The sequence below is a fragment of the Pogoniulus pusillus genome, chromosome 17, assembly GCF_015220805.1.
Source record: "Pogoniulus pusillus isolate bPogPus1 chromosome 17, bPogPus1.pri, whole genome shotgun sequence".
In the NCBI taxonomy this organism is placed as follows: domain Eukaryota; kingdom Metazoa; phylum Chordata; class Aves; order Piciformes; family Lybiidae; genus Pogoniulus; species Pogoniulus pusillus.
Window position 1 is genome coordinate 7546183 of NC_087280.1, and position 213996 is coordinate 7760178.

At 39.5% G+C, this 213996-nt stretch overlaps 2 protein-coding genes and 1 long non-coding RNA gene across 13 annotated transcripts; 2 read left to right on the forward strand and 1 right to left on the reverse strand.

The window, feature by feature from the left end:
* Positions 1–2427: 2427 nt before the first annotated feature.
* On the reverse strand, positions 2428–190393 carry TJP1 (tight junction protein 1). 11 transcript variants are annotated; one of them, XM_064157477.1, is made up of 30 exons: positions 162261–162336; positions 161277–161437; positions 151633–151765; positions 42314–42370; positions 37714–37838; positions 37410–37512; positions 35713–35992; positions 35053–35156; positions 33828–33996; positions 33346–33490; positions 28151–28287; positions 27008–27113; positions 26062–26212; positions 25454–25562; positions 24631–24850; positions 24031–24215; positions 23796–23891; positions 23314–23396; positions 22045–22255; positions 20896–20996; positions 19761–20114; positions 19106–19357; positions 17435–18334; positions 16882–16976; positions 16180–16404; positions 11179–11354; positions 10070–10511; positions 8579–8796; positions 7267–7410; positions 2428–4008 (listed from the first exon to the last, which is right to left on the reverse strand). In XM_064157477.1, exons 2-30 carry the CDS (start codon positions 161369–161371, stop codon positions 3914–3916), a joined length of 5511 nt encoding a protein of 1836 aa, XP_064013547.1. In that variant the 5' UTR covers positions 161372–161437; positions 162261–162336; the 3' UTR covers positions 2428–3913. The 11 variants fall into 11 exon arrangements, with proteins under 11 accessions (XP_064013547.1, XP_064013546.1, XP_064013545.1 ...); XM_064157476.1 differs by lacking the exon at positions 162261–162336 and adding an exon at positions 162074–162133 and having other exon boundaries at positions 7327–7410; XM_064157475.1 differs by lacking the exon at positions 162261–162336 and adding an exon at positions 162074–162133 and having other exon boundaries at positions 7306–7410.
* On the forward strand, positions 161296–189075 carry LOC135182902 (uncharacterized). Its single transcript, XR_010305339.1, has 4 exons — positions 161296–161353; positions 162800–162955; positions 182995–183110; positions 188916–189075. It is a non-coding gene; the product is annotated as an uncharacterized LOC135182902 (long non-coding RNA).
* Positions 190394–196672: 6279 nt separating the features above from the next.
* On the forward strand, positions 196673–213746 carry TARS3 (threonyl-tRNA synthetase 3). The gene is made up of 19 exons (XM_064157485.1): positions 196673–196943; positions 197540–197632; positions 198349–198539; positions 199097–199220; positions 200361–200482; positions 201291–201408; positions 202038–202102; positions 202751–202829; positions 204389–204535; positions 207252–207350; positions 207684–207850; positions 208399–208561; positions 209318–209455; positions 209879–209956; positions 210053–210153; positions 210966–211070; positions 211836–211908; positions 212588–212702; positions 212819–213746. Exons 1-19 carry the CDS (start codon positions 196689–196691, stop codon positions 212965–212967), a joined length of 2382 nt encoding a protein of 793 aa, XP_064013555.1. The 5' UTR covers positions 196673–196688; the 3' UTR covers positions 212968–213746.
* The last annotated feature ends 250 nt before the right edge of the window (positions 213747–213996 follow it).

Here is a 213996-nt window from a genome sequence, read left to right on the forward strand (position 1 = left end):
AGTAAAAGCAAAGGACTGGCGAGAGGCTGCCGGCAGGTGGGCACCAGCACGCACTGAGCGCCGGCTGCACTGCGTCAGGGCTCTGCAGCAGAGACCGCGCCGGGTACGAGCGGCCCTTGTCTGCAGAAGCGGAAGGCATACGGGCCACGAGGATAAGCAGAGGGCTGGAACACCTCCCCTATGGAGAGAGGTTAGGTCTGAAAAAGGGACGGCTCTAAGACGACCTTACTGTGGCCCTTCCAGTACCTTAGGGGGGCCTAGAAGACAGCTGGTGAGGGACTTTTTACGAGATCGGGTAGCAATAGGACTGGGGGGAATGGAGCAAATCTAGAAGTGAGTAGATTCAGAGCAGATGTTAAGAAAAAGTTCTTCACCATAACAGCGGTGAGATACTGGAACAGGCTGCCCAGAGAGGTGGTGGAGGAAGCCCCATCCCTAGAAGTTAAGGCCAGGCCAGATGGGGCTCTGGCAGCCTGCTCTACTGTGAGGTGTCCCTGCCCATGGCAGGGGGGTTGGAGCGGGATGACCTTTGAGGTCCCTTCCAGCCCTGACAATTGTGTGATCTAAGGCCCACTGCCAGCCCTTTTCAGCTGAAACAGCTTAAATTGTTCTTTCACAGCCAGAAAAGCAAACCTCTTAAGAGATGGTTTTGTTCTAAACAGGTGTGACTACTCTCATTTGTCTTGTTCACCTACAGCTGCCCAATCGCACACACTACTTCGATGTGGCTACACAACCCTCAAAGCCTCTACCTGAGGGGCTTAATCCACCCCCTTAACCAGGCAGCACTGTTTGATAGGGTTCCAAATCTTGAACCAGACACTGAACCTCAGCGATTTGCTTTGCTTAACTCAGCTTGGCAGGAACTTTTGTAACTACAACCTGGGTATGTGCAGTGAACACTCATTATTATTTTTCTTAATTAAATACCTTTACCTCTAACTTAAGTCAGAGAGAGAGTACTTCTGTCTCCACTGCATAACTCTTTTCTCCATTAAAGCCTCAGGATGTACACTGTTACAGCTTCTGTGCAATTTGCAGGGCTAAGGCAGATGCAGGTTTTGAAGACCTATTAAAAAATAACACTGAAATAGTGCATATGGACTTACCTTTTGCAAAGACTAGCTTACACAAAATATGTTAGAAACATCACCTTTTACAAGGATAAAGATTTTAGATATTTTAAAAATAAGTGTTATTTTAGTAGTTATGCTCAATGGCCACCTTTTAACCAAAACCACTGGGATTTAACAACAAGGAAAACAAGTATGTGGTTTAGGTCAGCCTCTTGAATAAACATGCCTACAAGGTGGACAGCGAAAAAATTCCAGCAACAGGATGCTTAGCAGTAGAGAACTGACAGTTCTGAACAGCATCAACTTTTTTCATTTAACTTATGAAATAGTGGGAGAAAAGCTGTCCCTTTTTCCTTTTTCCCCCCAATTTTATACAGACACGATTCTACACTCTTTAAAAGAGCAGAAATGTATGATAATGAGTCACTACAGTAAAAGCAGCTCACAACAGTTGTACCTTACAACATACTAGACTCAAGATGTCCAAGACAGATGACTTCACTCAAATAGCCCATGCACTGTAACTCCAGGCAGAGTTCCTTAAGTCCAACTGTCTCCTCGTGTAGTCTTTGATGTACTTCCCACTAAGATCTGAACTAAAAAAGAACTCTTAGATATTTTAGCATTAGAATTTTCTCCTAGATGCTTTGCATGCCATTTTTGAAACCTTCCTTTCTGCTAATCTTAATACCACCAATATATGATTATTGAAAATTAAAAATGCCATGCCAATGTGAACAAGGTTTCTGCTATTTGAATTTTCTGCCTGCTCTTACCAGTTAAAACTGTGAAAAGCGGAGCAGTAATGTGAATCCATCTTCAAGAGCAAGTCATGCCTGAGAAACAAAGTAACTCATCAGTATAAGTACAGAAAGGAAACAAGAGGGTTAGGCAGTTTCCCACCATTATTTCAAAATAACTTCTAAAATTTATTTTCTCTTACAGAAAAGTTGCTTACTAGGTAGCCACTCAAGTACTCCAAACAGGGCTAATAATGGGATCCTGTAGGAATACCTTTAGTATTGTAAAACTAGACTGCGTGTAAATCTATATGCTGGAACACTGCCACAGTATTTCAACAAAGAGGTCTAAGTAGTAAACTAGCACCAACACAGTGATTCAAGGGACAAATCTACTATTCCATATTGAGTATTTCCAACGTGTCCACAGGGGAGGTCATTTCAAAAGCCCTCCCCTGCAGGCAGCTCCGACTGACTTCAGAGAAGGGCTCTGTCTCGCATACAGACAGCGTGTGGAATCCAGCTGTCTACTTGCATAGAAAGAGAGTCAAAATTGATTTTGTCACGTTCATATAAATACATTTCAGAAACAATAAGGTACTACAATCTCCTTTATTTTAAAAACAGTTTTATTCTGTATATTTAGAAATGTGTAATTTTAATAACTGCAGAGAAAAAAAAAAAATCAGCCACACCTGAATAGCTAATAACTCATTAACAGAATGCAGTGGTATATTATCTAAACAGTAGTAGTGCCATTGTGCCGTAATAAATTGACTATTAGTAAAAAAATACATTTCAGGGCACATATTACAGCATCCTTATGACAAATTACAGTAGGGATACTTTTCAAGAATTTAATCAAAGTAGAGAATTCTGAGTTATACTCTTTAAACGCAGCACTTAAAAAGGTAACAACTTTGTGCATTTTTAAAAAATGTCCTTGTTTGTGTATTGTAGAAATGCTGCTTTATTGCTGCAGATGTCAAAGTTCAAGGCTCAAAAGGTATGAGAATACAAAGATATCCTTAAGAAACTTTGTTTTTATATATATTTATATATATATAAAAAGGTAAAGCTTATAAAAGTTAATTTACAAACCAAGAACAAAAGTGGTATGCACGCATTATATACAAGCAGTCTATAGCATCTATAAATTTTCAAATGCATAGCATAAACATACCATAATTTTCTTCTGGTTCTCTTCTGGATGATGAACACAAACAATACTCATTCTCTAAACCAAACTCACAAGTTTTTTGCTTTTTCTTTTTTGTTTTTTTTTCTTTTTAAACTCTTCCCTCAGTCTCTCATGATAGATTATCTAGGTAAGCACAAAAGCCATACAAACTTAATGCAGAGAACTATGAGAGCTAAGACTATTAAAAACATGAGGGTAAGGCATCCCTGCTGGTTAATAGGTCTGTAATAATGTGGTTAATTTACAAATCCACAGAGGCAACTGAACCATAGTCATCCCACATGCTTTTCCCCCTCCCCCCGTTCTCATGACAATGTTTCAATATACAGTAAGTAGATGTGTTTGCACTAGCCTCTCAGTGGAGGAAAACATCCAAACTGTGCTTTCCCAAGTTGACTGCCACTTCACTGGACATGTACACCCAAAGTCATTTAAAAACTAGAGACTCAAAATATCATCTTGTGAGTTACACAGTCATAAAAAAAGTAGGCCAAATTCTGTGGTTTTGCCAGTGAAGTATGAAAGAACTTCAGTTCCTATGAATAATTCCGTTGATACTTTCAGATTTAAAACAATCAAATAATAGTAGTGTCCTTTAAAAAAACAAACGAGAGGAAAAAAGAAAAGAAACAAAACTCCCACAAAGAAAAACAAAAACAAAACAAAGCACACAAAACCTGCAAAATCCCTACCTTGTTCCCACTGTACACTCCCTGCTTGTGGCATGTATTGTGACCATGGTTCAAAGAGTGTTCTTGCTAAACCACTGTTAAAGCAAGATGCTTAAACGCTAAGATCCATTATCACTTATAGAACAGTTAATACTTGATAGAGTGGTTCAGGTTATATGTAAGGTCCATCTCAGTTTCACATTATTTACTCAGCTAACTTAATATTTAGAAGTGGTCAATTAGGACTGAGACACAGTTTGCTCCAACAAGATAGTTTGGATCCCCGGGAAGAGACTTGTTCTGCCAGGTTTTGGGGTCACCTGTGGGAGGAAAACACAATGCTGGTGTTTAGTATCTGCTGTTAAACAGTGTACATCTTGAAATAACCAAGCTTTTGGACAGGAGCTTCTAAGTTCAGAATAAACACCTGGTTTGTTTTTTTTTTTTGGTTTGGGTTGGTGATTTATTAAGAAACAAAACCCCAAAAAAAACACCCACAACCAAAACATGCTGCAGTCTGTATGTTATTAACAAAAAAAAAACAACCCTTTGCTTTCGTATATGTAGTATAGGTCAGTTACTCAAAAGGGATGCTGTGGCGCTTAGGAGTTCTTAAAAGTCATTTTACTCTACAGCACCAACATACTGCTTTCCATTTGAGAAGTGTTAACAGTGAATCAGGTACTCACTGGCTTTTTCCAAAAATTGCCAGAAAAATAAAGATTTAACACTAATCTGGGTAAGATGCACCTGAAGTTTCTGGGAACAGTTCTGAACACAGGTGAGTCATACTAAAAGCTAGGTTTTAACTAAAGACTGACACACTGGTAGTTTTATTTTCTACTGTATTATTGTAGAGAAGGGGTTAATAATTTTTCAGCTAAGTCAAATAGCCCCATTTTAAAGCCTGAAATATTAGCATTCTAAAAAGGATTTTTGTTCACTGGTGCATATCTAAAATTCTTCATAACTGATCTTATTAATTCATGGCCAAAGGTCCTGTGTAACATTTTGTTAAAAGAGAAAGTCATCAGCTGCCATCTCATTAGACATATGTTACATTCCACTGTCTCTTTCAACCCGAGAGAGTATTCTTTATTTACCCACCTAAACCCCACTATACGAAGTGTCCTCATCCCAATACAGTAGAACAGTTGAAAAATGCACTGAAATTCTTTTAAGTCTTCCAGATAAAATACATTAAATAGCTTGGCCAAAACAGATCTGCCCTGAGAAACGTACATGTCACACAGACTGTGAACACCTGAGCCCTCTGTATTAAATGAGACTCACATAAATACCACATCCTTTACCTGAAGAACTCATGAAAACAAAATGAAGTACACAATGCACTGAGTGATGGCAACATCTGATGTAGGGACAAAGAATAGAAGTGGCCTGTGTATTGTTAGAATATGCAAAACAAGTTTACTGCAACTAGCCCAGACTGCTGATTTTGGTCAGGAAGTGCTGGAGGATTTCTCATTTTATCGATGCAAGGAATTCCATTCAAAAGTCGCATGATCAAATACATTAGGAGAAGGGTACAATGGGACTTTAGGACAACAGGCCCTTGTCTTGCACGAGACAGCAAACTTTTTTCCCAATCTTTCCTCCTAAATACATAGTAAGGATTAGCCTGTAGTCAGTGCAACCTCTAGCTGTTGAGAAGGTTTTTCCCATACTTGCATAGAACTGCTTTGAAATAAAAAAAGATCCTTTAGCATTGTTTTACTAATAAATTCTAGTAAGTATGGCCATAACAGGCAATTTTTTTCCCCAGTCAGTTTTAATACCAGAATCATTCAAACTTTTGAAGGGGTTTAACAGTAAAATACCAATTATGAGGCTTAAATGCAGCAGAAAGGATGTTAGTAAGTGCTAATGAATGTCACTTAAGACAGAACATGGATACATTGAGAAAAGATGAAGTAGAGCAGACGATTGAAGAGGGAAAAATCCCAGAAAATTGTATAAGCTGTTATTATAAAGCAACCTCAAGAATCAGAGTCCCATAACCATCTAATTTAGAAAGAGAGAGAACAATTATTTATTTAAGACACAGTATGGTCTACTTACATATCATAAGACAGAATTGCCTAATTTTAAAGTTTGTCTCAAAAGAGCAATGTTATGATATACATCCCATTTCAGATTAACAGAATGTGGTGTTATATTTACAGTACAGAAAGTGTTAGGGTTTAAATATATACACTCTCACCCACACAGGCACACACACACACACACAGCCCCCACTTTGGAAAAGGAGAAAAGTGTCTCAACTTCAGTCAGCGTTCAGATCATTTGAGTCCTCTCCCTTTGCTTCAAGTAAGTTCATGAACAGGTGCTATTAGTTACAAAGGAAGTGTGTCGGTTTTGTACATCGTTGTCACAACTTCTGGGACCCTATCATTTATGAGCCCATGTTTTAACACTGCCATGTACACACACATTGTTAAATAGATGCATGCAACACATGCATATAACAGCTTATAAAAGGACAACTAAAAATTATTGCCTTTAATACCTCTAGGTTATTGAATCCCCATCAAGGGGTTGATGCTTCAATCTGTCAAAGCATCAGTGCTTTGGTGTTGACAGTGATAGATACATTAGTGATGGAAGATATGCATACATGGTGGCTTAAATGCTGTATACAGAAATATATCATCCAGTCATTACTTAGGTCATACATACACATTAAATAAGTTGAACCTTCCACCATAAATTTTGAAGGCAGCTGAATAAAACCTTAAGACTTTTTCCCCAGATGTGCAAGCATTCCTTTTCATATCTCTGCAACCTCACAGCCATTTCATGAAATTGCTTGAATTTTGCCCAGAACTCTCAGTTAGGCTCCTCATTGACAATTCCAGCCAATACATTCTCCCCCTCACCCCAAAAAGCCACACTGAGGTAAAAAAGAACAGGTAAATAAAACTGCAATCTAGTTGCAACTTTTACTATAAACCAGAAACTTCTGGGTAAAAGGCAGTAGAGGAGAAATAGGCAGAAACAAGCAAGAAAAGTCTGTGGAAAATTCAGCTGCATTAGTGTGAGTTGTAAATGCTTTTACTGAACACTAGTTTTAAGTGACCCAATTTTTAGCATCAACTTGCACACATGGAAACAGTTAACAAGCGTTAAATCATGACTTATGAGCATGCAGATTAAGATTTGCCAGAGTCCTATATGGTTAATTAAGCAACAGACAAACACCAGTTATGTTACAAAGGCCTATCAGAGGTACATGATCATTTCCTCTCAATTTTAGTGCGACTATCATTTCAAGTGTATTCAGCTGTAGCAGTCCTCAAGAAAGAAGACAGAATAGAAAAATCTGGTAACATTTAACAGACTAGAGATAGTACTCTTTTTCTGCTATCATGGCTTCAGCTATGAATTTGCACCATGAGTAAATGTAAGAAAGACATTTGTAATGAAAGTGAAATGGGAGAGTTTGACACAAATACAATGATTGAGTTCTTTATATTACACAGCATCGCTTTCAGCCAAATTAACTTAAATTATACGATAGCACCCAAAAGCCCCAAAAGGACAGAGGGAGGACAGCATACCCGACGAGGAGTCAGAGGATTTTAGAGCAAAAGACCAACCATCAGGGGTCATAGACGCACAATGTGGCAGGCGCAGCTCCACTGGCTTCAGGAATTTTAGTCCATGAGGCCCACACATTACCAAGGGGCTAAGAAGTGTTTCACCTATAGTAAAGAGAAAGAAAAACATGTTACCACGTGAAATAGGTTCCAAGTGTTACATAACTACACTGCAGAGCTAAGCAAGTTAAAGAAAAATAGGAGTATTTTAAGCTGCCAGTAAAGAACAGAATTTAGCAAGACTGTTACTTGGCTTTTCAAAGCACTCAAATGATTTATCAACAGAACATGATTTCCAAGCAGGTGTGTCAAAACAAATTCCCAAATCTGTAAGGAGCCTGATGGGTGTTCTCTTCGCACTACAGCTGCAATGTTTTCTGCCTGTATGGACTTTAGAGCACACCGGGCTGACTACAGCTTCCAGCAGCTCAACATGCCTTAGTATAACAGGCATTTGAAAAAGAACCCATAAACATACAGGTCTGGGTTTAGTACTGAAATTCTGCATGTCAATGTAAGATTATTCACTTGTAGAACATTCCTTGTTTGGTTTATAAAGCAACTGTGGATTGCAAGTAATTCAAGAAGTCAACCCCTTAAGTTTCTTGACTTGAAAGAACTGTGAATCTGACAGGTTAGAACAAGAATATGCACTGGATTAGTGATAAGGAAGACAGGCTCAGCATAAAATAAAAATTGTTCAACTGAGATACACCAGTCAACCCTTATCAATAAGAATCAGGAATACACTTTTATTTATAGGAGAGAGTTTTTTTTAATTGTGAAGGTGTTTTCTTCACAGGAACGGAAAAAACAAACCAACAAAAAACCCTACCAACAGCTGAGTATTTAAGTGCTGAAGCAAATTCCAAGTATTTAAATCAGGTCAAATCAGTTTATATCACATGCTTTAGAATTATATCTGTGCTGAGAAGAAGAAACATTTCTAACAAGAATGCCTACAGTAAGTCTTTGCACTTCGTACAGGAATCTACACTTTCAAAGATACTTAAAAAAATGAGAACCCTTCTTCATCATTGCACAAGGTTAAGTTTAAAATCAGTACTTGAAGTCCACAAGTTAAATGTTCTTAAGGTAGAATTCAAAGCCTTCACCTTGTTTGCAGCTTAAAATAGCAAGCAAAATATTGCTTCCTGTGAACATGTATTCAGAAATATGTTTAAGCATGTTAAAGTATTTTCACGTTCTACTTTGCTGCTGTTTCAAAAGAAGTGATTTAAATAACAGCACAGTGTACAGTGCCAGCTCTTACCTTTCTCTTTGTCTAAAGGTGGAAGTATACTGTTATCTCTGCAGACTTTGAAATATATTTCTTGCTCTATTCCCTCTGGAATGGCTCCTTGTGGTATAATAATACTAACTCCAGTCTCTATGGAGCTTAATACACCACCATTGCTGTTAAATACACCTCTTGCTGTGGCGACAACAGTGTGTCCATCTTCTTCCTCCTCATCCTCGAGTGCTGAAGGGCTAAAAGACAGAAAGCCTAGCAGTTTTATCAGTATTTTCTCACTGAAAGTCTGTGACATACTTTGTTCTAATGTTTTAGCACAGCCTAGAGCAGACTAACACCACTTCTAGGAAAAAATTAAATGTGTCTCACACTTGAGTAGTTCATGTTCTGCTATGAGAAGAAAATATTTTCACAAAGAAACTCCATCAAAACCCATAAAATCTGAAAATGTTCAGAAACTAGTCAAGGCAAAGATTTCAAGACCACTTAAACCCCATGTTTTCAAATATCAGCTTCTGGGATTCTACACAAATTGCTCATCCCAGCTACACACTCCAGCTTAATAAAAATTAAATGTAATTAACAACAGAAAGTTCCTTCTAACTCCCACAAGCTCCATTATTACTTCAACAGAAGGAGTAATAACTCTTATCCAAGCCACAATGAACCCTTCTATTCAGATATCCATCAAAACCAAAAGTCTGCAAAACAAACCCCAGAACTCAACCACCAAGTAGAAACAGCCCTACACCATTTCTCTCAAAGCTGCCAAGATAAAACACTATCAGATGGCAAGCCTGAGTATATTTCAGGTAAATTTCCAGAAGAACTTTAGCTCAAGAATCAGGAATTTCAAAATTTTTAGCCCTCTATAAAACTAGCATCAAAATATTTCTCAGGTGCTTAAGAACAGATAGAACTCATTCTTTTATTACATTTCTGAGAGCCTGAAACATCAGACAAAATTTCAGAACTCATTCATATATTGCTCTTCTGAAATCAAAGAACAGTAAACCATGGTTCTGCAATTATTGTCAGCAAACAGCTTAAGAATGTAGTACTAACGCTGGATTCTTACATTTAAAGCATAAGACACAAGCACAAGCTACTCCTAAGCAGTTGTGTCAATAAAGAGAATCAACACAAAACTATCTGAGTGACTTAGAAGTACTTTTAAAATACTCTTTAAACAAGTGCACCATGAGGTGTCTAAGGACACAGTAAATACAGATTGGAGCAACAGCTACCCCTCAAAATAAATTCCACCTTCTTGAAATGCATTGAGAAGACAAGTGATTGCTACATACCAACATATTGAATGATTAGTATGAGTATCAATCTCTCCAGTATAGCACCAACAGAAAAACAAACACATGAAAATAACAAACCAAAATTATTACCCCAAACCAAACAAAACCAAACCCCCAAAACTCAGCTGTATTTTTCCCCAAGATTCATAAATGAACTCTTATAGATGTACTAAAAGAAACAAAAAAAGCAGCACCCTACCTTACAGGAATGGCTTTAGGCACAGCATTAACATTATTTGGTTGATATTTAGGCTTTTCAACCTGTACAGCAAAGGTATCCATTCCACTATCAAAGTCTGGGGGCTGTGATGAGCTGTGTGCTTTCAAAACTGGTTGAGGAGAATTCGGCGATTTTGATGGCAACTCTGGTTTATGTTGAGCTTCATTTGGCAAGAGATTATGGTTGAATTTAGGGCTTTCAAATTTGCGCTCAAAGGGCCTTGCAGCACTCGTGTAAGGTTTTGTTGTGAAGCGGTTGTATGAAGGAGTGACTGTTTTCTGAACCTGCTCAGTTCCATTGACAGGGCCTTTGTCCGGGAAGCTTTTCTGAGGATAAAAAGTGGACTGCACAGTGTCCTCCCTAGAGGATCTGAAAATTGCTGGCTTATTCTGAGGTGGAGGAGGGTCAGACACAGAGTTAACTGCAACACAAAAATACCAGGATGTGTCAGTAACTACCAGAAATTTCTCGTCACATGGGTTATGACAGAAGAATATGCTTTAACCAATTCTTAATCTACTGTATAAAATACATATAAGTTCAGCTTAGCTCACCTGTCCTCTTACATTTTGTACATTCAGGCACCTTTTCTAATGTTCCATTAAACAGTTCCATTAAATACAGTAACATTTCAATAGAAAGCTTACACTGAAACACTATGGAGTGTTCGCAAAACCTCTCAGATTCAGCTGTACTAGGCAACCCTCTCCACCTGAAAGTGAAAACAACTTATTCTTTTGTCTTGAGAAGTGCACACCTTGAGAAGTAGGACCTCATGCCTATAGGACTGTGGTCCATGGCATAGAGAAGGACATTAAGCACTGAAAATTTTACTTCATCTATGCCGGGACCAAAGATGGAAGAGAGAGGTGAAGTGAGACTATCTGAACTTACAGTTTCAGACAGGATCACCAAGTAATTTCACAGAACTCCACCTCAGGATATATTAAAAAGCTATTTTTACTAAATTCTAGATTCCTCTTGGAGAACACCACAGTTAGCACTTTAGACATGTTGAAGCAATCACACAAGCACCTGGCAAGTATAACTGTTACCGCAGATGACAGGTTAACTTTCTAGCTGCTCACCTTCAGAAAGTGCAGGCTTGTGATGTGCTGGGATAGACAGGACAGGACTATTAATGGACTGAGGTTGTGTATACTGGACTGAAGAAACAGGAGGAGGAGTTGTAACTTGAGAGATGGGCTCATAGCGTTTTTCACCAATAGGCCTATCCATCGACTCAGTATCAGCTGTTTTACCCCTGTCGAAAGAGTACAAAACACCCAATGTTTGAATGCTCAGTCTCCTCAAGGCTCTGAGCTTCTGCATTCACTGCTATTTTTTTCTTCTATGATCACCTGATTTCCTTCTCTTCCTATAAACATTAAAACAGAGTTTTCTTTAATATGCTGTTTCAAGTATAAAAACATTTATTGATAAACACAAAAGAGACAACATTGAATCTTTAGAAGAAGATTAGTAACACAAACCATGGCAAACAAAAGGCAGATGACATTTCAGGTGTATTTGCATAATTGCTTACAAGATGTTAATTTTTCAATTTCATTTGGGGTAATTTCAATGAAAAAGTGTTCTCTAATTCAGCAGATTAAAAAAATATAAATTCACTTTTCTTGGGGAGTGGTTTTTTTCCTGAAAAGCTAACTAGTCAATGAGACAATGGATTCTAGTACAACTTTTCTAAATACACCTAGTATTTGACCAATGCCATCTTAATTAGAAATGTAATAAGCTTAAGCTTCACTAGCTTTATGTGCACAGTGTAGGTATCTTCAAAGTCTTATTTTCAAAACAATTGTCATACACTAGAAATATTTCTCCAGAAGTTTAGTGAAGGAAATGGTTCATTTTACAAATGCCTGTAATTTTGGACTACAACTTTATTGCACTTTCTTTCAGAATTTGAGTGTTAAAAATTTTAATTGCACATAATGCCTGTGATGGAATGTAACAGTGAGAGAACACCTGAAAACATCCTCACAACAACAGTCTTACCACTTGATGCTCCTTTTCAAGTAGTCATAGCTAGTGTAAGAGCCAAGAAATCTAGGTGATGGCAAAGCAAACAGCAATAGAAGAATGAAAGAAAATAGTCATTCTATCTTGAGTATATTATTTCTTCACAGTTTCTATGTTAGTCCTAGTAGTTCTCACACAAGAAGGTTGTTGAAGCAGACACTACTGTTAGCAGTGATGTTTCTGGTAAGACATTTATAGACATATATAGAATGATCACCTACCAAATGTAATGTGAGATTATCAGTGAATTAAGTGGTCAATATCTCAAATTGACAGATATTGAAATTAAGAATGAGACTACACTAAACCTTATGTTACAATCTGCTTAAACAAAGTTATTCAATATATTGAAAAAAGTCAACAAAATGTAAATCCAACCTCTCATCACTGCATTACTATCTTCATTCTCAACATACAAATAATGATGAAGGCTTTGCAGATCATGTTCTGAGGGTACATTCACAGTAATTGTTTCTAAAGCACTACCAACACCATAAAATTCTTCTGATCACATTCCACAATACCTGAAAGGACATCTCAGAACAACTGTTTATGAAGCCCAAGAGAAACAGAAAACCAAAAGTATACTGAAGACTTGCCCTTGGTTTTTAATACTTATCCTGCTTACATTGCAAGAAAATACATTTGATATTTCCCTTGCCCCTTCCTTTCCTGTACATTAATAAAAATGTTATGGGCAACAATTGTGGACATCAGTGTCACTGCTTCAGAGGAGTAGTTATGAAACTAAGAAAAGGGCTGATCAACTTTTCAAGTCTGCTTGATGACCACCTGAATGTGCTGCTCCATGAGCTAAACAGCCAAAAAAATACCAAACCACTTCAGCACAAGCTTCCACTCCCTCTAATGTTATATAAATCCAGAACAGTTATTGCTGCAGGTGGATTCACTGCTGTTGTCCAAGGTGCCAAACTGCTCCTTCCTTAGTACACTGCCCACCTGAAATCTCTACTTCCCAGAGGGACTATTAACCAGGGGAGAGAACCACTGTAAAAGCTCACGGGAAAAAAAAACCAAACCAACCGAACGACAAACCAACAAAAAAGCCCCCCGAAAAAACCCACCAAACAACCAAAACCCACCACACTCCACACCTAATCCAATTTATATTGTTTCTGTGACAATATAAACAACAAGCACAAAGTTGTGTTTAATATTCTTATCATTCTTACTGTTCTTAACATTCTTCTCCCACAGGCTCCCAATCAAGGATCAACTACAACCAAGTATATTGTTCAGAGCCTGTATGTAATGAAGGTGGTCCACAACAAAATGCTTGCTTACAACCCTACAGGATATAAATCAATTTCCTCTAACTACTGATATACTGTTTTCCAAGCTGGTTCCCACTTCATTTGTTACAAAAACGTTACTCTCATTTGAAATTATGCAGAAATTAACACTACAACAAACCACTGGGCAATGGGTTGTAAGCCTCAGCATAGAAAAGGAAACTTAAACTGCATCACTGATTTTCAGTTTCTCTTCAAAAAGCTCCAAGCCTGCAACAGACATGCACAAGCTCAGCTACAGTGGTTCAAGAAATTAACATGGGAAACTGTTTGTTGCTGCCTTCTCAGATCAGGCAATAACTGATTTATGCGAGTACCTTACACACTAGCCATTCCAAAATCCAGGTAAACTACCTCATTTTCACACTATAAGCTAATGTAGGTCACTACGTTGAAACAAGAAAGAAATACACTGCTCAGCTACAGGGATAGAAGGGTCATAAATTGCTCCAACTAGATCCAGTACAACAGATTTATTGATAAGTTCTGTTTCCTCATAGCAAGAGGAACTCTCTCTTACTCTACAGTTACTGACAACTGTAAAATGCTGATATGGCATTATCCATGCAAAGCAGCTGTAGTTATGGCACGTTTCCCAAGTGATGCAAATAAAGCCACAACAAATTAAGAGCAAGTAAATTTATACAGACATAAATGGTAAAAATGCATACTTTGACAATACTTACTTAGTGGCAAGGAACTCCAAGTAGTTTAACATTAACAACTGAAAAAGTTGTAGCTGTTGCTTGTGAGTAAATAAAACCTGTCCTCCTCTGCACCCAGAATGCATTATAGAGATTATGCATAATCAACAGTTCCTGTACCATCCAGATTTAGTCCTCTATTTTTGGAGGAGTTTATTCACAGACTAGCAATTACCATAAATATTCACCAGTGGAAAAAAAAGTAATGTTAATATTTTCATCTTTGTTTATTTGCAATGGACTGCCCTGATAAAATTTTCTTTGCCATGTTTGTCCGTTCCTGTTAAGGGTTACACTCTTCTATAAAGAAAAAAAAATGACACATTTTTGTCCTGACAGATGAAACTATCAGCTTTAAAAACAGTATTCTCTTATTCCTTTGTGGCAGTAATGTCACCTTCCCATAAGTAAAGCCAAGAAGTCATGCACTAACTTATGATCCAAATAAAACCAGAACTGAGTATCCATGGAAGTGTCACTGCAGACAGGATGGAACAATCTCAGCAGTTTTGAGGTAAAAATGCAATAGTTGGTTTTCTCATGTGTTTTTCAGCATGTGCCAGTACTACTGCAGTGGGTAATGGAAACACAATGGAAGCTTGCAAAACCATCCATCCAAAAATTTTTAGTCTTCACAATTACTTGACAAAAGCTTATAGTATTCCTCCCAAAGCATTACTTGACTCTACAATAGCAACATGATCTATACCTACAGATCAAAATGGACAATAGTTTTTTGCATGTGGGGACAATTCTGGAAACTAATGCAATGCAGTAAGAGCCCAGAAATGTTTGTTTTGAGTTTTTTGGTCTCTTCCTATGATGCTCAGAGAGCAAGACAAATATGTTCCCATCTTTCCATCAGAAGACACAGAGCAAGTGCAATGAAAGGATCAAGAAAACCCTTGACTAAGAATCATAACTATTTACAGATTACTGCAAGCTTTTCCTCCTTCGCATATAATAAGTAAAAAAAGCAACCTCTTGATTAGGAAAAACAAACAAAAAACCTGAATCCTTTAAAGTTTATGGAAAAATTCCAGCATTCTCAGTTCACAGAGAAAGACAGTGGAGATGACAGATACTACACAAGTTAGGAAAGGATCTGAATTCAGAAATCCTATTAAGACAAGCACCAGAACAGTGAATCAAGTACATGAAAGACAGCTTACACACATATTTAGCACTGTAATGCTTCAGAAAGCTAGTTTATTACTTCACTCTAAAAACCTCATTTCCACTTAAGATTACCAGAGTTTCAGCTTCACCTGAGTAGCCCAGAGTTTGAGCATGAACGCAACCGAAGCCTTCTAAAGTGCCTAAGTTTTCTGCCTGCATGAAACGAGCCAGCACAGCTTTTCAGTGAGACAGTCACAAATACATCATTATGGTTTGAATTAAAACAGGTACTGGAAGCTCAGTTAACTGTGGAGAGTATTCACAGTTTGTCTAAGTATCCTCCAGCATAGCCAGTTCTTCACCTGAGCTATATCTGTGTATAAGCTCTTACAATTTCTATATCAAAATGTTCCAAAACCAAGGAAGTACAACAATACAGGAAACAGATGTTTCCATCAACATACTAAATTTTGGCCTCAGCAGTGTTCCCTGAAGGCTCAGTTTCCCAATACCAAACGTGGCTTACATGTACAAGCCTGTCTACAGAATAAACACATGCAAAACTAGAACAACACAAACTCTGCTTTGAAAGATGTTTAAGCACTCAGCACCAGATAGACTAAAGGAAATACTTTGTTATGCTGTCATTAAGTGGTAAGCAGAAGCAGTAACATGTTGAAGATCCTGAAACCTATAAAAATATTCTTACCTACCAGAAGAAAAAGTTACACAGATAGTTTCCAAACTGAAGCCCCACTTAAAACAGAGAAAATGACTTAGTGAACTCAAAAGTAATTTCAGTTAGACACAATAAATCCCTGGAATTCCATTAACAGAAGAAAAATTTCTGGTTTAGTCCTATAGGCCTCTCCTTTTTCAAACTGAAGGAAAAAAAGGTGTCCAAACTTACTTAGCATAACTGGAGAAGTTCAGCTGATTTTGCGAATGTATTGGTTTAGTGGGTTCAGAATGATGGCTGGCAGCAACCTGTGCAGATGGCTTATTTTCAAAACTCCTGCGATCGAAGTATGAGAGCTGCTTCCGATAGTATTCTTCATCTTCTTCAGGATCATAATGATTTGAACGCACAATATCTTCAGGTGGTTTCACTTGAGGTCTCTGTGGTTCTGGGGCCCTAACCAAGAATAATAGAGATGCGTTGCACAGCTGAACAAGTGTAAGTAGCCCAATGAAAATGTTGTTTCATAGTTTGGCTACTAACAAAGCAATCAAAATGTAAGACTTATTACATGGCTTGCCTTTTTAACCTATACTGCATGGAATTAGATAGCTGAGATAGAGCACAAAGAAAATCCTTATTTTTCTTTAACCTTACCTTTTCCTTTTAGTTTTACTTTCTAATTATCTCAAGCATAGAAAAAAGTAAGACGGAGCTACTGGCTAAAATGCTGACAAAACAGTTCTGCCCCTCCTCAAATTCCCAGCAATCATCTCTAAGAAAACTGACTTCATAGCCTGCCTTATTATTGACACAGAGACCACACTGACATAGTCAGGCTTTTCATTCTGCAGTTTCCAATTTGAACCAGTAAGTGATTTTTGAGTATTCCAATCTCATACTGAAAACTAAGTTAATTAATGGTATATTTACCTGTAAGTTGTTTTGTCATGCTCATACTGGCTTTGAGAGGTTGGTTTTGGACCGCTCACATTTGTGAGTGCGGGCTTAGGTGCTACCTCTGGAGGCTGTAAAGAAAAGCACAGCATATTTCTTTGATTGTAACATTCAGAAAGATACAGCACTTGGAGCAAGAAAACTAAGACTGTCCACCCCTTTCCCAAAAAAGAAAACCAAAATGAAACACTGGTGAAAGATGAAGTTTTCAGCAAGAATCACAGAATCAAACAGGGTGGAAGAGACCTCCAAGATCATCCAGTCCAATCCAGCACCCAGCCCTAGCCAGTCAACTAGACCATGGCACTAAGTGCCTCATCCAGCTTTTTCTTGAACACCTCCAGGGACGGCGACAAGTAAGATGCCCTTCCTTGTTTTTGCTAAAGCTTCTAGCTTCTCTTAGAACATGCTGCAGTTATGTTTCTAGAGGGCACAAGCAGTAAGGCTTTCTTCCCACAACAGTATTTTATTTCTTGCAATGTAACCTCAGTAGTAAAAAGCAGGAAAGAAAAGCACTTAAATGTCTTACCTTGACAGCTGATGTATCACTTGGGTCCTTCATTTTTTCTAAAGATGGTGACCTCCTCCTTTCAAATATCTTAACCCTACTTCGCACAGATTGTGGTTTCATGGCTGGATCATCATCCTCCTCTGGTAGAGATGGTGGTGTAGGCAGTGGTTTACTGTTAGAAGGCAAAACTTCTGGTTTGGTTTGCAATGAAGTGTGAGGAGGAAGCGAGACACCTGAAGTGCTATGAGAGGGCTCATATTGTCCCGCTTTAGTGTTATAAGCTTGAGGAGGACCTTGCTCATAGCCTCTCACATGTGGGTCGAAGTACGGCTTGGGTTCAGGAGATCGAGATATGGCTGACTGGTACGGCTGAGCTTCTTGTTTGTATCTACCATGCGTGTCATAGCCAACAGTATGTTGATCTTCATATCGCACTTGTGGTAAGCTGAAGTTTTTGGGTGCATGCTCATAGCGAGGTCTGCCATCATAGCTCATTGGAGGGGGCTCCTCAAAACGAGGTTGTGCTGGATAATAGCTGCGCTCTGTGCTCTCTTCTAGATTTTGTCTGGAATCAAGATCCCTAGGCGGCTGATTTTCATAAGCTGTTCTTGTTTGATTGTACGGCTGTTTTTCATCATAATATGACCAGTGCTCCTCATAAGGGGGCACACGATCATCATAATGTAAGCGAGGGTCATAACCCCGAGAAAACTGATCTACGTAATTTGTAGAATCATACCTATATGTTGACTGCTCATAGTCCCTGCTCGGCTGTTTTTCTGCATACTGAGCCTGGGATTCATAGACCAGATTTGGATCTCTTTCTTGTCTCTGTATTGGGTGATTAATTGCTGGCTGTTTTAAGACGTAGCTTTGTCTGGACACTTCTTCATTCACATATGGATCCTTTCGGTATACCTGTTAGAGAGAGGCATACCTTTCAGTTAAAATGAAGAGCAACGCAGCTGCCTTTGAAACATCATATTTTAAACAAATGCATGTTTTAAATATTGGATTCAATTTTGTTATAAAAGCAGAACAATTTGATGCAGTGTTTGCAATCACAGGAATTTGAGCTTGGTGATTCAAGAGATCCCTTCTACTCCTATTTTCAAGTGAAACCACAGAACTCACGTAAAAATGACAGACAGAGGTAACAGTCTCACACCTTTAGGGTCTGTGGCTAAGTTGGAATGGCCACTTCTTTTGTAGTGATTGAAAAGAGTGTGAAGTAGACTGATTTACATATTTAAGTTCATTCTAGCATTGCTGATGAAGTGGCACCCAAGAAATTGGATTCATTTTCACGATGAAGGATTTGGCACAATTTGAAGTATAAAAAGATCTACAGTGATTTTAGGGAAGTAACAGATTTTTCTCAGGGCCTCATTAATGAACAGCAGAACACTCACAATCTGAAAAGCCACAGAAAATAAAATTATGATATAGAATGCAGCCCTTTTTCAAAAAGTCATCTCTTCAAGAAGTGAGAAGTATATAGTTTGAAGCCATGCACACAAAACATTAGATGATGCTTAGCAATTCAGATGCACTGCTTTTCATAATCTGAACGACCTCTTACAGGGAAAAAAAAAAGAGAAAGAATTGTCCAAATAAGGGCAAAACAAAAAGATGAGGTGCTAGCTTGATGTAGAGCAGGAAATCAGCGCAACGATGCGGCACAGGTACCTTTGCTGGATCTATATGCGGCGATAAAGATGATGGCTCTTGATCTCTTAGGACTATATGAGCTCCCTCAGTACTTGATGTTCTTAAGGGGCCCGCTTGTGGTTGGTAAGAGTTGTAAGGAGCAGCGGTAGGCTCCTCCAGTCTGACATTAGTTAGGTTTACATTAGCATTTACTGCAGAGGTTGATGAGGTTGCAGGGTTTGATTCAGGCGACGGGGAAAGGTAAGGGACTGCAGGTGAGGCTTCTGCTTTCTGTGGAGTGTTTAAAATATTTAAAATATACTGCTATTGAATCACTGTATGACTTTTTGATTTATATTAAAATAATTTAAACACTTTGATCAAAGCAGCTAGATGTAGAGGGAGATCTACTTGAAAAGTATCATGCACTGGCACTTCTAGAAGTTCCTTACATTGAAGATTAAAGAACCACAACATTTCATCAAGTTAAACCGTACTTCAATACCTCTCCTGTCTGAATGAGTCATTAAAACAGATAGTGCAAGATAATTCACCAGTTCATTGTAACATATTATTGTTGCTGATGATATTTTCATGTGCACTAATGGCAGTAGTAAGCAAACTATGAACACTTTTCTTGTTCCAGAACCTTAAGTAAGTGTATACTGATCAGAGCATAAAATTAGACTCTTACCGGCTGAGAAGTAGTAGTTTTGAAGCCTGAAGGATCTGTTCTGAGATTTGGTTGTGGCTGTGCTTGAGATGCGTAAGTAGGGTAAGTCTGAGTTTCATGATGCGTTCCAGAAGAATCCTCTCTAACAGGTTCAGAAGAACGTGTAATAGCAGATTCAGGAGGAGTTCCAACCTCATCATTCAGAGTTTCATCCAATTCTTGATCAGTATAAGCACCCCCTTCTGTATCTGTGTCTTCATAATCAGATGTGTGTCTGCTGTCTGTGCTGTACATGGAATATTCACTACCAGGAGCTGAGAGGTAAGAAAGGCGGTCATCGTGTAAATCCAGGTCATCACTTGTAGCACCATCTGCCTGTATCACACAAAACAGGAGTTTAATAAGTGACTTTAAAAAGAATGTCCTTTCTCTCAAAACATAAAGGTGGAAAACTTTTATATGAATAATTAAGAACTGAACAAATGGAATGCACTTATCTTGTTCTGAACAGAAAGTCTGGTGGTTATAGTCCTAATCCAGCAGTACAGCAACAATATAGAAATTCAACAACACAGGGGAGGAGAGATTTGGGTTCAGCTGAAGATGTTGAGCTTACACCTAAAAGCCTTTTCTGAAGTCTAGCTCTTCGAATCATTTTACTAAGGAGTCGAGCAACTGTCAGTATAAGGCAGGGGATAATGAATAGCACCCACAGAAATCACAGTGTTTGAAAAGGTACAGAGCCATACTTTAAAGTGGTATAATGGAATCACTGATTTGAAGGTAGATATAAGGAGGTGAAAGGAGCTCTACTGGAAGAGAAACAGATGATCCAAATATTAAGAAACATGTAGTAATAAGCAAATTATAAATGAGTTGTTTACACTTCATCTGCTATTAGTTCAAGAGGGTGTATCTAATGTAATAGCATAGCATACTGAATAATTCAACCAATGTATTGACAAATCAGTTTGAAGTAGCCATAAGGCCTTAAATTACATTTTCAAATGATGGTTGAAAGGAAGATAAAAACAGAACAAAGACTCAAACTTAATTCTGATAGTTATCTGCCTATATCTGTAATAGCAGTAAGAATGAAACAAGAAAAATAAAACATTTCACAGGTTTTTTTCTCTTCATACATAATATTTCTCACCTTTCCTTCCGAAACCCACACTAGTTGGTTCTGTTGTTGCTGAATTGCTTCCTTCAGAGCTCCATACCAGCCTTCATTCATTGAATTCAAGTTAATGGTAGCTAGAAGTACAAGAGGTTAGTTTGACCTATGATTACCACAGGACAACAAGAAGAATCTGTTACTAAACTCAGCATAAACTGGTAGGTTAAAATTAGGACATAAAAATAGTAAATATTATTGTTTAAAGCAACCTTAAGGCCTGATATGGTTTAGGACATTTTGTCCTATAGGAAACATTGAATTAATCATAGATTAAGTCAAGCTTCAGTTTAGCTAGACTAAATGCACTAAAAATTACATAATCTTCATAGTTATTCAAATATTCAATGGTCATTGTGCTAGTTTGAAGCTAGCTAGAATGTTTAGGTGAGAAGAACTAGATTACAGGCTGTGAAAGAGAAACAATGATGATGTCCACTCATAGGCTTGCTGAGATGCATAAGAACTATAGTGTAAAAATAGATGAGAGAGAGTTGCTCTCTGTCCAGGCTGTGGGCTGTGTTTCTCTCTGTAACCTAACCTGCCATCTCTCTGTTTAATCCACCTGCTTCCTAACCCCCCTGGCCAACCCTCCAAGCTTTCTTGGGCACAAGGTAACGTCTGGGGTAAGGGAGAGAGGAGTGCGAGAAGTTGGAAGGGCGGTTGAGAGCCCCTCCTGGGGACTCAGGTTTCTGGGAGGGCTGTTGTGTTTCTGTATTACCTTTTACCTTGTATATTTCTGTCTATAACTGTATATATTTTAAGTATCTTCTTGTATATTGTGCTAAGCTGTAAATATAAAGCTTCATTCAATTTCCAAAGCCACTGAGTCTAGTCTGGGTGATTTTATGAAGTGGGAGGGGAGGCCTGGGAACACCCTAACCATCACAGTCATCAACCAAAATCAAAACTACTTAACCTACCAGAGACGACATTTTGGTGTTTCAGACTGTTTTCCATCTGTGCAGTCATATGCAAATGACACACATCTCAGTCAACTAGTGGCTACTGAACAGGGGAACCAGGACAAGTCAACAATTGCTTGATATGGTGCATTTGTAGAATGGTGTGGAGGAAGATGTTGCTCGGCTCTCACTTCTTGCTCAGAAATATTAATCCAGTACTTACTTGTAAAGAGATGGTGATTATTCTTGCGTAGCTTGTGAGCTCTTTCATACAGCTTTCTGGCACTTTTTCGTGATTCAGGGCACAACCTCATTCTCATAGTCTTTACACCCTGCTTAGAATCAGGATTTAGGAACACTACAATAGGATACCACTGGGCATAATTCAGACGGTCCACTGCATTAGGAGTGACATCTAATAAAGCATGTTTGTCCTGTTGTAATAAAAAGGACAGAGGCAAGAAAGTCAATTACTTACACACTAGATATTTTTTAAACAATCTTCCACAAACTTATTTTGTATTATCTTCACAGTTGGCTGTTTTGAAGTATTGATTTAAAGTCTTTTCCTACCTGAGTAACAGAAATCGAATCAAATCCAATACCAGGGTACAAAGACATGTACATTTTGAACTGTAGGACTGACTGCGGAACTCAACTTTTTAACTATCAAAAAAACTTCTTCTCTAAGTAAGCTGGCTCTAAATTAAAACTAAGCAATTTCCTATGAGCATTCTGCCAATAAGGGGGAAAAATCCCGAGTGAAATAGTCTCATTACACACCTATATCTTCCTTCCAAAAAAACCACAAATAAATAAGAAATTCACTCTTAATTAAAGAACCTGGCTAGCTTTCACTCAGTGCAAGGTTTCTTTTAAAGACACAGCAGCAAAGCAAAGATACTGTGTGCTAGAATTGCAGGTGGAAGTATGTTCCCCACCTACGAGGGCATCTGACAGGCTAGCATTTTTTAAGCAATGAAATAAAAAGGTGACAAGTAGAGCATCCTATCATGAACTAATGTTAGAAGTTTAAATTATATTGAAGAAGTGAGATTGGAAGAATCTTTCCCCTAGTCCTTCCACAAAAGATATTATCAATAATCTGGAAATTGGGATGGGAAGACTAACAACTCCATTGAATGAAATAACCATTTCTAGCTGGACTTGATGATCTCTCTGGGTCCCTTCCAACCCCTAACATCCTATGATCACAGCTTTAAGTGAAAAAGCCAACAGCTTAAAACAGCCTTAATAGATAAAGGACAACACTGCCTGGAACAAAGTTTAGAATTACTTCTAGTTCTTAATCTGGAGAAGGAAAAGTGTGGTGGGTTGGATTTTTTTGGAGCTTACCAATAGAAAGACAAAGAAGTTTTTTTAAAAGCAAATATTCATCAGGTATTCTCCTACATTTAGAACACATGACATTTGATGATACCAATTTTACTCTTCTTTTGTGTTAAAAGAAAAATTATGATGACAAACTTACTCTGTCAATTATCTGTTTTATAGTGTGAAGACGAATAATACCAGAACTACGTTGGTCAGTACCAGCATCTCTTGGTTCACTCTCTAGTAAAGAGGGCACAATAAAAATCTGTTTTAAGTTTACAACATAGTCTACATTCCTTCATTACAATGAAACAAACCATCTGACAGCTCAAATTGTCAACTAAGGCTTCCACTTCAAAATACTACACCACAATCTACCCACCAATTTGGCTATAAAAATTACTGTATCTTTAGAAAAGTACTTAGAATTAGGATAAAGCAGTACCAAATTAAAATGAGATTTGAAAAGCCTATTGAGGTAACATTGCATTTACTTTCAGACAATTATCAGCAACCAGTCAAAAAGCTTACATTTAGCCTGCTCCTTTATGTTGTCAACATCTTGTTAAACACGTAACTAGTGGAAGTAGCAATTTAGAAGTAATCAACCAAAAGAACATTGCCTGATCTCACACTTACTTGCAATTTGAAAGATATCTGGCTCTTCTCTAGCAAGTTTCTCCCGTGCAACATCAGCTATTGGACCAAAAATGGTTACAGGCCTGAGAAATCCAGCTAGAATTGAAGCAAAAAAGAGTAGTCAAGATGTACTGATGGGTTAAACCAAGTACAAGACAGTCTGCATAAGGCGTAGGCTAAAAGAAAGCAGCCCACACAAAGCTGTTAACTCGCAAAAGAAAGAATAAAGTCACACCTTCCCGAAGAACAACTCTTTCATAGGCAGGGAATTTTGTCTGAACAGGCTGGGCAGAAAGATCCTCTCTGCTTTTTCGGAGATTTCTTTTTGAGCTACGCAACCCCCGGAATCTCCAAAAATCCGCTCGATCTCCTCCTGCTGTCTTGGGAAGCGTGTACTGTACGCTAGCAAGTTGTTCAGCTCTAAGGTGACAACAAATCCCAGTCAGTTATCAGGGAAGTCAGATCCTGACGCAGTGTTTGACCAGCAAGCTTATACTTGCAAAAAAACCACTACCACCTGCTGAATTAGACTTTCCTTCTTTCTGTATTTGAATGTAAGAAATTGAATTACTGAGAATGAAATCTCAGTCTGTTATAAAGCATTCTAAAGCTCTACGTAGCCTTGTCTCTTGTACCAAAAATGAAGGGTTTTTTTGTGGACCACACAAGTAAACAGCAAAACAGATCAGCTAGTTGACTTCATTTAACACAGTCACTATTTCTGACTCAGTTCTCCAAATTAGTATCCTGCAGACACATCCAATCATTCATTATACAGATGAAGCACCTAAAGTTGCAGTTCCAAAACAGCAACTGAAGTATTTTAAGATCGTACCTGTTTTTGTTAGGTATGATACCTCTTTCAACTTCCTTATGATTCTTGCCAATTCGAATTGCCAGCCACGAGCCCAGTTTGCCATTGTACAGAGTGTCCACCACCCGGAACACTTCACCTTTGTTGAAACTTAGTCCATAAGGAGATTCCTTTTCATATTCAAAATGAGTTCTGATGTAGAAAGAATCCCCTACATCAGACTCAACAATGCGACGATAAACTGAAAACGAAACCCCAAAACAGAAGGCATCACATAAGTCCAAGTGATGTTCTAATGCACAGAATAACTACTTGAAAGCAGTGCATCATCTTAATTCTGTTTCAAATATACAATGTTACTTCAAGAAGTTCTAATGTCTCAGAGTTGTACAATTATTACTAGCAAACCCTACAAACAAATTCAGCTGTCATAGTCAAGAATTTGGTGCTCATGCAAGCTTAATTCGGGTCCCCTGGAAGGAACTCATCTTACTGGAATGGGTTTGTGTACACACACACATCAGCATAACCGCTCGTTTTCAATGGTACTAATGGACTCCTGCTCCACTCAAGGTTTCATGACACCGTTTCTGTCAGATGACAAGGTTTATTTTTGGTGAGGTTTTTAGTGGGTTTGCTTGTTTGTTTCTGTAAGGAGGTTTTGTTTGTTAGGGGGATTGTGCTTGTGATGGCATACTGTCACGATACAAATTTCTAGCCTATTTTTAGTACCCCTCTATCTCAAAGCCAGAAGAACTTAAATTTTCATTAGGTTCTATTCTTCTGCAAGCCAGAGGTTAGCTGTCATTCGCTACTACAACGCTCAAGTTACACAAATATTTACCATCCTTTTTCTTCTGTGCCAAAATGGTTACTTCTTCACCTTTCGGAAGATCAAGCAGAAAAAGGACAGCTTCTTCTCTGATGATATTGGTGAAGTCTACATTATTTACCTGGTATCAATGAAGTAATCAGTTTGACTTAATATGTGACATTATAACAGACGTAATCTACTTATTCTAAGACTCTAACTTATGCTAAGATTCTTTGTTAAATTCAGTTTCATACGCACATTCAGTGCACATCTCAATGTCTCTAGTACCTTCAAACAGTCTCACTTTATTTCTTGATAATGCATAGCCTCCAGAACAATAGGTGGTGGTTCATTTTATATTCTAACTATATTGTGGAGCATCTATAAATATCAGTAACACACAAAGCACTCTCACAACTTAGTGACCCAACAAAGAGAAGAAAACCAAAAAGTTTCTTTAGTAACCAAATTACTTCAGAAACTGGGCATAAAAACCTGCCAACCTCCCTAGCAACAATTAAGTGATATATAATATGTACAGGGAAAACAACCTGAACGACAAAGCCAATATAAGCTAAAGAAGGAAAAGTTTACTTTGGTACATATGAAAAATAGTACTGTTACAGTTTTTGACATACCCTGAGAATCTGGTCCCCTTCCTCTAATCCTTCTTTGGCTGCAGGACTGTCGTCCAGAACACCAGCTACAAATATGCCAACATCATTGCCACCTGCTAGTCGCAAGCCCACACTATCTCCTTTTCTGAACTTGACCAGTTTCATGCTTGGCCTAGAGATGAGAAAACACTCTTTTAGAGGTGTAATAGCATTGAATGTCCTCATAAAGTGGAGAATGAATGCATGCAAAGAACCAATTTGCCTATCTTTCAATTAGAAGGATATACTACCATGCACATCATGCACTGTTCATCAACTGCAGCATTACAGCACCCTCATTAACAGTGCTTCAGAAAACCCACCTGTATTTACTTATTGAGTGAATTCATTTTGTCTTACACTCAGACAGTGATTTAAGTAAGGTATTCTGACACTCTTCCAAAAACGTTCCTCCTTATGAAGAATTATGCTGGTATAGACATCTTTTTTATCTCTAAATATATTAAGATGTATTTAAGACAAAAATCAAACTAGGATCTATTTTCAAGTACACTTATGTCCATAAAAGAGATCCCAATTGAAGCAGACTCATTTCCACATTGTGACTTTGCACATTTCTGCAGCGACTTATTCATTGCTACAGTGTCTCTTCTCTCCAGAGATAGGCACAGAGCAGGAAGGGTGGTGGTGCCTAGGGAGGGATAAACATTGCAATTCCTTTTCACCAGCTCAACACTAACTTCTTATTTCCATAGCAAATTAATAGATTTTTAAATGCTTTATTACATAAGTGCCAACAAAGTTCAGGAAATAACCCTGAAGTCTTCATCCTACTGTTTCTAAACAGAAGTGTCAGGACAGCATATTGGACTTCACATCAGGCCATTTCTACAGATTATTTATCATCTTCAGTAAAAACTTGGCTTGCTCAAGGACCAGAGACAAACAGAGTTTAGAGTTACATTACCGAAGCATTCCATCTTCATGGGTTGAATTTGGTAAAGGACCATCAGATGGACTGACTGGTAAATCCACATCTGGCTGACCTCCTTGTGCATACACTGGCTTTGGTTCTGTTGAAACATCAGAAGGTTTCAAGTGTCCTTTAGGTCATTTCAACTACAGAAGGTAGAGCTTAATGGCTTCTTCAGTAGGCTTCCTCTACCCCATCTAAACTCACTTAAAAGCCAAAAACTAGAAACTTACAACAGAAGACACTCTTCCGTCATGCCATTCACAGCACTATGACTACTGGTCTAATTACCACTTCTGACAAAATCCCTAAACTTCAGTAAAATTCCCTAACTCCCATCCAGCAAAGTCTCTGCGTGCCTCTTCTGACTCACTCAAGAACAGATCATTTCTTCCCCACTAAACAACAGAAGCCCACAGTACATGTTGCTTGTTTGCTAGTCCCTCATACCAACTATTACTACATTACTTAGGATTAAGAACTCCCTAAGGTGTCCTGTCCTGGATGGCTTCACATTATGCCAATTGTTAATATTCAATATCTTATAGAAATACAGAATTCATCTTTCTAATCTCACTTCATTTGCATCTTTTCATAACATCACTGCAAAAGGTCACCTCCTATGACTGCTTTTTAAATAATGGCTGCTGCATCAGAAAACCTACTGATCTCATTTCCAAGATCTTTCAAAGTCAGCAGCACCATTAACTCTTTCAATGCTTCACTGAGCTACTGAATACTAAATGCAAAAGTGTCACTGCTCATTCCTTCAGAGTGTTTTGAATTGTCTTCTAAACAGACTTAACTACATCCTTGTTTAGATATAATCTGCTACAGTAACTTAGTAAACTGAGTCAGTATGCCCAACTCTCAGAAAAGTCAGACTGTGACCTTGAGAATGCCCTATAAATCGCTACAAGTATCACCTAAAAACACTTCAGTTTGACCCCGATGTAACACCCAGACTCTGAAAGCTTAAGTTTCCTGGATCAAAGCTCTAAGATATAAATGAGATTATGATTATAAAGACTATGTATTCAGAAATAAAAATCATTATTGCTTGGTCTAAGACTTTAGGAATCATCCCACAAACAAGCAATTGCAAAGTTTTCACCAGCCAACACACTATGGTTTCACCTGGGAGCGGTGGAGTTTGTTTTTCAGTTCGTTCAACTGCCACCTCTTCCATAGTCTTAGAAGCATCATCTGTATTTTTCACAGGTGTAGAGACAGCTCCTGGTTTAGTTATTCTCTCATCTTCTCTGCTTCGAAGACTATATCAGAAAAAAATAAAAAGATTTCACTCTACACAGAAAATTTTTTCTATGACCTTGATCATTTCATTAGCAAAGTTCAGGTTTACCAATTACTATTTAAACAAGGTCTTGCTTTTGAGACTTGTATTATTAGTAATCCTTGCTATTTTGTCCCTAACTTCATGTTAATAAAGGACTTCTCCAGATACACTTATTTAGGAAAAGGTGCTACATACTGAAAGCTATACAAGAAACTGAGAAGCAAAAGTAAGAAAGGGAAAAGCACAGGCACAATAGTTTTTCTCTGACCCCTCTCTAGAAATCACCAAGTTTAGACTTAATTCTTTGGCTTTGTTGTGATAAAGCTAACACATCTGCTCTTTTTGTGCTGCAACTGTCCTGGAACACAACTGCTCCCAGCATGGCTCTTGCTAGGCTGCAGAGATAAAAGGCACAACACAGACATGTCCCCTATCTATTTCTCAGTCTTTCAAGGGGATGAGGCCTGCAATCCACAGCTATTATAATACAGAAGTGCTTCTCATGCACTCAGTCTTTCAGGTATTTTACCAACAAAAGATAACTCTCTGCTTCTTGTGCATTTCCTGCGTAACACAAAGGTATGTATAACAAATTTTTTAAAACCCAAAATCCAGACACCACCTTTTCCTTAAAGTGAGATTAATCAAAGCTCAAAAGGACAGCTGTTTTTATTTTTCCAATAGAGCGACCAGCTGTGCCATGGGAGAATTGAACAAAACATGCTCTGTGTCAAAATGTTAACTGTTACACAGCTATCTGTTGAGTAGCAAATAACTCAAAGCAGATGAGTATTAACAGTGAGCTGAAAAAACAGAAGTATATCAACATATCAAAGGGGCAGTCTTAATTCTAGAGTATCCACATTTAAAGAGTTGGGAGATTTTCAAAGTATTTATCTATCTGAGAGCTGGCAAATAAGCAAGAGTATCAAAAGTACTTGAGATAAACCAGACAAATCACAGCCTTTTATATCAGGCTTAACTGCCAAGAAAGGGGAAAAAATGTTACACCATCAAAGACACCAACGGAGTGCTCATTATGTGCAAATCCATCTCCTCTCATAAAGAAGTTTGTATTGGGAGAGGAGGGAAGAGAGACATTTTTCACCACCAACAGCTAGATGGTGCTACCAGGCAATGAATTCCTTAAAAATTACTACAACTTCCATGACTCCTATCTACTTCTGAGCACCTCCTAACACTCCACAGAAGCATTATTTCAACCCAATGCTATTGCTATCTCGCTTTAAAAATAAGGCCAAAACCTTTTCAGTTATTACACAAAGGTGAACTTTGTTTATCATTGCTATTCCACAAAGTCCAAAACCACTACAACTTCAAGCTGGTTTATGCCTGCATGTCAAAAAAGAGCATGAATACAGGAAAATACATAGTTCTCCAAAACAGTAACTGAAATACAAACACTGACAGCATAGCACACAAGAGTCAGTTAGACAACTGGATCAAATATGCTTCTGCTATGCATGTAGGCAAACATGTCCTGCCACATAAAACATTTGTAAAAGGTCCATTCTACTCTATGCAAGACAAGAAATATCAAATGGGAAGAAGATGATAGAAACACCATTGTGATAAAACAAAAAGGAAAATCAAGACAGCAGGAGAGAAGACTTTGTCTCGATTTTACCAAAACACTTCAGCAAGCACTGCTATGTCACTGCAAGATGATACAGGAAGTAAAGTGGTGCTCTCATTGGCTCTGGATGACGAAAACTTGTTTAAAACTGAGAGCTCCACTTCCCAAGAGACAGAAGTGTTGTGCACTGTGACACTGCTGTTCTAACGTCTGTGCAGTGCGGGACCTTCTCCCCTCACTTCTTCACTGCCTTTTTTTTTAAAGAATCATTTCCAGACAACCTTCAGTCACAAAATGCACTCAGCTCCACACTACAGTGCCATCGACTGCCCACAAAAGACTATCTACAACACAAGTAAAATGTTGCACAGAGAGTTTTGAAAAATATAAACATGGAGCCACTTTCCAAAAGCACATCTCAAGCTGTTTAGCATGAGAAGACAGTAAGGGCCAAGAGGCATCTTGCTAAGCACATTTAAACAGAGTTGCTTTTTGCCCTGTCACATTTTTTCAATTTCTTTTGAAAATGGACAGAAGAACCAATAGCTCGTGCCATATCTAAATTAACAACTGTATATAGAAGTCAGCTCCATCCTCCCAGAAATAACCCAGAAATTCAGGGAGACTTCAAGTCACCACCTCTTTCTGGCTGAGGTTGAAGTACTAGAACAAAAACTTGCCACTCCAGTATGCAAGTGAGGAAGGCAGCATACCAAAGACTTCTGAAGTCAGAGTTCTTTCCACTGGTAAAGGGGAAGTCAGAAATGAAATTTGGCAGGCTTGCCAGCACATGGCTGGAAATGCTGCTTTTCCAGATGGGTCACACAAAAAGCTTCTCTAGCATATTTCTGTTACTGTCAGTAGTAAGACCAAAAAAGTCAAGAAAAAGCATGCATCATACCCTCTACAAGTGTTCTCAAGTTTGAATGCAGAGACATCCTTTGCTCATTTCAGCTGTTTAAGTACAACTCTTAAGACATTACACTAAGTCACCTCATGTTAGGTGATCTTCTGTATTTAAGATCCATTTTCCTTCTGCCTAAACAGTTGTTCTGCATATCTTTAAAGCTACATGCATCTCTTCAAACTATACTTAACCTTTAAAGACAGGACACATTTGTATCTTATTTCACGTAGGATCCACTTCAGTAGCAGCTGGCCATAAATTTTCCAAGTCTCCAGGGCTATATCTGGAGATTTCCAAGATCCATTATCTGGATCCTTTTCAAAACTGACTAGGAATAATTAGCAATCCTCCTCAAGTGGAAGGAAGAAAAGAAGTGTAAATTAGTCCTTTTCAATAGTAAATTAAGCACGTTCTAGAATCTGAGACTGTTCAAGAGACATCTGTGAACAACTTCTGGACTAAAGAGACCTATGAGTGCTATTTAACATTTTTACAGAAAGTCCAAGCAACAATTGCTATGGAAATTCTATATCCAGGAAAACTGAAGGCACACTGATATATGCACCAGTATAGAATACTGAAAGATTTAGAACACTGCAGACCCTGTCAGACTCCAAAGCAATATTGGAGCAAGTCTGTTGACAGATTTCTCAACTCAAATGCACATCTAAAAGCCTCAGTCTGCAGTTAAGGTTGTATGAAAAGACTAAGAGGATTCTTCTGGAATTTCTCTCCTCATTAACATACAAAGACTTGGCAGAACAGGGTCTAAATAAAGACTCACCATCTTTAAAAATGTGTTGAAGTCCTCCCTCAAGATCAGTTTTGGGACTTTCTGTACCTTATCCTCCTCAGCCCATTGATACCAAGCTTTTCCCCCCGATTCCTCCAGATTTTAGACAACATTTTCAAAAATGAAGGTGTTACAACTACTTTGCTTTTACAGCAGACTCAAACTTGTATAAAAAACACTACAAAGCAAACTCGCTTTTAATATTTTTCTCAGGCCCTAGACTTAGGAATCTTGAAAGGGATATGTCCAGCAGGAAGTCAATCCATGCCAAGGCAGCCCTTGTTCATGAAGTAGATACAGCGGATGCATTCTGAGTTGAGATAACTTCAAAGTTCCTTCTCAGGAAGGATTTCATTCTTCTAACAGCATAATTCATAGAGAGGAAGTGACGGTCTACCTAAAACACTGCACTAGGGGAAGAAAGTGCTAACACTAGGATAAGTCGGTCATAGTTCCAATTTTTATGGGGTTTTCTTTGTTCCTCTCTCCACGTGCCTTTTTCACACATCATCAGAAATGCAAGTCAAAAAATCTCTTTAAAATGAGACTTCACAACGGTGATAATCAAATCTTTGCATCTGTGATTCTGCTTTTAAGGTTTTTTGTATTGACACCAAGCTCTTACTAGAAAACAAAACTGTCACATCACCTAGTCCCTCTGAAACAACATATGTGCAAGAGAAGCAAGTGTCTGTAATCCAGAACCCCAAACAGCTGTATGTGTGGATAAGATCAGTTTTGCAGCTTTATTAAGCCTTAAAAGCCTTCCAAAAATCTTGAATGTCTAAGGTGTTATCTTCCCCAACAGCAAGCAAAGTTATTAATAACCAAGCAGGCATATCTTATATCTATGGAACAGCTAATTGCAATTTCCCCCCACCCTGAATTTTGGACAGTATCTAAAACTCCTCAAAGCAGGCCTTTAATTTGGATTTTCCAACTCTAACTTTTGCTCCATCATCTATGAGCATTATAGATAGTTTAACTTCATCAGAAGGTAAACTTTTACCTTACAACTATCTAGTAGCATCTAAAAATCCAACATTCAAATTATATTTTAATGGATATGAATGTCCATTTTCAAGAAACTACGGCACTGCAAAACAGGATATTCAAAACTACAGTTTCAGATGGCAGAAGAAAAACACTCCAAACCATACAATAGATCACTTTTCTCTGAATTCATACAAAATTACTTACATACCTCAGAATTGTCATGAATGTCTCACTACTAAATTCAGCTATTAAAATCCATATTCCAACAGGTTTATCTGCTGTGGAATATACTTTATTTTGTAGGAATTCAGTATGTTCAAAGACAAAAGGTCTTTGAATGAAGGTTAGTGAGAAAAAGCCTGTACCTAAAAAAGCCAAGATATCAACGAGTTTGCTCAGGTTAAACATGCAGCAGAAACTGTGCTACCAGTCACAACAAACACTCTTGCAGCTAGCTTTGTAATCTCAAAATATCCAATTGCATATGCTTCAATAAGATATAGCACTATCAAACATACATGTTTAAAGGAGTGATAACACTGAAGTTAAAGATTCAATTTCTCCTAAAGTCTAAGAAAATCTGGACCATTACTAGCTGCATCTCTTTAGATGAATAATGTCCTATTAGTTATTACCACAGTTCTGCATCCCATTTGTCACACTGAACAAATCCAAACACTCCTACAATTTATATGTCACATTAAATAGTTGATATAAAAAAATAATACAATGCTGCCATCACCTGCCGTTGCTGGGCTGCTGTGGAGAATGTCTGGAATGGTCTGAAGGCTCTGACCTCTGGTCAGGAGATCGTGAACGACTGCGGCGGGGCCTGTCATGTGATCGGTTGGAATGATCTGATGCCAGCGACTGAATTTCTGAAATGTCTGTTAAATAAAAGTTGTTTCTCCATGAAATGACTGTAATTAAAATGGCGGTGTGACCTGCTCAAATGGAAATAAGCTTTTGTACAGAAATTCTATGAAGATGTTAAGTCTAGGTTTATTATTTCAACACAACAAAACTTAATATTCCTGTAAGAACAATTGCAGGAACAAGGGCTGTATCTTTTTCTCTGCTCTTTTTGGAAGAATGGACTTCAAACAAGAATTTACCCATACAACAGTATCGCTCCCCACCCTCTCAGCCCATTTAGGTTTTTTGCATCTTCACAACACAGAGAATTTTTTTCTCCCTTTAGAAATGAAGTTTATTTATACTCACCATCTCTTTCAGAAGCATTAGCAGAGTGAATACTGTCTGAAAGATCAGGGACATTCAGCAGTGTAGCTCGTTCATCTCGCTGAACAACCATCTTCAACTTGCCTTTTGACCTTTCTATTAGTGTTTTTGCATCTGCTAAGGACATATTTTCTGTCACTGTGCCGTTTATCTGGAACAGATTAAGGAAAGAGCAGACAGAAACTTACTGAAAGATCACAGTAACTCTCTAGTAAAGACAGTAGTTTTCTGTCCAATGTTATTTAGATATACCTGGAGATACTTGATTAGAACTAGCTGACTATAATAGAAAACCATTGGGTTCATCCAAACTATAATGTATTGCCAGATGAAAATAATTTTCTAAGACAAAGCCTCAGCACTAACACTAAAACTTTTAATGTATCAGTTATGATTTTTGAACCAGTACTGCTAGAGCAGGGCATGGTACCATTTTCTGCACCAGCACATTTACAAGAGTATCTTGAAATAAAAACTTAGCATGAACTAAAAATACCTGGATATATTGATTTCTGCAAAACAAACAAATCAACCTGAAGGCAAGTTCTAGCATTTGTGGAAAAAGGGGGCCTGAGGGGAGAACTTATTGCTCTCTACAACTGTCTGAGAGGAAGTTGAAGCAAGGTGGGGTCAGTCTTCTCCCTACTAACAAGTGACAGAACGTGGGAAAATGACCTCAAGTTGTACCAGGGGAGGGTTAGGTTGGATATTAAGAGAAACTGCATCACAAAGGGTTCTCTAACACTGGAATAGGCTCCACAGGCAGGTGGTTAAACTCCTCATTTCTGTATGTGTTTCAAAGATGCTGAGATGTGGCACTGAGAAACGGTTTTGCTGGAGAATGGCTAGACTCGATCTTAAAGGTTTTCTCTATCATTCAATAGCACAATTTGACAATGTGATTTCCGAATAGTACCGTGTAAATAAGCACACAGGGGCAGGCTCATACCAACCTAAATATTTTCTATTATGCATTTACACTGGGCACTATTTATCCGAATAAGGGCTTGGAAACTATCAGAAAACCAAAGGCTTATAATTTTTAATTATCTTACAAAAGACTGACTTGGGCTTAAGTCTCTTGATCCTTGAAACAATAACAAATCTCCTACTAACAATAACTATGCCATTAAGAGATAGTTAATCCTAAGAACACTTGTACCAGTAAGTTTTCCTTTCAAATGAACAGCACCACCATTTACTATACCTTCAGTACAACGTCTCCTTCCTGAATATTGCCATCTCTGGCTGCCAGGCTGTCCTGCGATATTTCTTTCACAAATATGTGGCTTGCCAACCGTAAACCATACTCTTTATAGAATAGCAATAGAAAGAAAAGAGAAAACTGATGAAGCCACAGTGAAAAGCTGAGGGAGTGAGGCATCTAAAATACACAGCACTGCTCTACAAAATAGTTACACTAGAAACAGAGAGTGGCTTTGGCACATGAAGAACTGTAGTGCAATTAGACTACAGATTTACCATTACATCAAGCCCTTATTTGACTGCTCCTGTAAGCGTAGTAGTTAGTCAATAGCTTTAGACGCTATCTACAATTTTCCTGCTTTCAAATAAGAGAGACACCGAAGACTCAAGTACATAGGAGGTAAACAGCCACTGACTACCAGACGCACAATTGGGATTTGTTTACACTGTTTAACACTTCATCCTTAATTAAGCACATGCATTTTGGAATATGAAAAATATTGCCAGAAATACAATAGTCAGTTTTAAGTGTTCAGCTAGATACTGGCAAACTTTACAGCACTGCTCATACAGTTCAGGAATCCCTTAACAACGCTGCCTGAAGCACCTGGCTTTTAGAAGACTAGCAGAAGACTTAGCAAGAGAATTACACACAACTTACCTTCATTTTTTCTTGATTTCACCAGCGTTACTTTGGTAGGTTTTGCAGGCTGACTGGATGTAACCGACCTTCTATCTGATCGTGGTGATAAGCTTCTTTCTCTGCTAGCACTGCGATCTCTTACCCAACTCTTTTCATGCCTTCTGCTGGCACTTGGAGCACCACGGCTGCTTCTTGGATCATGTATCTCTTCATCATAGCTGTCGTCCTCATTTTCAGACACCGGTTCAGGTTCTGGTCGAGCCACTGGAATCTGAATTTTCTTCATCCTTCTGATAGTCTACAACAAAACATTAAGTATGAGCCTTTGGCTGAGCAACACTAATGGTGTCACTAAACTTCAGAAGCCAAGCTAATCGCCAAACTTCAGAGGATAATACACAAACGTATGTGAATGCTCTGTATTTTTAGTTGAATAAGATGTCGAGGATTATTAATAGAGACTTATTAATAGAAACTACCAGAAACCTAGTGTTTTGGGGTTGTTGTCTGGTTGTCTTTTTCCCTTTGGAGCAGGGCATGTTTGTTTTTATGGTTGGTTTAATTCCTTTTTGCTTCTGTAGAATTGTCCATAGGATAAGCATAACATCCATTGTAGCATAATAAGATATTATGTGTTTAGATCTGCATATTTGAATGCCCTTGCTTTGCTTAAACCCACAAACCAGTTACTGGCACTGCAATGAACTTCTTTTGCTAACATGTAATCTACTGTACACTTAGTGTGTTATTGTTGGTAATTCACCTCAACTTTGAAGCTTCCCCATCTTCCAAAGCAATGTTTATGCAAACCAGAGGAAGGAGAATACTCCTGCTGAAAGTTCAAAGTTGGTTTGCACTAATTTAGGCAGCTGTTTCCAGAGTAATGCCCAACCTTGTTTAGAGGTTTATTTTCTGTGTGTCACAGAACTCAGACAAGGTTTTATTGTTTTTCTTTACACAAAACTACGCACCGAATACTTAAGATGCTGAAAGCCCTGCACAATCCACCACATATTGTTTTGTATAAGCTTCAAAGAATTCTTGTATCTACAAATCCAAAACATGACATAGTTCATTACAACTGTATTGAAGTACACAAGAGCACTGGAAATTTGTTGGCACAAAAGCTTTTCTACAAGCCCTAGCAGTCTGCCTTCCTTCATTAAGAAATGGTTAAACATTGTGCATTCTGTGTTCTGGCTTTTGTAACATAGATCTTAAACTTCTCCAGAAAGATGGATTACTACACTTTAGCAATGTTCTGTTTTACAAAGTTCAAAAGCCAAACACTTTGAATGAGCCTACAAAATTATAGGAATTAAGGTAATTACACTTTATGTTGGCAAACTGTTTACCAAGCATAAAAAGAACTATGTCAGTGTCTGAACAGTGGGTGAAGTCCTTTAGCATACAACAGCCTTTGAAAAACTTGAAAGTGCACTCAAGAAAGCAAAGAAATTAGACATAGATGAGAACCAAGTTTGTCAAAATGAGCAACGCTTTACCATAAAAGGAGTCTGTTTTTCACATGTGAATGATAACGTCTGGGCTAAGTGACATGGAATACTTCAAATAAACAAACCTTCCTTGTGACCCACACCATGTCACTGGAAAGTGAAGCAGCACACATACCAGCAGCAGCTATTACACTGTGTCACTTCTGCTCTGTAACCACTGAATTTAAGTAAATTTAAAGATTTAAGATGTTCACTTACAATTTTGGCATTCTTTCCACTTTTCCTCAGCTGCTGAACAGCAAAAGCGTGCTCAACATTATCCATTGAAACTCCATTAACCATTGCAACACGGTCATTTTCTCTAAACAAAACACATCACAGTGCACACTGTAAATACTTGATGTCAAGGGGAAAATACTGGGGAATTAGTGTCTCTGAATAAGCAATGTATTCAATAAGTTACAGATAGCTACACTGACAGCAAAACAACTTTAATTTTAAGATATGTCTGACAAAGATGGATACTCCCCACATCAGAATCCTGGTGTAGTTGAGGACTTACTGTAGCAGTCCTTCTGCTGGGCCTCCTTTCAGCACATCAGAAATAACTATTGATGTCTCACCACTCTGGAAGTGAGGATTATCTCTTCCTCCAGATATTGCAATACCAAATCCAAATCCAGGGGCCTGAAATAAAAGAGTAATAGAAAATAAAAATATTTCTAATATTAGAGTTCACATTCCTGTGCGAAACACAAAAGGTCCCATGGGTTGAATAACTCCTCAGAAGAAGGAAGGATAAAATGGTACCATGCAATGCTCTGCACTCTAAGAACAGGACAGAGATTAAAAACAGATTTTAGAAAGACTTTTACAAGGCACAAAATTTCAGGCTACCTACCTAATTTCTCCCAAAAGTAAGAGATTACATTTCCCATTTGCATTTTTATGGCCTGGGCCTCAGGTGGACATCAGTAAGACCTCAATCTTCAGTAAGCACAACACGCCATACCACTGTGAGATACTGATTCAAATGTGTTATCACTTCCTGCAACACTTATTTTGAGGTTTCACATTACAGTATTTACCCAGCTTGACCTCACTTAGCTCAGGAACTGACAGGATGGCAGCACACAGCAATATGACTGCAGGCTCAGTTCTTAGGAGTAATACCAAGATCACTTGTACCATTAAATACATCAAAACCTTGTCAGCACTTGCAAATCATCTGCAACTTAACAAAAGTCATTTGCTTCAATCTTTTCCCTCTAGGGTGACCTGCCACTACATCAAGGTCAGTGCCTCTGAAAAGTTATTCCTGTTAGGTATTTCAAGACATAACGATGAATTTCTGCCTGGAAGCAGCGAGTGTGGGAATCAAACTTTCTAAATATAACTGAATCTCAAACTATCTAGCTCTTCTATCACTGCCCAGAAAACATTGTCAGAAGGATACTACCATTTACATACTCAATAACTTATTTTGAAATTTTCAACTACGCAGAATACATCACTGGATGGAAAAGACCAGGTCTCAGTCACACAGTATCACAGTCAATTCCTCCTCTCCATTTCACTCAGCATACGTGCCATGCTGACAGACTTATCCCCTTCTTTTTCAGGCTTCTCAACAAACATGACCCAGCTTCAGCAATGAGTTTCATAACCTTACAATGACAGCAAAAGTAACATGGCAATCTGCATCTGGCTGTAAGACACATGATGTTCAGTTTTCTGGACAGTAATTACTGCTCAAAAAATGTGTTTCTTATTTCCCCCCCTAAACAGAGGTTGTAGATGGTCCTGATTTAGCCTGTAAGCGTGGAATAGGACAATAAAGCATTAAACGAAAGATCTGGAGATTCACTGTTCAGAAATTTCAACAGTCAGCAAATACTGTTGCCAAGTATGAAGAAAATAAGTTTGTTAGACAATGAAAGGTACATCTTATTGCCTTTTTTACACTATTTTTAATTCATTAAAAGAAAAACTGGGTATATTTTCAAGATACATTCCAGACAGATCAACCAAAAATTATGGCTCAGATTCAAGAATTACTAAGCCAAGCCTTGTCCCATGCAGAAAGACAGTCTACAGAATAGTGACAATTTATGACCAGAGCTGAGGTTTTCTTTCAGCTGTATTTTTTAACTAGCTGACAGTAGCTAATAGAGTATGTAACAAAACACCCTTTCAAAACAGTAGTATTACCCCTTACGCCACTGCTTTGAGTTTTCCATTTATCTAACAGAATTCAGTTAGCACCATATTTGGGTGGGAAAGGAAATGGAGAAGAGAGATGATAACAAAACCTGTTTGTGTCAAACTTAAATGATCTCCATCTTTCCATACACCATAAACAACCAAGCAAAAAAAAACCTGTCATGGTTTTGCAGTCACGAAAAGAAAGAGTTATCAGGCTAAGACCAGCAGGGATGTGGAATCTCACTGTAAACATTACCCTGCTGCTGGGCATTCTCGTTTTGGAGTTTTGTTTTGTTTTTTTTTTAAGAGTAGATTTGCAAAATGAATTACCAGTATTAAAACTACTCATTTCTAGTTCAACGTTTTCTTTAAGAAGGCCTGAAACAGTGCAGTCCCATATACAAACAGCAGTCAGAAAAACCCACAAGTCAGATCAAGGCCTTCTATTCATAAAGCAAAGTAATAAGAAAAATCCAATCTTTCTGAAAGCTTAAAGAGAGCTCAGATAAGAAATCATACAGTAAACCTCAACCTACTACTACTAATTTTATCCTGCTGCCTACCATCACCTTCTAAGATAAGTGATAAACTGAACTTCCCTCAGATAACTGAGCCTAGCTCCTAACTCTGTCTGGAAAGAGCAAGATGGTGATCACTACAGATAAAGCAAGACATAAACCTGTATCTTCACAAAAATCGCATTTAAGAAAACCTGGCACATTAAAAAAAAACAATCTACAAGATGTTACAGTGAGAATATGGAGGGGGTACACCCAAAAACCAAATAAAAATCCCACACCAACAAACAACCCAACACCCACACAAAACAAGACAGACTTATACTATTTTGCTCTCCCACAGTAAGAGAACATAAGAGAAGCAGAAAAATATGAACTCCCAGGTTCTGTTGAGTTCAAAGTACAAAGAAACCACCGAATATATGAAGTGCATGGCTCCTCCTAAAAGTCTTCTACAGTTACATACACAAAAGCAAAAGAGCTCTCATGATAAAAGTGTAACTATTTGCAAGCTTTTACTGATCTTGAGACTGGCTCTTAAAACACTGACATTCTATGACATTACTGGGAAGTAAAGATACTCTTCAAAACAACCACACAAAGCTGCACTCCCAACATAAAGCATTCTCTTTGGTAAGCTTAAAAAAGAAAATAGCATGTTATATGAAGGGCCATTTCACAACCAAAATGTGCTCAAAACCCAAACCAGCTATCTTTTCAAGGTATTGAACAACACTTCTGAATCACCATTAGCTGCTTTATTAATTAGTAACAAGGCAGGAACATTTTTTAAAACGTTACTGACAAGCTAATAAAAAATGAGCAGTGGACTGCACAGAGAGAATATCTTATTTTGTACCTGCTACTGTGCTTTGGGTTTTCTCCTTCAGAAAAACTGCATATAAATTAAAGGAGTTCTACTCTACTATAAAACCATTACTCCTGTGTGTGGCAGAGCAATACACTCTTAAAACCAAGTAGAATTGTCAGTGCTGGAATGAACAAACAGAGTAAAATTCATTTCAAAACAGTAATAAGTGTAGATCAGAATATTGTAGGTATCTTTGCTAACACACCGATCATCTAACTACTTGCATTTCCTCCTTATTTTACAGGCTGATCATTGTAATACATAGTAGTGGTCCTTAGTGATTTTGATCTAATACCATTAATAAAACTCAATTAAAAGGGAAAAAGTAATCCACATAGTTTCTCTGGGGCACTTGGAAAGACCACAGGCCTGCTTGGCATTAAGCAGATTTTGTGAAGAGGTTAAGAACTGATCTAGACTGACACCAATTCCAGACTCCTCTGTGTCTCTCAAGGGGACTTACTAAGGTTTTAAACAAGTTTATTTGGGATCAGATTCTTCCAATTACTTGTCCAACCTTATTTGTGACAACACTGACGTGACATTAAACAAACAAACAAAAATTAAATCCCAAGAGATTTGCAGGCATATCAGTAAGACAGGAAGCCAGTAACATGAAGCCTAACTAGCATTTACCCCATACTAATCCAGCACACGTTACATGTCATTAAGTCTATCATTCACAGCCAGTTTACTGCCCTCAGCTAAGCCAAAAATCAGAGGGACTTTTTAGTGGGCCTCCCTAGTGAAAGCAAGTTCAGTTCTTCAAAATATTTTTGTGTGGCTGACAGTGAACAGTTTAGCAGCTCTGTAGCTCCACCACGCGGAGCAGATAAACTCACACAGAAAACATTCCACAACTTCTCAGAGGGGCATTTTAAGCTTATTCCAATTCTATTATTTTCTAGATATCTTTGAGATAACCAAGCTAGGGACACATTTCACTCCTGACTAAATTCAAGTAACCTCACTTGTGAATCTAACGCTTTAAGAGTGTCACAAAGAAAAAGCAGAATGAAAAACCCCACAAGCAAATAAGCATTCACTTCATTAAATCCTCTTTCCACGGCTAAAAATAAACTCTAAGCACGAATTCACTTAAATGCTACATTAGGAGTTTTGATTTTGTTATCTGACAGATAGAAAACATTGTCTGTCCTTAACCAGCTAAATTCGTGCTATCAAAGTTATTGACAGTATATGACATCAGCCCTCACTGTCTAAATAAAAGATACTCAAAAGTTAAACTGGTACAGTTTTGTAACATTTGATTACAGTTATGGCACAATCGTTAATGGCCACTTCGATTTCTGACTACTTTCAGTTAGGTGCATAAGCAATGTAAATCTCTGTTTCTGGCACAGGTATTTGCAGGCAGGCTTATCTCTGAAAGGCAAGAAACAAATAGGGCTACTATCAAACAGAGCTTTTACAACACTTCTAAATTTAAACAAAGGAATATGACAGTTTCCTTTTCTTTTACTTCCTGACATCTGGCTTTTTCCTATTGTTTTCGAAAACCACCAGTATCCTGCATCAGGCACACACAACCAATTGTATGAACTTACCCTGTGAAGAGTAACTGTGTGTTGTTCCCATATTGCTGTTTCTTCCATTGTTGTGCTCTGAGGAGAAAAAAAATACCCAGAGATTAGACTTTGCTGTCACTAGCTGTATTAAACAATTGTACAATGTCACAAACAGAACCTTACACTGAACACTAACATTAATATTCTAACTGAACAGCTACAGAGAAGCAGGGCTGGCTCATTTGTCACACATTTCCTGTCTTTTTATGTCACATCTGAACTTCCCGTGCTCCTATGGAAGGGGGCAGGGGAGAGAATAGGCACAACAGATTGCTAATAATTATATATTTCACAACTTCAAGTTATAAAGCAGTTTAAAGGGAAAAGCCACAAGTTTTTGTGATGCAGACTCTCTTGGTTGCTCACTACATGTACTGTAAATGAAGCTGGCTGAAAGCCCACTTGCAGTTTTTTCCACAGTGATCACTTTTATTTATTTCATCGCTGTGTGAACCCTCTCTCCTTCTACTTGCTCTAACTGAACGTAGATTACCACTAATTCATGAGTACCCAGCTATAGATTACAGTAACTGTGCTACTCTATTATGTATACAGGTCACATTTAACAGACTCCCCAGTCAGTTTAGTGGTTTTGGTGAACAGCACTGCAGAAATGAACAAGGTCCTCTAAGGGAACTAGTTTAAACAGTAACATTATGACAATATTTACATACCTGCATTTCTGCTTAAAAGAGCAGATGCTTGTACTACTTAACGTGCCACAAGCAGCAAACACAGAAAAAGGGGAAGATGGCATGAGTGAGAAAAAGCTAGTAGAGCCAGAGGCCTGAAAACCAGCAGAAAGGCAGCAAAATACATAGCCAACAATCTGAAGTCTCCTAGTATCCTGCTGCTATGCTGTCTACCTTTCCAGAAGGATGCACACTGCTTCATACACTCCCTTCTCATAAGAAAATAATGCACTAAAGAACAGAATCAGAACACAAATGTCTGCAATATGAGTGTTAGGTTTTTTAAAATCTACTTTACTCTTACTTCATTTCAGTTACAGTAACTCAGTCACTACAACAAAAAGTACTTTTCACTTTCCATTCCAGTCCTGCATTAGAACAGAACAGCAGCAGTGTTCACTCTCACAATCAATACCTCTGAAAATGTTAAACCTGGTTACAAGTAGTGATGTTATAAAATTGGATAAAAAGTGAATTCTTCTCATGACCCCAAAAAGCTGTAATGTTTTTATGTTTACTCTTGTGCTCAACTGTTAGTAGGACGTGCTGTACATTTCTCTTTTAGGGGTTCACTTCTCATTAAAATGCTGGTGCAAATTAATTGGAATATACTTAATTCGGGCAATTTCGTTGCATTACAAATTGATTCAGCTCTACCTCATAATTAGATTATTTTTCTCCACCTTTTTGAAAGCAGGCCTAATGTATTAAACTAGTAATGATTTACATCGACAAAGCCATCTTTGAAACTAAAGAGAACATTCTGCTTGCTGAACAGTTACTGAATACTGATTTTCTTCCCTCTTTCTGATGCTCTCATTCTGTCTTAGTTCTGGCAAAAGCTTCTCAGGCTAAACATCTCATCAACAAGTGAAGAACTATCTGTGCAAGTAAATTTCTATAAGAAAAGCTCAAAGTAGCTCCTGTGTTGGGGGAAAAAACCGCATCAGAAATCCAATAAAATACTGCAAAAGTCACAAGTCACATTTTAATTGAAGTCGGTTGCCCTACTTCTACCTGCAATGATCAAAAAAAGAAGTTAACTTGGCTGTCCCACTTAATACATTTGGTCTGGTGTCACTGTGCAGGTGCAACACTCCATTGACAGTTGGAAGCACTTTGCACAGCACAGTTTGAGCTACTTGGCTAACAGGGTACCAGATTTCAACAGCTTCAAGTTCCTGTGCCTCAGTGCTGGAAGCCAGCATATAGGACATGGCGCAAACACACCCACTGGTTCTGGATATGGCAAAGACGGATAAAACCCAGTTTAACCAGCTAAGAACTACTCCCACAGGATCTCAGTGAACTGCAACCCTTGTCAGAGAAGGAAAAGATAACAAAACAGCATCGCTTAGCTAAATGATGAGTATGAAAAATGCTTCTGAGAACTGAGAAGACATACTGGCTCACAAAAACAAGAAACCTCCCAAAAAACCACCCACAAACTCACCAGCCTTTCTACAACTCCATACAGATCTCACTGCTCAATTTGCTGACTGGGGCTGTCATTTTTAATGTCTTTCCTGTAGGAGCTCAGTATCTGTATTTTCCTGAGTACTTCACTTTCTTGTTCACTATCTCCTTTACTCATCTATTACTATCGCCTCCCCCAGATTTTATTATCTTCATTTCAAATTCACAAGACTTGCAAAACATCAGATATCCATTAGCCAGATAGCAAACTAAGTACTGTTATTTTCATTCTTTCTGCATGCACAAGCAGTCCAATCAAGAACAGTGAAAACAGTTCCAAGGCAGCCTGAGGTGAGTTGTTGCCTTCGAAGCGAACTGCTTATGCAAGTTAGTTTCTCGTCTGTAAAAAACTGCATCCACTTACAAAAGACCAAGAAGGATGAAGACCTGTGAAGGTACCCATGCCCCCTTAGCACTGACAACTGAGGCAGAACATCTAACCTGAGCTACCATCAGCTGAGGTCCCTGCTGGGATGCTGCTCTTAGACCACATTCAAGTGCTCTGTTTTTCATGCAGTATTTGTGTTTCAGTAACCTCATAAGAACTTAATTCCCAAGTCTCTAGAAATGGCAAACATTGCTTGTAATTAAGGAGTATGGGCAGGGTAGGCCTACAGTGATGATCTCACCCCTGCCGACTGCTGGTGCCAGGCTTGGTACTCCAAATAATGTTACCCGTTAATCTAGGTGAAATCAAGGTAACTTTACAGAACTCCGCAGGAGCAACAGATACAGTTTAACACCCTGGAAACATGAGAATACTAAGGTGCTACTGAAGTCTAAGGCTAGATAATCTTAACAGAAAACATAAAATATCTTTGAAAAGGAAGTGTACTACTGACAGCATTTGTACTGTGCAAGCTCCAGACTATGTCTGTTTTACCTGTGGTTGTCCACATGATTAAAAATAAAGGAGAACTACAGTATCATGACTTTAGTGATGAAAAAAAGATTTTATGTTCATACTTTAAGAGTTTAAGGTCATCATAAACACCCACATATAATTAAAAGCATTCTCAGCTCTGTGTATGGCAAATGGATGTGCTTGTAGGTTGGGGGCTGTTTTATTATTTAAAGAACAAAGTTACATGTGAACTCACGATTCATCAATATGGAAGTAATACAACTCATCATTTGCATAGAATCCTGGAAGTATCAGATCTTGCTTAACTATTTCATCCTTGAAATTGCCCTGAGAGAAACATACAGAAGTAAACATTTTTCCAGAAAGCTCTCTTCGCAGACTACATGGGTCCTTCAACAAACATACATTTTTTATTCCCTGTTATTTCCTGCTTCTCAACTGCTGGGATTTTAATTTTTCTGTTAAAAAAAACTCATGCCTTTTCTAATACAACTCTTACATGTTTTTCTGGGCAGGTGCATATACACAAGAAAAATTTCCTCCAAGGACTAATGCTTTGTTTATGCAGCAACAAATTTCCTTTAATCACCAAGAAAGCATTGCTGGCTACCAGTTAGAGCAATACAACCGCATTCGCAAATAGTCCCATTCAGTTTACCCCTACTACAGTTGGAAAAGATGGGAGCAGCAGCACTGGAGCCAGCCACAGGCTTCAGAAGACAGTTCAACCCCATGTTTGGAAAGAACAGCCACAGAAATTACCACCAAAAAATGCTGCAAGGTTCCTGAAATTTCTGACAGGATAACACCTGACTTCTTTTCCCCTAAGTGTAGCTCATACTAAAGCCAGAATTCCCATGCATTCTTAGAATCAAGCCAGAATTGTTTCTCAGTGTTTATTCAAATCTAAGGGGACTTAGTAGAGGAATAACCTTTCTTGTTTTAACTGAACTACTTTTTGGAAGTACATCAAGAATGACAGCTTGCATTTTAAGCAATTATTTGCTCAAGTATATCTTGATGTATGAAGTGAAGGAGTTTTCCACCACCTTATTTTTTAGTAAAATTCAACAGCAATTTCCTATAAGTAGCATTAAACATCTACTGCTGTTTATACATTTCTGCACATTTCTCACTGAGGATGATGAATCACAGAATCAAAGAATCACAGAAGGGTCTGAGCTGGAAGGAACCTCCAAAGGTCATCTACCCAAATACCTCCAGGGACGGGGCCTCAACTACCTCCCCAAGCAACTTTGTTACATCACTTTGTGTTCCAGTGCTGTATCACTCTTGTAGTAACAAGCCTCCTCCTAACACCCAATCTAAATCTGTTCTTCTCCAGTTTGAAGCCATGGCCCCTCGTCCTATCACCACAGGCCTTTGTAAACAGTCTCTCTCCAGCCTTCTTGAAGGCCCCTTTGAGGTACTGGAAGGCTGCTATTAGGTCTTCCCAGAGTGTCCTCTTTTCCAGGCTGAACAACCTCAGCTCCCTCAGCCTGTCTTCATAGCAGGGGTACTCCAACCCTCTGACCATTTTCATGGCCCTCCTCTGGACCCACTCCATCAGGTCCATGTCCTTCTTAAATTGACTGCTCCAGACCTGGACCCAGTACTGCAGGCGAGGTCTTACTGGAGCAGACTAAAGCGGCAGAACCACCTCTCTGGATTTGCTGGCAATGCTGCTTTTGATGCAGCCCAGGATACCACTGACCTTCTGGGCCACATGCACACACTGTCCACTCTTGTCCAGCTTCCATCAGCACCATTAATCAGCACCCCCAGATCTTTTCCCACAAGGCTGTCAAACCATAGTCCAGCCCCCGACAGTCTCAGGGACAGGGAACCAGCCCCCTGTTTAAAATGTTTGAGGACCCCTGGTCTATATATAACTGATAAAAAACTGATGAGATAATTAGGTTTTCAGATAAAATCATATATTGTATGTACCTTAGAACAGGCAGATTTTCAGATTTCCCTCTGGACAACACAAAAGTAAACTGCCATGGGAAGCCATAAAGTACTTTCAGTATCTTTGCAAACCTGGTTTTGTGAATCAGCACAGATAGCTGTCCTGCAGACAGTGTAGTGAAACAACTACTACCTTAGGGGACATACTGCTTCTGTTCTCCACAAAACACAATAGAGAGGGAAGCTATCAGTGACACTCACATCAAGTAAGATCTACAAGAAAGTGAATGACCAGATAAATTCAAGCATGTAAAGCTTGGAGCATCTTTGCTCCAGGCTTGAATCCCTACTTTGTAACTTCTTTTTCAATGCCAGCACCTATAGGAAGTAACATGTTCCTAACTGCATTGCAAAATCCTAACAGCCTTGAGAAATGGTTTTCTTATTCAAAACATGGAGAAAGAACTGGTATGGGCTTGTATCAAAATAAGGAAGTTTATATCTAGGGTGCACAAGGCATATAAATATCTGTTATAACTTGATGCATTACTGTTTTGACTTCTAAAATTAATCTTTAATTACTCTTGAAGTCTGCTTCAATAGTGGAATGCTCTTGAACTTCAAAATTTAAAAGGATAAATGTGGAATTGATAATTCTGATTGCACTTGAAGGAACAAACATTGAATGTTCTATCACAACTGTAATTTTCAATGGCTGTGAGAATTTCTGCAGGTTTGTTGGGTATCTAGGAGGTGATATTTATCCCTAGTGTCTTTCAGCACTAACTTACGGCAGTGCATTTCCAACACCAACCAGGAATATTTCTTACTGATGCTCACCTTTGTTATCACCATCTTACATTCCAATAAATTCCTTCCGACTGTCTTATCACAAAAGCCTGCAGCTGATTTAAAAAAAAACACCAACCAAAAAACCCCCAAACCCCTATTTTTTCCAAACAATTGTTCTGTTCCTCTGCAATTAGTGGAATGAGGACAAAATTGTATTAGACTGATTTTATCAATTTAAACAAGAGCATTTTCTTATGTAGTCTTAATACATATCCAATGCACATCTACTCCACAGAGCACCTTAGAGATATCAGAGCTGTCTCAAATACTAGAAGCCAACTAGTAGAGCAAGCATATTCAAAGAGGAAGGAGAGTACTACAGAGTGAGATAAATGCAAACTGCATACTGCTGAAAGCTGGCTGCACTCAGAATTATGGTGTATCTGCAGTAATTTTGCCAGCAGCCTATATCCTTGTTTTTCCACTTAACCATCTCCTTGCAAGAAGGAAAGACTATTGTCCTGAATGTATTTTTCAGAACAGACTCAAGAGAGACCATACAGATCAGCTATGGGACTGCTAGAGAGACAAACAACATGCACCTGGTGCAATTTAATTACTGCTTTTACAAAGCAGTGCAAAGTTGAGGAGAAAAATGTACTACAGCATTGTCTTGTATGGAAAAATAGTATTTCATTCACCACCAAGCTGAGAAACTAGCTTTTATTATCTTTTTCTGATGCACTCCACATCCATAGAAGTGATATCAATATCTATTTTTATAGCAGAAATATCAACCTCATTCTCTCACACAGATCTATTAAAGCACAGAAAGTAAAGCAGTGTGCACTGTCCTCCCCTTTCCCATTTCATACATGGCATAGGTCCAAAGCTCTACTTAAGAGTTTCACTCCTCCAAAACATTGAAAGCCTTCTAAAGACAGTTATTAAAGCAGATCTTCAGATGACAATGTGCAGTTTAAGTTAAAAACAAAGCACAGAATTCCCAACACTGCATGTTAATAAAATTCACTTAATTTTACTTAGACCAATCCAGAATTATGAAGCCTCTACTATAATCCTACACACATACTGCCTGAATAACAGAATTCACTTTTACATCAGCAACCCTGAGAAAAATTAGGGCTAAACTTCACTTTATAAATAAATTAATAATTATTACGACATCTCACCATTCCACTCAATTTTCCCTATGCTTCCACAACCACATGCTTCAGATATTTTTGCTTAGAAGTAAAACAAAACAAACCCACTCACTATTTAAGTAATCTCATGTAATACCCTTTTTTAGCACCACTTCAGAATGGTCTCTCAAGTCCAAGCCTCACAGATCACAAACAGCTCTCTGATATCCTGGGGCCATAAAAACTTTGCTTTTGTTGCTGCTGCTCAGTACAAAAACCAGTAGATCCTCCTTCCCTGAACACGAACATTATGCAGAAATCCAGAGGTATATCACATTTGCAGTCAAACAATTAACTACTCAGTTACAGATTCAGTTAAATCTGAGTATTTATAGAAGATTTTACAATACTGGTCTAGCAAATATCATTATCCTGGAACAGCAGAGGGCTGACAGAAGGCAGCAAAACAAACCAGAATACAAGTCCCAAATGTAGATTCATTTCAAATGGTCTTAGGTCCAGCTATTACAGATGAAGAGTACCACTCAAACACCCTGGTAACAGTATCAGTCAAGAGCAAATCAAAGCATACTAGCTTCATGATCTCTAAAGCGTGGGAAAACTGCGCTTTAGAATTTGGAAGCCTTGTCCGTTTCGCTTCTTTCCATTTTGCTTTCCAGCTGGCATTGAGATCATGTAGGATCACAAACTCCAAAGTGTTGGCAAGGAGCATTTCAGAGATAACTACTCCAGGCCATCATGCTATCAAAATGGAACTAAAATCACAACAGAACAGAAAGGCCAAAAAACAACATGGCAAGCTGTGTTTCTCCCCACCCCAAGCAGCGTTGCCACCAGGAAGTACAAACAGCATGCACTTCACTTTTGGTTTAAGTAATTTCTCAATCATACTGACCCAAGTCAGTACTATTAGGATGTAAAGATTCCAAAATTAGGGTGTAGCTTTTAATATGCAATTGAAATATTTATCTTTATTAGAGGTTGAATTTAGCTCAGATCTGAATTTATTCAAGTAATTTCAAAACAAAGAACTCACAGGGATAGTTCAGTTCCTTAGACCTCAGGGTGCAACTTTAAAAACATTTCTGGCACAATGAAGTGGCATCACTGTCCTAATAACTTTGATTCTTAAAAATACCCCTCTCTCTCATACTACACTTGGTCAAGTACTACTCTTAAATATATGGTCATTTCTGTCTTTATCACTTCCACCTCAATTCATTTCAACTCCACTGACAGGAGCTGTCAGTAGTCCAGTTTGTATGCCAGCCCTCTTACTGTAAATGGCCAAGCTAGAGCCTCACCATTTAAGTAAAATAAGCTATATCTAAGTAGAAAAGTAAAGCTCATTAAAGTGTAAACAGCTGTGGCCACAGTTTTACAGCAACTGACAACCTGGGACAGGAAATTCTAATCAGGTATTAGCTGCTCGGTTGGTTTCTTTTAAAGCCATGGGGTTGGTCAAAACAGTGCTGCAGTATTCCCAGAGAGATGGTGGGATCTTATCCCTTGGATATTAAGTTAGAGACTCACCTGGACAAGACCCTGCCTGCTACAGCTATCAAATGTGGAGCATGCAGCTGGGCTAGATCTCCTGACCTTTCTGTTCTGCAATTACTCTGTAAACCAGATTTATTGAGAAATGCTTTGAGCAGAGGGTTGGACTATCTGATCTTTAGAGTCCCTTACAAGTTTAATTACTCTGTGATTATAAGTCACATTTATAAAACACACTCAAAACCAAATCAAATCATCCAATTGTAGACACAGTCTCCATCTCTGCTCTTATAAGTAGCTTGGTGGTACTGTTTTATCACTGATTTAAGAATGTTAGTTGGACCTCTTCCAGTTTGTTTTCATTTGGAGAAGAGCAGCACAGTATCAGTGCCACAGGAAACTACAAACCATGTTAGTTTTACTTAAGAAACTCAAATCAGGCATATGTACCTCACTATTACTTTTTCATTACAAAATCAGACAAAAACACCCAGAAGTATAAGATATGGTCACCAAAAACTTATCAACACTAAGTTGGACATCACAGCAGCAATCACAGCATTCAAGCACCTTACGTTATGACAGAATGTCTCTTACTTTTTGTAATACAGAAAATTCCAAACTAAAAACCATCCAGTATACCATTTAGATGACTAGTTGCAGGTACTCTGAACACATTCACACTGCCTTTTGCCCAAAGCAGTTGACATTACTTCTGTATTTGCAGAACTCCAGAGTTTTTTTCTTCCTAAAATTTCCCCTTGAATCCATTTATGAAGCACACCACTTTGTGCAGTAAGATTTTATGTCTTTTTACAAGTTCAAAACTTCTCTGAATTTCAACAAAATTTTGTGAGAAATTGTGTTACGTTGTCCTTCCCTATTCTGAACAACCACATGCCCAGATACCATTTCTCCTGACCCCCAATTTTGAGTCACCATCAGTTCAGAAAATTCAGTTTTAGCAGTCATATGACTGCTAGAGCATCCGCAGAACACATTACACCTATAAGCTCACATTAACTTCACACATTCAAAGGAATCAAGCTGGAAGAAAAGATCACCAATACATGAGACAAAAGAGGGATGGCAAGTAACATGAAATATCACAGCTCTTTGAAAGTAGCCTCTCCAGTCAGAAAACTCTTGTGACTTTGGAGTCAACAATAACAGTTTGGTTAAGAAAACCCAAACATGTAACAGGGAACAGGACAGGCTTTTTTTTTTTGTGTGCTTGACTGCTTTTTTCCTTCTTAAAGTGCAGCGCTTAGAAGCTGAAAAAGGAATAAAGAAAAAGTGCAGAAGTCAGTAGCAGTGAACAAATGAGAACAGCATTGCAACACCCTGCTGGTTGGAGGCAGGCCTGAGACTTGGGTGAAAGCTAAAGTTAACACTACAGCAGTGATAACTGTTAATGCCTCTGAAAGGCTTATTCACCTATCAGCAAGAAAAACCTTCCTGAAAGTCAGGCAAGTATGGAAAAGGGAAAACACATCATTTTTCTTCAGCAAAAAGGACTATCCCCATCCTATTAACACCACCTAATTTTGTATTACCTGCTCAAAAAAAATACAGTACTCATTTACCTAGTTTCCCAAAATATGTACCTTGAAGGTTAAGAGGCATCTTTTACAGCATTTACAATCTAATATGCTTTGACATTTCACTTGACAACAATTATCTCCCAGTGTCTCCATTCATACACATAACATGCCTGTGCTTCAGCATTTTCTCCTTCCAAAACTTCCTTTCTAAAGCTAACACATTAACCACATGATGACAGTTGTCCTTCCATGCAGTTAAAGCCTAGTAATACAGCACTGACACAGCTCAAAAACAGGTAATGTTTTAAGTTGAAGATGCAGAATGAGAAAAAGAAATACCTATAAATATTACTAAACAACAGCATGCAGGAGAAAAGAAAACTTTTTTTACACCATCCTTCTTTATATCAAGCCATTATATTGCATTCTGTAGTCCAAAGACCTACAGATAAACTCCCATGTCCAAAGTTCTTTGCACCCTTTTGTGTCTAAGTAATATAAATTTAAATTATCCACTATTAATACACATTGAACAATGGCAAAAAGGGATTTATGGGGTCTAAGAAAATGGATACGTTACTTCAGCAGTTGAGTGAACCAAATGAGCAGATGTCCAACAGCATGGCAGAGGCAAGATGCTGCAGCCAGAAAACTTTAAACAAAACTATTCTGTCAGTACAAGTATAACTGTTAAAATGGGACCTCCAGGCTGCTGCTTGACAATACAAAGGGTTAAAGAGTAGCAAAAGCTTACTCTCACCCTCAAGGCACAGTACCTCCTTTATTTGCAAAGCTACTTTCAGCAAATAAAGGAATCAGTTGGAGGTGACTTTCTTGATAGGGAAAAAGGAGCAGGCAAGAAGAGAAGCTTAGCAAAATAAAAAGAAAGCTTTTTGGGGGGTTATTAATTGCTTACGAATGTAAAAACATCAACTATATAACTACATAGATGCAATAACTTTCACCTTCATAACTCTAGCTGCTTTAGTGGATTACAAAGGATCGCTTATTCACAGCCAGTTATAGAGTAAGGGTTTTTTTATAGCCAGGATTAAGCTTTATTTAATATTAGACACTTGAAAGGTAAGGATATTTCTGTTAAGAAGGCAGAAGAATTCAGATTCATTGTTACCAAAATAAGACTTACACATGTTTTATGGAAAATGCATGTTTTGCTACATTCCAAATTATGATCTTTTCCCTTTTTCCAAGTGATGTACTTCCCTCTCTTCTTGTTATGGCCACTGACAAGCACTAGAGAAAACGGCAGCACCTCCAGAAGTATCAGCAAGACATTTCTATACTTTCACTTCCCTTCAAATGACACAGAGCAGCAACAGGGATGCCCTTGCCACCAAAACCATGCCAGAACCATCTTTTTACTCCCATCTTAGTTCATCTTCTTAAAAAGCAGCAGGGAAGCCAACCCCACTGGGGAGCCAAGATTTGACGAGCAGCAATAAAAGTCTGAGCACCAATAGTTGCTAAAATCCTCCTCTTAGACTTCTTATTGGCAGCAATCCCACCATTGCCTTTCTAAACAACCTCTTCCAATTTGCAGACCTCTTAAGAAAAGCTGGATCCAAACCATCAACCATCATATATTAAGCTAAGAAAAGCAAGCTTTTTTTATAAGAGCGTGTTCTGATTTGGGAGTGTGTGTGTTGGATTTTCTCTTTTGTAGATTGCATCTCTACCTGCTCTTCAAATAACTCTAAGTTCCCTTGAAAGCCAGGCTAAAGAACTCCATGAGCCACTTCCCACTCACTGAGTAGAGACAACACCCAGCGTCCTTCCCTTTGAAAGCCAGAGTAGAAGAGGCTTTGGCTACAGCCACTGGAACAGAGTATTTTCTGCAAAACCTCTTTGTCAGGGTCTTCAAATTAAACTCTGCAGGTATTCAGATTCGTGTAACTATAGGATCTTTCTCTTTCCTGCTCCCACAAAGCAGAGGAAGGGATAAAGCAATTAACTGGGACACTCAAGAGCATTAACTGTTGGCCATATCACAGCTTCCTAGCAGGATGTTGCCTTTAAGCACACAAAGCAAAACAGCACACTTCAAAACGGCCTCTTCGCATGGAGAGCCAAGTGGTAGACTTTCAATTATTCTGACCATTGTATGGAAACTAACACTACATTTTACATAAAACTTAGTATTCAAATTTATAAGGCCTTTTAAGGAATTACAAAAAATCCCAATCTTTCAGATCAAACAGTTTCCAAGATTCACTTCAGTAGTTTAAACTTCACCTTCCACTTCCCCAATTGAGTATTTAAGGTGATAAAACAGACAAATTACGACTAAAAGCAGTTTCAAAAGGGAAAATAGCCACACCCAGAAAGCCAACATTTAACCTTAAAATTAGTTGCAAGCTATATTTTTAATTGTTGATGTAAATAAAAGTGAACTCTAAAGGGAGCAAACTGCCTCATCAGCAGCTTTACCCACATGACACTAGCTTCTCACAAAATTGCTTGTATATTGAGTATACAGGACTGTATTTTTTACCAAAACTTCTTCACCATTCTAGAATGCGCATTTCCAAACAGGTGAGAAATCTGTGTGTAGAGAAATGGCCAGGGCCATTTTAAAGTAAGCCTTGTATTTCTACTGGAACGTCATCTTCTAGCGACCTGGACCCATATTTAAAACCAGACTAAGCAAACCCAAAGCTCTTAAATAAGGGCAAGCTTCTCCCCTTTTAAAAAAACTGTTCTTACGGTACTTAAACTTAAAAGCTGCAAGAGTCAAAATTATAACCTGACACTCCAATCTGCAAACTGAAAATCCTCTCAAGTTTACACAACCTTTACCTAACCTCTTTAATAACCCATCCCTCCTCATTCCTTGAGGTATAAAAGTCATCTCTGCTGAACTTCTACGTTCTGATGTAACATATTGCAAGAAAATTAAAAGTTACAAATCAGGGGAAATAATTGAGTAAAAACCTTCTCCTGTTACCTTACCTCTTTAAGTTTCACATTCTAAAGCAAGTTAAGGCTTTAATTGACAAAAGAACATACTGACTTGAAAAGTGCCTCTCAGTTGTGCTTCTCCCCTCTGCATATATAGCCTTACACTGCTGCACATCAGCTCCAACCAGTTCTACAATAAGAGTAACGAATGGTAGAAGTGCTTCCACAGTCTTGCTCTACTTAAGCTAGCTCCTTGACTCCTGTAGGGGAAGGTGCACACCCAGTCATTTAATTCTACAGCTAAACTTACATTCTTTCAAGAATAGAACTTAATTTCTTGCTCTTGGATGTTCCTCATCACCAGGAGACCAAACATCAGACTTGTTATTGGTATCTATCAGACACCATTTCTTGTGATAACACATAGCCCAACAACACAAGACAACACAGAAGATGATTAGAAGCTCTTATCCCATTCCACCTCTGCTTCACTTCCTGCAACCACACATCAAACTAAGGACATATTTTAGCTGTCCAGTTGTGACAGTACACCCCAACATTAAGGTTCCTTAAGTATGCACCAACTATCAGTATGCATGTGTCACACTCATGCCTTTTTCCTTGACACTATGGTATTCAGGGTCAGCATTCCTAAGCCACATTTACTCTCAGACCATCTCCGGCATCATGCATATTCTGAGCAGCACAGATCATCCATGTGTATACTGAATTCGTTTAAATATTGAGACAAATGGCATTGCAACACCTTACACAAATGCAAAGCTTCTGTAAGGTTTGACTTCTTCCCCTAAACTGGAGGGTAGGGCTGTTGCCTCATTAGGTAGAGGATAACTTAATGATTATTTCAGATCATCTGAAGTCTTATTTATCTACAGAGTACAAATCATTTCACCAATATAATTGAGCACAAGCATTAGTATTACTTTGAAATAATTTTCAGAAGCCATACTTTAGATTTAGATTTTTAGGATACAACATAACCACATTTTCAAGAGGTTTTTTTTCCTACTGCCACTAGAGCTTTTTTCAGAATGACATCTGAGCAAGTAATATGCATTACAACACATGCAACTGTAGTATTTGAAGTTTGCAACTGGCAATCAGCCTAAACAAGTCTGATCAAGCAGCACAACTGACTGAACTACAACTTTTTTTTGCTTTTAGTGGTCGCCCTTTCCATCTGTTTCATAACATGTTTACGGGGCTCTTCCCATACAGCAAAAAACCTCCAGAACAAGTTAAAAGAACATCTAGCATAAGCCTCTTAAATCAGTCAAAGACCAAACATAACATTCATAATTCAACAATCTTCACCTTTATAGACTAGCCTTCAAAATAAACGAAGAGAGTTTACACAGCCCTTTACACACACTAACCAGAAAACAAAACAAGGTATTGAAAGAGAGCTACAAAGCCCCGTGAATATGTAGAACGGTTTCATATCCAGCAGGACTGTTTGACAAGGAAAATGTAGACATATCAACACTAGCAGTAAAAGCTTTCTGCTGGCAGGTTAAACAGAAGAATGCTACGGCATTTTATAATTGCCATTACCATCAAACCACTGATGGTCTCCCTATCTGTACTGGCCTGAAGAGTTACCTTAATTCTCAGCCTATGAAGCTCTCAACTTAAGTAACCAATATAGAGACATGTAATCAAAATTATTTTCTAGTCAGAGCAATTCCTTTTATAACAAAACAGACAAAAAGAACAACATATATTCAAGCACATTAAGTGAAGAATCCCAAACTAATTACCATATTGAAACATGTCCATAAAGTGATACTGGATTTGGATGTCATCAACTTCCAAGTAACATTCAACTATCCAATAAGGAACACAAGCAGAGACCCTACATGCTTAGGAGACAGACTCAGGAGAAGCTGCTCTTTCTCTCTAGGTAATCATTCCACAAAGAGTGATTCTTGATTGGTAGACAAGCCATGGTGAAGACAATGACAAGCATGTGCAGTATTTTAGAAGAGGAACTCTGAAAACAAAGACTAAAAATAAAAGTCTATACATAACTACTCAGACATGTTACCCATCAAATCCATCTCTTAGCAAGTATTTCCCATCTATATTTAATGGGCAGATGTCTTTTTCTTTTACTCAGCACATTTTTTGAAATGAGAAAGCATGAATGACATTCTAGCTGTTAATTCAACCAGTTGGAGAAGAAACTGTATAAGCTCTCTCTTAACAGCTGTAATGCCTATATCATTTCAGCCAATGACCTGTTTATCCTAGGTTGCAGCTACAGTTCATTCAATTTTTGCCCCAAAAGCCTATCAAGTTACACATCAACAAGAACCAGATGCTGGGGATGACATGGGGAGAACAAAAAGCAACTGAATCACTTAGAAACCTGAAATTAGTTAGACTTTTTTTTTCCTAATTAAAAAAGGTAACATCTTTCCTAAATAAGTGAAAAACCTCAAGAATTTAGCTTCAGTACACCAAACAAAACTGTTTGACGAATCACTTCAGCAGAAAACACTATCAAAAGGGCCACAGTTTGCAGAGGAAACCATATAATGCAGAGTATTTTTGGGAAAAATCACAAAGACTAAAAAGAACAAAAAAACTGCTAAGACGATAGGAGAAATGAAACAGCACTCCCGAAGATAGCTGTAGTACAGCTTTTTTTCCTTTTCCCTTCAGTAAAACCAGAATTGAACTCCAAAGAAAACTTATTGCAAGAGTGTTTTCAGAGCTTGACAGATTTCATTTGCACCTTCACAGACATGAAAGTCCTAGTAATTTTTAAGAAGAAAATTAATCGCAGTGACAATACCTAAATTTGTATTTCTTCTATCAAAGTACTGATTTAGTTAATATTTTCCACTAATTTTTGTGAGTTGACCTTCAAAAAGTAATTTCTTTTCAAATTTACACTAATATACTGCAATGTTATCAACTGCTATAGTAATGTAACTTTTTTGTTTCAGTGTGCCATTTATGTTGATCCAGATAAATGTTGAGCCTTGGCTTGGAAAAGGGTTTTTCCTCTATAGAAGGTAAGGTACTAACACAAAAAATAATTTGAATATATATTAAGAACACACACAATGATACCATGCTACACAGCAGAAGCTCAATCCTAGAATTACATAAAACCTCATGCATGGTACATAAACATCATCAAACATTATTATTTTGTTTTCTACCTCTCATCCTTATAGAGCACAGATGCTCAGGTTTTGATTCAAACATCTTCAACTCAAAACAGGCTAAAAATCTGAGGTATAAGTAGCCAATATATTATAGTAAATATATAAATGCATTCCTCAGAGTCCACAGCGAATTGGTAAACTTTGCTATGCCTCTTATTGTACAGCATTACTTGGATTAGATACCCACCTCCATCACCTTACTTTCAAGCAAGCACATGCATTCTCTGTGTCTTCAGAAAACAAAAAGAAAAACAAAGAACACTTTACCCTTAAAACATTCCAGCGAGACCACTGGAATTAATTTTATATTTTTTGACTTATTTTTCCTTCTCTTAATAAGACTTCCAAGTGATATACTCTGATCTAACAACTATTAAGAAAATAAAAGTGTTAAAAAAAAAAAAAATCAAGCCAGTTTAATTTTTATTCCTGTTCTAGTCTTCTGTATGTAATACTGGGGAAGTACTGACATTATAAGAGCCATGTATGATGCTCATTAAGCATCAAATACTTAAAGGAAACATTTACTTATCAGCTTTTTCCTGTTCTTTGTACCAACTGAAGAAAATACAGTAGATCTCAAACTTCTACACAATATATATTACACTTCATGAAGCTACTTTCTACGTGTCATAGGTTAAGTTGAATATATGCTGCTGTTATTCAAAACCATCTTGCCTTATACCAGGTACACAATGAAAGTGCTGGCCGGAGCAAAGTATTACGGGGCTTGAAGTTCAGACTAACATGAGAGGCTTCCTGCTCTAGTTGCTGTTGGCTCTTTTCCACTGAGATGGCAGAGGAACAGGCAGTCATAAGGGAGTAGCTCCCTGACTTGCGTTTTTAGCTTGCTTGATTCTACTTTTACTTTAAATAGACTAATTGAGCATTTATATTGTCTTGTTTATATTGAACTCTTATCTCACTCTTTGTCTCAACCCTGAAGTTTTTTGTGGGTTTTTTAGTCCTCACTTTTGTGTTAGGGGAAACAGACAGGTTCACCTCTTGGTTCACATTAACCTGTTACACCACCGTACCGGTCATCATCAATAAAGGACCATTGTTTCTCAATCCCTTTCCTTCCCTGCTCTGTACAGTCACACATACTCTTTCCCCTCTCTAATCCACCCACTCTCAAAAGCCACCACATCAGCTTTTCAAGGCTGCATGTTTGCAGTGGCTGCAAATGAACTACACAAAGTAAACCTCTCACACGACTATCTTTGCAGTGAAAATTAACAGAAGTACAATTTAAATGGAGACGAGTCAACAGTTGTACGCAGATAAGAACGGTGTGTGCAGTCAGCAGGGGAGAAGTGTTGTTACAGAAAATGGGGACTAAAAGCATGGAATGAGAGCCAGCTTTGTTCACAGTCTGTAGCCTAAGTGCCTATCAGTCAGCAAAAGCATTTATAAAACAGCTGCATCAAAGGTTTCTGCAAGTTAGTCAGCATGTGACAGGCCAGCACATTACAACAGTGCCACAGCAATCTCTGCATAATAGGAGTGCTCAGAGTGACCTGAAAGGTCAGTGTTTCCAAGCATTCCAGTAATCTGTAAATTGCCTTGGCTTATCACTTGGAAGCAACATAATTACACTGCTTGAAGAGCCAGGATACTAAGAGACAGATTTTAGCTATTGTGTTTTGGTCAGCTACATACCAACCTTCACACTAAGCACATCCAAGAAATACTTACACGAAAATGAAAATTAATAGAACATGAAAACGTGGAAAATCTGCCTTTTCTGAGAGAGGGAAACATACCAAGCTTTGTAGCACTGTCTATAGGTTACAAATTGTAACTACATTTCGGTGGGGCTTTCCAAATGTTTGAAGTTATTTCATAGACAACTAATTTTTAAATACAGAAAAACTGAAATTGCTGAGTGAATTTAAAGGTCTTGTTCTGAAAGTTGAAATGCTCAGCAAGCGAAACCTATTTTCATATTAAGCATTCAGCTGCATTTGAAAAAACTGTGCTTTCTATAACAGAAAAGAGACATTATTGCCTGGAGTGTTTATAGCTAAAAATTTACTCATAGCAAAACAAGGCCAGTCATCAACCCAACTTCATTCAAACTTTTTTTCTAGAAACAGAAAAACTGGATCATTCAGTCCATCCACCTCACAAGATTTAACTGTCAATAGCCTCACTGGGATTGTAGTAAGACAAACTATTTCAGCTATTTGATTCATGTGCTTCTCTCCTGTCATACACCACAGCACATCAACCTGATCACAAGGCTCATGGCACAGGCATCTGTATTTGCAGCTAACCGCATAGTTCACTTTGCCCTGCCCTGTGTAGCCCTTTTCCCTCACAGATCAGCCTGCTTACTCTACCACTGGGACATCACCAAATTGTTTATACTACTTAATTCTAGGTGACTTCCAACATTCTTCATTTGCACAGAAAAGAGGAAAAACAAGGACAAATGTAAAGAATATAATAAAAATCCTCAATTTTAATTCCAAATTAGAGAAGGGAATGAGCCCACACGATGCTTCTCTGGCTGCTTGCTTTTAAGAATTTTTATTAACATTAGCCACCAGACTAGAAAATGTATGCTGCAAAAATATCACATTCAACTTAAAAGCATCTCCTGCCTGTTAGCTTTCTAGAACTACTTCAGATCATGTTAGAGGACATAAAGATCACATTCTTGTGAACCAAACTGAATTTACAGCCCCCCAACCCCCCAAATAAAAGGTCCCTGCATAATTAATAATCTATCTGATTTAAAAGGTACCCTCATAACCTAATAATGTTGGAGGAAGGGGGGTGGGGGCCCCCGAGGAAGAAGGTAACACTACTGGTCATTCTGAAGAAACAATGATCTCAGCACCTCTCCCCAGCACATGAGTTCTTACTATTGTTTAGGAAACTTCCAAGATACAAAGGCATTTACTGATTGCAGATAAATTCAGCAAAGAAACCTTTTAAGTTAGCACTGGTTTACTTCAAATAAATCACCTCTGACTTTATATACCCTCAATCTGCACTCTTCAAAATTTAAAATCTAAGTATATGCCTAAGGTGTATTTTAACTTCCAACCCCAAAACTCCTCTGGACAGAACATGCAGCTATGAAATCAGCCAAAAATTACAAAACTTGACCTGGAACAAAGCATGCATTGCTTACATAATCTTGTGTTTCATATAGAACATTTAACTGGAAAAATCCCACTCAAAGAATGGAAGAGGTTCCTGGGAACACTGCATCAAAGAAACTGGAACTAGTGCAACAGCAAAGATGCTTCTTGCAACACACCAAGTCCCAAGCATACTTGCAGTTTGCATTGTCTAGACAGCTATTTCCTAACTTTTACTCTCTCACTGGTGTTGGGAGGGAACCAATATTAAATTTACAATCCTATTGGCAAGTTTTCTCATCATGCAACAGCCCTCCATCCCAGACTCTTCCCAGTACTGGGAAGGCAAAAACCCCATGACATTTGAAGAAGCTGACAAGTACGGACAAAGTCAAGTCATAGTCTTGGCATTAAAAATGCCGCCAGTATTCAGAGTATCTGGGAAGTAAGAGGGGCTGTACCATTATACTTCTCTCTCAGCTGAAGAGAAGGGCATATCATGAAAGCAAGAAATTAACTACCTTAAACACTGTTACCTGGAGAGGGACTTTCCTTAAGCCAGCATGTCATTTTAAGAACAGCATTCCACTTCACTACCTTTTTGAATTAGTTCAAGCTATGATTCCTTGTACAACTGAAGCATTTACATCAGTATTCCTTCTCTCTGAAAATAGCACTAATCCTGGAAAGGGGAGCTCTTCATTTTACTCCACTTACTATTTAGGTCCTATCTACATAAACAGTAAGTCAGAAAGATCCAAGATGATGCCACCTTGGTTGGCTATCTACTCGAGACTTACAGAAGCATAAACATGCATTTCAGAGAACGCAGCTTGCCAAATTACCCTCAGTCAAGATTCTGCCCTTTCCAGGTTACAGAATCATAGAATCATTTTGGCTGGAGAAGACAATCCCAAAACCCAACTATTACCCAACTACCAAGTCTGGCGCTAAACCACGTCCCTCAGCACCACACCTCTGCATGTTTGAAATACACCAAGGCATAGGGATTCAACCTCATTCCTGAGTAGCCTGTTCCAGTGTTTAAGAACTCTTTTAGTGAAGCAGCGCCTTTTAATATCCAATCTAAATCTCCCATGGTGCAACTTGAGAACATTTCCTCCTGTCCTATGACATGTTTGTAGGGAGAAGAGACCAACACCTACCTCACTACACCCTCCTTTTAAGTACTGGTAGAGAGCAATAACATGTCACCCCAGCCTCCTTTTCACCAGGCTGAACACTCTCTGTTCTCACAGCTGCTCCTCACAACATCTGTTCTGCAGACCATTTACCAGATTGGTTGCCCTTCTCCAGCCCTGCTCCAGGACCTCCATGTCTTTCTTATAGCAAAAGCCTCAGATCTGATCCCAGTACTTCCAGGTGTGGCCTCACCAGTACAGCATACAGGGGGAAATATGGTAAGAACTTGTTCAGATAAATACTGTAACCAAAGAGGAACACCCAAGCTCGTGTTTGTGATTATTTCTATTACTTCCATGTGGCATAAGGAAGGATAAGAGCACTGCGATTCAATAAGTTTTCTGTATGGCTTCTAATGATTTCTCACCCAAAGTTTGCAACTTGGGAAGTTTTAAAGTATTTAGAGCTTGCTATGGAAGGTACATTTTTTCCCCCTAATAGAATCATAGCATACTTCATTTTTTTTTTTTAATTTTAGCAGTTAAAAGAGCTTTTACAACTTCATTTTCCTCTTCCTACTGCCTTCAGCTATCTTACAGAAAGCAGAAATAAGCAAGTGAGCTCATATAATAGCTACAAGAAACAGTACTCAGGCAATTTGAACAAAGCATCTACATTTTTATTATGGGTCAGAAAGGAGGTCTGAATTAATTTTTTTCAACAGTCATCTTCAAATACAATTATAATGTTAGTCTTGATGAGACAATACTGTGAGTAAGGCTTAGTCACACAACACAAAGTCTTGCAACAATGATTTGGAGCATCCACTATACTTCAGCTTGTGTTTCTTTGCTGGGCAAGGTAGAGACAGGAAAGACAAGGAAGAATAAGTAGCTGATTCATGATTAAGAACTGTCTGCTTCCCTTTGGCTTCCTCTACCCTTTCATTCTCTTCTCCCTTGACTATGACCTAGTATTTTCTTCTCTAAGTGGTTTCGTTCTGTAGTTCCTTCTCTTCCATAGTTCTCACTTTTGAGTCAGCCAACAAAAATCCAGAAAAGGCAAGTAAATATAATTAAAACATAACCAAAAACAGACCTTTGGCCTGCTCCAGGTGAAAGTTCATGTAAGAAACCACATGCCAACATTCGCTTAAGAAGATGATGGGTTTCAACAACTCCAAGTATTACACATGCTTAGCTGTTCTTGCTTCTCTGAATTCTTAAGAGACAATCTCTCTTGCAGTAGCCTAGAACAAATCTGCTCTTTATTAATTTCCAAATCCTCCTTGCTTGTGGATACCACTTCATCTGATGCACTCTGGGCACCTCCATGAGGAACACATTGACGCAGGCATTTTCAATTCCAGAGATTCAAAGAAATACCAAGTGTCAAAGACAGATCTATTGATGACTGCAACAAAAGCCACCTTTAGGATTCCAATAAAGCTCATAGTCAGAAAGGGATGCCTTCTAGACCTGAATACCCACTGGAAATGCTACTTCAAGGAGTCCAGATGTATGGGAAAGTCTGTATGTTTTCTACATAACACTATGCTGGAAAAATGCCTCATGTGCAGGCATTCATAGGCAATAGCTTTCTTTTCCAAATAACACATAGTAACAACTATGAATTAAGGGAGATAAAGTTTTTAAACACACGTCTTGTGCTGAAAGGGTTAACATGATCTGGCCTTCTCCCAGATTTAATTCTGGGGAAGCCAGGCATCTAAAATGAACATGCATTATGGAGTTATTATGAGTCTTGGAATTTGTTCAGATATACAATACTTGGCATATTTAACCCCAGGTACTATCCTGATCCCATTTTAGTTACAACTTACTAATTATTTGATTCTACATTGTCAAACAGCATCCTTTAAAGTTACTTCTAGAGTCTGACAGCAATAGAAATTCCAATTGTTCCTTCTGATAGAAACAACAAACCTACAGGTAACATAATTTAAGTCTATTCATTTTCAATGAAGTCACTAAAGGCAACTATGTAAGTCTTCCCCACTTGGCTTTTTAAAGATTTTCTTTTCCAATCATTTTATAGCAACATGTGCCAAATCAGTCCTGCAAACTCATGTCACTGCTAGTCATAATTTAAGTAATACAAAACCTGGCATCATTGTTCAAATTTCACCATCTGTCCTGTTTCATTATGTCACTGCTCCTAGTTAATAATTTAAGGTTATTATTTCTTTTTAATTAGCTGTACTTAACAGTGTCTCTGCAGCCACAAGTGGCTTTACAATTTTTGCGTTATCCACATTCGTAGTGAATATAACCAAAGCAGTAGCCACCAAAGTGCCCCTGTTACAGCTGTGGTCTAAAGAAAGACGATCAAGAAGGTCTGAAGCAAAGGCCAACAGAAGTTCCATCAGCAACACCAATTCTTCTTAAAGACCTAAGTACAAAAGCTTGTGATCATATGGCTTAAAGTGCATTAACGAGTCTATCTTTTTCTATCCACCTTGCTTATTCTATGTCCCATCTGGATGCACCATAAGAAACTGTCACAAGCCTAGAGTGCAAGTAGCTGAAAGAGAGCAATTTAATATTTACAAGAAAAATTTAAAGCTGGATACACAAACGTTATAAAAGCTGCTGATCCAGTGGGGCAGAGGGGAAGACACTGCTACCAGACCTCATTCAAACTGGGCAAGAGAGAGCCTATAAAATCCCAGAGGATCATGAGTTGAAAACTAATTACTGCCTAGCTTAGGAAGAGTGGGGGAGTATTTTGTAATTAAGTTCCTAAAAATGAACTCAAATATAAAATGCAGTGGTAAAGAAGAAAGAATACTGCTCTGCAGTGCAGTGTACTTATCACAAAAAGGCTTGGAATTACAAATCAAATAAACTGTCTACTTTTGCACAATTTCTATTTTTAGTACATCAGTACTTTGCATATTTGGGGGTGGAGTAACAAAAAGACTATCAGAACACTACTAAATTGTGTTACTGCTTCCTCTGCTATGGAAAATTTACCATATCCCTTATGAGTTATGCAGGCCAAAAAAGAGTCACAGTATGCTTGGACACATCTTATAAGAACTTCTCCGACACTCCCTACTGCTATTGTCTTAGTGAAATTAGGCTGCCCTCCCCCATCACAAAAGGGTAGAACATCTGTTTATAATGGATTAGGAAACAAGAAGCCTAGTAGACATTACCAAATACTCTTGAGAAAATAAATACTATTTTAACATAAAGCTAATACTTTCAATTGTTCACATCTACAATATATTTCATTTTTCCAAGTGTCTAAACAAATTGCTGACATGCAAAGCAGGAAATAACTCTGTAAGAGTTACTGAAGACCCTACATTAAATGCAAGTGAAATAGCCTGTTCTGCACACAATGGGGCAAGACTCCAACCCTGCAGTAGCCCATCAACACAGTTCTAACAACCCACGGGGCTTGTGGCTTATGAAGTCATCTAAGGATACACCACAGCAGGATAACTAAGCAGATACCATTGTCCCTAAACAGGTTGCCACATCTGTGGCCTCAGCAGCACTTGTTACTCTGCAGGATCCAAGTGACCCAGACTGGCCCTTACAGCATCCAGACAAACATGTTCCACCATCTTTTCAGATCCTTCAATGAAGCATATTACAGCCCCTTGAAATAAGCACACCCCTACTACTTAGGAGTCTAAAGTGCATATTTGAATAATATGACCAAAAATAGCATAATTACAAGACAAGGCAATGTTTTCATTTCAGGGCTTTTTGGACTCAGCATAAGTAGACTGCACAGAATTGTGGAATTCATTTTAAGACTTCCCTACGGCTGTTTGCTTAATCAGTACATTCAGTGAAGAAGTCATTAGCAACATATTTGCCTGAGAAACCCCTGAACATAGTTTGATATTAATTTTCATTACATTCATACTATGATTACCAGGAAAAAATCAGGAGATAAGTGACCAACGTCCTTCTTAACCAGAGGGCAGCTTGCTGTACAGATTACGTAACTTCAGACAGCCCACAGACTTCAGTGTTTGCTTCAAATACTTAGAATCTGACATTGTTAATAGACCAGACACACATATGGTTTTACCCTCCCCACACTGTTACTGTAATCTGATTTCCTTCCTGCCCCCCATATAGACATCACCTTTTCACTAGTTGCCGAGAACAGGAGAACAACAAGAAGAGAGGATCCTGTTTCACACTGAGAGCTTACTGGCATGGCCTACAACAAAATGGGTGAACAGTTGGGTCCTTGGTTAGGACATCAGAGACTTTGATAAAAAGTTTTTGGATGAGACAATACTTTTACATGGCATTTCAAGTAACAGACCCTAAGTACTTAGCACAGTTCACAATTTGAATTGTTCATTAGCTACACTTCTGTTACTCAGTATCTTACACTGAGGACTTACCAAGTATTTTCACAAGTCCTCATACCATGAATTTTTGACCACAGTGGCATATTGTAGCATCAATGTGGAAATACACTCAACCTTTATGACCATTCTTGACTTCAAGCACCAGCTCGAAATACCATGTTGTGAGCCTTTGTTTCTCACAGACTAAAACTCAATACCTACTCTCATAGTATGTAAGCAGTAGCACAACGTGCACATTAAAATACCTATGGCATACAATAACCCATTTCTACATATTCTCATTTAACTCAAGATTAGCTAGTCACTGAAAAGGTCTTGCTGATTTTCCACTCTATGAAGGTGGAATAAGTTCCCAGCCATAGTCAGATTTCACACTCTCGTTTACATTACAGTAATTGCTGTGCTGCATGTTGAACCAGAAGCAAACTCCACATATGCCTCATAATGACCTAGAGTGTGTTGAAGCTCACCACTCTTCACACATTACAGCAAAAAATCACTCTGAAAAACGTAACTAAATTATCATTCAGTGGCTGAAGTTGTCCACAGCCATAGCTGTAGCAAAGTCGCTTGGGTTCTGGGTGTGTTTTTTTAAATTCTGAACCTAAGTTATATAATAATTTCTTATTTAATTATTTAAGGTCTAAATATGAGAACACTACCAAAATTAAATGCAGACACATTGTAGGATTGTTTTTTCCAAGCAGAAAGTAGATTTTAATAGTAAACCATTAATGGAAATAAGCCTAGGATTTAGTTTTACTTCTCCATATGCATTTTTTACATATTTCTTATTTGTTGTTATAGTTGGAGAATCTCACCAACAACCTGAAAACTGACCTAACATTAACTTTCCTAATTGAAAAGTGTGTACACATATCCTCTACAATAAACAAATACACTGGTGTCCTCAAGCAGTGCGATAAAGCCAACACACATTTATGAAAGCTATAGGTCCTTCCCTCTAGCAGTAGATACCAAGCAGTCCTTGCCATCAGCAAGTCTTGAACTGTTCGCATGATCAACTTTTCAACTATTGAAGTGGTAGATAATATGTGCCCGGAGTTCGGAAGTTAGTTACAACAACCAAAATCCAGCTAATTGCAGGCCTGAGCTGAAGGACTTGGAAATAGTCCCCATGCACACATTTAAAACTAAAAGGAAGTCACAGGATCTCTGGTTCAAAAAGCCAAGAACTCAAGAAGGCTTGTCCTGCTATTTACAACTTAAGACATTTCTGTTTTGGGGAAAGGTTTTTTTTGGGGGGGTTGATTGTTGTTTTTTCTGGGTGCTGGGTTTTGTTTTTTCTTTCCAAATCCATGCAGACTACATTTCAACTCTCTGCTTAAAGCTGAAAAGCTTTACATCTCATTACTAATACCCTGACACCACCATCCCCACAGCATCCACTAACATTGTTCAAAAAGACATCAGAAGAGATTAGGCCCCTTACACTCTGCAGTCACAGCCACGATTAGACTGCAAGCAGCATTTCATTTCTCATCATTTTCTACTGTACACTACCAACAGCTAGTGTAAGCATTTAAAACCTTACTCCTTTGCAGCATACCTGAGAAAAAGTAACCAAAACTGAAGACAGTAAAGGTAGTTTAAAGATTGTGGATTACAGGCCACAAAATGATCAACCAGCCCAGATTCCTTTGTGTGGACTGCTCAATTTAAAAAAAAACAAACTTTACTAGTTCTTTTCTGGTCAAGTGTGCCAAGAAAAACATAGACAAAAGCCCCACAAGGCTAAAAAGTGCATCAACTATTAAGAGAAAAATCATACATGAAGGTTTATTTAATGCACCACAAGCCCAAAAATGAGAAACCAGATAGCATGTCCGAAGGAAACAAGATCTGAAACTTGAATACAGAAGCCTTCAAATATTCTAGTATTTCTGAAATATTTATAGTCCTCCCATCTACAACTATTAAAACTATATGAACGGTATCCTAAGAATGTATGAAGTAGAAATAACACTACCTATCTAATGAAAACATTTCTGTTTTGACAAGGATATTTAAATGAACTGTAATCAAAGACTGTGGTCACTGAAGATGTGTGATCAAAAAGGTAAGAAAAAATCATGTTTAAAGACTACTACAGACCAAGAACATATACAGAAAAAGCTACAGAACTTGAAAAATTACTTCTTTTTTTCCTCTTTAGAAGGAAATATTGTATTTCAAATGCCTTTTTTTTTGAAATACTGAAAGCACACTAGGAGTTAAACCCAAGGCAGACTACATTTTGCAGCACTCTTAAATTAACATACTTTTCAGTGTAATTACTTTAGCTGATATTTTATACATGCCCAAAGGGCCAATTTGATATGACCACAACCCAGAAGGTTCAAGTAACTGCTATGGTAAGATATAACTTGTAATTTTACATCAGTTCACAGCCTAAATAAACAATACTTCTGTATTAAAATATATGTAGAAGACACAGCCTCAAAAAAGTGCTGTATTTTAAGAGACTATTTTCAACTGAAAGCAGGGACCTTGCACCCCTACTCACCCCACTTTTATACAAAATAGAACCTGCAAAGCATAAAGTTCATGCGGTTTCTTACAATTCCTCGTATGACAGAATTTTAACACAATACTACTGGTTTTAGGAGTGAACCCGGTATTTAAGTGCTGTTTATTGTTAATATAAAAGCATCTGAATGGAGGGGGAGGGAAGCATGCTTTATCTGCCTCTGTACCTAGGTGATCTTATCTGTTTGAACACAAAATTACTTCTGCAATCATATGCATTTATTAAGTCTGTACACACACAAATAAAAGCATGAACAAAATATTTCCAAAAATCATACTCAGAAAGTGGCATGCAATGCAGGAAGCCAGCACTGGCATTAAAGTTTCCTAAATCGCACTTTGGAAGTTGAAGCCGCCTTACGCCTTGAAAGTCAGATTAAGACTCCGGAGCTGATAAAAACCACCACAGGTAACAATATCCAACAACTAGTAAGGTCACCATCAGCCTAGTATTTCAAGTCGTCTGAAACTTTTCAGCAGTAATGCACTAAGGTGTGTATTATTCTTCACCCTGCAAAGTATCTCTTCTGATTAAGCGCATACCAGTAAGTGACATCAGACCGAAACCACATAGTTTCACTCGAGAACACCGCTAAACCGAGCCGCAACAACACCAGCTAACACACGACGGGAACATGCCGCGCTGAAGCCAGGGCAGATACTCAGGAGTCAAAACTAAAAATTAGTTGGAAATTTAAATTCAAACTGGTTTCAAAGCAAACCTTTAATTTTACACATGGAAAAATAAACCTGTTGAGCGTTCCTAACTCCACCCCTTTCCCTCGGGGCCGTTCAGCGTTACTCACCGCAGTGCTAGGGGAGGTCAGAGTACACACCCCACAACGTGCACCTGTACTATAAACACCTACGGACCAGGTGGAGGACCAGCAAAGTTTCTGAGGGATTACAGCCGCCCCAAATCTGTTTACCCTATGTCAGCAACAATCATCCCTGACTGATTCAGCGGCTACAGAAAAATCTTGCAGTACTGGACTCTCCCGGTTAAACCTTTCCTAATTGCTATCCAACTCTACAGCCTGGAACAAAAGGGCATGGCCTGCCCCAGCGAGCCTCTGCCCCGCAGCTGCAGAGAGCGCGCTTCGGCCGCCACCGGGGGCTTCTCCCAGGGAGCCGGGCCGCCCACGCCCGGACAGGACCCAACCCGTGGGAGAGTGCCCAGGGTCGGCGCGGATCCGGCCCGCCGCCGGGGGCCGGTGCCGGCGGCGCTCCCCGCCCGCCAGCCGGGCGCCGCCACACGTCCAACAGGTAGGCGGGCAGGCAGGGAGCGCCACGAGATGCGGCTGGTGGGGCAGGGGCCCCTGGCCTCAGAGGCTACAAACCACCTGTACGCTTGCTTGGCGCGGCCGGCAAGCAGGAGGCTAGCCAGGCGCTCAGGGATGGCGGATAGGAGACCGGCCCGCCCCCCTAGGCCAAGCGGCCCCCCAGCTGCCCGCGCCCCCTGGGCGTGTGAGAAAGCCTCGGCGGCCGGGGCAACGGGCTCGGCGGGCACAGGCTCGCCGACGCAGCTGGCGGCGCCGCCGCCGCCAAAAGCGCGCCGGGTGGACGGCGGGGATTAGAGCAAGGAGGAAGCGCCGCCGCCCCAGGGCTGAACCTTACCTTAGTGGAAGCCGCCGTAGCCCTGGCAGACATTTTGTTTCCTTCTCTCCCCTGGAGTAGGGTGAGCGTGTGCGCGCCTACAACTACTCAGGCCAGGGGAGAGAAAAGTCCCCACGCTAGCCGTGCTTCACACAGCTGCCCGAATAAACATCCCACGGCGCGGGGAGGAGGAGGAGGAAGAGGAGGGCGGCCGGGAAGGGGCGGGGACGGGGGAGGAGAGAGAGAGAAAGGAAGGGGAGCGGAGGCTCAAGTTTGATGGAAGTCCGAGGTTTTTGCCCGCGACCGGCGGTACCTGGCCCCCCACAGCCAAGGCCGGGGCCCGTCAAGCCCGTCCGCGGTGCCGCCGGCAAGAGCGCAAAGGGCGAGAGCGGCCCCACTGCCCTCTGCGCGCCCGTCCCCTCAGCGGCCGCGCCGCCCGCCTCACCCCCGCCCGGCAGCCGCCGCGTGCCTTTCCCCCCGCACAGCCACTGACATGTCTGCCTGCCGGCATGGCCCATCCCGTCACGGGGGAAGCACCCCGCCCCGCCACCGCCTTCGCCCGCCCCGCCGCAGGGCCCGGGGTCCACGAACGGTAGCGGAGCGACGGCGGCGAAGCGGCGTTCCCGGTCCCCGCCGTCTCCGACGGCCGTCGCGCGGTTTCGGGAGCGCACTCAGACCTGGCCCGTCACAGGGCTCCCCTATGCAATGGTCGGGGCGGCGGGCACCGGTGGCAGGGGCCGAGCGACGGCCGGCCCGCCGCAGCCTATGGGAGTGCGGGGGGTGCGGTTTGAACCGCAAAGAGCATTCCGGCACCGCCGCCCGCACCGAGCGGCACCTCTGCGCCTGCGAGCGCCTCCGCTGCCGCGCGGAGAGGCGCAGGCTGATGGATGGGAGGCGGCCGGTGCGGGCAGCGCACGGCCGGCCCTGCCCGCGCTCTCGGCCAGCGCCGGGGCGGCTCAGCCGCGCCCGGTCCTGCAAACACTTGGGAGGAACACATTCTCGCGCCAGTGAGACCGAATGCAGAACTGGGATGTCTATCAGCGAGGGCTCAAACCTGCTTTTACGTTTGTCTATTGTTTGAAGGGGCAGGAGATCAGTTTTGAATTTCCTAATTGTACATTTTGTTCTTGAGATAAAAGCAATAAAGGCACAAAGAGAAAACAACTCGGGAGATTTGACTTGCTTGAAGGTGGTGACTGCATAGCCTTAGCATTTCCTACAGCACAATCAGCTGCTACCCGCGGCTTTAAAAATAAACTTTTTCAAGTCTTTCAGGCCAAGGGGTTTTGGTGTCTTTTGCAAAGCAACTATTTACTTAAGCACTAGGAGAAACACTGCAAACATTTTTTTTCCACCTAGAAAAAGGCTTTGTAAATATATTATCTTAGGAGCAGAATGAAGCTCTATCTGCAAACGGAACAGGAGGGCTCATGCCACAGAAACCCAATATCATACTTCCAAGTTTTGCATGTCCAAGTACTAAGTTAATGAAGCTACTTCCAAAATAATCACACAATGAACTCCCTCGAACCTCAATGAAAATACGGCACACTCTGTGTGTCAGCCACATCACTGTGGTCCATAGTTTATTATGTTGACTAATTTACTCTTTAAATATTAGACCAAAGCATATATTCAATGACTAATCAGATGCATCAGCTTCCACCAAAAGAAAAGGTGGGGGAAAGTGCTAAACTGAAAATAGAGTATTTTGCACTCACATTACAAACATTTCAGAAGGCAGAGATGACAGTAACAGGCTTGGTGTTAGAGCCAGCACTTCCTTGCAATTGTACTTTTCATGTGCTACCAGGTACTTTTGTGCTTCATGCAATCCTCAGAAGTTCTTAAATTCTTTAAAAGAGGCAACAACTGAGTGGTTGAAATCACTCCTCTGCAAAGAAAAGCCCTACCCAAAGCTACTGTATAAGTTTTACATTTGTTCTCCTTTGAAAATAAACAAGTTCGTATTCCAGGAAATAGCTGAAGCAAATTCCCAAGGCAGCAGTCTGAAATCAGGGAGGAAGGGCAAACTCCTCCATCATGGCACAGGGAGCCCAAGCCCACTGGAACCATCTTCCTCGGAGCAAAAAGTGCCAGCCCTCTCCCTCATAAGGACAGCCTCATAAGGACAGCCTCAAAGTTCCAGTAACCTCCAGCTTTTGTCAGCGCCATTCCCGACTTCCTGGCACCTAACTGCTCTTGGCATACCCAAATACCACGGCTTCACCCTCCTTTCACCAGAGTCACAGCAGCTGTGCTGAGCTCAGGAGGGGCTTGTGCCCATGGGAATTCTAAGTTGCAGCATGGCCTTCTGCCAAAGTTCCTCTGCTGGCCCCTGCCATGAAAACACTACTGCAGATTCTGTATTTGTTAATTGCTAAGACCTAACTAAGCCTCTGTTGTTTTTTTTTTCAATCTATCTACAGATGCAGAAGGCAGAATGTGTCAGTTTTTATGCCCACGTGCTTCACTGCTAGAATCTACAAATATTCACCAGAAGAGGCAGGAAGGAAAAGGCTGAGATCACAACAGGAAGGAGGGGGAAGATTCCAAGGTGTGCAAATGCACAAAAATAAATTTAGGGGACGGTGACTTCATAAACAGTAGGGTACAATAATCTTTCCTTTTCTTCTGCCCCTGCTTGAGTAAGAATAGCTCTGGGGAGGGTGGGCAATGCCTGCAGGCTGGGGAGGAGCAGAGGCTGGGAATAAAGATTAAAGACCATAAAACAAGACGAGGCATATGGCAGGGGAATCAAAGAGGATTGTGGGCATGCAAACACAGAGAGGTTGAAATGGGTCCCTAAAATAAGGGAGGAGGACCATAAGAAAGAAAAGTAGTTATTTGGGTACTGGGAGAAAGATATAAAAGGTGGAAGAAAAGTATTATGTGAAGAAAGCAGAGATGGAGATGCCATTTTTGTATCATCTTACACGGGCTAAGAAAATGCCATCAATCCATACACTAAATTTGACAAGGAAGAAGATTATTTAACAAGGAAAGACTTCCGTCCAGGGGTTGGAAACATGTATGTATACAAATATTGAGATGCAGTGAGTGATACATACAGGTGTTTATGCATATATATATATACCCTATATATATATAGTACATTCAGCCAGATATGGATACATACCAAGTCCCATCTATTAGCTGAAGGACTGGAATTTTAAACCATATTCCTGTTACTGCCCTTTTAGGTCCTGAAAAAAGGATGACTTCCTCATTTTTAGAGAAAAAAACCCATCTTAAAAGACAACAGCTGAGGGAAAGCAAGTACTTTACTCATCCTTTAAATAACTGCTACTGAGAGATGTCTAAAAAAAGTACTCATAATTTCTTGGTAGGAAACCTAAAAATAAAACTACTGTTTAATCAGTATAGTTCAAACCATAACCCTAAATTGATTCAAAGGACAAAGAAGGACAGTCAGATGTGTGAATCCTCCTTTCCAACTGAAGGCATGTCTATCTGTTACACTGCAAGAACAGGAAGCCTATTCTCTACTTTTTGTTGACTTAACTTTTTAAGAAATGTTTTGACCACTTAAGAGATGGAGAAAGAGGAAACTGCAGAACCACAGCCACTACAGAGACGACCTCCTGTGGGTTTTGTGGTGTGTGTGGCTCGGAAAGAGAACAATTCATACAAGATCTTTTAGAGAAATCAGATGGTTTTTCTGCCTTATGAGTCTCAGGATACTCAGCTATAGATTATCAATAGCTTATATATTATCAGTGAAGTCAATCAGTTTAGTTGATATTGTATGGTCTGTATTTGTAATTGCCACCTGATTCCAGCATTTCAGGAACCGATACAAAAGAAGAAGAGAAAATCAGAATTCACTATGTTAACCACAAAAGAAGAAACTGTTTCCACCTCAGGAAATAAGAAAGTGGTTTAAAGAAAGCTGTGGGAAGTCCATGTCCTTGAAATTACACTTAATTTTGGTGCCTTGCTGAATCAAGTCCCTAGGGAAAAAAATTAAGGTAATGATTCTTACCTTCCTCCCACTTCCACACAGTTAAAGCTTGCTTCCTACATCTACTTCCTTTCTAAAAGGCTGTGTACCATTGCAGGTGTCTTTTCTAAAAGCACTGTAGATAATTGCTCAGCATACAGTGAATAGTCTTTCAATGACTCATTGCCTCTCATATTGGAACTGTCAAAGATGAAATCCCAAACCTCTGTGCTTTACCTCTCATTAACAGGTTAAAGCATACTCCTCTAATACATACCAGAGGCTTGACATTCCCTGAATCTGAATAAACCAAACCTGTTTTGACAGTCAGCCTGATTTAAACTCCTGCTGTTCTCAAGTCCTTCGTTATTACTTCTTCTTTAACACCTTAAATAAATTTTTAGGTTTAACACAGTGCAAAGTTTTTCTCTTCAGCCAGAATACCACTTCAAATTGTAGGGAAATGGCAACTGTAACAAACAGAGGTAGGATTCCGAAGCAAAGAAAGATTATTTTCATCCTTTACGTATTTGAAGCATTTATCACTGTAGATCTGAAGAGTAGTCACTGGCTATTATTTTGGGATACCCTTATAAAAACTCTTGTCTCTTTTGGTTTGGATCAGGTCTTAGAGAATTTTGTCATCTGTAGAATGATGTGTAGTGACAAAATCTGAGACCACTGTTGAAGAAAATGTTACCAGTGAGCTTTTATCTTGGTTCACGACAGCAGGACTAATTTATTACAGAAATGTTATGTAAAACTATTCTGCTTTCCATCTCAGACAGACATTTTGTGAACAGGACAGTATATTTAAATGCACTGCAGCTGACCAAGGCTGAGTTTATGAAATGCTTCACTACAAGTAGCCACTGGATGCCAACATGTCAGATATTCTGGAGTTGTTCTCCTTTCCCCAGGTTTATTTGGTAGAGAAGGGACAGTAAGAATAACCAAAGACAGCTGTGAAACTTAAGCAGGATTAAGGAATACACTCACCGCTGATAGGGTTCCAGTCTGATAAACAGTTACCCCATAGACAAGTACCCCACATGCTCCGCTGATTGAAAACTCTTGGTTTTCATCTTTTGCTTTCAAAAGCTTGCTCTCACATCAATAGCAGTTTATTTAGGAATAACCTTAAAACCACTTGTCCAGACACGAAGCAAAATGCACAGGTAACTTTGATTAGTAAAGGCGATGAACAAACACACATCATTATAAATACCTTTGCTACTTTACCTACTAATACTTTGGAAAGGCAGCCCAGAGACAGCGTAATAAAACTGACTGATTTAATTGCACTGCTGGCAAACCACTCTGTCCCCCAAATCTGAAATTTTCCAGGAGCCCTTGCAGAAGATACAAAGTGACAAAACTGTTCTCTGAAACCCAAACAAAACTCCCCAAGCGTAAGGGCTAAGTAAGCTGAAGAGGGAAAGTGGTTGTAGAGGTGTGGTTTTCCAACCCCAGGTAGTTTTGAAACATGAGACTGCTTCTCTAGTTTCTTGAGCACAAATATCAGGGTTGCAATGAGTACCACAAGAAATTATCATGAGTCATTTCTGTTATTGAGAAGGGCATCCGTACAGAACAGGAAAGTATGTACTGAAAATTGTTACATTCCATAAAGAAAAAAAAAACATGCTGAAAATTGTTATGAGGCTAACAAAGCTTATAGGTAATACTGCAAAAGCTTGAGCTCATTTGCTTCCTAACCCTTCAATAAGAAAGACTTCGTTATGTAATTGCAACAGTGTAGAAGCTTAAGTTACTGACTTTTATGGACTACAATCCATTTTTATTGCCATTCAGGTTTTGACTTTTAGAATCTCAAGATTTATTGTTATCCTCTAGCCTTTCTTATTGCACCTGGCACAACACTCCAAACGTTGGTTTACGTAAACGTAGGAACACCAGATTACAATCACCCAGTAATTCCAGTGCAATCTTTACCTTACTTGGTAGCTCTGCCTTGGTGGCACCTGCTTTGTAAGAGTAACTTCAGTTAGGTTTAGAGGAGGTACGGTGATTAAACTTCTGATGGTCATACCCCTAGGTTTATGAACCTTTTCCACCTTAGTTTTTTGCTTTTGTTTCTACCTCTAGACACTAAAAACACTTAAAAGAAGAACACTTTAAAAAAATCTGTTGTTTGTGCCAGTGGAAGAAGTGTGAGTTATCTTATTGGTACTCCTGCAGCTTTCTTAACTAGATATTATCGGATGCTAATATTGCACAGCAGTGTCATAGAATAGAATCATAGAATCAGTCAGGGTTGGAAGGGATCACAAGGAGCAGCCAGTTTCAACCCCCTTGCCAGGGGCAGGGACACCCTATCCTAGATCAGGCTGGCCACAGCCTCACCTCCCTGGCCAACCTGTACCAGGTTCTCACCACTCTCATGGTGAAGAACTTCCTCCTCACGTCCAGTCTGAATCTCCCCACCTCCAGCTCTGCTCCATTCCCCCTAGTCCTGTCACTCCCTGATAGCCTAAAAAGTCCCTCCCCAGCTTTTTTGTAGGCCCCCTTCAGACACTGAAAGGTCACTGTAAGGTCACCTCTGAGCCTCCTCTTCTCCAGACTGAACAGCCCCAACTCCTTCAAGTCTGCCTTGATATGAGAGGTGCTCCAGCCCTCTGATCATCCTCGTGGTCCTTCTCTGGACATGCTCCAGCATGTCCACATCTCTCTTGTAATAGGGGCTCCAGAACTGGATGCAGTGTCACCACTGGTCTGCAATGCTTTTATTTGGGGTCCCTTTCAAAATCATTATCATTCAAAAACACGTTAAGCCTGAGATATGAAAGTGTAAATTATTACTTTGCTATGAAGTATTACAGTAGAACACAGTTTTATGAGTTTAAACTCCATGTTTCAATAACTTGGTCTCTGCCCTCAACACACCTTATTTAAAACAAATTTACTGAGCATCACATACTTCCCATCTTAACTAAAGTTGAGTGCTCATCAGTCACTTTTAGTCTAGCAACTAGGAGACATCTGGTTATCCATGACGTTATATATTCTATATCAGCTGTGTCTGTAATCAATAGCAGAATTTAGCTCCCAGGGACAACATGATTTTGCAGTGTGCCCTGGTGGAATAGTTAATCTGTACTGTTCTAGTGTGGTTAATAACACTCTTTTTAATTATGCAAATACAAATCACTCCAAGTTTTTAGAATAAGTTTAAAAGTTTTCATTTTATGTAACAGTTTCAAGACGGCAATGTACAAGAGAGGATAATAGAACAGAAAGTGTTTAGTGGGGGAGGATATTGCCTTATTTCCTGATATATTGTCAGGAAAGAAAACACGTCACAGGTTGGCTTTTGAGCTTTGGTATGACACAGCAGATGAAATCAGTAAGCAGCATATGCTAACACGATGGAGGCCCACACACACCTTCAGTGCTACTTGACCACTCACTTACGCTCTTGTAGTGTGTCACCACCCTCATAGCTGCATCAAGCTAACTGTGCATGGGGATAACTGAAGTGATAATGGTTAAAAAATTATTCTTGTAGCAGAAGCAGGAATAAATGGCCAAAGGTGAGCACATTTTACACTGAATTTACTGGCAACAATAACATAATTATGTATCTATACTTTCGTAGCATCTACCTACACTTCAAGCACACAGATCTCCTCAGTCACAGATTTCCAAACCTATTGACAAAAGACATCTTCCACCTTGCAGAGGTAAGACACTCATACCTCATGTGAGCTAAGGTTGCTTGCTTCACTTCCTGGGTAACTCCACTCCATTTTTAAAGTGGTCCTGTATGATATGCTACCATGCATACACATCTTTTCTAAGTTTGGAGATTTATATAGTATTGGCTGTCTACTGAGTCAGTGAAACCAGCTGTCACTGAATCACTCAAAACCCCTCAGAAAACATGCGTGCATTCAAACTTGGTCCCATTAACTGCAACCTCTAATACATTTTCAATAGGGTTTTTTGTAGAAATAAGTAAATAGAGTTTTAGTTCAAGATTTACAAAATTAAGTTTTGCTCATGGACTAACACTGGGCATGCTTAACACAGTAAACAAAGAGGTTCATAAAGATGTGAATGACTAAAGGAGATTTTTTTGTGTGTGAGTCATCACACTCCTTATACTGATACAGAGTCCAAACTTCACTTATTTCTCTCAGTTGATCGGATTCAGTCCAGCTCTCTAGGCATTTATACTGCAAAGAGATCTGTAAACTGATTTACATTTGCCAAACCATAAGTTCTTCAGAGAAATTCACAGGTGGAGTCTTTCTCCAAGGAAGGAGGCAACTGATTCTGGTCTTAGCCAAGATAAAGCTGCTAGATAAAACTGGCTGTGAATTTGCTTATTCAAAAAACATCAGCATTTGAGAAGATAAACATATGTGACTATGGGTTTATCTTTACTTGAATTTCAACTTTAAATGTGAGAAATACGGAGCCAGAAACTTTCCTGACTGCTGCATTTGCCAGAGAAACCTCCCCTGTTGGTAGGACCGCATGCCACAACTGGTGTTACAGCGATGCCAAAAGGCTCTCAACAGAACCATGCTGTAATTTAGCTAAACGTATACAGACAGTACAGAAAAATTCAAACCAAGAACATTTACAGTGTAAAGCTAACAGGGCAGATGCTGTATTGACCACATTTGGGTAAGTGTTTCTCACACTTAGGTAGCACAGGCTGTCCAGAAAGGTGCACATTATATCAATTTCATTCGCCAAATCTTTTCTTTACACATCTGTCAGTTCAATCCAGTGTGCAAGCTGAAAAACTGTAACTGTTAGATCTTTTTTTAAACGTGTGATATTTTAATACTTGTGAAAAGTGCTAAAGCAAGAGCCTAAGGACTGAAAGCTTATTTTCAGAGCAGGTAAGCAAGCACAAGCATTAAAGCAAGCTTCCCTGTAAAGCCCAGGCAGTGTGGCTGTTTTCAGTTCCTCACTCCCTTTGCCTCAAGGCTTGCCCATTATTTCCAATGCTATGTTTTAGTCTAATACATGATTCAGCTTCTCCCCACATATCTTGCTCCCTGACTAGCAAGTCCTCCTGAAAGCCTTTCCAAAACTTGAGAAGCCAATTTTGCCAAATGTGAGAATTTTCATGAGTCATATAATACTCTTATTTCTTATACTGCTTTAAGATGAGTAAATGTTATAACTGACAAGAATATGCTTGACACTGATTTATACAGCTTCTTGCAACAAATCACAGAATAGTTCTGGTTGGAAAAAACCTCTTAGGTCATCAAGTCCAACCATAACCCTGACACTACCATGCCCATTAATGTAATAAGTGTTTTGAAGGAGGTCTTCCACAGATTTAGACATCATTTTTCCATTCTTTTCAAAAGCTTCTCATTAGAAGGGGCACTGCTCAAAACAGACTTTCATTTAGTTTTGGTTTTGTTTGGGTTTTTCTAAGACCTGATTACAAATATGGAAGTTGAAATAAGCCCTAGGACTATTTCTGGTACAGAACAGTCAGCCTCACCTCCATCGGCGGAAAGGCAATGGAGAAATTCATGTCAAGGACAGTGGGGTCATTAGGAGCCATCAATATGGTCATGTTTGACCAACCTGATAGCCTTTTATGAGGACATAACCAGATGGAGAGATGATGATGATGATGACAGAGTAGAGGATGTGGTTTATCTTGATTTTAGTAATGCCACTGATGCTATCTCCCACAGCATTGTTCTGGCTAAAGTGAGGCAGGGTGGTCTGGATTATCAGGTAGTGAGGTGGATTGGGAACTAGTTGAAGGAAAGAAGCCAGAGAGTTGTGGTCAATGGGATGGAGTCTAATTGGAAGCCTGTGACTAGTGGAGTCCACAGTGGTCAGCACTGAGACCAGTTCTGGTTCAATATATTCGTCAATGACCTGGATGAGGGCACAGAGTGCACTGTCAGCAAGTTTGCTGACGACCCCAAACTGGGTAGAGTGGCTGCCACACCAGAAGGCTATGCTGCCATTCAGTGAGACTTGCACAGGCTGGAGGGTTGGACAGGAAGAAATTTAAGGACATTCAACACGGGCAAGTGTAGAGTCTTGCACCTGGGAAAGAACAACCCCAGGTATCAGTACACATTGGGCACTGACCAGTTGGAGGGCAGCAAAGGGGAAAAGGATTTGGGGGTCCTAGTTGATGGGAGGTTGACCATGAGCCAGCAATGTGCTCTTGTGGCGAGGAGGGACAGTGACATTCTGGGGTGTATTAAAAGGGCTGTGTCTAGTCAGTTGAGAGAGGTCATCCTGCCCCTCTACTCTGCCCTGGTGAGGCCACATCTGCAGTACTGTGTCCAGTTCTGGGCCCCTCAGTTCAAGAGAGACACAGAACTGCTGGGGAGAGTCCAGCGCAGGGCCACAAAGATGATTAAGGGAATGGAACATCTCTCTTACAATGAGAGACTGAGGGAGCTGGGGCCCTTTAGCTTGGAGGAGACTGAGAGGTGACCTCATCAATGTTTATAAATATATAAAGGGTGAGTGCCAGGAGGATGGAGCCAGGCTCTGCTCAGTGATGCCTGATGATAGGACAAGGGGCAATGGTGGAAGCTGAGTCATAGGAAGTTTCATTTAAACATGAGGAGGATTTTTTTCATTGTGAGGGTGACAGAACACTGGAACAGGCTGCCCAGGGGAGCTGTGGAGTCTCCCTCTCTGGAGACACTCAAAACCCACCTGGACACGTTCCTGTATGATCTGGTATAGGAGATGCTCCTCTGGCAGGGAGATTGATCTGGATGAGCTTTCAAGGTCCCTTCCAGCCCCTGACATTCTACAATTCTAAGATTCTATGATTCCTGGCAAAGTGTCATACTGACACTTCTCAGAACATCCAATACATGCACTGCTGCAGGTACCAGCATGTGCTACTAGACCAATAGATTTCATGCTACTTCTAAATGTTTCTATCAAGGCAGACATATTCTATTTTTGCAACTATTCTGTTTCCTGAATAATGCATGCCAAGACTATGCAACAGCAATGCCACTGAGTCACCACAGAAAGCATCTAAAGAAATTTTACTAGAAGAAACACCTATTTTATACACTTTTCTTCCAGTACAAACTATCTTTTGTTTCCAGATTACCTCTTTCCATTGCTATAACTGTCAGGGCTCTGGCTGCACTGATAGGCCCTAACAGCCCTGACAAATTGATTATGAAGATAATTAATTGTTTCTTTTTAAAAGCCCTGTAATCTGGAGGCAGCAACAGGAGTTGACAGAGGTTTACTCAGAAGAGGAGGGAAGAGGAGGTAGAGGCCTTTTCCCCTCAGTAACACCAGAGTAGCTGCCTTAACTCATATGAAAATCCTCTCTGTTCCTTAGCCAGAGCTGCACCATAAGCAGTTAACCCACTCATTACTCTTGGCACAGAAATAAATTAGAGGGGTAATCACTGAATGCTTAGATCATCTGGGAAAATCAGTGGGGTAATCTTTACCTTACATAAGCACATTCAACATGGGTTACAAATCATGAATGATGATTGTATTACACCTGCAAAGGCACAGGATGATATAGCAGTTGTTGCCCTCTGCATTAAAAACATCAAACAAACTCAGGGCTTTGCAAAATGTTTGCAGGGTCAGCTTTACACACAGCCATGAAAGGCCCAGAGACAAGGGTGTGAACAGTGATGCCTCCAGCTATACAAGCCCCATCTTGTTCAACCTCCTAATGAAAGCCAGAAGAGCAGTAAGGTGAACATGTCTTCAGAACATGTCATTGTGTTAGTACTTGATAATGCTACAGTGCAAGTAAGCAGATCTTATTAAAGCATGATTTAATGTTCATGACTCGAGCTGAATGGTGAGCACATGAACAATGTTACTTGAATTACATCTTCTGATATTAAAACTTCATTGTGGATTATATTTCATTTAAATAGCAGCATTCTGTTTCTAAGTGAACACATCAGACTGTGTAACTGAAGGATATCTACACCATAGCCTTTTTCACGACACTGCAAAATAACTCCACTGGTCCCAAGGTTTAAGTTGACTGAGGTCTCCCAAATGTATGTGCTATATATGAAGATAAAATTATGGACTCATTGAAACATCATTTTCTGTCTTTTTGCCTGCACTAAACAAGCAAATTCAGAGCTCACACGACCCTCCTCTGACCCTCCTTCCAAAAACTGTGCTCTGTGTCAACAGTGAACATTGGCTCACCAACACACTTCTGCTTTACCAATATTCATACTAATTCTTTAGAGACTATGAAAAGATGTACTCTACAGCACCAGCATGTTCTCTGTTTTTGAAGAGAGTTCTTGTATTTTTAATTAATTAATTAATTAAACTAACTGTACTCCTTCATTAAAAGACTCTTTGAGTGTAAGGAACAGAAATGCTTGCAGAAGTCATGCCTCTGAAGTTGTTTGGGAGTGATTTCTTTGTTTACTCCATGTGTGCAGCCAGATGGTCTTGCTGCACTGTTGGGGGAAGTCAGCTCAAGAGGGTTAAGGTTCTGGTGTTCACTCACAGTCTGCATTGGCTGGGCAAAAGGCAATTTCCACCTCTGCTGAAGGGCTCTACCAAAACCTTCCCAAAAGAGATGGTTAGAGGACGCAGTGAATCAGTGAGCTTCCTCTGGAGGCACCTTCCCAAGCACCTGCTCTGACTTGCTCCACTCAGCCATGCTCTGTCTGCATGCCACAGTTCTCTTCCCCCAGGCACAGCTTCTGCCATGGAACCCTCTTCAGACTCCAGAGAAGCCTGACTCCCTGCATGGTTAAGATGTTCAGAAATGGCCCTGTTGCTGCAATGTATTACAAATGAAACAAATGCACCTTTATATAACATTATTACAATTCTATTGCAGTCTTTGCCTCAGAGAGACACGGGAATAGCAGCTCCTAGGATTCTGCCATGTTAAGGGGCAGAAGACAGCACACGGCTGGACACTAAGTGCATTGTATCTTGTGTAAAAATAGAAGTATAACAGAGTACTTGGATTGAGGATATCCCCTTATTCCATCAAAAAGTTATGCATCTATAAATCTTGAATGACTTGCAGCACAAAAAACAAATTGCTAAGCTGCCATCTGAGATTTCAACTCATCTTGAGCCTCTAATTATGCTTGAACAGCTCTTGAAAACAGAAATCTGTTTCTGATGGCAAAGCATGGAATAGGCAAGACAAATATTGTAGCAACCTTCATAAGCAATCCTATAGTTATGATAGAAACCGTTCTGTGCCCTTTCTCCTCTCTGGGGAAGTCAGTACTGATTATGAAAACATATTTAATAATGAAGTGTTCCAGAATTCTTTTGTTTTCTTGTATTTTTTTAACATTTATGTCCATGTTTTAAATAAATATTTGATTTGTGATGTTATCTTTCCATTTCCATTCTCTGCTATATGGAAGAAGCATTTAGTAGACACACTTTGATGTAAGTGCAAATTCAGACAGGTAATTTTCTTCTGAACAAACTTGTTTCTCTAAATAAAAATGCAGTGCAAACATAACTGGCACAGTCCTGCCTGTGGTAACAGCAGTGATTAAATCATACCTGCCTCTATTGTCAGGGATGTTTATTAACCTTCACTTTGCCACGAAAGGGCAAACAACTCTGACTACGCCCATGTTTTAGCAGCAGCAGGATACAGATGTTAGTTCTGGACTATGCTATCCTCACATCCCTCCAGCTCTGCAAGTGGCCTCAAAGCCACTCTTTCTCATTTTTCTTTTCTAGTTTTTGGGTTTCTTTATATGGAGATCATTTACCAGATTCTTAATGTTTGCTATACTATATACCTGAAGTAAAAAAAATAGAAGTGCAACATACCCAGCATGAAGCACGCTGCTTTTCAATATCCCTTTTTCAAGCATTTTCTGGGACCTTTTTAGAAGTATTCATTGCTCACAGAGAATTCTCTTGTATGACCTTAGTCTTGTCACCTTCTCCTTGTGGAGAAGACAAACAGACAGATACCTGGGGTCCACCATGCAGTTGCCAGAGACATGCCTGGTTACCTTGGGTTAATCACTTCACTTCTCTGTACATCAGCAGGGGCTATATGGCCAAATGAATCCCTTGAAGAAGTGGGTTATGTGCTTTGGAAATTAACTGGTGGTATACAGACACACACTACTGCTGCAAAGCTGCAACTGAAGAAGAAGCTGTTAAGCCAAATCTTGGTGGCCATTACTGAAAACTAATGCAACTTGCACGTTCAATTGTTAATGTTTTCATTTGATTTTCCTCTCTTGATTGAGTGTCTTAAGGTGCTTGGTACTTCATCAAGGCAGTTTATTAGAGTTTGTGTTCATTTATTTCAGCCAAAATGTGGGAATTTGATAGGTTATTCTTAACAGAAAAGGCTACCTGTTGTCACTTTCTTCCACTGTATATAAAGTTCTGGCAGACACAGCACAGAAAGCCTGGGCTTTTTTTGAAAGCTACACTACACTGCAAAGTACAAACTGTCTTTCAATTTCTTCATATTATCACCTCAATTTCTCCTTCAGTGTTATACTTGTGTAATCTCTCTACCTTTGAAGGTTTTAAGGATCAGACTGGCTACAGCCCTGTGCAACCTGCTCTGGCCTTACAGATGGCTCTGTTTTGAGAGGAGGCTGAAAACCTCCTTAAGTTCCTTCTGAGCAGAATTATTCCACAACCTTAAAATGACCACTTCTTCCTAGTCAGAATTACAATTTCTGGGCATTTTCCACTCTGCACTAGCTTGTTTTTTAAACACACTATCAATTTTATGCTCTGCACATTTTCAATCTCCCTACCTAGCCTCATGAAGTATTTTCTACCTCCACTGGAGGCCATTTCTTCAAGCTTCTTAAATAACACCAGTGAGCTTTATTACACTTTTTCCTTCCCTTTCTACTGTCTGACAGGAGGTGTTGGTGCCATTTGGCAAACAGTGTGCTTTGGGGTTTTTCTAACTTATTAATTTCTGGAAGTGATACCATAAAAGCATTATAAAAAGCAAGGCAGTCCTGCAAGTACCTGTACAAAAAACTCTCCCATAATGTGAAAACAAAGTACTGAATTTAGAAAAATTACTACTGGAGTAAGGGACTAAATGAAAGAGAAGCTAAAAAATTATCAACTAAAACAGAGTTGGTTTTACTCTCGCCATAGCTCTACTTAGATTTTCAAGCATATTGTTGTGTTCTATCACCTTTAAGCACCATTTTATATGCAAACTAATCCTTCTAGTATTTTTGCCTTTTATTTGTCACCTTAAACCAAAGTATCTTTGGGTTTGTTTTCTCCTTGCAAATATGCTGATATAAATGGCTCCAGTGAGTAATTCTCCTTGAGGGCCACTACATAAGTCTGGCATATTTTCTGACTATCCACATTATTGAAGGTTGCTTACAGCTTTGAGCAAAACAGGGAGAGCACTGCCATCCTCATGATCAGGCAGCTAAGGAGACAACTCTTTGACAAGTTACAGAAAAAAGGACTCTCTGTTTGCACAAACACTTGCACACTTTTCAGTTTCTTGCCAAAGCTTGTCCACACTTACAGCTCTCAGTGGATTCTGGATATGCAAGTGCAGCAATCCACCCATGACCAGTGACTCATCATGGCATGATTATCTCATGATTAAACCATTTTTTGCTTCTTTTTGCTGTGGCCACTCCACACTGGATGCCTTCCAAACAAGTCCACGTGCTCCTGCTTAGCGGTCGGGTCATCTCTTCAGTACGCCACGCTTGAGTTTGTAACACCAAGGACTGTGAGACTGAGCACTACTTGAAGACAATAAACCCCAACACCAAGCTTGATAATTTCTATGGCTATCTGTTCATCCTCTTATCCAGTTCATCCAGGACAACCAGCACCATTTTTCAGTTTTGACAAGCCATGAGGAGGAAGCACTATTAAGCCACTATGTTGTCATGACAATGACTACAAAGAAGCCACAGCACATCTCAGAGATGCAATTAGTACAGCATACAGGAGAATCAGCAAAAAGGTGACAGTAAAATGAGCAGCTAGAAGGTGGGAAACAGCTGTTTTGAGGACTGAAATGTCTCCAGGTCTACTTCCATCTCTGTAAACTTAATCCACAGACTAAACTGAATCCAGTACAGTAGTAAAAGTAACAGATAGCTTAAAACAAATTTGGCACAAGATGAGTTTTGTGGAAAAAGTCTCAAGCAACTGAAATAATCATGCAAACAGTCTCTAAATTCAGCCCCCTGCAGTGCTATGAAATAGTGGGCAGCAGAAAGGACTGGCACACAGTGACAGTCCAGCTCTGCCTCAGAATCCCAATAACAGGGGCAGCCACAACTGTCTTTTGTTCCTTGTAAGATATCTGTGGCTCTTTGTTACACTGACCAAGATTTTTGTGCCTTAAAAGCATAAACTTAATTCTTTTCCTCTAGAATTGCATGGAATATTTCTTTTCTCTTTCATATGGTACAAGAAGTATTTTCTGCATGTACTGTGAACTGCTATCTATTATAGCCTAGGCAATGCAGTAAGGGGCCTGTTTCCTAAGACTGCATTTCCTTGTTTTTCAGATGTTTGCAAAATGGTGCTGTCCTTAAAAGAACAACCACATCATGTAGAGGACTGAAGGAAAAGTCTAATTTAACTGAAGAGCCCTAAAGCTGCTTCAGTTCAAACTTGTTCCCAAGAGAACATTGCTGGGAGCCAAAAACCACCACTTACTTCTTCGCTTTCTGTTGCTGGCAAGACTGAATCTATTTTTTCCTGACATGCCACTTAAAATATGCTGTGAAATGCAGACAAAATGCAAAGTGAAATTTCAAGCTATCTTGATAAACCTTTGACATCAGTTCCCAATGCTCAGAAACGGTTTTGTCATGCTTTGAACTCAGGTACTGCAAGGATGATAAAACAGCAGCCTAGCATTTCTGTGATTTAGTTGCACAGAAACATCAGCTGTGTGTGAATGAAGAGCTGCCTTACAGTAGAGAGCATATTCTAGTGTCTTTACATGGAGACTACCCAGTGACTCTCGTTCAGTAACTTGGCTCTGCTACTGACATTCTGTGCAACTGCTCAAGTCAATCTACTCAGTTCAACCACCTATACAGTAAAAACAAAGTATGTATATGCCTTTGTAAACCACTTCAAGATCTTGTGATGGATATGTTATATACATCAGATTTATTACAGGCTTTTTTTTTATACATTTATATTTTTTTTTATCTACCTCTAAACAGAATTTGAAAAGTCTTGACAAAACTTCACTGACATCCTTTATTCTGCAACTGGGATTTTAAACATGGATGTCCTCCTCTGCTCGATCTATGTTCAGTTTCCGTCTCTCTGACATTCTCCTGATCACCAGACAGGAGTTGCTCTCTCATTTGTGCTGTTTCAGCAGTCTCAGATTCCTGACTGCCTTTAACCTAGTGAGTCACTTCCTTACTTTACACGGTGCCTGTAAACTCTTCACCTGAACCTGAGGATGAGCATTTCAATCACATTTCTCCACTGGAACAAACTCAGATGCTGGAATGCATTTTGCAAGTTAGTGATCTTTGCTATATTTCAAATCCAACTTTCATTTCACCACCTCTGTCATTCATTCTCCTTTAGTCTTGCTAGGTAACTGCCTGCACTTAACTTTGATGGAGTTTATACATCTTTTTTTGTGTCTCTTCTTGTAAATAGTTTTGAGCAACGATAAAAATAATGTTCTCTAAGGATGCAGTTACCTTTACAAAATGCCACAAACACATATTTTTGGCAATGATCACAGTGTAAAACAAAGATTCTTTTGGGAAGGACTATTTAAAAGTAAAATCTTTTCTAAACCAGAGGCCCCTGTGCTTTTTCAGAGGAATAGGTTCCTTATGCAGAGCTACTAGTGCCTTAAAAACAGGAATGTCCTTGTTGAAACAACTTAAGAGGCAAGGAGTTACAACCCCACTCTGAATCTAGGTATCTCTCCTCATACTGTTCTGAACCAGGCCTCCTGCCTGGTGTTAGCATTCCTCTTCCCAGGCTGCAGTAGCACAGTAACCACAGCAATTATCTGAAAAGAGAAAATTACCAGGATGCTATTAAACTCATTTTTGGTTGTCTTTTAAGGGAGTTAACAGCTGGAAATAAAGATAAGAGGCAGCAGCTGGTTATTCATGCAGTGCAGTAACAAGGAGATCATTATAGCAGCTCTGTGGGAGAATCACTGGAGTTTGTTCACCAAGTGCAGGAGTAGAATTGAATAATTTCAAAGCTGTCCTTCCACTTTAGTCTCCTGCTCACCAGGTGACCCTGAATAACTACAATACTGGTTTTATCTGCCCCTATTTCCATGGGTGAATACTGCACTTCGTTTCTTCTGGAAAGTGCAGCCCAGGGAAAAGCAAAAAAATTACTTGAAGTCATAGAATCATAGAATCAACCAGGATGGAAGAGATCTCCACAATCATCCAGTCCAACCTATCACCCAGCCCTGTCCAAACAACTAGACCATGGCACTAAATGCCTCATCCAGTCTTGTCTTGAACACCTTCAGGCATGGTGACTCCACCACCTCCCTGGGCAGCCCATTCCAATGGCATTCCAAGCCATATCTGTATTACCTGAATGCTGTCTGTGCCTAGGGTTATAGTAGTTATGTATGGCAGTTATGGCAGTTCCTTGTATAAATTAGCAGAATGCTACAAGCATACTTGGTCATGTCCTCAGTGGACTTCCTGGGATGGTAGCTGGAGTGTGAAAAAGACAGGCTTCCTAACATCGAATCTAGCATAGAAATTCTCTCCCGGACTCTCATCCGCCCTCTGAAATTCTCCATCTCACTGCTGCACACAAGAGGACAGGAGGAAACCAGACTCCCACATGAGCCAAGCAAAAAATAGATCAACCCTTAGCCCTCAAAAAGACAGTCTATTTCTTTGGGCTAGAAAAACTACACTTGTCATCTCAAAAATAAAACTCCCTATTTAGCTAAGCCTGAGTAAGAGACCAAAGCAGTGGAAAAGTGCTGGAGGACCAGGCTGGCAACAGGGCACTGTACGGCGAATGCCAGGCTTCCACATCCTTCTGCACACCTGCTGCATTGTGGTAATGCTGTGGTCTTAGGAAAAGAATCAGCTTCTGGCCAGACCATTGTAACTTCTAATTGGCTCAAGTTTTCTACAACTGAAACCAGTTCATACTAATCTGGTATGGTACAGACACTTTAAGACATGAGACAATGGAACAGGTTGCCTGGGGAGGTGGGGGTGCTCCCTCCCTGGAGGTGTTCAGGGCCTATGGTGGGGGGTTAGAACTGGATGATCTCTGAGGTCCCTTCCAACCTAAACCATTCCATGATGCTACAATCCTATGACATACAGAGGAGTCACTTTTAAAATCCACTGGTCTCATCAGCCTCAGTCACTCCACTGCCAAGGTTCCAGGGACTGATTTCAGCACCTTGTGGAATAAATGGATATTATACATGGCATCTCACTGTTTCCAGATTTCCACTCTGCAGTCATGGCATTTTCCACATGACTCCCTCTGTAACACCAGAACCACATAAGTCATTTATAAGTAACTGATATGTCACAGCACCTTATTGTGCAGCAAGACAATACAAAAGAAACATTAACATGTTGTAGTGGTAGGCCTGATAGGGCAAACATGGGCTTATCCATGTTGGCTTGCCCAGACAGGTTGCCCCCACTTCTGTGCTAGGTGAAGGCAACTGTGGGAGGAGAGGGCAAAACCCCTGGCTTCATCTAATATGGTGAGGCTTGGCAAAGTGCCATTCTGATTGCCTAATCTATGTCCAATGCCCCATTAGTCTCAGGCTGGATATTGACAAAAGCCAGTGTGACATTGTGCTGAGACTGCACATGGCAAGACATCCTGCCTGCACCTGAAAGTCTCCTGCCAAGACAAGAAGTCTTGGAGAGACACAGATCATCCAGAGGAGCCAGAAGACAAGGTCAGAGATTGTCTGCCTCCTTTCCCCAGAAGCCTGGGAAGAATCAAGACTCAGCAGCTGACAAGACAGTGCTCCCTGAAAGTGTTTGGGCACTGTCTGGGACTGTGGCTAGCCCTGCAAGTTGGGTAATAATAATTTTGTAAGTACTTAAAAGCCTCTTCCAGTATAATATTTGTGTTTGCCACTTTAAGAAATAAGTGATCTAGTTTTGCCTGTGTGAATAAATTTCCAACTGTGTGTTTTTGAACCTGTGAATAAGTTTTCTGGCGAGTTCTAATGTTAATAAACAGTTTTCACAGTTACTAATGATCATCACCTGGATATCAAAATTAATACAGATTATTAATTTTGCACAATCTGTCACACATATCTCCTTGATTTAACTTTATATAAAGCATATAAGCATCCAGAAAAAGTACTAAAGCAGAATCAACACTGTTGGGCTAGCTAGCACAAAAAAATGGCAGAACTTCCATAAAATATAGCAATCTTAAACGTAACAGAATTACGAAGGAAAATTAAAAGTTATTCAGCAGTGTGGTCAAAGCTCTGAAGATCCTGTTAGTGTTGATCTGAATTCTCTGGTATAATTAGCAATTACTTTGTGACTGGAAAAAGAGGTGTCTAATTGCAGAGAATGACCCTTCTGATTTTGATTTCCGTTTTCTTTCTTCTTCCATTAGGATAAACAAATACAGACTTTATTTTTTGTATTTTCTTGTGACAAATCTAATAATTAGCTTTTAAAAAATTAAAAAACAGAGACGTGGGCTGAAAAATATCAAGGAACACAAAGAAAATTGTATAGCTTTTAATACTAAGAGATTACAAGAAGGATGAGATCCCAATAGCCTTTCATCTCAAAGTATTCCATGCGTTAAGCAGAATTATTCACATACACATACAAAAAAATATCCCACTGGTACCACAACTAAGCCTTCAGGACCTATGAATACCTAACTGCTTCACATGTTTTCTCTTTGCTTCAATGCAAAGCTTTGTAATTAGATTTTTTGTTCAGACTTCTAACAAAGACATTCAAGTGTTAATGTTTCAGGTGGCTGTATGGGAGGCATACAAAGGCAGTGCCCCTACTACAGCAGTGTGTGTAGCCCAGATCAGCCTCAGTAACAGCAATACAGTACTTCCACCATAGAAGGAACTTACTGAAGTATTTTTCTGAACAACCATAACAAAACAGCTTCAGAGTGCAGTCTCCTCTGAAGACTTTCAAAACCCACCTGGATGTATTCCTATGCAGCCTACCCGAGGTGATCTTGCCACGTCAGGGCGGTTGGGCTCGATGACCTCTGGAGGTCCCTTCCAAACCCTAACATTATGAGATTCTGTGAATAGACAGAGCAACTACAGTACAGAAACTGAAGGAGAGTGTCAGACACCACCAAGATAGTAAATGATAGTCAAATTACAATTAAAATTCAAACTGGCAGTGTGCTCCCTTTTACAGTACTAACATATCTCCACTGTGTCTTGGTGCGAGAGCAACAAGACAGAGTATCTGATCTTGTTCTGGAAATGTGCTCCCATGTGAGTGCCAAACAATTCCAGTTTGGCCAGAGCCTGGGCTCTGTGAATGAGGCAGGCAGTTTCAGAGTGAAATGCAATCCTTGGTAAGGCTGCAGCATTGCAAAGGGGCCAATTAATAATTGGAATGACTTCATTTCAACACAGCTCCCCTTTTGTGAAGCTAACAGCAAAGTACCAACAATTTTTTACAAATATAAAGGAAGTACTCATTAAGCAAACACTGCTACCAAGGGATAGATTTCTTGTCCTGTACATGAGCAATTAATTAAAAAGAGCTACTCTTAGTCCAATGATACATTTGTTTTTATATAAAGCCCTGAACATATACAAATAAATTCATAGATGCAGTATAGGTTTGGTGTCAACACATCAGTGACTGTGGGGAAAGTGTAAATTTAAAGTACCCACTCTGCCCCTGAACTTCACTCTCCAGCATCACTCAGAAACAGGTCAGCAGAATTTAAATTAATGGCATCAGTAAAGACCTTAACAGGGTTTCGCAGGATCCAACAGAGAACAGACTCAAGAGAACAACCTCAGCTGAAGTCTTGCTCTCTCTTCTCCACCTCTGTGATCTGTACCTTAGCTAGAACCTGGTGATGAATGTAGCTGTGCTACTTTCACATCAACATGCCAAGAGGGGAATCCCTATGTACCTAGTTCGACCAGTTGTGAGGTTGCAGTAGTCACCAAAGAACCCTGAATTAACCAGTCCAGTTGACTGCAACTGAATTATGCTGTTGAATATTACAAAAGGTTTTCTTCTTTTTTTTTTTTTCCAATAAATGGAGTAAAGCAAGAATATAGCACTTCTGAACATGAATATAAGTAACCAAGCACAAATCTAGTAGCTCAAGCAGGTAGAGAATGTGTCTCTACAGAAAATTTCACATGGCTTTAAACAATGGAGACAAGTTTGTAAAGAAATGTGAAGAAGAGAGGAACATTCCTTTTTTTATTATGTGAACTCCCACACACAATGTCAGGAAGAATTTGTGTGGGAACTTATTTACAAAACTAGGACTTGCTGTCATTACACTGCTCTAAAGCATTAAAGAGAAGATTGTCATGCTGTAAGTTGAATGTCACAGCAGAATTTAATATGCTGGAATTCTTGGAAAGTGTTCTAATGCTTCCAGCTCAAACAGCATACATTGCTTTTTATAGCAAGGAATTTTAATTATTAGTAGTTTCTGGCAATCCCCATTGTCTGCTGGCATTTTCTAAAAAAAAAAAACCTGAAGAGAAACAGAAGGTAGTACGAAAGGAGACAATGCTTCATTTGAGTAGTCAATATCTATTTATCCATTACTTACTAATATGCGAGTGGGAGTTCAAGATGAAGACATAATTCCCATTTTCTCTCCAAATGTGCCATTATTAATCAACTGAATTCGTGTAACAGCAGAAATAGGTCAAAGAGAAGTGGGGAGGTGACTGTATCATGTGAAGAATGGCAGTGCAGTAGTTGGACAGAAGAAATATTAGCAAAACACTTGCCCAGAGAGATAAAAGGAAAGGTTGCTGGTTCCACCCAATGGCAGTACAAGGGACCAATGGCACTTACATGTAAGTCAGTCCTAGTGGATTTATAGGTAAACAAGAGTTCCTGCCCTGCAGTGCTTTCAGTATGAAGGCATGCTGCCTGCCAGGTTTAGAGAGTCCGCTCCACCTTCTGCTTTTTACTCTTCTGTACATACATTATCTCACAGGGCAAACACAGTGTCAGTCTTGCTCTGTATTCACTGTGGCAGCCCCTCTGGTTTCCACACTGACATGTCACAGTGGCCGCCATGTAGCTGTAAATGAACATCAAGCTCAGACAACCCAGGGGCAACCTCACCTCTTTCCATTCCTCTGCCCTAAGAGCTATATGCTACCTGCTTCTACCACGATGCTGAATGGCACTTCGTGTCCTGCCCACTTCATATCCTTTCTCTCACGCTGTTCCAGACTTCAGCATGTACTTTCTAGCTTCAGACTGATGACTCTTTCTCAGCCACACTCAAGAGCGTGACTCAAATTTGCTGCTAGTGGCAAGAACACATTCACATTTTGATGAATAATTCTAGAAGGAATACTTCAGACACTGCAATTTTGACCACAGCAGCAAGGGAAGCATCATACCACCAACTAAGGAGAGCTTCTTCACTGTATATTTACAGCACTGAGGTGTAGCAGAGGTGTGTATCAAAGAGAAGAAGCAACACTACCACAAAGCTCCATGCCTTCATCTTGTGACATGTTTGCTCTGAGCACTGAAGCCAGTTTCTCCAGTGGTGTTCTGTATCAGAAACCTTTTCTATCGGGGAAACAGTAGAAAGAGAGTCTTAGCAGAGTTGCTGTGACACAACAGTGACAGTGGTATTTTTATCCCAAGCAAACTCCAAGAAACAAATTGTCCCTTTGAATATTCAGAGGAAAGATTCTGAAGATCTGTTAAGCACCAGGTTGGTAGGATGCCCTATGCTCCCTCTCTTCGCTCCAAATTGCACTTCAAAAATGAAAAGAAAAAAAGCACATGATGCTAGAAACTAACCAGTACTTATGATATTTCTTACTGCTGATTCAAATTTTAATATAAAGAGACAGTAATTTCTTGGTAAGTGGCTAAATTCACAGCTAAGAAGAATGCTAGTTCCTCTGCCCTCGGCTTTTCCACGCATTGTGGCAATACAGTTTTGTCTGTGCAAAAAGGATTTCCTCAGTGTCCTTTTCCTCTGCACAGAGTACTGTCTGCATCTCCCCTCTTTCTGATTTTATGCTTTTCCATTTCCCCAAGAAAAACATTTACTAGAGACAAACACCAACTATTTTGCAATACAGCAATCCCTCAGGATTCATTGTGTGTTATACACTGTATGTATCCTATGCCATTATGCTAAACACTATATGTATAATAAAGCATTACACAATTAACAACACTACTATATTCCTGAATTTGCATCTTGCAAGTTTCATATAGAAGTACAAATTTGATTTTTTCATGTAATTATCTTCAATAATAAACACTCATTAACATCCAACAGCCGAAAGCGATCAGATGTCAGTGTTGTCCTTGTTATTCTTTTTCCCCTGGAAATATCTTAAGGATTTTTCAGGCTGCTGTGCAAAGCTCCCCTTCAGCACAGATATTTTATCCAGCCATCTGCAAGGACTACATTCCTACCAGATCATTTTGTTCTTCTTGGAGGGACTGAACTCTGGTCACCAAAGAGATTATTTTGTAGTTAGTAGTCAAACAAGCACTCTTAACCTCTCGTTAGTATTTCTCTGTGTCCTCCCCTACTTTCGGAGGCCTCCCTACAAACCCAACACTTGAAATTCAGTTACACAAGTGGAATTTCAGCTGACTGGCTAGGTTAAATAGCAAGGGAAACTGTTCTTGCACGTTGTTGTTTCTGCCACTTCCCTTAGTGTCCTTTGGAAAGGCTAAAGAAACTGCCTGCTGGGCACAAAGCAGCATCTCATTTACTTAGGAACAGTGAAACTGGCTCTTACTGCTCTTTACCTTAGAAATAATCATGAAACCCAAGACAGTAACGCATGGTCTGATAGCAATCACCCTGCCCGTCTCCAGGCCAAGGCTATGTATTTAAAGCTATTAAACTTTAATAATGAAGGAAACTTGCCTGGGTGTTCTCAGCTGCAAACTTTCTGTGTGTCACCTGCTGCTCCCATACAGATAAACTCCCAGATGGGAAACACCACAGGTCAGATACTCTACATCTTGCAAGCACTGATGCAGAGGCACAGTGGAGCAGAAATTGTCTCCATTTACCCCGGGCCTCAGTACTGGGTAATTGGCTTTTGTCTTTGCAGGCACTTGGCCAAGTGAAGGGCTACCTGTTTGGCCCCGGGGCGTGTTGCTGAAAAAAACATGGAGTGAGCAATCAGTAGCATTAATTGAAGAAATTAAAAAATGGGGCAACAAATTCCAAGAGTTTCCACAGGTGTGTGAAGACAGGAGCTGCAGGATTCGATGTTCCTGAAATGAGGGAAAACTGAATCCGGAGTGTGCAGAGACCACAGGCAACAGTAAGCACTGACAAGTCCCCGCGGGCGCTGGTGACGGAGTCAGCGCCGGCACAGACACCGCATTTCGTAGGGACAGGTCGCCCTGTAATGTCCCTTGCGGGAGCATTCGGCGAGCCAGGCCCTGCTCTGGTACCTGCGCAGAGACAAGAGCTGCCTCTGCCCCGGGAACGCTGCTCCCGGCCCCCCAGCCAAGCAGGAGCAACACCGCTCCGTGCTGCCCGGGCGAGAGCCAATTTGGGCAAGCACTGCGCCAGGACACTGCGAGAAGAGGCAGGAGGGGAAGAAAAGCAAAGGAACAGATGCTACTCCATTTAAGATGCCTGATTAAAAATAAAAATCGCCTGATAGGTTATGGGTTTCATTATATTTCAGTTTTAATTCCTTGCTGGCAGTAGCTAGTCTCATTTCGTTGCCTTCACTTTCTCCTTGGGTTTATCGGCAAGTTTGATACAGGTCTTCATGCATGCTCAGAACTTATTCACTTAATTGCATGGAACTAGAAGGCACAGTTATGCCAGAAGGTTTTATTAGGATATTAAAGAATAATCAGAAATCTTTCACAGTATCATCAAGGTTGGAAGAGACCTCTTTCCTCCACCTCTCCCAAATCAGATTGCACAAAGATTTGGCTGATGTTCTATTTATGTGCAGGCAAAATGTACTGTCTACTGCACTTCTTAAATTTAATTGGACGTGAGAAACTCTACAAGTATAGGGTCTCCTCACTCTCGAAAGAGGAAAGCAGTTGTAGCACCACTACAATGTACCCCAAGAAATTTCAGTCCACAAAGCGGTGCTTGTATTTAAAAAGCTCTCCTGATGGGTCTATTCCACATCTGTAGAGCACGAGAAGATAACGCCTTTGCAAACTGTGATTCTGTGCCAGTATTACACATTGGGGTATTTTTCACTCATGTAAACTAGCTAAGAAATCCACCTCTGTTCCCAGTCCACCCTAACAGAAATTTCTGTTGCTATGCTGATATTATGCTTTATGATACATTTTAAAGCCACATACACACTACTTGGAGTGCTGTTTCTAAATTATTCTGTAGGTCGAGCTCTCTTCTTCAGGCTTCTAAAAATGGGCTCTGCCTTTTATTTACCATCTGAACAATTACTGGCTCTATGTTGTCTGTGGGCTGGCTTCATAAGCAGGAAAACTCTGGCAGGATGCTAGACTGTCAGTTTTGGCTTTTATCTTTGCGCTTTCTACCCTAAATCAGCATACTGCTAACTGTTTTCCCCTTTCCTTCCCATTCCCTGTTATACTTGACAGACACTCTCCTCTCGTGTTATGCTCCCCTACTCTGAACTTCTCTACCCAGCCACCTTTAACTTATTTCAGGACTCAGTTTGCCTTGTGTTGCAGCCATTTCCAAGACCTTAAGTAGAAAAAAGGGCAAATGTAAGCAGTGAACTGAATTCTGAGGATGAGAAGCAGTGTGAAGAAGGCCTGTGCTGTTTTAAGAAAGGCAAACTGGAAATCAGGAAGAGAAAGCTCAGTTTGTTGGTATCTAAACAACTTGAGCCTGGACTAGGGCATTTGGTAACAGTGACATCTTGCTCACACTGCTCTGAACGGACTGACACTACAGTCCCTGTAGACCGAATCCCTGCTTTCAACAGAGCAAAGCAAGCGAAGATCTTTTGGCTGTAACAGTTGGCACTACAATACACAAACCTCTCCATCACAGTCCAGCTTCACTGGAGGCTAGTCTTTAATTCCTTACACTGGAGCTAATTCCATAACTAAGAAGGAAAAAGCAGGTGTCCTTGGCTACAGCTCACCAGCCTTCCTAAAGCTCAAAAACAATTGCAGAACAATGTTCAGGCACAGACCAACAAAAAAAAAACTAACAGAGATTTGCCAGACTGGAAATGTAGTTAAATCATGTGTGACCATTATTCCGCTCTATAACACTTCAAGAACAGTTCACACAGCCTAGAAATCATTTGTGTATGGTCTTGAAATACAAAACCACTGCCATCAGTCACCTTTGCCATGCAACATTTTCCTCTGTTCACATAGACACACATATACATTCCTCAAAGGATGCTTCTGGTGAAGTATTTCATAGGAGATGTCATTTTGAACATAGCTGACCATTTCTTTCACACTATACTTCCCAGACACATACCAAGTTAGGGTACATCAATCCTTCATGTCTGTCTCTGAAAGCAGTAAAACTTTATTATTCTGCTCAAGTGTTTCCAACCTGTCCTCTGCCTGCCAAAATATAACCCTTGAATAACTCCATATGACTTGCCACTCAACTATAGGTCTTGTCAACTTGCATTAACCATGGTAACAGTAATATTTAAGGAATGCCCTCTAGCAAAAAGCTTACACTGGGTTTTTAGCTTGACAAAATAAATATCAGATATCAACAGTACCCTGAATATATCTCAAAACATAAATAGCTTGAATTTGAATCTAACTTTTGTAATTCCTTAGTTAACATTCAACTGAACATTAACATTCCTAAACATCCCTTAACATTCAACTAAAAATTGTGTATTTAATATTAAAATGATCTTGTGCTTAATAGCAGCAAATTATAGGAAGAAAAATAATGGAAATAAAGAAAGATAAGCAGTACTGAAAGGCTATTTATTCTGTCATAAAAATACAGCTAACATTTAAAAACCCTTTCTTAAAATACACTTTTGACTGCCCCTGCCAACTCTTAGTTTATTAAGGACAGTCTGCACACAAATCTTTACAAAGTAAGTTAAAAATAACTCACACACTTTAATGACAAAAAGAACAGAAATATAGCTTGGAAGGGCAGTGGAAATATGCAATGTTTATTGATTATCATGCCAAACTGACCTTTCCAGATGACATAAAATCAAGATCTGACAAAAGTATCGCCTGACTACTAACAGTCTCCAGTGAAATGATGCTTCCTCTCACAAGCTCATTTACAGTTGGCTTTGTTGATGATATTTAAACAGTAGCTAGTGCCAGATGCGATTGGCAATGCTGATTATATTAATCAATTCTCTTGTTCAGAATGAGAAAAAAGTCTGGTCATCAATTTCCCTGGTTTCATAGAAAAACCAACTTGTTTTACCACCTTGACTACCTGCTACTTGTAGCCAACTGACAGGAGATAGAAAAGTTGAGAAGTACTGAGGATAAGGAGACTCTGAACAGTGAACAATTTAAGGACTACTTTTATGGGGAAAGATCTGATGGTAAGAGGTGTAGGGCATTCAGGCACTATTAGAAATTCAAAGATCAGTATCTCTACTGCCTAAGAAGAACCCTTTTCTCAGCTGTCAATTTCTGGGAAATATTTTGGGGTTAGACAATGTTTTAAGGTCAATAATGAAATAAAAATCTTTCTCAGCTATTTTTCAAAAGTGAGACAAACTGAAGTAAAAAACCTACACGGGCATACATGAATGCAAACAAAACTGAAGGATAGAGTTCTCCTATCCAGGAAACCTACCACAGGTTTCAGTTGTTTCTTCTGCAGAGGCTGTAAACCAGTGCTAAGAAATAATGAAAAACTATGTAGAATGAGAATTGAGATTTTAACGGGTATCAGGCAGAAAAATACTTTAACTGTGTAAGATAACATGGAATCAGTTTTGTACTGTGTGGTGCCAAAGGTCTGATATTAGCACCTTTAAATTTAAAAGCAAAGTCCAGCCTCAAATGGGAGCACACATTCTTTGGAAAGTCAACATGAAGTTTATTTGTACGCTAGCCAAAGCAAGTCCCTGTAAGCAATCTCTTCTAACTAAAGCCAGAAATATTTCTGCTTAACCATGTGCGCAGGTCCTTTGCTGCACCAGGGAGCAAGAACCATACCCTTGTGACCCACACCCTTAAATACCAATCCACAACAGCAGCCAGGAAGGTACAGCATGCAGCCACTGTAAACACTGTATTTCATTTCATCTGGAAGGAGAACAACTCACTTGCCTCTTGCACTCTTGCAAGGGGCCATGAACTTCCTGGCATGCATTAATGTTCAGCCTTCTCCACACCATACTTCATGACATTCACACAAATAAATTTTACTGCAAATAATAAACAGTGCTATGAAATAAATTCCAATATATACTAGAATATCTAGGATGTTACAGAGATTTTTATGTTGTTACAGGCTCCAAAGATATGTAAAGCATCTTGCATTTATAGTTTTGAAATAAAAAAGGCCAAAAGCATGGTATTTTTTTCCTGAAAACCTGCTAATGGCAACATATAGTTGCTGTAGTTTGAAAATACCCCAAGCATTCTTTTGAAAAACTTTGAACAGTCTTCTAAACAGATGAATCTAACATCTGTATTATTTTAATAAATAAAAGAGTAATTCAACATTAGGTGTGGTCTTAAGATTACAACTTCCAAAGACTAGAGGGGAAACGAAAAACTGAGGAAAAATCCTTGCATGAAACACAGACTTTTGTTGTGCTAGAGCTGAAGGAGTGACTATTCTCTTGCTAATGCATTGTCAGCACCAGCAGGCAGTGCATAAAGGAGCACAGCACCGTTCACGAGTGGAGATTTCCAGATTATGTATCAGAGTGTTTAAAAATCTGTGCACATAGCTCAGTCAGTACAGAGTTAAGGCAAAGCCTTCTTGTCAAGTAATTCTGCTGGACCTGTTCCTGCTGCTACCGAAGCCAATAGGAGTGCTGGCCTGGAATTCAGTAAGAGCAGGCCAGGATCCAAAGCTGTGGTGTGATCAGTTTTACTGTTTGTGTTAGTGCTCTAACTCCATCAAACTCCAACTGGAGATGATGCCATTGATGGTAATGAGACTTATCAACACCAATTCCATTTGCAGCTTGGCCTTAATCCGAGGTGTCTACAGCAGCAAAGTAAATTACATTCAGACAAATTAAGGAAATAACTCACTAATCAGATTTTAACTTTTATTCCCATCAAAAAGTTTCCATCAATGCACCTTCTGTTCTAATATGGTTCTAGAAATTTACTCACTGAAGCGATCTTTTTCAAATTACACTTACAGTTCCCACACTCATGGAAACTCCTCTTGAAAATGTTTGTGTCCTTCTGGTTCCAGCCTGCCACATGGAGAAAAGCTGCTTCTAAATCAGCTCAACATCATTACCATGACTCAACAGTGACACGGCATATTAAATGGATTATGACAGGAGCTAATATTCTATCACCACTTGCCAGTTTCCCCTGGTAAACTTCACCAGTTTTCCCTGTCTTCCCATGCCAGCTCCTGGCACATCAACCTCTTTACATAAAAGGACATTTCCAAAACAGAACTATGTTTTTATGCCTTGTAATAAACTAACTTTTGAGCTGTATGCAAAAGACATTTAGATAAACTGTCACTAAATTGTAGACTCTGACTTGCAGGGACCATGTCAGTCACTGTTAAAAAGGGTTTGTGTTCCAAGTAGCAACTGGCCTTGTGCATCTTGTCTCCAACACAGAGCACGGCTGCTCAGAGCACAGTGTAGTGCTTCAAGGACCTTGACAGATGGACCTAGGCAAACCTCATCAAGTTCAACAAGGCCAAGTGCAAGGCCCCACACATGGGCTGGGGCAATCCAAAGCACAAATATAGGCTGGAGGATGAATGGATTGAGAACAGTCCTGCAGAGAAAGGTATGGGGGTGTTGGTAGATGAAAAACCGATTATGAGACTCTAACGCACACTCACAGCATAGAAAGCTAATCACAGCCTTGGCTGCACTAGGGGAAGTGTGGCCACAGGGTCAAGGGAGATGAGTCTTACCCTCTATTCTGCTCTTGTGAAACCCCACCTAGGGTACTGTGTCCAGCCCTGGAGCACCCAGTGCAAGAACAGGACACAGGCCTGTTGGAACAAGTCCAGAGGAGGCCATGTAGAAGATCAGAGGGCTGGAGAACCTCTCCTATGAAGAAAGGTGGAGAGAGTTGGAATTTTTCAGCCTGGAGAAGGCTCTGGGGAGACCTTATAGCAGTCTTTCCCTGGAACAGACCTAAAGGAAATATGGGGAGAGACTGTTGTCAGGGAGTAACAGCTTAAAACTTAAACAGGGCAGATTTAGATGAGATACATGGAAGTAATTCTTTATTACTAGGTTGTTGAGGCACTGGAATACGTTGCCCAGAGAAGGTGTGGATGCCCCATCCCTAGAAGTGTTCAAGGTCAGGCTGAATGGGGCTTTGAGCAACTAGTGGAAAATGTCCCTACCCAAGTCAAAGGGAACTGCAACCAGATGATCTTTAAGGTCCCCTCCAACCAAAACCCATTTTATGATTCTGTGAATCTGGACAGACTGTTCTCTTGACAAGGCCAAGACATTCTGCATACAACTATGAGATGAATCCAGCTCATTAACTTTTGCTGAAATGCCTCAGCCTGACTCCCACATAAAACACTTTTTGGGATGGCTGTAATGTATGCCAGGACCGACATCTTTGTATGTTTTGATGTGCAGAGGTCTCAGCTTGCCACAGAATCTGAGTTTACAATAATCATACTCTGTTCTTGAGTTACACAGAAGGTGAAGAGTTATTTTTGATTGTGTTAAAAATTTTTAAGCATAACAAAGTCACACATTTTGCAGGACTCCTACTCACCTCCTCAGCACCACATGTATCTTTATTTTTTTTCTTGGCAGACCACCCTATTCAGCTAAGAGGACACGTGTCAAAAACAAAACTGTCTTTGTTCACCACACAAGGAACTAACTTCTGAGTTTGTATGGTTAAAATTATTTAATTACTGCCACAAAATGAAACATTCATTCTGGGTAAAATTCAATGGAACATTAAATCTGGTATCATGTACGTATAGAGTGAAAGCCCTGGGGACATACAACATTAAAGAACACAATATTCTGTTCAACTACAATGCCACCCCACTAGCATTAACTGAAAAGGAAGGTGAGGTCTTACTTAGTACGTAAACAGGGGATCCCCTACCTAATCAGAGACACTGAAGTGGTGAAAAAACAATGCATTTGGCTCCATGCCACCACTTCAGGACTTAGTAAATACAGAAAACAGCAGCCACTGGATGCAATACACATCACATAGGACTTGCCTTCACCACCGTACAAATAAACATCTAGATTGCAATTTCTGTTCTTTTTCAATTTATTTCTGTGTTATTCACACTTTGTGATTAAAAACTGTTTTGTGATCATAACATAACTGTGTCTTACTGATCATGCAGCCTCAAGACAGAACACATAAAAAGGCTTTGAAATATATAAATAAAGATCAGTGTTTTGTAGGACTGTGTTTTGGCTGCTTGTCCTGAGCAAACAAACAAACAAACCAACCAACCAGGAAATGTCAGTAAAATAAATGACTGTTTAAGAAACAAGCAATTATTTTGCACAGTCACTTTCTGCAAAGCATTAGAAAGCTTTCTGATAAAGAGGATTTGTTTTCCAATAGTTCTTAGGAAATGCCCTTACCCTGTCCAAGAGCTTGGGTTTGTTTATCTGTATTTATATTCTCTGCTTCAGCAATGGAATAGAAGTAAGGATTTTTCATGGTAATCTGCCAAGAGGAAGCACAGTCTGCTGATATCATAGATCAAACACTTCCTCAGCACCTCTTAATAGCTGAATTCATCTCCCCTTCCCCAAAGTCTGTTTTTTCTAAGGTTTTCTAATCATAGTACACATCTCTGCATGTAACCATGCTAAAATGAAATCTGTCGCTGCTGTTATTGAGTGCCAAATTTGATAAACCTTTGGAAAATCTCGAATCAAGACTCTAGAAAGCAAGTTCAAAATACTCTGTCAAAGTTGCAGGATTACTTTAAACTAAGGCTGTCTGATGTCAAGTCATACCTGTCTTTTAGCATCTTCAATTTCCATTTGATATCTCCAGGCTAAATAAATTTTTAATACCAGGATTGAAGGAAGTCAGCACCACTTTTTACTATGACTCTAAGAGACTTCCGTGAGAGGCAGAGGCTGCTAATACACTTATAAAAGTTGGCCTTGGAGAAGTTCTCCAGGGACTGCAGTTTAGTGACAGTTTTGTGTAGAATTACATAAGCTTCCAAAACTAACCACGGCACTGCCTGCAAAATCTGCCTTCTGGTAAGGACCAGAGCTCTTCAGCTCTCTTCAGTTTCACAGTGTTTTCCCTCTTTGCTCGATCACTGGCAAGAGAGCATTTCTGCAATAAATATTAATCATGACATAATGTTGATTTCATAGCCCTTTGTAATAATTTTACACAGATAGAACAGACTGTGTTTTCCAAGCTCTTTAAAAGCATTAATTATGATGTTAAATAACAATGTTTTTTGAAAATGTCAGCTAAAGTCAGTGACAGAATCCTGAAGATGGAAGAATCCATTAGATGGAAGAGTTGAAGAGTCTGAAGGGCGACAGAGCTGGTGCAAGGCCTGGAACACAAACCCTATGAGGAGAGGCTGAGAGAGCTGGGGTTGTTTAGCCTGGAGAAGAGGAGGCTCAGGGGTGACCTCACTGCTGTTTACAACTACCTGAAAGGGCATTGTAGCCAGGTGGGGGCTGGTCTCTTCTCCCAGGCAACCAGCAACAGAACAAGGGGACACAGTCTCAAGTTGTGCTGGGGAAAGTATAGGCTGGATGTTAGGAGGAAGTTCTTCACAGAGAGAGTGATTGGCATTGGAATGGGCTGCCCAGGGAGGTGGTGGAGGTCTTCAAGAAGAGACTGGATGAGGCACTTGGTGCCATGGTCTAGTTGACTGGATAGGGCTGGGGGATAGGTTGGACTGGATGATCTTGGAGGTCTCTTCCAACCTGGTTGATTCTATGAAGCACACAAAGACAACAGTTCCTTATACACAAAAACATGTTCTCTCTCTCTCAGACTATTAATTCCAAATGTCAAGATTTAACGAAAAATAGATGTGTGAGACTTGCAGTCACACTGCATAAAATAATTTTACATAAGTTGGAACTTCAGTAATCAAGTACTTCCTTAATTTTAAGGGGTTGGACTGAATGCTAACTAGTTATCACCATTTCCAATGAATCTACTAAAATAGCTACATATACATCTGTATACTTGCACAGAGCCTCAGATGTTAACCGAGCCAGCTTCAGAGGAATGGTACAAATGTCCATGTACACTGTTTGCTATTATTCTTGCCTTCCAGCAGCCCAACGGCCCAAGGTGAAAGAATACAAGAATTTACAAAGAAGTTGCATAAAGTTACAATTCCTTAAGCTCCTTACCTCTTGTGACACTACAAAGAAACTTCCTTAGTGTTAGTGGCTGATTAACTCACCAGTAATGTTAGGTAACAGAAAAGGTGAGAAGTGAGTGTATAGTATGGTCAGAAGATGGAAATGTAACAACTGAAGTCTGCTTAACTTAACTGGATAGCTGGGCATTCATTCTGTTATCAAGGTAATTTAATGTGTATCATGGAAGAACAAGCAGGAAGCCACGTCAGCACCCCCAGATAGGAGCACTTTGTACATACCTGAACATTAATTTAGAGGATGCAACAATCTGTTTTGCTTTGCCACTTGTACAGCATAGATAAAAGAGAAGCATAAAATCCCTCCAGTCAGAGAGAAAAGCAGAGTACCACTTTTCAGAAGGAACAGCTAAGAGATCTGCAGAGAAATCTGGAGAAGTTGAACCTACCAGACTAACAGGTAAGTGACATAGCATTTTCTCTTCTACAGACTGATATCCAGATCCTCCTCCCTCATTCTTCTCCTCAGATAAAAGAAAAAGCAATTCCTTTTTTGTTCCCATGCATGTGTGTAAATTACCATACATGGCACATAAAGAACAACACATTTCAAGATTACCATCTTATTGTGCCACCAATAATCTAATAACAGAGTAAGCAGGCTTTCATTTAAATAGGAAGGAAATCAAACAAATGAGAGAGGGATCAAACCATCTGGACAAGCTGCACAGAATATAACAAAATCAGAAATTTAAAAATGAGGTTTTCACTCTTAACACCTTCACCTAGGTTATAATGAGTTTCCTTTAAGTCTGATACCACACAGAGAAGACAGATTAAGCTTTCAACAAAGCTATTTCATCTCAAACAAGGCCACTGTTTGGCTTGGAGCTATGCTACTGAATGGTCTTTAAATATAGAATGAGTTGGATGCCCTAACCAGAAATAGAAGAAGAAGAGATCTAATGAAAGTGTGAAACATTCATCAGGGAAATGTGGAAAAGCTATCATAGCAGTTTCTTTAAATGGCTTTGTGAATTTTATTCTTAAAGATCAGTGAAATTAGTTACTTAGTAAACTTAACAACGACCCAGTAGAGAAATCTGAAACTCTCTCTTAAAAAAAATATTTTACAGGGGTTTTTGCAGCATTAAGGCCTTAAAATTTCTGTTGCTTTCCTTCTCACTGGTGACCATCATCACTAACTGCAGCAGCACTGCCCCTGAATCATATTTCTAGGAGCTAATAGAGATCCTAAAGTTTGTCCAAAGGTGTTAGCAATGTCTACATGCCATGCATTAAAAATTCTTCAGTTGAATGTATCACCTGTGCTGAGGTAAAAGGTAGCAATGTGCTAAAAAGACCACTATGTTGACACTCTGCTACTTGGGAATTAATTCATTACAGTCCTGAAATCTTCATTTTTGCAGTTTCATGGATGTGGCATCTGAACAAAGTGTTACTTTCACTTGCAGAAAGCAGGAAAAAAGTAAGGATGTAGCTGGAAGTGGAGAGTCAGAGAAGTATCACTCTGGTAATGATTAAAAAAAAAAAGGGTTGCTGCCTTTCTCCTGTACAACACAGCTCAAAGCCTTTGCTACAATATTATATAAATATTTATAGAGGGAAAAGAAGAGGTATGATTTCTGAAGCATGGGATCACTGACTTTGCTAACAGGAAAATATGCAAGTTTATTTCATGCTTTGGCATATTTTTTTTAGTATAAGAAGCAGAAGGGAACATGTTTGAAAAGAATGGAAGATAAAATGCTAAAAGTGATGAAGTCTCTGGCAAACTCTGCTTAGTCACAGGGTCAATGTAGGGGCATTCCCTGTAATTTAATATTCCATTTCTCTCAGATAAACAAGCCTAATTACTTCTCTCCTTCAGGATAAATTGAAGGGGATGATGGTACTTAATTTAAAGCTACTGTTTCATCTTAATAGTCCCTTGGTATGGAGTAACTTCAAAATTGTTAATATCTAGGCTGTAAGTAAGCCAAAGGCTTCCTCAGAGTTAACAGCAGCAATCATTGATTCTCTTGTCATATTTCAAAAGCCAAACCAAAGGTGACTAGTCTAAACTTAATTCTCCCAGTGGAATAACCTCTTTCATCTATGTCATGATCTGAGTAGCTCTGTTATTACATGCTACTCAAAGTAGTCCTTGTGAGAGGGCCTTATAAATGCCAGGTTTAACTGAATCCTGAACTGACAGCATTTGTTTTTCTAGTTATTGAGGCTTGTTTCTTGTTCAGCTAAAAGTACTATAAACATCTTCAAAAAACAGAAACTAGTGGTTTTGCTTTTCCTAGGTATTTAAATAGGCACGTGTGGCAAGAAAAACTTTATAGATAAAACAACCAGAGACTGTCATATTATTATATGAAAAATACCCAATACAATCTACATCAAGAAAGAGTGAAGTGTGCCTTTATTTCTTCCTACCCTTCCCTTTTATCCCTCAATTCTGCTATGTTATTAGGGATTTTGTTGCACAGAGAACATTATCCTTAACTGAAATCTAATTTAACTCTACGTATTATGAACACAGCCAGGCTGCAGGAAAGGAACATGAGCCAGCAGTGTGCCCAGGTGGCCAAGAGAGCCAGTGGCATCCTGGCCTGCATCAGGAATGGTGTGGTCAGCAGGAGCAGGGAGGTCATTCTGCCCCTGGACTCTGCACTGGTTAGACCACACCTTGAGTACTGTGTTCAGTTCTGGGCCCCCCAGTTTAGGAAGGACATGAATGTGTCCAGAGAAGGGCAACGAGGCTGGTGAGAGGACTTGAGCACAGCCCTACGAGGAGAGGCTGAGGGAGCTGGGATTGGTTAGCCTGGAGAGGAGGAGGCTCAGGGGAGACCTTATTGCTGTCTACAACTACCTGAGGGGTGGTTGTGGCCAGGAGGAGGTTGCTCTCTTCTCTCAGGTGGCCAGCACCAGAACGAGAGGACACAGCCTCAAGCTGTGTCAGGGGAGATTTAGGCTGGAGGTGAGGAGAAAGTTCTTCACTGAGAGAGTCATTGGACACTGGAATGGGCTGCCCGGGGAGGTGGTGGAGTCGCCGTCCCTGGGGCTGTTCAAGGCAAGATTGGACGTGGCACTTGGTGCCATGGTCTAGCCTTGAGAATTGTGGTAAAGGGTTGGACTTGATGATCTATGAGGTCTCTTCCAACCTTGTTGATACTGTGATACTGTGATTCTCTCTTCTATCTATTGAGAAGTCTGAATGAATGATTTTACACAGTTGTAAGAGCTCCCCACCTTAACCTTGACCTCGGCTGGCCTGAGTGCAATGTTAATTAGGATACCTGCCTATAAAGGACATTATTTCCTAGATGCACAATAATGAGCTCAGCAAAACAAAGAAAACAACTGTGCTGCAAACACTCAGAAGGCAGACTCCATGTGTTTACAGATCAGGCAGCTCAAAGCACATGTCTTAGGCACTTTCACTTGGAAAGGATTATTTACAGGAGTTTATGATTTAGTTTAAGTATTGTTCAAACAACAGGATGCATAATCCCCTCAAAGCAAATAACTTAACAAATTCTAAGGTCTTGCTTAGTTGTTCCAAACCATAAATTTTAGGCAATAAGATGAACAGAATATTTCAGCCCTAATAGAGGTTTTCAAAGTAATATAAACTTGAGTTTTAACTAATGCAGCTTTAACCAGGGCAGTATTTGCCTGCATACATTTCCACTTCTATTGGTACCTATGCAATGCTGAGGTGTGAAATACCAGCTTTTTAAAATCATAAAGAACACAGCCTGAACTTTTTACAAACTATGTCCTCACAGTATTTCTCAAACACTTTTCAGAACTTACATGATTTCTAAGCAACTATATAAATACCTTAAAATCTGATTTTCAGCTATATTGTATTGGTTGGAGCCTGATTTGTTGAAAGGGAGAGAAAGGGAAAAGGATATGAAGGTCCTTGTTGATGGGAGGTGATCATGAGCCAGCAATGTGCTCTTGTGGCCAGGAGGGCCAATGCCATTCTGGGTTGTATTAAAAGGAGTGTGGCTAGTCAGTCGAGAGAGGTTCACCTGACCTTCTATTCTGCCCCTAATGAGGCCACATCTGGGGTACTGTGTCCAGTTCTGAGCCCCCCCAGTACAGAACTGCTGGGGAGAGTCCAGGGCAGGACCACAAAGATGATTAAGGGAATGGAGTATCTCTCTTACAAGGAGAGACTGAAGGAGCTGGGGCTCTTTAGTGTGGAAAAGAGGAGACTGAGAGATGACCTCATCAATGTTTATAAATATGTAAAGGGTGAGTGCCAGGAGGATGGAGCCAGGCTCTGCTTGGTGATGCTCCATGACAGGACAAGGGGCAACGGGAGAAAATTGAGGCATAGGAAGTTTGACGTAAACATGAGGAGGGATTTTTTCACTGTGAGGGTGACAGAACACTGGAACAAGCTGCCCAGGGGAGTTGTGGAGTCTCCCTCTCTGGAGATATTCAAAACCTGCCTGGACGCATTCCTGTGTGATCTGGTATAGGAGATCCTGCTCTGGCAGGGGACACTGAACTAGATGATCTTTCAAGGTCCCTTCTGGTCTCTGACGTTCTGCAGTTCTGTGATCTGTGTGACTAACAAAGCTATTCACTTGTTTTCTTTGGATGTGTCAAAAGGAATCTGAAGTCCTGCCGTAAATGCCAGATAATTGAACTATGTATTGAAAACATACTACAGTTACACCAGTGCTTGCGTGTCCTTTGTATTTATAGCTAAGTATAAAAGAATCATATGCACAGTCTGAAAAAACAGCAGTGTTGATAAATCCCTGGTTATGTGTACCAGAAGAATAGCTCTTGGTCTAGTTTGGCATTTAAAGTCAGACTCCTTTTCAACATGCCCCAAACCCCACACACATTCTGGTGCTAATACTCAACACAATAGAGCTAATACCGGCTGATTAGAACATGCTTCAATAGCATAATTCTCTAAAGAGAATGAATATCCTATAAGTTAAATGATGACACTAGGTTATATGAAATCCTAATTAGCTCAGCAGAAAAGAAGAAAGGCTTTAGAGATATGAAACTGTCAAAGCAGACTGTTCATAAAGGGGTGTGATTTCCTCTCTGCCTTTTCATCTCACTTTCAAAACAGCTTCCTAAACTAGCATTTGCAAATACCTCTGCTTCTGTACACAAATAGGCTAATTCCAAAGTGAAGTGCTTGCTTACCTGATGATGTAACAGCTGCACAAACATCATGAATTATTTTTTAGCTTTCTTGCCGTTTAGTCCTTGGAAGTGAAATCAATGACAACGCTATGATACTATATTTAAATAGCTTTTCAACAAAGACCAAAGCTATTTTTCACTCAGCACAGCTAAATGAACCTTCAAAAGACATTAACTCATGTTTGTTAAGAAAAACTTTAGTCTAGGGACTAGTGCTTTATAACAAGTGTCTGCTGTGTGCAATTTCTTGTCCTTGGTAAGAAATTGTTTCTGTGTCTGAAAAATACTCTGAGTTGGATTGTGTCTGTGGATTCAGAGGCAGAATAACAGTGTCTGAACGGAACAGTCCCCTGTTGTCTCCTTTCTCTCTCTCATCAGTTCTGCAGTCTGGGAAATGAACTGAGACTGAAGTAGGTGGATGGAAGGGCTACCTAACATGTACTTCACAGCCCTGTGGAAGTTACGTGGACATTACAGTATCATTTGTGAGTGTACTACCTATTCAAATTAGCTTTATAACAGGCACTAGGAAAAGAATAAAACTCTTCTTCCACAAAGTCCTATTGGAGAAGATGAACAGAAAGATGATGTGCATGTGTTAGATGACTGTATAATGGACATGAAAAAAAATGCTGTGCAGAAATGGAGTCTAAACATCCACTTGGACTCATTGGTCACCCATCTTTGAGACATGAATTTTGGGAAATGAACTGACAATTCCCTGGCTGTGCCTCTTTCTGCATCTCAGCACTGTCAAGCTGTTCAAAGCCACAGCACTTGCAGAACAGCATCTGGCCTTATCTGAGGTTATTTTGTTGCTGTACGAACAGTTTTCAAGGCAGTATGAAATTTTCAAAGGAATGGCAATCTCAACCCACTTCTATTACAATTGTTCTCACAGAGACTGCCAGCAACAAGTCAGAGGAAGTTGAGGCAAATGAAGTGGCATACAAGGATCTCTGGCTGCAACTGATTTTGCTCCTTCTTTGTTTAATCATAATTCCAAGTGACGGAAGTGGGTGTAGCAGGAAAAGCAAATAACAAGAAGCTGAATGGTAAAGTCCTTTTTAATTTGGACTTCAATTTGTCCATACTACCATGGAAAATGCTGTTGTGCTTCCCATTAATTTTGATGCAAACTCTCCCAGCATATGGTTAGGAAACCTCTGACTTTTAGAATACAAATGAGGGATAACTACAGAAGCCTTCCCATAGTCCATTGTGACAGAATTCTGTTTTCTATCTACCGGAGAAGATAATTTTCTGTACAGTCATACCCTATACTGAGGAGAAAGGAATGAAACGGAACAGAAGGGAAAAGAAAGGAAAAGGGGGGAAAGGGAAGAAAGCTCTTTTACTATTGCTATTTTGTTTCTTTAGGTCCAGTGCTACAGCATAATTGCAAAGTGACTAATAAAAAATAAGCAAAGAGGCAGTACTTGCGCGTTTAAATAACTTTCAGATGTTTCTAAAGTCAAAGTATCAAAGGAAAAAAACATGTTCCTCTCTACAGTCTTACCTACACAGTCACTTGAGATACCATGTATTAAAAAGTGTTTCTAATTTGAGTTTAGAGACATCAGGATGATTTGAGAGATTCTGCAAAATTCACAGCTCAGTCCACCTTCTCACTGGGCCTCTGGTCATACTAGCATAAGTAAAAAAATCACTCTGTTGATGCTAGAGGGATTTGAACTAGTGTAAAATCATCATGAGGTCTTCCATCACCATATTCTCCTCAATGGACTGTTGAGACTGCACAATAAGTATCACAAATTAATTTGCAGGCTCAACATTTAACTCTCAGAGAGTAAGCGCTTCCTACCACTGGCTAGAGAGCACACAGCAAACCCAAGCTGAGGAGATGCTACTGCTCCTTTCAGATGCTGGAGCTTCATGAAGCACTGCTGTGGAACAGGTCTTTTATGGTGGGTTCAGCAGAAGGAATGACTCTTCTCTCATTTGCATCTGGATCCCTTGAATACTCAGTAAGCAAAACATCTTTTTTTAACAGAAGTTACTACACTGTGCCTCTGCAGAATCCTGGACTACAAACCCTGGAAAACAAAATGCATTCTTTCAGCATCAAGCAGCATGTACAGATTCACCAGCCTCTGTGCATTTTGTATGACTGAAACAGATTGCATTCCCTCCACAAGCTGATGACAGCATGGTTGGTATTTAGCCCTAAGAGAAGTTACCAGTGTAATTGTTTCTGTACCAACACTAACATGGGTGTAACCTGCTTTCAGTCAGAGCACAACTTCATTTCATAGGGATTGTTACCTAAGAGTTGTGGAAATAAATCTCAGTGGAAAGTACATGAAAATCAAGTTACAATTACTACACATTTCCCCCCTAGTATTCATGTTCTTCACTTGCTGTCAATCAGAAATACTCACACATGGTATATTGATCTTAATTGGATCAGGGATTCTTTATAAGCTTTGCATTGCGAAGTACTACATAGCAGTGAGAAACAGGGTAAGCACACTCTGAAAGAGAACAGCTCAAAAAGAGAGATTGTTGGCATCACAGAGAAAGCTGTAGAAAAGGCCACAGAATAACAGTGTGCTCACACACTCCCAAAGCTGCTGATCAGAGAAACTATCAAACCCAGCTTTTGTTCGTGTAAACAGAGGAAGGCTGTTCCTATAACGAACTTGCCCCAGTGTGCCCTGCAGAGATTCGTGTTGCAATTCTTTATCAATTCGTGTCAGGAACTATTCTGCCATCTTGTAATCCTGCAGTAGGAGAAGTCAGCACAAAGAAAAGTTCAAGAAAGAAAAAGTGCAACAGCTCATACATGTAAAGCATTGAGAAAGTATTTTGCAGTTATGTAAATGATAATGCAGCAGCATCTGATTTTATTTTTTAATTTGCTGACTAAAAGAAACAAGAGGCTGGATTCAGAGCTTTTCTGGAGGTGGTCTGGATGACTTCTCAGTTCTTATGTGGCATTGCAGCAATAGCCAAAGAAGCTGGGAGCACTCCGGAGGAAGCTCAGAGGTTTTGAACAAAGACAGGACCTCAAGAGGCGTAGCATAGTTACAGTTTCGATTTTCCCAGGAAGCACATTTGTTAGTTACTGCAGATAACCTTGTGTAGCAGATGCACCTATACACTACAAAATGCTCCTTTATTCTCTCATGCATTTCAATTACTTGGAAAGCAAACACTGCTGCTTTCACATGCACATGTGCATCCGAACAGCTCTGCATTTCTAAACACCGTCTGAGCCCTCTCTGCTATGAGAAACACCACATAGGCTGGGAGAAGGAGGATGAAAGAGAATTGACAAACTCAGGCCAACTCCAGCACAAATCTTCCACACCATTAACCTTACAGCAATGATAGGTTAATTCCATACCGAGTTCATTATAGGAATTGGAGTGAAAAGAATGCATTTCTTGTTCATATATTTAGAATATTCCAATACAGGATTTTTTTTCTCCTCTAAGGTCATTCAAGTACAGCATCCATCAAGAAATGAATCTCAGTTCCATCTGTCCTAACCAAATCTTTACCAGAAATTCCAAAAGACAGTTTGCAATGACAGCCCTTAGTTATATACTCCACTGCATTATGTAGACACCTTTATTTTGGCAGAAACAATGACAAAGATTTTCAGTGCAATTCATCTCCAAATGAATATCAAAGTTAAAGCTACTTTTCTCATCTCTTAAGGCTATTACAGTACATACAATGCAGAGAGACAACCAGAACACTGCAATGCTGGAAACAAACTTTGCATCAGACATGCTGCAAGCTATCACTCTCAATATTCACCTGACACACATAGCAAGAGGCTGATATATGAATCAATTAGTGTCTGTTATCTCCATTTAGTCCTACACATGTACCATCATCTTATCCTGTAAATATTACCTGCAAACTGCTGCTTCTCCCACCAGGTCTTACACAAAAGAAATTACTACTAGGATTGCAGAAAACCTCATCTGGCATTTAGCCTTAAGGGAGGAAGGAGAGAATAGAAATGCTATAGCACTTAGCTGGAAAATGGAAAGCGAGTGTAACGACTGTGCACTTCCCAAACTGCTGGCCCATGGCAAAGCCACCACCACCTTCAGATTTCTATGGTCCAGAAAGCCACACACAGAGATATCTGGAACTGTGTGGTACAGGGGAGATGTAAATCTGGGATCATGCCATGAAGAAAGAGGAGAGGAGCCCACCTAAATTTTCTGCTACTTTAAACAATAAACACATTTGTGCACAAGAGACAGTAGTGATGCCTTATTTCCGAACACGCAAATTGGTATTTGCTAGCCAGAATGAAAATGAGTAAAGGAACTCTGAATCTTTTTACTCTGTTCAATGAACTGGGTGAGTTAGATCAATCTCTTCCTTTCATAACATTGAGCATTTTCTACTTTTTATGTAAGTGGAAAAAGCAGTTATATTAAAATATCATTCCCACCCAAGTTCAAACCACAATACCCAAACACTTGCCAGTTTTTTTTGGTGTATCATTAGAAAATAGGAATGTTCTGTTTTCCAGGACTGGTCTGCCACTCCTATGTACTTTTCCCTGTTCAAATATTTTCTCAAAACTTCTCTAGTTACAGTATTTTTGCCTCTTTCAGACCAAGGAAAGCTTATTCTGCACACAACTAGCTCTGGCCATGTTTAACTGCACGATTTATTTCCACAGTATAAATGCTGCTGCTATTGTTTGCAGTTGGGAGACATAAATAATGCAAAAAACTGCCACTAAGTATGCAGAAAGTTTGATCCCCTATGCCCAAAAGATTTTAAATTTTCATAAATCTAAGCAAATATGTTTTTGTAATCAGAGTTGTTGGGAAAGTAGTTCACTGCTCCCTTTAAACTACACAGGATTAGCTCAGCTATGTATTTGTACAAAAGGTCAGCAGGGAGACAGTGCAGGTGTAACTAGAAATACTTATAGTAATGATCTAGAAAGTCAGCTCTTGCCCAGGACAACGCAGGGTGGGGCACTAAGGTTCTGTTTTCAGTCAGGTGAAGGATAAATGCAGAGTGGTAAGAAAGCAGTGCACATGTGTCTGTGTTACCAGGCTCGCCCCATGGCAGCGCCAGTAGCTTGGCCACTTTTCTATCTTACAGTGAATATTCGCTGAAGTCCTGAGTGCTCGCCACAGTTGTCCTGCACCATTAAACAGTTGCAATGTTTCAGCCTTAGAGATAGCTTCTTTTCAGTGATGGGTGAAGTCATTTTTGTGTTTTTTCCTTGTATAATTCATAAGTTAGCATGACCAGAGTTTTGAGTTGCAAAAGTAGGACATCTGTCACCATGGGGAAGCAATGGGGGAGTGCACAGCGTGCTTCTGACAGCTGTGGGCTGTGGTCACTAGAAAGGTGCCTACTTGATTTTCTCTCCCCTTCAGCATTCCAGACGTTTGGCTCTACCATCTTCCAAATTTCTTCTACAGAATATAACCTTCTTCCTCACTTCTCGTCAGTCCTACTCTTCCCCAGCTTGGCCACTAGAGCTCCTTTCTTTGAGTTAATGGGAGCCACACCTAAGTACATCGAGCCCTCTCCCAGTTATTCTAATCTAGGAGATAATGCAGTGTCTGAAGTTACACAACCACTGCAGAGAACAGGAGCTGGCTTAATTGATTTCTGTAGAAGGACCGGTTCCAAATTTTCAGCTAACATAGGCAAAGATGGGCTGAGCTGCAGCCTCACAACAGGAAGCAAGCACAAAGACATGAAGGGAAGCATAGTATGGGACTGCCCAAGTGAAATGAAACAGAATTAGGTTTAAGTTTCCTTAACCACAGGAATAACATGCTACTTAGATTAGCTGTCTGAGATTCCTCACTGCAGTCAGCAGAAGTAGCTATGCAGATTTTATTCATGACACACACGTAACTTTTTTTGTCTCTTTCGAACCTTGTGTCTTACTACTGCAAACCCCTTCCTGGCTCGGCAAATGCAGTAGGAAATCATGAATGTATCTTCTTCCTCTAGGACACTGACGTTCATGTTTGTTTAGAGTTCAGAAGTACTGTTACACTCATTGGCAGTAACACAGTATTACAGGGGCATGAGGATCAACAGACTCCAGCCAGGAAACAGTTGCTTCCTCAGCTGATGTGGCAGCCCTGTTTGTATGCACAGAGAGTACTAACACAGACTACTCATCTACTTTCTAGAGTGATCCAGAATGCTGTTATGGTTTGCTACAGTCAGCTGCATAGAATTTGCCCAGGGACTTGCACAAAATTGCTGTTCTTTGGCACAGAAACACACTACAGAGCCTGTATTTCACAGTGATGCTGTGAAGTCACAGCAGGGCTCATCCATGGAGCTGACAGAAGCACACAGGACAGAAGAGCAGGAAACATGGTCATCCATTGCAGAGCATGGACCAGCTGCGTTGTGAACCCACCCTGGTTCTTACTGACCCACAGTGGAGGACGCAGTGGAACTCAACTTTGAACCAAATCTTAACAAGTCAATGAACAGCAAAGAGCTTCCTCACACCCCAATATGCACAAAGATATTTATTATAATTTTATTATTATATTTTACTTGCTGTGAAGCTTCTTTCCTACTGTTATCTCTGCTTTTAGTATTATCTTCTAAGATGTCTCCACTTCTATAAGATTTTGACCCTTAGAAGAAGACTTGAAATGAGAACCAGAAATATCTGGTATTAAAGAATATACAACAAAAACTGTAAAGTTCTCTCAACACTGAGTAAATTAGCTAAGTATGTTCAGAAACTTCTTATATATCTCCCCCTAGGGGAATGGTAATTGCTTTGTCTAGACTAAACTAAAAGCTCTTTTACTTTAAATAGTACATGGCTGAGGGAAGCACACTATCCCAGAGAGATGCCCTAGTTTCATGCACTCTAATGCAGTCATTCACTAAAAGCATCACCCAGCTTCTCAACCTGTGATGTTCTCCCTCTCCTCAAAATATCCTAGGTTGGAAGTTTGAATGCAAACATCCTATCATTTGATTACTGTAAAACAGTAGGTGCTTTGATGTCACTTTTAGGGAAAAATTTCTACTCCTTGCTTGAAATGTCTGCCTGCTGCTATGGCAGTAAGGAATATATCTATAACACAACTAGACAGGGAATTCGTGATCCTCTCATCGTTCATATGAGGGTGTTCAGCAGACATTTCAATCCAGTATAGTCAAAGAGCAGAGATAGGCTTGCCCTAGATGCCTGATCTATACATCTGCTTGGATTCTGATCATATGGGAACGCAGCTAATCCATGGTTCCTCAGATGGTCCTAAGGAATTTGAATGTGTGCAGCTATTAGCAAAACTTTACTGCAGGAACTCAACACAGCTATTGCAGTATATATTAAAGATTCTCAGTCTGAACTAGTGTACCTGTTTTGATGGAGGAAGATCCTCACCAGGATACACCAGCTAGGTAACTAGTCCTTCTAGTACTTAACTAGAATGAGAGAAACTGAACACTCACAGGATCACAGGATATTAGGGGTTAGAAGAGGCTCAAGGAGATCATCGAGTCCAACTGCCCTGCCAGAATAGGACCACACAATCTAGCACAGATCACTGAGGCTGAGTTCAGGAAGATTATAGAACTCAGCTCTTAAGTGGCACCTTTCTGTATGTAACAGCCTAAGTGTTTTTAGTGAAAAGCTAATTTCAGACATTACTGTAAGACAAAAACCATTAAAAATTATTTGATGTGGTCACAGTTTGCCTTAAGATTAAGCTCTTTTTGTTTTTTGAAGACATGCATGTAATCATCAGTTCACCATACAGACTCATATTTCATATACTGTTATCTCCCCAACTGTATCAATATTTAAACATATTGACTAGTTACATGTTTGTCACTCACAGTAAACCAACAGACCAGAACAGTTCTTTAGTCAATGAACCATAAAGTGAAAAGTCAAAATTGAACTCGCTGATTTAGCCTCCAAGTATGACCACAGAAAATGACATTTAACTAACCAGAGAATTACAGAATTAGAGACCATAAGAGACATCAAGAGATCCTCTAGCCCAGTAGGGCTGGATTCACAGCCTGAAGGGTAATTCACTCAGGCCAACATCCATTCCTTGTACCCAAGGAATCATGAGAAGCGAGCTGTGAGTCATAGGAATTGTTCTGGACATGCTGTCCTCCCCATCGTTATCTTGTTGGGGCCACACATCCCTTACTAGATGATAGCAAATAATCTGTCACGACTGTACAGTAAAAATCAGGTAAGGCTGGTGGTCCACTTTCTCCTGGTGAGTCAGCAGGAATATAACTAAGCCTCCTACAGGTGTTTTTCGGACTTGTTCTCAAAAATCTCCAGAACACTGTCTGTGCACACCTATCTCAGCATCAACTACAGTTCATTACTTCTCTTAAATGTGAATGAGATTAAAGACAAAACTATGGATTTTGCAACTGTGATCTGTTTTCCTCCTAGGGGCAGAGGCAAAAAAGCAACTAAATTACTCTTGGCCTCAGAGGGAGTCTTGCTGAATCTGATATTGACAATGCCATGAATATATTTCAGAGCAGTGTTTGTTGTTTGGGGTTCTTTTGAAACAGCATCACAGTGTTGACATACTGAGTTTGCTGCTCTCCACAATTCCCCATTCATCTTTCGCCTTATTGCTGCCAACCAGTTATTCCTCATTTTACATTTGCATCAGATTCCATCTGCTTTTGAGCCTACTGACTTATGACCTGTGAATCTCAGAGTGTTTCTTCAATTAATCAAGATCATTCCAAATTCCAACTTGCTCCTCAAAGGATTTAAAAGCAATTTTGGTTGTTATCATCCAGATATTTTATAAGCATACTCTCTGTTCCCTCACATAAAATATGAGTGAAAACTGTCCTTTTAGGGATGGGTGGATGAAAGAATGAACACTTGCTGAAGCCCAGATACCATTTACCCTTTCTGACAGCAAACCACTGCTAATAATACACTAAGAATGTGGTTTTGAACAGTGTTACACTGGATTTCCATTTTTACCCCACAAACTGCTCATCAGAATGCTCTGTGGAGTCATGTTCAAAGCCTTGCTAAAATCTGACATACAACACCACTTGGACTTTTGTCTACCAGGCTACTTAACTGTTGGGGAAAAAAGATCTTACCTCGATATCATCTGGACATTACAAAGGTACATTTAACATTTTTGTCACTTTCCTATCCTCAAGATGCTATAAACTAGTTGCTAAAAAATTAGTATCTTGCTGATACGAGCCATGCTCCCTTGTCTATGATTCCTTAGCTCTTCTTTTTCTGCTCTTTAATAAGATATACTGAATTTTGTGCATCTCCAGACCACTGGGACCTCTCCTCTTCATTCTCCATGTGTTTTCAAAGATAATTGCTAATGCTTCATAGACTGTTTCAGCTACTTCTGTAAGTAATCTAGGAAGAGTTCCATCGGGAGCTGTCAACTTGAATACATCCAACTTACCTAAACCCAGCTTATCTCATTCCTCTCTTGTTCTCAACTGTCTTTTATCTTTTGGTAAAATGCTGCAGCCTTTTCTGTGTCTGTCATCTGCATTTATAGTGACTAAAGCCAAGTTAATATCCACATAACAGTAAGTGAAGTGTCTGCCTTTCACATTTCAAGTTTAAGCCTTAAAATTAATATTTGAGAATTTCAAGCCAAGTAATTGACTCTGTTCTTCACCTGCATATTTCCTAAGCAAATATCTTCAGAAATATTTTGAAAGGTTTCTCCTGGTTTCTTTTGGCTTCTGGAGAGCAGCCAGGGAGGGACCTGGGCGTACTGATCGATAGCCACCTGGCCAGCAGTGTGCCCAAGTGGCCAAGAAAGCAAATAGCATCTTGGCCTGTATCAGGAACAGTGTGGCCAGCAGTACCAGGGAAGTCATTCTGCCCCTGCACTCAGTGCTGGTTAGGCCACACCTTGAGTACTATGTTCAGTTCTGGGCCTCTCAATTTAAGAAAGATGTTGAGGTGCTTGAATGCATCCAGAGAAGGGCAAGGAGACTGGTGAGGGGGCTGGAGCACAAGCCCTATGAGGAGTGGCTGAGGGAGCTGGGGTTGTTCAGTCTGGAGAAGAGGAGGCTCAGACCTTATTGCTCTCTACAACTACCTGAAAAGAAGTTGTAGCCAGGTGGAGGTTGGTCTCTTCTCCCAGGCACCCAGTGACAGAACACGAGGACACAGTCTCAAACTGCACCAGAGCAGGTTTAGGCTAGATGTTAGGAAGAAGATCCTCACAGAAAGAGTGATTGCCCGTTGGAATGGGCTGCCCAGGGAGGTGGTGGAGTCACCATCCCTGGAGATGTTTAAAAGGAGGTTGGATGGGGCACTTAGTGCCACAGTTTAGTTAATTAGAAGAGTTAGGTGATAGGTTGAACTCAATGATCTCAGAAATCTTTTCCAACCTGGTTAATATTGTGATTCTTGTTTATAATTTCCACATGCAGATCCAGAGACTTCCATGGTTCACCTCATTTATATATCATGTACTCAATATAACATGTCCAGCATTCAGCAACTGACAAAAGAAACCGTATACTGTCACTGAGTTTAACTATTGAGTGAGTTCTCATTTTGAGATATTGCATGCTGTAGATTGATCTTCCTAAAGTACAAAGCAATAAAAGACAACACCTTTTCAACTACTTCACCAGGTAAGTGAATACAATGATTTCCTCCCATCCCTTTCTATTGCACCTCTCTGTAGCAAGCAGCAGACATTAGCAGCCTTTGGAAAATCCTTGCACTTTACAGCTTCTTCTTTTTGAATTGTTAAAAGAGTACTTTGGCAGAAAAGGCATCTCATTTGCATTATACACAAAGAAACATTTTTTGAAGGAAACTTCAATTTGCATGCACTTCACCTATTCTGGTCTGGACACATGATAGAGAAACTGCCTCAGAACATTTTTTAACAACATTATTGCTGATATTTTCAACAACCATGCATGCCCTTTCGAAACGAATGTAAAATGTAGTATTTTTCAATCACATTTACTGTTGGTATGCAAGCATCAAGTCCCAGGGCCTAACTCTATGCTTAGAATTCTCAGTAAATAAAACCCCCTGGAACTGCTTTAGTGCTGCAACCTACTTATGAAGTTTTGTTTTCCTTTCTGCATTTATTTCAACTTCTACTTATCAAACTATGGTTGCCAAACACAAGGTAAAGAAAAAAGAAACAAACAAACAAACAAAAAAAATCCAACAACAAGAAGAAAAAAAAAATTAGAGTTGTTCAAATGTTCCAAACTTTTGTTTCCACCAATCAAAAACCCACTGAAAGGCGTCTGTGTACCGAGATGACAAATAATGGCTTTAAGCCACATGGAAATTTATGTGTTACTTCCCCTCTGTTAATCCTTCTGGCATCATCAAAAAGATACAAGTGGATAGAGAGAATGAGAGGTAATATGCAAAAAGGCCCTAAGCATTAGTACAGGTTATGTGAATTTAAATATAAATTTATTGTGTATGATTTCTTGATGTCAGGGCACAGTGATCAGCAGAATCTGAGTCTTATCTTACCTCTAATCTTATTGGCATAATGGAATGAGCTGGCCAAAACTTCTGCAATGGAGAAGCTTACCAATCTGCCTCTTCTACATAGAGAGTCAGCTATGGTTTCTCTTTTGCTTTCTCTTTCTCTGAGTTTGCATGAATGATTTCTCAGCCAACTTTCTGCTGATTTCTAATGTCACAGGCAATGGAGTGATCACCTGGGAACTGCGGTCACGATGCAGTGTCAGCATTTTAGTGCAAGCCTCCCATGTGCTGAGCCAGCAGGACCCAGCTGTCCCTTATCACTGCAATGTCTGTTTGCCTTCAGCTAACATGCTGTGCATCCAGATGTGTCAAAATGTCTCTCACAGCAAACCCTGCACTTAAACGAGGGAGAACTCTGCACAAGCATCTTTCAAGAGCATTTCATGTTTTATTTATCAAAATGCTGGTTTAGAAATCATTTACCATCATGCACAACTCAGAAGCAACAGTGGAAGGATGCATCCATCTATCTGCTGCCTCTCCACAAATGAAGAAGCCAAAATGGCATCCATACTCTCATGCTGTGGCAGATGGCCTATCACTTACCTGCAGCACATATGCAAATAATCTGTAAGGACCTGGAGAGTTACAACATTCTTTTCTTCCCCCCGCCGCTCATCCCAGCAGCAAAATTGCATCTGAAGGAACTTGAAATACATTTTAAGATTTCATTATATGATCCCCTCTATTGAAATTTAAGTCTGTATTGCTGGATAATAAATGAAAACCACTGAAATACATAAGGAGATTATACATTCTACAGAAGTGTGTCTTGAAGATGCTGAGGTAGATGCTAGGCACAGGAATAGTCAAAACATATGGAGATGGCATACACTATAAATTCTGAATCAAATGAATGATTCCACAGTTTTACTGAAGAGACATTAAGCAAGGGGGATTTTCTGCAGGGAGTTAATTTTCTTTGGCAATTACAGTGCAATAAGCAAAAGATGTGTCAAAATAGAATTTGCTTCACATTCTGTTTAATCTTTAATCTTTCCTACAACTACTGCTGAGCTGGGCAGTAATAAATGTGATACAAAACATGACCTGGAAACATCCCATATACTGCTATACCTTCCTTGCACGGTTAATGAAATCCTTTAAGCTACTCCACATATTTGGTTCTGACTTCTAGTTACTTAAGAATAGAACACAGGTAAGGTACTCAGTCAGCATTCTGAAAATAAGTAAATATTACTTGAACTCATTTCCCTTAGGCTCTGATAAAACTGCTTTCAAAAAAAAAAACCCAGTTATTCTCATCACCACACCAGTTTGCAAACATCACTCTTTTGTAGTGAGGAATAAAACTATATCCCCATCTACTGTATGTAGACTGCAGCATTCTGCCATCTGGAGGATATTTCTAATGTTCCAGAAACGCTCAATCCAAACTGTCAGCTCCAGACAGTGCTTCTTAAATGTATTAATAGACAGTTCTTAGAGCACACAAATCATCAGGAATTCAATCCAGAGGGTGCATTTGGAAGACCAGAGACATTCCATCTCAAGCTCTCTAAACAAAGTAACTAGGAAAATCTATTTGTGTGTACTGACCCTCTCAAATTAAAAGAACAGGGTTCCTCCTTCAACTTTTTCTTTTCTTTCTTTTTCCCTAAGGCATTCTCATTTAGAGTGTGGATCACTGGTCTGGAGGTCCGGTGGCATCCTGGATGGATGCCATTCCTAGTTCTCTCACTGCCCTGGCAGGCAGCTACTTGCACACTTCCTTCCTTTGCTTTGTCCATCTTTTATATTTAACTATGGTAACTCTTCAGGGCAGGAACTGCCTCTTAGTATATGCAAACAGTTAAAGCTCTTAGCACAGTTAGGTGCTGTCACCAGCTGAGGTCTCCCAATGCAAGTAACAGTAAACAAACACTGCTTAGCTGGGAATTACTGAATGGCACGGTACCACTCAGCTCCAGCAGCACTTTTCTTTAACACACAGTTTATGCTTTCTAACATAATTCTAAGATTGGAAAGCACAATACTTCATACTAGCCCATCAACGTGGGAGGAGTTAAAAACACCTCTGAAAACCTCTGTTCTTCTGTGTGAACATAAAAGAGTGGGGAGATGTCTACAATCAAAAAAAAAAATGCTTTAAATTGAGATACAAAAATAGTGAGGGAAAAAAAAAGAAGAGATATCAGTAGAACATTTTGCTTGACTTCTTCTAACTTACAGACATATTTTGAGCAGACTGAAAGAAAATGACCATTATTAGAAGCACATATCCCACGTGCCTGTGGAACTGTGACAATATCGACAGGTCATTCTTAAAGATACCCAACAAGCTCTCTTCCAAGACTCCTCCACTTCCACCAAAAATTATGGAAGTTCATTCTGACCCTTTGTATTTTCCTATATTTGAAATCTGTATTTACACTGAAGATTCAAATGTCTGGATGCATGACATCTACTGAATCTCACTGACAGCCAGTGCAAATAGGCACTACAGCCAACTAGAATGAAAAACAAAACTGGAAGTGCTATGTGAAACCACTAATCCTGGAATCTGGTCTTATGTCAGTTGTGCAAATAAGTGGGCAGCTCCTTTATATATCAAGGACATCAGGTAAGCCTTATTTACTTAAACAGAAGTGTCTAGAGATTGTTAACTGTGATTAAATTAAGCTACAACATCGTTTTAAGAATATGCTTTAAACCTTCCGATGAAACTAAAGATCTCACTCAGAATCTAGAGATTACAACATAGTTTTTGTAAGTGAGATTTCTGCTCTTTATTCTTTCATATGGAGTCCATAATGAGACATGCTATGACTTAAAGAGTTTCTACTTTTAAAACTACTCTGAAATACAAACTGTAGGGCATTAATGAAAGGCAGGATATTTGCTTTGCTAGTGGAATCAACTTGTCTCTAAATGTTAAAGGAAACACGTACTATTATTCTCTGTGACTCCACCCTTCCCGGTGGGAATAATAAAAGGAAAGAAAAAAAAAGTCACCTGCCTACTTTCACTGGGTTTATTTTTCCTTACCAGGAGTCACTTCGGCAGGCTGGCAATAATTTCCCTGTTCTACGATCCAATCCTGATGAAGACATTTTTTCACATACAGCTTTCTTGATACAGAAAGTCTTGCCAGTATATCACAGACTGAAACCCAGCCCTACCCGGGTTCTCTCACCCTTTAACAAAGCCTTGAGTGACCAACTGCAGTAATAACAGTAGGAGAATGTCAGGAATCTGTGGTATTTCTTAGTCTGCATCAGGATTCTACTTAAGGACAGCCTTCTAATACAATTGGTTTGAAATGGGAATTCTAGCTTTTTTAAAGATGGATAAAGTCTTGCTACATGGACACACTTTCTAGCATGTTTTCAAGAAATATTTTGCCCTGCTCAATTCAAATGTACAATGGAGAAATAACACTCTTTTTCTCCCGTGCTTTCTTTTATATTAGTGCTTGTCTTTTCTCCAGGCTGCAACTGTTTGAAAGTGGGTCTTTCTTTATCTGTTTAATCACTTCTCAATGTTTCAGTGTTATTGCTGTGAGCATTATTTTGTTACCTACCTAATTTTAGAGTCTGCTTCTCCATACTGTCTCATTTTAAAAAGATTTTCCTAGCCCTAGATTATCTTCTAGGTTTTTTAAACCCTCTGTCTTCAATATGCCATGTACAGATCTCCTGCCTTGTACTTCCTGAATATTTCACACAACCTCAGCCAAGTTAAGAAGGAAACCTTTTAGCTGATAAAACATCATAGGACAAAAGATATCAGCTGCACCATCGGCAAGATCTTTGCCTCTTATGTTCAAATGACCTAGAAAAAAAATGTATGCATTACTCAGTTATCAACTGACAGATCCAACAGAAGCTACTTTTAAGGGTGGCATCTTGCCTTTTGGCAAGAATTTTAATTTTCAGTCCATGTTAGTTAGAGATAAATATAACAAGTGGAACGATTAAAAGAAGATGAAAAGTAGAAACAGAAGTAGAAAAGCTCACTAAGCAGTAATCTAACTGCTCCCACCACTGCAAAAGAATCTTTCCCATGAGGGTGTATTTCACTGCTGAAAATAAACAGTAAGTATCTTTACTTCCTTGACTAGCTTAACACACTTCATACTTCACCCCTAACTCATCTACACGGGGTTCATTTCAAATTTATCTGCACCTTCTTCACTAGAAGTTTTACTCAGGAAAAAATATTGCTGTGGAAAACCACACTTGGGCTCAACGGACACAAAAAAACCAAGCACACACTTTGGAAACCTTTTAGTGTTCTGTTTGGTGGTTCTATAGTTGTATTAATACGTAACACATGCATGAGCTAAATTTAGTTTCCTGTTTAGAGTTATGTGCCTTTTCTCAGAGGAGCAATTTGGCTTGCATTTCAAATGTGACTGTAGTTAGAATCACAGCATCACAGAACATTAGAGATTGGAAGGGACCTTCAGAGATCATCAAGTCCAACCCCAAACTATTTGTTTAAAGTAGGCAGTATGTGACCTTAAACATGCCAATCACAAACCCTCTTACTTTACACAAAATGTAAATTGAGTACTACATCAGTCTGCTGCATCCAGTTGTCCCCTTTTTTTTTTTTAGGAGAAATTCTAAATGGAGTTGGCATATATCATAAAATGTTTACAGCCTTTGAGGGCCCCAATGGCATGTTTTTCCACCAGGGCTAATTCTGTCATATCTATAAACTTTATTTCTAGCCAGTGGCTAGTCATCTTGGTTTAAAATACCAGTCTTACTACCAGTACTTCACTTGTATGCTGGAAAGTTTAGACACTGTTATTTAATGGAAGCTTCCCTGGTATGCTAAGGACACCCCCACTTCATGAACAGTACTGTAAGCAAGCTGTATCAAAGAAATATCTTACTCAGGTATCTATTAAGAGGGCTTGTTTCTTCATTGCCTGTGACAGGAAAAAACTTCTCCTACTTTCATGTTCTAAAGTTCACTGGTTTTATTTCTACTCTGCTCCACCGCAGGAACTGCTCACTTACTGCAGTAGTCTAGCAGAACAAAGGAATCAAGCATTACAGGAGTATAAATCTCTTAATTTCTCTCAAGATTTAAATTTCCATTCCCAAGAGTAAGATGAAATTTCCAACTCAGCAGCTAATGCAGCAGTAATTGAAGAATATTCTGTGTGTTGATTACTTAAAGACAGCAAAAGCCCTATGCAGGTAGCTAAACTTGCTGGATCAATACTGAATATAGTTATTTCAGGTTAGTGGGTTCACTTCTTAAGCAAATGATTGCTGTCACTAGCACAGAACTCACATCTTAGACAGAATTTCTATACCAGAACACAGCAACGTAGGATGTCTGTGGAATAAAAGAAGCTGTCCACTCCCTTGGCCATGCACTAAGTTTGAGAAAGTACTGTAACTGGAATTGATAGCACACCACCTCAGAGACAGTGTACACCTAACTATCAGCAACAGCTCTACTTGTAAATTATTTTGCTGTATTGCTCTAAATTAAACTACTTTCACATCCAGGTTAGTGTAGACATATTTAAATCAATTTTGAAAACACTTTGAGTAATTAGAGCCATCCATTAATTTATTCAATTAAATTAAAACTAAGTGCAGCTGAAACAATTTCAAGTGCATCCACAACAACAAATAACATTGCATGGGTGTAAATTATTAATCTAAATTATTGTTATTGATTTGTTTGCTAGTAAAATAAGTGTTTTCAAATTGGCATTTTGAGCCAATACATGTGACCTCTGATTGACACACATGCACACAACAACATGCAGCCAGCTGCTTTGTAATTTTCAGACCTAAAGAATCTTAAGCTTGTGAGAGTGTTACAACTGGATCTCAACAGTAAGAGCAGTCACAGTATAGGTTTGGAGTTGCTGCACACACTGGACATACTTCCTTTAAAATCTGCTACCTACAAACTACAATTATCAATAACGTGAGATTAAGTGAATGTCTGAATTGCATTTGGCTAAATCTGTTCATACAGAAGAAAAATCAAAGAGTAAGCAAAGTATAGAGCATTATCTGCATATCTCCATGGCAGCTGGACAGAAATTGTGCCTTTGCTTGTGATTTTTCATAGGGCTTTTTTAAATTTCCAGTTCCATGGGAGGATGCTTCAGGCCCTGGCAAAGAACTTTTCACATATGGGATTTTTTTTTTTAATTAAGTTTCTACTGTATTATATTATTAATAACAACAACATGTCTACAGTAATAAAGCTTGGCTTAGAACAAGTTGTTATCTAAGAACTGGATTTTAAACCTGGAGTTCCTTCTGCATCTTGCAAATTCTCAAACTAGTTTCTGTGGAAACAGGATTCCTTTATCCGGCAGAGCAGAGATGGATATCTGCCAAGCTGTTACGCAAGATAATGAAGCAGTTTCTCAGAGGGCAAGAGATCACATGAAATCACATGCACTACAAAGGGATTAAAATTTAAGTCATGTCAAAAGTTTTACCTTACATTAACTTCATCAATTACATGGTATTTTTGTTTCAGATAACTACTCTGCTCTCAAAGTTCTAAGAGTAGATAGTAAACTACAGACTTCAGTTTTCAAAATCTGAACCATTTTCTCCAGTTTTCACATGTGAAGTAAACTCAAATACCAACCAGGAGGAAAAAGAGAATTTTCTGCAACAATAAATAGTTCTCAAACTCTAGCATATTTTTTCAACTAAACTTTCTTTTTCTTCTGCTGCTGAAAATGATACAGACTAAGTTAGCATTTTAAAATCCAGATTTCTGCATTGACATAGATTTCCATAAGCTTATGATACCACAGTTTATATCTGCAAGACTCACTTTGCCTCAGTTCTGCTCTTAGCTCTGCAGATACTTCTCCCATGGAATTTTATATTACAATTTCATTAAGGCTGTCATGAGTAGAACTTCTCATATTGATAGAATTATAGAACTAATACTTCACATAAGTTCTACGCACTCAAAATTCACAAGATGACTGCATGCAAAGATTTCATCATCAGTAAAAAAGATTATCTTCAATAGTTGTTTCTACTACAGCACTTCCTCACAAAGAATTTGCAATTCATCTTCAGCATGAATCACTTTTTTTACAATCTGATAATGAGCTATGCAAATCAATGTTCAGCAACGCAGAGAATTCAGTCCTGAAGGCCCCAGGTGGTAGTTTCCCTCACAAGAGGAGTTTGAGGATACAAAGTGAGGCAGACACACTCTTCTCAGATATTTTGGGGGAAAAATGTTTCAAAATTGTTTCAGGATGGTCTAATTTTCCCTTTGGCACAACTTAACTTTTAAGCTTGTGCTGTTCAGTCTTCAGAGGAGAAGGCTGAGAGTGGATCTTACCAACATCTATAAATAGCCAAGGAGTGAGTGTCAAGATGCAGGTGCCAGGCTTTTTGGTGGTGCCTGGTGACAGGACAAGCACAGCAGGTATGAGCTAGAACACGGGAGGGTCCACCTCAACATGAGGAGACACTTCTTTATGGTGAGGGTGACAGAGCACTGGAGCAGGCTGCTCAGAGAGGTTGTAGAGTCTCTTCCTCTGGAGACTTTCAAAACCCACCTGGATGTGTACCTGTGCAGCCCGCCCTAGGTGATCCTGCTTTGGCAAGGGGGTTGGACTCGATAATCTCTGGAGATCCCTCCCAATCCCTAATATTCTGTGATTCTGTGATTCACTTCTGGAATATCCAGTGCAAAAATATCAGAATTTTGCATCTTTTGTAACCCTGGGAGTAAATTCAATAAAAAGACACATTATGTGTTCTATCACAAATTCTCACTTTTTAAAGCACTACTTTTTTGATACTGTACTAGCAGTTAAACCAAGCTACTACAGGAAAGAAAAACACACTGCAGACATCCTTTTGAAGTTTTTCCCTACATAGGAGAAGACAGTTGTTTTAAGGATTAATTACACACAGTAATGCAAGGCAGCCATTACCTTAGAGCTTGCAGCATGACTGACCAGTAGTCAGTCACATACAAACTAAACATGTAAAGACTGGCCATACAGTTTAGACATCTGCCAGAGATGTTTGATAGACTGCTCCTTATGGTCCCAAAGAATACACTGAATGCCAAAGCCTCTACCAGAGTTACAGACTATTCCTTGAGAAACACTTTTTTAGTTCAAATAAACTATCACAAATATACATATCCAAGTCTACAAAATGGAAAGATTCAAACCCTAGACTCTGCTCAACATAGTGTTCAGTAGATGAATCACAGAATCGACCAGGTTTGGAAGAGACCTCCAAGATCATCCAGTCCAGCCTATCACCCAGCCCTAGCCAATCAACTAGACCATGGCACTAAATGTCTCATCCAGTATTTTTTTGAACACCTCCAGTGACAGTGACTCCACCACCTCCCTGGGCAGCCCATTCCAATGCCAATCACTCTCTCTGACAACAACTTCCTCCTAATATCACACCTATACCTACCCCAGAACAACTTTAGACTGTGTCCCCTTGTTCTGTTGCTGCCTGCTTGGCAGAAGAGACCAATTCTCACCTAGCTACAGCCTTCCTTCAGGTAGTTGTAGACAGCATTGAGATCACCCCTGAGCCTCCTCTTCTCCAGGCTGCACACCCACAGCTCCCTCTGCCTCTCCTCACAGGGCTGTGTTCCAGGCCCCTCCCCAGCTTCGTCGCCCTTCTCTGGACACATTCCAGTATCTCAACATCTCTCTTGAATTGAGAAGCCCAGAACTGGACACAGTACTCAAGGTATTTGACCAGTGTTGAGTACAGGGGAAGAATAACCTCCCTTGTCCTACTGGCCACACTGTTCCTGATGCAGGCCAGGATGCCATTGGCTCTCCTGGCTACCTGAGCACACTGCTGGCTCATGTTCAGCTACTATCTACCAGCACCCTCAGGTTGCTTTCTTCCTGGCTGCTCTCCAGACACTCTCTCCCCAGCCTGTAGCACTGCTCGGGGTTGCTGTGGCCAAAGTGTAGAAGCTTGCACTTGGCCTTGTTAAATTTCATCCCATTGGCCTCTGCCCACCCATCCAGCCCGTCAAGGTCTCTCTCCAGGGCTCTCCTACCCTCCAACAGCTTGACAACTGCTCCTAGATTGGTGTCATCTGCAAACTTACTGATGATGGACTCAATCCCCTTGTCCAGATCACCAATAAAGATATTGAACAGGACTGGGCCCAGCACCAATCCCTGGGGAACACCACTAGTGTCTGGCTGCCAGGGATCACCAGGGATGTGGCACTGTTCACCCAAGTACCATGTAAATGAGCCGAGATTCCTTCTGAGAATCTCTCAACTTTAATATATTGCTTTTAAGTAAATAGTCTCTGAGATGTATAGAGAGAGACTACTGACAGCACAATAGCTTTTCAATAATATCAATCCATAATAATTCACTTAAGATCCTCCAGTACCACAAATTACTTTCTATTGTAAGGTGTAGAGCTTTACTTACACAGGTTAAGTAACCTGGAAGAAATGTCCAGCTTTTTTCAGCTCAACGTTTTACCCAATATAATGCTGAGAGAGCTGAGAAGACAGCTGCCATACTATCAAACTAAAAACCACAGTCACTTGATACTCAGCTTCTTGGCACGAATTGCCTGCCAGTGCAGAAACAGGATGCTAATCTGCTCAGTCATGTGTCCCTTTAGACATTGGTAATATTTTGTTATTTTGCCAGTATTCATTCATGCCTTGTGGATATGATACACCACAGCCACATGCACACATGGATGCCCTGGATTGACAACCGGTTATTAACTAAAAGGTCTCCAGGTCAAAGTCTAAGCAAATAGCAGGGAGAAATTTTGCTGTGGAATATCTACACATACAATGAATCAATCCCTGGGTTTCCAGCTGAAGAACTACAGACCGTTCTCAAGTAGGCAGAGCAATAGAGAATATTCCTGTGGAAAATCTTGTGCTGGCAAGAGATGGATTGGATGATCTAAGAGGACTTTTCCATCACTAGGCTATGATTCTCTGAACTTCATGCTTTTTGACAGTATTACAAGGTTCGACGGGCATTTCTCTTCAGAAGAGGGATTAAGGTCAGTAAGAATCAGCATCAATGAAAAAAGTGCACATGAGGCAATTGTGATGGCAGTAGGCAAAAAGACATTCACAGTCAGAAAAGTATCCAGTTCTTGCATCTTCTGCACAGCCCACAAATCTATGATGTAATCAAAAGACTAAATGGAGGAACAAGGAATAAGCAATTCATGCTTCAACACTGCTTTTTCTATTACAGCAAAAGAAAGATATAATATGGTATAAAATAAAAATGGTCAAGGTCTAACACCTTAAACATAGCAAAGGCACAAAAGATTAAATACCAGTTTAAAAAAATTGTTGTGGAAATAAATTGCACTGGAAGTCAGTCACATCCAATGCCTTATTAACAACTGAAGCTGAGCTTCAGAAAACCTGTTTGGTTGTAGAACCAGAGTGACACATTGAACAGATTTTCAGAGAAATGTGAAGTATCTATATTTCATACTCGCATGAATGCTTCCACGGGGACTGTTGCAGGGATATGCTTCTTGTCTGCATAACCCAGTGGGGTAACAAGCCATACAGCGTAGCCAACAACCATAAGACTTAACAAACTTGAATAACCTATGGTAGAGGGACCAGTGTGTGGCTCTTGGGCTACATACAGTTCTGAAATCACGTCACAGGGTCAGCAGTGTGACTGTCCTGGAGAGTGGCTGCATGGAAACTGGACTGCTGAGAAAGTTGTGACAGTGAGTCACTAAAGGGCTTCTGAGATGCTTGGTCACCATCCAACCCAGCTGTTCTCTCATCCGACTATTTTTAAAGCTGTCCTCTCTTTCAGTTCTCTAATTGCACCAGGAAGGTACCTCTGCAGTGTTCACAGACTGTGGTATAAACACGGATAACAAACCCAAATGCTTACAGTTAGCAATTTTGTATCATTGTAGAAAGACTCACTACGTAACTGGTGTATCCTCATTACCACATGATGCTACATAATCTGTCTTCTCTACAACACACCACAAAGATCTTTACACTCTTAAACACCAAACAGAATTCAGCATGAGGAAAGAAAACACCTTGTTTTCTGAAACAGAAGAAGCCAAAAATCTCCTCACAGGTATTTTAACTGTGATGGTACCTCCTATTTACCTGCTTACCTCTAAGCATGCCTCTGTTCCAAACTGAACTCTTACTGCACCTTCAGCGCTGTAGAAGAAAGAACTAGCAAGTGAATTTCACCAGTCGGTTGCAGAACTCTCAATCTAGAGGCAGCAGACTTAGCTCAAAAGCCAAGGTGAGTACATCATCCCAGTGAAATGCCTAGTGTTTTTAAGATTCCTGGATTCTACAAGATACACACATTTAAAAATTCACAAGAGAATATTCAGAAGTTATCAAGAAAAAACTGGATAAGGCACTTAGTGCCATGGTCTAGTTGACTGGATAGGGCTGGGTGATAGGTTGGACTGGATGATCTTGGAGGTCTCTTTCAACCTGGTTGATTCTATGATTCTATGAAATTACTCTGCTAGGTCGTTGGTTTTCTTTCATTGACAGTTTCAGACAATTCAGCCTTTTTTAAAACACTCTCAGATCTACAGTTCAGAACATGAGACACTATGTAAATAATTTTTTCAAAGACAGTCTACAGGTTACTTCATAACTCATGCTATACAACATTCTGATGCATTACAGTGCACAATCTGAACTTCACACTTTCAGTAATACTTTATGTGTCAGTAGATGATGTAGTTTTCTTCTGAGAAGTGCTAATGAAAGACTCCTAAGTACAACACAGAAACCTAACAGAAGCCAAGAGAGAAACGAAGCCAGCTGTGGTGAGAAAAACACTTGGCTCAAAAGGTTTTGAAAATAGCTTCTATACATACTTAAGCACTCTGGGATGTTGAGGATGTGGTTTAGGGGTGAATCTTGTAGAGTAGGGTTATTGGTTGGACTTGGTGATCCTGAGGGTCTTTTCCAACCTGAATGTTTCTGTGATTCTGTTCGATTCTGTGTGTGGGCTACGCTTAGACCCCAAGTGAGAAGTAATGAGATAAACCTCTTCCTGCTGGTAAACAGTAACAAGAAGTCAGCAGCTTTGTTCTTCCATATTTGCTGGCCTTTTCCAGTCTTACTATCTGTTCTATGTCACATTGTAAAAAGTTGATGAAAGGAAAGCCAACTGGCCCAATTAAAGCATGAATCTTCAAAAACAGGGGTTTGCAAGGATTTCCTGTAACCCAGACACTTAAACCAGCAGCTGACCATCTTCTTATTGCTTGTGTGATTGAATCAAAGATACATTCAGAATAAACAGATGTTTCAAGCTGGATCTACTTGAAAGCACCAGGAAATGTATATCTAGCCTGAGAATCTTTATTGTGGCTATACCACATTCCTCTGACAAAATCAGAAATAAGAAACCTGTGGAAATCTAGTTACCCATACAGTTACCCTACTGCCTTCTCCTGCAAATGTCTGAGAACACACTTCCACAAAAGCACATTTCAAATGACAAGGACAAAAAATGGAGGATGCATAAAAGCACAGTTCTCTGGTCTCTAACCTCTGTGCCAGATCTGTTCAAGAGACAACTCTGTTCCCATCTGTTAGGGAGGTAAGATCTCCAAGAATTCAAATTTTCTATTAGTTAGAGCAACATTACGATTTTCAAATTCTAATAATCCACTTCTGAGGATTCCTTTCTGATCCTTGGACATCAGAAAGAATAATCCCTTTTAGAGTACTAATGGATTTAAAGAAAAGCTGTTAAAAGTGAAGCAAGAAAGTGCTAATGAGGACTGACCAATGTATGGTAATGAAATGATAAAATACAGCAAAGACTAGAAGCAGGCAGTGGCAACATTGAACTAAAGGATTTAATGCTGGACAGAGAAAACAGAGTTGCAGAGATGGACTGATTCATTATGCCTCTCTGGTTGACTTCTACTTTCAGTTTCTAGGGATGATGATTAAGTATTTATTTGCAGATCCAGCCTCTTAAGTTCATTTCCCCATGTTATTACAGAACAGAAGTGACAATGTCTGTATTTCTGAAGAAACTTCCTGGTCAGCATGTGTGATTAGATAAAGCAAGTTTATAGATTGGTCCAGTATACGAGAAATTAATTAACATATTCAGCATGCAGAGAGATGGATTTCAGCCAGCACAAGACAGAAGGAAGGGGATTCGAGTACTGAACATGGTGTGAGACAGTGAGGACTGGCATTGGGAAAAACCAGGTAGGAGGCTAATTAGCACAGGATTTGGAGAATGGGAGAAAACGCAGCAGTACGAGAGAAGAAAAGCAAATGGCAAGTTGTCAGACAATCTCATTTCATAAACTTCGACACAGTATTACTGTATAATACTTCAATATCTTCTTTAAAGATTAATTTCCCTTACATTAAAACACATTTTAATTAGCTTACTCAAAGAATAGAAAGCAGGCTTATATGGTGGTCCATCCTTTGAGTGTCAGAATGACTTTTTCTAAAATCTTTGTCAAGCCTTTAATTTCTGTAATTTACTCTCATTTCAAAAACCTCACAGTTAACTGAGGTTTAGATACTTGGACCCTGCCAGGCTTTGCAGCTGATTCCCCCTCAATCCAAACACTGAAAATCTTGCAGATATTTAGCTCTTTCTGCTGACTTGTCCTAGCAGCTAGATTAGATGAGTCTTTTTTACTCAAAAACAAGGCAGAAATTCTCAGTTTCTTCAAGGCCCTTAGTGAAGTGAAGGGCCCAGAGTAGCGAAGAGGGTCTTACCAGAGGCTTGCAACAGGCCAGCACTAGTGCTGAGGGTCACAGCTGCAGGGTGGTGGTGCCTCTGTTACCCTGTCCCAAGGGACCTACTATTGAGGGCACAGCAGCAGGATGATGCGGTGACACAGCTCTGCAGAGTGCTGTCCCTAAAAAGAGGACAAGGGCAGACAACTGCAACTTTGATACCACATGCAGGTTGGCTCCAGCTGTGAGAGATGGTACAATCTGGTTTGGTCAAGAGGCTGTTGTCAGTATGCCTTGCTTCCCACTGTTTCTGCCCCTTCTCCTCAAAGCTGCATGCCCTGTTTTTGGCTTATTCTCCTCTATCTCCTTGTCTGCTTAGGTTTCGACTCCAAATTCCCTTCCCTCTTCTATAGGAGGCACAGTCCCTGCCAACTCCTTATTCTGGTCCTCCTCCCAGGCTTTCTGCCCCTGATTAAAGGATAGAAAACCTCCAAAGGAGATCATGCTTTCTTTACATAATCTATTTAATAATACTTTTCAAGTAATTCAAAGCTAACTTTCACTCCTGAGAAGATCTCAAAAGAACTCTAACCATTTAAAAGACTAAATTCTGTGCTGAATTATTGAATAGAAAGGATGACAAAACCCACTATTGTGGGCTTCCTCAAATATACCAAAAATGCTGCCAAATGCAGTCACTCAGAACTGTGAGTCATACATTAAAAGGCAGAGCATTTGGGCACTCAGGTTTCTTCCACCTTTTTTTGCCCTTTCTTATTTGAGCATTTGGCATAGACTATAACTCGGTTCTAAAGGTGTTCCTGTAGTTACGAGGGAGGGGATCAGTGAAAAACTTCCCTAGGAAGCACAACCTAAAAACCCCACACCACATACACAGAAATGGTTGAACTAAAGCTACAGCAAATGGCAACACCACACCACTGTGAAGCACAACTGTGCACCCTACTGGTGTTCTTCCCAAAATGACAGTGAAAATGGATTGTGTTAAGTAAGAGGAAGATCTCTTTAGTTTCTAGATTCCATTCCATTTGATTAAAAGCCCCTTCAGTTAGGTATACATCCCTACATTTGTTTTATCATTTTATATATGCTGTAAGGCAAAGCTGTCTTTCCTTCTCCGTGCAATTAGAAAACGTCTGTTTGTCTGCAGGAAATGTGAGGTACACACACAGAAACCTTAACTAGACTGAAAGCTCTGGAATTTTGGTGCCTCTTTAAGCTTCTACTCATAAGCAGCAAGGTAATTATTGCCCACAACTTAAGTCTACAGGACAGTTTACATAGCACATTTCTCTGAATGCCAGGTAAACTCCAGTAGCATTCCAACACAGGTGTGGTATTTTCCTCTGCTTGTTAGCAACTCTTCAAACAGAAAGGCGCCAGAAACTTTTCTGATGCAAGAATTACTCTTCCTTCCATAGGTACATCTAATAATAATAGTTCTAAGAGGACAACTCTTATCAACGTTGAGCATCTCTACTGGTAATGTTCAGAAGCAATTACCAACTTTAGGCAGATGGCATCCTAAAGCTCTACCAGTATCAGGCCCATTCATTAGGTTCTGGAGGACAGGTCTTATGAGGAAACTTGGAAAGAACAGGAATTGTTTCATCTAGAGAGAAGGAGGCTGACAGGAGGCCTTCTAGCTCTCGACAACTGCCTGAAAAGAGATTTTAGAGAGGTAGGTGTTGGTCTGTTCTGCCTAGTAACAAGTAAAAAAAGCAAGAAACAGCCTCAAGTTGCACCAGGAGAGATTTAGACTGGATACTAGCACAAACTTCTTTACTAAAAGGGATATCAAACACTTGAATAGGCTCCAGAGGGTTGATGACTGAAGTCATCATCCCCTAAGTGTTTAAAAGACACATAGATGTGATGTTAAGTGGCAGGGTTTAGCACCAGACTTCATAGAGTTAGGTAATGGTTGGATTCGATGATCTCAAAGGCCTTTTCCAACCAAAATGATAATATGATTAGCCAGGGAGCATAAATCTACGAATGAATGGGTCTCATTCTTGTGTTAGATGATGAGGACCAGTAAGACTATCTGAGAACACACCTTTGCACTCCAGGAACAGCTGCATTTAAAGAGAAGTGGTCACTTCTGTTCTCAGATATTCTGCTGAAATTTGTTTGCTTTCTCTGCACCGTGACAAGTGAACATAGTTTTTGTCTCAGACTAGAGATTCCCTCAATAAACTTGAAACAGACTGTTCTCTCCTCTAATACCACATTAGGAATCATAAACTCAATTATGACAACTAATACTCTTAGAATTTTTCTTTCTTCAAAAAGCAAATCTATTTTTAAAGAGTTATTACTCTCAGTCTTCTTCCTCACAAGTGGACTTTATTTCACTCAAGGTGTTTCCTTAGTTGTGTTCCTACTAAGAACATACTTTAAACAAACGTTCCAGACTATGTGGTTGAAAATGCTCTGGTTAAGTTTTCTCACATTCGTCCCCTTACAGCGTATTTGTTTTGCTCAATTCCACACTTACCCTGCCTACCAACAATCCCTCTCTTCAATGAGCTCCACACTAATATCCTTAGACATGGTCTTCCCACTGATGGGACACTAAGCATTCACTTCCAATTTTAATTAGAACAGAAGAGGTTGTATGGGTATCTATATTTGAATGTCAGGCCCTGACAAGAAGTATTTTCAGGACAAATCCAGCTCAATACTTAATATTTTAGGATGTTTGCATCCAAATGAAGATGAAGAAAAGCAAACACTGAAAGAGTTACAGTGCCTTGATTTAGATAAAATGAAGGGAACCAAACTGTAACTGGCGATAAGCCATCTGTAACTTATTAATTTTAATTAACATCTGCACTAGTTTAATATATTTGATGTCTAGAGAATTGAATCTTCTTCTCTGTTGGTAGAACAGCTGATATGTGGGACTCTAAAGCTAACAGTGTACACTACATACTATTGTAGTACAAATAATAAGAACTACAAAAGATGGAAGACCAAAACAAGGAACAGAAGACAAGCTGTGTAAATGTTAATGTAAAGCCACTGCAACCTCCAAGTAAGGAAAATGATTAAAAAGCAAAATAAACTGTGGATCTTCAATTGGTCTTTTGGGAAGTGATGAAGTATGATCTCACCAAGGACACCTAGTGCCTGATCCTAAACCTACATAGCCTGTCAGTCTCATCAATTTGCTGCAGATGCTTTTTAAATATATGGTCTGAAAAGTACACAAATTCCATATTGAAACCCCCAGATTATCAGCAGAATCAGAAAGTTTATAAGAAGGCCTTCTGCTGGCAAGGAGCTACTTAAAATGCTTTGCTGATAACTTACACTTGCAATTGCTGCTCATACTGGTGTATCTTCACAAGACAGTAACTATCAGCAGAAGATGTATAACACTGCAAACTGTGCATTACCACTTTTGTGAGCACTCCACAGAGTGCAGGCACTATTGTAAGCACTATCTTAAATGGAAAAGTTTGCAGTGGTAGAAGAAAAAATGAAGCTCCTGTCAGGGAATTTTAGGTGTTTGGGAACAAGTCCAACAAATCCTCCTGACTCATCCATTATCTTCCTGGTTTTGCACTCCTTCTAAAAATTTGTCTCTCTTCCATCCTCAATTGTATTTCGTTGTGCACCCATTTTAAAGCCCCAAGATTCCCTCACAGAATGCAGTGAAGATCTGAATCCATGAATCTACTCTTCAGAGGAGATTAATAATGCAAATTATGAGATTACAAAGTACTGGCTGCAAAACTTTTGGATTAAAGCATCACGTTTCTGGACATGTGTCCGAACTCATTGTAGTCTGCCTGTGAACATAGAGGAGAACTGATACAAAGCAGGGAAATGAGGGCAGGCCAGCTCGGGATGCTTGCATCCCTGGATTGCTATTGCTTTGTAAGTACTTGATCCAGGTATTCAAAGTTGTTTGGTTATACTGCCCCAAATTGCTGCCAGTGAATGTAGAGAAAATACTGCATGCAGCTACTGGAAAGATCTTTTAGGAAAGTGGTGCAATATGCAAAAGCCTGATTTAGGCCACCCCTACATTACTTTCTGGCTAGACAAAGGAAAAGCCATGTATTTCTCTAATTATGCAAGCACTGGCAGATAACCAGGTTAGTTTAATTAGGCTAATTTGGTCAAATAAGTTTTGCAGGGATCACATGTTTAAGAATAAAATATAATAGAGACTTCACATCCCTTTATAAATTGTGAAAAGCCTTTGTGCAGCTTTCAAGCTGTTGAGGGGTTGTCTATTTGGGAGCTCACATCCCTATCACCTTAGAGTACATGAATCATGACCTCAGAAAGCAGTGTTTAACTGTTCACAGGTAAAAATACACATGAATACATGCAGCTGAAGGACTGCCTGAGCACTTCAAACTGCATTCAAGTTCGATGATCTCACAGTCATTTTATTCTGCATTCATCCAAGTCAGGTCAAAGAATAAGACATTGGCTTCCTAAAACAGGAAGAAGATTAACAGTGTATAGTTAGATTACGTTGTGTAATCTCCATGTCACAATGGAGTATGTTACTGCTATTTTCTTCTTATCTGAAGAACTGCAGGAAATCCCACTGAAAAGCATATTGCTCAGACGAATAGTCTATTCCTAACTCACCTTCATAGTGGGTTCAGAAAGCACTCTCTGAACATTTGAGCATTTCTCCTTGCTGGTTTTCCCCCTTCTTTCTCATTAGTAACCTTTCAGTCCCCTTCCCCTGGGCTGCCCTCAAGGGCAATGAAATGCAACACAGTATACAGCTAAAGGAAGTCAGTAGGGATCAGAAGCTAAATGTCAAATCTTCATAAAAATACCAACACAATTTGCTTCCTATTCGTGCAGTGGCACTCACCACAGTGAGAATAGGATATGTACTTTCCAAATTCTCTAGCTCTGAGGGGTGCTAGATAAGTATAACAATAGTGCAGCCAAGATTGCTAAATTTATTACAGGAGCCTGCAATCCCAATAGTATATTGCTAATAACAGTGCCAAATATCCAAAGGCAGCTGCTCTTTAGAGGTTATCCAGTCCTGTATGCTCCCTCACGGAATACTGCAGAGCAATAAGCAAAGGCAGATTATACCAGTGGGAGAAGCGAGCTGCTCTTCTTAGGTATAGAAGGGCAACAAACATCCAATATTTCTTTGAAAAATCAAGGAAAACTGTGCCAGAGGGCAAAAAGGACATCTGTGCCAAAAGAAACCAGAATCTCTGCAAGCAAAAAGTGTCTTTGTTGCTGCCAGCCCCCACTAACTGCCCTATTCCATTAATGCCTTCTCAACTCTCTTTTTTAAAGCACAGCTTACAAACAATTTGTTTTCCATTCACAGCCTCAGACTTCAAAAATAAAAATTTATTTGCACTAAGAATCCAAACATTCTCTTAGAAGTTTGCTACAACATTTTTGCAAATTCATGCAGTCTGAGTTCCAAGATGCTCACAATCAATCTTTTTTGTTCTATCCTGCATTTAGGTCGAAGACTTAGGTGTTGGGTAGAATGTGCTGCATTTTAAATTTTCAATGCATAGAATTACATTTCTTTTATTTTAACAATACTTATTTTCTTTTTAATGTTTTTCTAGTGACTGCAGCAAAACCTTATGCTACAGTCCATATTTCAAAATCTTTTTTGACTGGTGAGAGTATCCTATCAATTCTTCCACATTAGTACTGCTGCATCCTCTTAAAATAAACCATCTGTTAAAGGCAAATTCCTTTGCTCCCTGCCTGGGCATGCTCTTCAGCCACTCAAATGGCAAAAAAAAGGGGAAAAGAGCTTTGTGGAGAATTATTTGGAATGGCAAGGAGCATTTTAAAAAAACAGTACTTTTACTTAAGTGTTAAGTGACACATTCCTGAGCATCCATTGGGATTTCCACAGAGCAAAGAAAAAATACTGGTAAAGGCAGACTGGACAGGGTGATGGTGACATTTTACAACTGTTGTTGAAGGACTGCCTGTTTTGGGGTTAGGCCCTGCTCTTGGAGATGCTTGCTACTAGCAGAGACAGTATAATTTGACAGGTAGAGTTTAGTCAACAAAACTCTACAATTGATGTGGAGAATATACTGACAAAAAGTGCCCTTAACCAGTAAAACATTATATATTAGATGCAATGTGCACACATGGATGTGTATATATAAAACACTTGTTTTCTATATAATTTATATAGACAGATATGCAAAACAGCACCTGGATATTGGCAGATAACCTTGAGCATGGCTCAGTTTAAAAAGAAGTGTTTTACAGCTGTTCAGGAACTCACACGATCTTCTCACCTCTGCAGAACTACAGAGACCTTCCTCAAAGTGTAAAGAAAGAAATATAGCTCAGTGCTGTGAAATCCCCAGTTTGAGAGTGTTCTGGTAGCAGTTCTGACTGAAATATGTGAGTCACAGTTAGAGAGAATTTTGATTACTATTTCTTCTATTGTCATTTGAGAAAAAAATTCTTTCAAATACCTTCTAATGAGGCCAAATGTCTTTCAAGCTCTTGCCCAGCTTGCCTCTCAGCTTCTCATTTGATTAAGCATGCTTTGGGCTTATCAAACCCAGTTTTAAACAGGAGAGGTGAACTAGTCACCAACAATGCTGAAAAGGTAGAGGTCCTCAACACCTTCACCTCTGTCTTTACTCAACCTGTCAAGGCACAGGTCATAGGAATAAAAATCTAGACTGACACAGACATAGACCTGCCATCAGTGAAGAGCTTGACCTGTGCAAATTGATGGGCCTGGATGCCATCCACTGCAGGGTGTTAATGGAACTAGACCATGTTGCAGTGCAGCTCTCCATAATATATGAGAAATCATGGGGCTGAGGAGATGTGCCTGAAGAATGGAAGAAGGATAATGCTACCCCTACATACAAAACAGGTTCCAAATAGGACCCAGGTAATTACAAACCCATTAGCCTAAGATCAATCTCCGGGAAAGTTATGGAACAAATCCTCCTGGGGACTATTACATGTAAACTTAAGAACTGTGAGGGAAAAAGCCAACAGGAATTCACCAGGGGTAGGATGCACTTGACAAACCTGATTGCCTTCTATGACAAGGTGACAGGCTCAGCTGAGCAGTGAACACTGCCTATCTCAATCTCTCCAAGGCTGTACCCCAACTGGCAACCTGTCACTAGTGGGGCCACCCAGGGATCAACATTGGGTCCAAAGCTGCTTAATATCTTCATTAATGATTTAGATACTGGAACTAAGAGTACTCTGATGAAGTTTGCTGACAACACAAAATTAAGTGGGTACTGGAACAGGTTGCCCAGGGAGGTGGTTGGTGCCCCATCCCTGGAGGTATTCAAAGTGAGGCTCGACAGGGCTCTGGGCAACCTGATCTAGTTGAGGATGTCTCTGCTGACTGCAGAGGCAGTCAGACTAGATGACCTTTGGAGGTCCATTCCAACCCAGACCATCCTGTGATTCTATGAAGTTGACACCCCAGAAGGGAAAGCTGCCCTCCAGGAAGATCTTGACAGGCTGATTGAGTGGGCAAGAGGGAACTGTATGAAGTTTAATGAAGCCAGGTGTAGGGTCTTGCACCTGGGGAACATAGCCCAGGAATGCAGCTCAGATTGGGAGCCACCTAGCTTGACCACAACACTGTGGACAAAAAAGCTCAACATGAGTAAACAGTGTGCTATGGTGGCAAAGAAAGCCAACAGGATGCTGAGTTGCATCAGTAAGAGTATCACAAACAGAGATAAAGATGTCATTCTCCCACTCTACTCGGTGCTGGTCAGGCTGCACCCTGAGTACTGTGTTCAATTTTGGTGCCTGCTATACATGAAGGACACAGACAGGTTGGAAAAGATGCAGAGAAGGGCAACAAGAATGATCAGAGGACTGGAAGACCTGTCATATGAAGGAAAGTTGAGAGAACTGGGTTTGTTCAGCCCTGAGAAGTACATGTACAAGTATATAAAGAGCAACTAGCATGATGAGGGAGACTCTCTTTTCACAGAGTCACATGGTAAAGACAAGGGGCAATGGGTACAGGTTGATACTGGGGAGACTTGGCCTTAGACATCAGAATAAACTCTCAAGGGCTGTGGTGGACTCCCCTCCATTAGACAATTTTAAGGCCCAGCTTGATAGCATGCTGGGCCATCTCATTTAAGCTATAGTCTTACCTTGAAAGATTGGACTAGATTATCCTTGAGGTCCCTTGCAACCTAGTATTCTGTGAGTCTATGATACAAAAACTGAGCATGACTGCAACATTTGCAGACACACTATCTACAGGACTTACAAAAGAATCTCTACCTCTATCCCCGAACGCTCCTTAAGTACTTCCATACCAAGATGGCCTGACTGAAGTGCTGCTTGGTGACAACTGCAACCGAGTACTTCAAGAGAATCCCACTTAGTGAAAATCTCATTGCTTAAAAACTCTTGGATACCTGAAGGCCTTACTTATAACTGGGGTTGTTTAGCCTGGAGAAGAGGAGGCTCAGGGGTGATCTTATTACTGTCTACAACTACCTGAAGGGGCATTGTAGCCAGGTGGTGGTGGCCTCTTCTGCCAGGCAATCAGCAACAGAACAAGGGGACACAGTCTCAAGTTGTGCCAGGGAATGTATAGGCTGGATGTCAGGAGGAAGTTCTTCACAGAGAGAGTGATTGGCATTGGAATGGGCTGCCCAGGGAGGTGGTGGAGGCACCGTCCCTGGAGGTGTTCAAGCAAAGCCTGGATGAGGCACTTAGTGCCATGGTCTAGTTGACTGGATAGGGCTGGGTGCTAGGTTGGACTGGATGATCTTGGAGGTCTCTTCCAACCTGGTTGATTCTATGGTTCTAACTGTGGATATTGTCTTTGTGAGGCAGTTACTGAAGATAGTCTGATTTTTCACTTAGACCAATTCTCATATTTCAGGAAGAAATATTTTTCTGTTCATTTTGGTGCACAAACAAGTTTTAAATGTGTGGGAAACACTAGTATTTTCATCCTGAACCTGCAGCACTGCCAGGCACAGACCAAGGGATCCTGTTTCTGAGACACTAACAGAAACTGAAGTGTCTGAAGGTCATGGGAAACATTTCGATTCTTTTAGTGGAAAAGCTAAACAAGAAATATTTCTGCCCCCACAGAACACTGCATTCTGAGGGTGGCTGTGCTTCCATTATAGGATCATTATTATTTTCTTGAAATCTTTTCAGATTGGCCAATAGTGTCCACATTTAGACATGTATTTCATGAGAGAAAACTGCAAGACATTTTAGTAAACAAAAAGAGCATGTATGATTTTATAACAACAGAAATCATGTTTTCATAATAACAGAAATCAAATCAAATTGTCATTTGATTTGACTCAAAAATTCCAGTTTCCAAGGGTAAATGTCATTTGATTTGACTCAAAAATTCCATTTTCCATGGGTAAATGGTTCTGGCAAGGCCAGAAAAATGGAAAAAAACATCAAAACCAAAAGCTCAAGAACCTAATAAAAATATTAAACCAGACATGGTACTAGAATTCTCAGCTTAGACATTCTAGTCATACACTTGAAAAGCCATTCATACTGACACTTCTGTTATTTGCTATTTTTAAGCACAAGGGTGAGAGCCTGCAACAGAATTTTTTGCAGTCTTTGTTTCCTCATATATAACCAGTCAGCCTCTCTGAAAACAATGCAAAAAGGTCAAACAAATAAAATCTATCAATACCAGGAAAACAGACTGTGCAATATAATCCGTACTTCTACTCTAGAAATATATCAGTGAAGAATTTCTGGCATGAAAGAAATGCACTTAGACTCAGAGACAATTTAGATCAACTCACACAAAATTATTTTAGACAGAACCAATTATTTACAAAATAAATATGTAATGCTTAGAAAAATGTTACAGTATGTAATCTTTACCAAGAAACCTTGGCTTTCAGAAAAAGAGAAGAAAAGAGATTAGCATTCACCTAAAGAAGCTTATACTTACACAAATGCTATTCCTTTTCCTGAGTCATCCCATCAGACTACTTTAATACAACATTGATCATCATGTGGATGCACCTAGAATCCAGTTCAGAAATTAAGACACTCAAGGGAGCTCAGAAGTATCTCAAAAACAGAGAGAGTGGTCATTCTTAATTGCCTCTCTCATGCCCTGGATCCCTGCACTAGTTGAAGGACAAACAATTGGACCTTTGCTCTGCCTGAGGCTTCAGTTGACTGGAAGGTAACTACACGTGCACTGTAACACTGAGATTGAATACATTAAACTAGTGTCCTATACAGCCATACATAGGGGATCTGATATTATATTACTTAAAGACAAACCAGGTGATGGCCTGCATGCCTTTCAATGTTTTAAGAAATGAGAGACATGACAAGTCACAATCATATGCCAAGTACTGTGGTATTGAAGTGTATTGCTCTAACAAACACCAAAGAGTATTTCAGTACAGCTCTAGCTCAATTCACAATGCCATTCTGAATTGAAGAAGTAAATACAACCTAAAAAATGTACTCATTAAAAAATATATCTCTACTTAAAATTTAATGTAAATCCAGTTGCTGGTATAATGGCTATTACAGAGTTAATATCCTCAGCATTTCAACTAGAGGGATGAATTTGTTCAGAAACAGAAATCAATCAACCTGAATCAACTCAAAAACACAAATCAAGGCTAATCATAATTTAAAATTTAATAAATGGAGTTATTTGTTCATTATGGTTAAAATTCTTGCAGCACCTTGAGGCTGCATAAGTTTCACCTATCATTTTGTCTAAAATTTAATAATTTGCATCAACATATAGCATGGGTCTTAGATAAAACTTTGGATTAGGTTTAAAATAAAAAGCAAGACCATAGACTAAACAATGCTGAAAATACACTCCTTTCCTGGAGGAACTGCCACCTTGGATCAAAACCCAACTTTTTCATTTTCTATCAGTAATATATCACAAAAGATTTCCCCCCCCCCAAAAAAAAAATCCAGAATTTCTTTGCATTTAAAGCTACTAAGTATGCTAAAACCACTAAGACACATATTCTTCTGCATTGCATTCTGTGTACTCGATTTTCAAATGAAACATAAACCAGAGATGTAAAGTACTTTCATTTAACAAACTGTACATCTTAGTCAAATAAATCTTTTCATTCATTTCAACTACCTTAGATAAAACAAAGTGGTCAAAACTGGCTCTACTGTATATGGTCAAAGTTGTGTTCTGTTCAATGTTGTGTTCATATGTCCATCACTAGATGGAATGATAACTATTATAAAGGAGTCACAGCACAACAACAATTTTGTGAAGCACATCTAATCTACCATAGAGGATTTCATTCTCGGGAACAGCTGCATAACAACCACACTTCTCTGAACAGTAACAAATTAAGGGCATCCACAAGACTCCAGCTGTGCTAATGAATCCTTCCTTCCACATTTACAGAGATGATGAAAATACCTGCAGGACTTTTTAAAGAATGTCAGTGTTCTTATGCCTCCATTCTAAGAAGTAACTCTGACACATATAATTTGTGTTATTTATCATTTCACTAGTAAGTTTTGTAGACACATGTTCAAAATAAAGTACTCTGCAGGGAAAAAAAAAAAATGGACAAATGGAAGTAAAAAAAACCATAAGAATTGTATTTAAAAAAATCCAACTACAGAATAATATCTACCACCTCAGAAGCCATTTATAGATAACTGAAAAGGAAGATGAGTTTGGGTTAGATGAAATAAAATAGAAACTGCAGTAAATCCATGCTCTTCAGTACAGACTGGATTGCCTTGCTCAGCAATATGCCCCACAGACTAGTTAAGCTGTACAGCACAGTATCCTCTTCTGATCACCAGATATGTTTACTGAGGGGACTGGGGCTAATCACAGCCACAATTACCCAGTGTACTGGTAAGGACATTTCAAACAACAAACCGGTTCCTCAGCCTGCCTTATACTTTTAAAACCTAGCAAAGAGACTAGGGAAGTGAAATAAGGATGTCATCACAAACATCCACGTCAGTTAATTACTAAAGCTTCTAAACAGCCTTCAAACTTCATTACAAATGATAAAACAGGTGAAACCTCTAGTCACAACAGCCCTAACAAAGTCACGTACGGACACTCACAGCTGCTCTCAGAGCACTCCGGTGCACATGCACCTCCTTGCACATGGAGCATGCTGGGCACACACATATCCCCACAGAGAGCAAGTGAGGTCAATCACTCTATTCTGCTAATGAGAGCAGGCAAGCACGCAGAGAAATACAGAGTATCTACACCTCTACAAGGAAGCATTTTAAGACATCATGCTCATTTAACGGCAGAATACTACGGTGAAATAAGAATTAACATTGTAGGTGAACATGTGCATGTCCTATCTAAAAACATCAACTGTGTTAGCTCTCACTTTCTGATTACCTCTTCCTTTGTTGCCTCTTCCATTTTCCTTTTTTTTCCTTTTTTTCCCCCTTTTTTTTTCTTTCCATCTCCATTTTGCCACAGTGCTTTATTCAGACTGCCCTTTGTACTTAGTTGTCTCTCTTTCCTCCTTTTTTGGGTTACCTCTGACCCTACTGCGTTACTTTTGTACTTTTGTTGCCTCACATCCACTGACCTCTAAAGCTATGGAACACAGTGATTCTACCCAAATTCACTTCACTGTCAGCACAGGGCAAGAAGAGACAAAACAGTGCATCTGGAAAAGGAAAGACTAGAAAAGAATGGAATAGTGAAGAGATAAAAAAGAAAAAGATAAAAAAAAAACAACCCACAGTCCAAGCAAACAACTCAACATTTCTGTAACATTTTGCAAAACCATTCCTTGGAATGCCCCCCTGATGCAAGTGGAAGTAAATTAGAAATTATCTGCCTCACTATGACTGGAGGTTAACTGAAAACTTGCTGTGTATGTGTTTATCGAGAGCAGGCTAGCACCAAATGCCTCCAGAAAATACTCAGAACTGGACTTGTTTATATTGTAAGTAACTGCAGTGCTCTGATTTCCAAGGAGAGCTCCTTCTTCCACAAAGACTGATTTTAGTCATATTCCTTTAAACACACAGTTTTCAAGATGCTGATTTTAGCAGTGTCTCAAGTCCAGTTGGAATTCCAATACTAAAAACTAAAAATAAGGAAAAATAACATATCTTAAGACATTACATCACCATTAAAGTTCCTAAGAGAAGCTTTCAAGCTCTCCTGTGCTGTCATTCCCACAAAAACAGCATCACTGTCTCATAGGGAGATAAAGGAACAATTCCTCTGCATCTATGCATTGGAGAGGTGGGGAATGACTGTAATGCCATGAGCAATGTACAAAACCTGTCAAATGGTCAGCAAACACACAATCCATTCACACATCTCCAGGCTGTCTAGACTCCCAAAGTACTTTACACACAAATCATGACAATTTCCCCGCAACCCCAGTGCTCTATCACATAGGGCAGTTCCAAAATGCACCTGCATGTGACCTTCAAAAGCCCCAGCATCAGTGCAGCACTTGAACAGCTTGAGAAACACATGCAGCTAAAGAATCAAAGGTTAGTAATATCTTAACTATTTTTATAAAAAGATTGTTAGGTCCTTGAAAGTAAACTCTGTGTTTGCACAATGCCTAGTACAACAAAAGTGTTCAGAAGTGCTACTCGTTTGTGCAAAGCCAAGGTTTGTTTCAGTGCAAAACACAGTGAAGTAGTAAATACAGTATTTTCACCTACTGAGTTTTTATATGCCCATACTGCAATGAATTCCACAGCTATTCCCACTGGGAACACATTTGCATGCTAGAGATAAAGACATGCTCAATTATTATCTGTCTCAAATCTCTTTGCAAAGGTTCCATGGCATGCTAGAAATTCTTTCTTACCGTTGGCTATAATCTCTTTTTCTTTGAAGGCCCCAAGAGCAGAGACAGATTTAGATAAAACTCCTTAATAGGACCACACAGATGAAGACCCACACAGCAGAAGCTAAAACTATTGTTTTCAGTAACCTTGTTCCCTAAGGATTTTGAAACCTTCAGTATGGCAACAGTTACACTGATACCACTGTTGTCACAACAGTTTGCAGAGATACACCAAAACTATTGTTAAATTGGGCAGTGTGAATTGTGGACAGCACACCACCGAGCACAGGATCACTGCAAATGTTTCCCCAGCTATGGGACCCAGCTTTGCAATACTAATACTGCTACAAGTATCTGGACACCATACAATACCATTAAATCGCAAATCCTTGCTACTAATTTAATCACTTGAACAACAAAGAACAAGCTTTGTCCCAAAGATACCATGACAGAACTTTGTAATTAGAAACAACACTCCTGAGGGAAAAAAAAGCCCAGTTATGCTACTTGTATCATCTGGAACACACATCCCACTGAACAATGCAACATACTTAAACTATGGTTTTGCTTAGAAGAAGTTTGCACAAATTGCATCTGAACATTATAGTTATGTTGTTTAGATCACCACCTAATGCCAGACACCATTTCCACAACACTACTGATCTGCACTTCTACAGACAGCATTGCCCATCTACCTCCTTCATTCTCATATTTAGTAACAGGTTTAAAATTTAACATCAGAACATCATTTCTTTTGGCAAAATTTCCTCCCCATTAGTTGAGAGGTGTAGCTTCTAATATTTTTTCAGTAAAGAATTTTTGAAAGCACAGTCTTTCTCACTGTCTTTCAGATCAATTCTAGTGTTAACAGTATAAATTGCAGGAAATTTACCTCCATGTCCCAAGCATTTTCACATTAACAATACCTTTCTTCCATCACCCGAACATAAACAACTTCTTCTGAATTAATAGTACAAAAAAATATTCCTGTATTCTCTCTCAGTTCAGGAAAATCTCAAGACATCATCTATACAAATACTCAGAAATCACAATTACATCAGATTTTCTCAAACTTTAAGATGAATACTTCTACACCCTAACCAGAAATTGAGAATGTACCAGGAACGGCTTAACTGCAGGAAAATATCATCACTGATACCAGCATTTAAGTGCCATAAACACACACGTTTTTTAGGAGCATTTCTTTCTTTTTCTGGTACTGTGTTATAGCCATACACAGCTGAAATAATTTTGTAGACTTTCTAAGAAGTATCTATTAGGCAACCCTCAAGACATTATAAAGACAAAATGTGATAATGTATTTTGGTTGGTTTTTTTTTTTTATTTACCTTATTTTGAGTTAATTACTTCATCTTATGCAGGTGATATTAAAACCTGACATCAAAATTTTTACCTAATGGTTGCTTAAGAACAAAACCCTGATTATGCATCACTAATTGTACAAACAACATCTCTGTTCTTCAACATCTGGCAATGTAGAACTGCAAGTACATCAATATTTTTTCTAATCCTGACAAAGAGATAAATTCAATGCAAAAGGAACACCTGCTCCATTAGCAAGATTCTCATAAAGTCAAACAGGATAAATGTAAAAGATAAAGTACTTACAGTGAATTCACAGAAATCAATGCTATCGAGACTTTTGCTTCTATGTATTCTCCCTTTTATTCTTCTTAAAGAGGGCTTTCCCTGACTTACACTACAGGTAGCACCATTGGGATTTTCAGAAGATGGAGTTACCCTGCCAAACAAAAAGAACCACATATCAGACAAAGAATGTATGTTTTTTATTGAATACATTTGCTTAAAGTAAAAAATTTACAAAGGAAACAACATTGCCATGCTATACCAAGAAGCAATTCCATGCCAAGCTTTGCTCTTCAAGCAGTTAGTGCCAAAATAAGACCACAAAAGTATCCAACTCACATCGAGTTCACCACTGCTTGCAGATTTAGTCAAAAACATAGTGTAGGTTTCATTTTTGTACAAAAGTGAGAAATGCCAGGAAAAAAAAACCAACTAACAACAAAATCAGATTACAGAAAAATGTACTTAACTTCTAAAGAATTACAAAAGCTCTTCATTTGGAGAAAAATGGGGTCCTGTGATACACATTGATGGTTGTCAGTTAAATCAGTGTAGCCTGGCAGTATATGGCTTTTGACCTTTGCCGGTTTGAGTGCTAATGGTACTTCAGCTGTTCTGGTAATAAATAATGGTGAACAACAGCTAAATGAATCGCTTCTGTTTAAATTATAGGATCTTTACAAGATGTTTCATCACACCATAGTCTACACATCATCCTAAAAGGAGAATGCAACTAAAATATTTTGAGTAAGCAAATTGTATTTCAAGGAGCTTGTTGAAAGCTGCCAATGAGCAGAAATGAGGTTAACAATTAACCAAATGTATTAAGAATTGCGAGGTCAGTATTTTAAGTGCAAAACAGGCTCCAGGCAGCCTGACACCACGTTATAAAAACTGCATTCCAGCAAATATGCATACATAAAACCACCTAAAAACATAAAACTATTAATGTGCAGATTATTAATGTGCAAACATTGGTTTCCTGTAGTTTCTAAGCCACAAGAGACTTCCAAAAAGCATCTTAAATGAAATATAATGTACATCTTTTTTGCATTTCCCAAGACTTTGGACAGCAGTTCAGTATTTTTATCTGTAACAATTAACTCTCGCTAGAAAAAAAAATGAGTAGATGTTTTAGATTATTTTACTTACAATTAATGGATTTGGCATGAACATAAATCTTTTTACAAAAAAGGAAAGTGGCAATGTCTTATAGATACACAACACCAAAAAAGTGACATTGCAGACAGTGAGCCACATCAACACTTGAAATACATAATTCAAAGTACAGAATACAGTAAGCAGAGGCTAAATACACCTCTTTGATCAGTGAGACTCCTAGGTCTCCACAGCTTCGTGGTCAGGATATAGAAGGTGCAAATGCATGTTCATAGGAGGCCAGAGAGAAAAAAAATGCTGCAATACTTAAACTTGAAAATGAAAACAGATCTTTCCAAATATTCAGTTTATAAAGACTTTTATTTTTTGTTGAATTACTGTGATTATCAAATCAGCATTTTCTTTTCAGATACACAAGTTCTTTGGGTTTTTACACAACCACACACATGAACACGTTTGCTGTGAGTTCTCCCAATAATACAATAGTTTCATTTAGTTGTTTCTTCCCCTTGGGTTCATTTACTAACTTTTAACTGTAAAATACATCAACATTTCTAACTGAAAACATAATATTCAGACATTTTCATTACATCATCAACTTCATGCTGCAATTGCACCAGATTTTTTGGTACAATTACGTATCGATTAAATTCTGAGAAACAGTAACATATTTATTCACAGAAGAAAAACTGCCAAAGTGCTGCAGTCTCTCTGCTAAAATGTCTTAAAGAATCACCATGAGAGATTTCCAAAGAAAGACAACTGCTGAGTTTCAACTCTTGTTCCACAGACAGCAACATTTACAGAGACAGTCCATTTCTATTGTATGAATGTATCTTCTGCTACCAACCTCTCCAAACATCTCTGGTAAGGTTAATCCAAATGTACATAACTCTACACATTCCAAGCCCATGTCAAGTGCAGATCCTGGAGTCCACAGAGATATACATTATTTCAGTACAGTTAGAGATATATGTATTTTTAATCTCTCCAGAAGATCTTTGAGGCTTGTCTATTTCATTACTTACCACCAGGGTTAATAAATCTTCATGTGCACCACCAGTGAATTAAATGCTTGGTGTGTTAGACTTCTTTACACTTAACAGAAAATCTTTTAAGCAGCTCTAAGCTGCATTGCTTTCCTTCATTTTGAACTGTATTTTAAACCACTTATTCCAGGGCCTTACCTATAAACCTGCATTTCTTTAAACTGCAAGTCTTTTACTGTTTTCTGATACTGAGATGCCTTTGTAAAAAAACAAAGATAAGACAAACCATATATGGAAGAAAACCAAGTAAAAATAATCAGCTAATTAAAACTACACAGTTTTAAGTAAACTAAACTAATGGTATATTTGGAGCTCCGCTCTCCAAAGCCACTTGGCATGAAATTAACTTGCTGCCTCTGGAATCCATTCATCATTTAATTCTGCTGGAAGAATAAACTACTGCTACTATTTGTTAGTTCCTGAGATTCAGTAAAATACTTTAAAAACATATTTATGATTCATAATATCATTTTATAGGAAGAAATAGCACAACTGAAAGATACCACTTAAATCTTTGCAAAAATCTTTAATTTCTAAGTGACATTTTAAGAAAGTAAAGTATTCTTCAACCAACTAAAGAAAATTTCAGCCAATGGCATTACTTGGAGTCTGGAAGCTCTCTACTATATTATGCACCAAAGGAAGGATATGAAGCAAGTCTTCAATATTTACAGGATCATGGAATTCGACTCTCTGATGAAACTCTGGGACAAGTGCAAAGACATTAAATACCAGCTTCTGCAAGATCTCAGTACAACAGCTTTAGCAAAGAGAAGCAGTAACAGACCTGATGCAAACTTAAGGCTCTTTCACCCCATTTTCAGCAAATTCACAAGTATAATCTACAGGCTTAGGCTGTAAGAATAGGGGCTGTTCAGCCTGGAGAAAAGAAGGCTCAAGGGAGACCTTAGAACAGCCCTCCAGTACCCAAAAGGGGCCTACAAGACAGCCAGGAAGGGACTTTTTACAAGGGCTTGCAGGTGTAGGATGAGAGGGAATGGCTCTAAGTTCCTGGAAGTCTTCAAGGCCAGGCTGGATCTGGTCTAGTGGGACCCTGCCCATAGCAGGGGGCTGGAAGTACAAGATCTCTAAGCTCTTTTCCAATCTAAACAATTCTACAAATCTATGAATCCATTTACAGTAACACTCATGCAGTACTGCAGCACTGTAACAGGAACTCTTTCAAGTACTAGAAATTTCCACAAGGAATACAACTCGAAAGACAATAAAGTTGCAAAATAAACAAGTGTCAGACTCATTGCGACCAAATGCACAAGACAAAATCCAAAGTGTCTGACTTGAAACTAAATTGTTGAACAATCCAACAAATTGCTTTTTTAAATCCTTCTTACTTTTGATTCTTCATTTGTGTTCTCAACATGTTCACTGTAATCACAGATTTTTTTTTAAATTGACACTGCACTGCAATATTCTATGGTTCTGACATCTGAACATTCAATTTCAAAAAATAAATTATTAATTAAATCTGCTCCATCTGATTATCTCATCTTTTATTTGTATTAACTAATAGAAAAATACATGAATTGCTAAGTCACTGGCTGTAGTATATACATTAGGGGCATAGAGGAATTATCACAGGTTAAGACAGAAAGACTTTTAAGAGCACTTTTAAAAGCCCTGCAGCTCATCCACTACTTCAGGTACTCTTGAACTGAAGCCCAGGAACACTACGTTCAAGATATTCTGCAGCTCTAGAAAGCAGAATATAGCACCAAGATCTTTGAAGGAAGAGAACAATAGCTTCAGGTGCCTTTCTTGCACTGTGCCATTTCTGTTCAAATGACGAGTTCAATATTCTGAAAACAGAACATATTTCTAATGGAGTTCATCACAAGAATCTAAACTAAGGCACCCCAATTCAATAACTTTTACAAGTTTTAGTCATGTGAAATTGAATCCTTTTGTAAATCCCAACTGGAGCCCAAAGCTCTTATTTATTACCCACAATTCTTAACAACAGTTTCACTGACCTTGACGAGTTCCCAATCATATATCACATTACATAACTGTGACTCTAAATTATTTCTCTAATTTGTAAAAAAGCAAAAAACCTTAAACTTTCAGTATCTGTATTTCACTTATTAACATGCCAGCCTTACAAAGTACTATACAACAGCAACTTTGAGGTGCAGCATCACATCAAGGCTTAATGACTTAATAAACATCAATAGAATTAGATGGAATATATATCCTAAGGCTTTCATTAACAAACACTGTATTTATATTCTAGTCCTACTATTTATAACTATCTTAGATGTCACCTGGTTTTTGTAGTTAAATTTTGTCTGAAATAACTAATGTTGTGCTGTTTTCTAGACAGACCAGTTAGACTGAACAGCTTTTAAGAACTTCAGGAAAAAAAACAACAAAATAACTTTTCTTATTTAGTGATGAGAGTTCTGAACAATTTTATAAAAGGTAACATCAGAATATTTGAAAAAAGTCTTGAAATGACACATTTTCTGTATTTGTTTTCCTATCATAGTATTAATGTTACAGTTAACGCAGAGAGGACAAGTTTTTGACAACTATATAGCCTCAACAAGAATTATGATGGTGACAGAATTATTACAGTTCTCACATACTGAATGTTTTCTTCCCTTCTTATTAAAAAAAAGCCAAATTGTACATAGTTTCACAACATAAGTCAAATTTCTTCCTCTAGTAGTTACACAGGTGAGATATGTATAGAAGGTTTCCTCGATAATACAGAAAGTGAAGACATCAGTTGGACTCAGCTGAATGCGAGTGATCAATATGCCTATAGACTCAAATACAAGGAGAGGAGAAGCTGAAACTTAGACCTAACAACTATAATTGCTCAATGTTAATAAAAAAAGGGCAAATTTTAAACAATGACTACACTGAGTGCTCAGTTGCTATGCTGACTTCTCGTACAAATATCCTCAGTTCGGTATCCTGTCTTCATTGGGGAAAAAAATACCAATTTGCAACATTAATAAATTCTTAAAATTGGCTAAACCAAAATTGCTATCTCCATTTCAAACAAATATTAACAGGAACCAGTAATCAAAACTAGAAAGCATCCATTCTGGTGATCTGTATTTTTCCACATAGTTCTGTAGAGACAACCACGAGGTTCAATCTTGGATGCTTTCTCTCCCATGTACTATGGTGACATTTTTCATTATTTGATTATACTAAATATGCCTCTATTTAGAACATAAATAAACAATGTCACATTTCTCCCTAGGGACAGTCCTAATGATAAAACAGGTATCCAGCCCTGTAAGCCTGGACTTCTACATCCAAGCTCCAGACTGAATACAGACTCCGAGTCAACAAGGCTTTACATCAGTGCTTAATTCCACAAACACCAGTTACCCCTCACTGATTTCAAGTAAGTTTAATCCTGTGCTTGAAAATAAATGTCCCTGTCCAGTATTTTACAAGAAGACATAATTTAACATCCAGGCTTCTACATCACAGATTCTTTTAACAATAGCACCAAACAGGGGAATTGGATCCTCTCAAAATACAAACTCTGTAGTACATTGTATCTGCATTCTGTCCTGCAACCTAGATCACTGAACCATAGAATCAACCAGGTTGGAAGAGACCTCCAAGATCATCCAGTCCAACCTAGCACCCAGCCCTAGCCAACCAACTAGGCCATGGCACTAAGTGCCTCATCCAGGCTTTGCATCAACACCTCCAGAGACAGCGACTCCACCATCTCCTCGGGCAGCCCATTCCAATGGCAAATCACTCTCTCTGGCATGAACTTCCTCCTAATATCCAACCTATTACCTCCCCTCGCACAACTTCAGACTGTGCCCCCTTGTTCTGTTGCTGGTTGCCTGGCAGAAGAGACCAACCCTGCCTGACTACAACCTCCCTTCAGGCAGTTGTAGAAAGCAATGAGGTCAACTCTGAGCCTCTTCTTCTCCAGGCTAAACAACCCCTGCTCCCTCAGCCTCTCCTCATAGGGCTGTGCTCCAGGCCTCTCACCACAGAAGTGCAAATATGGAATAGCCTCAGCCATTTCCTTAACATTCCCCACACTGAAGACTTAAAACTAACAGATGACTTTCTTATTTCCAAGGGAAGCATAGAAGGAGTAAGCCAAGTGGAGTAAGCCTTTCAACACAAAGACAAATGCTTTAAGGAACAGCAGGGAATATTAGTGAGGAGGAATATGAGACTTGCTAGGATAATCCTGTTCTTTTTCTGTTTGTTTGCTTCCTTCTTCTTAAGGCACAGCAGCATAATATTCAGCATGTCAAGAAATTATGGTCTTCTTATGCAGTTCCCCTTAATAATATGATTTACCATTTCCCTATTGTAAGAGCATCCAAGTTTATATTGGGATTTCAGTAAATATTTACGCCCACTACTGTACCCTGTTCAGTAGGCAGTTTTTCTTGGACACCTTAGTAAACGTTAGCCCATGCTGCGCTTTTCTTGTACTAGCAGCATTGTGACGATGGGGTTTGCATCCAAATACTGTCCCCCACAGCAGATGATTCAAAACATCCTACTTGTCTCATTTAGATTCCTACATATTAGATTACAACACTGCACAAACACAGGAAAGGGTCTGAATCAGCAGTTCAGGACTCCAGTAACTTCTTCCACTGCCACATCCCAAACTCTTCTGCCCCAAGTAAACCTCATCATAAAATAACCAAGGTGTTCATTGAACACAAGCAAGTCTCTGGCTCCACCACTTCACCACTGCAAGCTTGTGGCACAGCTTCCTTCTGTTTGTTCAACTGTCTTTTCAATTTTTAGAGAGTTTATAGCAATTTGTTCTTAAACCACCGTGAGAGAGAGGAGTCCATCCTTTTTGTTTTCATTTGTTGTCCTGCATTCATGCATCACAGAATACAACTTGCATTTTGGGGGGGCTGTAGGAGAAAATTGGAATGACAGATGCTCTATGAAGAAATAAAATACTGTTGTTACCTTTTTCATTTTCTTTCAGTAGGATTCAGGTGGATTATCTCCACCAACAAAAAGATGAGTATTTTAACCCTTTTTTTATTAAATGACATCTTCACTTCTACTTACAATATGCATGGATGCATTAAAGAGTTTATGAATCTCATTTCTACAGTGTTGAAAGTTATTAAAAAAAAAAAGTAAATAAAAAGAGATGAAAATGCATCCTCTGATTATAAATCGACATTATTTATAAATTTTCTTCAGGTAGTTTTGAGGTATCCAGTGATACAGTACTGGAATACACTTTTGCTTTACGTGTTGGAAATTTTTGCATTATTTTAGTAGCAGCAACATACTCTTCTCGCTAATATTCAGATTTGCTTCATGCATTATTTGATACAGACTATGCAAAAATATTTCTTTAAACGAGAAAGTATCCTTATGAATCAGAAAACAGTATTTCATTCATAACCACACATTCTGCCCATACAAATAATGCCTAATGCTATTAAAATTCTCTAAGGAAACAAGACTACAAATCACTTTGCCAATTAATAAGAATAACCCAAATACCTTATTTCAAATCTTCAAGTAATTCATATATCTAAATTACTTTTTATTATTCCTTAACAATCTTGGTAAACTAAATCTTCACACAGCATTGCATTGCAGCAGCATGATGTCAAGTTACAAACGTTATGAAATGCCATGCTTACAGTATTATTGGGGGTGCACTATGTTGTTTTACTATCCCTCGAAAAGCACAGAATCACACCACGAAACCAGATGCTGTATAGCTGATCTAACTCCAACTGAAGACATAAAGTTAAATTGGGTCCTTTTGGACCTACTTTTAAAGTACGCAAATATAGGTAGCTTCAAAGAAAACACTTCCAAGGAGAAACAGAAAATACAACTGTTTTCATTGTATTACCCTTAATTAAACTTCTTAAAAGAAGTACCACACCATTTATACACTGCTGCAGACCAGAGTGGCATTTTGGGGAGAATTAAATAGGTATGGTACACTTTATGTAACTTACATAATCCACAGCAAACCACCAAATACACCATAAAACCTCTGACTAAATGTATTAGAATTTATTTGTATGTCAGCGTATTTTTGTCTAAGACTGTATCTGATTTTGTACATTACAGTTAGGATGAACAGATATGCCAGACTGTATTCTTATCTGCAAGAAATAGCAAGATTTGGAACTAATGACAGTAAGCTTACTAGTTCCACATGACATTCCTTCAAGCAATGTATTTCTTTGCCACTGTCTACGCTAGTTGAAAATGTGGGGGAGAAATGCTAAAAAAACACAGTCTACAATTCATGTAAGGCCCAGTTTTGTTACAAATGCTGACATTAAAATATTCCTATTTGTGTACTAGCTATTTTTAAATGAAATGACCTATCCTATCATGCCTTCTCTGACACTTCACTTTTCTTCACCAGGAACATCTAGACACAGAGAAATAAAACTGTGTGACCATTACCACCCAAATATGACTCCCAATCTTTTATAGATAAGAAATTCTCAGTATACAAATTTGTTCTTGATATCTTCCTCACAGAAAAAACATCTATTCACAGGCTTGCAGATTTTCTCCTTAAAATTTCTCCTGATGACAATACACTGCTTGAATCAAGCCAAAAGTGGACTCTAAAGAGTCCATGAGTTCTGGGTATTGCAGTGCCATATGCTTGTCAGTGCCCTACTCACCCACATTACACCATTATACTTTAATACATTTTTCATAACATAGTGTTGATTCATCCAGAAAAATCAGTCCGGCACACATCACCTAGCACAAAAACACTGGAAATAAGTCAGGGGAAGAGCAGGCATGAAATAAAGATCATCGTATATGAACAGTGCTACCTCCATTGCTCAGTAAACTATTAGACTTGTATCTCTCCTTTCCATTTTTCCAATACACCTGTCAATAGAAGCCGGGCCCGGGGAATTCAGAGCCCAGCTTTCTGCACAGATCGGGGCGGGGAGGAGAATGCGCTGCAGTCGGAGGCAACATTTGGGCTGTCACGCAAGCGGCAGACCCTGCTTGAGCCACTCTCGCCCCCCTCTGCTGAAGCTGCCATGGCCGTGCGTCCGACTCTGGGTCTCCCTGAAAGCGTACGGTAGCACCCGTGAGTCGTTCGGAGTGGAAACCACGCTGCCAGCCACGGGGAGCGCCGAGCTCAGTGTCCTCCGGCGGGCCTCAGAGCGGGCCGGCGGGCCCCAGGGCCAGCGGGCGGGCGCGCCGCGGACAGCTCCTCCGGCGGCACCGCACCGCCGCCGCCTCCCGGCGCTTTCCACACGACTGGCGGTGAATCGCCGGGAACTTTCCGCCCCAGAGATGCTCGCCGGGAGCCGCAGGCCCGCTCTCGCTAGGCAACCGGACCGGTTCGGCGCCCCTCAGGCGGCCGTCACGTCTGAGGGGAGCCCCCCGCGCCCCGCCCGCCCGTCCCGCCGCGGCCCGCGCTCGGCTAGGCGCAGCACCCCCCGCCCGACCCAGCCCGGCCCGGCCGCAGTGCCGCCAGCCCCGTTTGTGCCTACTCACCACAGCTTCCTCTTTAAGGGCATCAGACTGCCCCTGTTGGAGGCGGTCACCCCTATGGCCATCTGCAAGACAGTCAGGTATTTCTGATACTTCATTTTGCCGTCGCCCCCCCTGTCCCTGCCTCGTCCCCGCCGCCGCCACCGACAGAGTCTCTCCAGCCGCTGCATGCAATCATCAAATTTTTATTTCCAGGCATCTGCCGTCCCTGCGTCGCGCTTCTTCCCCTCCTCCTCCTCCTGCCGCGCTCCCTCTCTCTCTGCCCCCCCGGCTCACGCTCTCCTCCTCCTCCTGCCGCACTCCCTCTATCTCTGCCCCCAGCTGACGCTCTCCTCCTCCACCTCCCGCCGCGCTCCCGCTATCCCTGCTCCAGCTGACGCTCTCCTCCGCCTCCCACCGCGCTCCTGCGCTCTGCCCTCCCCTGGGCCCAGGCTCCTCTCCTCCTCCTCCCGTTGTCGCACTCCCTTTTTCTCAGCCCCCCACAGCCCGCGCTCTTCCCCCCGAATGGCTGCTGCGCCTTTCCTCTCCCCCGCCGTGCCTCCAACTTGCTGCGGGGCTCCCCCTCCTCCGCGCCTTGTGGCGCTGCCCGCACCTGTCCCCACTGCCTCCTCCTCACCTGGGCTGTCTCCTGGCTGCCGCCTCCTGCCCTCGCTAGGCCCTCGGTGGGGTCTCGCCCTCCCCCTTTGCTCCCTCGCCCCAAAGGCCGGGCCGCTCCTCGCCTTCCCCCCGGTTAAGTGGGCTTTCCTAGTCATTCCTGCCCGTTACCGACGCGCTCTCGCTTTGCTCCCCTCCCCAGCTACCTGGGGTATCCCCTCCCCGCCCATGTGGCGCAGCTGCGGCTCTGCCCTCCCGCCATCAGAGGGGCGCCATGCCGCAGCCCGGCTGCCGCGCAGCGGTGCCCTCTCCCCGCTGTCTCGCTGGCCTCCCCATTAATCCCATTAGCGCCTAGACTAGCCCGGTGATATTTAAATCATCTCCCCCCCGCACCCTCGGCAGCGTGGGTTGCGGGTTAGCGGTAACTGAACAGCAGAGGCAAACGCCTCACCACCTGCAGAGGAGGCCCTGTAGAGGCGGTGAGGGCGAAGCGGGGGGGGGAGGTGTGAGTTAAGGTGAGGGTGACTTGAGGTTAAAGGTGAAGGTGAGGGTGAGATGGGATGCGGAGGCGGGCGGGACGGCGCTGCTGCAGAACCGGCGCTTCCCGCCAAGCCTCCTTCATGAGAGGCTGTAGGAGGGCAGCTCCCGCCGCGGCACCCCCAGCGCAGGCAGGAGGAATCGCCCCTAAAAAGCCTGGTGAGGCCACAGGGGAGAGAAGACAACCTCTTTTTTTTTTCCTCTCATGTGAGGAAGGCACCCAAAGTGTGTTTGAAAATCGGAAAGTGATTAAGTCAGATTAAAAGTTAAAAGTTATTTCTAAAGGGGTGCCCACCTATTTTAGCAAAATCAGCTAGCTGAATGCATCACTATTATAATGGCCTCAGATGTGACAGTTATCATTGCAACTTTAATGTGCCTTGTGCCTTCCTCAGCCTCTGCCCTGATGTCCAGAAGACAGTGGTGTTTGGCAAGTGCTTTTGGAACTTAAAAAACATGGTACAATACAATCAGAGACCCTCCTCAGCAGACGTTCCTGCAGAGAACACTGACACGTTGATCAGTAGCAGTGGGAAATACTTTGGCTACAGGTACCCTTTTTTAAGTACATAGGTATTTTGATGGATGCGGATATGAACAATTCTATGCCGAAATGAGAACTTTTCTTTAAGATGTTAAAATATAAATAGTATCAATTGCATCACATACCCAGAGTTGAAGTCCTAAGGTGGCACTGTCAGCTAGGAAAAAGACTGTGAAAGGTATTGTTGTTTTGTGGTGCAGAGGTAAGCATTTCAGTGATTACTTTTCTTCTTTTATGTGTGTGCAATACACACCTCGAAAATGTAGCAGGCTGCATTCCACCTAAGCCTGTTCATTCACAGGAAGCAGGGAATATACATATATTACTTATAAGAGCAAAGACTTGAACACAATAGTTGTATTACTTTAGTTAATTAAATTGATATGTTTGCCTTTGCAGCCAAAAACTGTGTACAAATGTCCTGAAGTTCTGTATCACAAATTGTTTTTAAAATTTAGATGGATACTCAAGGTCCAGTGTAAGTTTGTCCATCTGCAGCCCTCAAGATAACTGTTAATGAGTTCTTTGCTTTTGGAGAGATCAAGTGTTAAAAGCGGTGAGGGATGGCTGATTTAAAATTATTACGAAGGTTAAGGAGGAGGAATTAAACAGTGCTAGTAGTAAACTACCTGAAAAGTCTGTATCTTCTGTAGACCACTTCAAATTAGTTTGGAAATCTGTACAGATCTTACTTTGCCTTAAAAGCAAAAACTGTTAAACCAGTACATTGCTTTTTCCTTATGTGTGTCTTGCCATCATAGCTGACTAAAAAATCTCGTCGCCTATGCATGTTATAAGAAAGTGAGTGTGGGCTGTTTTTTCTTATTCTCACCAGCAGTAGAGTGCTAGATACATTGCAGTTTGAATATGCATTTACACTTGTGCAAGCCTATTAAGAAAATAATTTACATCTTGAAATGACAGGAAATACTGGCTAAAAGAATGATGAGACTGGTTGAATGTCACATTTCAGTTTGAATGTTACATCTGTCAGAAAAATAGATGTTATCCTTGCATAGAAATTCTGAAAAGTCTAGTCTTAATCTGGTTGTAGTGACAGACATTTCACAGGTAAGACAATCTGAGGACATAGAGGAAACAAATTTTATTTTAAAAACTGATGAACCCCGAAGAAGCTGAGCTAAGGCCAAAATTTATACAGTGGATATCCCTGCCAGAAAAGCAGTCTGATCCTATTTGCTGTTCTCAATGCAAACTCATTCTGTCTGACAAAATAGATTCTCCTTCACTACAGAAAACTGAAAGATGCTTAGATTTTTTTAACCTATTGTGCATTTTAAAAACCAGTTTAACTCCTCTTAGGTTACTTTGGGGTTATCTAGTTTTTTTTAGTTTTTTCAGTATAAAAGCAAGCAGAACCACGGTAATTCCTTAATTTTATCTATCTAGGTAACTTAACTGTAGACTTTACCTCAGAACAAGCTCTACAATCTATCTGTTGCTTACAGTCTGTGATGCCTCTGTGCCTTCCAAATCCTGTCCCCAGGATAATCTCCCAATGTCTCAGAAGAACAGACTGATCTTTCAGACAGTTAAAATATTATGTAGGACTTCTGCACTTGAACAGACAGTGGTTGGGACAAACTCCACTTATATTTATCTGTACTAGGACAGCGATGTATCTAGAAGATAGATGGAGGGACTCTGAGAAGGTGGGGTTGAATGCAGTGTATGTGATTTAATCTTGCCCTTGCCTTGTTTCTAAGTGGAATGCAGGCTATTGCCAGCAACGGGAGACTAACTGGGTGCAGCTTAGAGGATGTCTCTGAGGCAGTTGTACTTTGGAGCTCCAATCAGCAGCTAAGGGAGTGTAATTGTTATGTAAAGCTATTTTCATCCTAAGTTGTGCCTCTTACTTTTTATTGATATTGTTAGAATATATATTAGATTCTAGGTAGCACAAAGCAAGATTTTACAGCATTATCTACTTCTGCTGGTTTTTGGATTTTATTTCAGTAAGCCTGTCTCTAGAATGGGGATTTTTGGAACCTTATCTTGCTTTGCTTTATCATTAGCCCTTCATGCATTTCTCTAGTGCCAGCTGTCCCTAGGTGCCATCTTTTACAAACTCTCACCTGCATCACTCAGAATTGACTGAGCTCACAGGAGGAGGAGAAATTTAGGTCTGACTAAGAAAGCTTTTTAGAGACATTACAGAAGTGTACCTTTAAAAGTCTTGACTATGTTTAAGTTATTTCAGGTAATGTAGTTTTTTCCAGTAATGAAAGGAAAAAGAAACCACACATCTAACTGATATAGCTGTGCTGGTGAAAAAGCAAAAATTCTCTTTTTTTTTTTTTGCTGAAGTACTGTATTTTGTTAAGCAAACCTATATAAGCTACAGTGTCTGACCAAAAAAAAAGTCTTACCAGAATAAATAGTATAGTACTGCAAGGCTGCATCAGCAGCTTTCTGAGGATAGATTAGGCCTTAATGACACGTTTAAAGTTTTCGATTGCATTCATTTTTAGGTTGTCGCAATTGTATTAGAACTGAGGCAAACACTAAACTTGTTGCTGTTTTTATGGCATGATAAATAGCATCTTTTATTTGCATTTTAGAATAGCCTTTTTTTTTTAGCTTTACTCTGCATATAAAAGAGGCTTTTCATGCAGTACCCCATACTGTGCTACTGTGTATGCTGAAAAATCAACATTTTGTTCATTCCTAGGATATACCTGTTCCCCTTTACTGAATTTTACTCCAATGATTGCAATTGATCAAGTGGCCAACAGCATCCTGGCCTGTATCAGAAGTAGTGTGGCCAGCAAGAGTAGGGAAGTGGTCATGCCCCTGTTCTCAGCACTGGTGAGGCTGCACTTTGAATACTGGGTTCAGTTTTGGGCCCCTCAATACAAGAAGGACATTGAGTTGCTGGAGTAGGGCAATGAAGCTGAGGAAGGGTTTGAAGAACAAGTCTTATGAGGAATAACTGAGGAAACTTGCATTGATTAGTCTAGAGAAGTGGAGTCTGAGAGGAGATGCCATTGCTCTCTACAACTCCTTGAAAGGTGGTCAATCTCTTCTCTTTAGTATCAAGAGATAGAATGAGAGGAAATGGCCTCTCAAGTTGCACCAGGGTTTCTTTACTGACAGAGTGGTCAGAAATTGCAACAGGCTGCCCACGGAGGTGTTGGGGTTCTTTGTCAATGGAGGTGTTTAAAAACATGTAGAGATGGCACTTTGGGACATGCCCACAGTGGTGTTTTGTCAATGGTTAGACTCTATGATCTTAGAGATCTTTTCCAACTGAAACAATTGTATGATTCTGTGGTTGGTAAAAAAAATCCTGATACACATGTCATATTCTATGCTTCCATGGTATTTAATATGATTTGAGAACTTTTTATTACACGGTTCAGTTGGTAAAGTGGCAGCATTCCAGAGACTGATACAACCCTGGCATTAAAACATGACATTAGCTGACTGATCTCCATCTCTACTCTTAATTTAATCTAAATCTTCTTGTTTACTAAACCAGAATTTTTTTCTGCAGTACTTATTAATAGTATTTTATTCTATTAATTTGTTCAGTCCATAATAATAATAATAATAATAATAATAATAAATATATGTTAACTGAGAGCATTAATGCAGATCCTTCAGGCAAGAAATGTACTGAAACAGACTTTTTTGACATTTCAGCCTGTCATGTGTGAAATTCATCCATCTCCCCTTCTCACAGAATCACAGAATCAACCAGGTTGGAAGAGACCTCCAAGATCATCCAGTCCAACCTGTCCCCCAGCCCTAGCCAGGCAACTAGACCATGGCACTAAGTGCCTCATCCAGGCTTTTCTTGAACACCTCCAGGGACGGTGCCTCCACCACCTCCCTGGGCAGCCCATTCCAATGGGAAATCACTCTCTCTGTGAAGAACTTCTTCCTAGTGTCCAGCCTATACTTTCCCTGGCACAACTTGAGACTGTGTCCCCTTGTTCTGTTGCTGGTTGCCTGGGAAAAGAGGCCACCCCCTACCTGGCTACAATGCCCCTTCAGGTAGTTGTAGACAGTAATAAGATCACCCCTGAGCCTCCTCTTCTCCAGGCTAAACAACCCCATCTCCCTCAGCCTCTCCTCATAGGGCTTGTGTTCCAGGCCCCTCACCAGCTTTGTCGCCCTTCTCTGGACACATTCCAGCACCTCAACATCTCTCTTGAATTGAGGAGCCCAGAACTGGACACAGTACTCAAGGTGTGGCCTGACCAGTGCTGAGTACAGGGGAAGAATAACCTCCCTTGTCCTACTGGCCACACTGTTCCTAATGCAGGCCAGGATGCCATTGGCTCTCTTGGCCACCTGGGCACACTACTGGCTCATCTTCAGCCTACTATCTATCAGTACCCCCAGGTCCCTTTCCTCATGGCTGCTTTCCAGCCACTCTGTCCCCAGCTTGTAGCGCTGCTTGGAGTTGTTTTCTTTCCATAAAGACAAGGAAAGGGACCATACCTGTCAAAGCCAAGAGTTAATTAGAATCTACAACTATGTCAGATGCAGTGACTCTAGGGGTTATTTTCTGTCTCCTCGAAAGAAACAAACAACTATGTGCTTGTGTGTTTTCTATCTATGCATCTACAACACAAAATTCTGTGGCTTTTTCTGTGTGAGGGCTTTTCTATTCCCACATGAATGTATATATTGTATATAAAAGGAGTACTTTTTCTGGTCAATTACCAGTTTCTTTCATACACTCCATGTTATGTGAAGATACAAAAATGCATACATCATCAGTAGGGGAAAAGAGAAAAGAAAGGAAAAAAAACCAATAAACAGAAAGAAAACCACTCAAGAATTTTCCTATTGCACTTTACTGCACCATTGACAGTCTACAAAAGGAGAAGTTTTCACATTCCTTTGAAATGTCCTTGTGAGAGGCTAAGTTGATTGCTGCCAGAAATCTATTGAGTCTAAACAGGTAGAGTAATAAACTGACAGTTACTACTAACTTGCATTTTCTGAAACATCTTTTTCTGGTCATTAATTTAGTTGTCAAAATAAAAAGAGGTAAATAAATTTGCTTCTTCATGGAATAAATAACTTTTATTTATCTATGGATTGTCATGAAGAAAGGGTTTGCTGTATGAAGCAATTGACAGACATACAAGAAACTTGCTAGCAAGTATCCCAGTTCCACTGCATTCAGGGATATTTAGTAATGGCTTCCTGTACAAGTAGTGTTAGTGCTATTCTGTCAGGTGGTCTGAGGTAGAGCCGCTTTATACTATTTCTGCAAAAGCAAGAATCCTGTTGAAGAACTCAGGCTAGAATAAAGTGTACTTGCACTGCCATTATCTGATAATTTTGTATGTACTCGTTTCTTGCAAACTTGTAAGATTTTACTCTTAAAAAAAAAAGATTATTCAAATATCACATTAATCCTGACAAGCATGGCCCTCTCACAAGATAAAATAAGCTTAATGTAGAAAAAAATAAGCATATGCATGAATACCATTAGTGCTCCCTGATATAGCTTATTCATGTAGAAAACTACTGGAGGGGAGAAATCACCAAGCATACAATTTCAATGTGAGATGCAAAAGGAAAAGAAGCTTAAGTAACATCACTTCCCAGAAAAAAATGCTAAGAAATAGACTGCTATCTGTAACACATCACAATCTCAGTATACAATGATCAAATTAATTAGTCTTGTTAACTATGTATTGTTAGACCTGTGGGAGTATGTAACTCTGAGGTGAGGTGTGACCAGACCTTGCTATCATTCTGGGATGTAGAGTCGCTAGTAGCTTTCATTTTCAGATGTTATGCCTGATGGGGAAGCCTCCAAGCACAATATTTAAAAGAGAAGGCAAGGCTGTGAAAAGCAGGAGATAATGATTCCTTGAAGCAAGGGTGTGGAATTCTGAAAAACTAACATTTAGGATATTGGAGGCTGAGGGGAAAAAAAAAGTATATCTGAACTGTTGTGGCAGATGAGTTACCGAAGCACTGTGAAAAATTGGGAATGAGAACCAATTCATAAGATGGTACTCAGTTGCCTAGAAAGACTACTTCCTTATGTCTCCTCTACATTATTTTTTCAGTTGACTAGTGAGTTCTGTACAGCATGCTAGCTGTACACATCAGGACAAATAGACCAAAATGAGAGAGAGTATTACTAAAATTTAAGTAGCACCTCCTGCCAAAATTTAAATGCATGCCTCATATTTTTTTTTATTAGTAGTAATTCAGACCCTTATTTAGCTTCACTAATATATTTTCTCAGATGCTGCTAGGAATGTTTCCACATCCATGACTTACACAGCCTGAAGGCTAGCTGGATGTTTCATGAATGCATTGAAATTGTGCAGAATCCAAGCTGAAGACTGCTTTACGTGTCTAGTTGTATATTTGCACACTTACTAGAAATATGAAAACCATTTTTCACTTACAGGAAGGAAGCTGTACTTATTACAATATGTATGGCTGTCAGCTGTATACTATTTTAATCAGATTACCAGTATAATGAAAATTAATGTAATAGGATTTACTATAATTAGATGCAAGTATACAGTAATCTGCTATGAAAAGAACACAAAAATATTAGTGGAGTTCAATACAGGAATATTGTATATGCTAATTATTTTTTTAAATCATATTAAGCCTGATTTTATTATTTTTTTTGACACAGCTGTACTCAAACAATTCAATCCAGAAGGGCTTGTAATAGTCAAGTATTCCTCTTGTCTGAGACTGAGAGAAGTGGAACTAAATGCAAACAGAAAAAAGTCAAAAGAACTATAAGCCACTCATTTCATTGCCCTGTCTGAATAGAAGATAAGGAGTATAAATGATAAAATAATTATACACAAGACTTCTATAATGTGGATGAAAAAATTAATTTTTCATTTATGGTTTTAAGCATAGAAGTGCTCAATATTTATCAGTAGCAATATATATTAAATGTTCCTGTAATTTCGGTGCAGGGGAACCTAAATGAAGTTTTGGTGCACATTGCAGATCTGTTTCCCAAGTGATTATACTGATATTATATTATTATATACATTATGATATTATATATGTTGTAACAACCTAGTAGATCATAAAACTTAAGATAAACACAGTAAACCTATCAGGTTAAAAAAATGAAAACCTAACCAAAACTGATAGCTAAACCTAATAACAAAAGCCCTGATGCTGCAGGGAACTACTTTAGTGAGTATCTGAGATTACACCTGGTGAAAGAATTTGCATGAACACAACAGGTTGAAGAATTGGTTCTGACAATGTTGCTTTTGCTTTCATCAGTGATTATCTCATTTCTTGCCCTAGTGACATGGTTTCTTAGCCTATTGGAGACATTTGGTTAGATCCAGATTAGGGTAGTGGGTTACAGTTTGCACCTATAACATTCTCTGAAAACCAATATGGCTGTTTTCAAGAACAGAAGCTCTTCATGATGTCAAGAACCTGCAAGATACAGTCTTTTAGTCACATTTTAATTTTTAAGAGAACAGCAAAGGTAGCATTTATAACATTTCAGGGAGCTAAAGCCCTCCCATTATGTAAGTGTGTGTATGAGAGATATAAAAAAGCCAAAGCTTAAAATATGTTTCAGTTTCTGAGAGCTTAATTTCAGACATGTCATATGTCTGATTGGGTATCCCAAATTCCTGTTCAACTTTGAAAACATTGGCCTGATTTATACAAAATATTGTTAACAAAAGAGTATGATAAAAAATATTAACTTTTTTAGTAAAATAATCAACAACTGGACCGCATTCTTTCAGGAATATGGATATAAAGCATATAAAACATTCTTTTACTTTGGTTTCTTTGAAGACTATCTAATATAAAATGCAGAACAGATCTGTTCATTCCAGACACAGGCATTTTTGACTATCAGACATGCGTTTTTTTACTTCATTGACTACATATGTGATTTAGAGTCCTTTTCATAACTGGTGTCAAAACTTTTCCAGTCTCCAGTAAGTTATTTATAAATGATAAAAACTCAAATGTAGATCAACAATCTTGCTCCAAACCAGATTTTTATATCAAGCAATTTTCTGTCCTCTGCTTAAAAGACACAATCAATTCTAGCTTCTCTTATATACTGCAGTTATTGCTACTTTTGGCGTAGATGAGCTGGCTCCAGATTTGCTGTGAGTAGACCAATGGTTTTTTTTAATTGCCTCAGTATAAAAATAAAACTGCCTTTATGGCATTCCTGATGTTACACTATCAAGTTGCATAAGGTCTTACATCCTGGAGAAAATACATGCATAGCAAAGGGAATAAAGGGGAAATTAAACAACTTTCTGTTCTTCCCTTAACACAGTGCACCAAGTTTTGGGTTTGAGTTTTAGGTGTGGTGTATTTTGGTTAGCTGATTTTAAGCAGAAGAATAAGGTAAATAATTCACTAGTAAGATTTTGTCTGGTAAAAGAAACAGACTTAGATCACTTTTTTTTTGCTCTTGTGACAGTTTATATAACATTTTTCTGATCGGTTCCACTTCTCTTGCTTGTGTTTAGACATTAAGATAACAGAAATATGTACAATAGGATAGTGCAAGATTTTATTCATCTAACTTGGTGATCACCTTAGTGCTCTCTAATACTGAAGTATTTCTACTTCCCAATATGTTCTAAAAATTAATCAGCAAAAGATATTAAATGAAGTTATATTTTAATACACTCTCTGGCCTTGTCCTCTGCTTGCCCATTACTGGTTTTTAACATTTTTGCAATGAAAAAGCAAGACCCTGTTAGGGTTGTATGTACTCCGGTGCTATAAAATAGCAAGGTCATACTGAAGTTTTCATTTTATACCATGTCTGGGTGCATAGTTTAACCCACCCATTTTGGTGAGTTTTGGAAATAGTATTTCTACTGAGTGTTTTCGTGGAGCCGTCCTGGATGGTATCTGTCCTGAGATCTGTCATGTTGTGATCTGCATTGCTACAATACCAGCTTACACTGCCCTAACAGTTACAGTGTAATTACTCCTCTCAGTATAGCCTACACCTTTTACTTTTATCTCACTACACATTATCAGGTTTCAGAGCTCACTTGCTCTCTTGCCAACCAAGCAATTTACCTACCATCTGCATGTGAAGAGCACCCAAGCAGTTACAAAACTGTCTGGTTCTTACTCAGCACTGTGTATATTTGGGAGCTATTCATTGGCTCTCCACTCTTTGGAGGAGCAAGAGATGCAATTCAAATGAAAATAAAGCTCTGGGGTTTACTATTTCAGTTTTAGTTAAAGAACCCTACTTTTGATTCTGAAAAAAATCCTTAATAATGTACAAAGGACAGATTTAGAAATTAGCAAAAAGAGGCCTCAATAGACATCCTTCCTGGCATCCTAAACATCTCTGCAAATCCATTCATTTTACTGCAGCATTGCAGACTCTTCCTCAGCCATCTGCACCACTACTGAGATTTGAACACCAGAACACACGCAAAAAAGACCATTACTTAATGAATAATGAGGAAAGGCACTCTCTAACCCACTGCACTTATCTTCAAGACAACTGTTAAAGCATCTAGAGCATTGGTCTTGCTCCCAGGTGAAGACAGAAATGCTACAGAAGCTCAGTAGCGCTGAAGAAAATCAGCTGATATCTCACACAAATCTAGTGTGATATTCCTTCTCCAAAACTTTACCTGGACAATAGTGACAAGCAAATAGAATGAATAAAGTGGTTCCTAAATACCCAAACAAATAAATAGAAGTCAATATTCCAATGGAAATAATCAACTCAAGTTTCATGTCTGCTTATGTAGCCAAAAGTGATGATGTTTCACTTATTGTCAGTGACCTGGCTGTGGCTGGAGATACTCTTTTGCACTGCTGGCAGTTTGAAAGCATACTGAAATACAATGACACTAAAAGAAAGCACATGGATCTCTGTTGAAGACAGAAGACATAATGTTTGTAGGAACAAAGCAAAAATACCAGCACTTGCAAGTAGTCACTGCAAAACACATTCAGTCTGGTGATCTGTGCACATCATTGTGACAGCAGCAATAAATCACAAGCTCTGCAACTATTTAGAGGGAAGGTTTCCTGTGAACCTAAAGCCAAAGCTTATGATGGGTCATACTGCATTGGATTCACTCCTTACAATAGATAAGTTTCTAGTTATCTTATTATGCACGTACCATCTGTCTTGGGGGTTTATGAAATGCTGTTACTGTGCCTGGAACACTCTGAACGGAACAGAAATAGTTTCTGCTCCTGCCTTCCTCTATATTCATGTGAACATATCTTAAGTAATGTATGTTTTTAAATTCTATCTTCTGCTGCAACTTCTGAAAGCATCTTTGCCTTTGCACTGTGCTACTTTATCTGATGGTGTGATGTACTAAATATCTTCAGTTCCCATTGATTGTGTAATTTTTGACAACACGGTGCTGTCATGCCAGCATACAACTTTCAACCTCTTTACGCAGCTTCAGTCTCAGCAATTTCCAATGGGTAGGATACACACTAAGAAAAATCACCCAGCATAGCAGTGGGATAGAGTTGTCCAGTAGCAAGGAAGAAAAGTTCTGTATAAACATCCTGATGCTATTCTGACTGCATGGGATTTCAGTCTTTTGATGGATTTAAAATCAGGATAGTACCAGTATAATCTCCCCGTTACTTTTCATCCTACTTGATGCAGATAACTGACATCTCTTGACAAATCTAATGCCCCAGAAGCTCAGCTTCTCTCTGGTGACTTCTATTACAAATACAACTAAATTCAAGGTCATAGCTAAGAATCTGAGTGAATATGATTAAATTAAATATAATGCATAGACTCTCATTCCTATTTCTGTCATCTTCAAATTTATACAAGCCTCTCTGAAGCAGTGTAATGGTGAGTAACACCAGCCTTGAGACTGATGAATTTCCAGGGGAGCTGGCTACAAGAGTTATCTGAAGGTTGAATTTTAATTTTCTTTGCCATAGGTCTTTCACTGTACAGAGAATTACAGTCTGAGAGACACTGCTTTTCTCTTTACAAATGCATTGTTGTACAACTGTACAAATAACATTTATTGGTTAAGACACCTAACATGCACCAATGACAATCATTTTGACTCTGGTATATAACAGTATTTTAAACTTATTCCCTTACTCCTAACTTGCAGTACATCCTCTCATTGCCTTTTGTCCCATTCTGTTTATCTGAATTGCAGTAGTGTACTTTATTCTAGCAGCCAGCTATTTGTCCTTTGAACTCAATTGTTTTTTTACTGGATGGATCAGGAAGAGACTATTTTTTCCTGTTCTACTTCAGGACACCTCAAACCTGTATTCTTGTTCTTCACATATTTTCTGGCTAAAGAAATTGCCTACACATAAGCTCTGAGGCTCCATCTTAGCAGGCCCAGCACTGAAACTTTTTTTTTCCCAGACATTTCCCCCTGCAATATCAGAAGTTAATTTTTCTTTGCAGTCTGTTGGAAGTGTTCTAAAACCAACAAAATTCATCTTCTGCCACTACAGACTGTGGTAATGCTGTCTTCCATTTGTTTAGCAGCAGCAACTGAAGTTATTCATAAATTGTGCTGTGCATTTGACATACAGCCAACCAATGGAGTAAGCAAATTCATCTCTCCCCAAATACTGTTCCTTCATTCTATAACTTCATTGTATTTACCAGACACTGCTAGTTACTCTGGTACCTATCACTGTTTTTATGTACTCTTGTCAATTGGCAAACACCAATTTTCTGTAATCTTATATGAGTAATTCAGCTCTCTTTGGATGAACAAGGTTTACAGATGTTCATTATAAAGATATTATTCCTTTTTTCACATTTAGCTGTAAAAGGTATATGTGTCCTCTTACCTATATTTCAGTAATACTTACTGGTAAAATTCTAAGGAAATCCACTTAAAGAATAGGAGAAAAATACTGAAGGGATGAACAAACCCAGGAAATAGCTTTGAAATGGAATATAAATTATCCTCTTGGGCCTGCCTGTTACCCATTGTCTTTATTTGTCTGCATCTCTACTAGTAAGGATGGCATATTTGCTTTTCTAAATTATAGGAAGTCAACAGGCAGAAGTCATATGTAGAGTATGTTTCAAAATGCCACAGAGTGGGATAGATGTGATGTAATCTAATTTTCCTTTATCAGGCAACCATCATGTCCTGTGTGCTGCACGTAGCAGCAGATAGCACACTGTGTAGTATTCTCAACTGTGTAACACCAAGCCATAAGCAAATGCACCTGTTTCTAAAAGCACTGCCTATGTTTCCACTTAGCTGAACAGACAAGGGGTTATTTGCAGGCAGCTCTTACCAGTACTTTAGGGAAGGGTTGGAAGAAGGCATGGGAAAGATCTAGGCATTTTAAAATATCCTATGGGATTTCTTATATCTTCCATGGGTTGATTAGAATCATGCATTAGTGCTTGTTCCTTCTCCTTTATCCCTTACAGAAGGCACACGCAGCAATACTTTGCAGCGAGATTTTATGTAAGCGGCCCTCTTACATGGGTTTTATGCGGAAGGGAAACATATGGTTCTGAAAGAGCATTAATACTCAGGTACAGCTGGTCTTTGAAGATTTTAAGTGATCCAGATAAAAAGAATGGGCAAATGCCTCCCAAGGGAAACTGGGGCTGTTCTTACACTGTACTTTATCAGAAGCATAACACTTATAGGGAGATGTCTATGAAGACCCAAGAATGGAAAGAGACAAAAGAAAAACAGGCATATAAGCAAATAAGACAGAACTAAAACCCTCAGCCTAGCCAGCGATAGAGAACTTAGTCTACCAGGCTGGCAGCAACAAAAAGCAAGCAAACTGATTAATTCATCAATTGTTATTAGTTAATGCAACAGCTTAACATTTCTCCATGACATCAATGTCTTATGCCAGGGTTTTATTATCCTGCGGCACTGGCACTTTTAAAATTCCTGTTATTTGGAGAGTTTACACTGATGTAAAGTGGAGTTTTATTTGCTCAATACAGAGAGCTATCACAAAAAATCTAGTGTCAGATTTTAGGTGAGAATCAACCTTATTTCCGTTTAAAAGACTCAACAGATTTAAAGACAAGTCACTTTTAAAGAAGGAAAGATCTAAGGTGCTTTGAGGAGCTGATCCCAAATTATGATGCTCCATATTTACTTTTATCACACAGAACTATTGCATAGTTCCAAAGGTACTTAATCAGGCTTCATTACCACATTCGCCAGAGCCCAAAGAGCAGTGCCAGAAGCTGAGACTAGATACTGTCATTAACTGCTGTTGGGCAGAGTAAAATTCCCCAAGGTCTATGTTCACAGGAGAGATTAGACTGCCAAATGGGTAGGGAATAAACTTGATGCAGAGAATGTGAAATTCAGCACAAAAAGTTCACAACAGAAGGTTTAGGAAACCTGGAAAATTTATGAACCTTCTACAGTTTCATGACTGCAAGAGGTAAATTAAAGGAGCAGGAGAAAGTCAGGAGAGAGGATGGAAGAGAGTTGCATAATCCAGTCAGAGCTCTGAGAAGATGAACCTCTTAAAGTCTCACTGAGATTGGTAGTGAGTCCTTTACTGTTAGGACAAAAAGGAAAGCTAAAGCACAGAATCAGAAGTCGTGGGCCAAGTCTGGACAAATTAAGGTTTACTTGGCAGGACCACTCAAGGTAAAAAGCCCATTTCAGAAATAATTCACTATCCCATTTCTGTACAAGAACATTAAAAATAAAGATGTTAATAAAAAATAAACATATAAACCTGTAATTTCCTCTGAATTCTAAAGCATCTTGTCCTGAAGCTGCTACTGGATAACATGTCCTTAACTAGACGGATTAGAACTACCATGACATAAGAAAGCCTAAGCTAATTTGCAAGCAGAACAGCTGAAGAAAGGCTGTTCAGCAGAAGTTGGAATTAGAGCAAGAGGTTAAATTGCTTCAGATTCTTTCTATCTGTGCTGATCTTGGTGCCAGATGTGAAAGTCTGGGTGAGATAACCACATCTCCAAACCACCAAATCTTTCATAAACCAGGATGTTCAGGAGGCAAGATCACAGACATTGTATCTAGGATTATAATAGGAAAGAGTTTCTTTTATTCTTTGCATGTAAGATTATTGCAAAGAAAAAAAAAAGAATAAAGAAAACAACAAAACAGTAAGAGTGATGTACAGTTCCATTTTGTTTCTTAAGTGAAAAAAAAGATCCTGAACACAAGTCAGTAATTGAAATGATGGTAATGATTTTAAAGTAACTAGTCACTGCTTTACAGATTTTTAACAAATATGTCCAAAGATTAAATGCAGAAATATGCTCAGCTAAGTAATTTCTTGAGCCAAAAGAAATTAGGTATGGTAAGTCTTAATCTACAGTCTTGTTCTATAAAATCTGCATGAGTATTTTATTATGTTCTAGGTTATTAAGTATATTGATATATAAAATATATATCTGCTCACAGATCATGCAGCACAATGAGATGCTAGCTACATAACAAATTAGTAACAGCTGGCTGATTTGGGACCAGAAGGCCTAACATGCCAGTACAGGGCAAATTTCACTCAGTTTACAAAACAAGACTACTTTACCTTGGGCAATAAAACAATGCCTCTAGATTGGATTTTGCAGAACCCCGGGCTCCCTTATGAAACTGCATGATAACTTAGCCATGACAAAGATGCTACAGGATCAGGGAGCCCAGCAGAGGAATTCTGCTGCCTGGAAAGATTCTGGCTTGAGAAATTCTGATTACTTGAAGAGCTAAAATATGAATAAAGGGATTTAAGCTTGAGGTTACAAGATTAAAAATGGAAGTCTATGCCTCTATGCTTTACTACATGTTTGTGGATATTTTGATTTCTGTAAGAAATAAACCTGTGTTCTATCATCACTTAGCTTTAGAAAGATTTCATTTTATGTAGTGCCCAAGACTTTCTGCTTTTAGATTCTATTTTGGCAGAGGGGTGGGGAGGTTTTCAGTGGAAAGACTCTTTAATATAATACTCCAGAAGACATTTTCTTGCTGTCTTTTGCTCTTTGACAGCCATCATTGCTGAGTAATGCCCAGGGTCATACTTCTGAAAAGCAAATTCTTTGCAGCATTTCTGCAGGACCTGTGGCAGAGCGTATATCTAGAGGACTAGGCACTTACCCTTCTGTAAGATAAAGGTTGAATTCTGTAGGGGATGTGTCTGGCACAAGAGTTAGATGCAGATCAGTAAATAAAGGTGGAATTGAAAATCAGCCACCATGGAAATGGTTTTAGGAATACATACACTACATTCATATGTATATACAATTTTAGAATATGAAGCAAGAAATGCATTAATGTAAGGTAATTGTTCCACTGAAAAAAACAGACTGAGCTACCAGTCCAGGTCATTACTGCCTTGGACAAAACTCCAGACTGAACCTAAGTCTTTGCCACAGACTGCAGAGAGCTAAAAAGGAAGTCAAAATACTTGACCCAAAGTGTCAAAGACAAATTTAGTTTGGAATAAAAGTCCTGAAATGATGCCTAGACAGCAGTTATTTCCCTAAGAGAATTTATTACCAGAACAAAACTTACTTAGGAAAAAAAAATCTTCTCCTATCTCTTGGCAGAACATCAGATATTTTAGTAAAATACAATCATTTTCTCCTGAAAAAAAAAATCTACACTTCAGAAATATCAGTACCAAAAGTCACTAGCATCTGGCTCATATTTACTGATGAAATTATACCAATGGCTCTTAGGTCTTAGCATAAATATGATATTAAAGAACAGTTGTCCAGCTCATTCATTGCTTAGTCCTGCTTCCACTAAATCAATACATTCTATTAATTGAAGGCAGAGGCAGGCCTTTAATCATATGATGACTCAAGAGATCCTTCTTGTTAAAGAGTAGGTTTGTTACCACTGAAGGTGGCAGATTAACGAACCCTGGGGTTGATGCTTACTATTTTTTCAGTCATACAGCAAGCCTTTACGAGAGTCTTGAAAATGTCCCTATTTATTATTTGATTTCTATTCCCTAGTTTTATTCCAGCATTTTAGTTCAACTGGTTTTATGGTTGTCCAAGAAAAAATATGGCTAGTTGGTGTATGACATGTTACCTCTGCAGTGTATGAACATATTTTGATTCCTACAGCACTGAGTCAGCATTCTGATGAGTTAGCATTTATATTCCCGACAGCTGTTTATTCCTCTCAATGTAATTTCAGAGATAAATGTCCAGGAGGGATTTGCTGCCCCAGATCTATCAGAAAACATATTTAAGATATTCTGTGGTATTTGAATCATTAAAAAAAAATAAAAATCAGTCATGCTAGGGGGAAAAATTGTTTATTTTTAAACATTAAATAACTAATTTCAACCTTACTGTTTTATTTTTAAATACAATGTGGTAAAAAGAATATTAACATCAGTGATTTGTAAGGACATAGAATCAACCAGGTTAGAAGAGACCTCCAAGATCATTCAGTTGAACCTATCCAACCTATCTATCCAGTCCAACCTATCCAACCAAGATCATCCAGTCCAGCCCTATCCAATCAACTAGACCACAGCATTAAATGCCTCATCCAGTCTTTTCTTGAACACCTCCAGGGACAGCAACTCCACCACTTCCCTGGGCAGCCCATTCCAAAGGCAAATCACTCTGTGAAGAACATCCTAAGATACACATTGAAACTTCAAATCAGTGTATCAAGATTGACCCTTTTATTTGGAGTTGAGAAAGTAGCCTTGAGGAGAAAGGAAATTATAGGAACCAATACACCTGAAGTAGCAAACTGTTCCTGGAATATCTGATTGATTGTGTCTTACTAAAGGCATGAGAGTGGTTGGCACAGTGGGACATATATTTTGATAGAAGGCAGAACCAGTAGATGAGAATCCACTGCATTCTGAAATTCTTCAGGTAATGCTTCAGAGTTATTTTGGCAACTATGTAGACTATTGTCACTTATGTGCTTTTAACTACTTTTTGGGGATGTTAGTCTTCTTCTAAAGCCATGCAGGGCTTCTTTTCCTGCACCAGCCCTACAGACTCTAGGATGCACTACCTGCGTTACCACAGCTGCCTTATCTTTAGATTTTACTAAGGGTAAATTCTTTCTCAGAGATGTTTCTTCTCAACACTATTCTGTTAGGCATGGGTTTACAATCTGGCAGGGAAACTAAAGTTACTTTTGATGCTGAACTCTTTCATAAACCAACAAAACTTTAATGTTATTATCCTCAGATTTCTTTCCCAAATCATTACTTATGTCAGTAAAGAGGGTTAAATGGGAGATGAAAATCTTTGTATTTATCATTAAAGACTTTATTGTGAAAAGAAATTGTCTTGAATCAAAGCATTCGAGATCATTTACATGGCTGTGACATATGCACCATAAAGAAAATGTGTAAGTAAAAGATAATCTCTCTGACCTAGTCATGAGCATTTATTTGGCCACTTTTCACAAGTGTTGCATTGCCAGTGCAGAATAATGTATAGCTTTATCAAAACTCATTCAGTGAATCTTGAGATTGGACAATGGTTACAAATTATTTGATCCCTTCTAAAATCAATGCATAATCCTGTGTCTACATTTGTCATATTTCTTCTGGCTTTGTAGAACATCCTGAAGATTGCAGTGCCTGTACTGTCATTTTGTGCATGTATGTTCAACATTACACTTACAGTGTAGTGAAGAATGGGCATCAGGGTCCATATATTTGCCTAAAAAGTATTCTAAGTTTAATGCTTTGCTTTATGCAGAGATTTGTGGGTAGTACAGTTTCTTATTTATAGCCCAGTCTTAAAAGATCAGGGGGTAGGGAAGAAGTAATTTGAATGACTGAAATGCTGCTTTAAGTGATTATGTATATGATGTTCTACCTCTTGAGAAATCATTATCTTCCACAGTAAACACCTACATAAACTTTCACTGCAAGAACTCTAGAAACTCTCTGCTGAAATTCCTGTGACTATTCATGCAACATCCAGCACAGAAGTTTCCAGAACACTGTACAATATGAATGATACACAAATCAACAACAATATATTTCTTTTTCCATAGTCTGAATCTTTGTTTCTGGGTAATTTTGTTCCCAGTGCCTGGATGTTCCAGGTGAGACTGATAGGCATGAATTCTAATTTAGAATTGTTTACAATCTAATTGTGTCTTTATGGAAGTATTGCAATAACAGAAAGGTGTAAATGATGTTATTATATATAGTTTAATGCTATTTTCCTCCCAGTAGGAGAGCAGAGCATATGCCAACAGACAATCAGAAGAGATATTTTCAGTTTCATGATTCAATGCTGCCAGGGTAGAACTGTAGCAAAGAATATATAAATTTACACAGAGGTAATCTTTCTAACTGTAGCCAGGTCTTTCAAGGTATGCTTCCTTGAAAAGTTTTTGTTATGATCAGTTACTCAAGGACTGGTTTAAATGTAAATTAAATAATTGCAAGAATGTTTGCATAGCTGTTGTTAGGTATGTCAATACTAGTTTTTATTGTTGATGCATGTCATAAAAACATCAGGTGGTAAAAAAGCACAATAGTGCTTTCATCATTGGTTCATCAAAATCTAGTTCTCTTGGACCTCATTTGGAATGAGACATACTGTGTTTGCTAGCATTTACAACCATGGATTCTGCAAAGTGCTAGCTGGTGCATTCTGCTGCATGAGAGAGGCTGTAGCCAGGTGGGAGTTGGTCTCTTCTCCCAGGCAACCAGCAATAGAACAAGGGGACACAGTCTCAAGTTGTGCCAGGGGAAGTATAGGCTGGGTGTTAGGAGGAATTTCTTCACAGAGAGAGTGATTGGCATTGGAATGGGCTGCCCAGGGAGGTGGTGGAGTCACCATCCCTGGAGGTGTTCAAGAGAAGACTGGGTGAGGCACTTAGTGCCATGGTCTAGTTGACTGGCTAGAGCATGGTGCTAGGTTGGCCTGGATGATCTTGGAGATCTCTTGCAACCTGGTTGATTCTATGATTCTATATTCCAGGTGGCAATCATCACAGTAATAGTGGATGTTCATACTACTAAGTCCACCTTCTCTCACACATAGCCCTTCTCAGAACCGATGCTTCTGTTTTATTAATCTTTGCCAAAACCATCTCACTTTTATGAGGAGACCATTCTAGGAGGGAAAAATCATCCCAAAATGAGAATACTGGCTGGCTAGCTGAACAGGCAGTTGTAATGCCCAGTTCCCTTGTCTGTACCTGGGCTACTATACCGGTGCAAAATGTACCCTGAAAGCATAACTAACACAAAAAAAGCTCACTGGATAGGCAAGAGTTGGCTTAATACACCTGTAGTAGCCCCATCACAACTCCCTAGGTATGGTATTCAGCTGGATTACTGCTGTACCCTGACTCTTTCTGATGCAAAGAGCGATCTTTTGGGCAATCCTAGTCAACAATGGCCAAAAATAAGTTAGTCTGAGGCTGCACTAGTTAACAGAAGAAGGCAGAAATTGGGGAAATTCAAAGATGAGAAAAACTGTTTTCAAGGCCAAAAGCTACCTTCATCCTTTTTGTGGTTTTGTTGCAAGCAGAATTCCAGGGAGAATAGCTAACTGGGTGCTGAATATTTTAAGGCCTGCAATATTATGTCAGGATGCATGTATAATACATTGCTATGGTAATGGTTACCACAGTGGGTATCTTTTATGGAAAAGTGAATTCTGTGTAAGTATAGTTAGCTTACATAAGCAACTGCTACTTCATTCAGAAGTGCCTTTTGCTTATCCACAGTATCTCAGAACTTGTTATATTTTACATTTTGTGTACCAGAGGTGGAAGTTTGCAGAAGTGACAGTTTATATAAAGGAAAATGCATGCTACTACCCTGAACTGAACAGGGCAAGAAACAGTCTTGACTTTAGTATTACTTACTATACTTACACTACAGTGAACTACAGTATCTGGTAATGGCTAAGGTGGCAACAGTTGCACAATATTCCAGTAACAGGCTGGAAGATTTATGTTATTTCTAAAATGGAAAAGTCAAAAATTACTTGGGAAAGACACTTCTGGTGTCTTTATTTGCTTTTGTTTTCTTACCTTTCATTTCTCTTTACACTTCTTTCTAATGCTGACTATAGCCATGGCTTATCTGTTCCAGGTTCCAAACTGAGATGAGCATCTTCCTGTAAAGTGAGCCAGTGCTACTGGATAAAGTGACCTTGACATGACTGCTGTGCTGCCAAAAGCCGAGAGCTAACCGGTGACAGTTGTTAGGTATGTCAATACTAATTTTTATTGTTGATGCGTGTCATAAAAACATCAGGTGGTAAAAAAGCACAATAGTGCTTTCATCATGGGTTCATCAAAATCTAATTCTCTTGAACCTCATTTGGAATGGGACATACTGTGTTTGCTAGCATTTACAAGTGTGGTTTCTGCAAATTGCTAGCTGGTGCATTCTGCTGCATGTTCTCAAAGTACAGTGGCCCTCCTTTCTGTCTTTGGATATAGCCTCTGGTTAGTCTGAACAGCCTGCTCAGTGCTTGGTTGGTTTCATTCATCTTACAAATTAGTCACTAACAAAAAAAATAAATTAATGAAAAGTCCCTTCTAATTTTGAGGACCTCTTTGTCAACATTTTACTGCTACTGGCAGCCTGGTCTGGCTTTTCACTGCATCAGGGAGAAGGGGAATTTAAACAAGTGGGATCCAGCTCACTGTGAAGCTGTTTCCTTATCCTGTTGCATCACCGAACAAAGCACAACTAGGCAGGACCTAATAGCTCCATGGGTACCTTTCAGAAGCAGTGGATGCTGTCAAAGTTTAGTGTATCCTACTTCAGCCTGTTTTCCCATACTTGCATATCTGATCCCTTAATTCTCACCCTTTCATTTTTTTAATCTCCATACAGAAACTCTTTCTATTCCAGAATAAAGAATTCCAGCCTGGTCACTTATTTTCCCTATGGAAACCATTCTGTGCCATGCATTTGCTCCTAATTGCCTTTCTCTGAACTTGTTCTGATCTGATGTAGTATTTTCAGGAACAGCATGTGGTATTCAAGTGTGACATTGGCATTATAGACTGCCATAACTGTATTTCCTGTTTTGTTCCTTTTTCCTTACCTACCAATTCCAAACATGTGCGTTTTTGAGTTGCTGCCATGCACTGAATTGCTGTTTTTATGAAACTGCCTATCTGTCACGATCCCGAACTTACACTTCTGAGCAGTAACGAGCAGCTCAGAGCTCATCAGTTTCTTCATAAAGCCAAGAACACTTTAGCCTATGCACATGATTTCATCTTTTTGTACACTACATTTCCTCTGCCACTTTGTTACTCCGTTACTTATTCTTAAGGCTCATCTACAGTTCCACTAATTCAACCCTCACACTTCCTACACTGACTAAAAGTGTATCCTCATCAAAATTTTCCACCTCACTGCTAAGACCTTCTTCCAGTCAATTTCTGAATTTGGTAAGAAGAATCAATGCCCTGCAAAATTCCACTGATGACTTCTCTCTGTATTATCACTGTGCTCACATGGTTTAAAGTTTGGGAGAGGACACGGTTATGGTGCTGGGGAACGTGGTATTCAGCAGGAGTCTGTGGGGCGTCACAGAGCTGCAGTCCCTTAACTTCACACATATGAATCATTTGCAGTACAGTACTATGCTCTGTCTCTTGCAATGGGATCCTGCATACCAGCCAGAGCTAATCAACCTGATCTGTGACTTCTGGTTCATCTGTGGCTGACACACTGGTAAGGAAGTGAGGGGATTATTTGTCATTTCCTCCACTGCAGTGGAGGACTGTGCATTTTCTGTCAAGGTTCTGCATTCACTGAAGTCCTCTGGAGAGGGATTTTTTTCTATATGTAGTCCAGCCCTATGACCTTTGCCTCTTATTTGATTTGATTTGACTGATATGTTACATAGCCCCTTTGTACAGTCAGATACATGAAGATCCACATGTAAGAAAGAATAAATTTCAGAAGTATTCCCTTCTAACAGTCTTTGCCAAAGGAATTCATCAGGGCAAAGAAATATTATTTTAGAGCAAAGGAATTTTAACAGTACACAACCTTGTGACCCAATAAAATAGGACCCAATAGAGCAGTTAAGTGAAGAAAATACATAAAAGGGAAGTGGAAATTCAGTGGAAAACATTATTTGGCTTGATACAAAAAAAGAAGCCATATATAAACTGTTGGAAGTGAGTATACCAGCAGCAGTTAGTAAAACACATAAACCTCAAGTGTTTAAATGGTTTATTGTTTTTCATTTGGTTCATGGGCTCGGTTTACCTCTAGAGTGCACTTAATTTTGGGGTTTGCATATGGAAAATGGGTATGAATGTTTCCAGGTCAGCAAGGAATCACCTGCAAATTCTGGAAGTGTGAATATCACTGCCTCTCTATATTTGGGCTTGTACTTTTTGCTGGAGTGTATTTGGATGTCTTTTACTGTCTGGGGAGCAGAGACTCCAAAGAGCATTTTGTTTACCACCTGTAATGAAGGAAAGTCAATATTTGCCACTGTGTCTTTGAAACATCATAGTTATGTTTGCACTGATTGGTAAGCAACATAGACTCTTTAAGTGATATTAGCAAGTCCAACCAAGAAAGTCTTTTAAACCTCTTACCCATATCCCCTGTATTTTATTTATGTGTGTGTCCAATCATCACTCCTAGATGTTATATTACTTCAATTCTAAGTAATCATTCACAGCAACAGTTTCAAACAGGTAGCCAAGGAAGTTTTAAACAACTGTGATATAATACCATCTAGTGGCCAAATTAAACAGGACTTAATCAGAGGCTGCTATCTTAAACTTCCAGTATTAACTGCCAAGTGCTACATAGTTGCTGCTTGATATGGTGATGATGACTGATGATGGAGAAAACATCCTTCTGTTTCCAATAAATAATGTAACTGACAGGATGACCTTGCAAACCTAAATATAACAAGGCTGCTTTTTGCACTGGATTGTGCACCCAGCTTCTTCTCAGACACAGCTTTTTGAGTCCTGTGATTTTAAGTGAGGAGGATGGAAGATACTTGAAAAAAATCTCTGCAGTTTTAAATCCAGCATGGCTTGTTTTGAGATTTTGGTTGTCAATTGTTATTTTACTAAGTATTCACTTCAAACAAAATAAATTCTATCTCTAAAGTAAAAAGTTTAAGGAGTTCTGAGTTATTAATTTACAAATTGCATGGAAAATAAGAGAGGAACAATTTGCTGCATTCATTCAATAAACCTGACCTTCTCCATCATCCTGAATTATTTTGAATTTACTCATTTTGGAATTTTAGTGTTTTGGGTTTTTTTTTTGTTAGAAAACAAAATGTTGAAGTTATTTAGGCAGACCATAAACTTTTCAGTCTAACACACAGATAATCAGATATTTATATGATGAAAGAGTAAGAAGTTAAATAATACTTACATTTCTACTCATCAAATTGACATCTTACAGAAAAATACAAGACATTATTTTTTGGATAGTATTCCCTGTGCTCTTACCAAGTTTGTAAAGGAACACAAAGCACATGGCAAAATGCCATAAACCTTCTAATTCCTAGATTAATAAGAAAGTTCAGAAGTGTCAGATGCCAATACATATGGTTGTGCAAATAAAGGGTAAAAATCCAATTCTGGGGCTTAAGTCTGCATCTCTTCCTGAATAAATGCTGTGTACAAGATTTGCACATGCTATTTTTTATTGTCAAAAGGAAAGCAGTGACTGCCTCCCTTCCCACAGGATTTATAATTAGCAGTGAAGTTTTGTCACACTTTTTTTTTTCAGTGCAAAATGTTGAATTTCAAATGTTGAAAACTGATTTCTTTGAAAGGTGTAAAATACAATTCCAATAGATTCAGAAAGGTATATTCTGCAATAGAACTGAGCCATTCCAACATTTTTAATTGGGAAATCCATAAAGCAGACTTCAAAATCAAATTAATTACATGCACTATAGAGCATGTATACACATAAACATAGTCCATTGACATGAACATGGAAATGCTGTGTGCTAAAGCCTCTTGTTGGCTGCGTTGTAAAAATAAATGGCTTATGTTATAAAACCTGCAAAAATAGTATCTGATTTTCACAGTTGGATATTACTTATTCTGAAAGCTTACTTGACAGACATTGTGTTGATCTTTTCTTAATACAGGGGTAAATAACACATGTATGTATTATTACTGTTACTCGGAGCTCTCAGTCAATAAGAGAATAAAAACTGTTGCTGGAGGAGGAGACAAAAGCTAGAGGAACATATTGAACTAGTTTCTTTTATGTTATCACCATGATTTTTACAGATCAGATGTCCAATGATACTTAAGAGATATATGAAAGTAGTAAAAGAAAACAAACAAAAATTGTTGAATGCAGTACTAATTACTTTGAGATCACTTGCAGGCAATTACTGACCAAGGCTATAATTCCACCCACTTTTCTAACAGAGATTGTCTTTCTGGGATTCTCAGTACAGAGCTAAGAATAAGCAGAAACAGGGACAAATGTTTTCTGGTTTTCCAAACCCAGACCAAGAACATGTCCTTAACACTGATTGGCAGAAGACGTGCAATACAGTACTTCTGTCTGGCATCTTTGTGAGCGTGTTTATAGATAAGCTGCTTGCCCTGTGAAGTCCTAGACCAAATGACAATATGCAACTTGTTCAGTTTCATATGTGTTAAAGATCACATTTTTATGATATTCATCAGAAATCCTGGAGCTGCCTCGCAAGAAATTTGTGAAAATAGAGCAGGGTACCTTTGATGGGGCTCTCACATTTAAATGCCAAATTGAATGTGAATCCACACACTTCTTGCATCTTTAATCTAGTTTTCTTTTTGCCCAGAGTACTTTACTGCCTGATTATGTAATGGCTATGTTTGACTGACTCTCAAGTAACAGTTATTTTATATTGTTTAGCACTGAGGTGATTTTGCTCTTCCCTGACATGTGAAGTATACACATGTACCATCCATTCTGCAGAGATAAGATTCTGTTAATGTGTATAAACATAAATATGAAAACATATCTTTGCAATTGCTCTGTCATTGTGTACCACCTGTTATCATCTGTATTACAAAAGGACTCTAGCTCATCATGATGCTCCCACAAATGTTATCTATAATTTTGTCATTTACCTCAGAGGCAAGAAGTTATTGTCTTTAGAGTGTCCAGGTGTCTGACATTCTCTGTCCCTGGGAAAAGGTATTTTGCAAATGACTAAGGATATTTGCAAACATTGGGAAAATGGAAATAAAGCTATTTTCCATTTTCTCTTTATGCTCATCTCTTCTTTTCTAACTACTGCTATGTATTCCTAGCTGTCTTTATGCATCCTGTAGTTGTGCACTCCTGTATTTGTGGACGGTACTTTTTTCCTCTGCTTGGTTGCCATATTGATAGAGACTTGGCAACTGTGATTTGTAATGCATGAGTGTATGCAAAATACATGCAGGTGGCACATTTGCTCTGCTTTCAGCTATATAGTCACCGTCCCTGGAGCTGTTCAAGGCAGGATTGGATGTGGCACTTGGTGCCATGGTCTAGCCTTGAGCTCTGTGGTAAAGGGTTGGACTTGATGATCTGTGAGGTCTCTTCCAACCTTGGTGATACTGTGATAGTTTCATTCAAAGTGGAGTTGTCATTTTCATGAGTTGTTATAAGCACATGAGACTCTCTTCACAAATACCACATTGATTGTATAAGATTTTCTTTCCAGTGCATGAGTGTGGCACTTACAGAAAAACTGGCGTAAGCCAGTTGCCTACTACAGTTTTCTCTTGGGTGGAATGGATGAGTGTCAGCATGCAACAGAAAGTGTGGAAAGATTGGCACTTTTTATAACCTGGTATGGAGGTATATTTTTTCCCCAGGACACTGGTGTTGAAGTAAATGGTGTGCTATTGCACACCAGTGTGTCTTCTCATTGAATTCTGTGCCCGGGAGAGGTGACTATTACACTCTAGCTGTGTGACTTCTGTGGCTGAATCAGTTTCCACACCTAACACTGATACCCTCCAGGGAGAGCATAGCCCCAGCATCTTTTTTATTTCTTCTAGGGTATACACAGGACCAAGACACCATATACTTTTTCATCAGGGGGAATGTTACAGCGAGACAACTACCTGGCTCTGCAAATACCAATATTGTCATATTTTAGGCTATCTGGTTGATTTATGTTTTTTTAGAGCTATCAAGTGTTTCCAGCATAGACTACCTTCAGGAGAGCCTTCTTATTTTTCTGCTAGTTCTCTAACGATTTTTTTTAAGCTGCAGTCACTCCTTAATTGGTTTCATTGTGTCTTGTGATGTTACAGGACCAGTGCTACAGAATTAATATATTTAGAGCCAAATGGCACATACTTAGATTATGAATGGCTGCAAGTTTCCTGCAACTCTTGTGAATGTAAGTAGAGAAAAGAGGTCTGACTGGGATTTCACTAGTAGTGGGTATGGATCACCCTATGCTGTACAATTTGTTTTCATACTGTACTGTATCAAGTGTATTCATATGCTGTTACCATTTCATGTTTCACTGCTGCTCAAGATAAATCTAATCTCTTACAGTCAATCACTTCACAGACTTCACAGTGTTTTACTATATTTCTACAAGCTAGTGCAATCCATCCCTAGCTGAAACTTAAGAAAACTAACCTAGACATACAGAGGTATTAAAGGCTTCATAATTTGCTGTTTATATGCTACTGACACATCAAAACAGCAGGACAGCTTTTAACTACTTCTAAAGTATTGTTTCAAAATCTAAGTTTTTGTCATAGCTGGACATAGGTAAATTAGCTACAGTATTTTGTAACACCTAATGAGCTATTGAGAGCTTTAGTCCATTCTCAACTAGAGTCTTTACTGAACAAAGCAAAGCATGATTCCAAACAAACGATTGCTAGTGCCTGAAATGAATGCTAGCTACATAAAATGCAGCACCTCAATACTTTAGAAAGTTTGGGTTGTGCCTCTTCTTAGGTTCAAATCTCTGAAGCAAGGACCTAGCAGGCATTAAGTTACATGCTCTTCTTACATAGGTCTCCCTGAGGTTCTATTTCTCTTAAAATATATAAAAATAACATGAAAAGAGATAATAATTTAGTTTGACCATCACGTTCCAGTTAAGTTTGAAATCCTATTTCAACTTACATACTTAGTCCTTGACCACTGAAAACTAGCAGTGTCATCTCAATACCTCCGGTAAAGACTACACATGATCCCCAATGTTCATCAACATAAAAAACTGCTCATTATACAAGACAGAATCATACTTTAGAAATGGCAATTAAAATCAGTTGCAAATTTACATCTCCTTGAAAGCATGAGTGGTGTACTTCGCTTACATGGAACTAAGTGACAGGAATTAGTGTGATCATTAAAGACATCACAACATTGAAAATTTTGACCTGTATCTGTTGAACGACTGATTCAGTTGTTCCTCAGCAGAAGGGCTTCCTTCTTGGTCACTCATCTGACAGGTTTCATACAGCTCCATCTCTGATACAGCTTCCAGTTTTGATTGCTCTGATAACGCTGGGAAATGTCCATGCATATGGTCTGGATAACAACAAAGAGATTTCTCTAATAACTGATATATGGCTCAAAATCACAGCTACAGTTCGATGTAATTGTGATGTGGCATTTGGGTAAGTGGTTGGTTGAGATAAACATAATTTCTTTTGAACTTTTCTAGATAAAGTTGTCTCTGTATTCATATTTTCAGTAGGCTTTGAAGGGTACAGGTGAGAACATTTATCCGAATTTGGGAAATAAGACTGAAATTTGCACTCCCTATAAACTGGTGTTAAATCAGCTGCATGCAGAGGTGCATCATTCACTGGCCACATTTCACTAGCAGTTTACTAGCAGTCTGGAGACTGAGTGACCTTTTGGAACCATGCCACATTTCCAGCACCTGTCAAATGGTTCTTTCTGTAGGACATGAAGACAACACATTAAAATACCCTTATCTGCCAGCATGGGCAGGTCCAGAAAACAGAAATCAACCACTACTCTACATGCAGGTGATCGATAACAGGGATTGATTCTATTCTGTGTGCTCAGTCAGCCTGCCATAAAGAGTCTCTTTAACACGTACAGTGGACAGGATGGCACACAACTGCTATGGTAGTTAGGGTGTTGAAATCTCATAGCACAGGCTTAGCAACTTCTCATCATGCATCTAGGCAGTATTCCTTCCATTTTGATTTCTTTGTCCTATCAATTAGTTTTTATAGAGTGGAGAATAAATTATTTTAATGGAAATAACAAACTATGTTCTTTTTCATCATACCTTTCTGTATGTAAAGCCTTTGTAACAGGCTTTATTAAAATCAACCTCTACATTGAAAATGTATAAAGAATCTATAATGATTTATCTGTTTAATTGAATCTACAACATACATGCGTGTGAGATTAAACAAATCATATGCATGACTTAATGTGAATATTTAGCATGTGTTTTTTGTTTTCCTACTATGCAGTAGAGTCTTATTAGCAATAACAGATTCAAAAAGTAGCTTTGCACATTTGCTGTATGCTACTGGGGGAGGGGAAGGAGAAAGGAGTGTAATAGTGGCTGAGCTAAGGCGGCCTGAGGCATTTTTCTGCCTACACAAGGCACAGACAGACTGGATTGGGGACGCTGTTCCAGCAGTATCCTTTACTCTTTCGGAAATGTGCAGCATTGGCTTTCTCCTTTTTTTCTCTCTATCTACTATGACGTTGTCGTCAGGGAGACGGAGTCCTTGACTTGCACCCAAGTGCCGAAGGCTATCATCCTTTGTAACAGGGCTACTCCCCAATCCTTCTGCCCACTGGAACATTTACACCTACTCTGGATGAAAGCCCCCAGATTAAATGTTTAGGTGGTATAGAATAAAAATCTCCCTGCACTGGCTCTGCACTTAGCTCGGAGGATGCATATTTCAAAAGACCTGGGTTTAGAATGTATTTATATTCCATTGTAATCAGACCTTTATGCTTTTAAAAAATACTATAAATGAGTAAAGAGGCCCTAAGTAGCCTTTTCATAACATGATTGTCCCTGAAGTACAGACTGTGTGTATTAAAAATCCACAAAAACATTCGTAAAGCCCCTTTGATTTTAACTACCATAAAACCTTACTGTAAATTGATCCTGAAAAGATACACTAAGTGGGCATCTGTTCATAAGTAAATTACCCTAAAATATCTGTTGCCTTCTTGAGCAATTACATCTCTGTCAATTTCTAAAGGAATTAGGTTTTCTAGAGAGGACACAGACTACAGCTATTTAAAGGTAAAGATAGGCTTAGATTTTAGTTTCTCATGTTTAATTTATTAAAATGATTACAGAACTAAGACTTGCTGGGGTTTTATTTCTAAATAATTGTAGTATAAAGGGTTTCAAGCCTATCACTGAATGGATTGGTAAAAGAAATTAATTAAATTGTGAAAGAACATTCTGTATATAACCTTCCAGCGCAACCTGCAATCGTTGCAGAGAAAACTGACTAGACAGACTCCAATTTGGAATATAAGAGACACAAAAAAATAAAATAGGTCATTAGGATATAATTGTAAACACTCTGCATGTATTGTTTCATCTTATCTTTGCTAATGCCTTGCAAAACATTATTTCTCAAGTAGGTGTGAATGGTTCCTGATGGCCAAATGGCATCCTGATTAACCTCAAATTACTGTTGATATTTAGAAATGCAGCATTTTTCATGCATTTGTTTACAGAAAAGTATAGTAAATAATGCAACTGACGATAAAAACCTGAGAGGGATGAATCACTCCGGCACTATGCTTACCAAACCTCTCTATCTATTTTCCAATATTTCAGAAATGGGAAGGAAAGCAAAAGGTCACTGTTAACATTCTGAATTAAGCATTATCAGGAATACTTAGGAATCCTATTCCCTGTCCTGACTCTTACTCATCAGTAGCAACAATGTTAGTATAATTATTTTTGCAACCAGTTTAAATGTTCAAAGTATAACAATGAAATCGTGTGTTTAATATCTTTTTCTCCCATTTCTCTTTTATAACAAAGAATCATAAAGACAGCAAATATTCTCCTGCTTAGTGCAAAAGAGAAAGTAAATACTAATTATAGCAAATAACTATTAGTGTCAAAGGATTCCAAGACATCGCCAATATACACTTAAGCATTTCAGAGCAGTGACCTTACCTTCACAGCCAAGGAGAAAGCATGTCAGCAAGTTAGGGCAGACCTCCTCCAAAACGGAACAAAAAGCAGAGAAAGCACTGGGGCCTTTTGAAGAGAGTTTATCTAAAAAACATTCAGTTCTCTTCTTGTAGCTCTCCTGAGACCAAATGTCTTTGTATTCCTCCAAGGAAAAGACTCTCTTGTAAACCAAATATGACAGCACTTTGTTAACATCCAACTCTTCCAGTATTTGCTCCCTCTGATTGCTTGGGATTTCAGAAAGCCACTTATTTCTGTTTCCGTTTCCTCTTTTAGTAGATTTTGCACAGTTATAAAACCAAGATTTGGCTGCTCTTCCAAACATTTTGATATTTAAATAGAGAACAGAAAATTCTACTTCTGCATTTATTGTGCAGTATTCAGTCTGCAAAGCAAACATAATGTGGACAGATAGAATACAAATTCATACTGCTGTCTGTAATTATTGTAATTCTAATGGAATAAAGAAGGCCTACATACAAATTATAAAGAAATCTAGCTCAATGCCTGCAGCCTCCTAAGAGGATTACATTACACTAATTAGCCCTTTACAACTGTTAACAGCTTCTGAACCGTAATGATGAGACTGAGAATTGCTTAGTTACTGTTACTTTTTAATTCTGTAACTGATCTTCAAAGATATCTCTTTGCAAAAAATAATTCATTCAAGAAGACAGCTGATCAAACGGTAATAATCTGTACAAGCTGGTACAGGGCATAAAGCAAAGCATCTTGTGTATGCTTTAATTTTGTATTCCTTAGAGGCTATGCCCAACCCCCAGAATAAATGCCCTCCACTTCCTATTCTTTCACAAAATATTAGCTTTATGGAGCAGTGGAATTTCACATTGGGAAAGCTTGTTTCTGTAAATATTTTGCACTCCTATATGCAAAAGAAGAAAACAAACCCAGGAAGGGTTACAGAGCAAGACCTGTCTTGTGAGGGTAAATACAGCACTGTCAAAAACAACATTTCTGCATGTTTAGATCTTTGATGTTGTGCTGGAGCAAAATAAAACACCGTAGAATGTCCACTTCATGAACCAGGTTTAACCGTGGAGATTACTGCAATCCTCATGGAGGTGTTCTGCCACTGATAATCATTCATTGAGGATCACACATTACATAACCTCTCTTATGCAAATGCTGCTTAATACACAGACCTTTTGGTCTTGTTTTCATACTTTCTGTCAGCGTAAATTCTTCACATGCAAACAGTACAGACTACTTTCTACCTTCCGTTTTGGAGTCTGTTTTTTTTTTTCCTATTTCCATTACTTCCAAATGATGATGCATCTATGGCCTCATAGTGTGGTCTGCATTTTTGGTAAGGGTTCTTATTGTGCAGCAAGCCAAATTACTTTGACAAGTTATTAGGAAAAGAAAATCTGTAATTTTTTTCAGTCCTTATGATCTTAAGATGCAACTACTTTAATCCTCCTGCCAGGCTTCTTCTGCTTCTGAAATTTCAAGTATTCATCACTGCATTAAAACTGACCGTGGACCATATAATAATTTGGAATGTTATTGTTTTATCTCACCATCCAGACAATTAACTAGGCAGCCCTCACAGAACTGTTCGGCAGCATTGCCTGTCACCTTGTGGTTGTTTGCAGACATAACAACCTTTCTATGTGACACTAACTGGAGTAAGGACCGGTAAAATTGTTATTTTAAGCCATATTAATGGTTTTAGTTTAGAATAGACCACAGCAGTTGTAGTCTTATACTTCTTATGTAATCATTTTGAGTCTACTCGGCGGATTGCACAACATCACAGCACATGAAAGATGACCTGCTTGGGAAAAGATAGGGAAAAGGCATCTGCTATCCTAACTACTAGTCAGACAGTACAGGGAAACGAGTGTAAAATGCAGTAGGCAGAGGGAGCAGCCAGCCTATCCTGACTACCTGGTACATCTTGTAGGCAGTCTTTAAAAGTAAGGAGTCCTTTCTAAGTGTGATTCTTAAGATTGCCTTTGATTTTTGAACCTCCATAGGAATAGCACAAATACTACACCTCCCCATTATTTTCATATTCTCCAGGTGTTTTTCCAAAGAATCACAGAATTGTTAGGGTTGGAAGGGACCTCCGGGATCATCTAGTTCCCATCCCCTGCCATAGGGCAGGGACACTTTCCACTAGATCAGGTTGCCCAGAGTTGAATTCAGCCTGGCCTTAAAAACCTCCAGGGATGGGTTTTCCACCCCCTCTTTGGACAACCCGTTCCAGTGTCTCACCACTCTTACGGTAAAGAACTTCTTCCTAACGTCTAATCTAAATCTACTCTCCTCTAGCTTGGATCCACTACCCCTAGTCCTATCACTTACCCAACATCCTAAAAAGTCCCTCAACAGCTTTCTTGTAGGCTCCCTTCAGATACTGGAAGGCCACAATAAGGTCTCCTCAGAGCCTTCTACCATTGGGGTTGGTTGTTTTTTTGAGCGCATTACAGCGTTTAGATGGAGCAGAATGGCTGGAAGAATTAACTACAAAACTCTTAGAAAATCCCAGGCATCCATGGGAAAGAAAATAGAACTCTGCAATGAAAATGGGAAAAAAATAAGTGTTGGTGTGACACGAACTGGTTAATACAGGCAGTGACTTGTGCTACACACAGCAGTCATCCATGGCAGATGTGAGTGACAGCTTGAAATGTCTGAGGATACAGCACAGCAGTGGCTCTGGGCTGTAGGCACTGAATAATACACAGAGTTTGTTGTGGGTTTTTTTTTTAAGGAGTATAATCTTTTGAGCCATAAATGTCCCCATTATCTTCGCTGGTAAAAGAGTAGATCCTTTTAATCTCGGATGTTGTTATAACATTTTAAAACCACACATCAAAAAGGGTCTTGTCAAAGGAGAGGCATCAAACTGTCAACAATACAGAACTTGGCTCTCTGCCTTGTTTAGTACCATGCAGTTGTTTGCAGCTGTAGAAAATGCTAGAATTCTGATCTGCTAATCGCTAGAGTTCTGATGAGAATACACTCCGTGATGAATCTGAGCCTTGGGTCAAAACCGAAGTGTGAGAGTCCCTGGCCCGAGGGCAGCCTGCCCCTGCCGCGCCCTGCCGCGCACAGGCGTCTGGCGCAACGCGACGATGCCCAGAGTGCATCTTCTGAAACTAAAAAGGCTTCCAGAGCACGTTCTTAGGTAAATTGAAGAGAACTCAGACATGAGTCGTGCCTTTCGACACCTCCCAATTGCTCGCTGGCCTCCGAGCAACCTGACAGATTCATTTAGTGTGACCACCACAGTGAGAGCTACAAACAAGCCTTTACCCTATGGTCTAGTGGTTAAGGATGCTGGGATGAAGGTTGGACTGGATGGTCCTGGTGGTCCTTTCCAACCATAGCAATTCATGGTGATGAGATGTTGTGCGGAGGGATTTGGTTTAGTCGAGGGCTTGTCAGTGTGAAACTAATGATTGAACTCGATGATCTTGAAGGTCTTTTCCAACCTAAGAAATCTTGTGATTCTGTGACGAGAGCAGGCATTGACAAGCCGAACCCTCCTGCCAGGCCCCCGGAGTCCCTCCGTGCTGGGCGGAGTCGGCGCTGCCGGAGAGGGCCGGACCGGACCTGATGCGGCCGCCCGGGAGGGCGCGGGGGGAGGAGCCGGCGGGGAAAGATGGCGGTGGCCGAGGCGGCTGAGGCGGTGGCGCTGCGCCTGTCGCGCCAGGAGCGGGAGCTGCGCTGGCTGGCGGCGGAGGTCGGCCGGCTGAAGGAGCAGGAGGCGCCTTGCAGCCCCGAGAGATGCAGTCCTGAGCTGCAGCGGCTGAGGGCCGAGAACGAAAAGTTGCGCTACCGCCTCTTGCACCTGCGCCGCAGCCTGGCAGCCGAACTGGGCAGGGCAGCGCCGCCGGAGACCACCGCTGTCGGCGAGGTAGCGCCCGGGGAGGGCTTACCCCCGCGGTCCAATTCGGTGCAGCGGACGGCACCGGCCTGGCGAGGGCGACTGCCTGCAGCGCTCTGCAGTGAGCCAGGCCAGGCCTCTGCGGGGAGGGAAGCGGCTGGAGGGGCCCCAGGCAGCGTGAGTCGGCGGAGGTGTGGAGGATGAAAGCCCGACTCGGTCCCAGTCCCCACTCCTCGCGTACCCAGAGCACTGCCGCCGCTTCTCTTTACAGTCCCTGCCCTTCCCCAGAGGTGGAATAAATTTATCAAACCACCGACAGTTGCTCACTGGGCTGGGGAGATTTGCTCTTGGCGGGCAGATTGTAGCAGTGGTGGTTGTGGTAGTGAAGCCAGGGAAACTGCGTTGAGCAGATTTTGCTTGGTGAGCAGTTTGGTTGTGTCTGCTCAGTGTCTAAAGACTGCAGTTTAGATGTGCTATGAGAAGCCTTTCTTCTGTACCGAGACGTGCTTCTATTGTCATCATATTTTTAGCCCAATGCTGTAGTGATTTGATTTGGTTTGTTACAGTGACTGCTGACTAAAGCCTGAAGGGCAGAGAGCTATACTTCACATTATCACTCTTTTCAGAAAGTTTCCAGTGCTGGTCCAGCCGCTGCAGTGCATCAAACTAAAGAGGAAAACAGAAAAGAGAATGGAACTGTGAACCAGCCTTGCAATGATGTAAGTCATAATTTTATATCGCATGATAGGAGAAGAAAAAGTAATTGCTCGGCCAGGTTCAGAAAAGGTACTGAGTCTGAAATGCTTTGCTCTGTTTTGAAATGCCATATTTTGGGAAGACGGCTTCCTGTAGCTTGTAGCTTGCATATAGGATAAATCCAAGAGCTTCATCTTGCATGCAGGTAGTAAGGTTGCATTCTCAGTTCTCTGCTTTTTATTTAACAAAAGGGTTTGGGTAATTGGGAAATAAGGGTGACGATACCACTGCTCCTAAAGAGAGCAATGGTTCATGAAGAGTTAAACAGAATGTGTGGTGACTGAAATAAGATGTTGGCAGCAGGAAATTTAGTGTAATAGGTCTCATTAACTTAAATGGAAGGACACTCCTGTGAACCGTTGTTATTTGAATGGGGTACTTTGAATGGACTGGTAGAAGTAAAGGCTTTTTGGAGTGGTCCAAGCTTCTCTAGGATGTCAGATAAATTCTGGGGCAAAACTCGCAAAGTCACTTAGGCTTATGTTGATGAATGCATTGAAAATGCACTATAAAATAGCAAGTTGGGTGAAACTATTCTGTGTATAATGAAGTGCTTTATTGCACATTGGCATAAAACCTAGTACAGCTATGTCTGGTCTCAGAATCTCTAAGGATACATGAACACTGAACTCTTTCATTTTATTTCTCTCACAAATATGATATAATTTATTGATTACAGGTACAGTGTGAACCAGGCTTCATAGAAGACAGACTGAAGCTTTATGAAGCACTGAAAAAAGAGCATGATGCTTTGTTAGCTCACAGAGCAGCCAACCAGAGCAAACCTATCACAATTACTCTGACAGATGGAAAGATGATTGAAGGGGAATCTTGGAAAACCACGCCGTATCAGCTAGCTGTAGGAATTAGGTAACCCACAGATTCAAGGAGTTGTACTTTTGGGATGATAATTCTGTAGGTTTCATTTGTTTCTTACCTTGTTGCACAAAATGCACGTGTCACAGTTGGTGGATGATGACTCTCTTAAGCTGGTTTGTTTGAAGGCATTGAAGCATCAGTTTAATGCAGAAGAAACATCTGGAAACTGAGTGGTGCTTGAGGTGCAGTATGGAATTCATAATGCTTGCTTCCAATTTGAAAAACTAGAACAATCAGTGAGACTGCTAGGAATTAAGAGACTTCTGAAATTTTGAGTTACCAGGTAACAGTAGAAACTTCCTAGAAGCTGTCTTTCCTCCAGATCCCCAGCTTTGAAAACCATGGAATGAAACTTCAAGTTCTTAAGGGTCTGTACCGTAAAAGTAGAAAAGTCTCTAAGTAAAGACACAGTGGGGGAAAAATAAAAATGAAAGGTCTTTTAGGTGCTGGAAGATACAGGTGGGGTCTCATAGGGTTAAGAAAACTAAGCACTTTCACAAATCTGAACCTAAATATTTTGATCTCCTATGATTATTTGTGTTTTTCAGTCAAGCATTGGCTTCAAATGCAGTCATAGCCAAAGTGAATGGGGAACTGTGGGACCTGGATCGTCCACTGGAGGGAGACTGTACACTGGAGCTGCTTCTGTTTGATAACGAAGAAGCAAAAGCTGTGAGTAAACGCTCACTGGTTTCTGCTTGATTAAAGGAACTAAGGACACAGAATCGATTTCGGGGGGGGGGATGTTTAAAAATCTTAAATTAAAAAATAAAAGAAAACAAAACCAAAGAAGTTCCCCAAACTATTCAAGTAACACACTTGTTATTATTTGATAAAGATTAGATACCAATTGGTGTGATCTACAGGTGAATCAAATCTTAGTGTCTTCTTCCCATGTCTTTTACATAAACAAGTTATTTCTCAAATGAGATCATAAAGAATATCTTGATTTGTGTGCTAACTTGAAATAATTTGATGTAAGATGTGTTTTGTGGTTTGAATCAGTGCATTTCAAGATCAGACACTGAAAGCAACAGTGAAACTGTCTTGCAGTTTTCTAGAAGTTGTCTAGAATCAGATTTCAGTTGTAACAAAACCTACACTTTCTTGCACTGGCACTGTTTATTAGAAGCTTAAGTAGGCTAATTAAACTATGGATATACTTAGTGACACACAGAAGGTTAGTTGGGTTTTGTGGGTTTTTTTGTATGACCTTCAATCTTGTGCTTACCTTTACGCTCTAAAATTAGACTGCCTTTTATGAAATATTCATGTGATTAAGCTTGTTTGAGGCACTTCAGGAGTCTGTAAAGGCCTTATCTTGTAGCAGAGGCTATGAAGCGGTCCAAATTAATAGAGACTTGGAATGTAGGACTGATACTGATCTACTGGGTTGTTGACTCCTCTTTTAGGATATTTCAGATAATGTGGTTTACAGTCCTATTGAAAGTGTGTGGACCATTATCACTTAATTTGCTGCATTGCTTTAGATGCAATCACTATTGCAGAGACTAACTGACCAGAAACTAACTTATAAATTAATAAGGTACAGTAAATAATAAGACCAAGGAATCGTGCAGCTGTTCAATCATCTTTCAGACTGAAAAACAGTGGGCTTCATTGCTACATCTGCTGTTATATTAATCATTCAGCCTGCCTCAGAATGAGAGCAGAATGTTGTTGTGTTTCTCAGGAAACTTAATACTAATTCAGCTGTGTTTCCCATCTACAATATTCCTCTGTTCAGTTTCTTTGTTGTTACTTACACAGTGCCAATGACCCCATGACTTGGTCACTTGACTTTATTTGCAGGTTTACTGGCATTCGAGTGCTCATATTCTTGGAGAGGCCATGGAAGGTTATTTTGGGGGCTGTTTGTGCTACGGACCACCAATTGAGAATGGATTTTATTATGACATGTATATGGAAGATAGGTAAAATTTCAGTGTCTAAGAACCTTAAGAACTCTGCAGTGAAGTTCAATACTGGAATTATTTCTGTTCAGTCCTGTGTCTGCATGTTAATGTCCTGTATGCAGTATGGCTTAAAACTGACAGGTTAGTCTCTTAACACATTGAATGTGTGTGCATATATTTAAATTGAAGAGACGTGTTCAGACACCTGCTCCACAGGACCTGTAGCTGTGACCTGTAACTGTTGAAAGCTCTGTGAAAAAATGTAGAGTACTGGGTAAAACATCCTGAAGTTCCTGGGAGATGTAGGAGACAGTTTCCTTGAATCATGGGATTTTGGTTTTAAAGTGCCATAGTCACTTGTAGCAATGGCACTTATGCATGTAACTTGTATAGGTGTTTACTACTTCTCTAGTCCTTCTGCATGTCTTTACAATTCTGTTTCTGCCTTGTTTATCTTTCTCTACTTAGGGAGAATATTGAATCTGCATCAGCTGATAAAGTAGCAGCTGGGGATCAGCCTTTTTTTTTTTTTACCCTTTTAAGTTATATGTACACTTTGAGCTACAAGTCTTGCAGACATGTAAACATGTTAAAGACTGTTCTAGGAGTAATTGCAGTGGGTTTGTTCAGGGTGATACCATTTCTGTTTCTGAAATTAGTGCCTGAAGGTACAGCCAGTTGTAAGAAACTGAAGAAAATAACTGTGATAGATCACAACAACACATCTCATGTCTTTCAAACTAGACCACTAGAAAGTGATCCTTTAAAAAATGGGAATATAAAGCCAATTAATTTGTATTTCTCTTGCTTGTGTGTTTTTGTTTAGAGGTGTATCTAGTACTGAATTTGCACTACTAGAGAACCGCTGTAAAAATATCATAAAAGAGAAGCAGGCTTTTGAGAGGCTGGAAGTCAAAAAGGAGATACTGTTAGACATGTTTAAGGTAAATCTTTGGAGTAGCTGTGATTCTGTTACAGTAGTCTTTTTAAAGGTAACTTATATAAAGTACTGCATGTGACTGACTTATCAGAATAGTTTCTGTCTAGAAAAGCAAAGAAAAAAATAGCATACTTTTCCTGCTCTCAGTATCCTAGTCAAATGTTCAGGATGTTTTCAGGCAATAAAAAAAAAAAACAACTATTTTTTACTACCCAAACCCACCACAGGCCTAAAGAAATTGATGTACAAGAGGCTTACATTCATTCTGGTGCATTTGCAGAGACAATTAAAAAAAGACTTAGTCATCTGTTGTATACAGTGGCTACTACCAGTTTCACTGTACTGTGTTTTAATTGCCTTTCCAAGTGCTGGGCAGCGTTCAGGTGGTAATCACTATGATTAACACACTCTCAGGGAAATTCAGGTATTTTTGTCTCCTGTTTTTTGTGTTGCAACTCTTCTGAAAGGATGTTGAACTTTTTCATGTGTATGTGTGGTTGTGTTGATTTTTATTCTTTTTTTTTTAATTGAGAGTGTCTTGTTCTGATGCATGTGCATTATTACCTAGTTTAAAATTGAATTTCTATTAGGTGTTTTATTGATGTTTCTGAATGTTCATATTTCCCCACACAGTATAACAAGTTTAAGTGTCGTATCCTTAATGAGAAGGTGAACACACCAACTACTACAATATACAGGTAGAGAAAATTAAGTTAAAAGGTATTTTGAAGTCTTTCTGTAATTAGATACATTTCATTTAAATCAAGAGAATTAAAGGGGTTTTATTCTAACTTCTGAATGCTTCTGGGATGGGGCTTTAGTTTGCAATTAATATTGCTGTGACAGATCAGGTCTCAATTTGTGAACAAATAGCGAATCCAATCCACTTTTCTTTCATTTTCTAGTTTCAATGAAGAGATTAAAATAAGCTGCTACTAGGGACATTCAGTTGATGAATAATGGGTAGCTCCCAGCTCAACCTGGGATGAGGAACCTGCTCATTTAATTTAATTGCCAGAGAAAAAGCTTAGCTGGAAAATGGCAAAAACTTTGTTGTTGTTTGATGTACATAGTTTGATGTTTCCTGGCCAACTTTGACAAAGTTTATCTATGGAACTATATGAATTGCTGAGTGCACTGGAACACTCTTGATCAAGCGTGCTCAGTATTTACTGTGTGAATATTCAGCTTCAGGTGGAAGGCACAATTAGGTTCAAGCTGTGCTGAGTTGGCTGAGTCTTGCACATGTATGAGAACATGTCAAGAATTCTGTGCCATAAGTGACTGTATTTAAAAATGCTGGAGTGTTTTGGAATAGACACTTTTTTTTTCTTTCTGGTCTATAGATGTGGTCCACTGATTGATCTCTGTAGGGGCCCACATGTGAGACACACAGGAAAAATTAAGGCACTTAAAATATTTAAGGTAAGATTAACTTAACTACGTTAACATTTAACTATAGGTGGCATGATTGTTTATATATTTGTCTCTTCAGAAGTGATTATGCTAAGGTCCATTGTTTTCTTTGCTCCCTCTGAAAAAAAATCTGCTTCCTAAATGTCCTGCTTCTTGACCATCACAATAGTAAATCAATCAAAGTTTACAGTGTCTTTTTTTTAATCAGAGTATGAGTGCTGCAATGGGTTAGTGCACTCCTGTATAACCTACCTGCTCCCCCAATGCAGAACTGAGGGATAAGTAACACAAACCTCAGGGTTGAGACAGAGAGATCAGAGTTTAATACAACATAAGCTATCATAATCACAATGCATAAAACCTTCCTACATGCAGGGAAAAAAAATGCAGTTAAATGCAGGAAAGGGAAAAAAGCCCAGCATTTTTTAAACAGAAAACCAAAACCAGCAGCCACCTGACTCCCATTTGTCTTGCTAGCATTCCTGCAGAAAGGAGCCAGAACCCAGAAGCAGCAACCAGAACAGGAAGCTTCTCATGTTAGAATCTGAACTTCAAGCCCCTAATACTTTGTTTCAACCAGCACTTTAATTTTGAAGCTGTTGTGACAGCAGCATACTATGAGTAACAACAGCACATTCGATACAACCTGTGACGTGCATACTGAAGAGGACAGTGGAGAGCTCTGCAAAAACACACAAGCATGTAGTGATTAGGTTACTGTGCATTCTGTAACTGGTTTCCCTGGCAGAGAAGTGCACTGCTTAAGTTAATGTGGTGTTGCTGTACTAGCATCTACAACCAGTGCTGCACCTTGTAGTGAAGATGTCCTAGTTTGAGTCTGTACTAGCAGTCACATCTGAATGTGTGCTGTGTTCAGGAAGTGAACATCCAGGATATTCCTTGGGTTAGAAAACACTATTTTGACCTTGTATAATGGTATGGTATCTATTAGGTATGGGAGGTGAAGTGGGCTTTCTGCAGGTGCTGCTGTTTAAAAGTGGCACTGCTTACAGGAAAACTAGAAACAGTTCTTGGAGGCACTTCTGATAATGATGTAGTTTAAGTTGCTTGCAGATACCGATCTTCATAACCTTACATTCATCATAGTTGCTTTTGCTGGCTTCGTAACTGAAGTATATGTAACTCTGGAGTTCTAGAGACTAAGGGTTAGATTGTCAGAACAGCTGGAATTTAACTGAGAGGGAGTGAGTTTTGTCTTTCATGTTTTCCTGGTGCATTGTGGGCTTTGAATGTAAACAAGTGCTGCTCTTTTTAGAAGATAAAATGCGAACTACACATCAGCATATGAGTTGAAGTATCTAAGTAGAATAAAAGTACGACTTGGACAGGCACTTTGATTTGTCTTCTGTGTTAGTATGCTGGCTAAAAGGTACTGCATATCTCTTTGCATCATAGGTATATGTGTGTATATATGATGCTGTATAACTCCATAGAATAATTCTTCTAAGTAAAAAACCCCAAATGGTAACGTTTTAATGCGTCAGCATTGTTCCTCTTTTCCCTGAGATGATATACTCCTATTCTAAAGTACGGGTTTTGTGCATCAGAATTCCTCTACATATTGGGAAGGAAAATCTGACATGGAAACCCTGCAGAGAATATATGGAATATCCTTTCCTGATAACAGAATGATGAAGGAATGGGAAATATTCCAGGAAGAAGCCAGGAACCGGGACCATAGGAAAATCGGAAAGGTGAGCTATTTCATGGGCTCCTTCTCTTTCATGCTTCTGGAGTAGAATTCATTGTCTTGGTTTGGTGTGGTGTTTGCATTTTTGGCAGTTTGAATGGGAGCCAGTTGTATGTACTTCTTGATGTCAGTTGTTTTGTAAAATTTGAATTCTGCAGACTCGTGGTAAAGGAGTAATGGGATAGTCCCTTGGTTTAGGGAAGTGTATCTTAAAGCTTTTAATGTAGGTTCTTTTCAGATATTACTTTATTTTTGTAGAAAAGGGAGATTACTGAAATTAGTGAAAATTGTATGAATTCATTATATGCTTAAATAAGGCAATTAATTACAGAATACATACGGTTGGAAGAGACCTCAAAGATCATCCAATCCAACCCTCAACCCAGCACTGAAGTCTTAACACTAAACTATGTCCTTAAGACCCAGGTCCACACACTGCTTAAACACCTCCATGGATGGTGACTCCACCACTACACTGGGCAGACTATTCCAATGTTTGGTAACCCTCTCTGTGAAGAAATATGTCCTAATATCCAGCCTGAACTTCCCTTCAGATAGTTGTAGAGAGTGAAGAGGTCTCCCCTCAGCCTCCTCATGTCCAGACTGAACAACCCCAGCTCCCTCAGATGTTCCTCCTAGGCTGTGTGCTCCAGACCCTTCATGAGCCTTGCTGCTCTCCTGTGAGCATGCTCCAGCACTTCAGTGTCCCTCTTGTAGTCAGTGGCCCAGAACTGAACAGAGTACTCAAGATGGGGCCTCACCAGTGCTGATTGCCTCCCTGTTCCTGCCATAGGAGCCAGGATGCCATTGCCTTTCTCGGCCACCTGGGCACACTGCTGAGAATATGCAGGCTGCTGAGAATATGCAGGCTGCTGAGAATATGCAGGCTGCTGAGAATATGCAGGCTGCTGAGAATATGCAGGCTGCTGAGAATATGCAGGCTGCTGAGAATATGCAGGCTGCTGAGAATATGCAGGCTGCTGAGAATATGCAGGCTGCTGAGAATATGCAGGCTGCTGAGAATATGCAGGCTGCTGAGAATATGCAGGCTGCTGAGAATATGCAGGCTGCTGAGAATATGCAGGCTGCTGAGAATATGCAGGCTGCTGAGAATATGCAGGCTGCTGAGAATATGCAGGCTGCTGAGAATATGCAGGCTGCTGAGAATATGCAGGCTGCTGAGAATATGCAGGCTGCTGAGAATATGCAGGCTGCTGAGAATATGCAGGCTGCTGAGAATATGCAGGCTGCTGAGAATATGCAGGCTGCTGAGAATATGCAGGCTGCTGAGAATATGCAGGCTGCTGAGAATATGCAGGCTGCTGAGAATATGCAGGCTGCTGAGAATATGCAGGCTGCTGAGAATATGCAGGCTGCTGAGAATATGCAGGCTGCTGAGAATATGCAGGCTGCTGAGAATATGCAGGCTGCTGAGAATATGCAGGCTGCTGAGAATATGCAGGCTGCTGAGAATATGCAGGCTGCTGAGAATATGCAGGCTGCTGAGAATATGCAGGCTGCTGAGAATATGCAGGCTGCTGAGAATATGCAGGCTGCTGAGAATATGCAGGCTGCTGAGAATATGCAGGCTGCTGAGAATATGCAGGCTGCTGAGAATATGCAGGCTGCTGAGAATATGCAGGCTGCTGAGAATATGCAGGCTGCTGAGAATATGCAGGCTGCTGAGAATATGCAGGCTGCTGAGAATATGCAGGCTGCTGAGAATATGCAGGCTGCTGAGAATATGCAGGCTGCTGAGAATATGCAGGCTGCTGAGAATATGCAGGCTGCTGAGAATATGCAGGCTGCTGAGAATATGCAGGCTGCTGAGAATATGCAGGCTGCTGAGAATATGCAGGCTGCTGAGAATATGCAGGCTGCTGAGAATATGCAGGCTGCTGAGAATATGCAGGCTGCTGAGAATATGCAGGCTGCTGAGAATATGCAGGCTGCTGAGAATATGCAGGCTGCTGAGAATATGCAGGCTGCTGAGAATATGCAGGCTGCTGAGAATATGCAGGCTGCTGAGAATATGCAGGCTGCTGAGAATATGCAGGCTGCTGAGAATATGCAGGCTGCTGAGAATATGCAGGCTGCTGAGAATATGCAGGCTGCTGAGAATATGCAGGCTGCTGAGAATATGCAGGCTGCTGAGAATATGCAGGCTGCTGAGAATATGCAGGCTGCTGAGAATATGCAGGCTGCTGAGAATATGCAGGCTGCTGAGAATATGCAGGCTGCTGAGAATATGCAGGCTGCTGAGAATATGCAGGCTGCTGAGAATATGCAGGCTGCTGAGAATATGCAGGCTGCTGAGAATATGCAGGCTGCTGAGAATATGCAGGCTGCTGAGAATATGCAGGCTGCTGAGAATATGCAGGCTGCTGAGAATATGCAGGCTGCTGAGAATATGCAGGCTGCTGAGAATATGCAGGCTGCTGAGAATATGCAGGCTGCTGAGAATATGCAGGCTGCTGAGAATATGCAGGCTGCTGAGAATATGCAGGCTGCTGAGAATATGCAGGCTGCTGAGAATATGCAGGCTGCTGAGAATATGCAGGCTGCTGAGAATATGCAGGCTGCTGAGAATATGCAGGCTGCTGGAAAGCCTCTTGTTGTAATATTTAGTATTTGTGAACAGAGTCAACAGGTGTGAAGTATTCATGTTTTGCAGTTCCATCTGAAGTGTTGTTACAGCATTGTGGTTTTATTTAACCTAGGAGCAAGAACTCTTCTTCTTTCATGATTTGAGTCCTGGAAGCTGCTTCTTCCTCCCCAGAGGTGCCTTTCTTTATAACACGCTTGTGGATTTTATACGAGTGAGTATATACTAAAGTAACTCCTAACAAGCTCAGTATCAGTTGTTGATCTTAGGTGATGGCCATTCATAGCACTGAGCTACCACAGAAAGAGAAATGTCTATGTATGTAAACATATAGTGGGTTTTTCCCTATCATCGTACAGATCTACCCTTCTTGAAAATAGGCAAGAGTGAAAAACCTGAGCTGTGCTGTTCCCAGTTGTGCAGAACCTACCTGTGCAGTAGTCCTAGTCTCCCAGTAAATCTCCATCATAAGAACACAGATGAGAACAGTCAAGACTTTTGCTTACTCAAAGATCTATCACCTTTTAAATGTGGAATTTGTTTATAGGGGGAATATCACAGGCGCAATTTTACTGAAGTTGTATCTCCAAACATCTACAACAGTAAACTCTGGGAAGCTTCAGGACACTGGCAGCACTACAGTGAAAATATGTTCTCTTTTGAGATTGAGAAGGAAACTTTTGCCCTTAAACCAATGAATTGCCCAGGACATTGGTTTGTACTCTCAACTGAAATCTTGTTTCATCCTGCTACTTTTCTGAGGGTGGGGGGGAGGAGAGGGCTGATGGGAAATAAATGGAGTGTGAATACATGTTATTATGTACGTGTACAATAGCCTACTGAGCAACTGGTGTGTCCAGATAGCTCCTCTGACAGTACCCAAAGCAGACCAAATGCAGGTCCTGGAAGGAAGATCTTTCAGTTAGTCTGCGCTAAGTGAACCAGATGTGTGCATGCTACTGGTAGTTTGTACCACTCTAAATACAAATTACGTTGAATAGAGGTAGGCATTAGATGTGGTGTACCAAAAGAAGGTACAGATGCAGTAGTGTCGATTGCCACTCTCACAGTGTTGTTAATGAGTGGTCTTTAGCAGTATGTTCTCAGTGCTGCACTTTGCTTATTTGCCTGCCTCTTAGCACACAGACAACCTGAATGAGAAAACGCTGAAAACTGGGATGACTCTCCTGATTATGTTTTAGTTTTCATATTGTCTTAAATCTTAGAAGAATAAAGGGAAGGTTCATTTATGCTCCTTCTAGCTTGATGTTTGCCCATCGTCCACGATCCTGGAGGGAGATGCCTCTTAGACTTGCAGATTTTGGAGTTCTTCACCGAAATGAACTCTCTGGGACTTTAAGTGGCTTGACTCGAGTAAGGCGCTTCCAGCAAGATGATGCTCACATCTTTTGCACAATTGAACAGGTGAAAAAAACACAAAACCAACCAACTAAAACCCCAAACACAACAACCCTCCACTCAGCAAACAAAAAGCCATACTCCTTCTGTTCCCTTCCCAGTGGTACTGACATGAAACAAGAAAAAAAATTGCCAAAGTATTTCCACTTTCATAACCTTTTGGAATATTGCTGAAGTCAATAGCCTGTTGAAGGTAGCTTTTCAGAGAGCAGTGCCATAATTTGTGTTACTTTATCCTATTTTGAAATAAATACATCAAAGTATGAAAATAATGTTATTTGAGGGAAGCTGTTCAGTTATAATTGCATAGTAAGGTTTTACATGTAGAATTTCTCCCTTCAGAAAAATACATCGGGCAGCTAAATACACAAAGGTAAAATCTTTTGCATCTTCCCCTGCAAAGAGAAGTTGTTGGTCACATTGTTTTCCTTAGTCATGCTGAATAAATACTTTATTTTGCCAGATTTTAGCAGGGCTCTGTGAATAAATTGATAATACTGTTACCAAGTCTGACTCAAGCCTGGGCTTCTGGAGCCAAACTGCATTAACAGGAATGTTACTTATCTTGCTGTGCTTTGGTCCCACACCCCCTTCAGTTTTCACCCATCGCCTGGATTTTGTTTGTAGGATGTAATTTCCATGTGATGATTATTTTGTTATTTATTTAATGAGCTCTCATATTCTGGGTATGAAGAATTTGGTAAATCCAATTACATTCCTATATAAGCAAATCATAACTAATATATTTTGATCACATTTAAGATTGAAGAAGAAATTAAGGGCTGTCTGGATTTCTTGAAGTCAGTGTATGCTGTTTTTGGCTTTACCTTTCAACTTCATCTTTCTACAAGACCAGAAAATTATCTAGGAGAATTAGACATCTGGGATCATGCAGAGAAGGTAATTGCATTTAACAGTGAACAAGCAAACCCTTAATGTGTATGTTTGCATTCTTTCATGTTTAATAGTGTAAATTGGTGAAAGTGCTTAAATCAGTTGCTAAATATTCTCCTTAGTGGAAATGCTTGTTGAAAACCGTCATGTTAAATGTGAAGTTTCCATATCAAATTAGTGTTTTCTGATTCTTGCTTAGCCCTTATTTTGAATTGATTTGATCTTTGTTAATCTATTTTTCAATTAACCACACTTGCAGAAGGAGCTACTCCTACTTTAAGATTTACAGTAAATGGCTAAATGCTTGAACAATAGGAGTAAAGCTGCCTGTTGGCTCTTTTTATGCTTCAAAGGCAAATGCTTTGACTTACAGCAATGAAAGGCCCTGCTATACCTCTTTACATTATTTTCTCTTTTTTTTGTGATCAGCAACTTCAGAACAGCTTGAATAACTTCGGAGAGCAATGGAATTTGAATCCAGGAGATGGGGCATTTTATGGCCCTAAGGTTGGTAAATGAGCATGGCAATAGAAGCTTGGGTGGACAAGAGTACAAACACAAAGCAGACAAACTATATTCAGTAAATATTATTTTGTTTCACAGATTGATATTAAAATCAAAGATGCTATTGGCAGGTACCATCAATGTGCCACTATCCAACTTGACTTCCAGCTACCCATTCGGTTTAATCTTACTTATGTTGGGTGAGTGGTTAAGCTAAATACATTCCTCTGTTAAACAACTTATGTTTTTATTGTTTGTTTCAAGAAGTCACTTTCCCTATATGTAGTTCCCATAGAATTGAGATGTATTCACGTTCTGTTGCTCATTGAAACAATTAGCCTGGTTAGCAGGGGAACATCCCTGGTGAGCAGATAACTGAGTCATGAACATGAAGATATTTCCTCGGTGTAATGACAACTCACTGTAAGTGCTACTGATTGCAGGAATACTTCATTAAATATCTCACCTGCCAATTTTGAAGACAACTAATTGTATTTAATGCCAGAGAAAACTCATTTGATTCAGTTTTCACTTTCAGCCTAATCTCCTTTGTCTCCTTTGAAGACATTGCATGCAAATTCAAACATGTCTTAAGGAGCTGGTGTGTCCGTAGTAAGGTCTGCTTTATTGGATAAAGTTAGTCAAATTTGAACATCAACCAGTTGCAAAGATGTTTCAGTAAAAACATCACTTTGCCTTCTAGCTAGAAAGGGAGGTGTTTAATTCACTTAGTGGATAATCTTAGTACTGTGTTTATTTGAACATGCATTTTTTTGGGTTTTTCTTGCTAGGTTTGGTTTTGGGTATTACAGAGAGTTGTATGGGGAAGATAGATTACTCAGTATTCCTTTAAAACCCAGTATATAGTTAAATAAAATGGTAGATTTTTGCCTGAGTATAAATAACTAGGTTTTGTCTTTCCATGGAAAGCGGAATCAAAAATGTTAGCAGGATTATGCTTGTGTGAGCTAATGGAATTTTTCTTTTGTTTTTAAACTCTGTTCTTTTTCAGTAAGGATGGCGATGATAAGAAAAGGCCAGTGATTATTCACAGAGCTATCCTGGGATCTGTGGAGAGAATGATAGCCATTTTAGCAGAAAATTATGGAGGAAAATGGTATGTGGCATAAATGGAGCTCTAAGAAATGTTAAACAGTGTATAACATACAGATCTTCCCTACTATCTCTGTATTATAACGTCCCTAGAATTTTTATAGAATTAGTGGGTAAGATTACAAGAAAAGAAGTCTAATTTTCTGATGGAAGTTGTGCAATACCCTTTTATTAATAGCTCATTATTAGAAATGAGATTGCAGTAAAAGTTATGCAATAGAGCAGAAATAATTATTGCAGTTTTTCTTGTTCATTTTCTTAAAAGTCATGGGTTTGTACTGGGAAGATGTTAGACATGTAAAGCAATTGTTTATACAGACCTGAATTAGTTCTAATATGTGAAATGTCTTAACTTGTAAGATGTATTGTTTCATCTTGAATAAGCTCTGAAGACACTTCTTCAGTAATCTATTTAAAGTATTAAGGATTAATTCTTTCTTTCAGCCACTTTGTGTGTTTACCTTTCAATATAAAGTTATAAATAAAAGGGGGGAAGTATGTGCAAAAAAAAAATCTACTTAGAATTGTCAGGTGAGCAAGAAAGTGAGAGGAGATCAAAGTTGTGCATATGTTGTTTTACTGGAACCAATTGATTTGCTATTAAAATAGCAAATGGTGACATAACAAGAAGATAACACATTAATGAACATCCGTAGCTAAAATTAGTGTTTTTATAAGGACTTGTGTCATTGGGGGCAACGTGACTACAGATATGAATGCAAATATAAGATGCACATCCATGTCATATTTTTCTTGTCTTGCGTGCCAGGCCATTCTGGCTGTCTCCACGGCAGGTCATGGTTGTACCTGTGGGACCTGCTTCTGAAGAGTATGCCCAGAAGGTGAGAGCAGGGCCTTCCTTTTTATGGTAGCAAGCAATTGTAATAGGTATTCAGGTACTTTGCCTAGAACCAAGAATGAATGCTTTAATATCTTTGAAGACATCCTTAGGGAGAGGTAAAATTTTCTATATAGTGTAAGATTTGTATGAGCCTGAGAAAGAGATGTGTAACTGTTTTGGGCTCTGTTACTATGTACATACTTCAGTAGTTATTACAGGGAAGAAAACATTCTGCATGAAAAAAAGTACATGCTAATTATTAACTGCAGAATTATCTGCTTAATTCTGAGGCAGAGACAGTTCCTTTTGACTGCATTACATTTGACTGTTGTTGTTACTCCTCTTCTGTGCTTTTCCTTTAATGCAAGCATAAGTAGTTTTGTTCCTTCTCTTTCTCCTTTCTCAAACTGAGGAAACACTTGATATTCAGCAGGAATTTGCTGAGGAAAGCAGCAAATAATTTGATGTTACCTTTTATTGTCTTCCAGATGGAATTCTGCTAAGCCCTTAAGTACAATGCAGTTTTCTTCAAATGACTTCCTTACAGCAGTTTACAAGATAAAAAGCTGTGCAGACACATGATTTTTTGGGGAGAGATCAGGGTTTACATATTTGTGGTGTAGAATATATGTTGTAATATTAAGTGCTTGGGAGTTTTTTCCTGCTTTTTTTCTTTTTAGGTTTGCAGTGAATTTTTTGAAGCAGGATTTATGTCAGATGTGGATCTAGATCAAAGCTGCACACTAAACAAGAAAATCAGAAATGCACAGCTGGCCCGATACAACTTTATCTTAGGTAACTGCATTTCTTAATATCATTTAAGTTTTAATGCTGGGCATGGAGTCTGTCTAGACTCTCATTTTATAATGTAGGTAGTCAGTGTAATCTTGTTTGTGATGTGTGTCTTGCAGTGGTTGGAGAAAAAGAGAAGGCGAACAACGCTGTCAACGTGCGAACAAGAGACAACAAAGTCCATGGGGAGATTTCAGTATCTTCTGCCATTGAGAAGCTCAAGAAATTGAAGAGTTCATATATTCTAAATGCAGAAGAAGAATTCTGATGTTGCTATTTGGAAATACACAAAATAAACAAATGTAGCATGGTGTTCCATGCTTAAGAGGACAGCTGCATCTGCCAACTCCTTTGACAACTGCATGGGAATCCAGTCTCTGCAAGTACCAGAGAGCTTAAGAAGTCCTGTATCTCAGCTAAAATCTCATAGTTTTGTTGTGGAATTAAGTCAGAGCTGCACAAAGCTAAGAGACACGAGGCTGGAAAGCATACTGGCTACTGCTGCAATTTCTGAGTAACCTCTGTCATGCAGCAGTTTCATAACTGACATGATGTAGAATCCAAGGCGTGGCAGTTGGTAGATGCATCAGGAACATTTTGGTTTAGGTTTTTTTCCTAACTCCAGATGATTTTTTTTTCATAGAGAGGAGCAGGGAAGAGGAGTAGCTTGAGCCTTTCTGAATTCCTGTTTACAGGCTACAAATAGGTTGATTTCTTTGTTGGAAATCAGGACGCTAATTATAGTTGGTGTTGTAACTGGTTACTGTAAAGGTCATTGCCAAGAATGAGGTTCAATTATTGGCCATATTTAAGTGTGCAAAGTAAGTATTTTGTTTTTTCCTATGCTGGTTGATTTGACTTCTGAAACAGGCAAACCTCTGAAAAAACTTTGTGCAATATATTGTTGTATTTGGATCACTGAGAAGGCTGAAAAGGTGTGGAGGACTGCCTTCTAAAATACAGCACACTGAAATTCAAACTTGCCATATTTGTCTGACTTGTTTATGCTTATAAACTATATATATTCTTATAAATTATTTTAAAGTTGGTGTGGCAGATTAATTTTTACCACTTTTTCTTTCCTTGTCTCATATATCGGGCTTTTTTAATCGCAAAGCTTAGATAGCTTAGATCATTGAGTGATGTGTTTCACATGTACATATTAGTCATAGATGAGTCTACAACTACTGTATATATATGTAGTTGTAAATTTAACTGTCACTCAGAATGGTAGAAAATACTAGGTCTAGCATAAGTGCAAATTACAAAGTTAGCATACAGACTTGTGCTTGATCAC

Coding starts and splice junctions, on each gene's coding strand:
- TJP1 (XM_064157474.1), bottom strand. CDS start 162,097: ATGGGCGGGGAGGGGATACCCCAG. Junction 37,839..42,313: donor ACACAGTTACTCTTCACAGG/GTAAGTTCATAC, acceptor CTTTTATTTCAG/GCCCCTGGATTTGGATTTGG. Junction 35,157..35,712: donor GAAATCAAGAAAAAATGAAG/GTAAGTTGTGTG, acceptor TATTCTATAAAG/AGTATGGTTTACGGTTGGCA.
- TARS3 (XM_064157485.1), top strand. CDS start 196,689: ATGGCGGTGGCCGAGGCGGCTGAGGCGGTGGCGCTGCGCCTGTCGCGC. Junction 207,851..208,398: donor ATGAATTGCCCAGGACATTG/GTTTGTACTCTC, acceptor TGCTCCTTCTAG/CTTGATGTTTGCCCATCGTC. Junction 209,957..210,052: donor GGGCATTTTATGGCCCTAAG/GTTGGTAAATGA, acceptor TTTGTTTCACAG/ATTGATATTAAAATCAAAGA.